This window comes from Emys orbicularis, chromosome 3, assembly GCF_028017835.1.
Source record: "Emys orbicularis isolate rEmyOrb1 chromosome 3, rEmyOrb1.hap1, whole genome shotgun sequence".
NCBI classification, from domain to species: Eukaryota; Metazoa; Chordata; order Testudines; family Emydidae; genus Emys; species Emys orbicularis.
The window spans coordinates 26,295,812-26,529,129 of record NC_088685.1 but is presented as its reverse complement, the minus strand read 5'-3'; the positions used below and the strand labels follow the sequence as shown (position 1 = coordinate 26,529,129).

Below are 233,318 nucleotides of genomic sequence, written 5' to 3'. Positions count from 1 at the left end.
CAAGAACAAGGTGATTCAGCTATTGTATGAACTGATTTATTCAGGGCAAATCAACTTCAAAAGAAAACAGATGCTTATGAAGTCCTGTCAGTCCCACATTTTTATACTTTACAGGAACTGATAAATTCAGAAGAAATACATCATGTGACTTGAACAGAAAGCCCGAAGAAATGTTTGCTGTTGCTTTAAATAGTTTAAGAAAAGTTTATCTATTTCTGGAAACTGCTAGAAAACTTGGGATCAAGTATAAAAGCTAGAAGGATATTTAGTGAGAGCTGCAGTAATTTAACTCTCTAGTCCTCTTCCTCCCAGCAGTTATCTAAAAAGGCAGAAATGAAGGATGTATATATTTAAGATGAAGCAGGCTTTTCCTTTGGCCTATACACACTTTCTATGCACTTTATTCTCTTCAATCCTGAAGAAAGTCAGTGGGAACAAATGCCATGTCATTCTTTTGGTTCATATTTTGCCAGGGCCTTAGAGGACTTCTTCCCAGTGGCAGTAGATATCAGTAAATCTTAATAAATTTACCACATAGTTTAAGAGCATGTAGTGAGACCAAGGTTCCACATCAATCTAAAACGAAGCTACTGGTTAGCTCATGAAAGAAAACAAAGAACCAGGTGTATTATAGAGGAAAACCATAGTGTTTGGCATCAAGTATGCACAGTTTGTGTTCTACCACTTCACATGAATCTAGACATGTAAACACTGAGCATCGACATCTCGCCCTACTGCAACTGAAGAAAACCTGGACCGTTGCGGTCAGTTAAAATAGTAAAATTGAAAAGGAAGCTTTTCTAGACAAATTTAAAATTTGGCATCAAAAAGGAAAAAAAAACACCCTTTAATTAAAACAGCTGGTTATTTGAAAGAACTGAGTTATTCCTGAGCCACAACAACTTCAAAAGGATGCAGGCAGAATGGCTGAATTTTAAACTGAGTTGCAGAAAAGCTCCTAATAACTTTAAATTCCTAAGGGGCCAGAGAGTTTACTTGGAATAATTTGAAAAATCAAATTAACAAAGAAAAATAGTCTTTCCCCTATTTTTCATGATCAGAAGCTATTAAAACATTTTTATTTTTAAAGCAGGACCTCCCACTACATTGTACAATAGCAAAAACGAAGCAGTAAGGTTATTGTATAACATACCTGCATGCGTTAACACTATACTACTGTTCCTAGGTATAGTACAAAATCAGAAGCAGAACTGTACAACAGCAAACAGAAGTAAACTACTGTGACATTTACTATACATGCTACTGCACATGGATCTTAACCCCGATATGCATTGTAGTAAACATGTTATAACTGTATTTAATTTTACATATTTTTGCACATGCTACCTAGTAAATATCATTTAAAAATATCTGATATTTCATGTCTCTTAGGCTAGGTTTTTATACTGGTGACCATACTATCAGAGTGCCATGTCTTCCAGTGTTGTCTATTCTCTGGTATTGGCAGCTCTGTGCGGAGTATGCTTGTTTTCTTTATGTTTCGTTTTACTATAGATCTAAATTGTTAGATATGCATATTTGCACAAGACATTACATACATGCTTTGTTTAAATAGGATCAGGCATCTAACTTCCTAAAAGGCAATATTTGTTAGCTGTATTATGCTGATGTCCTAAGAGCCTCAAATGGCTGATAAAGAGAACCACTTGGGAAGAGTGAGAGGGTAGTTTTCCAGTCAAAGATCATTTTGCCAACAAATTCTGCACTTTTTAGTCATAAGAACACTGAAAAGTAAGAATCTTGTCATAGATATAGGAACTTCAGTTCCATTGGAAAATGGAACACGTATGTTTAAAGTGATTTTGACAAATACAGTAAAAGAGTTCAAACAAACTTGGCAGTTAAGTTAGGAAGAGCTTGGTTTCCTCCCATTTGGGCAACAACTTGCCTGGTTTAGGAAACTGAGACCTTACAGGAATTAAACTAACATGTTTTCTCCCATTCTGTAGCACCAAGAAAGTATGTAAAAAACAAAGCAGCAGAGAACTCTCCAAGAGTAGGATGACAGCTATCTGTAGTCAGACACGACGCATGAGGGCTACAAGGGGTCACGTCCCCCTGCCCCTCCCCCCCTCGATTTGCTGCTTAGCTTGTACTGAGCATGCTTACACAGACTGTGCGTGCTCAATAACACTGCTGAAGCTGGCTGCCATCACTCTGCCCCCCTCTATCCCCCACCCTCCCGCCCACTATCAGCAGACACAGGTTGTCCTGCCTTTAGCGCAAGATTTTTTGGTATGGGTATTTCTGATATTACACCATGCAAATTTTACTTTTTGATTGAATGTATTAACTAATAATACCTCTAACATTATATAATGTTGGGTGAGAAGACAGCTTGAAAAAGATCTGTGCAAAAGTTTCAGAAAACGGGTTACTCGCCTTCTCTTCTTGTTCTTCGAGATGTGTTGTTCATGTCCATTCCAATCAGGTATGTGCGCGTATGCGTGCACAGCAGCCGGAAGATTTTTTCCCCTAGCAGTATCTGTCGGGTCGGTCCAGGCACCCCCTGGAGTGGTGCCATCATGGCGCTCAATATAGGGCCCTAGCGACCCGTCACCCCCTCAGTTCCTTCTTGCCAGCTACTCTAACAGAGGGGAGGAGAGTGGGTATCAGAATGGACATGAACAGCACATCTCGAAGGTGAGTAACCGTTTTTTCTTCTTCAAGTGCTTGTTCATGTCAATTCCAATCAGGTGACTCCCAAGCCCAAGTTCAGGAGGCAGGGTCGGAGCTGTTCACTGACTGGAGCACTGCTCTACCGAAGACCGCATCGTCTTTGACCTGCTGGGTAATCGCATAATGCACAGTGAAAGTATGTCTGGAGGACCACGTTGCCACTCTGCATATTTCCTGGGTCGGGACTTGCAACAGGAACGCTGCTGAAGAAGTCTGCACCCTAGTGGAGTGTGCTGTGAGCAGAGGGGCAGGCACCTCTGCCAAGTTATAACATTCACGGATGCAGGATGCGATCCATGAGAAAATTCGTTAGGAAGAGACTGGAAAACCCTTCACCCTGTCTGCCACGGTCAAACAGTTGAATGGACTTCCTAAACAGTTTTGTTCTTTCAAAGTAAAAGGCTAGCGCTCTGCGGACAGCTAATGAGTGAAGCCTCTTCTCTCTGCTGCTCGAGTGCGGCTTAGGATAGAACACTGGGAGGAAGATGTCCTGGTTGATGTGAAACTGGGAGACAACCTTTGGGAGAAAAGCTGGATGTGGCCTGAGCTGATTCTTGTCCTTAGAGAACACGATGTAAGGGGGCTCTGATGTTAGCACCTTGAGCTCAGACACTCTCCTGGCTGAGGTTATCGCTACCAGAAATGCCACCTTGTATGATAGGTAGAGCAGGGAACAAGTCGCCAGCGATTCGCAGGGCGGACCCATCAATTTGGAAAGGACCAGATTGAGGTCCCAGGTTAGGGTTGGTTGCTGGACGTGCAGATATAGCCTGTCGAGATCTCTCAGGAAACGGCTGACCACAGGGTTGGCAAACACCGACCGGCCCTCTGAGCCTGGATGGAAGGCAGAAATGGCAGCCAAGTGAACCCTTATTGACAACATGGACAGTCCCTACTGCTTGAGATGGAGAAGGTAGTCTAGTAGGAGTGGTATAGAGGCGAACATCGGGGATGAGTGATGCTGCGCCGACCAGAATGAGAATCTCTTCCACTTGGGAAGGTAGGTAGCCCTGGTAGAGGGTTTCCTACTGCCAAGGAGGACTTGTGTAACCGGGTCCGAGCAGGAGAGCTTTGTGGGGTTCAGCCATGGAGCTTCCACCCTGTGAGGTGCAACGACTCAAGGTTCGGGTGCTGGAGATGGCCATGATCCTGAGTTATTAAGTCCAGGAGAAGCGGCAAGGTGACTGGAGCTTCCACAGATATTTCCAGGAGAAATGTGTACCAGTGTTGGCGGGGCCAGGCTGGAGCGAACAATATCACTGAAGCCTCTTCCCTCAGTATCTTGAGGAGCACCTTGTGAATGAGAGGGATGGGTGGGAATGCTTAGAGAAAACGGCCTCCCCATGGGAGGAGGAGCACGTCCGCAATGGAGCCCAGGCAGTGATCCAGGAAGGAGCAAAGCTGTTGGCACTTCCTGTTGCGTTGCATGGTGAACAGGTCCATCTGGGGAAAGTCCCAACTTTGGAATATGGAGTTCGTGACATCTGGGCATAGGGACCACTCGTGGCTGTGAAAAGACCTGCTGAGATTGTCCGCCAACTTGTTCTGTACTCCTGGGGTCCGATGCTTGCAGGTGTATCGAATGAGCTACACAAAAGTCCCACAGCGTGGGGGCTTCCTGGACAGGAGAGAGGAGCGTGCACCCCATTTGTTCATAAAGAACATCACTACGGTGTTGTCTGTCATGACTGATACACATCTCCCTGTCAAGTGCGCTCGGAAAGTCTGGCATGCCAGACACACCACGCTCAGCTCTCGGACACTGATGTGGAGAGCGAGTTCCGCCTGAGACCAGAGCCCTTGTTTCCTGAGGTCTCCCAGATGTGCTCCCCAGCCCAAGGCTGACGTGTCCATCACTAGCAAGAGGGATGGCTGAGGAGCGGTGAAAGGGACCCCTGCACACACTACCTGTGGGTTGAGCAACCACTGGAGGGAGCTGAAGACCAGGTGAGGCAGAGTCACGACTCTGTCCAAACTGTCCTGAGCCAGCCAATACACCGAGGCTAGCCACGATTGGAAAGGCCAGAGTCTGAGCCTGGTGTGTTGCACCACATAGGTACAAGAGGTCATCTGTCATAGAGCTTCAGGCAATTCATTGTTGTGGTGGTGGGAAACTGCCTGAGACTTCAAATGATGTCGCCCAGGGCCTGAAACCTCGCTTCTGAGAGGTATGCCCTGGCGTGTGTCGAGTCCAGCACCGCCCCTATGAACTCTATCCACTGAACAGGGGACAGAGTCAATTACCCCACGTTCATGATAAGGCCCAATTCGTTGAACGTCATTCTTATGAAGTCGACTTTTGCCTCCACTTGAGCCCTGGAGCGGCCCTTGATCAGCCAGTCATCGAGGAACGGGAACACCTGTACCTGGCATCAGCGTAGGAATGCGGCCATGACTGTCATGCACTTGGTAAACACAAACTAGGGAATCTGGGCATACACTTACCGCAGACCTCACAGGCTTGGAAGCCAGGAGACCACGGCATCCCTAGCGCCAGGATAGCACTGGAGGGGAAACACCTCCAAAGGAAACTTAAGAATCAAGTGAAGTAACTACTAACTACTTAACACTAACTACAGAACTAATGAGAAAGGACAGTTACCTGTTCCGTAACTGGTGTTCTTTGAGATGTGTTGCTCATGTCTATTCCACAGTAGGTGTGCGTGCTCACCATGTGCACTGGTGCCGGAAGTCCTTCCCTCAGCAGTACCCGTAGGGGGAGTGCTGCTGCGACTCCTGGAGTGGCGCCTCTATAGCGCACTATAAGGGGACCGCGCGCTCCCCCCACCCTCAGTTCCTTCTTACCGGACCAACTCCGACAGAGGGGAAGGAGGGCAGGATGCGGAATAGACATGAGCAACACATCTTGAAGAACACCAGTTACGGAACAGATAACTGTCCTTTCTTCTTCGAGTGCTTGCTCATGTGTATTCCACAGTAGGTGATTACAAGCTATGTCTGATGGAGGTGGGTAGGAGTTCACAGATTCCCTGGCTGAAGCACAGCCCTACCGAAAACAGTGTCATCCCTGGCGTGGGAGACGTTCGCATAGTGCGACGTGAATGTGTGTACTGAGGATCAGGCAGTGGCTATACAGATGTCCTGAATAGGGACATGGGCCACAAAGGCAGCCGACGAGGCCTGAGCCCTTGTCGAGTGAGCCCTTATGATAGGTGGTGCAGGAACCCCTGCTAGGTCGTAGCATGTGTGGATGCACGATGTAATCCACCGGGAAAGCCTCTGGGTGGAGATCGGTTGGCCCCTCATGCGCTCGGCCGAAGCAACAAAGAGTTGCGAAGACCTGCGGAACGGCTTAGTCCGATCCAGATAAAAAGCCAGAGCTCTGCACACATCGAGTGTATGGAGGCGGTGTTCCTCGTTAGAGGATGCGGTTTAGGGCAGAGGACAGGCAGGAAGATGTCCTGGTCCATGTGAAAAGTGGAGATCACCTTAGGGAGGAATGCCAGGTGTGAGCGGAGCTGAACCTTGTCCTTGTGAAAGACTGTGAAAGGGGGGGTCGCTGGTCAGGTCCCTGTGCTCCGAGACCCACCGAGCTGACGTGATGGCCACGAGGAAGGCTACCTTCCAGGACAGGTGAGACCATGGGCATGTGGCCAAGGGCTTGAACAGGGGCCCCGTGAGGCGGGATAGCACCAAATTTAGATCCCACTGAGGGACAGGGGTTCTAGCATAAGGCAAGGACCGGTCCAGCCCTTTGAAGAAATGCCTGGTCATGGCATGGGAGAAAACCGAACAGCCCTGGACCGGCGGATGAAACGCCAAAATAGCCGCCAGGTGCACCCTGACAGAGGAAGGGGCCAGGCCTTGAGTCGTAAGGTGAAGAAGGTACTCAAGGATAAGTTGGAGCAGGGTGGACGTTGGGGAAACACCCCGCTCACCCGCCCACCTGGAGAATCTGGACCATTTTGCCAAGTAGGCTCGGCACGTGGATGGCTTCCTACTTTCGAGGAGGACACGCCTGACCTCTTCCAAACACCTTCTCTCCTCCACATTTAGCCATTGATCAGCCATGCTGTCAGATGGAGGGTGGCCAGATTGGGGTAGAGGCAGCGGCCCCGGTCGAGTAGATCCAGGCGGGGCGGCAACAGCCGGAGAGGGGCCACAAGTAAGCCTAGGAGGGTCCCGTACCAATGCTGCTGGGACCAAGCTGGGGCGATCAGGAGGACGCGCGCCTTGTCCGTTTTCACTTTCTCCAGGACCTTGGCAATGAGGGGAAACATGGGAAAGGCGTAAAGGAGTTGACCCGACCATGACAGGAGGAAGGCGTCTGAGATTGTGTTCCTCCCCACCCCCCCTCTGGAACAGAACCTGTGGCAACGGCGGTTCTGTCGGGTCACAAAGAGGTCTACTTGGGGAGTGCCCCACGCTCGGAAGAGCTGGTGAGTGACCTCCAAGTGGAATGACCACTCGTGTTGGGAGGAGAAAACCCTGCTCAAGCGATCGGCCGTGTGTTGTTGACGCCTGGCAGGTGGAAAGCCTTCAGGGAGATGTGGGCTATACAGAACTCCCAGAGGCTGAGGGCTTCCAGGCAGAGGGCCGAGGACGTTGTCCCGCCTTGCCTGTTGATGTAAAACATTGCGGCGGTGTTGTCCGGGGGTACTCTGACCACCTTGCCGCGCAGCTGTGAGATGAATGCCACACAGGCTAAGTGTATTGCCTGGAGTTCCCTGACGTTTATGTGAAGGGACAGCTCCGCAGCTAACCACATCCCTTGGGCTGTGAGTTCCCTATGTGGGCCCCCCAGCCCAGGTCCAACGCGTCGGACACTAGGTCTAGTGATGGGCTCGGGTCCCGGAAGGGAATTCCCTGGAGCATATTGCCCGGGCAGGACCACTATTGTAACATGGCGATTACCCGTGCTGGTACCGAAAGGACTTTGTCCAGTTTGTCCCGGGCCTGGGAGAACTCTGAGGCCAACCAGAGTTGGAGGGGCCTCATCCGAAGCCTGGCGTGGTGGACCACGTACGTGCACGCCGCCATGTGGCCCAGGAGCCGCAGGCATGCCCTGGCCATGGTAACGGGGAACTCCGTGACTGAGGTTATAAGTGCCTTCAGGGCCTGGAACCTGTCCAGGGGAAGGGAGACTGTGGCCTTGGAGGCATCCAGGAGGGCGCCTATGAATTCTATGCACTGTACCAGGACCAGCGTCAACTTGGCCTCGTTTACTAGAAGGCCTAAGTTTACTAGAAGGCCTCGTTTACTAGAAGGCCTAAGTTGGCACACGTGGCCAAGCACAGGTCCACGTGGTTCTGTACCTGGGACAACTGCCCTTGAGCAGCCAGTTGTCGAGGTAGGGGAATATCTGTACCCCTCGGCGACTGAGGTAGGCCGCCACTACCGCCATACACTTTGTGAATACCCTGGGCGTGGTGGACAGGTCAAAGGGGAGGACCGTAAATTGGTAGTGGTCCTGCCCCATCAGAAATATATGGATATGGAAGTATGCGTCCTGAAGGTCCAGGGCTGCATACCAGTCGCCAGGGTCCAGAGCGGGTATGATGCATGCTAGAGAGACCATGCGGAATCGGCATTTTGCCATGAAGTGATTGAGGCCTCACAGATCCAGGATGGGTCTGAGCCCCCCTTTCGCTTTGGGGATCAGGAAATAACGGGAGTAAAACCCTTTTCCCCGGAATTCCCACGGAACCTTCTCCATGGCTCCCAAGCTGAGGAGCCGACCCACTTCCTGCTGTAGCATGAGTAAATGCAATGGGTCCCCCCTGCCATCCGGGGGAGGGAGGGCGGGGGCGAGACAAATTGCAGCTGGAAATGGTGTTGAGGACCCACTGGTCCGATGTTATCCGGGACCATTCTGTAAGGAACGCTGAAAGCAAACTTTATTGGTAGGAGGGTCCTCTTGGGGATCCCCGAGGTACCCTCCTGCAACCAGTCAAAACTGTCTCTTGCCCTGCTGCTTGCCCCTGGACGGCCCAGGCTGCGGGGCAGAGCAAGACTGCCTCTGAGGTCGCCTCTTTTGGGTTTTGGACCTCTTGTAGGCAGGCTCGTATCTCGGCTGGGGCGCAGGGTCGGAGGCTTGCGTCTTAGGCTTCTCCTTGGGCAGGACGTAGAGCCCGAGGGTCTGAAGGGTGGTACGTGAGTCCTTCATGCCATGGAGCCTCACGTCTGTTTGTTCCGTGAACAGGTCCTTGCCGGCAAAGGGAAGATCCTGCATCACAGACTGCACCTCCGCAGAGAGCCTGGACAGCAGTAGCCACGATGCCCCACGCATGGACATGGCCGAGGCTATGGAGCGAGCAGCCGTGTCGGCTGCATCCGATGCCGCCTGCAGAGCAGCCTTTGCGGTGGCGGCGCCCTCCTCCACCAGCGCCTTAAAATCCTTCCTTTCACGCTCCGGAAGGGAGGGCTCAAATTTCGGCAGTGACCCCCACAAGGTTAAACTCATATCGACTGAGGAGAGCCTGGTGGTTGGCCACCCGGAGTTGGAAGCTGGCGGACGAATAAAGCTTCCTGCCAAACGAGTCCAGTCTTTTGGAGTCTTTATTCTTGGGTGCGGGTCCTGGTTGGCCTTGCCTTTCCCTGTGATTTACAGACTCTACCACTAGGGAGTTGGGGGCCGGGTGCGTACAAAGGTATTCGTGCCCTTTCGTGGGCACGAAGTATTTGTGCTCCGCCTTTTTCGATAATGGGGCAATGGAGGTCGGCATTCACCAGAGGGCATTGGAGATGTTAGCCACCCCTTTGTGGAGCAGGAGGGCCACTCTGCCCAGTGCCGAGGATGAGAGTACATTGAACAGCGAGTCTGAGGGTCCCTCCATCTCCTCAGCTTGGAGATGGAGACTGGATGCTACTCGCTTTAGTAGCTCCTGATGAGCCCTGAAGTTCTCTTGCGGTACGGAGGGAGGTGGGGCTGCGATCTTGTCATCAGGTGTGGGGGAGGGGACCAGTACCGAACTTTGCAAGTTGGCCGGTGCCACGGGATCCACCCCCTGATTGGACTCCTCGTGCGGTGCCGAGGAACTGTGACCCGCCAATCTATCCCTTGGCGGTCTAGATAGCGCAGCTGAAGGAGCCTCTGATGCTCCTGCTATTGACTGAGGGCCTTGCTGGGCGTGCACGGGGGGTGAGGGGGTCCACTGGCACCACTGGCTTTGCCACGGGGGCCCTTGCCATTGACTCTGGCGCGGCACCGGTGGCACCAGCTGGTCGGGTTGGCTTGGCTGGGTCATAGGGCGCTGCATGTAGGTCGAGGTCAGGGTTACCAACGACCTATCGGTTCCATGCAAGCGGTACGCGCGGTGGTGCCAAGAACAACGTCTGCCACGGGACCGGGACTCCGACGTCGTCGAGCTGCTACTCCTTGAGACGCTTCGACGCCTGGATCAGCGATGACGCGGAGGTGGCGATCCCCACCGGGAGTCCTGGGCATGGTGCCTCGACGCACAGGAACCGGAGCGTGATCGGAAACGACATCCGTGCTGGAAGTGGCTCTGGTAGCTCCACTGAGAGTGGGAGCGTCTATGGCGTCGGCGCCTGTCCCGCCGATACTCTGTACTCGGCATGGAGCGGTGCCTGGAACTCTGCTCCGACGGCACCCGACCAGACAACCTGGAGGGCGACGAGAGCAGAGGCTGGAGGCTGTCCCCCGACAGGACACTGAGCGGCGAGCGGACCCGAGAGCAGTCTCCTGATCGGGATCTGCGTCAGGTCGGCGGTCGAGAGCCCAGTGGTGGCTTGCTTCTACAGCGGGGTCCGGGTGCCGGCGGTGCCCCGGGCACCTGCAGAGTCAGAATGTCCTTGGCCGCCTGCAGGGCCTCCGGTGTCGAAGGCATGCGGACTTCAGCCGGAGAGGCCTGAGTCAACGCAACTGGGCTGCTCCGCTCAACGTGAGTCGGAGCTCTAGAGCCCAGGGGGGAACTGGGGCTGCCCGACCCAGGTCTAGCCTCATCCCGTGCCTTCTCTCTGAGAAGACGGAGCCTTCCTCTGCTTTTTCAACGGGGAGCGGTGCTGGCCACCCGAAGGTGCCGGGAGATCGCCGCGCGCCAAAGACAAAGTGTCCGGTGCCAATTCCGCTTGGCGTACCGGGGTTGGAGCCAGTGCCGACTCCATGAGAAGAGCCCAAAGTCTAATGTCTCTCTCTTTTTTCATCCTGGGTTTATAGGACCTACAGATCTTACAGCGGTCGCTGATGTGAGATTCGCCCAGGTAGCGGAGACAGTCAGTATGCGGGTCACTTCTGGGCATTGAGCGCCTGCAAGACTTGCACGATTTAAACCCTGGGGCCCAGGGGCATGCCCCAGCCCAAACACTAGCTAACTAAACTGGAACTTTTAATAAACTAACTAATACAGGTACTACTAACAACAAATGAGTTCTGGGATGAGCTGCAGCAAAGCTGGAGCGAGTAGTTTCGATGCACCGTCACTGGTGGCAAGAAGGAACTGAGGGTGGGGTGAGCGTGCGGCTCCTCTTATAGCGCACTATAGAGGCGCCACTCCAGGGGTCGCAGCAGTGCTCCCCCTACGGGTACTGCTGAGGGAAGGACTTCCGGCACCAGTGCACACTGCGAGCACGCACTCCTACTGTGGAATACACATGAGCAAGCACTCGAAGAACTATACAGTATAGACCCGTTTACGTGCGGATGTCAGGAATCAAGCCATGACCACCACATGTTAACGGACCACGGGTTAAGAGGGCCATGCTGAAAAAAGTGTCTATGATTCACTTAGAAAAAAACTCAGTTATTTTCTGCTCTTTCTGGCTGGCATTTTTTTTTCTTTCTTATGAAGTTTAATGCCCTAATACAAATCAATCATTTATGTACAGTATGCTAGAAAAGAATAAGAAATGCAACCTATTAACATTTTAACTCGGCAGGAAACGCATTCGTGGCCGATTCATCGGCTTTCTCCAGAAATCTATACCTGCGCTACGCCATGACACTTTTTAAAATGACTTATAAACCCCTTGCTGGCTTGGAATGATTCATCCCCCGTTAAATTTCCAAATTTTGTCGCTTGGGCTTGAAGAATTGGTCCATTTAGCGGCATTCCTTTTCAGCCTTCCCTGAGCAAACCACGTGCGCATGGCTTTGTCTATTGTGGGTTTTGCTGAATAGCGCACACATTTTCGCTTAAGCCCCGTGGCAGAATCGATATTTTGTACAAAGCCATTCAGTTTAGATTTGTTTTTTAGCCATCCTCGGAGAGTAGATTCGGCAATCCCAATATCTTTTGAAACTTTGGCCTGGGTTTCTCTGCTATTTCCTCGATCTATTGCAGCTAGCTTTTCTTCTACAGTGTAGGAATACTGATGCTTGCCCTCTGCCATTATATTAGGCCTACAGTTAAAATTTTCTAATGTAGTATATATATATATATATTACTATATAACTACTATATATTATATATCTCTCTAGCGTGACAATGACTAAGCGTGCGTGATACATCTTCACCAATATCGGTAAAGACATACAACACATTTCTGCTCTGCACTTCCTGTCGATTTCTATGTCAGTGAGTTAGTGAGCAAATCTGTAGCGCTACATAGCAAGTTCCTGTACTGTGTGTTAACGAGTCTCACGTGTTAAATAGGTAGCACTGGGAGGCATGGTTCTACCAGGCTTTAAGCGGATTCGCGCATAAACAGGTCTGTTGTGTATAAAGACTGCCAAATGGTCATGACAAGAGCAAGGGGAAGTTCCAGCTAACTGTCTCTGGCAGTAAGAAGGAACTGAGGGGATGGCGGGTTGGTAAGATCCTATATTGAGTGCCATGATGGCGCCACGCCAGGGGGTGTCTGTACCGACCTGACAGATACTGCTAGGGGAAAAATTTTCCAGCTGCCGTGCACTCACGCGCGCACACCCAATTGGAATTGACATGAACAAGCACTCGAAGAACCTATTGTTTTGTTACACTTTCATTTATAAGTGGTTCTGTTCTTAAATGTATCAAGGAAAAATATTGCAGACGATATTTCCACAGCTAAATATATAAACACAGTTAATACAATCAAAATAAATCACAGATACTGCCTGATAGCAAAATGATCCTGTCCTGGATACACTGAACAGCAAAATCCAGTCTTGAAAATTTAATATATTTTACGTTACATTTTAAAACCTTCTTGAATAGTGTTGAAAAATATAAACCTAGCAGAATTTAAGTGTACTTGGACATTTTTTTATTTTTAAATGTGTGTGTGTGTGTGTGTGTGTGTGTGTGTGTATATATATATATAAACAAACACATTACTACTTATATCAGTTTTTAAAGAGTTTTTTTAAATGATTTTTCTCTAGCATAATTATACAAAATATATTTAAATTTTTCAGAAAAGCCAAAAGAGTATATTTTATGTTTTAATCTCCAGTAGCTGGCAGTTTAAAAATAAGTTAATCAAAATGAACATTTTCATTAATTTTTTTCCAGTGAACCAAACTGGATATATATATTTTTAACTAAATTGTAGTTTTACTAAAATTACACACTTCATTTACATTTTCTTTACACAAATTATTTCTCTATAAAATATAAAGGAACTCTCTCCTGTATTAGAAATATCCTTCAATTGAATTCTCTTAACCTGCAATAAGAAGAAAGTATGGGTTTGTCTACACAGGCTGTGGAGTGAAGTGCATTAGGGAAATTTTAGTGTGTACCAGCAGGGTATAAACAGACCAATTAGTGTGCTTTAGAAATCCTACCCCTACAGCGCACACCATGTGTGTAAACAAGCCCTTAGTAATCTTACAGACATATAAATTATATACATTTCTACTATAAAAACCTGAACATTAGGGATAGCATATTAATGTGTCAAAGGTATTTATTAATTTTAGTCTTCTTCCTCTTCTTGATGTTTACGTTGAAAATTCAGCGTTGTTTGTCCTCTTTCAGGGTCTTGCATTCGGAGGATCCGAATAAGGCCACTCGTGGGTAGGGAACTAGAAACAAAACACACAATTTAAATAATGACCCTTGTGAATGAGTTAATGTTTCTGCCAATTCGACTCTCCATTACCTGTTTGCCTTATATGACAGCAATTTTTCTTTGATCATATAAAACAGTAACATGGAGTGAAATTCTGGCCCTACTGAAGTGAATAGCCAAGTTTCCACAGACTTCAATATGTCCATAACGTTAACCCATGGCCTTTACCTTGAGCTGTGAACTCTATAATAGTTTATGCAACAATTAATACCATTTTTATTCCAACCCCAAAATTTTAAAATCTAGACTGTATAAATTATATAAATGGAATTTTAAACTAAAAGCACAAACTCCAAGAGAAATAAAATTAGTGCTCAAACACCCCTTAAAGTTTACATTTACCTTAGATCCTGATGCTGCAAACGCTCACTCACACAACTCAACCTAAGTGCAGTTATGCACATATGTGAATGCAGCATCCAGGCTTTAAATTGTGGGCTAGAGGCTGTTCCAACAAAATAGCTTAATTGTACTTTCTTTGTACTTTTGTTTCCATTATATTAGTGTTCTTCCATATTAATACTGCAATTAAATGCATATACTTTAACAAAATGTAAAATCAGACTTCATAATACTTCACTTAAATGTATGAAACCATATACAGTACCTAGAATAATACAATCAAATGGTGAATTCCTAACTAAATATAGCTTCATAAATTATTCAGAAAGGTATTTGCTTTTTAAAAATATTAAGACAGAATATAATTCTATTCTCCTCCTAAATTAATACCAAGACATTTATAAAACAGAAATTTCAACGTAAAGGCTTTAATTCCATCCATATCTTCTGGTGACTTCTTGAGGGTTCACATTCCATATTCAAAAAAGTTATTAGCATTGTAAAATGCCCTTATTAATACTAACTTTGACTTTTTATGATGTGATTTTACTTATTCTAAATACTGATTATGCATGGGAAAAAAAGAGTCCCCTGTATTTATGGAAAAAACCCACAAAACAATCACAAACCTTCCCTGGTATGTCGATATTTTTCTTATAGCTACCTAGTTTGATTAGATTAAGTTTGTGATCTCTTTTAGATATACACTACCGTATTTCCTTTTCCTGGGTTATAACATTACCAGGTTGACCTTACACTAAATTATCTTGAGCTGGGTTTGTGGGGACTTTAATTATGTTCTTAAATCCTAAATGTCTTTTAAAAAACAAAAACAACTACAGCAAACTTGCTCTGTGTTCCACCTCAGGCACATTCTTGTGATAAAAACATTCCCTGTTTTTTCTGAGCTATGTAACATTTATTTCTGCTCACATTATTCAGAGCGACAGACACTAAGACTGGCATCAATTGTATTTCATATCATATCTACTCTCCATTTCCCGAAGTAGGATTTTTTTTTTTTTTAATAACCATGTCCAGTATATATTTAATCATTAGTTTTCCAGTGACCCAAGTATGCTATCCTCATCTTCAGGGACAGATTGTACCTCACCTCACATAGCTGCATAGATTACGGGGAGATGGTGCAAGCAGTATTCCACACCTGTCTCTTGGGTCCTTGCAAAAGGGCCAGGCACAAAACCAGGTCCCCATGGTTCATGAACATAAGGAGCAGACATCTTTATTGGCACCAGTGTGGCTAGTAACCACCAAATAAGGAGGGGCTGGTAGTCAATCTACCCTCCTGACTGATCTGATTGAAGCCAGGAAGGTGCTCTAATAGAAAACTCAAAAGGGACTTCTAGATGTTTAATGAGAATCAAGCTCAAACCTACAGACTCTCAGAGGTGGAGATACAACAGCCACTCTTTCCTAAACAATTTTACATAAGGATGCATAGAAACAGATCACTGAAAAGCAAACCTGTTGACTCACTTAGACATAACAGCATTTCTGAGACACTGTGGCACAAAAATAATCAGTAATTCCTGGCCATCAAACTATATAGTACTCCTGGGGGCATTCTGCACCAAAATATTAAAAATTCTAGGCACAATATTTTAAAATTCTGCAAATTGCATTTGTCAAGATAACGCTACATAATCACACCAGTTTCAATTATTTTGGTAATTTATTTCAAAGTACCTGTCAGCAAATATGTCTGTAACAATACAGACACACACAAAATTTCCCCCAGGAGTAGAAAGTTAATTAAACCCCTATGACAACCCAGTTCCTGTTTCTCTGGCCCCATCTCCCCTCAGAGCCCAGCCGGAGGGCCAGACACCCACAACCCTTCCCCCAGCAGAGCTCAGCCACAGGCCCCTCCAGGCCCAGATACCCACATCCCCTTACCCTCCCAGAGCCCAGCTGCGCCCCCCCCCGACCCTGATATCCACACCACCTCCCCCCCCCAAGCCCAGATACCTGCACGCCCTCCCCCCCAGAGCCCAGCTGCAGGGCCCCCCGTTGCCCAGATGCCCACACACCCTCCCTCCCCCCCAGAGCCCAGCCCTGCCCCCCCCTTGCCCAGATACCCGCACTTCCCCTCCCCCAGAGCCCAGCTCTGGGCCCCCCCCTTGCCCAGACACCCCTCTCCCTCCCCCAGAGCCCAGGCACAGGGCCCCCCCTTGCCCAGACATCCCTTTCACTCCCCCAGAGCCTAGGGATCCAGAGGGAGAAACAGCCTGATGCTCAGTGCCAGGCTTGCACAGAGTTTCCTGTGTGATGCCCTCTCCTTCCCTCAGAGATAGCTGGGAACTGCAGCTGCCAGGAACCCTCTGGCTCCCTCCCCCCGGCAGTATCTTCTATGTGCGAGCTGGCCTCTGCCAGGTCCAGCAGCCCCTAGTGGCAGCTAGCAGCACTGCAGCCCATTTCTGTGGAGGAAAGGAAATTCTGTGTGCATGTTAATTTCTGCAAAATTCTGCATTGCGCCGTGGCACAGAATTCCCCCAGGATTAAATATAGGGAAGAAACCTGGTCACCAAGGTGGAGGAATACTACAATTGCATTGGCTATCAAATGAAAATTTCTAAGGACAGAATATGTGTAGCTACAAAATCCAGTCCATAATATTAATAATAGTAGGGGTGTATTAACAGCTTCTGAATGAGTGAACAAGTCAACATGTTGCAAGAGATAAGCAACAAAATCTACTAAAATAATGAGAGAGAACAATAGAGAACAATTACTCCAGATAAAATGGTTTACTGTAACAGTAAAACAGTTTGGAGAAAGTTTGATATCTTAAGCAAATTACTCCTTGGAATAGTTTGTTCTGGAACATACAGAGGAGAGGTTACTTTGAATTAATTTTAAGTAACACAGGAAATGGTTCAGAGAGCTAGTGTAGTGAAGACACTAAGGCAACATCTATAAGCTTGGGGTCTGATTCCCAGCTTGTGTAGACATACTAGTGCTAGCTCTCATCTGAGGTTGCATGCTAAAGTAGCAGTGTAGCTGTAGTAGCACAGGCAGCACCAGCCCAGACTGGCAGCTCCAGCTACGTACCCATGGGATTCAAGCAGGGTTTGCACTCGGGGCAGCTAGCACAGTGTCACTGCTGCCGCTACCCATGCTACCACAGCTACACTGCTATGTTTTAGTGTACTGGCTCAGATGAGAGCTAGTGTATGTCTATGTGAGCTGGGAATCACACCCTATCTCATAGTGAAGATGTACCCTAAATAAGAGTGACCATAGTATCTTGAAACTTGAAATCGTTGAAGGAGAGTGGAGTAGGGAAGTGAAAAAATACTACTTAAAATCCACAAATCATCATGGTGGCCATTTAAGAATGCTTTGGATGCTGATATTCTAGGCATATATACTGTGAAAAACATCTATTGCCTTCTTTCTTACATATCTATTTAACATTTCTAGTGCACTTTTTGAGCTAGGAAGTTTAAGGAAAAATGATTACCTCATGCTCTGTGGGGTGAGCAAAATAAATTGTCGATGACGTTGAGAATCTGCCATCTTGAGCATCATGTCCATTGCAATTCTTCTATTAACCATGTCCTAAAAGCAGAGAATTGACCAGTTATTGATATTTATAGACTCATAGACTCATAGACTTTAAGGTCAGAAGGGACCATTGTGGTCATCTAGTCTGACCTCCCGCATGATGCAGGCCACAAAAGCTGACCCACCCACTTTCCCTTAACTCAGCTGTTGAAGTCTCCAGATCGCGATCTAAAGACTTCAAGTCGCAGAGAATCCTCCAGCTTGCGACCCCTGCCCTATGCTGCGGAGGAAGGCGAAAAACCTCCAGGGCCTCTGCCAATCTACCCTGGAGGAAAATTCCTTCCCGACCCCAAATATGGCGATCAGTAGAACCCCGAGCATACAGGCAAGAATCTCCAGCCGGACCCTCATTTTACCAGCGATGGCACGTTATTGCCTAATTGACTAAAATCACGTTATCCCATCAAACCATTCCCTCCATGAACTTATCTAGCCTAATCTTGAAGCCAGGGAGGTCTTTTGCCCCCACCGTTTCCCTCGGAAGGCTGTTCCAAAATTTCACCCCTCTGACGGTTAGAAACCTTCGTCTAATTTCAAGCCTAAACTTCCCCACGGCCAGTTTATATCCATTTATAATATATGTTTATTGTCTTGCATTACTGTACAGACAAGCTATTAATATAACCACCTGCAAAAACTAAATTAAGTTTGGAGATATTTTGCTAACACAATTATCTAATTAACTAAAACACGTACATCGAAATTCCATCAAAAAAATCTACATCAAGAGAACATTAAGGTTACAGTCTAGCACTAAAATTCAGGAAGTGAACAGAGGCTGTGCGCTGGTCATTAGCACTATCCCTTTGCATATGTGTACTATGATACAGCCTTCAACTACACACTCACATACTATATCTTAATACATCAGACCTTTTTCTACTACTTTGGATACGTGCATAGCTCCTTATGCTATCATGCACCACTCAGCATACACTTAAGAGTGCTTCGTAGTCACTTATATACAACATGCACAATGAACAAAGCACAGACTCCTACAAAGACCTACCACCTTGCTGTCAATTACACAAATGGACCATACAAAGTTGCAGAAAAATGTGCATGTATATTGTATTTGAAAACCAGAATATGACCATGAAATTAAACACGGTATTGTAATACACATGCACAGTGGTGTTGTTACCTATTGCTGTCCTGATCACTTCACCATGCAACCTTAAAGTTCTCTCAATAAAGTTTCTCACTGGAATTTTCTAGATTTGTTTGTTTGTTTTTAGGACTCTCAAGAGTCCAAAGAGAGACTCTGGCATAAGAACAATGTTCAAAGAACAGCTGAATTATATCACAAAACCCCAAATCGGGTAGGAAGTTGGCATTTATGTTTGAGGTGCATACATTGCAGAGTATCTGTATCCTCCCTGTCCAGATTTATGATATATTGTATAACCAACGCATAAAATGTATCTATCATGCAAGGTCCTGAAGCCATTAATGCCCATCCTCAACATAATCCATCATCATATCCCGGTCAGAGAGGTCATCAGCTATAACAGAGGAAATATGAACGGCAACCACTTGGTTCTCCACTGACAAGTTGAACACACACTACAAAGCGGACTGCCTGATCTCCACAGAGGCATTCTTTGATAGAAAGGTGCTGTATAGGGTTTTCCTATATAAATTCTTTATAAATCGAGTTAGAAGATATGAGTTTGTATTGGTATTTTGATACTAATTCATCTGTGTTTCAATAGCTTTGGAAGAACTCTGGTACATAAGCGTGGAGAGGGATGTAAACCTACTTCATGTTTCCAAGAAGCAACATTGAGCTAAACTGCTATACTTGTTCTAACAGTGAAGGCAAAACTGTACACTGATGAAGTGAGGGCATGAGCTAGGACCAGAGTTTTCTTAGCAGATCTCTGAGGAAACTCAGCGATGTTATGCAGACAATTATGGACTGGGGAAAATGTTAAGATCCAGAAGAGCAAGTTATGTGGAAGTTATATTTCTGAGTTCACTCATTAACTCAACTTACATTTTAAAGTAGTCAGACTTATTTACACAGACAAGCGCCTTATTTCTGGTTACCAACTTAGAAAACCAGAGAGTAAAGTTAATGTATTCTCTAATTAGCATTATAGAGGAAAAATGTTAGTAGGTTCTACCATAGTCTTTCAACTTTCCAGTGATCTCCACTTAATTACTTTGGTAGTTTATACAGCAAAACTGGAAGATGTAGTTCAAATTTATACTTACCATGAAGACATCAAATTCATCCAAGCATCTGAAAGGAGATTCAGCAATGGACCACAGAGAAAGAATGAAACAAACTGTTGAGAAAGAACGTTCACCTCCTGATAGAGATCTCATGTCATTTAGAGCAGCCTTGTTTATATCTCCAGGCTGGACCTTGAATTAAGTTAAGACATTCATTTAATTAGTAGATGATGATAGATACTTGCATAAGAAGCACAACTGTAATCTTTTCATACAAGATTTAAGTTTACAAATATTAAACATGAACATGAATATATATGTAGCAACACAGTAAGTTTGTATATTTCAGTGTATATGTATCTCAATGAAACTAAAATAGTTCAATCACACACAATTTTGTAAGGGTTAGTTGCAAGTCTACTGTCCCACTGCTTTGCCCAAATAAAAATGGAACAGATTTAATTTAAACCAATAACTCAGCCTATGACGTCTTTAATTCCCTATTTTTATAACTGTTAAACTCATCACCCAGTGTAGTTATGTTTCTGTCAAACACCACCGATCCTAGAACTGCAGCTAACAATATCACTACTGGTGTTTTAACAAGGAATAGCCCCTCTGTATGAATACATGAAACAGGGTAACAGTTCTTTGTTCCTTGGATTACAATGACACCTTGTGGTATCTATATATATATATATATATTTTATTCTGAAGTGCTTGAAAAAAATAAAAAAGATATTGTAACAAAATATACCATTAAACATAAAATGTGTTTGCTGGTAATTTTTTTAAACAAAGTGTATTTCATAATTTGTTTATTCCTTTTTTACCTTTCAAGACAAATATAGGTGTTGAATCACTCTCCACAATATGTCAACAGGACAGAAATCAAACCAAGGGGACCCAAGAGAGGGGCTTGATGCATCTGAGCAGCAGAAATAATGAATTGCCTTTTTTTTCTTTTGGTTAAAGATAGTGTTGTATGTTGCAAGAATTTGAAATGCTATGCAAGTTTTGTACCTTATCCCATATTTCTCCTATCTAGAGAAAAACATTTTGATCACAAGTAATTTATATCATTTTTTTAAAAAATATATAATTGGTCTTCAGCTGTTAAAGGGTCTGAAAAATTATGCAAGTCTAGTTAGAGAAACTAACCACACTGGGATGACATCAAATGACAAATTACTAATTGTAAATATCAGGTAGAATTTACTGGATACTGCTGTAATATACCATGACTTCTCTTGTTTTCATTTTCCTAATCATCGTTTGAAAAGTTAGACTGTAAGTCTGAAACAATGCTGACCAATTATACATTTACTACATCTTCACATTTTAAATTTACATTTAGATATCTATTCGTGTAACAGCTCATCTGCTCATCTTGTTTTTTTCTGCACCTACATCCTCTTACAGGATAATCAATTCACACTAATTGTAATATCAGAAGATTATACTGTATGACTTCAGATAGAGAACAGAAAATAGTAAAGTAAGTTGACAGAAACCAGATATTTTGTTTTCATGCAAAAATCTGCATTAGTAAATGCCAAGTAACTGAAATACAAAAAGGTACCTGAACAGAATTTTTGAAGGGTTAAAAATTCCACCAAAGTTTAACATCAAACATAACTTTTGGTAAGGTATTAATGAAGAAAATACAAAGTGACTTACTGTTATTGAAAGTGTTTCATTCTTGTGGTCAAAACTCATTTTTCCAGAGTAAGATCGCTGACATAATAAGAAGTTAAAATAGAACTTGCATCGTAAAGTAAGGCACCTTTTTGGATAAATTATGCAAATAAACACCAGATCAGTGATCTTTAAAAATAATATACATAAAAAGGTGAACAGATGTAGAGTCAAAGATCCCACAACAAAAATGAAAGAGTGGAATCTTAATCAATATTTAATTACTGCTTCATTTTAATAATATTATACATACACACAACAATTCCTTTGTTCTATGTGTTAAGGTTGCATATATAACATACCTAATAGAACCACAAAAGCAAGGAAATTAATCAAAACATCTAAAAGTACATACTCCTTCTACTCCTCTATCCAGACACACATACACCCCATTACTAAAACACTCAACAATTTAATTTTACTTTAGTATGGATGGTAGCCATCTATCACCAGTTTCCCAGACCTACCCCCACTACTATCCATTCTTCACAGTTCTGGGGGGAAGGAGGGGGTTGTGAGGGAGAACACATTCCTTCAATGTTTGGAGAAGGGTTTGTTGGAATGTTGGCATTTCTATTGCGGCACAGTTGAAGTTGTGATGCTTTGTGTGGTAAGGTGGTTATTTTAGTTGTGAAGTGTGGATAGAGGAGTAGAAAGTACGAACTGTTAGAGGCCTTAACTTTTCCTTGCTTGCTTTAGTGGTTTTGCATTGGATGTAAAATCTACAACCTTAACTCTCACACACCATAGTGCTTTTGTTTATTAATTTCCCACTTTTTTAGATTAAGAAAGGCTCTCCAATGCAGAAATGGCTACTTTCATGAACAACAGTATCTGCTCCTGAGCCAGAAAGGCACTTTCATGAGGAGCCTAGTATTTGTCAAAGTTCCTGTTGCTTTGTCATAGATCCTATTTTCTGTGAAACTCTCCTGTTGGTTCAAGAGAGGAACTTTTAAGCCAGCTGAACAGTTTGACAAAGAACAGGATCTTTGAGATTGGTAGTGGTTGCTTTCATGAAGCCCAGGGGCTCCTGTGCTGGCTGAATGATTTCACAAAGAACAAGATCCTTGACGCAGTATCAACTGCTTTATCAAAGAGGCTGCAGCAGTTTTATGGAGCTCTTAGTTTTCAATAAACCAATAGCTATTGCACAGAGGATCCTGGTCATCGTGAAAACTGTTCAGCCATAAGTGTGTCACAAGAGGTCCTTTCTTTGAGAAACCAGCAGCTACATGATAATTATAAATCTTCATCTCCCCCGGCCAACTGTTGTGCAGAAGGATTCAATTATGACAAAGACCACTAATTTTTGTTGTTGTTGTTAATTTACAAAATATTTTAAACAACTCCACAGAGTCCAACAAACCCAAAAATGTACATTTTTTTGACTTTCTGTAATTTGTCATTTTGAAACAAAAAATTGAGATTGAGAATGTGAATTTATTTTGGGGACAAAATTAACTGATTTTCTTGAAAATCCTCAGAAAATGCAAGCTTTAGTCAGAAATTATATACTAAAAATTGGGACAGATGCACTGTCTTTGAGGTTGAACTCCCATTTTAAGAGCACAACAGAATGCAGCCTTAGCTGTGATGTCTCAATTGCTCTACCATAACATATATTAGAAAAGTTAGATCCACTTCCTTAGACCCCAAAAAACACACCAAGTAGGTATTTACTGCAAAGCATCTTAAGCTATTTTTTTAAAAGCAATCATTTAAACTTTAGTTATATACTGCAGTTAACTTGTTACTCTACAGCCAATACCCAAAAACCACTGGAAAGGTAGAAAGGGGAAGGATCTACAGCTTTTTTGTTATATTATCTCCCTGCTCTACAAAAGCTCCACACCACAATTCAATTTCAAGAAAGAACAGTTATTTACCTTACAGTAAAAAGCAACAGAGGGTCCTGTGGCACCTTTAAGACTAACAGAAGTATTGGGAGCATAAGCTTTCGTGGGTAAGAACCTCACTTCTTCAGATGCAAGACTTCTTGCATCTGAAGAAGTGAGGTTCTTACCCACGAAAGCTTATGCTCCCAATACTTCTGTTAGTCTTAAAGGTGCCACAGGACCCTCTGTTGCTTTTTACAGATTCAGACTAACACGGCTACCCCTCTGATACTTACCTTACAGTAAGTGTGGTTCTTTGAGATGTGTTGTTCACATGAACTCCACTCTTGGTGTGCATGCACCCCATACTAAATGCTCTCACCCCAGGGAATAAAGGACAGAGCAGACCCATCTGTCCCTCAGTTCCCTCACAATACAGAATTCCAGAGAAGTAGGTCTTCATAGAAGCAGGGAAGGAGGGCAGGTTGTGGAATCCATGTGGATAACACATCTTGTTGAAACACAGGAAGTGTACAGAAGTAAGTGTAAGTTGAATACAGAAATTGCTTCTGAGTGACCCTGGGAAATGCCTAAATTTCCCCAATTGATAGAATTTTATGACAAATATTTTTAATCTGCCCCATCACAGGTATTTGAACCACTAACACTACAATGAAGATCACACTCACCTTCTGAACTGTTGATACATTTTGTATCTCTGTGTCATTATTTGATCCAGCAATTTAATAAACTTCTTCAAATTCTTCACTTTACCGTCTGCATCCTGATATTTGTCCTTTGCTTCAATAAGCTGCCTGTTTTATCAGCAAAAAGATTTTCATAAATATCTAGTTGAACACAAAAGATGCTGTTAAGACCCAAGCAAATTCTTGATGTTTAATTTAAAACCAGGCTGACAACCAAAATCCTCTTTTCAGAAAACAAAAAAAAACCAAACAAACATATGCTTACAATCTATTAAACCATCACTCTAAAACTAACATCATGTGGGTACATAAGCTGAATTTTCACAGGGAAAGGGAAAATCATTGTTAATAAAAGAAAGATTATTGTTATTTGTTGGGGGAGAAAAGGAAAGGTAAATTTCTTAGATGATACAGTAAAAGCTTTTTTAACCAGCATGCTGGGGGAACGGGAGTGCCGGTAAATTAAAAATGCCGGTTAACTCAGAGGGAGGGGTTTAGAAGGGGAGGGGATGGGAGGGGCTGTGGGGCATGCTCTGGGAGGAAGTTTGGGTCCAGGAGGGGGCTTAGGGCGGGGGCTTGGGGTGCTGTATGGGGGGGCGCTCACCTCCGGCGGCTCTCCGTCTCTGCTGCTCCTGGTGGAGGTGTGGCCAGGCGCCTCTGCAAGCAGGAACGCTGCCTCCATCTGCAGGCACTGCCCCCCGCAGCTCCCATTGTCCACGGTTCCCGGCCAACGGGCTGGGACAGGAGCCATGGAGTCAGTGCTTGGGGAGGGGGGACAGAGGCAGCGTGCCTGCAGAGCCGCCTGGCCGCACCTCTCCAGCAATAGCAGGGATGGGGAGCTGCCTGAGGTGAGCACTCCCCCGCCATCCGGCACCCCAAACCCCTCCTACGCCCCAGCCCCCTGCCGGCCCCACACCAACCGCACTATAAACCAGACTTTCAGTGCAGATCAGAAATGTCGGTTTATAGAGCTTGCCGGTTGGTAAAGTGCCAGATAAAAGAGCTTTTACTGTACTTTCTTTTCTGCTAGCAGTGTCTCACACAATTCTGATATGTATGGGCTATTTCCCTCTCTTCTACTTCCCTTCCATTCTGATATATATGGTCTATTCCCCTCTTGTCTTCAGTTTCCAGAGCTGAAAGCTACAAAGCTGTAGCACATCTTATGCTAGACAGGCCCCTTTCTCTGGTTTGCTGCCAGATGAGTCGTTTCAAAGTAAAAACTCAGAATGTGATTAGTAACAATAACCTCAGAGCCAGCCAGATAATTGTGTACGGCAGGCTACAGTCTACAATGGTAACGATCAAAATAAAATTTTGTCCCTTGGCCATTAAGACATCCAAGGAGGGTAGAATTGTGGGAGATATTGCTAGCAGAAAGGAATTATCAGGTAAGAAATTTACCATTCTGCAGCCCCATGTTTCCCACAATTCTGATATACAGAGGAAGTAGCCAGCAGTGAACAGAAGTGGGGATGGATGGAGAAAAAAAAAATGGGACAGGGAACAGCACTGTTGATTGCTTAAACAGCAATACTGTTAGTGGACCACCACCTGCAGCACCTTCTCACCACAGGAGGCCTCTGCTGAGAACAGAAAATCCAGTTTATAGTGCCTAAAAGGTGTTAGCCTGAGACTATGTTGCTGTCCTGCAGATCTCTGTGGTGGAAGCACAACTCTTTTGGCCCATGAGGTTGCCACAGATCTTGTGGAATGTGCCTTGATTCCATCTGGGATAGGAGCCCCTCTCACGCCATGTATGCCTCTAAAATACAGAGCTTGATCCATCTAACCAGGGATAGTTTGGAAACTCTGAGCCCTTGGCACTTCAGATGAAAGACAAACAAGGAATCCAACCTTCTTGTTCATTCTGTGCCCTTGACATAGATCTTTAGTGCTCTTCGAACATCTATGGCACACCACAGCTTTACACTCTGGTGCTGTGGCTTTGGACCAAATGAAGTAAGGATGATCTCTTGTGAGGCATGGAAAGATGAATTCGCCTTAGGCAAGAACAATTCTGGAGTTCTTAACACCACCTGGTCATCGTGGAACCCACAGTGGGGTTCCTGCATGGATAAGCTACCAGTTCAGAAACTTGTCTAGCAGACATCATGGCCACCACAAAACAGGTTTTGATGGACAGATAGAAGACAGATATTTATGTTAGTGGTTCAAAAGGGTGAGTAGTTAGGGCTTTCAATACCAGGGGTAAATCCCACTTAGGGAATACTGGTTTTGCTCTGAGGAATCTGGATCCTGAGGATTATCCACCAAGGAAACAGAGGATCCTACAAACAGTATGCTACTTATGGCTGACACCTGAAGTGCTACAGTGCTGGGCTGAAGTCCCTTCTCTTCAAGAAAGTTCTGAATAACAGGAGTACTAGGATCCTTGGCATTCTTGATACCATGCAACCTGCTCCAGATGGAGGAGTAAGCCTTTAATGTGGAAGCTCTTCTGGAGGAGAGCAGAGTTCTGATCACTTTGAAGGATAGACCAACACTTCCCTCTCAATAGCCAGACTATCAGTTGTATAGATGGCCTGGGTCTGGCTGGAGGAATGGGCTTTGGCGAAGGATGTCTGTGTTCTCATTAGTAGCTGCAATGGTGGTCCCAAATTCAATTCTATCAGATCGGAGAAACATGGTCTCCTTTGCTGTTGCGAAGTTGGCATTGTCATCTTTGTGCCTTCTCACTTTCTCCCCTGGATCACCTTTCCTAGACGTGGAAAGGGCATGAATGAATATAGCAGGCCTTGTGGCCACATCTATGTGAAAGAGCATCTGTCCCAATGGACACTGGATCTGTTTCCCTGGTGAAGAACCCTGCTTTGGGTTCTTGTGATTGGCAAACAGGTTGACTGAAGTATCAGAGGGGTAGCCGTGTTAGTCTGGATCTGTAAAAAGCAACAAAGAGTCCTGTGGCACCTTGTAGACTAACAAATGTATTGGAGCATAAGCTTTCATGGGTGAATACCCACTTCGTCAGACGCAGGTTGACTGAAGCGAGGCCAAACGTCTGCAAGATCAGAGTGAAGACTTTCTGATTTAGGCACCATTCTAAGTTGATGACTGTCTGCTGAGCCAGTCCATCTTTTGGTTCAGTTCTCCTTTTATGTGTATCGCTCTTACGGCAGGAAGGGTCCTCTCTATCCATTCCAATACTGATATTTTTTTCTGCATGTAAAGTTGAACTCCTTTCTCTCCCTGGTTGTTGAAATAGGCCATAGAAGTTTGTACTGTCCAATTGGATCAGAACATGGTCACCCTCTAGACAGCTCTGGAACATTAGCAGAGCTAGTTTGACTCTCTGGTTCCTTTCCCAGGAGTCTGAGGCATCTTGTGTTGTTCTGTGGCTCAGATGCGTGTTCCCCACCCTATCAGGCTGGCATTGGTTGAGAGTTCCTGTGAGTCTAGAAGGCATACGAGAAGACCCCTGTGGAAATTCTCTGGGATTGCCCATCATCTTAGAGAATCCAGAACCTAGTTCAGGACCTAATTCCAGAATGTGTTCCAATGGTTCCATACTTTCAGTACAAAGGCCTGGAGACCCCATCCATGGGGTGATCTCTATACATGATATCAAGAGACCCAATATTTGGAGACAATGTGTTATGGTTGGCCTTATACACTTGACCAGCATAGATACCACATACTGGATCTCTTGGAATACATCCAGTGATGGGTAGACCTTTGCTGAAGAAGTGTCCATTTCCACTTCTAGCTGAGTTATCTTTGTCGGGGGGGGGGGGGGTGTCAACATTTTTATTGGTGTTTATCACAAAGCCATGCACTTGGAGAAGATACAGAGTCCAAACTGTGGCACTATGTTCTGCAGCTTGGGTCGGAGCTCTGATCAAGATGTTATGCAAGAAGGGATACAGATGAGTGCTCTGAAACCGGAGTCTGGCTGTTACAACCACAAGCATCTTGGTAAACACTGTGAGGGCTGATGAGAGACCAACTAGAAGAGTTCGGTACTGGTAGTAAGCCATACCATATGCAACTTTCAGCAGTCTGCGGTGGCATGAGCATATGGGAATGTGGAGATCTCCATCTTCTAGGTCCACAGAAGTGAGAAAGTCCCACTGGGACAGGGATGCCACTGTTGAAGCTAGGGTCTCCATCTGGAAACTTGTTTTCTTCATCTATTTGTTGAGCCACTGAGGTCCAGCATGGCTCTGACTCCTCCTCCCCCAGTGCATTCTGGACAATGAAGAAAACAGAATAGAAACCTGAGAACCTTGTTCCTGAAGGAACTCCTACATTCAGGAGATGCAAAATTTCATTCAACACTAGTTCATATTAGATGGGGCTGCTGGGGATTGGGTGAAGGGATGGGATGAGGCCTTTAGTACAAGGGACTTATCTGTAACTCACTACCCCTCTCACCCACTTGCCTGTGGTTGATATGTACCATTCTTCTGAGAAATAGGATCTGGACAGACATGCATTTGTTCCTTGTGGGTTCTTACAGGCAGTGGGACTTCCTCTGGATTTTCCACCCAAGCCCTGGTTCCAGGGTTTTCCCGATATACCTGTTGTCTTTCTTCTGGTACTTTTGTGAGGATGGATGAAAGGAGCATTTCTGTCTCTTGCTGGGTTTCTATTCACTGTTCAGAGGATTGCATAGAGAGGGGAGGGACTGTTTCAGTTTGGCAGCACTTTCTGCCACGATCTTATCCAATTTTTCCCCAAATAGGAGAAAGAGACTGTTAATTTAGATGAGTCTTCAGAGTCAATACTCAGAAGAATCAAAAGAACATTTGGCAAGGGACAGGCAGACAAAAGGACACTGAGCTGCCTTCCCAGAGTCAGGACACAAGATGTCACTCTAAGACTGGATAGGCTTCTGAAATCTACGGGCAAGGATCCACTGATAATGATTTATATTGGCACTACTGACACTGCGTTGTGAGATCTCTCGCAGACAGCAGATGACTTCAGGAAACTTGGAAGTGTGCTGAAGAACAAAAATATCCAAGCAATGTTCTCTGAAATCCTTCCTGTCCCACGAGCAAAGGAAGACAGGAGGCAGAAGATTCTGGAAGTGAATCGCTGGCTAGGTAAGTGGTGTTGGGCTTTGATTTTGTGGAAGATTTGTCCACCTTCTAAACTATATAGTTTACATGGTCTTCACCTCAGTAGAAGGTAGACCAATCTCTGACTACACTAGGCTGGCTAGAGTAGTCAAGAGGGGGTTAAACTAATAGCAAAAGGGGGGGATAAAAAGAGGGAAGAGATAAGCAATCAGTTAGCACAAAAATCAGGATGTTGATTAATCAAGGAACCAAAGGGCATGAAGAGAAGAAATTACTGAATTGCCTACACACTAATGCCGAGAGACATGGTAACAAAAAAGGAGGAATTGGAATTGCTTATTTAGGAGCATAAATTCAATCTAGTTGGTATTAATGAAACCTGGGGGGGTTTATTTGCACAACTGGAATGTTAAAATCAATGGTCATAACCTATTTAGGAAGGAGCAAATGGGCAAAAAGGGGAGGGCGAGTAGTACTCTACAGCAAAAATGGCATTACCCGTTTCCAAGTCATTTATAGCTCAATGTCCTAACAGATAAAGAAATGGCATTACCGAATTCCAAGTCACTTATAGATCAATGTCCTAACAGATAAAGCACAAGGTGGGGTAGTAGTGGTGTGTGCTACAGACTACCAAATCATGACGCAGAACAGGATGACTGCTTCCTTATGCGCCTCTCTACGATCTGCAGGAAAAAACTCTGTGATCACGGGTATCTTCAATATGAATGATATATGCTGGAGGTCTCATGCTGCCCATACTAAAATATACTTGGAATTTCTAATCGTATAGATGACAATTTCCTAACTCAAAAAGTGTTGTAGCCAACACAGTGGAATTCTATATTAGACCTTGTTCTACAGATAAAGTGGAACTGATGACAGAACTAAAAGTTAATGGTAACTTAGCTACAATTAATCATGGCTTGATGACATTTATAATGTGCAAGCAGAAAAAAGTCTATACCAGTAAAATAAATTATAGATAGAGAGATAGAGAGATAGAGAGAGAGACAGACAGACAGAGCTTTAGTAGGGCCAATTTCAGAAAGATGTAAACAATTGTGAGCCAAACCAGCTGGGAGGAAGAATTTAATCAGAAGTGTGTGAATGATAATTGAAAATCATTTAAGAACACCTTACTAAATGCCTCAAAAGTCACAATCCCACCATTGAGGAAGAAGGCTGAGCTAGTTAAAAAAGACAACTTTGTTTAGAGGGTAAGTGAAGGCAGCTGTAAAAAAATAAAAAATAATATATAACAAACGGAAGAAAGGGAAGTTGATAGTAGTGATTATAAATTAAGTTAGGAACTGTACATAGTTGATAAAGGAAGCCAAGGGATACAAGAAGAAATCTAGGGCCAACGAAGTTAAGGACAATAAGGAGGAGTTGTTTTTTTCCTAACTATACTATGAACAAAAAGAATCCTGAAAATGGTACCGGTCCACTGCTAGATGGAAATGGTAGAATTATCAATAATAATGCACAAAAGGCAAAGGTGTTCAACAAATATATTTGTATTTGGGTAAAAACAAAAACACATCATGAAGACTCACCACATGGTGATAATACTCCATTCCACTAGGATCTCTGGAGATTGTTAAATATAAGCTACCAAACTTAGACATTTTTAATCAGCAGATCAAGATAACCTGCATTCAAGAATTTTTTAAAAAGCTGGCTGAGAAGCTCACTGGACCATCAATGTTGATTTCAAGTAAGTCTTGGAGCACAAAGGAAATTCCAGAAGACTGGAAGGAAGTGAACATGCCGATTTTTAAAAAAGGGTAAACTGGAAGGCCCAGGTAATTATAGGTCTGTCAGCCTGACATCAATCCCAGGCAAGATAATGAAACCAGCGGATATGGTACTTGATAATGAGCTAAAGGAGGGTAATGTAAATAAATGAAAATAAACAAGGGTTTATGGAAAATAGATCCTGTCAGACTACAAGTTTTGTTGATAAAGGTAATAGTGTTAATGTAATATACTTGGACTTCTGTAAGACATCTGACTTGGTGCAACACAATATTTTGATTAAAAAACTAGAACGATATAAAAATAACATGGCACACAAAAATGGATTAAAGACTGGCTAACTGGTCTCAAAATGTAACTGTAAATGGGGAATCGTCATCAAGTAGGTGCATTTCCAGTGGGGCCCCGCAGGGCTCAATTCTTGGACCTATGCTATTTAACATCTTTATCAATGACCTGAAAGAAAACAAATCACAACTGATAAATTTTGTAGCTGAAACAAAATGGAGGGGACAGGGCACTGATTCAGATCAAGGTGGATTGATTGTTAAACTGGGCACAAGCAAACAATATGAGTTTTCATATGATTAAATGTAAATGTATACATCTGGAACAAAAAAAATGTAGACCATACTTACAGGATGGGGGACTTGATCCCGGGAAGGAGTGACTAAAAAAGATTTGGGGGTCATGGTGGATAATTGGCTGAAGATGAGCTCCAAATGTGATGCTTTGGCGAAAAGAACTAATGCAATCCTAGGATGCATGAACAGCGGAATCTTGAGTAGGAGTAGAGAGGTTATTTTACCTCTGTATTTGGCACTTCTGTGACCATTGCTGAAATACTGTGTGCAGTTTTGGTGCCCACAATTCACGAAGGATATTGATAAATTGGAGAAGATTCAAAGAATGAGAATGATTAAAGACTCGAGTTCAATCTATTTAGCTTAACAAAGAGAAGATTAATGGATGACTTGATTATAGTCTAAAAGTACCTACATGGGGAACAAATATTTAATAATTGGCTCTTCAATCTAGGAGAGAAAGGTATAACATGCTCCAATGTCTGGAAGCTGAAGCTAGACAAATTTAGACTGGAAATAAGACAATTTTTTAAATATGAGAGCAATTAACCTTCAAACAATTTATCAATGGCCAAGGTCGATTCTCCATCACTGACAATTTTTAAATCAAGTCTGGATGTTTTTCTAAAAAATATGCTCTAGGAATTATTTTGGGGAAGTCCTATGACCTGTGTTATACAGGCAGTCAGACTAGATGATCACAATGGTAACGTCTAGCCTTAGAATCTATTAAATCAAGACTAGATTTCTTTTTCTAAAAGGCAGCTCTAGTTCCATACAAATTTTTGGACTTGGCTTAAGAATTACAGAGCGACGTTCAGTGTCATGCAAGAGATCAGACTAGATCAACGATTCTCTAACTATGGGGTGGACCTCACAAAGGAGGCATGGGAATGCGTCAAGGGAAGTGCGAGCTATGTGCCTTTATTTATTTAAGAACTCTGGCTGTCAGCCCCAGGTGGCTGGGGCATGTGCAGAAGGGCCATGCACACCCAGGAGACAGGGATACACGGAACAGCGGGAGACCCCCCCAACTGCTCACCAGGAGGCAGCAGGGGTCCAGCTATCAGCACTGGGGTGGCAGCAGTAGTGTAGAAGTAAGAGTGGCAATGGAGTGCTAAGTCTGCTGTGAAAAGTAATATTGACAAATACCACTTTTCATATTGCCGTCCTTACTTCTGTGCTGCTGCTGGTGCAGCGCTGCCTTCAGAGCTGGGCGTCCAGACAACAGCCGCTGCTCTCTACTCTGCCTTCAGAGCTGGGTGGTGATATATGTACTCGGGGGGGAGGAGCAGAGGCGGTGCGCCAACAACTACAGACACTAAGTGGGGGGGAGGGGCAATCAAATATGTTTGAGAACCACCGGACTAGATAATCATCCTGGTCCTTTTGGCTTTAAAACTATGAATTCCTTAACTCCAAAAATGCAAATACCCACAGCATCTGGCACCACTTACTTTGATGAGTATGATGGATTCTGCCTTAGAAAAAATGCCATGCAAAGTGAGGTGGCCAGCATCCTAATGCCAGAGCAACAGACATAGCTGGACAGAGGTTATTTACTCCACTCTTCCTATTTTTGTCACATTGTATATAAAAATAGAAATTGTGAACTGTTTATGGTAGGGACCATGTTTCTCAGTTTCTCTGGAGCACACAGCATCACATTTGGGTGCTACAGAAATAATGCAATGAGCAGCCAAATATATTTAAGGCTATGACTACTCATTTCAAGAAAAGCACCCGCCACCATTAATCAGACTTGTTAAAAAAAAGTTGAGATAATTAAAATAAAATTAATCTACTATCCCAATGAAGCAACCGTTCTGCCCCCCACCCCAAAATATGTAGCAATTGCTTACTTTATTATTTCTTCTCTGTTTCCATGATGATCTCTTTTTGAATTTATCTTGTCTCTTAAGCGATTCATTTCTGTGTCAAGACTCTTGACAGTTCTGTTGACTTCTATCCGTTGCGGGCAGATTTGTGTGGCCTGTGCAATCTTTTCCTAAAGAGAAGTTTGAAATGCTAAAAAATGCTATACATTTTGGTTTATTTGCATCTTCCTCTCAACTATAACATTTTGGATGGTGAAAAGCAGTAAAAGAGAAATTCTGAGTTAATTACTAATGGGCTCTCCACCTGTGGAATTCAGAAACGGTCCGGTGTTGTAGCTGGAGGATCCAGGACTAAGCTCTGTCTTTCATCTCAGGCCACCCCAAAAAAATTCCAACAGCTGTAGAAATACTCCAGCAACCAATTATTAGTATTAAGGCAACCTGATGCAAATTGTCTGTGTCTAAGTCTCCCTTCAGAGAAAAATTTCAATTTATATTCTTGAGGAATTCCACCATGATTTCAATAATTTCCATCCCACCATCAACCTCAGCCTAGATCAATCCACACAAGCGGTCCATTTCCTGGACACTACTGTGCTAATAAGCGATGGTCACATAAATACCACCCTGTACCGGAAACCTACTGACCGCTACACTTACCTACATGCCTCCAGCTTCCATCCAGGACACACCACACGATCCATTGTCTACAGCCAAGCTCTAAGATATAACCGCATTTGCTCCAATCCCTCAGATAGAGACAAGCACCTACAAGATCTCTATCAAGCATTCTTAAAACTACAATACCCACCTGCTGAAGTGAAAAAACAGATTGACAGAGCCAGACGAGTACCCAGAAGTCACCTCCTACAAGACAGGGCCAACAAAGAAAATAACAGAACACCACTAGCTGTCACCTTCAGCCCCCAACTAAAACCTCTCCAGCGCATCATCAGAGATCTACAACCTATCCTGAAAGATGATCCTTTACTCTCACAGATCTTGGGAGACAGACCTGTCCTCGCTTACAGACAACCCCCCAACCTAAAGCAAATACTCACCAGCAACCACACATCACTGAACAAAAACACTGTCCCAGGAACCTATCCTTGTAACAAAGCCCGATGCCAACTCTGTCCACATATCTATTCAAGTGACACCATCATAGGGCCTAATCACATCAGCCATACCATCTGTGGCTCGTTCACCTGCACATCTACCAATGTGATATATGCCATCATGTGCCAGCAATGCCCCTCTGCCATGTACATTGGCCAAACCGGACAGTCTCTACGCAAAAGAATTAATGGACACAAATCTGACATCAGGAATCATAATACTCAAAAACCAGTGGGAGAACACTTTAACCTGTCTGGCCATTCTTTGACAGACCTGCGGGTGGCTATCTTAAAACAGAAAAACTTCAAAAACAGACTCCAACGAGAGACGGCTGAGCTGGAATTGATATGCAAACTAGACACAATCAACTCAGGGCTAAATAGGGATTGGGAATGGCTGAGCCATTACAAACATTGAATCTATCTCTCCTTGTAAGTATTTTCACACTTGCTTCTTATCAAACTGTCTGTACTGAGCCATCTTGATTATCACTTCAAAAGTTTTTTTCCTCTTACTTAATTGGCCTCTCAGAGTTGGTAAGACAACTCTCACCTGTTCATGCTCTCTGTATGTGTGTGTATATATATATCTCCTCAATATATGGTTCACTCTATATGCATCCGAAGAAGTGGGTTGTAGCCCACGAAAGCTTATGCTCTAATAAATTTGTTAGTCTCTAAGGTGCCACAAGTACTCCTGTTAATTTATATTCTGATCATTTACCAGACTACCAGGGTGGATGGAATACAGAGAGAAGCTGCTAAAAGAAAGAAAATTATCAGATAAGAAATTGATCATTCTGTTGCAAAGCTTCTCTGCTCTTTAATTACTCATGGGAAGTAATAAGCAGTGTATCCCAGAGGTAGGGAGGGAAAGAATAAGCAAAGTTTAATTATTATAACAGAGTAATTTAGACGGAAGTTCCCCCCATTTTTACCTCCTGCTTGCAACAAACTTGAAACTGTGAGGCCTCGGCATTTTGGACAGAATGAGATGAAAAGGTACATATGTACTTCAGATGCTTGAGATAGATCTTTAGCACTCAAGGAATGCCCATTTGTGCCACACCTTCCATATGTTAGAACAAAATGGTGGGAGAACTATTTCCCAGAAATTGTGGAAAAGGGAACTTTTCTTGAACTGAAAGGTTTCTGGAGCTATAAGCATAATCCTTCCCTCATGACAAAGGCAGTGTGGTTCTTGTATGGACATGGGAACTAATTCCAAAACTTGCCTTTCACAGGTGGTATGACTAGCACGGCCAACTGCAAGCTTGTCTAATTTGTCACTATGATTAAATGTGGCACCTGATACTCCAAATACTTGATGACAAAATACTGTTATGGCTGTTACCCACATTTTTACCATGCTTGGTTGTAGGACTCCAACCAAGCCTCCTGAAGAAACTCTAGTGTACCTGAAATCACATCAGAAATTTGGGATTATTATTGCATTTCTATGACATCATCATGGAGAGGTCAGGGACCCAGTGTGCTGGGGACTGCACAAAGAGACAATCTTTGCCCCAAAAGAGCTTTTTGTTTCCCCTCACACCAGGAAAGTAAATTTGACTAAACCAATGATGATACACCATGAGTTTTGTTGGGATATCAACTGTATCGGAGGTTAATTCTAAACTACACTTCTCTTCTGATGCCCAGGTTGTTAACTGTAGATGTTCCCAGTCTGGCTGAAGGAGTCCCTGCTTCAAGGGGTCTGGTGTTCTTTGTAGATATAATGTGGGGTCTTTGGGTACCTAGCAAGTCCAAAGTGCCTGCAGTAGGAGGACCACTACAACTCACTCAATCTTTTTATTTCCATACCCTTTAAGTGAACTGTCTTGAAAAGCAGCAAATTCTTCTCTACCCAGGACATTATTTCCATTATCACGGAGAAGCTTTTGACCTCTGATTATTTCCTGATTTGGGAAAGGCTATAAAACACTCAAGTCTCAATCATAAGCCAACCTCCAATGGGAGGTTGGAGGAGACTTCCCCTGCAAGTATCATAACCTATGTGGTTTCTTGCACCTTGCACCAGTGCAGCTGGTACTGATCCCTGTTACAGACAGCATACTGAACTCGATGAACCACTGATCTAATGCCATAGGGCCATGTGGGTTTTGCTTTATCTTTAAAAAGAAAAGAAAAAATTCCACCACCCGGATAGAGGTTCTGAAATGAACTGAAAAGATGTAGTTTGAAGAGCATTTTATCTAGGCTTCTTTGGAAGCCTTTGCTCCAGATTTTTCCATCAGCCAGAGTAATAGTCCCTTCTTGGATACTCTTGGTGTTGGTAGCAACCAATGGATTGCTATGCTGGTTTTAACAGCGAGGACTGAGGCCTCTTTGCAATCTCAATATTTTCCCCAATAGCTCCTCACCTGTAAGTCTGGATGCACAAGATACCAGTTTAGGATAAGCAATGCCTATTCATATATGAAATATTGCTTCCTTGTAGCCACCTAGTTGGAATCCATTGCTCATAATAGATCACATCAAGGCTTCGATGAGTACAGAACCCGAGACATCTCACGCCGGGCAAGGGTCATACCTCTAGAGAATAAGCCACTTTTTTTTTTTTTTTTTTTTTGCGGGGGGTGGGGGGAGGCACAAAGTCAGCTTCCCTTACTAAACATATGAAAAATCTTTGGTCTGAATAGCTATAGGTGAGGTTTTGAATCTGCTGTGCAGTATGTCATAACTCTTATGGTGTATGCGGTCTTTTGGAAGGGAGTCCCATTATGAAGGTTTGACTATGTCTTTCACTGGTGGATCTACTATTGCATCAACCCTAGGCTCCCAAATAAGGCTGTCAAGCGATTAAAAAAATTAATCGCGAGATTAAACGAACTGCTAAACCATAACAGAATATCATTTATTTAAATATTTTGGCTGTTTTTTACATTTTCAAATATATTGATTTCAATTACAACACAGAATACAAAATCCACAGTTCTCACTTCATATTTATTTTTGATTACATGTATTTGCACTGTAAAAAAACAAAATAAATAGTATTTTTCAATTTACCTAATGCAAGTACTATAGTGCAATCTTTTTACCATGAAAGTTGAACTTACAAATGTAGAATTATGTACCAAAAAAACTGCGTTCAAAAATAAAACAATGTAAAATTTTAGAGCCTGCAAGCCCACTCCATCCTACTTCAGCCAATCGCTCAGACAAACAAGTTTGGTTACAATTTGCAGGAGATAATGCTGCCCACTTCCTGTTTACAATGTCACCTAAAAGTGAGAACAGGCGTTTGCATGGCACTGTTGTAGCCAGTGCCGCAAGATATTAATGTGCCAGATGTGCTAACGATTCATATGTCCCTTCATGCTTCAACCACCATTCCAGGGGACATGCGTCCATGCTGATGACGGGTTCTGCTCAATAACGATCCAAAGCAGAGTGGATCGACGCATGTTCATTTTCATCAACTGAGTCAGATGCCACCAGCAGAAGGTTGATTTTCTTTTTTGGTGGTTCGGGTTCTGTAGTTTCCGTATCTGAGTGTTGCTCTTTTAAGTCTTCTGAAAGCATGCTCCAGACCTCGTCCCTCTCAGATTTTGGACGGCACTTCAGATTCTTAAACCTTGGGTCGAGTGCTGTAGCTATTTTTAGAAATCTCACATTGGAACCTTCTTTGCGTTTTGTCGAATCTGCTGTGAAAGTGTTCTTAAAATGAACATGTGCTGGGTCATCATCCGAAACTGCTCTGACATGAAATATATGGCATGTCAGAGACATATAATTCTCCCCCAAGGAGCTCAGTCACAAATGTAAATAACGCATCATCAGCATGGAAGCATGTCCTCTGGAATGGTGGCCGAAGAATGAAGGGGCATACGAATGTTTAGCATATCTGACATGTAAATACCTTGCAACGCTGGCTACAAAAGTGCCATGCGAACGCCTGTTCTTCCTTTCAGTTGACATTGTAAATGAGAAGCAGGCAGCGTTATCTCCTACAAATTTTACCCAAACTTCTTTGTCTGAGCGATTGGCTAAAGTAGGATGGAGTGGACTTGTAGGCTCTAAAATTTTACATTGTTATATTTTTGAATGCAGTTTTTTTTTGTACATCACTCTACATTTGTAAGTTCAACTTTGATGAAAAAGAAATTGCAGTACAGTACTTGTATTAGGTGAATTGAAAAATACTATTTCTTTTGTTTTTCACAGTGCAAATATTTGTCATCAAAAATAAATATAAAGTGAGCACTGTACACTTTGTATTCTGTGTTGTAATTGAAATCAATATATTTGAAAATGTAGAATACATCCAAAAATATTAAATATATTCAAACTGGTATTCTATTGTTTAACAATGCAATTAATCACGATTAATTTTTTTAATTGCGATTAATTTGAGTTAATCTCGTGAGTTAACTGTGATTGACAGCCCTATTCACAAAATTTATGAAATTTCTTTGTTTTATACAAACATTTTAATTTAACATTTTGTTTAATCAAATATCCTCATTTGAATTTTATGATGCTCTCATCAGTGGGAAAACATGTATCTAATTATATTTGAAAGGGCAGATATTGTATGAATATTAATGAGTTCCTTGCAAGCCATTGATTGGAATCCTCTCTTGGAAATGTCTTGTTGGTTGGTTGCGTTTGTTTTTGTGTGTGTGATGTATTTATGGTACCTCTTCCCCTGGCTGTTTATAGCAGGGAGGTAATACATTATTCATCCTGGCATGGGTACCATGCAATTTGTAGTGGGAGGAAAGGGAGCTGTATAGGAGCCCTGGTTCTTTCTCCAGGGAATTGAGGACTCACTTTAGTATCTTTGGGAGGGGGAGAGAGAAGATGGGGGACTCTGGATCCTTTCAGGCTTTCCCCCCCTCCAACCCAGTTTGTTGCAAGAATTTACCCAGAGCTGGCCAGATAGCTTCCTCTCATCTTTAGACTCTCTCCCAAAAGCCCAGAATCACTTAATTGGGCTTTTCTGTGTTGAGATCATGGCTCCTCAGGCAGGATGGGGAACTGACATGCTAGTCTGACTGAGCCCCAAAATCTGGCAGTGCAAGGGTTGGCTGGCTGGAAACAGGCAATGCATAATTCACACTCTGTAGAACCTGTATACACAGCCTCACATAAGGAAAACTGCTTAGATTTAAGTCAGGGGCTTACAGGATAGTTCTGCCATGCCTGAACAGGGGCACAGGTATCTGGCAGGAAGGTGCTGCAGTGGCAGATCCAGGCAGTTGAAACCAAACACTGCTATTTACCCAATCCAAGGGAAGAGAAGGATGAGAAGAGTGGAAGTCGCAACTGCATGTAAATGATTAAAAATAAAAGATTTTAATACAAAATGATCAGGAAAAACAGAACTATCAACTTGTTCCAACACCAGACACAGAAAATCTGGTGGTCTGAGCTGAAGGGAAGAGCTCAGTCCTGGATTCTCCAGCAACAACACTAGACAGCCTCTGAATTCCACAAGAGCAATAGCCCATTAGTAATCTATGACAGAAGCTGTGCAAAAAGAAATGAAGTCTCCAATGAAAGTGTCTCTCTCTTGTTTGCACATAGCACTCAGTACAATGGATCTCCTGATTGGGGCTCTTCGCCATTATTTTAATCAAAATGTGTAGTAGTAATTTATTTATTACAATACGAAAAGGGAGTATCTATCTGAAAGCTCCTATATATTTATAGTAATTTATTTATATTTATAATAAACTATATTTTAGATACATTATCTAAATCAGTAGGTTTCTAAAATTCTACCTTCTATTAATTTATTAATAAAACAATGAAGCTGCACTCCTTTAGCCATCTAGTGTTCTTTTAGTCATTTTTCCTTGATTCGTGTAACTTAAAATCAACTTCTAAAGGCAACCTGATAGCAGTGAAAAGGGGAAATGTGGGATGCAGCGTGCACCCTAACTTGTTGATGCTCGACTTCGGAGTAAACTTACTACCCAAAGACTAACCGGACCCAATGAAGCATGCAATTCCAAAGCCTACAGCTCCTGGCAAGCTTCTGCACAAGGAGGCGCCAAACCTGCAGGTTACCGACAGCTTAGAGCAGCTATTGCATTGCCAGGACAGGACACTTTAGCACAGGGATTGGCAACCTTTGCACGCAGCTCACCAGGATAAGCACCCTGGCAGGCCGGGCCGGTTGGTTTACCTGCCGTGTCCGCAGGTTCAGCTGATCGCAGCTCCCACTGGCCGCGGTTCGCCGTTTCAGGCCAATGGGGCGGCGGGAAGCGGCGGCCGGCACATCCCTTGGCCCACGTCGCTTCCCGCAGCCCCCATTGTCATGGGATGGTGAACTGCGGCCAGTGGGAGCCGCGATCGGCCGAACCTGCGGACGCGGCAGGTAAATGAACTGGCCCGGCCCGCCAGGGTGCTTACCCTGGCGAGCCGCGTGCCAAAGGTTGCCGATCCCTGCTTTAGCAATTGTTTGCTGTTCTAAATTATAATAAAGTTGCAGCCACTGGTCAAAAGTCTAATGCTTGTGTCTGTCCCCATTGGCTAAATACTTTCCTCTGAAGTTCAGAATCTATATAGCCTTTCTTCTGTCTTCAGGCTTGAATCCTTTCATAGAGCTCTCTTGATGATTACATTTGTGTTTAAATGCCATATTGATGATTTTATAAAAACTATCTGATTTTTCCTGTGATGTATTATCACCCTGAACAAAAGCAATGCTCAGAAAAACTGCTATTTGTTTTCAGATCTGAGACAGTAAGTATAAATTTTACTGGGTGAAGACATTTTCATCATATATTCCCCACTGGTACAAAAGCAGAATTCTTGGCTTGGTAAGCCTGAGTTATCGAATGGAAAAGTTCTTACTAATAATTTCCTTTCTGCTAGCAGTGTCTCCCACAATTCTGTATGTCTGGACTGGTCTCTTCTCTCAGCAGCTCATCGAGGCAGATCAGTGTTTTGATGACACAGTCTGGCCATAGCCCATCTGCTCCCGCTTGCTGCCAGATGAGTTATTCCCAAGCTTTAAAACTTGCATAATATCATTAACACATATACTAGAGATAATGAAATAACTATGTACATTAGATGAAAGAAGACAGTCATATGGTAACAATTCCACTTCATAGCTGACTCTCCTCATTAACCATCATTCACGGTGGGTAAAACTGTGGGAGACAATACTAGCTGAAAGAAAAGCGGTAAGAAATGTTCTGCTCTGCAGCCCAATGTCTCTCACAATTGTGGATGTCTGGGAAGTGTTCAGCAGTGAACGGATATAGGAAGGTTGTGAAACAAGAAATTTGGTAGGAAGGAAGTACCCTCCCCTATTTGTGAGCTTGCTCAAAAGTCTATTATTTTCGGATCACTGCCCGCAGCACCTTCCTACCACAGGCGGTGTTCGCAGAAGGTAGAAGGTCCATCTTGTAGTGCTTACTTAAGATGTTAGCTGTAGACCAAATAGTCACTCTGCAAATTTCCAAAGTGGATGCATTTGCTTTTTCCACTCATGAAAGTGTGAACCTTGATCCCTTCTTGGAGAGGAATCTTTGATGATTTATAAGCTTCCACAATACATAGTCTCTCCTCCTAGTGATGGAGGACTTGGAAGCTCTTAGTCCAAGGTATTTCAAGTGGAAGGAAATTAATTAGGAGCCCAATCTTCCTGTGGATTCTGTATGCTTTCAAAACTTCTTAGGGCATCTAAGATGTGTCACACCTTTGCAGTGGAACAGAACGAAAGAATCACAACCTGCTGGGAAGCATGGAAGGAGGAATTTCCCTTGGAAAGAAAAGATTTTGTCCACGAGGGAGATACAATAGGGGAGGCTCAGGGAGGGTTAAACCCTGAAGAATTAACTGATCAGGGAAGAGGAGGAATGCCAAGGAGGGAGAATACTGCTCCCTGCCAAAAAATGTGCAGAAAAGTTAAAATAGAAGGAGGGAAGGCAGGAACAAAAGAAACCACCACTGTCTATGGCTGTGGAGGCAACACGCAAAAGCAGAGTAGGCGTGACCAGACCATGCGGCACCAAAATGCTGGACCTACCTCTATGAATGGCAGAGAGAGGAGAACAGCCCAGATGTCCAGAATTGTGGGAGACGGTGGGCTGCAGTAAGACTTAAGTTAACTGGTAGGCTTAAAATCCCAATAATGTTTCATTAAGACATATATCAAAAGGAAACTACACCCCATACACTTCAAGTTCTTTTTAGCTAACCTAGCAATCAATACTTAAAGACAACTAAAATACGGACAATAGTATGCAGGATACATTTCTTGAGTACTTGGGGTTAGAGCAAGGGACTATGATACTAATTTTAAAATAACAGAAACTTCACTTAGCAGAGGAAACAGCTGACTATCCAAGTAATAAATGGACCTTGAATACTCAATTTTTGTCCCCTACAAATTGTCAAAAACCCTCATACCTTTAATTCTTTTTCTTTAGCAGCTAGTTCTCCTTTAAGTTTTTTTATGGATGCCAAATGCTCTTTCTGTTTCTCTTCGTAGTGCTGCCAGTGGTGTTTACTCTTTTCCACTTCTAAGTCAGCTTGGTTTAATTCATCCTGTTTGGAGCAAATCAAAATGTCACATTTAATTGGAATGGCAGATTTGTGAACACCTCCCCAATGTTTACTAACTTAAAATGGGAGAATATGTTTAGTCATTACTGCTCCACTAACAGTTTCTAGATTTTCACATTTTATGTCATTCCGGCTGAACTCCAGTGGCAGTAACAGCAATTTATGTGAGAGCACACACTCAATTCTGCCAGAAAGAGTATAGTAAGAGAATGCCTCGTGTTGCTCCTCTGCCATCCTGGTAACTTTTAGGGGTTGTATGTGGTCTGTAAAGGAATAGTATTATTCTTTACTCATTGGGAAGAAGAGCTCAGAAACACTGGGCTGAAAAATGGGAAGAGAACAGAGAATCCCATTAAATGGGCACTTCTCTTATAAACTGGTAACTTATTACAGTACTTAACTATCTTTATAGTCAGAAAGATTTTCCTAATATCTAACCTAAATCTCCCTTGCTGAATATTAAGCCAATTACCTTCATCTGATAGGAAGGACAATTGATCACAATCTTCTTTATAACAGCCCTTAACATATTTTGAAAACTGTTACCAGGCTCCCGCTCAGTCTTCTTTTCTCAAAACTGAAAATAACCAGTTTTTTAACATTTCCTCATAGGCAAGCTTTTCTAAACCTTTGATCATATTTGCTGCTGATCTCTGGGCTATCTCCAGTTTGCCCTCACCATTCTTAAAATGTGGTGGCTGAAACTGGACACACTACCCCAGCTGAAGCCTTACCGGTGGTCAAGTAAAATAAAACGATAACCTCTACTTCCTTACATACAATGCTCCTGTTAATAAACCTCAGAATATTAGCCTTTTTGACATCATCATATTGTTGGCTCCTGTTCAATCTGTGACACACCAGAACCCCAGACCCTTTTCAGCAGTATTACTGCCTAGCCTGCTATACTCCATTTTGAAGACATGCATTCAATTTTTCTTTCCTAAGGGTAGTACTTTGCACTTGTCTTTATTGAATTTCATCTGTTGATTTCAGACCAACTGGAGAATTTGTCAAGGTCGTTTTGAACTCTCATCCTGTCCTCCAAAGCACTTGCAAACCCACCCAGCTTGGTGTCATCTGCAAATTTTATAGGCATATTCTCTAGTCCGTTATCCAAGTCATTAATGAAAATACTGAACAGTACTGGATCCAGGACTGACCCCTGTTGGAGCCCACTAAATACATTCTCCCAGTTTGATAGCGAATCATTGATAACACTGCTCTACAGCCAAAATGCTTCTGAAATAAATGTAGTCAAACTTTACTAATTCTGGGTCACTGAGAACGAAAATGATGCTTAAAAATGTTGATTGGCTCTAGTTTTCAAGATATGCTATTGGGTCAGTATATACGACCCTTGACCTGGGAATGGCGGAGGATAAGTGAGTTATAAAGGGAAGGGATCTCAATTTAAACCAGAAATGACTAAAATACATCTTTGACTGGATCTATGAATAAATCTATGACTGGGTTTCGACAGTACTTGCTTTTTAGGCAAAACAATGAATGATGCAATCTGAAGCTGGTATTGCGTCATACATGATATGAATTGCATCATGTTATTCCTAGAAGTCATGGATGATGCAATCATAACGAAGCTTACATCACTCTGCTGAACAAATTGCCCTATATCAGCTCTAGAAATCATACAGTGTCGTGCTCTCTTATTTGTCAGTGTTTGATTTTGCAAAGGGACACATTTCTGTTTAGCCAAAGTGAGCAGAGATGCCTCGTACTTGTGTGAAAAGTGCAGATAACTTCTGCTATGTTTGTGGTGAAGTGACTTTTGCATCACAAAAGCGCAGTATAACCACTATGGTTAAGAAAGCCTATCACCTTTATTTTGGCTGCAAAATTGGAGATCAGGACAAAAGGTGGGCCCCACACATATGCTGCAACACTTGTGCAACAAATCTTCGCCAGTGGTTGAACAGGAAAAGGAAATCTATGCCTTTTGCAGTGCCAATGATTTGGAGAGAGCCAACAGATCATACCAGCAATTGTTACTTCTGCATGGTGCCTCCAGTTGGGAAAGGTGTGTCAAAGAAGAAAAAGTGGACTGTGCATTAGCCAAACATTTCATCAGCTATACGCCCAGTACCCCACGGAGAAGGACTGCCGGTTTCTGAGGCACCAGAATCATTCTCACTTGAGTCCGACGAGGAAGAGGATGAAACTTCTGGTCCTGAACCATCAATGTCAAAGGACCCACATTTTCTCCCATCCTCCTCCTCTGAACCACACCTCATAACACAAGATGAACTGAATGACCTTGTCAGGGATTTGGAACTACCCAAGAGTAAGGCAGAGCTGTTGGGCTCCAGACTACAGCAGTGGAATCTCCTGGCAGGTGATGTTAGGGTTTCCATGTTCCGTGACCGTCAAAAGGATCTTGTCCCATTCTTCTTCATGGAAGGTGATCTTGTAGCCTGCAACAACATCGATGGTGTGATGGCAGCCCTCAACATCGTTCATGATCCAGATGAGTGGAGACTGTTCATTGATTCATCGAAGACGAGTCTTAAAGCTGTTTTACTGCATAATGGCAATGTTTTGCCATCAATTCCAGTTGGTCATGCAGTCCATATGAAGGAAACCTATGACAACATGAAACAACTTTTGAGGTGCATAAACTATGACCAACGTCAGTGGCAGCTTTGTGGCGATTTGAAGGTTGTTGCTCTCTTGCTTGGTCTGCAGACTGGATACACAAAGTACTGCTGTTTTCTCTGCGAATGGGATAGTCGTGCAAGAGATTCCCACTACATCAAGAAAGATTGGCCACTCCGACAGTCATTGGAGCCTGGGAGGAAAAGTGTTCAGCATCCACCCCTTGTTGAATCAAGGAAGATTTTGTTACCACCCTTACACATCAAGCTGGGTCTGATGAAGTACTTTGTCAAGGCCATTGACAAAACACAAGCAGCTTTCAAGTACCTCCGTGGAAAATTTCCAAGGTTAAGTGAAGCTAAGATAAAGGAAGGTGTCTTTGTTGGTCCTCAGATTCGTGAACTTCTTCGAGATGATGCATTTGACCATGCACTGCGTGGCAAGGAAAAGACGGCATGGAAAGCCTTCCAGTTAGTGGCAATCAATTTTCTCGGAAACAACAAGGCAGACAACTACAGGTTGTTGGTGGAAAACCTCCTCACGGCATACAAAAGCCTTGGTTGCAACATGTCACTAAAGATACATTTTTTGCACTCTCATCTAGATTTTTTTCCACCGAACTTCGGAGCAGTGGGCGACGAGCACGGCAAGCGATTTCACCAGGACATTGCAACAATGGAGAAACGCTATCAGGGCAAATGGAGCCCATCAATGCTTGCAGACTATTGCTGGACAGTGACAAGAGATGCTCCATTTAATGAATACAAGAGACAAGCCAAGAAGCGCCGAGTAGACACTGAATAGGACTAAACTATGTACATAATAGTTTTTTGCCTTTTGTTTCATAATAAATTTCATTTATATAACCCTTTTGCTGATTTTTAAAGCGTTACATAAACAGGACAGGTGAAATATTATCATGTAAAGCAACCATAAACACATGAAAAGACCTAGGTTTACAATTTATGATTAAAACTCTACTATCTACACAATATACATAGACATAAAATGTAAAAACTTAAATATCTTAGAAACAGTAGCCAATCAGTTGTTTTAATTGTCATATTTGAATTCAGCACATCAAAATACATAATAGCACATTTATCTCTGAAGCAGACGACTTCTCAAAAATTGTAGACCAGTGTAATTATTGTGAGTATGATCTGTCAACCAGTTGTGCATTGCCCTTATAGTAACTTAATCTGGATTCACATTTCCCTAGTTTGCTTATGAGAATGACATTTAGGACTGTACCAAAGGCCTTACTCTAATCAAGATATATCATGTCTACAGCTCCCCCAACATCAACTAGGCCAGTAACCTGTCAAAGAAGGAAATTAGGTTGGTTTATTCTTGACATACTGGCTATTTCGTATCACCCTATTATTCTCTAGGTGCTTTCAAACTGATTGTTTAATAGTTTGTTCCAGTATCTTTCCAGATATCAAAGTCAGGCTGACTGGAATAATTCCCCAGATTCTTTGTTCCCCTCTTTAAAGATTAGTACTACGTTTGCCAACAAATGAAAATCAAGTATGTTTTTAAAAGTTGTATATTTGTACGGTTTCTACCTTGACTGGACTGGCTATTTCTTCTACTTGGTGAAGTTTTTCTTTAATTTCTTCAAGTTTATGTTCAGCCATTCGTAGAATATTTTTCAAGTCCTCCATTTTTCCCCTTTGCTGTTCCATATCCCGTTTAACAGATTCCATCTTATGTTTGTTTTCTTGAGCTTCATCTTCCTGTTAGCATATAAACATAGGTTTGAAAATTAAGAGAAAACACACCACCCTTGGCTGTTGTACAAGATATTCATTTCAGAGTCACTTTTATGGATGTGAGATTACATGCAACAATGTATTCAATTCTCTAATAAGAATGTCTATGGATCAATGGGCTAACTAACAAGCCCGGGAGGGGGATACTGCAGGGAGTTGTTACAGACAACCAAATCAAACCAGAGAACTGAGAGTTTATTAGATGGCCAAAAAGCCATGATGGCAATCAACACAAATTAGAAAATTGATAAGGGAAGTTAAAAATATCAGGGAAAATATCATGACTGGCAGGTGTTGGAACAATAAGGAGTTTAGGTGTATTAATAGCAAAATAAATTACAGCAATACTATAGGCACAATACTATATGGAGACGGTAAAATTGTTAATAACAATGCAGAAAAGGCAGAAGTATTCAATAAATATTTCTGTGCTTTACTGGAAAGAAGCAGAATGATGTACTTGTATCACATGAGGCTGATGAAGCTTTTTTCCAGTACATTAGCTAACAAGAATATCTACTAGGGATAAAAATAACTTAAAACAGGCTCAAAGAACTTGCACCCAACAGTGCTCAAAAGAGCTGGCTGAGAAGATTTCTGGCCTGTTGATGTTCACTTTTGATAAATGTTAGAATACCAAGGAAATTCAAGAAGACTGGAAGAATGCTAATGTTGTGCCAATACTCAAAAAGGGCAAGTAGGATGACTCAGATAACTACAGACAGGTTAGACTGAACTCAGTCCCAGGCAAAACAGTGGAAAAGCTAATACGGATTCAATTAATAAAGAATTAAAGGATAAAAATATCATTAATGCAAGTCAACATGGTTTTATGGAAAATAGGTTTGGTCAAACAAACCTTAATGAGATCAAAAGTTTAGTTGATAAAGGTAATGGAGTAGATATCATATACTTAGACTTATGTAAGGCATTTGACTTAATACCACACAAAAATTATAAACTACATCAGGGGTCGGCAACCTATGGCACGCGAGCCGATTTTTAATGGCACGCTGGAGCCTGCCGGGACTCCAGCGTGCCATTAAAAATCCTGCCCAGCCTAGCCCGCTCTCCTCTGCCCTTCGCTCCCCCCCACGGGGGCAGGGAGCAGAAGCATAGCCGTGCGCACGGGGTGAGCAAATGACCCCACTCTCCCGGCACGGCAAGCCGCAGGGTCCGCGCTCCTGGGCCGGAGCGCAGCAAGCTGCCGGCCCCTCCCACGCCTTCTCCCCTCCCCTGGAGCTCTGCCGCCACGTGCGCAGCGCTCTGGGGGTAGGGGCTGCGCGCTCCCGCGGGGCAGTGTTTGGCTCCGCGGGGAGGGAAAGACGCTCCCCGCTCACCCGGAGCCCTGCCGCCGCGCGCGCAGAGCTCTGGGGGCCGAGGCTGCGCGCTCCCGTGGGGCAGCTTATCAGGCTCTGCGTGGAGCCTCATGGTGAGGGGTCCAGGGCCGGGGGGGTTGGATAAGGGGTGGGCGTGGGGGCAGTCAGGGGACAGGGTGGGTTGGATGGGGGGGGTCTCTGGAGGGGGCAGTCAGGGAGCAGGGGGGGTTGGATGGGGCATGGGGTGGATAGGGGTCAGGGCAGTCAGGGGACAGGGAGCAAGGAGGGTCCTGGGGGGGGGGGTCCTCTGGAGGGGGTGGTCAGGGAACAAGGAGCTGGGGGGTTGGGAGTTCTTAGGGGGGCAGTCACCCAGCCCTCTCCCCTGAGCACTGACCCCCCCACACACACACCCTGCCCTCTGCCCTGAGCCCCGCACACACCCCAGACCCCTGCCCTGAGCCCTGTACCTCCCTCATACACACCCAGCCCTCTGCTTGACTCCTTCATTCCACCCCCACAACCCTAGCCCTGACTCTGGCACCCCCACACATCCCCAGCCCCCCCTCTGCCCTGACACCTGCACCACCCCACATCCCCAGCCCTCCCACACCCCATGCACCCGCCACATCCCCACCCCCACCCGGAGCACCAAACAGGAGCTCCTGCACCCCCCCCCCACATTCCCATCTGCACCCCTCGCATCAAATGGGAGCTGCCCAGGTAAGTGCCCCACACCCGAACCTCCTGCCCCAACCCTGAGCCCCCTCCCTCATTTTAGCTCCTGGCCCGACCCTTCACCCCCAGCCCTGTGCTCAGTGCACTGCCACCCTCAGCTCAGTGCAGAGAGAGGAAGAGAATGGCCAGAACCAGGGAGAAGGTAGGTACCCACTGTATGTGGGGAGGGCCGGGACCCCAGACTGGCAGCGGGCTGAGCGGATCCGGCAGCCAGGATCCCGGCTGGCAGGAGCCGGCGGATGGAACCCCTGAGCGGCAGTGAGCTGAGCCGCTCAGTCCACTGCCGGTCTGGGGTACTGGCCGCCGGCCCCACACAGCCCACTGCTGGTCTGGGGTTCTGGCTGCCGGACCCTTGCCAGCCGGGGTCCTGGCCGCAGGCCTCGCTCAGCCCGCTGCCGGCCTAGGTGAACAGAACCCCAGACCAGCAGCGGGCTGAGCGGGCCAGTGGCATAAGATCAACATTTTAATTTCATTTTAAATGAAGCGTCTTAAACATTTTGAAAACCTTGTTTATTTTACAATACAACACTAGTTTAGTTATATAATATATAGACTTATAGAGAGAGACCTTCTAAAAAACATTAAAATGTATTACCGGCACGCGAAACCTTAAATTAGAGTGAATAAATGAAGACTCGGCACACCGCTTCTGAAAGGTTGCCGACCCCTGAACTACATGATAAAAGGATTAAGGACTGGCTGGCAGATCTCAAAAGTAATTTTCAATAGGGAATCATCATTAAATGGGGGTGTTTCTAGTGGGGCTCTGCAGAGATTGGTACTAGGCCCGATGCTATCACAGTACAATTTAAAAGGATGCTACCATTATGGAGATAACTTAAGGTAGAGTCAAACATCTTGGTCTGTACAGATAGCACTGGAAACAAATGGATTGCCTCATTTGCCCTACGCACAGGAGATTCTAAGTCAGTCTTCAACATTGTCATCAATGATCTCAAAGTATCCATTTTCAAAAGAATATTGAAAAATTGGAGAGTGTACAAAAAAGAGCCACAAAGATGATTCAAGGGTGAGAGAAAATGCCTTATAGTGTGAGGCTTAAAGAACTCAATCTTTTTAGTTTATCAGAAATATGATTGAGAGGTGACTTGATTACAGTGCAAAGAAAATATTGGGTACTAAAAGGCTTTTTAATCTAGCAAAGAAAGGAGTAACAAGAACCAATGGCTGGAAGCTAAACCAGACAAATTCAGTCTGGAAGTAAGGCACAATTTTTTGTATATATTATTTTTTAAGCAAGGGTGATTAACTATTGGAACAAAGAGAAGTGGTGGATTCTCTCTCGTGTTGTCTTCAGATCAAGATTGGTTGCCTTCAGATCAAAACATGCTTTAGCCAAACACAAGTTCTCATTACTAGCATTTAAAAAAAATAGAATAATACATCAAGGTGAGAAAGAATACATTAATCATTCTTACTAATGTGGAGATGTCTACTGATTGGTGTTCTTCTACATTCTCAAGGTCTGCTATTTCTATGTTTATTCTTCTTATTTTCATCTGAAAAAGGAAACATTTTTTCTTAGAAAGTTAAACAGGTAACCCAAAATCCATACCAGAACAAGGACATTTTGATCCAGAAGTGCAGGCGCTCCAAAGAGAAGTAATTTTTAAAAATTACATTTTCATTAATTACATTTTTCTCAAAATAATGGAGAGTAAAACTTTCCTATATTACATTAAAAAACACCTTCAAATATTTTTCTGCAGTAGTTAAATTTTGGTCCATGTGCTGATACTGTACGACTGCTTATATGCACTTCAGTGCACATACTTCCATAATAAGACACTAGGCGATTGTTTACCTGATAATTTGAGCATCATTGGCCAATATAAGTGAACTGTAGAACCTAGCCTATTACTATAAAGAGGCATTCTGAGAACAAGAATAATGACTGATTGGAAAGAGATTTACAAGGAAAGGTAAAAGTAACTAAATATGCACAACTCAATTAAGCAATAACTAAGGGAATATGGAGGGAAGGAAAGAGATATTTGCGACCCAAGGACCATTTGTGATGCCAATTGGCAGAGGCACAGGAGGTCTTAAGGGCTACAGGGATCCCCTGGATGAGGTATTTACATTCTAGTTCACCGAAGTGTCTCTCAAGGTTTCTATTGAAAGCCTTTATCACACTGGTCATCATAATCTCTGTGAAATGTATATGCAAATAATATCTATAAATATACAGATATAGGTAGATATAGATAAAGAAATTATGTTCTTAAGGCCTTGCCCTGAGACTGATTCCATCAGACAGGAGGTGGAAGACCATTATCTCCCTAGCTTTCTGTTGTGTGTCTTACAACAGAAGTCTATTAGCATAAAAAATTAAACGCCAATGCTGAGACTGTAGGGACTTCAGAAGGAAACTTAACAGGAACAGTGGGAGGTGGGGTTTCTGTTTTAAAGGTAAAGAACAAAGGACTGGTCTTACAATATCTAGCAGTTCACAAAGATGCCCTGGCATCCTTCATCTGGGGGAAGACAGGCTGCCAGCAGGCTTGGTCTCATGAAAGGTGGATCTCAGTCATCCTGGTTGAAGAATGCTGTGAGACAGCCTTCGGGGCAAGCAGTACTTTATTAGACAAGAGGGCATTTTATTAGCTGAGTTTAGGCACTAGTATGTGTGGTACAATTTTATTTTATTTGTAACCCTTTGTTTCCAATGCAATATACTTAAATTTATCCAAAACCCTATTATCTGAACCTCCACATTATGTACTGTTATATAGATAGATAGATAGATAGATAGATAGATAGATAGATAGATAGATAGATAGATAGATAGATAGATAGATAGATAGATAATCTTCCTACTGTATTTTCCACTCCATGCATCTGATGAAGTGGGTTTTAGCCCACGAAAGCTTATTTCCCAAATAAATGTGTTAGTCTTTAAGGTGCCACAAGTATTCATCGTTGTTTTTGCTGATACAGACTAACACGGCTACCACTCTGAAACCTGTCCACATTATGTGAATTCCTTCCTTGTCCTGCAACATGAAATACATGCCGTCTGCAGCATGTATCATTTATCCTGCTGGGGGTCAAGGAAGGGATTCAGATAATGTGGAGGTTCGGATAATACAGCAGAGATCCCTGGCCAGAAATGAGAGAAGGACAACAAGTCCCCAGCAGCAGGAAAGGCCACCCTGCTGCTGAATGGTCCTGCAAGGCTACTATCATGGGAGTAAGCAAGCAACGGGGCCATGATAGTAGAGCTGCAAAGGGCTCCCTGCGCTGCTGCAGGGCTGGTGATACCCACCAGCACCTGGAGATTGCAGGGTGCAGGATGGCTGTGGTCCTGGTGGGGCAGAGCAGAGTTCTGGCTGGGGGTCTCTGCTCTGCCTCACCAGGACTGCACCCTCCCTCCATGCCTTGTGCCTGCAGAGACAGGGTGTCACCAGCCCTGCAAGGAGAACTTTGCAGCCCCACAGTCAGGGGATTGAGTAAGTGGGGCAGAGCAGAGGCCCCCACAGCCAGGACTGCAAGGAAGATGGCTGTGGGGGAGGCCACCCCACTGCTGAATGGATGAATGGCTCCTCCCCTCCTGATTATCCAAACTCCCGATTATCAGAATCTATGCTATTCGAATAATCGGGGGTATACTGTATTTCTGTTTGTTATCATTCGAAGCTATAGTCTTCATTACATAAATTTACACTTGATTTTCTCTATGAATGAATCTAAGTATTGCCTGTTACGCGGCTCTGTGTTAAGCTGTGGTGTACTGTTCCTTTGGGAACAGTGGGTCTGGTAATTCTGTGAATGTCCAATGGGGCTCAATATTGCAAGGGACTGCTCAGAGGATTCGGGGTTTGGTGTATGCCTATTGCTAGCTGCATGAGGGACAGCAGAGCCTGCGTGCTTGTGTGGCCTGTGGCTTGGAGAGTCAAGGAGTTGACCCGAGGCAGGTACAGACAAGGCTTCCTCACATTAAAAATGGGTGTTAGCAAGGTGCCTCACAACCCTGGATACCCCTAGGAAGTGTCACAACATTAATACATAAACAGCTGAAGGATGCAAATGCTAAATAGGAAGATAACTTAATTATGTTTGAAAAAAGCATAAACAAGGATTAATGGGATGAAATTAAGAAAAAGAAATTAGACTGAAGGTCAGGAATACACATCCTAGAAAGCGGTATTTATTATATTGGTCTCCCAAGGAAAATGAAAACCGTAATTTTTAATAATATTTTACATAGAAAGGGAAAAATCAATAAAAAGTATGCTGTACTGAGCATTCATAGAATAACAAGGGAAGCATGCGAGCATAAATCTAGCTGCATGATGCAAGGACACTTAACGACAATAGAGCCTGAGACTCTGCACATTTTTAAACAAAAGCAAAGCCACCAAAATAAATATATGCGAAAATCACTTGTTTAAAAGTGTACTGTTTAAAAAAGACTAATACAATAGGCTAAAACAGATGCATTTTTGACTTTAGCAGTCTATTACATATTCCTACCTGTAATTCTTTTTGTTGTCTACGACGACGATTAAGATAATCTTCATTCTGTCTCGTCTCATTTTCAATGGAATATAAACGACGTTGAGATGTTGACAACTGTGCCATTTTGTTTTCAACTTCTTTCTGCAAGTGACTTAAAATATAAAATTTATCATAAGATTATATGCTCTCCAATTACAAATTCTACCAAATGGACTTAACAATGGGCTATGAAACAAGAATTCTGATACAGGCGCATATGACTGATAGGGAGATTGAATGCTTTATCACTAGCTCACTAGTTCATAATTGGTTATCATCTGATAGTTATTTAGTAGTCTCTGTTCTGAACCCTTATTGGCAGCCTTAGCAGAAAGGCCAAGTGCCAGAACTAAACTGTGTTATTACTTCTAAAAATGCTAGTATACTTTAAGACCAGATAGTTACTTTGCTCCAACCAAAGTTCTAAGTCAGTATGGAGAAATCTGGCCTATCACCTCCCATACTTGTTCTTTTTAAGAAGGATTTCAATCCTCAGGACTGTTAATATGGCACTTTTAGTGAGCAGTAAATTCACTTAAAAAGCAAAACAGACACTCTAGTTAACCTTCATATAGAATGGACAAAATACTCATATATAGCTTTCATAACTGGAAATGGCAGTGGCAGCATCTCAGCTGACTATAGTAAAAAACACTTTTTGCAGTAAAACATGCGTATTTCAATATAGGCAATATAGTGTTAGTGTTTAAAAGAAACAACAGATTAAGCAGGATCCCAATATAAGGTTTAATAATATTTTTATAGTATAAGGCTTAATAAAAATATAATGTTTATAATACAAGAGACTAAAGGAAATGACATACTTGTCCCATCTATTTTATGTTCTAAGGGAGACTTTTTGTTGTGTTTTTTTTTTTTATAAAAACACTTCCCTCCACTTACAAAATTTGCAACAGAAATATTGTAGCATTTTGGTAACAACTGAAAACTTGAAAAAAGTAGTGGACTAGAAACTAACTATTAACATAAGAGAAGCTGACTGCTTTATTTTAATAATCTAAATGGAGAAAAATATAAATACTAAACCACACCCTAAATAGCAAAAAGTTGTTATTAGAACTCACAGAATTTTAAACATCTTAGGAGTTAATAAGTTAAGAAAATTTTTTTTTCAATACATTTTTAATTCAACAGTGCCCTATTTTCTCACTTCATCTGCATTATAGCTCAGCCCCGAAAATAAAGTATTTTAATGGTACTAATTGGAGTTGGTCAAAGAAGTTATTACCACCACCTCTGAAATCTCTCAAGAATAAATGCTGGTTTTCTTTTAAAGCTTGCTGTTTTGAAAAAGTAACCAGAATAATCAAGATGACTACATATAGCTGCACGTAGGTATGCCAAATGCTTGGAACTGAGGCCTGGCCTACACTACAGAGTTAGGTTAACACAAGACAGCTTACACTGATCTAACAATGTAAGTGTCTACACTAAAATTTCGCTCCCGCCAACGTAACTGCCCCGCTATGCTGACTTAACTCCACCTCCATGAGAGGCACAGAGTCAATGTCGATGTAGTTAGGTTGACACAGTGTCAGTGTAGACCCTGCATTGCTTATATAGACTGTTACTGGCTTTCAAAAGTCATCCCACAATGCCCCAAATTGATACAAGTGCTCCTGGTGAGGATGCACACCACTGACATACGGAACTAAGTGTAGATATGCACAAGCAATGTAATTACTGCAGCAGCTGTATGCCGACGTAAATTAGCTTGACTTAATTTTGTAGTGTAGACATGCCCTAACAAAATAACTACAAAGCTTTTAACAAAGGGCAACTGGCGTGAGGCTAATTTGGATAGAAAAATTAAGTTATCTTACTCTCAACCAAATCATAGTATTTTTAGAGACCTTTCATTTCAGGCTTGCTCTTTGGCCAAGGCTACAAAAATGAAAGGAAGGTAACTGGATTTCTCAGAGTACGTTGCCTCTGCAAATCCCATGTCTTTGGGCCATATCCACATGCCACAAGCTCAAAACAATTACGAAGGAACTCAAGAATATGAATCTATTACAAAAGGTACTTCTGGAAAATATATACGTGATTTTAATAAGTCTGGATGAGGAAAAAAAAACTTCACAAGAAAAAAGTGTGATGCAGGTACTGTCATGGAGTTAAGTCTACAGGAAAAGAAAGGTCAATTGAAGAGAAGGGTACCTTTTTCTACAATGCAGAGGGGAGGGTTCTTTTTTGATTTTGTGCTTTAAAACACTCCTGAAACCCTCAAACAGGAGTAGGAGGACAAAGAGCAAAAGATGTTACTTCTAACACCTTGAGAGAGAATACTTTACATTTCAGCAATACATGACACTAACCTTATTTCTGCTTCCACGTCTTTACTTAGGAATTTTGGCCTGGTATTATCAGATGAATAATAACGTCTCTCAAACACCTGATCACCCTCAGCAGTAAAAGCTTCTCTACAGTTTTTTGGAGGCCTGTTCCTCTGCATTACTTCACGAGCCTTTGGGTTACTCTGAAAAACATAGGTATTTTCTCATAAAAAGTACTCACAATGGCTAGCAATTTGAAATGTTATCTATATTTCTGATCCTTAGAGCACCCAAAGCTCTCACTGACTTCTACCAACCTCAGGCGTGGTATTTCTTGCTTTCAGAACAGTAAGAAAACTGAGTTTAAGATTTAAGAACTTGATTTGAAACTTAAGAAAAGTCTAAGTCCCTTACACTTGGAATAAAAAACAACCCACTTAAGAGTTACCTGGACCAATGAGTCTACTAAAGAGTCTTAAGTTGACAAAAATACTGATATTCAAGATGGAATACACCCTTAGATCATCTACGGAATCCATCTGGCAGTGTTCTTTGTACAGCTTCATTTTAAATCTCTCAATTAATGACTTTTTCCCTGTTTCCTTTGGAAAAATACTCCACAACTAAATGATTGTCTACATACAGAAAGTTGCACTGGTTTAACCAAAACACCTTAAAAATCACACCTCCAGTAAAACTGATGCAGCTTTGTTTAGGGCAAGCCCAGTATGCTTGGCATCCCATTTCTCTTAGGGTTACACTGGGGACTTATATCAACGTAACTACGTCTCTCAGGAGTGTAAAAAATTCACATCCCTGAGAGACGTTGCTATGCCAACCTAACCCCCACTGTAGACAGTGCTAGGTCGATGGAAGAATCCACCTCTCGGGGAGATGGATTACCTACACCAATGGGAGAACCCCTCTCTTGGGCGTAGGTAGTGTTTACACTTAAGTGCTACATTGGTGTAGCTGCAGCATTGCAGCTGTGCCGCTGTACATATTTAAATGTAGACATACCCTTAGTTACATCTCCTTCTACCGACTTATAACCAATCCTCTCTCCCTCTGATCTTCACACCATTCAAACACATAGGCCTAGTCTACACTAGAAAATTAGGTAAGTATTACATCACTCAGGGTGTGAAAAATCCACATCCCTGAGTGACACACTCAAACCAACCTAACCTCCAGTGTAGACAGTGCCTCTCGGGCAGGAGAATTACCTACACCGATGGGAGAATCCTCCCCTTAGCGTAGGCAGTAACTTCACTGAAGTGCTACAGCAGCGCAGCTGTGCCACTGCAGCATTTTAAATGTAGACAAACCCTTAGAGCAGGGGTCGGCAACCTTTCAGAAGCGCTGTGCCGAGTCTTCATTTATTTACTTTAATTTAAGGTTTCGCATGCCGGTAATACATTTTAACATTTTTTAGAAGGTCTCTCTCTATAAGTCTATATATTATATAACTAAACTATTGTTGTATATAAAGTAAACAAAGTTTTCAAAATATTTAAGAAGCTTCATTTAAAATTAAATTAAAATGCTGATCTTACGCCACCAGCCTGCTCAGCTCACTGCCAGCCTGGCATTCTGTTCACCTAGGCTGGCAGCGGGCTGAGTGGGGCCTGACCTCTGAAGCCCCCCACACCCCCAGAATGGAGGGGTGTGGGGGGGTGCAGGGCAGAAGGCTGGAGGGGTGTGGGGGGCAGAGGTCAGGGCAGAGGGCTGGGGGTGTGTGGAGGTGCAGGGCAGAAGGCTGGGGGTGTGGGGGGCTTCAGAGGTCAGGGCAGAGGACTGGAGGGGTGTGGGGGGTGCAGGGCAGAAGGCTGGGGGTGTGGGGGGCTTCAGAGGTCAGGGAAGAGGGCTGGGGTGTGTGTGGAGGTGCAGGGCAGAGGGCTGGGTGTGGGGGGGGTTCAGGGCAGAGGGCTGGGTGTTGGGGGGGAGGGCAGAGGGCTCGGGTGTGTGTGTGGAGGTGCAGGGCAGAAGACTGGGTGTGGAGGGGGTTCAGGGCAGAGGGATGGGGTGCTCAGCTCGTGGGGGTGCTCCCAGCCCCCTGCCCTCTGCCCTGAGCGGCTCATGGCAGGGGGCTGGAAGGGATATGTTCTGTTCTACCCCCTTCCCCAAGGCCCTGTCCCTACCTCTTCTCTGCCTCCTTTACCCAGGGCCGGCTTTAGCAAGGGGCCGCGGGGCTGCCGTGTGCCGGCTGGAGCTCCGTCCGGGAGAGCGGGGCCGCGGGGCTTTTGCGGAGCAGCGAGCATGCTGCCACTCCTCCCCACTCCCTTTGCAAGGGCCGGCGCAGGGAAGGAGAGGAGGAGGGGCAGGAAAGCAGGCTGCACCACAGCTGGGGGATGGGGGGAGCTTGACTGCTGCAAGACGAAGCTTCTGCCTCCTGCCCCAGCAGGGGAGAGCGGTGGTCGGGGGGGCTGAGTGCGGCTGCGGGTCGGAACCGCGGCAGGCAGCCGCGTGCCATTCAAAATCAGCACGCGTGCCGTAGGTTGCCGACCCCTGCCTTAGAGGACTGTGTCCTGTTACTTACCCAAGCAATATTTATCAGAAGAAAGAAATTAATCAAATACTTGTAATACTAGTTTCTTTCCTCATAAGCCATAAACTTATCCCCTCCATAAACTTATTATTTCCTGCCCCGTAATCCGTTTTCTTGCTCCTCTCCAAATTCCCTGCAATTTTCTTTATCTTTCAGAAATTAAGATGCCCAGAACTAGGAGCAGTACAGACAGAGCTAATCCCATTAGCATTTCCCCCCCTGCCATATTACATTGTAAACTTGCATCTATTTTGCTGTAAACCAGAACTTCGGGGGGCGGGGGGGAGAGGGAGAAAGGGTCTCAGCTATTACTGCTTTTCAAAGCTTAGTCTACATTAGGAAATGGACAACAACTGCCAGCAATGGGTCTCTTTGAACCAAGGTGGATAAAAATCAATGACTTTAAAAAAAAAAATGGATTTTTTTATTTAAATTGGATTTTTTTGATAAAATGCTTTTTAAGGAAAAAAGCAATCTAAAGATAGTTTTAATTAAGATAAATTATAGCTCAAAGATATCTCATCATGGAATAGGGATTATAAATTCTAATTCTATAGTGTTGGTGTCACTAGGCATAACCCTAGGTAACTCGGGAGGGTGGAAGACCACGAGTGTCGATGAAGCCTTCCTGCACTAGGCCTAAATGAACCAAAGTTCCTCCATGTTTAACTCTAATCGACCTCAAAAGCCAGGGGCAGAAATTGGAATGTGTAACAACCAGTTATCAATTACAACCCCCCCCTCATACCGGTACCAAGCGGTAATAATGAGGCCTGTATGTTTCTGGCTGAAGGGGAGATAATAAATCAAAGGGAAACAGGACCAGATAACGGTTTAGAGAAGTGGTACTAACGAGCTAGACTTATAGCCACCAAAATGATTTAACTGCTTAAATGTATAAACGTGGCTTTTGTAGAAGAAGGGAGGGGGAATGGGGGGGGGGAGAGGGAGGAACTTAGCTGTGAAATGTATAAAAAGAGAAAAACTGCTTATTATGGTGTGCTTGATCTGAGACGTGCCAGTCTCCTTGCACCGCTTTGAGATCTCAAATAAACTTTGTTTGCTTCTCCACCCCGGTGTGTTCATTGGCGCGAAGCACACCGGGCAACGAACCCCGCTGTTGCTGTCCTCGGGTCCTCTGTGCCGGCAACAATTGTATGAGAATAAATTCATATAATGTTTAAGAAAAGTTTTGTAAAAGAATTCCAATAGTTCGTGGATTAGGGACCCAATTTTATGAGGTTCCAGGGGCTTCTGTATAGATTATTTAGGTTAATCTTTCTATCTACCCAATGGGACTCAGTGCTAAGTCTAGAAGATACCATCAGAGATGCTTAGTTTTGCAGTTCTCAAACTGTGGATTTGTGTCTCCAGAGATAACATGCTTGTTAATAGCAAAAAAAAAATTAAATAAATTATGTATAGAGGTGAGAAATAACAGACCTCAACCCTATTGTCCCTCTGCAAATTTGTGTACACAGACTCAATCCCTTACACCTCTCTCTAAAAGTGCAAAATTTCAAAAAGTTCAATGAATAGAAGATTGTTGAGGGCGGAATAGATCTGGACAAGGAAAAGAAGTCTGGAGATAAATGTGAGAAGGGAGGGACAAGCAGTAGAAACAAAAGTGAAACTGTTTGAGCAGCATATTCCAGAAGTCTTGAGGTCTTTCTGAGTGTAGCCTTTATTAACTTGAGATCTACCATACCATTCTCGCACTAGAAGGGAAAACCTATAATGGCAGCAGGCCGTAAAAGAGACCAAATTTGGGTCTCATATCTCTGAGTTGTGAAGAATATGTATTAAGGTTATAACAACCAACAAGAATGCACTTTTATGTAGAAATCCATGATTAAATTGAGTCTTCCTGATTAGTGATTTAAATCAATTTGATTCAAATCAAATCCACCCTGCTTTGAACCAGTGACAAGAACTGTTTAACTGCTAACAAAACTGGAACAAAATTATTTAACTCGTTTAAAGAAAACCTTTTTGAAACACAGCTTTCTGAGGGTGATGAAAATAGCTTTGACCAACAGACAAAGGCAGTTAAACAGTTTTCAGCTCTGGTTCAGGTGGACCTGCTGTCATCAACTACTATCAGTAACAGGTTAAATTTCCAACTGTAGATAGTTCTCTGCTGTGTCCTTAATATTAGATATAGACTTTAAGGGCAGAAGGAATCATCCGAATCATGTAGTCTGACTTCCTGCGCTATTGCAGGCCACAGAAACTCAACCATCCACTCCTGTAATAGTCCCATAACCTCTTGCTGAGTCTTGATTTAAGAACTTCCCATTACAGAGAATACACGATTTACTCTAGTTCAAACCAGCAAGTGACCCATATCCCATGCAGCAGCAGAAGGCAAAAAACCTCTAGGGTCTCGCCAATATGACCTGGGGGAAATTCCTTCCTAACCCCAAAAATGGTAATCAGTTAGACCCTGACCATGTGGGTGAGAACCACTTGGGAAAAAATTCTCTGTAGTAACTCATATCCCTCCCCACTAGTGTCCCATCTCCAGCCATTGGAGATATTTGTTAATAGCGGTCACAAATGGGCCCTACATCACTGTAGGCAACCTCATCATAAATCCCCTCCATAAACTTATCATGGTCAGTCTTGAAGCCAGTTAGGTTTTTTGCCTATACTATTCCCCTCAGAAGGCTGTTCTAGAACTTCAGTCCTCTGACAGTTAGAAACCTTTGTCTAATTTCAAGCCTAAATTTGTTGATGGCCAGTTCATATCCATTTGTTCTTGTGCCAACATTGGCCCTTAACTCCAATCTCTCTGGGATGTTTATCCCTCTGATATATTTATAGAGAGCAATCATATCTCCCTACAGCCTTCATTTTATTAGGTTAAACAAGCCAAGCTCCTTAAGTCTCCTCTCATAAGGTAGATTCTCCATTCCTCTCATCATCCTACTAGCCACTTCTCTGCATTTGTTCCAGTTTGAATTCATCTTTCCTGAACACAGTATTCCAGATGTGATCTCACCAGTGTCTTCTACAATGGAAAACATCACTTCCCTATCTTTACTGGAAATACCTCACAGGATGCATCCTAGGACTGTGCTAGCCTTTTTCACAGCTGCATCACATTGGCAGCTCATAGTCATCCTGCGATCGATCAATGCACGCAAATCTTTCTTGTCCTTTCGCTTACAACTGCTAAGTCCCAATTTTATATCAAAAATTCTTTTAAGTAAGCCATTAACCTTGCATATTGCACTGTTACATTTCATCCCATTTCTATTACTCCAATTTCAAAGTTCATCCAAATTTTCTTGTGCGATATTCCAGTCCTCTTCTGTATTGGCAATACCACGCAAACTCTACATCATCCGCAAATTTTATTAGCATACTCCCATTTTTTGTGCCAACGTTATAAATGAAACTTTTAAATAAGACTGGTCCCAAGACCCATCCATGGGGAACTCCATTAGTAACCTTCCATCTGCCTCACAATTCACCTTTCAGTATGACCCGCTGTAGTCCCCCATTTAACCAGTTCCTTACCCACCTTTCAATTCTCATAGTAATCCACATCATCTCCAATTTAACTAATAATTTCCCATGTGGAATTGTAATAAATGCTTTCCTAAAATCCAAATAGATTAGATCTACTGCATTTCCTTTTTCTAGAAAATCAGTTATCTTCTCAAAGAAAGATTAAGTTGATCTAGCACAATCTACCTTTTGTAAAATCATGTTGTATTTTATCCTAATTACCTTTTACCTCTATGTCCTTAACTAATTAATCTTTCAAAATTTGTTCTAAGACCTTGCATACAATTTAGGTCAAACTAAGGGGTCTGTAGTTTCCTGGATCACTCTTTTCCCCCCTTTCTTAAAGTATGTATCCACATTTCTCCAGTCATAAGGTATGACCCCAAAGTTGACGAATTCATTAAAAATCTTTGCAATTGGCCTTGCAGTTTCATGTGCCAGTTCCGTTAAAATTCTTGGATGGGGGTTATCCAGAACCCCCTTTTATCCTATTAAGTGAGGTGCTGTTTTAAGCACAAATCTTGGGCCACTTGAGTCTTATTTTTAAAGGAGTGGCAAATGAAGAACCTCTCTTTAATGTGCCCCTCTCCTCGGCACAACTAACAGCACGTATGGGGGTCGTTATTGGGAACAGCCACCTCACATGAAGGACAGTTCTCAAACCCTGGCGAGGGCATAGCACTATATAACACTAACACAAATGAAAGCTAATGAACTAACTACTAATTACAGGGTACTACTAATTATTTACAAATAACTGATGTCAAAAATCCAGGGTGAAAAAAAACACATGGGAAGCTCTGACTCCAAAATGAAGGATGTAAGCAGGATTGGGGCTGTGTTGCCCTTATATAGCCATGGAAAGGTCTTAGGGCCAGAGAGCAGGAGCACCACCCCTATGGGTGCTGCTAGGAAAAGTTCTCTGGCTTCAGTGCACTGGCTGTGTGCACATGTGTGTACTAAGTAGAATACACATCTGCAACCATTCAAAGAAGAATGCCTTGTTTCCATAGGTATCTTGGGGCAGCAAGAAGCAATCAGGTTGCCTTTTTTTAATTACAAAAAGCCTCATTAGCATATAAATTCCTTTTAAAACTTATAGCAAAAACAAATATGGCAGTTATGTCCTACCTTAATTAGCAGGATTGTTTCTATACCCCTCATGTCAATCAAACAATTAGCAACCACTGCATTATCTATTTCTAAAGCTGTAAGGACTGATGGGAATTCTGGATGGTGAACGGCCCTATGAGAAAAGAAACAAAACTAAAATGTACATATTTAAACAGTGCAAACCACTTTAAAAATTCACATGACCGTACATTAAAAAGTGCACTGTATATTGGAGTTACTATTAAGCCATTTGGATCAAGATTCTGAAGCAGCAATTTTATTCAAAACTTGGAACTCACCTGGGTCTGACATCATACACTTCATTTCGAAACCTACTGACAATTATTTGGGGCCTATATCCAGATGGATAAAACTTTGACATCAGTGTCTGAAGTGTTCTCTCATCATGATGATTATCACAACAAAATGCCTGCAGTAGGCTTTTTAAACAAGTTTCAACAGCCAACGTAAGTTCAGCATCTTTGAGACTAATGAAAGCACCTAAATATAAACAGAAAAGTCAAGACTTCAGAGGCACAGTGTCAAATATATTTGAGTATGTAAGTGCAATGAAAATGTAACTACATTATTCTTTGTTTTAGTTTTAAAAAAACATTTGAGAACATATATTTAATTTTTTTTAACCTCAGGTTAGATTTTCTAAGCAATAATGTAAATACAAATAGATAATTTGTTCTCTTACATGCAAATTTCTCTTTTCACAAACACTTCGAGAAGCAGACTCTCACAATGGGTAGGTCCTTTCCCCTGAAATCTCTGGAAGCAGTTCATGGCTAAATCCATGAATCTCCAAGGTAGCATTCTTTGAAATGCTTCCAGTTCCATGAGCAGGGCCAGACAGGCAAAACTACAAGGTCTCAATGTGTAGAAAAGATTATGGCGTTTGGAGGAGGGATTTAGGTTTATTAGGAAAGGAGGAGCCTATACAGGAAGGATGGGCTCCACCTGCACCAAAAAGGAAATCAGATTGCTGGCATGTAAAATTAAAAAGATCTTAGAAGAATTTTTAATTTAAGGCTGGAGAAGGCTGATAGGTACAGAAGAGCACACGGTTTGGTCAGACACATCCCTTAGGGCAGGGGTGGGCAAACTACAGCCGGCAGGCCGGATCTGGCCCCTCAGGACTTTGGATCCGGCCCGCAGGATTGCCCCCCGTGGCACTGCGGGCCCCGCGCTGCTCTCAGAAGCGGCTGGCACAATGTCCCTGCGGCCCCTGGGCAGGGGGGCAGAGGGCTCCGTGCGTTGCCTTGCCTCTAGGCACTGCCCCCCGCAGCTCCCATTGGTCGGGAACGGGGAACTGCGGCCAGTGGGAGCTTCGGGGGAGGTACCTGGAGGCGTGGCAAGGGCAGTGCATGCGGAGCCCTCTGCCCCCCCTCCCCCAGGGGCCGCAGCGCTTCCTGGAGCAGCGTGGGGCTGGGGACAGGGCAGGCATGCAGGGAGCCTTCCCTGGCCCTGGTGCGCGCCACTGCCATCCCGAAGCCGCTTTAGGTAAGCAGCACTGGGCTGGAGCCCGAACCCCTCCTGGACCCCGCCCCCCAACTCCCTGCCCTAAGCCCCCTCGTACATCTGCTCTGAGCTTCCTGCTTCACCCTACACCCCTGTGCACCCCAACCCCCTGCCCTGAGCCCCCTGCCACATCTCAACCCCTGCCCTGAACCCCCTCCCGCAGTCTGCACCCCTGCCCTGACCCCCCTCCTGCACTCCGCACCCCTCCTCCACCCCAACCCCCTTCCCTGAGCCCCCTCATACATGCCGCACCCCTCCTCTGCCCCAACCCCTTGCCCTGATCCCCTTCCTGCACACCCCACCCACACCCCAACTCCCTGCCACAGTCCTGCATACAATTTCCCCACCCAGATGTGGCCCTCGGCCCAAAAAGTTTGCCCACCCCTGCCTTAGGGGAACGTTTATTAAAAGGGATACTCTATCAATTTCTAACCTCTCCTCTTTAATAGGATATGAAGTACAGGTAGAAACTGAAGAGAAACAGTCAAATGAAAAAAAGAGTCCCATTCAATTACATCACATGCAGGCAGACAACTAAATACTGACATTTTTTTTCTACATGCTTCTACAAACATGCTTGAAGTCTAAATACTAAGATGGGTGAACTACAGTGCCTAGTATTCAATGAGGATATTGATATTAATAGGCATCACAAAAACTGGTGATAATCAATGAGACACAGTAGTACCAGGGTACAAAATATACAGAGTAGGTTGTACTGATGTAGGGGTGGCACTATATTGGGGGGCGGGGCAGAAAAAGCACAGAATCAAATATAACTAAGATCTTAAATGAATCAAACTGTACTGTAGAATCTCTATGGGCAGAAATTCCATGCTTGAATAATAACAGTAGTAGGAATATACTACTGACCACCTGACCAGGATGGTGACTGTGAAATATGAAAGGAGATTAGATAAGCTACAAAACAGAAAACCTAATAATGGAGGATTTCAACTATCCATATTGACTGGGGTACATGTCACCTCAGGAAGGGATGCAGAGATAAAATTTCTATACACCATTAATGACTGCTTCTTGGAGCAGCTAGTCCTGGAACCCAGAAGGGCAGAGGCAACTCTTGATTTAGTCGTAAATGGTGCACAGGATGTGGTCCAAGAGGTGAATATAGCTGAACCGCTTGGTAATAGCAACCATAATGTAATAAAATTGAACATCCTTATAAGGGGGAAAATACTAAAGAAAATCACCACAGTGGCATTTAACTTCAGAAAGGGTAACTACAGAAAAACAAGGAAGCTAAACAGAAATGAAAATGGACAGTCACAAGAGTGAAATGCCTGCAAGCTGCATGGAAACTTTTTAAAAACACCATAATAGAAACTCAAACTATATGTATACTTCAAATAAAAGAAAAAAACAAGAGGACCAAAAATACACCACTAAATGCATGGACTCAAATGGGAATTTACAATTATAAAGCTGGGGTGTTTTGCCATGGAACTATGGGTTCAGTCCTGCAAAGCCTCGGAGCATCGGATCGCGACCGACAAGAGCCCAGCTCCACACTCATGCTCAATCTAACTGGCCATTAGATTGACTCGAGCTACAACAGATGGTAACTATAAACATCAACTGGCGGGGGGGTGGGGGTGGATGGGGGGGGGGGGAGAGAGAGAGAGAGACTGACTGAAAAGCATATGCTAACTGTTGTATTTTCAATAAATGCGGCGTATTTGCCTTTTCCTCTATAAAAGATCCCGTGTGCTTTGTATAGTATAACATATTTAGTCTAGGAAATTCAGACCTTAAGAGAATTGGACATCATGCCCCTTAAGTGACAAATACTTTTCAAAAAGGCTCCGTGTTCACGTGACCAAGTGTACAGTGGGACTCTATAAAGGCAAACTTTTTACGTTCCTTTAGGGCTATCTTACCTAAAGGTCCAATAGGTTTGTGTTTAAAATGTCCTTTTCTATAGGCATCTTCAATTTCTTCAAGAAGGACTGGCACATGTTGTCCAAATCTTTTCAATCTATTTGTTTTACTGTCTGTCAGCTCCTTCAGCTGTCTTTGTTTGGAATCCAATGCTTGTTTCACATCAAGTTCTTCTCGCCTGAGGAAAGGAAAGGCTACTGAAACATTTTGTAACAAATTTACATTGACTTTAATTAATATAGCAACTTTTGACACACTTTTATCAGTTGTCAAATTTAGCAGTCAGACTTTCTTGTTGCCGTAACAAAACTTGTTACAATTGGAAAAAGGACTTAGGCTCCAAAATATTTAAGAGAGAAAGGAAGAGTATGCTGAACTATCCTCATTGCTTTAGAGTATATGGATTTGAAAAACATTTTCATTTGTACCAAGGTGACATGCCCAGAGCAGCAATACAACACAAGCAAGAGTATCAATAATAAAAACAGAAAGAAAGATTTCCAAGATAACTTCAAAAAGTACATAGTAGTAATATCAGAAGTGTGACTACGGAAAGGAATGTCACTAACTCAATGTTACGTGTACACAGGCTTAAACTGAAATGTGAACAAGGTAGAGATGGTATCATTATATTAAGTGAGCTCAAGAAAGTGTAAGCTAGAATATGAACATGAGTTCCATTGTACAGGTGAGCTTATCAGAAAAGGCTTGATAAATGCAATTTATAAATATGGTTCTACCATTTATCTTATTGGTATCATCATTTCATAAATAGTATGCACAAACAAATGATATACAAATGTTCGGGAAATATCAGTAGAATTCAAGTGGTAATCATGTTATGAATGTAATTAGTAGTCCAGTATCTTGCAGAAACGTTCTTCTAGGTAACAATACACCAATAAGAAACAATTTTGATGTAGAAGTAAGATAGTGGGAATTAAGGAAGATTAACAGGACTAATATGAGAAGAGTAAGCATCAACATATGCCAAATCCCTTATTATATTACGGAGACAACCACCATTATCTGCCTTTGAGTTTTAAAAAAATCTGATTTTTGTTTAAAAACACTGGTTTTCACCCACCCTATCTTAGATTAAATCAGATTTTAATTTTAGCACTGCATTTCACCATTAATGCCAGCACATTTTGTATTTTGTGCTGAAAACTTTCAAATTTAGTCTCACTGTGGATGATGGACAAAGAAGTATCAGATCATAAGGTGTTTTGGGAGAATTAGGACTAAAAAATAAATTAAGTGTAGTGCTGCATGGAGTACTTTGAAATACAGGTAATGAAGCGGAACACCTATTGCCACTTGTAATAAAGAAACATCGAAAATTAAAAATAAAGTTAAACTTACTTGAGTCTAGCATGTTCTTCCTTGGATTTGTAGACAGCCTGCTGAAACTGATCCATTTCTTGAACCATCATGACCTCTTGATCATGGACGATCTTCAACTGGTCTTTCAAATGGGCTATTTTTTTCTGTCTTTCCAACTTTTCAGACTCTGAAACTTGATCAGCACTGTAACAGTACACAGACCACAATTCAATATTTTAAAATCACACAGAATGGATGACCGTGAAAAGAACAAAAATACTGTACAATTGTTTAAAACATACATTTTAGCATTTAACAGGTTTTATTAAGCAAGCATATCCAACATTATTCAACAGCAGAAAAACCTGTCTGTTGTCTGGCTTGCATGTGACACTTTCTAAATAAATGCAAGATCTATTTGGGATCATGACCACATATAGTCTGGCTGATAACAATGAATTTCCCTTACCTAAAACAAAATTAAACATTTCCAAAATAAACTAAAAAAAGCAATTAGATAAGTGAATAAAATTAGATATGGAGGTGTGATAACTTAAGGCAGGATCTACATCTAAGAAACACAGAAGGGTAATTATGGCTACCTACCACAGGTGCACAATGCAGAACAAAGAATTTACCTATTTTTAATATTGTAGAAATTGATCAGATTTTTTCATGTTTGTTTTAAAACGCACATCATGGCAATGTCTATCATGCTTTCTTTGAGCAATAAGTGCTCTATAACAATAAGCAGTTCCCATAGGAAAAACTGGAAATAAACCTTGTAACTAAAAATAAATACAAAATAAAATAAGGTTGTTTTTGTTTTGCCCAACACTCCCCCCTTTAAACAACACACGTACAGTATGTTTAGAACCTGTACCACATATATTACAAGTTATAGGACCTGAGTGTCATCCATTCTCCCTGACACTGCTCAAATAACCAGTCCCTTATGATATAAGCACAAATATTATCAATTTGCTCATGTGACATTCATTTTACAAAGCAAGTTTGTGTCTTACTGCAAGGTGTGGATGCACAAAATAAATACAATGTTTTCCCTTTGTCTCCCTAGTGCCCTGCTGTACAGAACTTGCAGGAACTTATACCACAGCTTGATCATGAAATCAACCCTATGCCTATGACCCTAAAGAGCCCCTGGATGCCTGGTAAAGCGTTCCCTGTTCTGTAACAGCAACTCCAATCAAACCTGACCAACTCACTACACCTAATGCTTTGCTGTCACAGTATTTATCTATAAAAAATGTTGTGTAAAGTATCAAAAGCTTATATCATACTGATCATCATAAGCCTTGCAAGAGGTATATATGGGTGTTACACAACAAGTTGTATGACTATACTAAAAATATGTTTAAAGTAAGCAAGGATGATATACAAAGTTTTTACATTAATTTACCTGTCTGCCTAGATCTTCAAATGCAGAATAAGTCAAACACAAAGGAAGCCCTATTTACATGTCAAGTCAACAGGAAAACATGCTGGCTGGGGGGAGTGGAGAGGAGAGTTGTAATCAACATGGGAGGCCAAGGCCAGAGGGCGTTATCTGGTCTCTGGGGTCAAAACAATGTTTTGGAGAAATATAACCTGAAGCAAAAAGACCTTCTGTTATCCATTTACTGAGGATAACCCAGTAGATCCTGATTTGACTGAAAATCAGCAAGCTCTACAGAAAAACTGATTGTGAGAAAACTCCTTTAGTCAAAGGACTGGCTGGTAGGGAGTAGTCTGTTTTGAAAGAAGTAGAGCCTTTGATCACAACTGAGCCTGGACTAGGGCTCAGGGTTTCCCTAATCAGCAGGCCTCTCAAAGCAGCCAAGCGGTCAGCCAGCACACAGAGTTGAAAACAGGGTGAGTATGATGTTCTGGGTTTTATTTATTTATGACAACGGCTTAGGGGGGAAGGCTATTACAGCTACAGAAGCAGCAGTGGTAGTGGCTCGAGGAATGGAATGGACAATAAAGATGCCTGGATATGGAAGCTGCAAGATGTACATTATTCTAGAGAGGGTACCTGAATGGTGCTTCATTTGTATCAAGTGCTGCCTGACAGATCTGATGGAAGAGAAGATGCGAGGTCTAGAGATGCAGCTAGACTCTATGGTTGAGTTTCGATGGGAATTTCATCAGATGATGGAGGCTGAAGGGAAAACTCAAGACTTGCAGATACAAGCTGGATGAGATAACTGTGAGGATAGATTGCTGGATGAGGAAGGTGGCCAATGAAAGCATGTGACTATGAGAAAAAGGCAGAAAAAAAAAAGACTGACTAGCAAAAGAACAGAGGAGTGTGTTTGCTGAGTTGCAAAATGAAGGAGTGAGGCAAGTAGTAACAGAAGAGCAGCTAAGTCCTACAAGAAGAGGGAAAGTCAATGGAGATAGCCAGAGCTCAGAGCACCTGGAGGATAGAGGATGACTCACAGAAGATTTCAAATGAGAACAAAAGACAAGATGACTTGCAACCAGAGAGAACAGAAGGAAGGAGGCAGGCCAGAGAATTGCACCACCACCAGGAAGAGAGGGTCTATGTGACTGAAAACTCCCTACCAAGAACAGCAAACAGGCCTGTCACCAGAACTGATGCAGAGAACAAAAGGATGGGCTGCCTGCCAGAAGCTAAGATATGGGATGTGGACCTGAGGCTGAAGAAGATCATAATGGGAGCAGGAAAGAATCCAAGTGTCCCTCACGTGGGAGCAAATACACCTCTACCCCGATATAACGCTGTCCTCGGGAGCCAAAAAAATCTTACCATGTTATAGGTGAAACTGCGTTATATCGAACTTGCTTTGATCCGACGGAGTGCGCAGCCCCACCCCCCTGGAGTGATGCTTTACCGTGTTATATCCGAATTCATGTTATATCGGGTCGCGTTATATTGGGTAGAGGTGTAATACTGTTAGATTCTCACTGGAACACACCAAGGAAGACTATGCCAGGCTGGTGAAGATGATTAAAGAAATAAAGAGGCTCAGGTGATCTTCAGTGGGATTCTACCTGTCCCTAAAGGAGGAGAGCGAAGACGAGACAAGATTATGATGATCAACAGATGGCTCAGGAAATGGTGCTATAAGGAGGGCTTTGGGTTATTCGACTACCAGGAGGCATTCATGGACTGAGGGCTGTTCTCATGGGATGGTCTCCACCTGAATTATATTATTGCCCTTATATAAATCGATGGTACGCCCACATGTTGAATACTGCGTACAGATGTGGTCTCCTCATCTCAAAAAAGATATACTGGCACTAGAAAAGGTTCAGAGAAGGGCAACTAAAATGATTAGGGGTTTGGAACGGGGTCCCATATGAGGAGAGATTAAAGAGGCTAGGACTTTTCAGCTTGGAAAAGAGGAGACTAAGGGGGGATATGATAGAGGTATATAAAATCATGAGTGATGTGGAGAAAGTAGATAAGGAAAAGTTATTTACTTATTCCCATAATACAAGAACTAGGGGTCACCAAATGAAATTAATAGGCAGCAGGTTTAAAACAAATAAAAGGAAGTTCTTCTTCACACAGCGCACAGTCAACATGTGGAACTCCTTACCTGAGGAGATTGTGAAGGCTAGGACTATAACAGGGATTAAAAGAGAACTGGATAAATTCATGGAGATTAAGTCCATTAATGGCTATTAGCCAGGATGGGTAAGGAATGGTGTCCCTAGACTCTGTTTGTCAGAGGGTGGAGATGGATGGCAGGAGAGAGATCACTTGATCATTACCTGTTAGGTTCACTCCCTCTGGGGCACCTGGCATTGGCCACTGTCGGTAGACAGGATACTGGGCTAGATGGACCTTTGGTCTGACCCAGTACGGCCGTTCTTATGTTATGTTCTTATGAATAGGTAGGGTATAGACTTCTGGGATGGAGGCTTGAAAAAATGATTAAAATAGCTTTAAACTAGTAATCTGGGGGAGACGGCTGGGAGATGCTCATGTAATCTCCACGCCTGATTCTAATATTGAGTGGGAGGAAATCAAGAGCGGATACACGATGGAGAAAGGAACAACAGAAGGTAAGAGAATGGACAACAGGAAATATAGTCTAATTGGTACTGGCACTAACAGTCAGGTAGACGATACCGGCAGTAAAATTACTGTACCTAATCAGATGAGGAATCTGGGGGACGCCAAGCAGAAACAATTAAGATATCTGTACACCAATGCAAGGAGCATAGGTAACTAAATGGACGAAGAATTACTGTTAAGGGAAGTGAAACCAGATATTATAGGGATAACAAAAACATGGTGGAATAGTAGCCAGGACTAGAGTACAGGTATTAAAGGGTATGTGCCATTCAGGAAAGACAGAAATAAAGGCAAAGGTGGTGGAGTAACATTGTGTACTAATGACGAAGTAGACTGCAAAGAAACTAGAAGTGATGAAATGGACAAAAAATGAATATGTTCGGGTCAAAATCACTGAGAAAGATAGGGAACAGAGGCTCCAATAGGATAGTGCCTGGGGTCTGCTAGATTCCGAGGATCCCATCTGGATATTTAATTAAAAATGTCCCTATCCATAAATACTACTGGGAATTGTGTGATTATGGGAGACTTTAATGTCCCAGGTCCAGATATGAGCACAAATGTTACTAATACCAATAGGGCCCAGATATTCCTGGATGTGAAAGCTGACAAATTCAAGGTCATTCACTTAGGAACTAACAAGATTTTTTGCTATAAGCTGGGGATATATCAGTTGGAAATGACAGAGAAGGAGAAAGACCTGGGTGTATTTGTTGATCACTGTGAGCCATCAATGTGATGCAGCCATGAAAAAGGATAATGCAATCCTAGGATACATCCAGCAAGGTATTTCCAGTAAAGACAGGGAAGTGATAATTCCATTGTAGAAGGCACTGGTGAGACCTCCTCTAGAATACTATGTGCAATTCTGGTCTCCTGTGTTTAAAAAAGATGAATTCAAACTGGAATAAGTGCAGAAAAGGGCTACTCAGCTGATTAGAGGAATGGAAAACCTACCTTATGAAAGGAGATTAAGGAGCTTGACTTGTTTAGCCTAATGAAATGAAGGCTGATATGACTGCTCTCTATAAATATATCAGAGGTATAAACACCCTGGAGAGAGAGGAGTTATTTAAGGGCCAGTGTTAGCACAAGAACAAATAGATATAAACTGGCCATCAACAAATTTAGGCTTGAAATTAGACAAAGGTTTCTAACCATCAAAGGAGTGAAGTTCTAGAACAGCCTTTAAGGGGTGTAGCGGGGGCAAAAATCCTAACTGGCTTCAAGACTGAGCTTGTTAAGTTTATGGATGAGATGATTAGACTGCCTACAGTGGCATGTGGCCCATCCATGAGTGCTATTAGTAAATATTTTAACGGCTGGAGATGGGACACTAGATGGGAAGGACTCTTGAGTTACAATGGAGAATTTTTTTCCAGGTGTCTTGTTAGTGGGTCTCGCCCATATGCTCAGGATCACCATATTTGGACTCTGGAAGGAATTTTCCCACAGGTCAGATTGGCAGAGACCCTGGGGGGTTTTCACCTTCCTCTACAGCGTGGGGCACAGATCACTTGCTGGTCTGAACTACAGTAAATGGTCGATTCTCTGTAACTTGAAGTCTTTGAATCAAAACAAAAAAAAGGCAAACTATTTTCTTTAAAAGTAGAAAATAAGGATTAAAATAAACACGCAAGAGTTCAAAGATCAAATGAGGAACAAGAAACAGGCAATCATGGCAGTTCATGTATGGTTAAATAGTAACAAAAGTGGAAGTTTGGGGGGTTTTGAGCCCTTGCCTAAGTGTTTTACATTCCTCTTGCCCTCCAACTGTTTATCATTTGCCTTAGACTATATGTATATTCCTGTATCTAGGTCAGACTTCTGAATGGTATAGCTTCAAATTCTTCTGTCAAAGGATTTAGCCCTGTTAAGAGCAATAAATGGGAAAGTAACTTTTCTTTTTCTTTTTTTTTTTTTTAAAATCAAACCTCAATTCCCTACCCCCAGCCAAAAAATTCACTACTTCACCAGAAATGTGTGTCAAATAAACTCACAGATGAATATAGTAGGTGCCAATAACACTAAAGACAACACACAAAACAGCAAGAATACAACCACTACTAAAGCAGTACACATTAAAGGACTTCTGCTCCTGGTAAAAGCTTTAAATACATGCTTTAGTCCAGGGGTTCTCGCAACAAAATTTTTGGTGGCCTCAGAGTGCCGCCACCAACTCTTGCTGGTGGCCACTCTGACAACTTCTTCTAAAATAATTAACTTTAGGAAAACCAAATAAATATGCACATGTCTAAATCATTGTCATTTATCTATATAGGGGTTTGTATTTTGCAGACTCAATAATAAAAATAATGTACAGTTGTCTCTATTCTTTACTGGACCTACACAGAATAGAAACACAAATAAGGTGCTTTGAACATTCTTGCCTTTTTTCTTGTTGTTTCTTTGGGGGGGGGGTCGGTTTTTTGGGGGGGGTTTTGTGTGTGTTTTTTTTTTTAAGACTTGCTAGCTATAAGTATACTGTGAAAAGTGATATTTGTATGTTTGTTAATATCATTTTTCATAGCAGACTTACTCAACCCCAGCAAGCCCGGGAACAAAGCCCAAAAAGAACCTCTGGATACGGAAGTGGCTACAGAGGCAGCGGGGGGCCAGGGGCGATGGGGCACTGGGGGAGACAGCGGGTGCCAGAGGTGATGGGGCGGGTGAGCTTGGGGCCAGAGCCCGCCACCGCGCAGCCAGGGAATGGAGCCCAGCCCTACACCCTGGGGACAGGGCCTGGGGACAGAGCATGAAGTCCTGTGACTGCTACCTGCCGCCCACCTCCCGAGGGCTGAAGCCCAAACCCCCCACCTCTGGCAATGTGCGGAACTCACTGACTGCCTGCTCCTCCAGCTTGTGTCTCTCCAGAGGTGGGCAGGGCCCAACCACTGCTGGTGGCTCCTGGGGAGGAGGGACCGCTGCTTTACCCCTCCCCGCGCAATCAGTTCCCAGAAGGCTGTGGCCGCAAGAAAAGTCCCTGGTGGCCGCATGCGGCCACAGGGGTTGCATTTGAAAAACGGTGCTTTAGCCTGTGTCCTCTAAAATTAAATTGTGTTTGAAGCCATGTTATCTGGTTCTAGAGATTTAAATGAATACTCAAAATATGAGAGCCTCAATTTTTTTTAAGAGAACTAAAAAAATATAACATCTAGAGAGAGTAACAACTTGAACTCCAAGCTTCAGTTCACTAAACGTTTTTGTAACGGAGACACTGAAATCTCGGATATTAGTTTATAGTAAAAATGCCAAATCAGCCTTGCATATAGTGAAACATACCTGGAAGGCTTGCTCTGTCAAAAAGCCAGATTTTTCTATTTTGTTTCCAACTTCACCCGTCAAAAGTTACATTGGACCAAAAAGCGTGTATCTAAAGATGTCACTTCTCAGAACTATACTTCTTTTCTCACAGACCATACTATTTTCAATTGAAGTGGCTATTAATAGAGATTAGAAAAACAAGCCAGTCTGTGTGTGTAAGTCAGTCCCAGGACAGAATTTTCAACATTTTTATATTTTGCGCTTTAAGCAAAATTAGAGAGTAGTGAAAATCTTAAATTCTGTTGGAAGCTAGAGTTTTTTTTAAATAAAGATATTGGATCATCCAATTCTGAAGAGCTCATTCTCTGCATACCACAAAGGTGTATTACAAACACTGTGGGGCATTTACCTATTTTTCAATTCTTCAATTCGTTTCCGTAGCTGTTCATCATCTTTTTCTAGTCGTTTTAATTCTGTTCTAGAACGATTATAATGTGCCTACCAAGAAAATTAGACATATATAATATATTAATTCTTATTTGTATTGGCTTACTTGGTCTTCACAAAGAATACATTAAACACATCTACTATTTTTCTGAAGATAAACACTAATGTCATTTGATATATCATTTTGCAATACTGCAGCAGAAGATTAGAACTTGAATGTCATGCTAATCATTTTATCAGTTCCTTTTCTAATTATGTTAATGTGGCCCCAATAGCCATCCGATCTTTAGTACTGTTATAAAGGATGTGCACCCTATGGTCCTGATCACACAACTGGCTCCATTCAAGTGGAAGCCTCCATGTGGATGACCTGTTTGGCCCTTTGCATCCTCTTGTGGCGGGGGTGCCTCTACTCTGCCCTTTATTCTGCCTCTTCTAGGCCTTCTGACAGAGACTCCACACATTTGCTTGTCCATTCACCACTCTTACAGGGGTGTGGGTTTATTCCAAAAATAACTCAAAAGTAAAACGCAGAGTCCCAAAAATCTGTCCCAAAGCATGGCTCTTGCCTCAGAGACTGGTGAGAGAAAGGGTTCTTTCCTCTAGTACCCTTTTTATTTTTAAATGACTTTTTAGGAGTCACCAACCTGTGGTTTGGCTTGCAGCTGTCCTGCTCAGAGCTGACATCCTAGAATCACCTCCCTCAAACAACTGCTTCAGCTCTCTTATTAGAAATCAGCTGTTTGTGGTTCCCTCCCCATGCAGGGTGTATCTGGTTAGCTCATTTAGCAAGCCTGCTCCAGGCTTCAAAACTCCTGCAGGCAGCTCCCTCACTCCCTCTACTCTCTCACACTGCACTTGCCTTAAGTCCCTATGATTTCAGTGGGCCTCCACATAGATGCAGGAGTCCACCTGGGCAGAGCTCAACACATGACCAGGGCTTTTTTCATAAAGAACAGAAGGGATCAATGTGGTCATCAAGTCTGACCTCCTCTATACACAGGCCATAGAACTTCCACAAAGTAATCTGAACTACAGCATGTGTTTCAGAACACCACCATTAGCATTATAGAATTAGAAAATATGTGTTTTTCCACCAACCTCAGCCTCGTTGTATGCTTTTCTTTTTGCTTGTACATCAGCTTTCAAACACACACACTGAGGCTGTAATGCTTGTGCTTCTTCACTGATCTTTTCTAACTTATCTTGGATGGCCTTGTACTTTTCTTCTGCTTCGTTTACTTTGACCTTACAACAAAATATAGAGAATACATGAGCTCACGTAATGAAACAAAATATTTTATTTCCACAACTCTTTAAAACCAGGAAAATCTTTCTGAGACAAACCTGAAGCCAGCTATTTGAAGTGATTTTCCCCCCAAAATATATTCCACAGTGACATTAGAAGATATGAGTAAGTAAGTCCATGGTTTAAGGAGCATATAAAAAGTTACCCAGTAGTTATCCTTTGAGTTGAAAAATTTAATGCCAAGAGTTTGTTTTGTCGTCTGGCAAAATTTACTACATTTGAGTTACCAAATGTGTGGCTTGTGGGAAAAGTAAAAGGATATTTGGCTCTGCACATTTTAACAATATAAACCAGAAACTTTGAAAAAAGAGTCACGAGTAGTGTCACAGTGTGACTAACTCCTTTAAGGAGGAGCAGGGTCCAGAGCACCTGTGCCTGATTAGCTGCCTCCCAGCATACTGAGTTTATAATTGATATATTTAAGGTTTGCCGTGTTTTAGAATGTACCTTACGACACTGTTTAAAATATTTCCATATTTAACGCGGTTTAAGTTACAAGCCAAGTTTATGGAGGAAAGCTTTCAGTATTAAAATAATGGTTCTGTTGCTGTCATTGTAATTGCTGTGTCAGTCCTTAACAAAAAAATTTATACATGTCAAAAGAAAAAAAAACAGAGTTAAAAGAAGACACCTGGGCCATAAAAAAAAAAAAAAGATAGGAAAAAGCATGTGATAGCTGCCTGGAAAAAAATCAAAGAAGCATGCAGAGGAGGGCTGCCTGAGAACACAAACTGAAAGCGCAAGGAGAGGTGCAGGTGAGAGCTGCCGGAGGATCAGTCAGGAAAAGGACTAGCCTGTTGACCTTCCTGAGGTGGCAAGAGATTGAAAAGGGCTGAGTTGTTGGGCTGTGTTTTGGGCAGAAGAGTCATGAGACTGGTCACTCTCTCAGATGGATGGCCTGGAGAGAAGGGCTCTGGAACAAGGGCAGAAAGGAACTGCTCGTAGACTCACGGGTGGATGACCGTAAAAGTGATATCCCTAGAGAGAATGGAAAATCAATGTATCTTTCTGTTTTACTATGGGAACTGGGAGAACGGTTTTACGATGAGGATTCGAAGAACTATCGTATGTGTACATGAATAAATTATGCCCAGAGGTGGGAATCTGAATTAGACAATGAGAGCACTCTTTATATGGCTAGACAGAGGGGAAACTGAGATGGATGCATGGATTGTGCCACAGCCTACTGCAAGAGGGTGCTCCAGGTGGTTGGTTGCCTTATTAAAAGTAGTTTCCAAGTACATCTCCCTCTGTTTCCTTTGTTCTTGTGGTTTTACAATTTTTTTACATTATTTTTATTTTTATTTTAGGATATGTTCTCATCCCTGAGGCACAGAGGATCCCTACAGAGGAAAATCCATGAAACTGATCAAACACAAAGTGCTGACAAAGGCACAAAGTAAACCATTTCAATTACTGTGATAACAGTATGTAAAATATTTCAGACAGAAGTGAGATTAAGCTAATACTCCAGCTGAAAAAAGTAACTAAAATCAGCTTCATTTTAAAAATGTATATTTGGCTCATATGTAATTTTCAGAGATGAACAAGTGCTTTGCTAAGTTTAAAAAAAACATTGAGGGATTTTAATGGACTCAAAACAACACACAGAACAGCAATTTTTAATATACCCAGTGAGGAACTGATTTCCTATGCATATCACCTGAATATCTGATTTACCAGGTCCCTCTCTTAACACATCTGAAAGTTCCAGTGCTATGAAAGGTCAATTTAGTCTCTACACGGCTCAGGGAATTATTTCTTTGCGGAATACTTGTGCCTTTCACCAGTGGTCTCCAGCTCTCAACTGGCCAATGATGACTTGACGTAACACACACGACAAATGTTAGTCACATTGCTTAATACACTATTGAAAGGCACTCATACTATTGTGATAAGCATTGTATAAGAGTCTATATAGAACAGAATTAAAAATAACCATCATTCAAATACTACTCACTAGCCTATGCAAAATTGGTCATCTCAGTTTGGTTCTCAGTCAGTGATTCCACATCACATCACATAGACAGTCATTGAGTGAATCAACAAAACAAAAACCCTAGGACTCAACAAGCACAGCGAACAAACTATCTTCCCATCCTAGAGTTGGTCCCCAGTGAACTGGGGTGGTGAATGAGCACTAATATGACCAAGAAGGTTCAGACTGCTAATCAATAGTGCATAAATAAAGACTGCTATTTAGATATGGTCTTTAGGTTATAACTGGAAGAAACTGAGTAGATAGCTCTGATAATCTACTTAACAGTGGAGAATTATAAATTTAATTAAACTAATTTCACTGCCTCACTAGAACAAAGATAGTCTGGGAGCAATTCCGAGGGCAAGTTAACGATAAAGTAAGGAAGGAGTCTTTTAACTGTTAAAAAATCTACAGAATCAGAATTTCAATGATGTCACCCTTTGTGACATGGCAGGGGAGACTCGCTGTCCACCCAACCACCTTCCAACTTCAAGTATCCTGTTTGTGGAAATTTTGATAAAAAGTCATCAAAAATGGGTTGAGAGGAGTGGCATTCAAAAGCCCTTTCGCCCACAAACATAATGGTACCAAACACAACAAACCTAGAACAATTATATAGATATATATTCAAGAAAATGTTTAAAAATCAACTTTTAAAATTATAATTTAACATATGCATGTCAAATATGTTGCCCTCACAAAGTTAAATTGTGGCCCTTGACTGATAGTACTGTGTTATAAGCTAATGCTAAGAATATGAAACCTGATTAGCTCTTTGAATGTTACAAATGACTATAAACGGAAGGAGTGCTTCAAGTTGATTTGCCATCTTCAGCAAAAAAGAAGCAGTTCAGTGGTATTGATTATCAGCTTGGCTTATTATGAGATTTTACCACATTATGCTTCCAGACTAAATTCAGAATTAACATGTTGTTTAAGACAACCCTACCTGCCATTCCTTTAGCTTCTGGTCATACTTTTCAGTACGTCCTTCCTCAATATCAATACTATCTTTGATTGGTTTCATTTCTTTTTCAGTTTCATTCACCTGAAATGTTTAAAAGAAAGACTGAAGTATACAACACACCAATCAAGGTAATCTGAAGATAAATTAAGTGAACTTGAGTTGAAGAAAAAGATATTCTAACAAGAAAGTTACCACTGCCCAGGCCATTTTGTGTTTCAAAGCCTCTAGGTTGGTTTGCATTTCACTCACGAACGCAATACTTTTGTAGCGCTCCTCTTTCTCGACATAGCGCTGCCTAAGGTCTTGAAGACGCTAAAAAAAGTAAAAAGATTCAGATGTTAATGAGCATAAAGGATTGTTGGTTTAATATGGAATTGTAGAAGGATAATTTTTTAAAAGTTTAAACTGACTCAGATTAATCAGTTTAAGCAACCCAGCTAAACTATATTACAAGTTGATAGTTAATTTATGGTGCAACTGTATTTTATAATGGGTAATATCTGTATTTCTTATATTATTTGAGTGTCCATGAGTGTAGTAATTAACCACTGTAACCTTTACATACCCCTACTCCTTGTTCTATCTGTTCATGAGTTCTTGACTTAGTTTCCATAATGTATGAATAATCAGCTTTCATCTGCTCCAGCTGGGTTGCTTTCATAAAGAACTAAAACCAAAGAAGAGAGAGATTGAAACTTCAGCTTTGGTAAAACTGTGTAAAGTGAATTAAGTGGATTTTAACAAACTGTTATAAAATGTGCACCCATCCAATACTCTGAGCACCCTAAACAGTCTTATAAAACATTAAGCCAGTGCATCAGACACTGCAGATCACATAAAATCAAATAACCCAGCAATAACATACCATAAATAACGGAACTACAATAAGTACTTAACCGCCCTATACAATTCCCATAGTCCCACACCACCATTACCCAGACCTACCAACAGCCATCTCCTCACAGGCCGGGGAGTAAAAGTAAGCTTTCTAACTTGCTTTGAAGGCTGTCAAATTCAATTAACTTTTTTTTCACAATTATTTTTCAATGCCATTGGTAAATCCTTTACACAAATTTGAAACAAATATATTCCCACTTAAATCATATTTTTTCTGAATATAACTCTGCTTTCATTGGATTGCATGCAACAACCTCACAGAAGTTTTAAAAATTAAAAATGACTGAACAGGAACTGTATTTTACAATATTTTATTTAAATGCCATTGATCCTGCTTAGCTTACCTTGTATTTGTCACCTTCATTTTTAGACTGTAAGAAGTGCTTGCTCATCTCTTGGGTTAAAACAGACACAGGATTATCTACCTGTAAAACAACACATTTATAAACAACAGAAATATTTTAAACTGAGTTAATATTAATGAAAGCACATTGACAGAAATGGGAAATGAGATCTTCACTTTTTCTACATTCCTCTGTCAAATTGACTAAGTCATGACCTGGAGGAGCCACATCTAAAGGACAGGTTTCAGAGTAGCAGCCGTGTTAGTCTGTATCCGCAATATGCATCCGAAGAAGTGGGTTGTAGCCCACGAAAGCTTATGCTCTAATAAATTTGTTAGTCTCTAAGGTGCCACAAGTACTCCTGTTATTTTTACATCTAAAGGAGAGACATTAGTCCAGTCTTCTTGTTCATTAAACTGACTGCTGAGTCTTCCAAGGCACACACTAAGGCAAAAGAGAGGTACACCGTGGGAGTAGTGTTTATGACGGGTATGTCTACACTACAAAATTAGGTCGATTTTATAGAAGTCAATTTTTAGAAATCAATTTTATAGTCGATTGCGTTATGTCCACACTAAGCACATTAAGTCGGTGGAGTGTGTCCTCACTACCATGTCTAGCATCGACTTACAGAACGGTGCACTGTGGGTAGTTATCCCACAGTTCCCGCAGTCTCCGCCGCCCATTGGAATTCTGGGTTAAGCTCCCAATGCCTGATGGGGCAAAAAGATGGTTGCGGGTGGTTTTGGGTACATGTCGTCAGTCGCCCCTCCCTCCGTGAAAGCAACAGCAGACAATCATTTTGCGCCTTTTTTCCTGGGTTACCCGTGCAGACACCATACCACAGCAAGCATGGAGCCCGCTCAGCTCACCATCACTGCTGCTGTCGTGAGCATTGTAAACACCTCGCACATTATCCTGGAGTATATGCAGAACCGGGCTAAGAAACGCCAGCACGAGGAGGATTTTGATGAGGACATGGACACAGACATTCCTGAAAGCACGGGCTGTGGCAATTGGGACATCATGGCGGTACTGGGGCTGGTTGATACAGTGGAACGCTGATTCTGGGCCAGGCAAACAAGCAAAGACTGGTGGGACCGCATAGTGTTGCAGGTATGGGAAACTTTCGCATGCATAAGTCCACTTTCCTGGAACTCTGTGAGTTGCTTTCCCCCACCCTGAAGTGCAGGAACACCAAGATGAGAGCTTCCCTGACAGTTGAGAAGTGAGTGGCAATAGCCCTGTGGAAGCTTGCAACGCCTGACTGCTACCAGTCATTCAGGAATCAATTTGGAGTGGGCAAGTCTACTGTAGGGGTTACTGTGATCCAAATAGCCAATGCAATCATTGACATTCTGTTATCAAGGGTAGTGACTCTGGGAAATGTGCAGGTCATACTGGATGGCTTTGTTGCAATGGGGTTCCCTAACTGTGCTGGGGCGATAGACGTAACGCATATCCCCATCTTGGCACTGGACTACCTTGCATACATACATACAGCAAGGGATACTTCTCAATGGTGCTGCAAGCACTGGTGGATCACAACAGACGTTTCACCGACATCAACGTGGGATGGCCGGGAAAGGTGCACGACGCTCGCATATTTAGGAACTCCAGGCTGTTCGAGCAGCTGCAAGAAGGGACTTACTACCCAGACCAGAAAATTACCATTGGGGATGTTGAAATGCTAATAGTTATCCTTGGGGACCCACCCTACCCCTTGCTCCCACGGCTCATGAAGCCTTACACAGGCAGCCTGGACAGTAGTAAGGAGCAGTTCAACTATAGGCTGAGCAAGTGCAGAATGGTGGTAGAATGTGCCTTTGGATGTTTAAAAGCTCGCTGGCGCTGTTTGCTAAGTAGGTCAGACCTCAGCGCAAACAACATTCCCATTTAGTCTCTAAGGTGCCACAAGTACTCCTGTTATTTTTGAGGATACAGACTAACACGGCTGCTACTCTGAAACCTAACATTCCCATTGTTATTGATGCTTGCTGTGTGCTCCATAATATCTGTGAGAGTAAGGGAGAGACATTTATGGCGGGGTGGGAGGTTGAGGCAAATCGCTTGGCATCCAATTTTGAGCAGCCAGACACCAGGGCAATTAGAAGAGTACAGCAAGGCATGCTGCGCATCAGAGAGGCTTTGAAAACAAGTTTCATGACTGGTCAGGCTTCGGTGTGACAGTTGTGTGCGTTTCTCCTTGATGCAAACCCACCCCCTCTGTTGATTTTAATTCCCTGTAAGCCAACCACCCTCCCCCCTTCAAAATAAAGTAACTATTGTTTTGAAACCATGCATTCTTTCTTAATTAAAAAAAAAAAATGAGATAACAGACAAGGTATCCAGTGTCTCCCTTTCAGTCAATGCTGGAGCTCGTTTGTGATTCTGGGGGGACTACATGGTCACCAGTGCTGCCGCCACGCTGACCGAACAGGAAATGAAATTCAAAAGTTCCCGGGGCTTTTCCTGTGTACCTGGCTAGTGCATCGGAGTTCAAAGTGCTGACCAGAGCGGTCACAATGGAGCACTCTGGGATAGCTCCCGGAGGCCAATACCGTCGATTTGCATCTGCACTACCCCAAATTCGACCCAGCAAGGTCGATTTTAGCACTACTCCCCTCACCGGGGAGGAGTACAGAAGTCGATTTGAAGAGCCCTTTAGGTCGAACGAACGGTACAGAAGTCGATTTTAAGAGCCCTTTACGTCAACAGAATGGGGTTGGTTGTGTGGACGCAGTCATTTTTAAATCGACCTAACGCGGCTAAATTCGACCTAATCCCATAGTGTAGACCAGGCCGACGTAAACACTGGCTACTAGGAAGTGAAATGAAGGTAAAAATGTATGCGGGGAGGGGAGTTGGAGGAGGTATGGTTAAATAGACCATTGAACAGCTGTAGAATGTCATGATTTTCTCCATGATTTTCTCCATGATTGATCTGGAATCAATTCTATATGAGTGAAATATAGATAAGACTCCATCTTCAGTTCCACAAACCGTTCAGCACATCCCAAAAAATTATACTTGGCATGGAAATTCCGATAAAATCAGTACAATATTTGCATTAAGTTGTAACATACTAAAGATTTTCTTTGCACATGTTGAATATGTGTTGCTGTAAAACATTTTATAGTGTTGTGCATAGTAGTACATATTATTCTTCCCTGAATCACTTAACAGGAAGAAAACTAACCAAATAGGTCTCTGCTAGAACAGGTTGATCTACAGACCCTCTGCAGAAAGTGAGTAAAATAAGATACTATAACGATCTCCAATTACAGTAGAACTTCCGAGTTATGAACACCTCGGGAATGGAGGTTGTTCATAACTCTGAACAAAACTTTATGGTTGTTCTTTCAAAAGTTTACAGCTGAACATTGACTTAATACAGCTTTGAAATTTTACTATGCAGAAGAAAAATGCTGTTTTCCCTTTATTTTTTTTAGTAGTTTACATTTAACAGTACTATACTGTATTTGCTTATTTTTTGGTCTCTGTTACTGCCCTGATTGTGTACTTCTAGTTCTAAATGAGGTGTGTGGTTGACTGATCAGTTCATACCTCTGGTGTTCATAACTCTGAGGTTCTACTGTATGGATGAAATAACAGGCATCAATACATAAGCTGGGAATTCCCAGAACAGCATGACTGAATCCCAAACATTAGGCCACATCTGGTTTGCTTATTTTGTTTATCCAACCTCTATAGCAAATTCATACCCTGCAGAATGCAAATTCTGTTTTTCCTTTTCAAACCTGAGTTTCTAGCCACTGCCTGTGAAGATAACCTTTTGAATGTGAACTGATGTAGCACTGTGCTAGTATGAAAGACCTAGTGCCCTCGTTTATCAAAATGGAGCATGCTTTATCAAAAATGTTCAGTTTGCCTCTACAAGTAATGTAGAACTCTAACAAATATTTCAGCAATTACCTGTATATTAAAGTGATCCAGTATTGCAGTAAGTTCTTCTTTCTTAGAAGAAATTAATGTCCCTGAAGGTATTAAAAAAGAAAAAAAGAAAAAAGCCCATATCACAGTTTATAACCAAAATAATAGATAAGTACATAAAATTTATAGCTTGCTATATTGTGACTGAAAGCACCACTGTATTTACACTCTACACACTATTCTAATAATCTTTGTACAAAATATACCTTGTGAGGTATCACTTGAAAACTAATAGCTCACTGGTCAATGTATGCAGCAACATTATTTAAAGTTATTAACATTACATAATGTTGTTATGTTATGTTAAAGTTTTTAACAAACTGAAATTATGACTGAAATACATTTACGAGACAAGTCTAGGGAGTGGCTAAACCAGTTTCTCAAAGACAAAGGACAAGTTGATGCCTCTAGCCAGGTGTCATCGAAGTTGATTGGCAATAACCTGTCAAGTGACCATTCTTTGGCAATACGGGGACAGGAACAGATCAACGTACATTTTAACAAACAACAACATGGAATCTCTTTCACCATGAAGCTCCATATCTTCATCTTCACAGTGATAAGGAACTTTATCTAGGGGTAATGCTCAGGAAAATGAATTTCATAGGGTGACTGAACTATAAAAGTGAGGGGCAAACACCCTCTCCCCCAACGGATTCTCTCTTTCTTCCTCTCCCTATCTTTCTCACTTACTCTTTCACCTAAGATGACAAAGGGAACCAGCCTTTAGGAGGGATTCAGACCTGAGAATTTGGTCAGCAATGCTGCTGAGAACCGGTGGTAAGGATTTTATCTGGGACCAAATCTAGTTTTTTAAGTTTTAGTTACTAGAAAGTGTTTTATCTTTATTTCCCTCGTAATCACTTCTGACTAACACCATATACTTGTACTGTCTTAAAATCTCTCCTTGTACTTAAATAAACTTGTTTTATTCTTTAATCAAAACTAATCCACTGCTGTGTTTAAACTGAACTGTTTAGGTAACTCCAATTAAAAAGCATACTGTTGAATATTAACCCCTTACAAGGGCAATAAACCTCTAATATCTGAACTATTCAGGAGATGACTAGACAATGCAGAACACAAGTTTTTGGGAAAATTCGGGCCTGGGGGTGTGTTGGGGTCACCCTGGAAGTGGTAATCAAGGCTGGTAGAAGCCAGAGTGTGACTGGAGTACTGCTGGCAGGCTGCAGCTATACAGACACTCAGGATGTGACCTGCATGCTGTCTGGCTGTTTGTGAGGGGGCTCAGGTTGGGAGATACAGCAGCAAAATATTGTGAGGCACCCGAGGTTGCAAGGCAGGTGGTGACACAACCTCTCACTAGTCAGAATGTGACACATACTACTTAGTATTTCTTAATTAATGTAAGAATATGGATAATAATTTCACAGTACTGTTAAAGTCAAATACAGAAATGCAAATATGCTACTAGAAAGATATTAAGTTTTACTTTTTAAAATAATGGAAGTTACATTTTTTATTTATTTTATTGTTCAAGCATCTCTCTCTCTCAGAACCAGTATAGAAAAACTAGCTAACTCTGTCATTACCTTTTGAATTTTCATTGGCTCACAGGAAATACCTAATCCTTCACAAACATACAAAAGACAGTAATGAAAATATTTTTTTCAAATGCTTTAAAATTGAAAATAAAACGAAGTATTGCCAAACCTGTTTTGCTTTTCAGTTTATAACTACGACTTCCATCCATGCTAATGTGTTGAGTCACAATAATAGAACTGCCATATACTTCTGGTTTAAATGCATCTTTACCTCGGTTTCTTAACGTTATTGAAACATCTGCAGAACTAAAATAAACAGTAACTTAAAATATCTGAGTTTGAATCATTCAAGATAAAGAAATAGACTTTCCACCAATAGATTTTCAATTCCTGTTTAGGCCACAATCGAAAGTTAGTTGGGTTTGTTTCACCCTGATTGTAGGTCAACACAGAACTACCATGGTACTGTGTTTGCACAGGAGAGTTTGAGCTCCAAAGCAGAAAGTTCTACAGGCCAAACTGAGTTGCATGGCCAGAGCTGTCTGAGCTATGTGTCTGGATCTAACCAGGATACTAGACCTTTACTTTTATGAGCACTCAGCTATAGTACCACATAAACATAGCATTAAAAAAGGCTTTAAGTAGTATGTTAACAGAAAGTTTAAATCTATCTGAAAGGGTAGGATGCAGACTGGCAGTGCTGCAACAATTTTATATGCTCTGAGAGCAAAAGGCCTTCCATTGTGTCTGTCCAACTCAGTGAAAAAGTAATAAATCAAATAATAGATAACTGAATTAGTACATAAGTCAACTTTCTACTTTGGGGGCTGAGAGGAACATTAACAATCAGCTCTGGGTATCGGACAACCCATTCCAGACGAAAATAAAGTTGCCACTGCAGAAGGGGATAAATAGGCTGCTCAAAGTAATGGAAAGAGTTTAAAGAAAGTTCAGTACACTTATGGGCATTCTTTAAAATATTTAAGTTATTTTAGAATTGACTACTGAGAGGAAATGAAATTTCTATTTATATAGCAGTTAAAGACAGTGACTAAATTTCAAATTCATTAAAAAAATTTAGTAGTTTCAGATATCACACCAAAGTCCAACCTACTAATTTTTATTATTTTAAAACCACACATTTCTATATTTTTAAAAATGTTTCTCATCCTGACGCTCTATAAAAGGCCCATTGAAGCAAAAGGGAAAACTAAGTACTTTGTAACTCAATGGACCAAACTAACTTTAACATCAAACTAACAGCCCACCTCAAATACATCAATACAGAGTTTCGCTTACGTCTCTCCATCTTTCACAAATACTTTCAAAGAGGATCCTCTGTTAGTTGTGGTAGCTTTTCCCCCAAGACCAACAATAAGAGCAGTTAATACAGCACTCTTCCCACCTGAAAAAGCAAACAAATCTTTTTATAAAACAGTACTGTCTTCTATTTATACAATTCAATTACAGTGTATATAATTTTAGCCAAACCTGCACACATCTAAGTCAAACTAATAAAACTGAAAATAGACTAAGACCTGGTCTACACTAACCCCCAAATTCGAACTAAGGTACGCAACTTCAGCTACGTGAATAACGTAGCTGAAGTCGACATACCTTAGTTCGAACTTACCGCGGTTCAGACGCGGTCCACACGCGGCAGGCAGGCTCCCCGTCGACTCCGCGGTACTCCTCTCGCCGAGCTGGAGTACCGCAGTCGACGGCGAGCGCTTCCGGGATCGATTTATCGCGTCCAGACCAGATGCGATAAATCGAACCCGGAACTTCGATTGCCAGCCGTCGAACTACCGCGGTAGTGTAGACCTGGCCTAAGAATATCTACTGTAAAAGATATGATAGGCGCACACACCAACCGTTCCAATGTTGGCAAAATATTACCGCTTTTCCAGATTTTATTCCACAAAAAGCTTTCTAAAGTTCAATGTATTCAAACTGAGTTGAAAAGAATATCCATAATTTTGTCTCCTAACATGAACAAGTATAGGTCAAGTAGTTCATGTCCAAATTTGAGAAGAAGTAGTGTTTGTGCATTTTGTTTTTCCAAAGCCATACTAAAATGTTTTACAGAACAAAAAATTCAAAGATCACTATTTTAAGTATGAAAATAATAAGTTTCTGCAGTGACTGCAATCCTAACATTGCAGTGCTACACTAGGACAGAGCACACACAGAGCAAAAGTGACTAGAAATGCAAGCCGAGGCGACTAGTTATTTTTCTATTTGTTGACTGTCCAAGCAAGTGAAATGCACAAGAAAAATTTAAATTTATTTGTTTTACCTAATACCCATCCTTTAAATTTTGAATAAAGGACAGATAATCTTACTAAAAACCTGATTTGAAAAAACCCAAACAAAACAAAAAATCAGGCATTTTAGCCCCTACAAGAAGGTAACAATGCATTTAACAAGTTATTTTCCAGAGCTTGAATGTGCAAGAGTTTGGTTTATACTGACTTTTTACCTCTAATCACAAAATAATTTTCAGAGAACAGGAATTAAGACAAACCATGCACCAGATAAAGTTTTCTCAACTTTTATATATTTTTGATCTGTTCTGAAAGTAGTGAGTCTACCAGTTGGAAAGGACCTTGAGAGGTCATCTAGTCCAGTCCCCTGCACTCATGGCAGGACTAAGGATTATCATTCTAGACCAGGGGTCGGCAACGTTCGGCACGCGGCTCGCCAGGGTAAGCACCCTGGCGGGTCGGGCAATTTTATTTACCTGCTGACGCGGCAGGTTTGGCCGATCGCGGCCCCCACTGGCCGCGGTTCGCCGTCCCGGGCCAATCGGGGCGGCGAGAAGCCGCGGCCAGCACATCGCTCGCCCACGCCGCTTCTCGGCGCCCCCATTGGCCCGGGACGGCGAACCGCGGCCAGTGGGGGCCGCGATCGGCCGAACCTGCCGCGTCAGCAGGTAAATAAAACTGGCCCGGCCCGCCAGGGTGCTTACCCTGGTGAGCCGCGTGCCGAACGTTGCTGACCCCTGTTCTAGACCATCCCTGACCATTGTTTGTCTAATCTGCTCTTAAAAATCTCCAATTATGGAGATTCCACAACCTCCCTAGGCAATTTAGTCCAGTGCTTAATTACCCTGACAGTTAGGAAGTTTTTTCCTAATTCCAACCTAAACCACAATGGCTGCAATTTAAGACCATTGCTTCTTGTTCTGCCCTCAGAGGTTAAGGAGAATAATTTTTCTCCCTCCTCCTTGTAACAACCTTTTAGGTGCTTGAAAAACTGTTCTGTCCCTCTGAGTCTTCTCTTCTCCAAACTAAACAAACCCAATTTTTTTCAATCTTCCCTCATAGGTCATGTTTTCCAGACCTTTAATCATTTTTGTTGCTCTTCTCTGGACTTTCTCCGATTTGTCCACATCTTTCCTGAAATGTGGCGCCCAGAACTAGACACAGTACTCCAGTTGAGGCCTAATCGGCACGGAGTAGAGCGGAAGAATTACTTCTTGTGTCTTGCTTACAACACTCCTGCTATTATATCCCAAAATTATGTTCGCTTTTTTTTGCAATAGTGTTACACTGTTGACTCATATTTAGCCTGTGGTCCACTATGACCCCCAGATCCCTTTCTAAAGTACTCCTTCCTAGGCCATCATTCCCCACTTTGTAGGTTGCAACAGATTGTTCCTTCCTAAGTGGAGTACTTTACATTTGTCCTTATTGAATTTCATCCTATTTACTTCAGATCATTTCTCCAGTTTGTCCAGATCATTTTCAATTATAATCCTATCCTCCCAAGCACTTGCAACTCCTCCCAGCTTGGTATCATCTGCAAACTTTATAAGTGTACTCTCTATGACATTTTCTAAATCATTGATGAAGATATTGAACAGAACCAGAACTGATCCCTACAGGACCCCACTTGTTATGCCCTTCCAGCATGACTGTGAACTACTGATAACTACTCTCTGGGAACAGTTTTCCAACCAGTTATGCACCCACCTCCATCTAGGTTGTATTTCCTTTGTTTATGAGAAGGTCATGCGAGACAGTATCAAAAGCCTTACTAAAATCAAGATATACCACATCTACCGCTTCCCCCCATATCCCGTATTGTCCTTATTTCCCTTTTTATAGATGTGCACTATATTTGCCCTTTTCCAGTCCTCTGCAATCTCTCCAGTCTTCCATGACTTTTCGAAGATAATCGCTAATGGCTTAGATATCTCCTCAGTCAGCTCCTTGAGCTTTCTAGGATGTATTTCATCAGCTGAGAACATTTTGAGTGGTAATTATGGGCTAAGTATGCTTGGAAGAATTAGATATTTATAGGTAAATGTTGATAAATGTCAATTTCACTGTATGCACAAAAAAAGATGAAAACATACTTCTATCGATAATAATCAAAATTTACAGATGGGCTAAGTAAGAAAAATGCTGCTTGAGAACTTAGAATTTGATCTAAGGTTACAGAGTTAGTATATTTTGACATATGATGTTGACAATTTGTATTTTCATGGTTATAAAGCTAACTTTTTTGAGTCTTAACGTCTATCTGATCTCCTCTCCATTGTCTTATCCCGCAGTATCCTTCAACTGAAAATTTAAGTCAATAAAAATTGGAAAAAAAATGATTAAAACTCAGTTTTGTGCACTGTGAAAATTTTAAATAGATAAAAATTAAAAATGCTTAAAAATAATATTATCCATCCAAATTATATATTGTTTAAAAAAAATCATTCTGCCAAGCCTAGTGCTAAGTTAAAGAAATGGAAGCATGTCCTCTGGAATGGTAGTCGAAGCATGAAGGGACAAACAAATGTTTAGCATAGCTAGCACATAAATACCTTGCAACACTGGCTACAACAGTGCCATGCTAATCCCTGTTCTCACTTTCAGGTAACTTTGTAAATAAGAGGCAGGCAGCATTATCTCCCATAAATGTAAACAAGCTTGTTTGTCTTAGCGATTGGCTGAACATGAAGTAGGACTGAATAGACTTGTAGGCTCTAAAGCAGGCCTGCACAACATACGGCCCGCGGGCCGCATGCGGCCCGCGGGGGCTCACTGTGCGGCCCGCGGGGGCTCACTCTCAAGCCTGGGAGGAAGGGGAAGCAGCGGCGCGCGAATCAGCTGTTTCGCGCGCCGCGGCCGCTCGGGGTCTCCCCGTCCCTCCCAGGCTCTCAAACCCGGGAGGGAGGGAGAGATCCCGAGCGGCCGCGGCGCACGAAACAGCTGTTTCGCGCGCCGCTACTCCCCCTCCCTCAGAGCCTGGGAGGGAGGGGGAGAAGCTGCGCCCGCGCCGCGGCCACTCGGAGTCTCCCCCTCCCTCCCAGGCTCTCAAACCCGGGAGGGAGGGGGGGGAGAGATCCCGAGCGGCCGCGGCGTGCGAAACCGGCCCCCCTGCCCCAAGCGGGACACGGGCAGGGAGCCCTGGCGCGCCGCCGCGCCTCCCCCCCCCCGCCCCAAGCGGGACACGGGCAGGGAGCCCTGGCGCGCCGCCGCGCCTCCCCCCCCCCGCCCCAAGCGGGACACGGGCAGGGAGCCCTCGCGCGCCGCCGCGCCTCCCCCCCCCCCGCCCCAAGCGAGACACGGGCAGGGAGCCCTCGCGCGCTGCCGCCCCCCCCCGCCCGCCCCAAGCGGGACACGGGGATGGAGCCCTCGTGCACTGCCGCGCCTCCACCTCCCGCCCCAAGCGGGACACAGAGCCCGCGCACGGCGCCGCACCCCCCAGGCCTCAAGCAGGACACGGAGCCCTCGCGCGCCGCTGCCCCTCCCCACTGCCCCAAGCGGGACACGGGCACGGTGCCCTCGCCGCCCCCCCCCCCCCCAGCAGGGACATGGGGCTCAGCCACCGCCCCCGTCCTGAGCGCTTCCCCCCCCCCCCCGGGACCCCTGCCCCATCCACCCCCTTCCCTGTCCCCTGACTGCCCTCCGCCGCCCCATCCAACTCCTCTCCTGATTCCCTATCCAACCACCCCTTCTCCCTGTCCCCTGACCACCCTTGGAACCCCTGCCCCTGACTGCCTCCCACCGCCCCATCCAACCTCTGCTCCTTCCTGACTGCCCCCCGGGACCCTTGCCCCCATTCAATCCCCCTGTTCCCTGCCATCTGACCGCCCCGACCCCTATCCGCCCCCCCACCACCCCCCTGAACTCCCCTGCCCTCTATCCAACACCCCCTCCCTGCTCCCTTACCGCGCTGCCTGGAGGTGGCTGGCGGCGCTACAGCCACGCCGCTCGGCTGGAGCCAGGCCACACCGCCACCGTGCAGTGCCTGGAGCACCGGGTCAGGCTGAGCTTGCAGCCCCCCTGCTTCCCGCAAATCAGCTGTTTGCGCAGGAAGCCTGGGAGGGCTGAGAAGCAAGCGGCGGCTTCGCGCTCAGGCCCAGGGAGGCGGAGCAGAGGTGAGCTGGGGCGGGGAGCGGTTCCCCTCCACGCCCCTCCCCCCGGGTTACCTGCTGTGGCGCGGGTGGCTCCCCCCACCCCAGCTCACCTCCGCTCCGTCTCCGCCTCCCTGGGCTTGAGCGCGAAGCCACCGCTTGCTTCTCTGCCCTCCCAGGCTTCCCGCGCTAACAGCTGATTCGCGGGAAGCGGGGGGGGGGGGGGGGGGGGATGGGGAGAAGCGGGGCAGAGTGTTCAGAGGCGGAGGCGGAGCGGAGGTGAGCTGGGGCCGGGGAGCGGGGCGGAGAGCTGAAGCACCCATGGGGTCGGCTCCTAAGGCGCCACTTTTGGATAATGTGCTCCGGGGGAGCAGCCGCTCCCTCTGCTCCCCCCCAGCTACGGTCCTGGTCACTTCAACTTACCGGTTGTTAAATTTAGAAGCCCTTTTAGAACCGGTTGTCCCGCGCAGGACAACTGGTTCTAAAAGGGCTTCTAAATTTAACAACTGGTTCCCGCGAACCGGTGCGAACCGGCTCCCGCTCACCACTGGAGACTCCCCTTGCCGCTCTCACCCTAGGAGACAGAGACCTCCCAGCAGGGCTGGTCAGTGCGGCCAGGGAAGGGGGAAGGGTGTGGTGGAGTGAGTGTCTGGGAGATGTGTGGGGGGTGCTGGGCTGTGAGGGTGTGGAGGGCGCTGGGCAGTGGGGGAGGTTTGTGTGTTTTGGGGTGCTAGGCAGTGGGGGCCTGTTGGGGGGTGCTGGGCAGTGAGGGAGATCTGTGTGTCAGGGAACTGGGGGGTCTGTGTGGGGCATTGTTTAGTTGTGGTGGTGGGGCTGTGGGGAAGGGCACTGGGAGGGAGGGAGGAGAAATCTGTGTGTATTGGGAAACTAGCGAGTGGGGGGAACCCGCGGGGCCGGGAGGTTTCGGCCCTCAGCTGTTTTCTTTGGAGTAATATGGCCCTCGCCGCTTTACGAGTTGTGCAGGCCTGCTCTAAAGTTTTACTTGTTTTGTTTTTGAGTGCAGTAATGTAACAAAAAAATCTAGATTTGTAAATTGCACTTTCATGATAAAGACCATTGCACTACAGACTTCTATGAGGTGAACTGAAAAATACTATTTCTTTTGTTTATCTTTTTTACAGTGCAAATATTTGTAATAAAAAATAATATAAAGTGAACACTGTGCACTTGCTATTGTGTTGTAATTGTAATCAGTATATTTGAATACGTAAAAAACATCCACAAATATTTAAATAAATGGTATTCTATTCATAGTGCAATTAAAACTGCAATTAATCATGTTTTTTTTAATCGGGTGATTAACCACTATTGATTTTCAAAATCATTTGACAGCCCTAGTTATTAATATGATTGTATATTTAATTACCCTAGCCATGTAGAGGTTTATTATGTACCCTTCTTCTCAAATGCTGTTAGCTTTGTTTGTATCACTATGTACACTACACAAGCAGAAGACAATACCAGCAACAATACAACAGGGCAGAGCTCAGTCCCATCCCCACTCCTAATAAAAGTACAGAAAAGAACACTGCACTTCAGGTTCTACCTGAAAGCAGCAAATAATCCCTTCAACATAAGACAATGAATCAACACTATTCATACCTATATATTGCTCCCTACTGCAACACCACTAACCTCACAACCAATGGAGCAAACAATCCCAAGAAACCTCATGACACTAGATCAGCACCTAAACTCACACAACCACCCCAAATTAAAATAAAATGTCCTCCTGGTACATAATTATCACACTAACAGACTACCTCACCCCAGTATAGAGTGCAAACTAGGATAGACATTTAACCAATATAGAAGAATCAGAGACTATACACTAGAAGAGGATAACTGGGAGACAAATGACAGTTCAAACCCAGAGAGGAGAGACAGTCGTATGTTGGACATTTCAACAGAAGATAAGACATTTCCACAAATTACCAGAAAAGGTAAGGCTTTCTATGAAAAGGTGAGGAAAATAAGAAGCAGCCTAACCCTGGGTGAAAGAAGTGCAACTGCAGAGATAATCACAGTACACAGAACCTTGCAGCAGATCCGGAATGGATGACAAAACTCCAAACAGGTTATGAGGGCCGATCCTTGGCAGAATGAACTAATTTCTGACAGATACAGGAGGATTCTGTCTTTTTCTTATGCTTTGACAACATTTATTGCACTGACACGATGCAAAGTATTACTGAACAAATACAAACGGGAAGGTGTCTATTTTGTTAATGCTCAATCTTTCCCTTGTTTTTTAAACAAACAACATGACATCTTTACAAAGAAAAACAAGAAGAAGACAGTAACATTTTAAATTAGTATGTAATACTACATTCTAGTGAAATTGGGCTGAAAGTTAAGAAATATATATACACAACAAAGAACGTTAATCAAAATTAAGTTTGTTTTGATAACACCACAACAGGTCACCATTAATCAATGTTGTACTGTATAACTAAATTAAAATCACAACATACAGAAACCTCTCTATCTTGTTTACCACTGAGACGAACATTAATGAAAAAGCAGAAGTTTGTATAAATAATTGTTTTCCTTTTCTGTAGTTAAAAAGACTTTTTAATGAATGTTTGCTCTAAATATTTAGGAACATATTTGGTTTAGTTTTTGGATAAGTCCACAAAAATGTTCCCGATAGAGAAATGAGAAAATTAATACTTACTTCCATTGTTTCCAACCACAAAGTTTACATTGGATCCAAACTGAAAGGGCCCCAACATTGAATGGCACATGAAGTTCTTCAATTGGATGCTTTCAATTATCCCCACTTCCCCCGAAGTCTACAGAAATATCATGAAAATGACATAAATCAAATGCACAAAATTAATGAAAAAAAACTGAAAGTGAGTCACGTAGAATGAGAAATTAAAATGAGAACATGGTGATAAAATGGTAATGGTAACAAAAGTCACGGATACTTTTGTAGCCAAAACAGGACAACAAACAGATGGAAGGGCTTTAGGTGGTGATATATACAAACTACACAACAATATGAAAATTTATAGTTGGTGGTGTAATTCAGTCATAATGTAGTATTAAATGCAAATAGTTATCAAAATGCTTCACTTATCAAAGATAGTTTTAGGGTACATCTACACTGCATATTCCTTTCTGTGGCATGTAGAGTATATACACCACGGACACCCCTCCAGCATGGATATAAATAGCAGTGTAGACCAGGGGTCGGCAACTTTTGGCACGCGGCTCGCCAGGGTAAGCACCCTAGCGGGCCGGGCCAGTTTATTTACCTGCTGACACGGCAGGTTCGGCCGATCGCGGCCCCCACTCGCAACCACAAAACCACTGGCTGCGGTTCACCGTCCCGGGCCAATGGGGGCGGCAGGAAGTGGCGCGGGCGAGGGATGTGCTGGCTGCGGCTTCCCGCCGCCCCCATTGGCCCGGGACGGCGAACCGCAGCCAGTGGGGGCCGCGATCGGCCGAACCTGCCGCGTCAGCAGGTAAATAAACTGGCCCGGCCCACTAGGGGGCTTACCCTGGCGAGCCGCGTGCCAAACTTTGCCGACCCCTGGTGTAGACGATGAGTCACCGTGTAGGTGAATAAAGACACTTCCTGAACCCTGTGTGTATGCACCTGAATATGTACCCTAAAGGACTCTCTACCTGCCCACACAGTGCCTCCCTATGTACACTGCCATTTTTAGCAGTGTAGTGTCCTGCTGTTCGAGTCTTTCCCCACAGCAGGGAGGCAGTGGGGAAAGGCGCCAGCAGCTCCCCACTTCTGGGGACACGTGTACCTACACACAGCAGTGTGGATGCAGCCAGCTTTTCACTGTGGCGTGTAGGTACACAAGAGGTATTCAGTGTATATATAGCCTTAGTTTTTTCCCTTTAAGTTATCGAGTTATGAACATCTTACACAGCATGCTTTTATTATTTAGCTTCCATGTGGTATAATATTCTTCATACACCATATAGATTTTTTATTTTCTTTTTTTGAATAATCTTTACTCTTTTTAAACAACTTTCAAAGTTGGGAAGACGGAGCTGAATTTAGAAGCAGAAGGGATAATCCAGTGGCAAAATGTTGATATATATTTTGTTAGAAAGTTTTTAGGGTAAAGCCAAAGCTTTGGGAATGCAATACTCATTTCTCTGCACTTTTGTTTCCTAGAAACAAATAATTGTTTTAAGCATATATAAAGGCCACCTGTAACTTGAGTTCTTACATCAGACAACACTGCATTTGAAGAACATTTCTTCTTAAAGCATTTTTTCTTAAAATATTTATCTCGTTATGACTCAACTACTCTAGAGAGCAATAAGGATGGCATTTATCCTCATTTTATTTTAAATTAGCACTTACACAAAAAATATATTTCAAAAATATGATTATATTTTGATGGTGTCACAAAGTATTTGGGATATGTTTAACAAGCTACAGTGGCTCCAACTGCTCCTTCCGGGTCACTCATTTATCTTTTAAATACTTCCCTCCCACCCACCCCCCACTTTTGTGCAACATAAAAATCACAACTTGCCCAACATATCTGGTTAGTTTTTGGATGACTAACCAAACATTTTATTTCCTTAACTAGGTTGCCTATGTTTTTTGCCCTCAGAAGTAGTCTTATTATATAATGCAACTGACTGTGGTTGCCAGTGCAATTTATGATTTTAATTTTAAACAATGCTTAGTTGCCATGAGTATGTATTGCACAAATTATTAAAGTTACATTTAAAAATAGTACTCTTTACTGTCTATTCCAAAGGACAACTGGGGACTGCAACAGGCTGTGGAATTTACAAAAGGATCAAAACAGAATGCTTCAAGAAATTGTGCATCTGAAGCCAAAGAACAGATCATTATGGTTGATAGCACCCTAAAAAATTATTCCAGAAGAAAAATGTTTCCTCAAATGTAGTAGAGGACAACTGAAGAAGATATGATAGAAACATCACTGGTAGCTTTATTTTCATATTGTTCCTTCTGCAGCCTACATGCAAGACACATTGCTTTACAATCAACCTGACTCAAACAGCACAAAGAAAGAAGAAGTGGGACCGCTAAACACCGAGGATGGAGTGGAGGTTAAGGATAATCTAGGCATGGCCCAATATCTAAACAAATACTTTGCCTCAGTCTTTAATGAGGAGGTTAGAAATAATGGTAGGATGACAAATGGGAATGAGAGTATGGAGGTAGATATTACCACATCCGAGGTAGAAGCCAAACTCGAACAGCTTAATGGGACTAAATCAGGGGGCCCAGATAATCTTCATCCAAGAATATTAAAGGAACTGGCACATGAAATTGCAAGCCCATTAGCAAGAATTTTTAATGAATCTGTAAACTCAGGGGTTTTACCGTATGACTGGAGAATTGCTAACATAGTTCCTATCTTTAAGAAAGGGGAAAAAAGTGATCCGGGCAACTACAGGCCTGTTAGTTTGACATCTGTAGTATGCAAGGTCTTGGAAAAAATGTTGAAGGAGAAAGTAGTTAAGGACATTGAGGTCAACGGTAATTGGGACAAATTACAACATGGTTTTACAAAAGGTAGATCGTGCCAAACCAACCTGATCTCCTTCTTTGAGAAGGTAACAGATTTTTTAGACAAAGGAAATGCAGTGGATCTAATTTACCTTGATTCAGTAAGGCATTCGATATGGTTCCACATGAGGAATTATTAGCTAAATTGGAAAAGATGGGGATCAATATGAAAATTGAAAGGTGGATAAGGAACTGGTTGAAGGGGAGACGACAACGAGTCGTACTGAAAGATGAACTGTGAGGCTGGAGGGAGGTTACTAGTGGAGTTCCTCAGGGATCGGTTTGGGGACCAATCTTATTTAATCTTTTTATTACTGACCTTGGCACAAAAAGTGGGAATGTGCTAATAAAGTTTGCGGATGACCCAAAGCTGGGAGGTATTGCCAATACAGAGACGGACTGGGATATCATACAGGAAGATCTGGATGACCTTGTAAACTGGAGTAATAGTAATAGGATGAAATTTAATAGTGAAAAGTGCAAGGTCATGCATTTAGGGATTAATAACAAGAATTACTGTTATAAGCTGGGGACGCATCAGTTGGAAGTAACAGAGGAGGAGAAGGATCTCGGAGTATTGGTTGATCACAGGATGACTATGAGCCGCCAATGTGATATGGCCGTGAAAAAACCTAATGCGGTCTTGGGATGCATCAGGCGAGGTATTTCCAGTAGAGATAAGGAGGTGTTAGTACTGTTATACAAGGCACTGCTGAGACCTCATCTGGAATACTGTGTGCAGTTCTGGTCTCCCATGTTTAAGAAGGATTAATTCAAACTGGAATAGGTACAGAGAACGGCTACTAGGATGATCCGAGGAATGGAAAGCCTGTCTTATGAAAGAAGACTCAAAGAGCTTGGCTTGTTTAGCCTAACCAAAAGAAGGCTGAGGGGAGATAGGATTGCTCTCTACAAATATATCAGAGGAATAAATACCAGGGAGGGAGAGGAATTATTTAAGCTCAGTACCAATGTGCACACAAGAACAAATGGATATAAATTGGACATCAGGAAGTTTAGACTTGAAATTAGATGAAGGTTTCTAACCATCAGAGGAGTGAAGTTCTGGAACAGCCTTGCAAGGGGAGCAGTGGGGGCAAAAGACATATCTGGCTTCAAGACTAAGCTTGATAAGTTTATGGAGGGGATGGTATGATGGGATAGCTTAATTTTGGCAATTAATTGATATTTGACTATTAGCGGTAAATATACCCAATGGCCTATAATGGGATGTTAGATGGGGTGGGATCTGAGTTACTACAGAGAATTCTTTCCTGGGTGTCTGGCTGATGAGTCTTGCCCATATGCTCAGGGTTTAGCTGATCGCCATATTTGGGGTCGGGAAGGAATTTTCCTCCAGGGCAGATTGGCAGAGGCCCTGTGGGTTTTTCGCCTTCCTCTGCACCGTGGGGCAAGGGTCACTTGCTGGAGGATTCTCTGCACCCTGAAGTCTTTAAACCATGATTTGAGGACTTCAATAGCTCAGACATAGGTTAGGGGTTTGATACAGGAGTGGGTGGGTGAGATTCTGTGGCTTGCGTTGTGCAGGAGGTCAGACTAGATGATCATAATGGTCCCTTCTGACCTTAAAGTCTATGATATATTTATACCAGTTTGCTTATTTACTCTTTTTTAAAACTGTCATTTCTAACAGGACACACATCTTACCGACTGCGAACTGGAATTACTGTCAGACTGCAACTGTGAACGTTCTTCTTCATCAAGCTCATCATTAGATTCATCTGTGTATTCTTGTCTTGGCCTTTTGTGGAGTCCAGGTTCTGAAAAGCTTTCCTCTTTTCTCTTACCCATAAGTACTGAAAAAAGTATGTAAATTGTAAGTTCCAGTTAGCTAAATGAAAAATATCACAGATTGTAACACACAGGTCTATATCGACGTAAAAATATGGATGATCACAAAGAGCAAACTGACAGAATCAGCCCACTTTTGAAGCAATATTGACAAGTCCCAGTAAAACAAAGTGAAAATTAAGTCAGACAAAAAGAAAAATTTTTGAAAACCTAAAGCTGAGCAAACCCAACAGAGGCATCAGTGCTGTTACAATTATGGTAATGATGAAAATTGGACTATAAATGGATAGCTCCTATTCAACTTAAGAGGTTTGGTTATGACACTAACCAAGTACACATTGTACTGGAATTTATTTATTACAAGAGTACCAAAGTATGGTTAGCACTACACAAAGCATGGGGGGGAAGCACACTTCTGCATCAAGAAGGAACAATAAAGCTTCAATCATGAAAACACTCATGCACATATTTAATTGTACGTATCTAAGCATTCCCACTAACTTCAGTGGGTCTGCCCAGTAAGTAAAACTAAGCCTGTGCAGAAGTCCTTGCAAGATCCGGAAATGTCAACAGAAATGTCAACAGTTTCAAAATAATTCTCCAATGTTAAAAGATTTCTAACCGGTTAAGTTCTTCTACTCAAGCTCTCAACTTTGTATGCCACAGGATTTACTTGAAAAATACCTTTCATGCACATACAGCAAGGGCACAATTCTACAAGTTGCTAAACACCTTGTGCAAGGTGCTTAGAAGCCCTCAACACTGAAGTCAACAGGTGTTAAGAACACTCAGTACTCACCTCTACAGGATAAAGCACTACCTGGCAGACAATGAGTAGTTTTAGATTTTAATAAAATACAAAATTACCAGTCTTAAAGAATTTAACATATCCAAAGTTAACAGAGCAAGTGAAGTTACTCAGCACGTGAGGCTCGAGAAAGAGAAATCCCAAGTGCATACAAGTGGCTCTGTCATTAGACCATTAAGACACTTGACAAGTTTACAGACAACGCAGAGGCTATGCTGAAAGCCATATTCACACACAGCCTAAGGACAACAAAATAGTATCAAGGAGGCCTTACACCAGGGTTACATCTGTTCCATCCTACTTCCTGTTTGACTGAAGAGAGAAAAGACAACAGATAAAGGCAGAAAACGGTAAAATCACCTCACCTGCTATCAGTAAGAAAGCCGGGCTTACTTTGTCATTGCTGAGACAAAGCCCCCTTTCATACATTTCTGAAATGAACCTGACACAGGTTTTAGATGTTGTGTAGAATATAATATTAGAGAATTAGCATTAACTTAAGTTTGGTTAAAGAAATATGTGTTGTAAAGAAAAACATATGCCAGTGTTATTTCAGAAATTAGTGTCTAGGAGAACCCGCATGCAAGGGAAAAACTGTTGATCAGCAAGAAGGAGCGAAGATATAGGGAGAAAAGGCTTCGGTAAATCTTATCTGAATTAAGACTGGAAATAAAGGTGAATTATCTCAAATTGTTTTTAGATGAAGTAGATAATTGGCAATGACATCACTTGTTTGTTAAAGGGTATTAAAAAGTAAGGGTTCATTGCTAATACCTGCCTGACCAAGTTGAATCTGACCAATATGGTCTAAGCACTCCTAGTTTAGCCCATTTGTAAATATCTTGATCAAATGTTTATAAATGTTTTATATTACTATTTGGACATAGTAAATTACTTATTTTGACTTTTTAGTCATGTTTAGAGCAACTGTATAAATATTATTTGGCCTGTGGATTTAATAAAGGAATTTATGGTTAAACTGGTGTTGTGATAATACACTGCATAAATAATAATTAAGGCCAAGATTTTGTCATGGACATTTTTAGTAAAAGTCACAGACAGAGCATGGGCAATAAAGAAAAATTAATGGAAAATACTAAAAATATCCATGACAAAATGGGAAGCTGCTGGGCAGCTGCAGGGCGTGGGAGGCTGGGAGCTCTAGGGGCCCCTACCACTATGGGGACTCGGAGCTCCAGGGTCCCTCTCCACCTGCGGGGAGCTGCTGGGATCCATCTACTGCCCGTGGGGGTCAGGAGCAGTGGGGATCCCCCTGCCGCTTTGGGGGCTGCGGAGTACTCCCGCTGTCCATGGTGGTTCAGAGCTCGGCGGCCCCGCTACCTGAGGTGGCAGGGGTACCCTGCAGCTCCCAGCTACCGAAGTCACGGAGGTCTTTGGAAGTCACAGAATCCATGACTTCTGCGACCTCTGTGACAAAATCGTAGCCTTAATAATAATTCTAGCATGCTGTAATCAAGTAAAGATTAGGGCTGAGATTTTCAACGTCACCATTAATTTTTATGGGAACTGAGCTGACCAATTCCTTTAGGCACCTTTGAAAATCGCACACTGTGTCTAAGAGACAAACAAGTGTCACAATTTAATTATGATATTTTCCTATGGAAATTATAAGCAATATAACTGTGAGTAATGAAACTTTTAAGACTAACATTAATGAAAAGAAACAAAGAATACAGCTAAACTGGTTAATTTTCATTACTGAGGCCTCATCTATTCAGGAGATTAGCTCTGATTCATCAGTCAGTGGACAGTAACCAGTGTCATGACCAAATTTGTCCTGCAGATATGGAAATATTAAAAAAGAAATGATATTTTTCCTTCAAAGAGTAGAATACTTTACATCCCAAATGAAAGTGTAATAACATGGACTGAATGATCATCACACTGTTCACTTCAGCCACTATAATTGATGACAGTATTTAGACAGTATTTGGTCCTGCCATGAGGGCAGGGGACTGGACTCGATGACCCCTCGAGGTCCCTTCCAGTCCTAGAATCTATGAATCTATGAATAGCAATTTAGAGTGGATTTTCCTTGGGGAGGTAGAGGAAAGTGTGGAAATTCTCTCTACTCACCCTTTTGTTACCAGAATTATTTGTTCCATGGCTCTGAACATTCAGTAGCTGTCTTGCTACAGTATATTTCTTTCCCTCCCTCCCATATATTTCTGAAGTGATCTTTCACTAAGTATAACAATACACTATTCGCCTTCATCGGCAACTCTTGAGTTTTCAGTGGCTTCTCCCTTATTCTATCCTTTTCTGGTGATTTTACAAATAATTGGAAAGTTATAAATGGAGCACCAGAAAGAAATAACCATTCTTTGTCCTAATGGTAAAAAAAAAAACCACATCACTTCTCACTATCTGTTTTCCCTTTATTCCCCTTAAAACCTATAAACCAACTACATTCAAAACTTCTTGCTTAAACAACCCTTTCAGCGGACAGGGGGCTGCAGACAGGGAAGTTTGAGAGGGAGGCTTACGATGGTTAGGAAGACCCGTAACACCTGTGCCAGCACTGCTTCTGTCTCCTCCACCTGCGCCTGTAGCCAGACAGAGCGCCTGAGCATGGATGCTTCTACCCAGATCCTGGTGTGGTTTTGCAGAGACTGTAACTTGCAATTTCCACTTACTGATATCCAGGCTGGGGGGACCATCCAATGTGAAAGGTGTCTGCTGGTGGAATCTCTCAGGCAGCAGGTGGGAGAGCTACAGGAGGAGGTGGCTAGGTTGAGGAGCATCCGAATCCACGAGCAATTCCTGGACAGTGTCCATGTGGAGACAGCTGAGGTAGCTGTCCCAGTACACAGGACTGCTGATACACCACTGGTGGAGGAGGAGATGGCTCAGGATGGACACTGGCAGCTGGTTACTTCTGGCAGCAGGCAGTGCTCCATCCCTGCTCCGAACCCTCCCGCCATGGTAATAGGTAACCGTTATGCTCTTCTTGATACAGGAAAGAAGGAATCACTCCCTACAGTAAAGGAGGAGAAGCCTCGTACCCCTAAAGCTGGGAGGTCCGCTGCCACCACTGCGAATAGGAAACGTAGGGTAGTGGTGGTCGGAGACTCTCTGCTGAAGGGGACGGAGGCGCCCTTCTGTCACCCTGACATTTCATCTCGGGAGGTATGCTGCCTGCCGGGAGCCCGTATCCGAAATGTTACGGAGGCATTGTCGAGGATTGTCCAGCCCTCTGACTACTACCCCATGCTACTCATCCATGTGGGCACAAATGATACTGCGAGGTGTGACACTGAGCAGATCAAGAGTGACTACAGGGCTCTGGGAGTACGGGTGAAGGAGTTTGGAGCGCAGGTGGTATTCTCTTCGATTCTTCCTGTCAAAGGTAGGGGCCTGGGCAGAGACAGATGCATCATGGAGGTGAATGTCTGGCTGCGAAGATGGTGTCGCCAGGAGGGCTTTGGCTTCCTTGACCACGGGATGCTATTCGAGGAAGGACTGCTAGGCAGAGATGGCGTTCACCTTCCGAGGAACATGGTAAGTGGGGAACATGGAGACCTGGGAGATGGGTCGGAAACAAGAGGGAGTGTGGGCTATAATGGCAGAGAGAAAGGAGGGTCAGGGCAAAACTGGGAGGCAAGATCGAACCAGTATCTTAGATGCCTATATACAAATGCGAGAAGTATGGGTAATAAGCAGGAAGAACTGGAAGTGCTAATAAATAAATACTACTATGACATTGTTGGCAACACAAACTTGGTGGGATAATACACATGATTGGAATGTTGGTGTGGATGGGTACAGCTTGCTCAGGAAGGATTGACAGGGGAAAAAGGGAGGAGGTGTTGCCTTATATATTAAAAATGTACACACTTGGACTGAGGTGGAGATGGACATAGGAGATGGAAGTGTTGAGAGTCTCTGGGTTAGGCTAAAAGGGATAAAAAACAAGGGTGATGTCATGCTAGGAGTCTACTACAGGCCACCTAACCAGGTGGAAGAGGTGGATGAGGCTTTTTTTAAACAACAAAATCATCCAAAGCCCAAGATTTGGTGGTGATGGGGGACTTCAACTATCCAAATATATGTTGGGAAAATAACACAGCGAGGCACAGACTATCCAACAAATTCTTGGACTGCATTGCAGACAACTTTTTATTTCAGAAGGTTGAAAAAGCTACTCGGGGGAAGCTATTCTAGACTTGATTTTAACAAATAGGGAGGAACTCACTGAGAATTTGAAAGTAGAAGGCAGCTTGGGTGAAAATGATCATGAAATCATAGAGTTTGCAATTCTAAGGAAGGGTAGAAGGGAGTACAGCAAAACAGAGACAATGGATTTCAGGAAGGCGGATTTTGGTAAGCTCAGAGAGCTGATAGGTAAGGTCCCATGGGAATCAAGACTGAGGGGAAAAACAACTGAGGAGAGTTGGCAGTTTTTCAAAGGGACACTATTAAGGGCCCAAAAGCAAGCTATTCCACTGGTTAGGAAAGATAGAAAATGTGGCAAAAGACCACCTTGGCTTAACCACGAGATCTTGCATGATCTAAAAAATAAAAAGGAGTCATATAAAAAATGGAAACTAGGACAGATTACAAAGAATGAATATAGGCAAACACAGGAATGCAGGGGCAAGATTAGAAAGGCAAAGGCACAAAATGAGCTCAAACTAGCTACGGGAATAAAGGGAAACAAGAAGACTTTTTATCAATACATTAGAAGCAAGAGGAAGACCAAAGACAGGGTAGGCCCACTGCTTAGTGAAGAGGGAGAAATAGTAACAGGAAACTTGGAAATGGCAGAGATGCTTAATGACTTCTTTGTTTCGGTCTTCACCGAGAAGTCTGAAGGAATGCCTAACATAGTGAATGCTAATGGGAAGGGGGTAGGTTTAGCAGATAAAATAAAAAAAGAACAAGTTAAAAATCACTTAGAAAAGTTAGATGCCTGCAAGTCACCAGGGCCTGATGAAATGCATCCTAGAATACTCAAGGAGCTAATAGAGGAGGTATCTGAGCCTCTAGCTATTATCTTTGGAAAATCATGGGAGACGGGAGAGATTCCACAAGACTGGAAAAGGGCAAATATAGTGCCCATCTATAAAAAGGGAAATAAAAACAACCCAGGAAACTACAGACCAGTTAGTTTAACTTCTGTGCCAGGGAAGATAATGGAGCAAGTAATTAAGGAAATCATCTGCAAACACTTGGAAGGTGGTAAGGTGATAGGGAATAGCCAGCATGGATTTGTAAAGAACAAATCGTGTCAAACCAATCTGATAGCTTTCTTTGATAGGATAACGAGCCTTGTGGATAAGGGAGAAGCTGTGGATGTGGTATACCTAGACTTTAGTAAGGCATTTGATACGGTCTCGCATGATATTCTTATCGATAAACTAGGCAAATACAATTTAGATGGGGCTACTATAAGGTGGGTGAATAACTGGCTGGATAACTGTACTCAGAGAGTTGTTATTAATGGTTCCCAATCCTGCTGGAAAGGCATAAGGAGTGGGGTTCCGCAGGGGTCTGTTTTGGGACCGGCTCTGTTCAATATCTTCATTAACGACTTAGATATTGGCATAGAAAGTACGCTTATTAAGTTTGCGGATGATACCAAACTGGGAGGGATTGCAACTGCTTTGGAGGACAGGGTCATAATTCAAAATGATCTGGACAAATTGGAGAAATGGTCTGAGGTAAACAGGATGAAGTTTAACAAAGACAAATGCAAAGTGCTCCACTTAGGAAGGAACAATCAGTTTCATACATACAGAATGGGAAGAGACTGTCTAGGAAGGAGTACAGCAGAAAGGGATCTAGGGGTTATAGTTGACCACAAGCTAAATATGAGTCAACAGTGTGATGCTGTTGCAAAAAAAGCAAACGTGATTCTGGGATGCATTAACAGGTGTGTTGTGAGCAAGACACGAGAAGTCATTCTTCCACTCTACTCTGCGCTGGTTAGGCCTCAACTGGAGTATTGTGTCCAGTTCTGGGCACCGCATTTCAAGAAAGATGTGGAGAAATTGGAGAGGGTCCAGAGAAGAGCAACAAGAATGATTAAAGGTCTTGAGAGCATGACCTATGAAGGAAGGCTGAAAGAATTGGGTTTGTTTAGTTTGGAAAAAAGAAGACTGAGGCCTGGTCTACACTATGACTTTAATTCGGATTTAGCAGCGTTAAATCGAATTAACCCTGCACCCGTCCACACAACAAAGCCATTTATTTCGAAATAAAGCGCTCTTAAAATCTATTTCTGTACTCCACCCCGACGAGTGGAGTAGCGCCAAAATCGATTTTGTCATTTTGAATTAGGGTTAGTGTGGCCGCAATTCGATGGTATTGGCCTCCGGGAGCTATCCCACAGTGCACCATTGTGACCGCTCTGGACAGCAATCTGAACTCGGATGCACTGGCCAGGTAGACAGGAAAAGCCCCGCGAACATTTGAATTTCATTTCCTCTTTGCCCAGCGTGGAGAGCACAGGTGACCACAGATAGCTCATCAGCACAGGTAACCATGCAGGCCGATAATCGAAAAAGAGCACCAGCATGGACCGTACAGGAGGTACTGGATCTGATCGCTATATGGGGAGAGGATTCAGTGCTAGCAGAACTTCGTTCGAAAAGACGAAATGCCAAAACTTTTGAAAAAATGTCCAAGGGCATGATGGAGAGAGGCCACAATAGGGACTCAGATCAGTGCCGCGTGAAAGTCAAGGAGCTCAGACAAGCCTATCAAAAAACAAAGGAAGCAAACGGTCGCTCCGGGTCAGAGCCGCGGACATGCCGCTTCTACGCCGAGCTGCATGCAGTTCTGGGGGGGCTGCCACCACTACCCCACCTCTGACCGTGGATTCCGAGGCGGGGATAATCTCATCAGCTGCACCTGAGGATTCTGCGGACGGGGAAGAGGAGGAGGAGGAGGACGAGCTTGCGGAGAGCACCCAGCACTCCGTTCTCCCCAACAGCCAGGATCTTTTTCTCAGCCTGACTGAAGTACCCTCCCAACCCAGTATCCAAGACCACGACCCCATGGAAGGGACCTCAGGTGAGTTTACCTTTTAAAATATAAAACTTGTTTTAAAAGCAAGCGTTTTTTAATGATTACTTTGCCCTGAGGACTTGGGATGCATTCGCGGCCAGTACAGCTACTGGAAAAGTCTGTTAATGTGTCTGGGGATGGAGCGGAAATCCTCCAGGGACATCTCCATGAAGCTCTCCTGGAGGTACTCCAAAAGCCTTGCCACAAGGTTTCTGGGCAGTGCAGCCTTATTCCATCCTCCATGGTAGGACACTTGACCGCGCCATGCTTGCAGCAAGTAATCTGGTATCATTGCATGACAAAGCCTGGCAGCGTATGGTCCCGGTGTTTGCTGGCATTCAAGCAACATCCGTTCTTTATCTCGCTGTGCAATCCTCAGGAGAGTGATATAGCTCATGGTAACCTGGTTGAAATACGGGAATTTAATTAAGGGGACAGAGGTGGCCGTTCCTACTGGGCTGTTTGCCTGTGGCTGAAAAGAAATCCTTCCCTGCAGTTAGCCAAGCGCGGGGGGGGGGGGGCGGTATTGGCCCAGAGCTTTTCGCGTTTGGCTAGCAGGGATCTTCCCTGATACCAGCCACACGGTGGGGGGAGGGGTAAAGCGATCATCCCAGAGAATTGGATGGGGGGGGTTAGTTTGTTTTCTGCTGCTGAAGGTTAACAGGAAAACCGCAGCACTCAACGGGCTTTGCTTGGTATGTGGGAAAGGAGGGCGCAGAAGCCGAAAGACAATGGCTTACCATGGCCGCATGCAAGCCGAATTCTGTTGCCCGGACCTGCGTCTGTGATCTCTAGCAGCAAAGCCACAGGCACTCAATATTAAGAGGCAAAATGCGACCTTGCACAGAAATCACATGTGCTATGTAATGTGAATAGTGTTGGTCACCGTGAAAGAGTATAAGCATTGTTCTGCAAAATGTATCTTTTTAAAAAATTCTCTCCTTTTTTCCCTCCCTCCAGCAGCTGCAAATTCTTCAAGCCTCCCTCCTCCGTCCCGAAGGCTATCTCAGATAAGGCGTCGGAAAAAGAAGACGCGAGACAATATGTTCGCAGAAATCATGGACTCCACCCGCAGTGAAAGAGCTCATCTGAATGAGTGGAAGGACACGGTTTCAAAGTATAGGAAAGAAGCCAGTGAACGTGAGGACAGGAGGGACCAACGTGAGGACAGGAGGGATGCTCAAGATGAGAGGTGGCGGCAGGAAGATCAGAGGAGGCAGGATGCAACGCTGGGGCTGCTGCGTGAGCAAACAGACATGCTCCGGCGTCTGGTGGAGCTTCAGGAACGGCAGCAGGATAACAGTGCCGCTACAGCCCCTGTATAACCCCCCTCCCTCCTCACCATGTTCCGTAGCCTCCTCACCCAGACGTGTAAGAACGCGTGGGGGGGAGGCTCCGTACACCTTCCCATTCCACCCCAGTGGACAGCCCAAGCAAAAGGCTGTCATTTTTTTAACCTTTTTTTAGTGGCCTTTTCCTTCCCGCCGATCCTCCTCTCAAACCCCACCGGGGTTCCCTCCCTCTTTTTATAATCAATTAATAAAGAATAAATGATTTTTAAACGATAGTGACTTTATTTCGTTTGAAAGCAAGCTGGGGGAAGGGGGAGGGTGGGTTCCTTACAGAGAATGAGTCAATAAAGGGGGCGGGTTTTCATGAAGGAGAAACAAACAGAAATTTCACACTGTAGCCTGGCCAGTCATGAAACTGGTTTTCAAAGCTTCTCTGATGCACAGCGCTTCCTGGTGTGCTCTTCTAATCGCCCTGGTGTCTGGCTGCGCGTAATCAGCAGCCAGGCGATTTGCCTCAGCCTCCCACCCTGCCATAAAGGTCTCCCCCTTACTTTCACAGAGATTGTGGAGCACACAGCAAGCAGAAATAACAATGGGGATATTGGTTTGGCTGAGGTCTGAGCGAGTCAGTAACGATCGCCAGCGACCTTTTAAACGGCCAAATGCACATTCTACCACCATTCTGCACTTGCTCAGCCTGTAGTTGAACAGTTCCTGACTCCTATCCAGGCTGCCTGTGTATGGCTTCATGAGCCATGGCATTAAGGGGTAGGCTGGGTCCCCAAGAATAACTATTGGCATTTCAACATCCCCAACGGTTATTTTCTGGTCCGGGAAGTAAGTCCCTTGCTGCAGCCGTTTAAACAGAGTAGTGTTCCTGAAGACGCGAGCATCATGAACCCTTCCCGGCCAGCCCACGCTGATGTTGGTGAAACGTCCCTTGTGATCCACAAGTGCTTGCAGCACCATTGAAAAGTACCCCTTGCGGTTTATGTACTGGGTACCCTGGTGCTCCGGTGCCAAGACAGAGATATGGGTTCCATCTATCGCCCCACCACAGTTAGGGAATCCCATTGCAGCAAAGCCATCCACTATGACCTGCACATTTCCCAGAGTCACTACCTTTCGTAGCAGCACCTCAGTGATTGCTTTGGCTACTTGCATCACAGCACCCCCCACAGTAGATTTGCCCACTCCAAATTGATTCCCGACTGACTGGTACCTGTCTGGCATTGCAAGCTTCCACAGGGCTATCGCCACTCGCTTCTCAACTGTGAGGGCTGCTCTCATCTTGGTATACTGGCGTTTCAGGGCAGGGGACAGCAAGTCACAAAGTTCCATGAAAGTGCCCTTACGCACGCGAAAGTTTCGCAGCCACTGGGAATCGTCCCACACCTGCAACACTATGCGGTCCCACCAGTCTGTGCTTGTTTCCCGGGCCCAGAATCGGCGTTCCATGGATAGAACCTGCCCCATTAACAACATGATCTCCAAAGCACCGGGGCCCGCGGTTTGAGAGAATTCTGTGTCCGTGTCCATGTCCATGTCCATGTCCTCATCACGCTTGTCGCTGCGCTGCCGCCGCCACCGCCTCCTCGCCTCGTTTTTCTGGTCCTGGCTCAGCATAAACTGCACGAGAACGCGCGAGGTGTTTACAATGTTCATGACTGCTGTCTTGAGCTGAGCGGGCTCCATGCTTGCCGTGGTATGGAGTCTGCAGTGTTCACCCAGGAAAAAAGGGGCGAAATGGTTGTCTGCCGTCCGTTGCTTTCATGGAGGGAGGGAGGGGTGAGGCTGTACCCAGAACCACCTGCGACAATGTTTTTTGCCCCATCAGGCACTGGGATCTCAACCCAGAATTCCAATGGGCGGGGGAGACTGCGGGAACTATGGGATAGCTATGCGATAGCTACCCACAGTGCAACGCTCCAGAAATCAACGCTAGCCCCGGTACATGGACGCACACCGCCGAATTAATGTGCTTAGTGTGGCCACATACATTCGACTTTATACAATCTGTTTCCCCAATTTGAATTATATACATTCGGATTAATCCCGTAGTGTAGACATACCCTAAGGATAGAACAAGAAGCAATGGGCTTAAACTGCAGCAAGGGAGGTTTAGGTTGGACATTAGGAAAAAGTTCCTAACTGTCAGGGTGGTTAAACACTGGAATAAACTGCCTAGGGAGGTTGTGGAATCTCCATCTCTGGAGATATTTAAGAGTAGGTTAGATAAATGTCTATCAGGGATGGTCTGGACAGTATTTGGTCCTGCCATGAGGGAAGGGGACTGGACTCAATGACCTCTCGAGGTCCCTTCCAGTCCTAGAATCTATGAATCAACCCCCCACGGCTCCAACTAGAAGAGTTTCCCATTCCTCCTGACCTTGTGTACTTGTCAATCCTAAAACTGTCGCATATTGTCTATCTGGAAAGCACACAACACAATGTGAGTACTACAATGAACAAACATGTGAACCCTGTTTGCCTGGTCCCTGGAACTGCCCCTCACAAAAATATACTAGAGCTCTGAAGACCATGCTAACAGATCCCTCTGTTGCAAGTTACCGTGTTTTGTCCAATTACAGAATGGTTTTCAGATTTTGCAGACCACTTCCATTGGAGTGATCTGGTACTCCAGTACAAAGACTACAGTTTATCATGCTGACCAGTATTGTCTCATTGTTTATGTATACCCCCTTGTCTTTAGCGTAACAAAACAGAATTTCAAGGGGTGACTTGATTACAATCTATGAATATCTACACAGGGAAGAAATATACAATAATGGGTTCTTCAGTCTAGCACAGAAAGATAGAACACAATCCAATGGGTGGAAATTGAAGCCAGATAAATTTAAGCTGGAAATAGAGCATAAATGTTTAATGGTGAGAGTAATTAACCAATGGAACAATTTACAAGGGTCATGGTGTATTCTCCATCACTGACAGTTCTGAAATCAAGACTGGATGTTTTTTCTAAAGATAGGCTCTAACTGAAACGGGCATTAGTATTAGGCAGTCCTGTGTTACAAAGGTGGTCACGTCTGGCCTTGGAAGCGCCGAGTCTGTCTGTTTTGCCTAGTCAGCTCTTCGGGACAGGGGCAGGGGCTGTCTTGTTCTGTGTTTAGCAAGCGCCGAGCGCAATGGGGTCCTTGGCCCCCAGGACTCACGAAAACCAGGATCTAGTTTACTGGCACCTGGGGTACAATACAACGCAACAGTTTTTGATACACTGGGAAGAGCCACGTTAGTGTGACCATGGGTGTCCCACGGCCACCCCCGGGGACATGGGGCTTTGCAGCCTGGCCACCAGGGACACCATCCTAACGCGCTGCCCAGGGGGGAACCCAGGCGACCCCCCCCCCCCCCTCTTCCATAAGGGCAGGGCGATTTGCCGGCGCTAGCTGCTGTGCCTGAGAGCCCCGCCCGGCCCGCGCACGCCGCGAGAAGAGGCTCCCCAGCCGCCCCTCTTACCTCGCAGGGAGGTGGGAGGGATTGCGAAGAAGGAACAGCCGGTATCGTTATGATCCGTTAAGATTTTAAACCCGCTCCGAGCCCCAGCGTTCGAATCCGCGCTGCCCCGGCTAGGCTGCAAGCATCCAGCGGCAGGCACCGGCCGGAAAGGGAAACCCTGGACCCCGCCCCTGAGTGCGCACGCGCGGCCCAAGCGGTTGCGCGCCCCGCCATCTTGCGGAGGCGTAGCCGCTTCCGGGAGGAAAGGTGGGAGGCTCCCGCGCCAAATACGAATCCGTCGCCGGGACTGAGTGATAGGGTGGGACGTCGCGGCGCCGCTGGCCCCGCAGGTGGGACCCCCTGTAGACTGGTTCGGATCCCAGCCCCCACCCCGCCTAGGCTGTTCTCTCCTCTCACCCCCCCGCCCCGGTTCGGTTCCCAGCCCCCACCTCGCCTGGGCTGTTCCCTCCTCTCACCCCCCCGCCCCGGTTCGGTTCCCAGCCCCCACCCCGCCTGGGCTGTTCCCTCCTCTCACGTCCCCGCTCGGGTTCGGTTCCCAGCCTCCACCCCGCCTAGGCTGTTCCCTCCTTTCATCCCTCGCCCCACCCGCGTTCGATTCGCAGCCCCCATCCAGCCTAGGCTGTTCCTTCCTCTCCGCCCCCCCGGCTCGGATCCCCCCCTTCTCACACTCACTCTCCTGCCACGCACGTCACATCCTGGTCTCCCTAAACTATCCAACCCCGTGTTGCATCCCAGTTGCTCCTGCTTAGCATCTTGGGGATGTGTGTTTGTATTCAGACCCTATCAAGACTGTTGCCTGCTTCCCACTGTGGGGACCTGAATTCCAGTCCTGGCCTTGCCTTGGCTCTTTGTGTCTCCTCTTTCCCTATCCACACTGCAGTTCTCCTCTTTCCCACCCTGCTGCCATTGCATCCCAGAAACCAGTACAGGAGCCCTGGATGCAGCGTAGCCTGTAGTCCCCTAAGGACCTAGTATCCGGAGTGAGCTGCAGGGGTTTAGTGGTGGCCCACCACGGATATTAATTGACGGCTCCTCCATGGAGCCAGGAGCACAGGCGCATGTATCTGGTGCAGTTCACAGAATTCCCTAACACTTGTCCTTTCTGCAGCAAGAGGGAGACTGTGGTGCACATCTGCATAAAGCAGAGGTCCCCAAACTGTGGGGTGCACCCCCTTAGGGGGTACAGAGGAACATTTGGGGGGTGCTGCAGGGCCCAGACCAGTCCCCACCAGGGGGTTGGGCAGGAGCACCACCAGCCCCGCCCCTAGCTCTGCACCTGGCCCCGGCCCCATCCATGGCTCCACACCCTGCTGCAGGCTCCGTTGCCTGCCCCCACCGCAGCCCCAGCCTTGGGCCCCTTACCCTGTCCATTTTCCCCTGCCCCTGAAGCCACAGATCCTCTCCCGGCTCCTGGGAGGGGGGCCGCGACCCTGAAAAGTTTGGGATACTCTACTCTAGTGGTCTTGAGGGGCTGAAATCTGACAAACCTCCTGCTGAGGTTCTGGGTGCACTTTTCCCCACACCTCATTTACCTCTATATCCCCACAAAGTCACAAGACCTCTTTGTCAATCTCCTGGCACTGGTCAAGATGACCATCCGTCACACTAGGAGGAGGAAGCTGGACGGGGGGGTGTCTCTGTAACTGGTTTACTTCTGGTCCCTTGTCTCGTACCTCTGAGCAAAGTTCCTTGGGCAGTGTCCACTGGCTCCCTGGACATTTTTGAGGAGCAGTGTGCATTGTTGAGTGTTCTCTGCTCTATTTCCTGTTCTAGTTCCCTGCTTTTTAACCCTGACCCTCCCTCCATTTTTGTTTGTTCATTTGTTGCCCCAAGACTTTAGTTGTGGCCTGGGTGAGTGGATAAACCTTTAGTTCTGGGTGGGCCATCCCAGTACCCACAATCATAGGTGCTGACTCTGTGGGTGCTCTGGGGCTGGAGCACCCACAGAAAAAAAAATAGTGGGTGCTCAGCACCCCCAGCCACAGCTGTTTGTTGGTGCCCCAAAACAGCTGATTGTAGGCTGGGGGAGGGGTCTGGGGGAGGGCAGTGAGCAGGTGAGGAAGAAGCGGAGTAAGGGCGGGGCCTGAGGGAATGGGTTGAAGGGGAGCCCTCAGGGCAGAGTGGGGGTGGAGCACCCCGGGGGGAAAAACTCAGTGCCTATGCCCACAATGGGTTCAGGATTTTAGTGGTTCTCTTCCCTTCCCCCCTCCAAAATTCACTAATGCTGAGAATACACATGGATTAGTAAAAGTATTGGTATTTTAAGGGCAGATGCAGCATTGCATGCAGCCTAACCAGCTAGTAGCATAGGGACTTAATGGTTTTATTCTTGTTTTACTTACAGAAAGAAAGAATTGCAAGTATTTAATCTTGTGCAACATATCTTTTTATATTTGAAGAGTAAGACTAAATTGCATAGAATGTGTTTTGTGTTTCATTTCATAAAACTTTTTCACTCTCTTTTGTCCCAGTGAAAACAAGAGGGTATCCCACAAATGGAATAGTAGTGGGTGATGCACTTTGGGAGCTTAGGTGTGTTAGCAAAGCTGTGTGATGTGATCTCAGGACTTGGAATACTAGTGAGGATTGTAGTTTAGAAGAAGTAATTGCAGAACTCTCCTGTGTGGGGAGATCTTAGTATGGGAAGGGCAGGGGAACTGCAGGGCAGAATTGAGGCGCATTGGCCAAGATTTCTTGGATAAATTTGCATAGTCAGATGACCTGTCTGAAGCAAACCATTAACTGTCATCAACTTTAAATTCATTTACTCATTTTAAGTACTCCTTTTGTTTTTGTTGAGTTAATTGTAATCATATAAAATGTTCATTGTTTATAGACTTACTTGCTCTAAACTTTTAAAGGCTGGTTTGTCCTGGACCTGATGTCAGTGACTGTATTGCAATTCACTTTTGTGGAAGCCAGATCAACTCCCTAAATTTTGTTGTTGTTTTTGTAATAACATCAACAGTGTTTTAGGGTGATTTACAGACATACAGAAAAATAAGGTCCAGCTGTGAAGATTTTACCTTCTCTAAGATATAGAAGGTGGGATGGGAGATTTGGTATAACTAAGGCCCCTGAAATAAAATCTGTTCAGGTGGGTCTTTGCAAAGAGCCCCATTCAAGACAGTACAGCTTTCTGCAAGATGGATTAGCACCTAAATCATTTAAATGACAAAAATACAAGAACCTCCAAAATGTATTATGGCATGTCTACCTACTTCAGCAACTAATATACTTTGTTTGAATCATGGAAAGGGAAAAATCACTTCCATAGTTATAAATTAATATTTTACTATGGTGTTGAGCAACATCAACTTATTTTTATTTTTCATTTTGTAAGTTGCCTTAGCCACATTTTTGTCTATATTGTTACTTTTGCATGTGTATGGAATTAGAAATACTTTTTGATGCATTTATCCTCCCTGTGCATTAATACAGATGTGCTATGTCATCATGGTACTAATAAACCAATTAACACAAAGGTTATAGGAAGCTATATAAGAAACATAGACTGATTTATAGGCAACAAATGGTAACATCAAAAGGGCTTTTTGCAAAGTGTTGTCTCGTTCACCTCCCAAAAAGCTGGAAGTCCCAGTTAGATGGTAAGAAGGTTAATTTACCCCCTGCAGAATGTTCTATTCAAGGCTTTTTATCTTTTAAAGGTAACAATTGGAAATATTAAAGTATTACTGTGGCAAAAAAGAATACTTCTGTGTAGTTTTAAAGCATCTTTTATCTAAGTATATACTGTTGAGGCTACTACTTAGCAAATGAGCATCTCTGAGGTCATGTCTACACAGCAACTAGACACCCGCCACTGCCCTGTACCAGTCACTTGATCTTGGGCTGCAGGATTCTTTCATTGCTGTGTAGACTTCTGGGCTTGGGCTGGAGTCTTGGTGCTAGGACCTTGCAAGGTGGGAGGATCCCAGAGCTTGGGTTCCAGCCCAAGCCCTGAAGTCTACACAGTAGTGGAACAGCTCCGCACCTCGAGTTGGTTGGCACAGGCCAGCCCCGGATGTCAGGGTAAACACAGCAACTAGAGTGGGGAAAATATCTCGGCTTCCCGTTTCTATTCTCTTGCCTGTGCTGTTCACATCAGTTTTCTTTACAGTGCAAGAGGTAGCCCAACACATAATTTTTATTTTTTTTCCAGATTTGCACTCCGATAGGGCCACTTAATTTCTTACAATGCCTGTTCTGGTATACAAAACTTCAGAAGCATAGCCATGCCAATGTATTTGACTTGTATTACTAGATACTCTCCAAATGTCCGTAGGGCACAAAAATGGTTAATATGTCATCAGCTCTTTACCAGCCAATTAATTAACTTCTGGGATTTCCCAGCAATTAGAAGCTTGCTTAATTAAGTGCTTGTCTCCTGAAGTTCTCAAGTCCTTAGAGAAAGGAAACCTACATTGTTGCTAAGGGGGATAGTTTTCTTCCCAGATGCAATACTACAATTTATCAGGCATGTGCTTTTTCTCTTGATAATTTTTCAAACAGCTATATTTATATTGGCTCGCACTGCAAAGCAACTGGTCACCTTACCATTATGTTTATGAAAAGAAACAGCAGCCTTTGGGCTTCAAAAGCCAGCAGAGAAACCCTTTGCTCAATAGCAAAAGTATCAATATCTAGTAATAAACTAAAGCAGAAATCTTTCAAAGGTCAAATGGTAATATTTCCAAGCTTGGATTCTTAAAGGTAGGAGTCTAATTAAATGACCTGATTGGGGCGGGGGGGAAAGGTGCTTAACCACCCAGAGCTGTGAGTGATTTCCCCAGAAACCTGCTTCAGTTCAAAGGAAACTGTATGTGCTCTGCACTTCTGAAAATCAGGCCACTTATTTGAGTGAATTAATACAGATTTAGGTGTTGCAAATTCCAAAGGCATGGACCATCTACTGGGAGAATGTAACCCCTGAAAACCAGTAGTAAGAAGTCCTTCAATTAGAACAACTTGTAATTCATGCAATGAGAGCAAGAGAAATGACTGATCAATTAGCTGAATCCCACGGCTTTATACTCCTATGTTAGTGTTGCATTAACACTGTTTCTCTGATAACCCTTTCCTGTGAAAGCCACATGCTCAAGAGGCCACTAGATGGCAGCATTCCTCATTCTCCATGGTTGTCTTCCTATTTGATACAATTTTGACCTACAGGGTCACGATTTGCTCTTGAGTAATGCAAAACTCTTTAAGCTCAATCATTTTTCTTAATGTGACAATGTAACCTGACTGCTGTCATTTCTACGAGAGATTTTCTTTATTTCAAAAGTAAAATAGACATGCATAAACCATTAACAAAAGTGATTTAAAAAAAACCAATTTCTATTCAAGTCTATTTCATATTGAAATGTAGAGAAATAAGCATAAGGAAAATGTATTCCTTCTCCTCCCAAGAGGAATAGATTGGCATTGAGGTGAAGAAATGGACACTAGCAAACAAGCAGGGTATAGGCAAAAGGCTGATATTTTAAGAGTGGCAAGGGATGAAAGTGAGAACAGCACAGGAAAGGAAGGCCAGTCAAGGCTGAAGGGGAGAGGAGTGAGCAAGGGGATGGGAAAGAGGAGGAGAAAACAGGAAGAAAAGGAAATCTGATAACAGGAAGGAATGAGGGAGGGGTTCAGGAAAGGGAGAATTTCCTGAGGTCTCTTCCAACCCTGATATTCTATGATTCTATGAATTTAGAGTTATAAGCAGAGAGAGAGTCAAAAGGAATGTACCCCACTTAATATACTGGGGTAGATCCTCAGCTGGTATAAATGATCCTAGTTCCGATGTGGAGCTGTGATCATTTCCACCAGCTGAGGATCTGTCCCAGTGTCTTTCTGGTTGCGGAGAAAAAGCACTATTTCCATAAAAGTAATTCTCAGATGTTAAACGGAAGTGGGAACTTCAAGAAGAAATAAAGGAGTATGAATTTCAAAGTCTCACCCTCACTTTTGGATAGAAAGACACAATGGCATGTATCCGTGCTCTTTTTTGTAGTTGAACCGAAATACGTTTATTCATAGAAATCTGAATTTTCTGTGAGAAAGGATTGGGGCCGTAGATGTTCAGTTATCGTGGAAAGTGAGAAAGAGGCACTTAAGATGTAGATGAAAGTGATTTCTTAAACTAGACACTTTTACCATTCTGTTCAGACAGCACTGTAGCCTGTTTATAATAAAAGTTGTCCTACAAGCAGCTCATCCATTAAACAAGGGGGTCTATAAACTTAAGTCTCTAAATATTTGGATGGCTTGATTGTGTCATTCACTTAGTCATTAACATTTATTTTTAGAAGTACTTAGAACACTTACTGCCCCCCCAAAATTGCCACATTCCATATTATTAGCTGTGAACTTTTGTTTTGATCAGTCTTTACAGCTGATGCCCTCATATTGGCAAGGCGGAATTCAGGACAATGGGAGTGACTAATCTATGGCAGATCTTGGAGCCTGTGAAAGAACATGTTCATCTGAGCAGTCTCAGGGGAAAAACCCTTGCTGTTGATTTAAGTCTATGGGTGTGTGAGGCACAGACTGTTAAAAAGATGATTGGAGTAGTCACCAAGCCTCATCTTAGGTACAGTATCTTTTTCTTCTTCTTCTTCTTTTGGGTGGGTAACTGTAACCGGTGAGTGTTTGAATCTGTATGATGTAGTTTGCTCATTTGGTGCTTTGCTCCCAGAGTTATGCCAAGGTACTTCCAAAATCCGTGGTAGTCCATATTACCATATAGTTTTAACCACTTACTCAGTGTGTGCCGATCATTCTGCATGAGCCATTATGAAGTGCCTTGAGGAGTATGTGCATATTTGGTTGATGTGTCTGATGCTTGTTAAAGAACAAACTAATCAAAGTGACTGTAACTCCAAAGTACTGACTTGTGCAAACAGGACTGAAAAGAGGACATGTGGAGCTATAGACAACTAGAATTTTACTATTAAAAGTGACCAGTGGCTTTTAGGTCTCTTAGATTTTGAATACCCAGCTCAAGAGGCTTTGTGGATGATTTTCTGAAGTTGTAAGAATCCACAGCGCCAATTGACTTCAACTGGAATTCTGGATGCACCACATTTTCTGAAAGCATCTAAAATGTCTCATATTAGGGACCCAAAATAGCTGACCACTTTCAAAAATGCAGCCTTAGCCGATCAGCAATTAATTCAAAAATTGTCTGGCATGGGGGCACTGATTCAAATCTGTTAGTTACTAATCATGTTAGTAGTAACAGAAAGTTATTACTCTGATTGCAGTGGGGTGGAAATATCAGTCAATTTTCTAATGGACATACCCACATCACACAGATCACCCTAACTGGCACCCTTTTAAGAACTTTCAGCAGAGTGACCAAAAGCTGAATGGATCTGGAGAATAAATTATTCCACCACTGTAGACAAGCTTTCATGGGGACAGGGTTAAAAGTACATTGCTAAGCCATTTTAGGGAAACTTACACTGAAACTGATTGTATTATATTTGTTCTATACATAAACAGGGTTTCAGCCTCCAGAAATGTCAGTTCATCTCCCCTCAGTAGTAGTATATTAACTAAAATATTTTTAAGCAGTAGTCTTTCTAAATCAATCTAACACATTTGAATGTTTGTTCTACTGCTTTCGAATGTCGGCTCAATGGATTATGGCAAAAATGTATTGTCTTTGTGCCTACTCAGTATTACTGTAGTAGGAAAAATTGCAGTTATGAAAGATGCAACATTCTTTTTGCCCACAAGAAATATATAAATCAGTATGTTAAAAATAGTATTATATTTCTATTGTATCTGAGTTTTATACCACACTGATCACCATAGCATCTGAGGTATTCTCAACATTTTAACATTTGATTTAACAGGATGTCTGTTTCCCTCCTTCCAATTTCCCTTTATCATCAGTATGGAGGTAGGTCTGGGAGCAGATCTTGTTCATGAGCTGGTAAATTTCATGACAGTTTTGGAAGGCTGAACAAGAATATATTCCTATAATACAGAATTCATGAAAAGGTATTAAAGTTCTTCTGAGCAATAAGTCCACAGAAAAATGAACATCTTTCCTCTCTATAGTTATGTACCTGTACAAAGACTTGCAATACAAAATGGTATGAAATCTTTTCGGATGTGTTTGTGTGTGTTTTCCAAATGGCAGCTATAGAATCTTTTTGGGTGGATGGAGGAGCATTGGGTTAGGGCTATAATCCAATTGTCCTTAAGGTGTTTCTTTTGCTGTTTTTGTTCCTTGGTTTGAAACTGTGTATGTTTCATTATGAAGTTCTGACCAACATGAAATTTCCATTTAGGGTATACACATCAGTTGTCATGAGGCTTAATTTATAACTAAATTTTTCAGTGAAATTGTTTATTTACTTTGTTAATACAGGAATCTATTTTTTCGAATCTCTTCTTTAACCTCAATGGAGATCAAATTGGTGTTTGTGATGGAGGGGGATGCCCCAAAGCTGAAAGCAGAAACAATGAGTAAGAGGAATGAGCTCCGCTATGGGTCTTTGAAAAAACCTAGGGCTGCAAAAACAGGGAGATCCTATTTTAAATCAATTTTAAAAGAGGTGAGTGATAGAGGAATTTCATTATATGGGGTATTAGAGAATGGAGAGGGAAGAAAAAATGTTTAAAAAAAAAAAAAAGGAAAGAATTTACAATAAATCTGACACATAGAAATGACTCCAGACAGACTTTTCAATGAGATTCTGCCCCCAAAAAATTTGCATCACTTTGAGATTGGATATTAGTCCTGTAACTTGCTGTATTAAGAGTTTATGAACCCCCTTTTTTTGTGAAGATCATATAAACTTCTTGGGGCAGTGTGTTCCCATATGTACTGTACAGCATTGAGCACAACGATGTCACTCAGTGCAGAATGATCATTTGAATTAGCACGTAAAAATTATTATGCACACTCTGGAGTCTACAAACTTAGTAGTCTCCCCTATCTATGCAAATTTCAATACACTTTTATTAAACTCCAAGGTATACATATTGACAATAAATCCTAAGTGAATATAGTGCCTGTTAATAGTTCTAGGTTGACAATGCTGGAGACTCTTCTGGAGCTAAGCACACAATAGGAATTACGCAGGTAGTGTTAGTACAAGTTCTCTTCACCGTTCCTTGGATGCGCCTTAAACCTGACTTGCTCTGTTCCATTCCTTAATCTCTTTGCTGATGCTGGAAAGAAGGTGGACTATTGTCATGGTGATTTTGGCATCAGGACACCCATCCATTTGAAAGTAGATTGAAATTCTAGTTGTTCTTCTAACAGCTGTTGCATGGCAAGTCTCTCTGGTGCTGGATTCAGACCAGTGATTGAGATAAAAGGCTCTGTATCTCATTACCAATCTCTCAAGCCATCTAATTCCTCATAAGCCTTTTTGTTTTTATATTTTGTATTACTTACCTAATAAACATATTAGTGTTGTGTAGAGCTGTTTATATGTTTCTAAAGCAGGGATTCTCAACCTTTTTCTTTCTGAGCCTCCCCTCCCTCCCCTCAACATGCTATACAAATTCCACGGCCTGTCTGTGCTACAACAACTGTTTTTCTGCATATAAAAGCCTGGGCAAGCATTAGGGGGTAGCAAGCAGGGCAGCTGCCCAGGGCTCCATGCCACAAGGGGCCCTGTGAAGCTAAGTTGCTCAGGCTTCGGCTTCAGCCCAGGGTGGCAGGGCTTGGAGCCCTGGGCTTCAGCCCCAGGTGGTGAGGCTTTGGCTTTCTGCCCTGGGACCCAGCAAGTCTAACGCCGGCCCTGCTTGGCGGACCCCCTGAGACCTGCTCGTGGCGCCCCAGTCGGCCCCGGACCACTGGTTGAGAACCGCTGTTCTAAAGCACCTAGCACGCTTTTGGTCATTACATAATAACACAGTAGACTTGTTTTCTAGCCTAGGTCTATGAACCAGGAAAATAGCCATGTTAACATAGTTAGCTGTGAAAATGTTTGGTGAGAAATGTATTTAACTAGGTTGAGAGAACCAAGGTTGCAGGACAAATCGCTCTGTCATTCTGTATGGAAGTTTTTGTTTATTGATATCTTTCGTTACTAATTCCTCATTTCCTTAGTGTTCAGCTCTTTCTTTGCTCTCATATCAAAATAATGTACTACATGATTGCTTGTGGCATGAAAAAATACATGGCAATATCAATTTGCATGTTGAATTTGTGGGCCTTGGACCACAATGACTACTGTCCTTTTAAGTAACGTTGTAGATCAATTAGTAACTTGGAGATACTTAATGTCAGCTTCACTGTTTGCCAGGTTTCTTTTGTGATTGAAGTAAACTGTACTTCCATAAAGTTTTTGGTAGTGTTGGAAAAGTATTTATAGGACAGGAATGAAATGAGGGAAGATGTTTTATTTGCTTTGTTTGTTCCTCTTCAAGGGCATGATCCAAAGCCCAGTGGAAATATTTCCATTGATTTCAGTGGGTTTTGGATTGGGCACCAGATGAATAACCTGAATAAAATATATTAATATTGTCAAGCTGCTTGGAGTGAGCTACGCTCCAATAGGACAGCAATTCTTACTATGCCACTTTTGTGTTTTTGATTTGTTAAAAATCCTGACTTGTGAAGAGAAGGCACCATAATAATTCAGTACAGTCATTTCAGATAGCTTGCACACAACACTTCTACAAAGATAACCTTCCTTTTCTGCTGCTCTGACTGTGATTTCCCCCGGACCTCTACCTCACTCATGCACATACACACTTTCTTGCATCTCTGGATTGGCTCCTCTGTTCCTCTGCACATTCCCATCTATTACTTTTCCACTTAAGCAATTGCTGTAATTATCACAGAGATGTTATGTGATCATGAATGAGAGGGGACGTGGATCCCTGAGGCACTTCATTAAGATGTGATCCATAATGAAAGTTTAAGAAGTCCTGTTTCATACTTTGTCTTGCCTATGTTCCACCCAAGCTTCACTCACTGTCTATTTCTGTGCCTCTTTCTGCACAGAAACCTCCTAAGCAATGTATGCCAATCCTCCAGCCTCTCCTTCAAAAATCTGATGAGCCTATCTGCAGGGGCGGCTCTGTTTTTTGCCGCCCCAAGCACGACAGTCAGGCAGGCTTCGGCAGCATGCCTGCAGCGGTCCGCGGTCACACGAATTCGGCGGCGTTTCTGTGGGTGATCTGCCGGTCCCGCGGCTTCGGCGTACCTGCCGCCAAAACCGCAGGACTGGCGGACCTCCTGCAGGCACACCCCCAAAGACCGCCTGACTGCCGCCCTCACAGCGACCGGCAGGCCACCCCCCGCGGCTTGCCGCCCCAGGCACGCGCTTGCTGCGCTGGTGCCTGGAGCCGCCCCTGCCTATCTGATACGCGAAGTGTTTTGGCACTCAGTGTGTGTTTAGTACTGTGAAACTGAACATAACCATGTCCCTACTCACTATAAATTATAAGTTAGTTCAGTCGGGGATCTAGTCTTTGTTTGCAATCCCACGTGTATTGTAAAGTGACACATACAATGATAGTACTACATTGATGATGGCCACTGCAGACATACACATGAACCTGAGGACTATTTAGGAAAAATGGTTAATTGTAAAAAGGGATAATTGAAGATTCAATCTCTGTCTTCTCTTGAATATTTTTGTTTTTTTAGTGCCTTGAAATGTTGGAGTGTTTAGGATTACCTTGGGTTCAAGCAGCTGGTGAAGCGGAGGCGATGTGTGCTTACCTGAATGCAAATGGATATGTGGATGGCTGCATTACCAATGATGGAGATGCTTTCTTGTATGGAGCTCAAACAGTTTATAGGAATTTCACCATGAATGCAAAGGTAGTGTGTTAAGTTTTTTGGAGTCTTTTTTCCTTCAGACTACTTCACACTCATTATATTGCTCAAATAAATGTGAAGCACCTAGTTAATTGTTCAAAATATTTATGGTATCTGTTAGGGCTTCTCCCTCACCACTCCCTTGGTTCTTGTCAGACAGACAGAAAGCAGAAGACCAGAGTCTGAAGTGCAGGCAATGTAATGTTTATTAGGATTAATCAAGCAAGCATATCCATAGCTCTGTACGCTGCAGAGCTTTTCTCCATTCCTTTTTCCCACCTCCTCCTCCTTAGCAGGCTTAATTATATCTGTAGTACACACCCCTGGTCCCACCCCTTACAATTTATGGTCATGCTCCGTTTTGGAGGATTGTGAGTCTTGGGGGCTTTGGTACCGCCTCTTTTGTGCCTCATCGGAAGGGTAGGGAGTGAGGTTGTGTTTCGGCCAGGGTCACCATTTCTTTCGCTTTTTAGTGTTTCTTATGCCGCCCCTCCTTGCCCCTCCCAACTGGTTGCTTGACCTTGCCTTGCGATAGGATTTGAGGCAGTCGTACATATTAAACTCCCACCAAAACCTGCAACACTTTAACTCACTTACTTATCTTTTCTCATTGTGCTATAAACCCCATCTGGTTGTGGACAAATGCAACACACACAGTGTCTTTGTTCACACGTTAGTAAAAATATCAAAAGTCAAACAGGCAAACAAAACCCAAAATTTTATTTCAGGCAAATATACAGGCTAAATACTATATTAACAACACTAACAGTGTCATATTTTTGTCTTCCTGTATTTGGTCTTGCTTAAAATCTCTGTTTTTATAAAGCAGACTTGCTTTGCTTGATTCATTAGTGTTCAAGCACTGAATGAATAAGAAAAACAGCTGAGTTGAATAACAAACATGAAATTATCTGCTGTCTGTTTAGGTTTTCTATTACATGAATTCTTATGTGACTTAAAGCTGTAAATTTTCTACAGGACACAGCCCTGTAGTGACAGTTGAGTGCTTATAGAAGCAACAGGTCTATGGGGTTAAATAAATGCAAATTCACTCATTTGCATCTTACATACACATTAAAATGTGTAACACTGTCACACTTGATAATGACGATTGCTCCCCAAATCAAGCACTGTTGACACCATGTCTTGTATGTCTGAATAATAAGCTATAGTATGACCAGTCCAAAAATGAATGTATCCAATAAAACAGACCACCCTGATTAAAATTATAGATACATTAGGAATGTAGTTTGATACATTTGAGAAGGCAGAACAAATAACTCTCTTGAGCACTTTTCTGTAGTATGCAGAAAGATTTCTTTTATGCTAAGTCTAGGGCATCAAGCAAGTGCGGTAGCAAATGGAGTAAAGATTGAAGATTTAAATGTATCCTGGTGTAAGAAACTGTTGTTCGGCTAAAAAAAGTGCTTGTATCTTTGTGAGAACTAATGGAATGAAGAGGCAGAGCTGGGAGCGCATAATGTTAAAAAAGAAAATGTTGTAGGGCAATTTGCTTGTGTTCATTTGGCTATACATTTGTACAGAGTAAACTAGAGCCCAGTTTTCAAAGTGGGATGTCTTAAATTAGGTGTTCAAATCAGCATTAAAATGGGTATTTACTTTAGTTGTCTAAATATCTGTCGAGGTGCCTAAAAAGTTTGAAAATTGGGTTATAAGTTTTTGTTTGTTTTTAAAGTTCAGATCCTTTGATAGAAGACAACTTCCTCCTGTTCATTCATCCTTTGCAGCTTCAGAGTGTTCTTTTGTCATTCTATAAGCCTAGGGTGTTGGTTAAATTTCTAATCCTTGATTGGTTTCAGAGTAGCAGCCGTGTTAGTCTGTATCTGCAAAAAGAACAGGAGTACTTGTGGCACCTTAGAGACTAACAAATTTATTTGAGCATAAGCTTTCGTGGGCTACAGCCCACTTCATCAGATGCATGTAGTGGAAAATACAGTAGGAAGAAAGATATATATAGATATAGATATACACACAGAGAACATGAAACAATGGGTGTTACTATACACACTATAAGGAGAGTGATCAGTTAAGTGAGCTTTTATCAGCAGGAGAGAAAAAGAACTGTTTGTAGTGGTAATGAAAATGGCCCATTTCCAGCAATTGACAAGGAGATATGAGGAACTGTAAGGGGAGGGGGGGGGAGAATAAGCATGGGGAAATAGTTTTACTTTGTGTAATGGCCCATCCACTCCCAGTCTTTATTCAAGCCTAATTTAATGGTGTCCAATTTGCAAATTAATTCCAATTCAGCAGTCTCTCGTTGGAGTCTGTTTTTGAAGGTTTTTTTGTTGTAATATTGCGATTTTTAGGTCTGTAATCAAGTGGCCAAGGAGACTGAAGTGTTCTCCAACTGGTTTTAGAATGTTATAATTCTTGACGTCTGATTTGTGTCCATTTATTCTTTTACGTAGAGACTGTCCGGTTTGGCCAATGTACGTGGCAGAGGGGCATTGCTGGCACGTGATGGCATATATCACATTGGTAGATGTGCAGGTGAATGAGCCTCTGATAGTGTGACTGATGTGATTAGGTCCTGTGATGGTATCCCCTGAATATATATGTGGACAGAGTTGGCAACAAGTTTTGTTGCAAGGATAGGTTCCTGGGTTAGTGTTTTTGTTGTGTGATGTGTGGTTGCTGGTGAGTATTTGCTTCAGGTTTGGGGGCTGTCTGTAAGCAAGGACTGGCCTGTCTCCCAAGATCTGTGAGAGTGATGGATCGTCCTTCAGGATAGGTTGTAGATCCTTGATGATGCGCTGGAGAGGTTTTAGTTGGGGGCTGAAGGTGATGGCTAGTGGTGTTCTGTTACTTTCTTTGTTGGGCCTGTCCTGTAGTAGGTGACTTCTGGGTACTCTTCTGGCTCTGTCAATCTGTTTTTTCACTTCAGCAGGTGGGTATTGTAGTTGTAAGAACGCTTGATAGAGATCTTGTAGATGTTTGTCTCTGTCTGAGGGGTTGGAGCAGATGCGGTTGTATCGTAGAGCTTGGCTGTAGACAATGGATCGAGTGGTGTGGTCTGGATGAAAGCTGGAGGCATGTAGGTAAGTATAGCGGTCAGTAGGTTTCCGGTATAGGGTGACGTTTATGTGGCCATCGTTTATTAGTACTGTAGTGTCCAGGAAGTGGATCTCTTGTGTGGACTGGTCCAGGCTGAGGTTGATGGTGGGGTGGAAATTGTTGAAATCATGATGGAATTCCTCAAGGGCTTCTTTTCCATGGGTCCAGATGATGAAGATGTCATCAATGTAGCGCAAGTAGAGTAGGGACGTTAGGGGACGAGAGCTGAGGAAGCGTTGTTCTAAGTCAGCCATAAAAATGTTGGCATACTGTGGGGCCATGCGGGTACCCATAGCAGTGCCACTGATTTGAAGGTACACATTGTCCCCAAATGTGAAATAGTTATGGGTGAGGACAAAGTTACAAAGTTCAACCACCAGGTTTGCCTTGACATTATCGGGGATACTGTTCCTGACGGCTTGTAGTCTATCTTTGTGTGGAATATTGGTGTAGAGGGCTTCTACATCCATAGTGGCTAGGATGGTGTTTTCGGGAAGATCACTAATGGATTGTAGTTTCCTCAGGAAGTCAGTGGTGTCTTGAAGATAGCTAGGAGTGCTGGTAGCGTAGGGCCTGAGGAGGGAGTCTATATAGCCAGACAATCCTGCTGTCAGTGTGCCAATGCCTGAGATGATAGGGCGTCCAGGATTTCCAGGTTTATGGATCTTGGGTAGCAGATAGAATACCCCTGCTCGGGGTTCTAGGGGTGTGTCTGTGCGGATTTGCTCTTGTGCTTTTTCAGGCAGTTTCTTGAGTAGCCCACGAAAGCTTATGCTCAAATAAATTTGTTAGTCTCTAAGGTGCCACAAGTACTCCTGTTATTTTTGCTAATCCTTGATTAATTATTGTACTTAAAAACAGTTACATTTGTATGTAGATTTTGAAAGCTGCAATTCTTAAAATCATGTGGTCAGTCTTCAATGCAAGATGATATTTATGTCAATCATACTTTGTGTAACAATGACAAATGGCTTGGTCTCTTCTATGCTAGCAGTTGAACAACAGTAAGACAAATTGCTGTTAACCTGTCAGCAACAAATCAATTTCCTAGTCACCTGTGGTCCTGCCTACACTATTCCCAGCTGTAATATTTTTCTTGCAGGACCCACATGTTGACTGCTATACAATGTCCTCTATTAAGGAGAAACTACGTTGTGACAGAGAGTCTCTGATTGGGCTAGCAATTCTTCTTGGTTGTGATTATCTTCCTAAGGTGAGGAAACTAATTATTTACCATGTTCCTGTGACTTATTTTTTCTGAACATACAGTACCAATTAAGATTTGAGCATGTATAAAAACACATGAAATGCATGGTAGACTACAGACATCTAGCTGAGGAAAGTACCTTAATAACTCCTACTGTAAAGACATTTTCATAATACTTTGTAGTGAAAATTAATGTTTGCAACTCTGTGAGATAGGTGAGTATTATCATTTTACAAATAAGGAAGCTAAAACAAATTTAGATGGCATGTAATATATATGTGGAAGAGCTGGCATAGGCAACTAAGAGCCTATTAGAACTTTGAGCTCCCAGTCTCACACTTAGACTATTAGATTATGCTTTCTGTCCACACTGTGGCTGTAACTATGCTAGTAACAAGCGTGTTTGAAAGTGGGGTAGTCTACAGTATGTTTATGGAAAGCACAGTTGCCAGAAAAATCCTTGTACACTCTGTTTGGAGAAATCAGTAATAACTGTTTCTAAATGTGATTGCTGGTAGACTGTTCTTGACACACTGTGGATTTGACCAAAAAGCATGACTGTATGGAAATTGGGGAGTTAACCACTTCTGCTGCAGGGCTTAAAGAAATGTTTAACAAATGCATTTGTCTGGTGTGACCAGGCACGCCTGATACAGCATGTCCTGACATTTAATTGGAAACTGCTGCTGTAATGCATGCAGAGGAAGTTGAGAGGAAATAATAGTCTGGTTTGTAAGTACTGATGCTCTTGACTAGAAAAAGATGAGCTGAAATGGAAGTTGCCAGTAAAGGTTGATGTGCATTACTCTTTGCAAACTATGGCAATGAGCACTTCATTATGAAGCTGTTCTGATGGTTAGTCTACCCCACTGTTCCTTCATTCCAAGTAAAGTGAAGCGATTCCAAATCCAGTTTACCAGTCTAAAACCTCATTTGTGTCTGTCACTTCCACTCAACCAAAAAAGGCTCTTGAGTTGTTCTATACCCTAGTCTCTCAAATATGCAAGATTATCCTTTGGAGTGCTGAAACTCTATTGCAGATTAGAATGTACTGAGTTACACAGCAGAAGCATATTATTCAAACAGAGATGTAACATGTCCTATAATACCTGTCACAAAAGCTTTGAGTACCAGTACTGATACCCATATCAGTAAATACTTCTCAAGTGTAGAGTGTTTTAAAGGGACACTGTCAAACTTATTTTCAGAAACCAAGAACTTAAATATAATTTACTTTTTTGATGCGCTCTTTAAATAGTATGTTATCAAAATACTATAGAATAAATCAGTGAGATTTGTTCCCATATTGATTTTGGAAGCTTGTTTTGCGTGGCTCCAAAAGAAATAATAAATATGCCTGGGTTTATCCCTCTTCCACTCTCCTGCTATCTCTTCAATTTGTGTTTGTTTTTCTGCTGCTTTTGCTGGTTTCCTGCTAAGGAAAAATATTATTATGAACTACCCCAGAGCGGCATATGAGAGTGAATTCATCACCCTAATGTGAGACACAGGAGATGCCACAGGCAGTGAACAAATCCATTTAATTTAATTTGCACATATTCACTAATCCCACTTTAACAAAGTCATTGGGAATTTTGCCATTGACATCTGAGGCTCAGGATTAATTCCAGAGCAAAGAAACTCAAACAGAGAGGTTCCCTCCCCTCCCCGTAATCTTCCTGCAATTCTGTTTAAAAGCAAGTGTTTCCGGTACTACTTTCTACTCTAGACCAAGCCTTAGGAATAACTTATAACAGATAAAATTTCCAGAAGAAAATTACTTTTGTTTCAAGTTGATGGTGTCTTTGTAAATCAGGTGTTTTAAACTTTTTTGAATCACCCCACCTTAGCTCCTTTTTTTAAAAAAAAAAGCTTGGAGCCCTTTCTCCCCAAAATAGTGAGAAGGGTACTGCCTCCTAACACTCAGTGTTTAGATGGCATCATTTGCTCAGATTAGGGGGACCAAGCACCACAGGCAGGGGCAGCTCTATGTATTTTGCTGCCCCAAGCACGGCAGTCAGGCTACCTGCGGCGGCATGCCTGTGGGAGGTCCCCTGGTCCCGCGCCTTTAGCGTACCCGCCGCCGAAATCGCGGGACCGGCGGACCTCCCGCAGGCATGCCGCCGAAGGCAGCCTGACTGCCGCCCTCACGGCAACCGGCAGGCCACCCCCCGCGGCTTGCCGCCCCAGGCACGCGCTTGATGCGCTGGTACCTGGAGCCGCCCCTCACCACAGGTTGCAACACTACTCACTCAAAATTATGAAGGTTAGGGCTTGTCAAGCAAGATTATCATTTAATGTTTTTCATAATAGGATTAAGGAAGTACATCTTTTAGCCTTGAAAAGGTGTCAGGAAACCTAATGAAAGGCTTGTGAACCAACTCCACTTGGCTCTGTTTGCATTCCACCAGTTATTTGCTCTGACTTAATATAGATGATGATAATTTGGACAGGAAAAGGGAGGCACAGTCATTTACAATTTGAAAAATCTCTGAGAAAAAGGTGGCAGAACCGCGGAATGAAACAGAAGTGAGAAAAGAAGTAAACCTCCAGAGTGAAGACTAGAATGAAGGGTGTGAGGAAGAGAGTGACTCCATATAGCAGCTTCTGTCTTTACTACTTTAAAATGTAAACCAAATAATTAGGTGAAGAAACATAATATGAAGGAACCATGTTCACGGGGGGAAGGGGGTCCAAATAGCCACGTTTACTAACTAGATGCAACATGCTCCTTGCAGGGTTCTGATGGCTTTGAAAACATAGAAAGCAGTAAGGTCTATTAAAGGGCTCTCAAACTATCTAAAGGGACACCACCCAATTCTTGTATACAACAGCTTTTTAGCTAAGTTACTGTGATCAGAATTGATATTTACCAATCTTCTTCTTAGGCAGTGATGGTGGTGGAGGTATTTCTAAAGCATCATAAGAGTGTTTGGCACTTTACAGACAAAATGTACCTGAGAGACCGGAAATCATTAATATATGATAGATCAGGGAAAGATTTATTGATTAACCTAACCTTATCTAAATGGAAACTGTCTTGAGCCAAAGATGATTTCAGAATATCCTTATGCCATTGAAGAGTATTGTTTAGTTTCTCAGAAGAAGCTTCTAAAACCTCAAGAAGTTGTAACTGGTTATCTTCTGGAGTGACTTCCTGATAGCTGTAGTATTAAAAGGAAATAAGAGGTGGTTCATTCTACTTCGCCTATAACCATTTATTTCCATGTTCCTAGTTAGTTACCCCTGAAAATGATACATTGCTTAGAAATAGTTGGAGATTGACATGCTGTAATTAGATGCCTAAGCGGCTGGCCACGGTCCAGTGACAAACTTCTAATTGATTTTTAAATGTGTATTCAAGCTATACAGTTAGGTATCCAGTTTATTCAGCTGCAACTTTACAGCTCCCCAATCCTCTTGAATTATTGATTTAATCATTATGCTGATGATATAACCTATGTTTGTGCTGCAAATGCAAGCCATGTGACTTAGCTGTACTCTGTAGACTGTAAGCTCCTCAGGGTAAGGACTTTGTAAAAAGCCATGCACACTAGTGGTGCCACAAGAACAATGGATTGTAAAAAATCAAAATTAAAGTAGCAATCATTATTTCATTTACTTTGTCAGTAAATGCCTCCATGGTGGAGCTCTCAGGACTACTATTTGCTCATAAGTGGCATGAACAATTTGAGTTACCATTTTTGTAAATTGTCTTTATTTTGTTTAAAGCCTTAATTAACATATATTAAGCTTATCTGAAGTGATCAGTTGCTCTTACCTATACAAAAATATTTGATAGGACACACTTCTGTCATACAAATGTAAGGCCCTCAAGTTTACGTCAGTTTAGTACCAACTAGCTACTTAATTTAATAAGATTTATACATTTTATTGCCACACACAATTTTTCAGTAATTACTTTTACCCAATACATTGGCAGTCATTATCAAATTGGGAGTTGGGGGAAGAGGATGGAGGGAGCGACAGTAGAGTTAAACTATTACATAAAACTGCCTGGTTAGTAGATCACCATCCCATGTGATAGGGATTGGATGCTTTGGTCGAAAGTCATTGGGATTAATATAGCTGAAAATGTAATGGCCTGTGGTATACAGAAGGTCAGACTAGATGATCCCTTCTGGCTTTTAACTCTCTCAAACTCAAGTTTGTCAGGAGTTCAGGAATTCAGTTCTCCATTAACACAAGCAGATTCTCATTCTGTCACCTTGGATTTCCTAATGTCCAAACATTTTGCACTCTTGTCTTACTCTTCAAGGGTTCCAAACATTTTTTTTTTACCAAACTATTTTATTTTTTTTTCTTATGGGCCCAGTCCCCTGACAGTAATTTTTTGACTTGTCATCTCATCTAAGGCTCCAATACAACAAAGCACTTAAGTGTGTGCTTAAAGTGCTTGGGTGAATCAGGATGTAAATCTCTGCTTTAGCATGATTTCAAAACAACTCTGTTTTGGCCATTTAACTGTTTAAGGGCCACATCATGTCATTGGTTTCAATGCTTAAAAAATTTAATGTGGAATTCAGCTTATAATAAAGTCTTCCCCACTCCCAGCTGGGCTCCTGCCAGCTGCCTGGGCTCCCCACTCAGAGCCCGGGTGGCTGCCCCATTCCTGGCAGAGAAGCAGGAGCCCTGGCGGGTAGCTGGGAGCCCATGGGGCAGCTGGGCTCCCAAAAGGGAGCAGCGAGCGGAGTTGAGAGCTCTGGCTGTCAGCTCCCTCCATTGCCTCTCTTAGGTCAGTGCAGGCGCTCCTGACTGTATCCTTAGCCAAAGTAATAGATTGTTGCAGTGTGTCCATTTTCCTATGGAGCTCTGACATCCTGTCACTCTTACACTTTTGGGCTTCTCCTTCAGCTCCTGTTGTCCTGTAGAACAAGATGGCATAAATGCACATGCATGTTTTGAAAAATTCAGTTCTTGTTCTTCCTCATTAATGTACCAGATGTTTACTAAAGCAAGAGTTTCTATTTAATAATTAATTAATTAATTGTATTGGGTAGCACTTAGGGTTCTGCTCCATGATGAGGCTCCTGTTTTGTTAGGCAGTGTGCAAACCCATTTAAAAAAAAAAAAAACAGTCCCTAACCTGAAGAGCCTACTCTACATGTACTTGTTTCAACTATCTTTCAATGGGAGTCTGGCTTGGATGTTTTCCCTAGTCTCTGCCCCTCCAATTGAGTACCCCAATTCCCAGTTGCTGTAGTTCAAGTTGACTCCTCTCATGCAGCTTTCTCACTGACTTTTAAATTTGTTCTTCAAGACCTCTTTTCTTCCTTTCTGTGCTATGTCTAATTGTGGACTAGATTCCATCTAGGATTCAGTTAAACAAAACATATTTCCCAGATGACCATGTCAACATAGGGGTGACCCACTGTAGTTGCATTGGAGACGTACTACAATCTTATGACAACCTCATATTAATTTTTTGTGTAAACAGTAAGGATTTTAATTGTAATGAATTCACTCCAAGGTGCTTTCCACTCTGCAGAAGTAAGATGGCTAAATCCATATTATATATATAAAGCAAGAAGCATCTGAATTTTTTTAAATTCTTCATGGAATTAATTTTTTGTTATTACACCTAACAGATATCAATGTTTTACATTAGTTTAAACTTTAATATGTACCATGTTTCCCTCTCTCTAAAAGGGAGTGCCAGGAGTTGGAAAAGAACAAGCTTTAAAGTTAATTGAGACTTTGCGAGGTCAAAGTTTACTGCAGAGGTAAAGTTAAAGTTTGTCTTGTCTCCTGAAATATTTCAGTGTTTTAAATTGTCTTATTGAAAGGCAGTATTATGTTGCACTTTGAACCTGAGTCTATGCTACTCATGTTTTAATTTTTAAGGAAACAAAATATTAAATTTCTTACATGATGATCAGGTGTGTATTCAAACAATACATTCTTCCAGGCAAACTATTTTTTTAAAGTTAGTTATTGCTTAAAATTGTGTTAACTCATAGGCCCTATTCTGGCAAACAGTAACACATGTATACATGTTTGCAGGATCAGAGGAGGTAGATCCTGATCCCAAGCCCACAAAAGTAATTTGGAAAGACTCTCATTGACTTTAAAGGGCTTTGGATCGGGACTTTAGATCCTAATGTTGTCTGGAATGACTATTGTCCCAATGATTCTCAAAGCTAGACATCCCAACAATCCAGTACATACTCAAAAGTACATTTACTGAAACAAATTGTGTAATGGAAAACTGAATAGTTTTAAGAGGATGAATTAGGTGGTATGATTTTTTTCCCCATATTTAACTTAAGTGGTAGAATTTGCATGAATAAGCTATGGGATTGCATTACATTAACATTTGTAATATAATTTTAGGTTTGATCAATGGAAAGGACAGCTTCAATGTGGTAATGCATCTGTTCTAACAGTTAACAAGATGACTCATTGTTCTGTGTGCCATCATCCAGGTCGGTATGAAAAGGAGTAGATTTTTGTTTTAATTTGATGTACATTTTATTTGCTCCCCCCACCAGCGCCCCTGGGTAATGAGGCTGCCCATTCTGGAGCCTTATAAGTACAGTAACTCCTCACTTAACGTTGTAGTTATGTTCCTGAAAAATGCGACTTTAAGCGAAACAATGTTAAGCGAATCCAATTTCCCCATAAGAATTATTGTAACTGGGGGGGTTAGGTTCCAGGGAAATTTTTTTCACCAGACCAAAAACTATATATTATATAGATATACACACAGTATACGTTTTAAACAAACAATTTAATGCTGTTCACTGCTATGATGATTGTGAAGCTTGGTTGAGGTGGTGAAGTTAGAGGGTGAAAGGAGGTATATTTCCCAGGGAATGCCTTGCTGCTAAATGATGAAATAGCACTCGGCTGAGCCCTCAAGGGTTAACACATTGTTGTTAATGTAGCCGCTCACACAAGGCAGCACGAACACGAGGGAGGGGAGACAGCATAGCAGACAGAGACAGACTCACACCTTGTGGGTGGGAGAGAGAGAAAGATGTACACTGCCCCTTTAAGTAAGCTGACCCACTCTTAAGTGCATTGTCTTTTTAAGTGGATCAGGAAATTGAGACAGCAGCTGCTGCCCCAAGCTCTCTCTGTCTCTCTCCCTCCCTGTCCCCACTCTGCTCTATATGGAGAAGGGGTAAATGGGGTTCAGGAGCAGGGGGAGGGGGACACCCTGATATTAGCCCGCTCCTTCCCCCCCCCCCCCCCGCCCCCTGCACAGCAAGCAGGAGTCTCTGAGAGCAGCTCCAAGGCAGAGGGCAGGAGCAGCACATGGCAGTGGGGGAAGGGACAGCTGAACTGCCGATTGATAGCTGGGCGGCTGCAGCACAGGGAACTTAGGGGAGCAGGGAACTTAGGGGAGCAGGGAGCTGATGGGAGGGCTGCCGGTCCACCCTGGTTCCAAGCCCCCACCAGCTAGCTGCAATGAGCTGCTCTTCCTGCAAGCAGTGGACAAAGCAGGCGGCTGCTAAACGATGTTAGAAGGGAGCATTGCACAACTTTAAACGAGTATGTTCCCTAATTGATCAGCAACGTAACAACGAAACAACGTTAACCAGGACGACTTTAAGTGAGGAGTTACTGTATAATGCCTTTTGAAAAAGGATAATGCCCTTTAAAATATTTTAAATGACTTGCATTAAAAATTGCTTTTATGCAGGTCTCAACTTCTGGATTATCTTTCTTTAAAAAATATAAAAGGTCTCTCTCTTGAGGATTGGTGATGGAGTAGGACTTTTTTTTTTAAACCTGCAGGCCACTGGTACCAGCCTGGGCCATGTTGGAGGCATGCAGAAGATGTTACTATTGAATTGCTGTTAGGTGGTATAGGTCTAGTTTGGGCAGGTGTATACATCACAAACTGCCGTCATAGTTGGCACCTTTTTGGCAGTGTCAATAAAGAGAGCAAAGACTGAACTGACATTGAGACTGAACTACTCAGTCATTCATGTTGGCGGGCCCTCCATTGACAGGATTGAGATATATTAGCAGAGAACATTTGCATTGCTATTCTTCTTACTGTGTCTGGATTTATTTTTAAAGTGGCATTCAGTCTTGAGGACCATCTATCTGGCACCTTCAGTTCAAACCCAATGCTGCTTACAGGAAGAAATTTTTTTGGGGGGGAAGAGGGAGGAAGAGAGAGAGAGAGTCATTCATTCCACAGTTTTGTCACGGTGTCACATATGCATGATATTTGTGGGTCTTTAGAGATATAATTTTCCAGAATAACATTCTGCAACATTCACACTAACAAGAAAAATCTGATTTTTATTGTAACTGTTACTCAGTATTCCTAGTGTGCTTAGCTCTGTATACAGCAGCTTTTGGTGATATACCCACGTATACTCAACTTTATGAAACACTCTTGTGTAGTTTGGGAAACATGGTTCATCTCATTCTCTTTCTTCCTTTTTCTGTAGGTTCTTGTAAGGACCATGAGCTCAGTGGATGTAAACTGTGTGGAAGTGTTATGTACTGTGAACCACATGACTACCAATGCTGCTGCCCTTGTGAGTGGCATTGTTCAGAGCGAGTGAAACAGACAAATGCAGTGGAGGACAATATCAGAAAGTAGGAATGTCTTCAAAATGAACTGCTCCTCATTGCTTTCAGGTGCAGGGTGAGCATGCAAGTCCTGCATCACACACATTTCTATCCTGTTCCTAATGTGTATGTTTTACTTGCAGAAAAGCTAGAGGTTGTGAGGGCTTTCCATTTTCTGAGGTAACTAAAAAGCCTGCTAAAGGTTCATTTTGAATCAGTGAATTGGATTTTCAGCTAACTTTCTTCTCAATGTCCTCTCTCTGTTTTATTTCAAGGTTATCGAAGAATTTCTTGTAAACAAAAACAAACTGGTCAGGATAATGGAGTGCCAGAGGCCAAATTTATTGTCCTTTCAGGTACAGAATGATACATAGAGAATCCAGCTCTTTGACATGTTGCATTTGTTAGTATGCAATGCACTTAAGAATATTAACGTTAATTAGTAACTTTTATCAGTGGGAAGAATGTAAGAACCTTGCAACAACTTTAATATACATGTTTGTTTGGAAATCTGAAATTAAGGCCTTAGAATAGCTGTAGAAGGGGACAATGTAGTGAAAGAAACTGGAAAACAGGGTCACTCACAACTACTGCAGCTTTAGCTAGATATGAAGTTCCTTTTCACATCCTGTCCTGAATTGTTGAGTTGTTATGGCAGCTAGCCCTCACTTACCAGTTCTGAATTGCCACCTACCAAATTTGGAGGCTTTTCTGGGAAGGTCCATCATCCCAAAAATTCAAAGATCTGCCCTGGCATGCTCCCTAGAGGTTATGTGAGTGGATGTAGATTTTATCAGCCTAGTGTTTATTCTGTCCAGTCTCTCTCATGTATTCTCTGCCCTCTCTCTCCCTTGCACACTTTCCTTCTCTCTATAGGGTTGTTATTTTCAGCTATTCCCCTCCCCCCATTATTTTCTTGTTTAATGGATCCTCCTCCTCCTTTCCCACTAGGCAGAAAGCTACATCCTGCTCACCCACTATGGAGCTATCTATTAGTGGGCCAGATCCGTAGCTACTATAAATCATACTAGTTTCGCTGAAGTCAGTTGTGCCATGCTGATTTACACCAGATGAGGATTTCACCCATTGTACTTTAAAACAGTGTTAATGATACATTAGTATCTCTCTCTCTCACACACTAGGTGAGAATTTGGTGGCAACTGTCATGGGCTGGTAAAAAGGACACAAGGTAATGTCCATTTCCTAATCTGTAGCAAAGGGAGCTCCATCATAAAAATAAAAAAAATTGTGAACCGCTGTTCTCGTCTTTCAAGAAATTTATTTCAATATTGACGTTATATTGTTCTTCTGAGCATTAGTGCTATAAACGATGCCTTCATTGTGCTGTTGAACTAGGCTGGCTACCAATAGCTTACCAGTAAGAACTCTGCATTTATACATTTAATCAAACCCTAAGATGTGTTTTAGTTGTACTCTATCAATACAAAAGGAAACATAATTGAAATGTATACACAAAATTGTATTTAATCGACACAGTTGAAGAGGTCACCTTACATTAGAACAGTTTTGTCTAAAAGTCTGTAGATAACATTTGAGACTGATATTTACAATGCAAAAATTGGTGATGCCATTTAGTGCTAATCACAGAAATAGGCCAGCCCTTTATGCCTTGAGTGAGTGATTATGTTCTTGTGCCCAGTACAGAATTCTCCCGGGTTTATTGTGCTGGATGATTTCAGTGTCCATTGGAACAATGACTCTTTTAGATTGATTTACAGACTACCCGGCAACATAATTGTGGAACCTTTCCAAGTGGATTCTTGCGGCATAACAGAGAACTATCTATCTGAATTTTGTTTTGGGGATGATGTACAGAAGTTGGAAACTATACCCTTCTTGGTTAGGTCATCTCCAAGGCTAACATTAAGGCTCACCTTTCCTGGCGGGGCAGAAGATCTGTTTTGATGTTCCACCTTCTGAGACTGATGGCACTGTTTACATGAATGGTGTATAGACAATGGACCACTAATGAGTACTCTGGTGGAAGGTGATAAAAATCTGTGGGTGTGCATGCATGGGAGAAATACGTTATCAGAATCTGATGGGAAAATGTTTAGCTTTCAATGTGGCCTTCCCATTCCTGCTGCTGCTATTACACAACTGCTCCCTTAACTCTCAGTTGAGCAGGCTGCTATATCTATCCTGTTATGGATGTCCATTATTCTGCCATCTTGCATTGAGAGGTCATTAATGTCTTACCATAAGGTGGGTATTAAACCGATGTATAAAACATAATACATATTTAAAGTGTTCATTGAGATAACTGTTAAGGACACTGTAACAACAAAATAAGAAGGTATTACGGTTGCATTTCTTAACAGAGACTTGCTTTTGAGAAGATGGAATGGACCAAACACTATGCTTGCAAGAAACTGTTGTCACTGTTGACACGCTATGACATGATCAAAAGAAAGTCTGGTCAGACAGATACAGAGCAACTGCAGGCAATACGGTAATGTAATTTGTGAAGTTTTTGAATTCACTCCATGTTTCTGTTCACTTCTGTCACTGGAGAAAATCTTATTACTTACTGAAGTAAAATTTACTTCCCCCTTTTGCCTCATCCTTGAGCTATGTGCTGCCTTTCAAAAAAGGTAAAAGCTTAAATCAGTGCTGCATTTCTGTCATTGTGGCTACACAAAAATAAAGTGTAAAGTAAAATGTGTACAAAAGTTTCTTTTAATGCTAGTTTATAGGGCATGATTCTTCACACCCTCACTTTTAGCCATAGTCTCATCAACTTCAATGGGACTATACATGAGATACAGCACTATGGGCATGAGTCATTGCTCATTGAAGTCCATGCACGATCAGGCCTGTGGTCTATAAATCTTAGTGGGTGACAGTTTGCAGCTGGAGAGCTGAAGTTATTGTCATACCTATTGGCTTTCCTCTTGTTATGGCTAATAGTGAATGGTCTTGCTGTTGAATTCTACTATACTTTCTTGTCAAGACGGAATATCATTATTGTCTAACCCTGTTAAACTTTCAGTTCAGTATTACCCTCAAATTCTATAACCAATTCAGCAAAAAAGGGGGTGCAGAGAGGCTGTGCACTGCTTAGATGATATACCCACACACATTGCCAGTATGTACCTGTGACAATCTCATCACTAATCTTGCACCCTCATGGATAACCAAAGACATCCAATTACCCTCTCCTTTCCTGCTTGGGTGCAAAGCCACCACTGAACAGAGTTATGCCTATTACATAGCATAGTAATTTCTCCTTCTGCTTCTGTGTAGCACATTCAGTTTCCATATATGCAGGATTAGTGCCTAAAACCTGTTTTAGCACACATTTACACATTTTACTTTATTGTGAGTAGTTCCATTGAGTTCAGTGGGACTGCTCACAGATGTGCAATAGCACAAGTGGTAAGGTGAGTTTTTGCAGGATCAATGGTTATTATTCAGAATTCTGTTCCAAAGGAATATTGAAAGCAGGGACCGAGTGGTTTGTAGGAGTGTTAGTAGAATGTGGAACCTTTTAACCTCTAAGTTGCTGGTTCAAATCCACTGCCAATAGCAAAATTAAGTTATCATCTGATGGCTGTTCAGTTGCAACTGTCAATGTAACAAAAAAACATCAGCAGCATGCACACACACAACAACACCTAACTAAATTGCACAATGGAGATAAAATGAATATTTCCCCCCAAGCAATATCTCTCTGGCTCAAAACTCTCCAGTCTGAGCAAAGAGACAAAAGGAGTGAATGAATAGAGACACAACTACTGTGTCAGGTTGTCCCCATGCTAGGGTTGAGGGCCATAGGCAGGGCAGTATGAGGAAGTTTTTCAGTATCACTGCCTTTGTATCTCTTGTGAGAAGGGGACTTCACTCTCCAGTGATGCTCATCTGGTACCTTTTTTATGACCTTTACGTTCACTAATGGTCTGTTTAAATGTTCAAAGTCAAGAACTGAAGTTTATTATTTACCTACACCAAAGAAAAAGTTACAAATCTTAAAAGCAAATCTTTCTGATTTTTAGAATCTGTACTAAATCTACTGATAGAGGAATAGGATTTTTTTCCCTCTGATTAATTTGCATAGATTACAAAATTAAAATTTTGCAATAGGTTTGTGATTTTTCCCATTTCTTGCTTTAGCAAAATCATTTAGTGATACCATGTCTGCTTTTGTTTCACAGGATAGTCAGGACACGTGTTAAAAATGGAATTCCTTGTTTTGAAATTGAATGGCAAAAACCAGGTTGGTGCAATCTTATACACGCATGGGTTATTCTGTAACGTAACTAAAAACAGTGGACAAAAATCCCCTTTAAAGGAAGTGGGTAGCCAGCAATATGCACAAGTGACCTGTAGTACAGATTGGACAACTGTTCTATGAACTTATGCAGAAAACACACACTTTTAAAATCAAACAGATTGAAAATGCAAACAATGAACCCTTGCGGGGGGGGGTTGTCTGTGGCAGTCTTTAGGCGTGTCAGAGCAGCACTTGGTGCACACTTGGAGGAGGGCAAAGATGTCCCTTATACTGGCTTGGGACTACGACAGCACATTGGACTCCAGTTTTATTCCTCCTTGGCCCCAGCATATCACCTATATTATGGTGGTACTACTTCACATGAAAAAATCCCCCATGATTGGGGAATCTCAGCCCGTGACAGACTGGTGCAAAGGGGCCTTAGCATGACCAGGGTCTGACCTCTAATCTGCTACTGACCTTTATATTTGAAAATTGCAGTTAAGGACAAGGGAACTGCATAGTTCTTGCTTTGGTCCTTTCCCTTCCTCCATGCCCTCAGCCCTAATGTGCCTTTGTTAATTTTCTAGAGCATTATGTTACAGCAGATGATCAGCCCAGAGAGTCCTTTGTGGTTACAGTAGAGGAAGAAGCTTTGTTTCAGGCTGCCTATCCTGACATTGTTGGCTTCTATAAAGTGGAAAAGTTGGAAGTTTTGGAAAGGAAACAGAGAAGTAAGTTTGAAAGCTGACCAATGCTTAGCACTCTGTGGGCACTGCCATAACACAGATAATAAAGATATTTTCAGGACTGCATCAGCTCTTCCATAGCTGTTCATACATCATTTTCAGTGGAAGATTAAGATCCCATTTCCTTCTCTCCTTCCCATCTCCTGCTCTTTTTCATCTGCTAGCACTATAAGGTTAATTTTTGTTTTTTACTTTGACACAAAGAAACACCTATTATGTATGCTCTTTGTTTTTTCAGGTAAGAAAAATAAACCAAAAGAGAGAGAACGCTCAAATATCGATGGTAAAGTTGCTGATCTTCTGTCTCTGATGAATTTGCAGTCTACATGTGAAAGCTTTCCTGAGCAGGATTCCAAGTCAGATTTTAAAACTCTTCCTGATAATCAAATGCAGGAGAAAAGTATCTCCAAATCTAATGATTCCCTTTTAGCTGCAGATTTTTCCACTGTAATTGTTCAGTTACAAAACCCAGTATCTACCCTTCCTCTAACTGCTTCACCCAACACTCAATATCAGAGTGCTTTAGATAACTCTTTTACTTCACCAGCACAGTTTACTCAACTCCCTGAGGCATCATCCTCTTATGTTTCCTCTATGATAGCTGATCTACAATTAAGTGGCATTGATTGGGAAGGAACCTCGTTCAGCATTTCACCAGCACATGTTGATTCTGCCTGTTGTTCAGTGTCTGAGCTTGGTGCATCTAATAATTGTATAAGCCAACCATGTACACTTCAGCACAAAACAAGGGAAAACACAAAATATTCTGGTGCTACACAATCTGATGAAGATTCTTGCATCAGTGCAGAGTATTTGGTTCCAACCCCTACTGATCTGGTAGGACAGCTTCAGAAGTTGCCTTTAAGAGAACGAATATTTCTGAAGACGTCTGTGCAGAAAGATACTGCACTGTCTCTAAATATAGTGCAACCGAAACCTTTACAATTGTTGAAACAAATTAAAGAAACATCAATTCCTGAGACTGTTTCCACTTATCCTTCAATTCAATTAAGTGACACCACAAAGGAAAGCAAAATGTTATCAGAAAAATATTTGAAGATCTCTAGTGTACAAAATTACCAGGAACAGTACAAAAAACCTGGCAACTTGGTACAAATGGAGCAAAAACACCCCAAACAAAGCTGTTTGAAGTCTGTGGGTTTGAGCAGTCAAGCAACAGAGCCTTTGAACTCCGAAGGTGAATCACTGAAGTTAGCAAAGGCCACAGATAACTGTCACATTAGAAAATTCTGTACTCAAGCTACTTGGAAAACTTCCATTAAAAAGAGTGTGTGCCATGACAGACATTCTTCTAGTGAGGACAGTGATGATGGGAATATGACAGATAAAAATCAGATTTACAGAATTAAACAGCGGAGACAACCGAATCCAGCTCAGATGAAGGAAAACACCACCAAGGAGAGAGGAAACAGAGGATCAAATCTTTCAACTAAATGGAGAGAGAAAGAGGCAAATTTAAAAATAACTAGCACTAATTTGTCAATGGAAGTATCTCCAAAACCTGCCTCGGTAGTGGAAGCTAACAGTTTCCCAAGCCCAATACTGTCATTTAAAAGATTAGATTCCTGTGCTTCTCTGCAGCAAAGCAAAAATGATGACTGTGATGTATGGGTAGATAGTCCCCTGCCTCTGTCTGAAAGGCTCAAACTAAGACTCAAAAGCAATTAGTACTTCATTAAAAATACATTACGTTAAACAGTTAACTTGGTGTCTAAAACTCCTACATAGTTCCTTTCCTCATATTCATAGCATTGGTGTATGCAAGCTCAAGAGACACTGTATTGCTAAGTTGACATAGTCATAATTAATAGAGCATTGTGAAGTCCTGCTTACTTGGTACTGAAGTTTGAAATGTAAACATTGTCAAAATTGTGCAGTCCCTGGAGTACAACTGACATGCCCTGAAATCCGTTTGACTGTACAGTGTTTTCTTGCCATAAGCACCATAGCCATGGACATAATATACAACATTGCTATTTTATTCCAAAGGAGGTAAGGTTTATGTAATGAAGCATTAACCTTTTGGCTTGTAAAGGTAGACTCATAATATAGTTACAATGTGCTATGCTGCTATCAGGTGTTCTCAGCAAGACAAACTGATACAGCTTTTGTGTAACTGAAATTCCCCATTGTGCTCCACTCTCTTGATGGGGTGTTAACTTTAAAACAGGCTTACAAATACTTGTTTACCAGTGGTATTGAGCATTTTTTAAATAAATGACCAGATAAATTCAGCAGTTGAGCTTGTCCAGTGTAGCTGAATTTATTTGTCTGACATGTCCTATAATGAACTGCTAGAACAGACGCCTAGTCCAGAAAAGGATTAATAACCACTTGAATCAGTGCCAGCTGAGTGGACTCAAAGTGAGTATTTTAGGTGCATTCTAGTTCTGCAATTGCTCTCTCTACACTTGTATTTAAATGTAATTGTATTAAATTAATGTTTGTAGCTGGTGGCATTTTTTTGCTACAGAACAAGAAGAATGAAATCTCTGCAAGTTTTGACTTGCCTTTAGGTAATAGCAGAGAAGAGGTTAAATTATAGGAAACCTAAAATTAAATTTGCTATTGCAGCTTCATTTACAAGCATCACATATTTTAAATCATTGTTTGTAAAAGGAGCCTTGAAATTAGACTTAAAACAAAAAAGCAACACAATAGTTCCCACCCATTAATGCAGAGATACAGTTCACTGGGACTACATATCCCAAACTGCATACTATTTCGCACAGATCACCACTGAGTTCCCCATTGGCTATAGGTCAGGGGTTCTCAAACTGGGGGTGGTGACCCCTCAGGGAGTCATGAGATGGTTATGTGAGTGTCACGAGCTGTCAGCCCATGGGTGGGCCTGGCAATGGATGGGGCTGATAGGCCTCAGCCCCTGTTAAATTAAATTATTAAATTAACACACACACACACACACACACACTTTTAATTTCTGGGGGGGGGGTCATAGAGGCTTGCAGTGTGAAGGGGATCACAATACTAAAAGTTTGAGAATCGCTGCGATAGGTGAAATTATGCATGAGTTCTTCATAGCTAGCAGCCAGTGAAGAAGACTTTTTGATCAAGAAGCAATAATGTCAGGTTTACAGAATTTGTAGAAATTAGAGAAAAGGAGAACCTATCATCTCAACTAATCAATCCCCTTCCCTCTTGCAGGACAGTTCTCTTCAGTGTGTTTCCCAGGAAAGGAGAGAAATGGCTCCTTTACAGTAACTTTCCATGAGTTCTTCTTCTGTAAAATGGGGGAAATAGTATTTTCTTACCTCACAGGTGTTTGTGAAGGTAAAATTATTTAAGTAGTGTGAGGTGTTTAGATACTACAGTAATAAGTACATAAAGTAGAACAGAAAAGAGAAACATTTAAATAGAAAACTCAAGATCCATACCTTTTTAGGAGGGTCAAGCCTTTTTGGTCCAGCCAGGTGGCAAGAGAGATTGATTAAAACTACTTCTGAAAATAATAGCATTTATTCTCACTACATAAAGGAATGAAGCAATAGAAACATTAGTATACATATGAAAAAGGTGATCATGAAATGCTTCATGAGTTTTATTATGTAGTTACTAGAAAATGTGAGTAGGGATCAGTGGTTGACAAGATCAGGACTACTACATTTTGAGAGACCAATGCTGTAAGTAACTTACAGAATTGTCTGTGTGGTTGTCTGTCTTCTTTTTACATGGTTATGATTTTATCTTTTGAAGGTATTCATTGTTTCTAAAACTGCCCATTGATTTTGGAGACTGAATGTTGGAAGAAGGACTGTACTTTCTTTACCTAGGAAAAACAAGAAAGATGCAGCTCCTAGTCTTTTGCTTTGATGGAATAAGATTTGGAATTTTTAAGCATTTAAAACAAGTGTCCTCTCCATTTTGTGACCATTTTCCTATTTTTCCCTTTTGGAATATGGGGCCTGATGATTATTAGACATTAGAAGTGTTCTCCAAGGATGTTCCACTGCAGTCATGAATTTTGCTTGGCCTATGTAACTGCATAGATGGATGATATCTTGTAAGTATTTTGTCAGGATTCTGATTTGAACCCACTCTTCCTTGGATGATGGAGGTCAGATATGTAAAGTATATCTATTAAAGATTCCGGCACTGCAGAGAATCAGTGTATTCTTGGAATCCCTGTAAGAGCCACATTCAGTCCCACAACTCAGGTCCAGGTATGTGCAAAAGACAGGAAATATATAATTTCTAATGCCTGATTCATCTCTACCTTTCATGAGCTTTACACCTGTGTAACTCCATTATCAGGAGCAACTTTGGGGAAGACATACACCAATGTGAGAGGAAAATAGTCCTATGATAGTTCAGCTCACCCTTGCATTGAGCTGGTACAGACCATATAGCCTTGTGCTGGTGAATCTGTTAAGTAAAGCTTGAGACATCTTTCCAATGAAGAAACTCACCTATGTTAGAAATGTTACTTTTCTGTTTTGTCATCTTGCATTAAATATGCTGAATCTAATTAGGAGACTGTTAGGCCAGTAAGCCTTGTGTCCTATACTGAATAACGATTGTGGTAGTGCTAGACTTCTAAATGGACATCTAGACATACAATAATATGTAAGAACATTTTCCATCTAATTGTACCATTTGTATTGAAGACCAAGATATGTGTTTACCTTTTATTATGCTTGTTATATCTGAATTTTGTTCAAAAAGTTCTTTACTTACAAAGTGTTGTGGATAAAATTAATTAAGTGTTTGAAAATGTAATTAATTATATATTGAAAAATATAATTTGTACCAAAACAATCTCTTAATGATTTTAACTTAATGCAGCTCTTTTTTCTATTAAACTAATAGGTTTTTGATTAATTTCTGTGGAAAATATAAGTGTTAAACTAGCAAAGAGAAGTTTACACTCTCTGTTGTACAGTGAGACTTGCAAGAGGGGAAAAAATCAGAGGATTATAAAGTTTAAACAGCTGTGTTTAATAGTTCATGCTACAAAATTGTTCTCATGTTTGCATTCGCTTGCTCACTGTCTGGCCCAGTGACTCTCTTTAGTTATTTATCCATAGTGGCACTTCTTCAACGGAAAAGACTGAGGAAGCCCCACATCAGAATACCTCTTAGCTAGATTTGGCAGAATCTGATTTTATTTTATTTTTATTTATTTTGTAAATTTGACAGATAATATTGATGTTTATTTTTAACCTTTTTTTTTTCTGATAGGCTTGTTCTGGGCACACCTACCAGATCGGGCCCCACACATAAGTTAGGTGTGTGAACACCTATCTTCCCCAGTTTGTGAATCGCTCGGGGGCTTAGGCAGGAGATGGGTGTCCAGATGCCTAGAGTGAGGCAGCAGTGTGCATGCCCAGAGGCAGAAACATAGGTATTGAGGGAACTTTCTACCCCAAAAAATTTAGGTGCCAATGAGTTTAGGAGCCTACACGGTTCAGCAGGAGTTTGTGAATCACAGTGAAGCCTAAAACTGGAACTTGGGCACCTCAGTATTATGGATCTAGGCTTAAGTGTGCTTGTGCTAAAGAGCTCTGCCTAATGAGGGCCTAGTTCTGTGCTAAAACACAAAGGAAGGGGAGACTTGGCCCTTTTTTCTGGAGGGAAGGGAGAAAACCCAGCTGAAACGGCTTCTGCATTGGTAGAGGGAAGCATTAATTGTGCTGCGTGCTACTCTTAGCCCCAGTGTGATGTCCAGATTCCACATCGTTTGGTCTTTTAGCAAGTGCAATGCTAATGCACTATTTTCTAAATTCGGTCAAGTCACATCAGCAGCTCTGTCTAGGCTGCTAATGGAGGTATTTTTCTTAATTGTCTCATTTTTTAAATTCATGGCTGAGGCCAATACTCTTTCTTAGTGTTGTTTTATTTTTACAGTTCCTAAGCTGTCTGCTTTGCTATCCAGAATAGAGGTAAATAATGGACACGCAAACCACCTACAAGCTAAAGCAGGAGGGCTTATTTGTTTATTTACTATGTTTTCAACACCTAGTCTCCATCTTGCAAAGAAAAATAAGCTACGCCACACAAAAAGTACTGTACTTCTAGTATTACTCTAACAGACTTGCTCTTTTCAACCACCCTAATACACCTTAAGGAAAATCCTAAAATAAACCATCAACATGTAGTAATATGAAATATAGCAAATTTCCTCTGCAGAAAATAATTCCTACAAGGGATACATTTCTTTAGCAGCATGTATAAGCGAATGAGATGAATCGACCAGATAACCAAAATGAAAAGGCATTCAAGATGATCTACTTATGGTAACACAAACAGAACATGTCAAGCTGTTCTATATCACCAGTGTATTAACCATACTATGTCCAACATGGAGATGGTGCAAGCAAATACATTGTGGCTTTCCTTGTGATGTCTTGCTGCCTCAACTCTAGGCAAACTGCTCCTACCTGATACAGAGACCATTGACTGACTAGAGAAGGCAGCAGCAAATTAGTTTTGACATAATGACACCCACAATAATGACCATTTTACTGATAATTGTCTTAAAGTTGAAGTTGTCATGCATTCATCTTTACTTCATTTACCTTTAACAGAAAAGATGAATGTCAGTCACTCAAGATGTGCACAGCATTGCTAGGATCAGAATATATATATGTAACATTTTTCTATGATAGAAAATGAAGAAAATCTGTCAATAGCTAAATTCTGGTAAAGCAGTTGAGGGTGGGGTTTTTTTTGGGTGGGGGGACATTTTGCATAGTTGATGTGTATGTCATTAGAACCTTTATGTTGTCCATTCCGTTCCCAGCTTGTGACTGTTGGATCTGGGTTCATGGTCCCATGAACAATATTAAACCTTTTTTCTCACTTTGGATTGTTCCCAAACCTTAGGACTGGGTAGTCATTGTAGCTAGAACTTAGGAATTTCTAAATTTGACCACATTGTATTTAAAATACAAAGGGTGTATAAATGGTGCTCTGTCACTCATAAATATCCTGACAAATGTACGTCTATGAAAACTAAAATTGTTAAAAATGATGTTGCTCAAATAAATTTCTCTCATTGTGATTTAAACCAAAATAGATGACTGACTAAAATCCATGAATCTGATCTAAATTGTATTTTTACTGGGTAAAATGTTCAAAAGGGCTCAAGTCTCCTTTTCAAATGTGATTTTTGGCATTTAGGAACCTAAGTCTCCCATCCCCAAGTTCTTAAAATCATATTTGAGAAGGGGGCTTGTGCTCCTAAATAATTCAGGCCCTTTTGAAAATTTTACCCACAATCTTCATTTTTAATGGGTAAAATTAAAAGGTTAGCTGTTAATCTGCACATGAGAAACTCAGTTTATCGTCTGAACCCGGGAGCTGAGTGAACAGTAGTACATACTGGTTATATCACACATTTTAGCAGTTTTAAGAATGCAAATTAGTTTGTTTCCTGAAGGAGAGAGTGCTAAATCCACCACTGACTTTTACTGTTTTGTCAGTAGCACTTAGGCTGCAACAAGCTCCAGTAATATTACTAACTGCAGCTTCCTTTTATCTGTTGATGTAATATAGCAGGGTTTAACACCTTCTTAGACATGAAAAGGTCTTATCTTGTCTCAAATAACAGCTCCCATTAATCTTTCTCACCATGAGATTTTCTATGTTTCATCCCAACAGCAATAGCCCAAAACCAGCCTTCGCAAATTCTCAGGGTTCAATTCAATACTCCCCTTCTAAGATTAGGAACCTTTTACTGATAATTGTCTTAAAGTTGAAGTTGTCATGCATTCATCTTTTCTGTTTAAAGGTAAATGCAATGAAGATGAATGTCAGTCACTCAAGATGTGCACAGCATTGCTAGGATCAGAATATATATATGTAACATTTTTCTATGATAGAAAATGAAGAAAATCTGTCAATAGCTAAATTCTGGTAAAGGAGTTGAGGGGTTTTTTGGGGGGAGGGAGGGACATTTTGCATAGTTGATGGCCCATTCCATATGCATATAGCCCCACGTTTGCATTATTCAGATGAGTTTCTGAAAGGCTCCCATGGACTTGAAGCTTAAAAGGAGCAAGAGTTGAGTTTACAAATGCTTTTACAGTTGCCACATAATGTATGCTATGTGAACTGTTTTTCCTTTTGTTGATGCTGTGCTACATACTTAGTGACAGCTCAGACATTTAAAATTGTCTTGGTTTCTATTGGTGGTAACAGTGATTTTTATATTTTCAACTGTAGAACCTACAGTTTGGTAAATGACTTTGCAGGAATCACTGACGCCAATAAGAGTGCTGATTTTAGTGGAAGTAGAATGAGGCCCTATGGATGCAACACTAGCTCACGCTTAAGCTCAAAACTGAAGAAGTGTTGAGTTGGGTCAGGCCTTGGGTGAAAAATCTTCAGGGAAAACACCATTGCTTCCAGAAGATTCAGTAGGTGATCCTTTTTCCCCAGCATGGCATAAGGCGGCACTGTGCTACTGGAGGTACTGTCTTTCAGATGAGCTGTAGGGTGAAAGAGTGACAACTTACGGATATTAAAGACTCCATGGCACCCTTTGGGTGCAGGTGTGCTAACCCCAACATCCAGACTATATTTCAGTTTTATTACATTTTGCTTTACTTAAGTTTCTCTTTTATTTATTAGAGTCTCTAAGGTGCCACAAGTACTCCTGTTATTTTTGCGGATACAGACTAACACGGCTGCTACTCTGAAACCTAAGTTTCTCTTGTAGTTGAGCTGGTGAGACATTCTTCACTTTCTATCCTAAATTGTCATGTAGTATTTCTCTGTGCTGGAAAGCTCTACTTCAGTGGTAGGTGAAGTGGTCTCTCTCACACAGAGCGATCCAGATACAAGGTTCCTCTAACTATGCCTTTCTGTATATCTTTATATGTACCTCCATATTGCTCACCACTTGAAATCCATACAGAGAGTAGAGAATTTGGCTATACAAGGAGCAATACAGATATTTCCCCATGACCATACTTCAATTTTATCAGTACATGTAGGGCAGATACCATGTCATCGTGTGTATGTGTATAGTACTTAGCATAATAGAATCCTTGTCCTGATTGGTAGTTTGGGTTCTACTATAATATAATTTAATAATCCTAATGTGTACATATCCCAGTATTCATTCCAGATCTTCTGCACAGATATTTGCTTGTAGAGTCGATAGATCTTAATTTTACTGTCTTCTATCACTGGAAAATATTTGCTTTGACAACAGCTTCTAGGTGAGATTTTGTGTTTTAAACCCCATGCATTTTAATACTGAGTGCAAGAATGGCCATGCGAAAACACCTGATATATGATCATCCCATAGATTCTTGCACACAGCTGAAGTCAATGGGAGTTGTACATGTGCATCTGCAGGCATGATCAGGACCCCTTTCTTTCTATAACGGATGATCTCCTGTGATCTATATGGTTTATGTGATGTGTACTGTTTCCTTTTGCAAACAGTGTTTTCCTTATGCAGTACCCTGGGGATATACACAGATGGGCTTATGGAGAGGAAAACCCTGTTTTAGATACTGTGCATAAGGAGAGCAGGCTTCACAATTTAATTTGCCAAATTACAGATGAAAATTTTATAACTTCTTCTGTTGTCCAAAAGCCTGTATCTCTGCACACTCTACTTGTACATGCTGGCATTACAGCTCTCACAGGATTCATGCTAGTAGTGGTGGGCTGCCATGCAGCCCTGAGTTCCAAACACTAGAAACTCCTGACTGATTTGCATGCAGCAGGTCTGCACAGTTGGTGCCACAGAGGGCAGCCCATTCCGCCTAATCACATAACTAGCCATACATCCAAAACTCTGTGGAGCCCTAGCAGAGGGGCACCGTAGAGTCCTAGGATGGGGGGGGGAAAGGGGAAGGTTGTAAAGTTGGGGCCTACAAATTTACCCTAATTGTGGGCTCAACTGAAAAATATGTACAAATTGATAAGATGTCACAGTAACCTATGATAAAAAATGATGGGAAAAGATACTAAAGAGAGACTGAATTAGTCCAAACTAAAAGGCTTACTGATAACTTGACGACTACTTTAAGATCATTCTTGATAACTAAGAAAAATGTGGAACCAGAAATCAGTGAACCAAAATTGGTGTGTCAGAAACTAGGTCTAATTGGTGAACAAAATAATGAGGGGATGGGCTATTCTGGCCACTGTCCCCTTTGTTGGTCCTTTAAGGAGAAATATGGCAACTGGCGTGAGCTTCACCATCATGGCTGCCGCCCCCACCATCTCCTGGGACCGTATTTCTCCTGATCCTGAGAGATGTCCACGCCAGAGAGAGGAACCCAGACAACATTGTCACCTCCACCAGCTCCAGCTAAATCCCAAGTACCACCTGGGATGAAATGGGATTGGATTTTAACAACAGCAGCAATGACAGCTCCAGCCCATCCTCTCTTTTCCCCAAAAGGACAATTATTACTATCCTTGATACCATCTAAGAGAGTGTCAAACAGGGGGTGTTTCCTTCTAAAAACTCTCCCCAGGTAAGGAAAAAGGGGAACAAGGAAAGTTAAAATGAAAGCCATATTTAATACTTTACATTTCAAATGCTCTGTTTTTCTTTCTTCTCTGTATCTTTTAATAAAAAGGTTAAAATAATTTTAATGGTGTGTTTGCCATGGTACTAAGCAGGCTGTATACCACACCCTGAACCTTGTTGTAATGTTGGACAGTGACAGGGTTATGTTAACATCTTTAGCCCATATCGTTCATCTAAAATAATACAACAGGGGCATTCCTCCTTCCCATGTGGACAGGCTGAAGGATAAATCCATATTAAGTGGGCATGCTGGTCTCATATTTCCAATGCTTAGGGCTGATAACACAGCAGAACAAGGAACTTGCACCCATCACATAGTTATTTTCCTTTTAAAAAAAAATCCTTGCACTATTCTATTTGATATAGAATATTTGTCTTTTTTTTTTAAAAAGTCATGAGGTCTCTCACATTAACTATCTGTATACTTTGTGAATATCGTTTATTATTTTTCTTCCATTATATACAAAATATATTGCACTGTGGGTGCCTATCCCATGACTTAAAACACACAATGTGAATAACTGCTACCACCATAAATCTCTACAACACCCACACTCAAGACCTCAGCCTACCCTTTCCTCAAAAGCCCAAGGAAAAAATGGGATTTGCAGCCTCCCCAGAGGGTTAACAAATCCAGGTTCCAACAAATGAAGGAGTGCTGGGGAATAATTTCCAGTGTTCCCATCCCTCATAAAAAAAAAAACACCTTGCTAGTCAACCCTGCGTTTGATAAATGTTGGGCATAATATATCAGCTTTGCTCTTGCTTTGTAGTGATTCAAATGCTTACACATGCACTTTTAAACTCCGGTTAAATTACATACAAATTAATATAACTACCTATAAAAAAGCAAAGATAATTACATTCCTGAAAAAGTACTCTCAGTGCTCAGAATGGACTAATAGCCTTAGGCAAAGACATGTACTTAGTTTATATTAGGGCTGTCAAGCAATTAAAAAAATTAATTGTGATTAATCAAGTGATTAATTGCACTGTTAATAATAGAATACCATTTATTTAAATATTTTTGGATGTTTTCTACATTTTCAAATATATTGATTTCAATTACAACACAGAATACAAAGTGTAAAGTGCTCACTTTATTTATTTTTGATTATGAGTATTTGCACTGTAAAAAACAAAAGAAATAGTATTTTTCAATTCACCTAATACAAGTACTGTAGTGCAATCTCTTTACCATGAAAGTTGAACTTACAAATATAGAACTATATACAAAAATAACTGCATTTCAAAAATAAAACAATGTAAAATTTTAGAGCCTGCAAGTCCACTCTGTCCTACTTCTTCTTCAGCCAATCACTCAAGCAAGTTTGTTTACATTTGCAGGAGATAATGCTTGCCACTTCTTGTTTACAATGTCACCTGAAAGTGACACCAAGCGTTCTCATGGCACTGTTGTAGCCAGCATCGCAAGATATTTACATGACACATGCACTAAAGATTCATATGTCCCTTCATGCTTCAACCACCATTCCGGGGGACATGCGTCCATGCTGATGACGGGTTCTGCTCAATAACAATCTAAAGCAGTGCAGACCAACACATGTTCATTTTCATTCTCGGAGTCAGATGCCACCAGCAGAAGGTTGATTTTCTTTTTGAGTGGTTCGGGTTCTGTAGTTTCCGCATGGGAGTGTTGCTCTTTTAAGACAGCTGAAAGCATGCTTCACACCTTGTCCCTCTCAGATTTTGGAAGGTACTTCAGATTCTTAAACCCTGGGTCAACTGCTGTAGCTATCTTTAGAAATCTCATATGGGTAGCTGTAGAGGGGCTGGCCAGGGCTCAACCCTCTCTGGGGCGGCAGGAAGCCACACTGGCTCAGTACACTCACCTCAGGTTTGGGGAATTAGTCCGGCCGCGGGTGACTTCCCTGGCGGCCCTTGTGGAGGCAGAAATAAGTACAGTTATGCCAGGGCCCTAGGTCAGGGCGGGGCAATAATAAGTCAGGAGCTCAGGCAGGGGCTGAGCAGTAACAGTACAAACCACAGTGTGCCCAGGCCCTAGGTCAGGGTGGGGCAATAATGAGTCAGGGCTGAGCAGTAACAGTAGGCCCAAGCCTCTAAAAGACCTGGGAGAGGGGGAGACTGCCACCCACGAGTTGGTTGGCAGGGAGGACGCAAGCCCTCCCACTCCACTGCGTCCCAGCCCGGGGCCCTAGCAGCGGCAGAAGACCCACTGCTGAGTCAGTGGGGATCCTGGCTGCAACACACTGACATGGGCTCTGGCAGTGCTGCAGCCAGACTGGGGTCGGCTGCCCCCGGGCTACTTCCTGGCTCCCCCTCTTGTGGTACTTGAGTCACGGTGGTGTCCTCTGGGGGGTCCAGCACCATAGGTTCCTCTGGGTAGTGGGCGAGCAGCAGGCCCGGCAACTCCTCCGGGTAGCGGGCGCAGGGCAAGTCGGGCCAGTCCTGGCGGGCACCTTGGGCCATGGGGGTTTCCCAGTCGCGGGCTAGGCTGGATGCATCTGGCCCTCCAGTGAGCTCTGAGGTCGAGCCTTTATACTTCCGGGTCGCCGCCTGACCCTCTGAGGAGCGGGCTCAGAGCTCCCTAGCTCTGCCCACCCCAGCCTCCGGATGGGCTCGTCCCTCTCCGGGGTGGAGGGGAGCCACACCGCCTCACTACAGTACCTTCTTTGCATTTTTGTCAAATCTGCAGTGAAAATGTTCTTAAAATGAACAATATGTGCTGGGTCATCATCCGAGACTGCTGTAACATGAAATATATGGCAGAATGAGGGTAAAACAGAGGCAGGGGACATACAATTCTCCCCTGAGGAGTTCAGTCACAAATTTAATTAACACATTATTTTTAACAAGCGTCATCAGCATGGAAGCATGTCCTCTGGAATGCTGGACGAAGCATGAAGGGACATATGAATCTTTAGCGCATCTGGCATGAAAATACCTTGCAATGCTGGCTCCAAAAGTGACATGCGAATGCCTGTTCTCACTTTCTGGTGACATTGTAAATAAGAAGAGGGCAGCATTATCTTCTGTAAATGTAAACAAACTTGTTTGTCTTAGGAATTGGCTGAACAAGAAGTAGGACTGAATGGACTTGTAGGATCTGAAGTTTTGCATTGTTTTGTTTTTGAGTTCAGTTATGTAACAAAAAAACTACATTTTTAAGTTGCACTTTCACGACAGAGATTGCACTACAGTACTTGTATGAGGTGAACTGAAAAATACTATTTTATTATTTTTATAGTGCAAATATTTGTAATCAAAAATAATATACACTTTGATTTCAACTACAAAATCGAATACAATATATATGAAAATGTGGAAAACCATCCAAAATATTTAATAAATTTCAATTCTATTGTTTAACAATGTGATTAAAACTGCGATTAATCGTGATTATTTATTTTTAGTTAATCGCGTGAGTTAACTGCAATTAATCGACAGCCCTAGTTTATATGTAAAATGGACGGTACTGGAAGTAGCCATACTAGGTTTCCCCATATTCTTCCATAAACGTGCCTCTTCCCCACCCGAAAAAGGCCAGCTCTAAGAGCATTAGGATGATTCAGTTTCTATCCATGACCATGAATTCTCTGTTAAGACTACCAGCGGCACCAGTTAGAGTACTGATTTTTGTGACAGGGATATCTATGCAATAAGAAGTCTGTTGAGATCACTTTCAGTCATATCACTGCAAATCCTGGTTGGATTTCAATTGGTAACCCGGAGAGGGAAGGCTCCATAACTCATGCATTGCTGGCACAACAGCTTTTAATTTGCTAGCCTCAGAAAGGACTGGCATTTTTATTAAGCAATGCAAATTACAGTAATCTTTGCTTCCATAAAATTCTGAAATATATGTAGATTTCCTTCTGTTGTAGAAATGTATTTACAGTGTTTCAGCATTTTAAACTTTAAAGTTTAAACATTTTAAACTGAGTGGGAAATAAAGATCCCCATCCCACGATATGTGCCACATGAGCTGAAGTGCTGTGTGTAGTTCATTGCAGAATTGGGCCCTAAAATGTAAGTTGGAAGGACATGGAAGTGACAAAGATGCTGGGGATGAGGGAGGATGGAATTTTGCAGAAGACCTTTCTTTCTAAGTGAATATACCTCTAAATACTAAAGAAATGTTATTTGTCACAAACGATAGAAGTTTGTAAGACTGACATCTAGAAAAATTTCTAGCCCTTAAACTTTGCTCATTATAACTTTTAAAGGATCATTGACATGTACAGTTCATATAAAATGTCTATATTTTCCAATGTCGTATATTGACTTAGAATGGTAGAGTTATTTCAGCCTACAGTGTCCTGCTTATAAGGATTCCTTTGGCATTACAAATAAACCATTTCTATAACACTGGTCTACAATTTTTGAGAAGTCGTCTGCTTCAGAGATAAAATGTGCTATTTATTATGTATTTTGATGTGCTGAATTCAAATATGACAATTAAAACAACTGATTGGCTACTGTTTCTAAGATATTTAAGTTTTTACATTTTATGTCTATGTATATTGTGTAGATAGTAGAGTTTTAATCATAAATTGTAAACCTAGGTCTTTTCATGGGTTTATGGTTGCTTTACATGATAATATTTCACCTGTCCTGTTTATGTAACACTTTAAAAATCAGCAAAAGGGTTATATAAATAAAATTTATTATGAAACAAAAGGCAAAAAACTATTCTGTACATAGTTTAGTCCTATTCAGTGTCTACTCGGCGCTTCTTGGCTTGTCTCTTGTATTCATTAAATGGAGCATCTCTTGTCACTGTCCAGCAATAGTCTGCAAGCATTGATGGGCTCCATTTGCCCTGATAGCGTTTCTCTATTGTTGCAATGTCCTGGTGAAATCACTCGCCGTGCTCGTCGCTCACTGCTCCGCAGTTCGGTGGAAAAAAATCTAGATGAGAGTGCAAAAAATGTATCTTTAGTGACATGTTGCAACCAAGGCTTTTGTATGCCTTGAGGAGGTTTTCCACCAACAACCTGTAGTTGTCTGCCTTGTTGTTTCCGAGAAAATGTATTGCCACTAACTGGAAGGCTTTCCATGCCGTCTTTTCCTTGCCACGCAGTGCATAGTCAAATGCATCATCTCGAAGAAGTTCACGTATCTGAGGACCAACAAAGACACCTTCCTTTATCTTAGCTTCACTTAACCTTGGAAATTTTCCACGGAGGTACTTGAAAGCTGCTTGTGTTTTGTCAATGGCCTTGACAAAGTTCTTCATCAGACCCAGCTTGATGTGTAAGGGTGGTAACAAAATCTTCCTTGATTCAACAAGTGGTGGATGCTGAACACTTTTCCTCCCAGGCTCCAATGACTGTCGGAGTGGCCAATCTTTCTTGATGTAGTGGGAATCTCTTGCACGACTATCCCATTCGCAGAGAAAACAGCAGTACTTTGTGTATCCAGTCTGCAGACCAAGCAAGAGAGCAACAACCTTCAAATCGCCACAAAGCTGCCACTGATGTTGGTCAGAGTTTATGCACCTCAAAAGTTGTTTCATGTTGTCATAGGTTTCCTTCATATGGACTGCATGACCAACTTCCTTCATATGGACTGCATGACCAAAACATTGCCATTATGCAGTAAAACAGCTTTAAGACTCGTCTTCGATGAATCAATGAACAGTCTCCACTCATCTGGATCGTGAACGATGTTGAGGGCTGCCATCACACCATCGATGTTGTTGCAGGCTACAAGATCACCTTCCATGAAGAAGAATGGGACAAGATCCTTTTGACGGTCACGGAACATGGAAACCCTAACATCACCTGCCAGCAGATTCCACTGCTGTAGTCTGGAGCCCAACAGTTCTGCCTTACTCTTGGGTAGTTCCAAATCCCTGACAAGGTCATTCAGTTCCCCTTGTGTTCTGAGGTGTGGTTCAGAGGAGGAGGATGGGAGAAAATGTGGGTCCTGTGACATTGATGGTTCAGGACCAGAAGTTTCATCCTCTTCCTCGTCTGACTCAAGTGAGAATGATTCTGGTGCATCAGGAACCGGCAGTCCTTCTCTGTGGGGTACTGGGCGTATAGCTGATGGAATGTTTGGATAATGCACAGTCCACTTTTTCTTCTTTGACACACCTTTCCCAACTGGAGGCACCAGGCAGAAGTAACAATTGCTGGTATGATCTGTTGGCTCTCTTCAAATCATTGGCACTGCAAAAGTCATAGATTTCCTTTTCCTGTTCAACCACTGGCGAAGATTTGTTGCACAAGTGTTGCAGCATATGTGTGGGGCCCACCTCTTGTCCTGATCTCCAATTTTGCAGCCAAAATAAAGGTGATAGGCTTTCTTAACCATAGTGGTTATACTGCGCTTTTGTGATGCAAAAGTCACTTCACCACAAACATAGCAGAAATTATCTGCACTGTTCACACAAGTACGAGGCATCTCTGCTCACTTTGGCTAAACAGAAATGTGTCCCTTTGCAAAATCAAACACTGACAAATAAGAGAGCACGACACTGTATGATTTCTAGAACTGATATAGGGCAATTTGTTCAGCAGAGTGATGTAAGCTTCGTTATGATTGCATCATCCATGACTTCTAGGAATAACATGATGCAATTCATATCATGTATGATGCAATACCAGCTTCAGATTGCATCATTCATTGTTTTGCCTAAAAAGCAAGTACTGTCCAAACCCAGTCATAGATTTATTCATAGATCCAGTCAAAGATGTATTTTAGTCATTTCTGGTTTAAATTGAGATCCCTTCCCTTTATAACTCACTTATCCTCCGCCATTCCCAAGTCAAGGGTCGTATATACTGACCCAATAGCATATCTTGAAAACTAGAGCCAATCAACAATTTTAAGCATCATTTTCGTTCTCAGTGACCCAGAATTAGTAAAGTTTGACTACATGTATTTCAGAAGCATTTTGGCTGTAGAGCAGTGTAATTATCAACACTTCAAGCAACATTGCCATATCTGTCCGTTAACTGTAATGACACCATTATGTGATCACTATTTATTTATAGATTGCCTGAAGAACTCATTGTGGAATAATTCTGAGTAATAGAGTATTGTGTAATTAGCCAAATAAATCTAAAAGGTAACAAAACCCACAAGAAGATAAATTTGTTGTCTTTTGCTTGTTCTTTTCAACTAATTCAGGCTAATTTGAACCTTTCACAGAAAGGTGATAATGAAAGATTTGTTCTCAGCAACATTATGGCAGGTGATTTGCATTTTAAAGTTTGACACATTTATAGACCTTTTGATCTTTTTTTCCCCTCCCCTCTCCCCCACTACATTGTACCAGGTGGAAAATCTTGAAGTGATAAACTAGTTTCAAAAACATCCTGGAAAACATACATCAGCAAAAGTGAATATTCATATATTTGTAGATTTGTAAGGTCAGGAAGCATAGTTAGATCACAGTCTGACCTTGTGTATAACACAGGCCAAAAATATTTTGAATATATGATGTTAGATTTTTATCTAGGAAAAAAAATCCTCCTGGAACGGTTTAAGGGAAATACAGGGCTTGAGCCAATGTCTCCTGATGTCAAGATTAGACTCATTTATCTGTAGTTTGAATTATATTGTTTTTATATCTTACAATACAATCCACTTTGGGGAGTAGGGGTGTGTGGTCACTGTTTTAGTATTCTCGGCTGAAAGGCAAAGCCTTGAAAGAGGCAGAAACGAAAACAGGGAGCTTATCCGCCCCAGGACTGCGAACAGGTAAAATGAAGCTTGTCACCTAAAGCTTGTAAGTGATTTTTTTAAATTAAAATTCCTAACAGTTCTTTTGAACTATAAACCCAAAACATTGACTGGGAACTTGTCTAGATTGCAGCTAATTAGTTGAACCACAAATATTTTCTCTCTTCTTTAATACAATAGAAGATATCTTCACCTTTTTGTCAAAATGGCTGATCAGAGAACTGAGTTCAAGGAACTCATCTAATCCTGGGCTTGACGTTGATTCCCTTTGTAGCCTTGGTTAAGTCACTCAATGTCGCTGCCTCAGTTTCACTATCTGTACAAAGGGGGTAATTAATACTTTCTTTATGGTGCTTTTCATCTCAAAGGAAGGTAAGCATCATTCTATGGATAGGGCAAAATACTTCACCTCTCTGTTTCTCGCTAACTGGTCAGTGCCAGAGCTAAGAACAGACCACAGGTCTCCTGACTTCCAGTCACTTGCCCTATCAGTGGGCCCACACTGCCTCCCATAATATTTAGGAACTTTAAAGGGGTGTTAAAATTATTAGTTATTGTTTGACAAGTTCTTTTAAGATAGAAAGGGTTTATACAAGTGCTAAATTACTTTTTGATAATATATTTACATTTTAACATATATATTTAATATGTATTGTATAGGCCCCTCTTCTGTTTTCTCCATTAAATGGTCCTGGAAGCTTTTAGGAGAATTAAGTTCTAGTAGCACTTCCTAGAAAATTCAGTTACTGGTACATTTTCATCTCCAAAAGATACATATCTGTCTGTGTTGTTTCAATTTCAGCCCTTCAGTGAGCACCAGATCTCAATCAAGAGTCTTAAATTGAATGTGTATCAGAGCCTGACAGAGCAGGTCAATGTTAGGGAAATTCAAAATTCCCTATGGTTCTGTTTGTTTCTGTCCTACTTGCCAATATGTACTTTTGTAAATTGTTTCTGTAGGGGACTTGGGTAGTTTTAAAGGAATATTGTCATAGCATCCTAGAGGATTAGATTTAACTCCTTGCTGTTTGTGTCTATATTCTATCAAATTATTATTTGTATTACATTAGCACCTAGAGGCCCCAAATGTGAGCAAGGACCCATTGTGCTGAGCTCCATAGAAATACCTAGTAAGAGATGGTCCCTGCCTTGAAGAGGTTACAATCCAAATAGACAATACAGATTAAAAGGAAGGGAGGAGAAATGGAAGCACAAAGAAGTGAAATGACTTGCCCACCATCGTGCAGCAGGTCAGTGGCAGAGGTAGGAATAGAGCCCATGTTTCCTGGTAAGGGTGTGTGCCCATTACTGAGGGTGAAATTAGTGGCCCACACTATAATTGGCTCACAGAAGTGAACAGCAGGACTGAATTTGATTACAGGCCTTTCTTCATTGCAAGTCTCCATTTTATTGTCACTTCCTTTGAGGCGACAGATTGATGTGCTTCTCTCACTGTTCTGTTCAGCATTTTTTCTGGTAGGTTGGCCTTTCTATTCTCTCATTTGTTTTAAACAATGGAAGTGAAAATAGTTTAACATATTCTAGCAGAGTCTTCTCCAAGCAACACTAGCTTATGCAGGATCAATAATGGAGTGGAGAACCTCAGCTGAACCCCACCCTAAATCTATAGATCTACTAATTCTCCAACCTATGCTTTGGGGATTTCCCATGTGTTGCAGCTAAGGGAAAGAACAAAACAAATCCTGTCCCAGGTGGTGATCAAATGCTTCCTCTCCACAGTAAGTGACTGTATCGTTCTGTGGAGGTGGCAGAGAGCTATTCAGTCAGTGGTGCAGGTGAACTGGCATGTGGTATGAATGTGTGATTTGTGAGGGTTAAAAAGCATGTTCTACTTGGAACATCGAGAAGGATGAAGAAAAGAGAAGATGAATTTAATGGGGAAACCTACAGGAGATGAGAGGATGGGAAGGAGAGATGAGATAATGAGTACAAGAGGAGAGGGATAATCAGGGAAAGAGGAAGATAGTAATAGGGGGAGGAGGCAGAGGAGACAAGATGAAGGTAAGGATAAGATAGTAAATAGGGAGTTTTGTCATTGACTTGAATGGGACCAGGATTTCAGCCAGAGAAAATCCAGTCCCCCAGGAACTGTGCCTCCTATCACTCAAACACAGGGAGATCTAACTTAAGAACCAATTCAGGCATTAAGAGGTGGCAGGAAAAGTACTGGAGTCCTGAATCATCAGAGCTATGGTGGGAAACCTGAAAAAAAATATTGAAATTGTACAGCTCATGGGTATGAGACCTGAAGAAGGTTAAAAGCTTAAAAGAATCAAAAATTGACTAGCATGTGATTATTAAAAAGATGATGCACATCTTTGCTAGGTTGAAGAAAAAAATCTGACGAATTTTGCCATGACAATACAAATTGTCAGGATGAAAAACATAAGTGACAACCCTAGGAGTAAGATACTGAAAACAATTTGAGCACAAGTACCCAACTTGTATAGTGGCCTCATTAGGCAAGGCATTCCTTCCTAGTGATTACTTGGCACTGTTCTTCACAACATAACATTTCCTGGACTTTGTATTGATTTTAACATAGATGGAAAATGGAAGAGCCCAATGATACGATGTGCAAAGGCAGCATTCTCTAGTTAGAACTTTGGACCAGAAATCAGGAGATGTGGGCTTTAGTTCCAGCTCGGCTATCGACTTACTGTGTAGCCTTGAGCAAGTCACTTGACTTTGTCTCAGTTTACCTACCTGTAAGAGGGGGATAATACTTACACACCTGTCTATTTCACAATGGTGTGCCATGTTTAATTTGTTAGTCCTCAATTCAGCATGGCACGTAAGGACATGTGCTTCACTTTAGGCATATACTTAATTTCCATAGCAGATAAAAAGAGCTAAGGGGGGAGGGATAGCTCAGTGGGTTGAGCATTAGCCTGCTAAACCCAGGGTTGTGAGTTCAATCCTTGAGGGGGCCACTTAGGGATCTGGGGAAATATCATTACTTGGTCCTGCTAGTGAAGGCAGGGGGCTGGACTCGATGACCTTTCGAGGTCCCTTCCAGTTCTAGGAGATAGGTATATCTCCATCTATTATATAAAAGAAATGGTTGCAGTTGAAGTTAATGTGACTTTAGCATGTGCTTAAGTGCTTTGCTTAAAAAATTGGACCTTAGTCTGTGCTTAAGTACTACATTGAATTTGGGCCCTGATATTTGCAAAGTTCTTTGAACATGCAAACTATATGAAGGCTAATTATTGTTAGTGTTTATGATCTCAAATTTGTATGTTGCCCTTTTTCATAGGATATCAATAGTTTTATAACAATTAAATTGATATGCCAGCTATGTCCCCGAAGATCATTTCATCCAGCACTAAAATGGAGCCACTTCTGGGATGAAATATGGCCACTGTCTAGCAGCACACACCAATGCTACACAACCTGTTTTAGGACAGGAAGTAAAGATGATATTTTCCACTTGAAACTGAAGAGGGAATTTAAGCAGGCAAAATGGAACAGTATGTGCTGAAATTTGGCCTGAATAACTGGTTAGCACCTCTGTTCATACCCACTCAGGTCACTACTAAGTAGCATTTAAAGAATATACTAATTTACTTGAAATAAGCATAGAATTTTTTTTTTTTAATTTGATTTTCTTCAGCTGCTGGAGCTGGTTTTGTGAGCTCTGCAAAGAGGTTCTGAATATCCTGATGACAATTGTCATCACTCTGGAAAACTGTCCATTGAGAATGCAAGGCACTGTGTGCTGTTTTAATGGAAGAAAAACATGCTTTACTTGTTAGTACAATGCCTTTTCACAACTGGGCCGTGGTCCCTGGTAGGGGTCTGTAGACACTACCACAATTTAAATAAGTAATAAGTAGGGCTACGATTTTGTCACAGAGGTCACGGAAATTATGAATTTGAATAAAGTCCATGAAATCTTGGAAGTGGTTTTAAAAACACATTTGATTAGGCCCCCAAACCGAATGGTGTTGCAACCTGGTACACGATGTTGCAGCGCCACTCAGGTTTGGCCTGTCTGCCCCCTGTCTCCATCTATGGGGGGAGAGAAGGGGGCAGACAAGCCAGACATGAGGTTACCTCAGTGGTGCTGTGATCTCGTGCACCTGGTCACAATGCCTGGAGTGGGGAGCTGGGTCTAGCGCTGCAGGACAGGAGCCGTTTGCTGCAGTGTAGGCTGACTCTCCAACCCCTACGCCCAGACCTCACCTTTCAGCACCCCCCCCCCCACTATACTCTTGTGTATGTTAATGTAGAGAAAACTACAATATTTTGTGACCTTCAAGTGGCTTATTGTTCTTTGTCCTGTACCTCTGCCACGAAATATACTAAAAATTTCCATGACAAAATCATAGCCGTAGTAATAAGTGCTATCTGAACCCAATAACAAAAGTTATTAACAAAAAAAATCAAGCTTTTCATGAAGAAAATATGAGAATCCCTTGGAAATAACTTGGCTAGGCTTTTAATGGAATATGGGTACTGATGTTGGTCTTCAAATGTTTTTAAAATATCAGAATTAACTTTGAAATATGCCAAATTGAATGTTCCACTCCATGCATCTGATGAAGTGGGTTTTAGCCACGAAAGCTTATGCCCAAATAAATTTGTTAGTCTCTAAAGTGCCACAAAGACTCCTCATTGTTTTTGCTGATACAGACTAACACGGCTACCACTCTGAAACATCACTGCAGGTGTCTGAAAAACAGCTGAAATAATGGAGCCGTAGAACTGGACACTGAAATTCTCCTGATTGAATAGGTCTCTATTATTTTGATAACATCTGTTGTCTTCCATTTTCTGAGCAAAATAAGCCATCATAGGCTATTTTTTCCCCTTTGCCCTTTCCCTCTGATTGGAATGACCAGCAGACATTAAAGACCAACCACATAGACTATTCTCCTTTCAACTTCTGTTAACAGGGGTATTAAAAAGACATTCCCAAATATCAGTTGAAAAACACTAAGTAATAAAATCCGTACTTAAAAGGTGGGTAGGTGTAAATTCCACACGTAAGTCTTTTCATCTAGGAAGCCAGTTGCTTAGAGATCAGTTGTTTTAATGAATTGGGGAGCTGCTGTCACTTTTCAGTCAGTTGGGATTGCCACTTTTTGGAGGATCAAATACTCACATCTGAGGTTTTAAAGTCAAGCTATAGGCCCTGATCCTGCAAAGAGAACTGTGTGGGTGACTCTTGTGACCATACGGAGTCCAACAGAAGTCAATGGTATCTGCCTGCATGATTCCCTTGTAGGATCGGGGTCCTAGTTAGTTTTTTTTTTTTAAATGTGTCTTAAGAACATTGAAGTGTCTGAAGTTTAAGGATCACATTTTCAAAAGTGTTTAGAATAGTAAAACTCCAGTTGACTTTAATTTAAGCAGAGTTAGGCCAGCACTTGGAGTGTTTTTGAAAATTCCATCCCCAACTGTTCATAAATGTTCTGCTAATGATAAAAGTAATAGTTATTGTCCCAGTTCTAACCTCACATGTGTGCACACAACTTTCATTGACTTCAGTAGGAGCTGAGGACTCTTGGCATTTCACAGAGTTGCGTCCACTGTCATTCCCACCCACCTTTTTGTCGTCTTGTCTTAAAGACTTTTAGTTTTCTTTTCGAGTGAATTGTAATTTGCTATTCATCAATGTTATTTAAAACATTGTCCTCTTAAGAAAACTCTTATTTATATGAAATGAGATCATGGCTTATGTCATGAGCAAGAATACTGCAAAAGTCCTTGCTGTTTGAAAAACCCAGTAGCCAAATGACTGACAAGCATGGGAGGAAGCATAGTATATTGGTTAAAGTGAAACTGAAAATTGGGAATCTGGGGTATTTTGAGTGTGACCCAGGGCAAGAAATCTATGGTTCTAATTTTGAGAAGTGCTGAACTCCTACTGAGGTCAATGGGGGCTGTGAATGCTCACTCAGCATTTTTGAAATTCAGGTAATTAACTGGTCTGTGCCTATGTTTAACCTCTGTAAAACAGGAAATAAAAAACTCATAATTGCTGGATAAGAGGTATTAATCAGTTAACATTTGGGGAATTGTTATCTGAAAGGCAAAACGAAGTATGATTGTGTAAGCAGCATGGGGCAGGGACTGTTTCTTTGTTATATATTTATATAGTTCTCAGCTCCTGGAGGCCAAGGTCCCATTGTAATTGATAATAATGTATCCGCCATCTTTTTGGAATAAACAAAGGAGGTCTCACTGGAATTTTGTCCTGATTGTAAATAAAATTAGATATTAAAAGATGCTTCTTTCTCTTTTTGCTACTGAAACACATTTGCCTACGTTAATTCATTTAAAATCTGATGCTGCTATATTTTTCCTGATTTGCAACACTTTTTCTCTCCTTTTGTACTCCTTCTGACTATTATATGTTTATTCTGCCTACACATTCCCCAAACTTGCCAGAAATACACTACTGGATATATTTATTTCTCATAGTAAATTTTCCCAAAAGATAAATTTGCATTAATAAAAATTTTCCATATTCATGGGTGTGAGGGCTTCTTTACACAATTTGGATGGATATTATAAGATAAATCTTATATTCTATTCTAGTGCCTTCTCTGGTTATTTGAGAAAAAGACTCTCGTCTGCAATGATTCATACAGAAACAAGCTTAATAATAATTTCCTACTTTTCTTCCTTACTCCCGCCCCTCCTCTTATAGGTCAGAAATCTGACCAGGAAACCTCTCATTTTAAAGAAGATGAAGATTGCAATGTTAGCTTTTATTCTGCTGAATAAATTACTGAAACAAAAAACAAAATGATCAGTCAAGCAGAAAATGCCTTATCATTTAAGTGTCAGTGAGTGTTTCTATGATATTAGACTCATAACTCAATAACTTTCAATATTATTACATTGTGGAAATGTATGAATTTTACATATCTTAAAGGAAAGCTATGGGAATGTACTTCCCATCATAACTGAATTTCTCTGTTTTCTGATTTTCTACTGAGACTTGCAGGGGAAAGAGTATCAAATATTTTATCTTGTACAGAAAAATAAATCCAGTACCTAGTTGGAGAATGAAGGCTATTTGTAAAAGCTTTCCTCCCAGTAGCACATTTTAAATAATCTAATTTTTACTAGTGTCAAAACAACATCATGAAGTGTTCAGCAGGTATCAACAAATTATTCCTGTTATGGATTGTAATACAAATTAGTTTGATAGCGACCATCTATTTGTGATTTCAGTGCTTGCACATTGAGGCTTAAGGCCTAACCTAAAATCCACTGTAGACCATGTAAATCTTTCCATTTACTTTAAGAGGCTTTGGATCAGGTCCTTGGAGCTCATCTTGACCTCCCATTTTGTGCCACAAAATTGTGAGCACAGTGAGAGGGCACATCGCAAAATCTGGCCTGTTACCTTTTTCCCCCTCTTTTGTAGATTTGTCTGAACATAGGAGTCACCATAATGGATTAGACCAGTGGTTCACTTAGTCCAGTATCCTGTCTGACCGTGGCCAGCACCAAATGCTTCAAAGGAATGTATAAGAAACCCCATAGCAGGCAGATATGGGATAATCTGCATTTTCCTACCACCACCCCCATAAATATCTTGTCTGAATCCCTTCCAATTTTATGTACATAGTATACTAGATAAAGCTGTTCATATGCAGCCAAAATTTATAGCTATGGAACCTTCCTGTTTGTATCTGCTGTTTTTACATGATATTGCTCAGTAAAAATGAACTGTGAACATGCATACATACTTGTGCACACTGCTGATGCATTTGTTGTTGATGGTTTCAATTACTTTAAAATAAGGAAACTGTAAGGATGGGTGAAATCATTGAGTCTAATTTCGATTTCACTTTCAGGATTCAAAAATTTGACCCCAAATCAAATATTAGTGGTAAGAGCAATTTAAGTTTTTTTGGAAACTTCCTTGACCCAGCACTCCCCACTCTCAGTTTTTTCCCCTCAAAAACATTCCTCTGTTTTTGACCCACTTTAGTTCTTGTGTTGAGAGACACTATGGAAAAAGTACTCTGATAGAAAAATGAAAAATAAAATGGAAGAAAGTAAAATCTGAAAGAGAGCCGGTCACCAGGGAACATAAGAAGAGAGAAAAAAAAGAGGTGTGAGAGAGGTTTTAATGAGGACAAAAATGGTCACCTTTGTATGGTAGCTTAGCACTTTCTTTCTTGGTCTTTTTCATGTTATCAGTTGCACGCATGCATCTAGGTGAAATCACAGAAAATGTCCCTCAGTTGGTATCATTTGGTTTTTAATGTCCACAGGTAGTTGCATAATATGTTAAGTCAACTGACTTTCCTTAATGAGGAAATAAACCAGCATACAGCATGGCAATGGGCTCACTCAGCGTAAAATCTGGAAAAAATCCTGCATGGGGTGTGGTGTGGTAGTGGAATTCCTAGCACATTATATACTCTGTTGCTCAATATTGTTAAACAAGCCTCCACTCAAAGTGCCAGAACTGTTCACCTTTGCTTTGTGGTTCTCTCTCATTTACCTCATGCACAAGAACACTCAAATATCAATATTAAGTCTCCCATGAACTGATGGTATAAAGGCCTGTACACAACTTATTGATCCAAAGTCCACTGAAGTTAATGGGAGTCTATTGATTTCAGTGAACATTGGCTCGGATGCTAACTGAACACAAATAAGTTTTCTTATTTAACCGCGTGCAAGTGTCATAACCACAGAAAAATGGAATGTCCCCATCAATTTTTAATATTCACTGGCTGCATAAAATTCTTGGGCATCTCTCCTCCCTCTTTTTCAGAATGGATGTTGCCCCCCACAAAAGCCTCATTTACAGGATTCAGGAAAAACTTGCAGAATTTCATGGAATTTGGTATCATTTTCCAGCTTACAAATTAAGGATGAAGTTTTGCCTTCACATATAGATTGAGGATTTCTACTGACTTCAATAAGAGTTGCATTTGGACCTGCAAGGGCACAATTTGGTCCTCAAAGGGAGCCTCTTGCTTTTCCTCCCTTCTGACTCCAAATTTCCTCTCTTCTATGTTTCTTGCTCTTTCTGTGACACCTTCATTACTAACTAATGTTGTGACTGGAGGCTGCATGAGTCAGTGGGCAGTGGAGTCAAAAGCCCTAGGTTATATTCCAACCTCTGCCACTGACCTACTAGATGATCTTGGGCAAGGCACCTCCTCTGTCTCCCCCTCTGTAAAAGGGTAAATGATGATTACCCTCTTTTTAAAGTGCTTTGAGATTTACAGATGAAAAGTGCTATATGTGAATTGAGTATTATTAATTTAAGAACATAAAAATAGCCATACTAGGTCAGACCAAAGGTCCAGCTTGCCCAGTATCCTGTCTTCTGACAGTGGCCAATGCCAGGTGCTTCAGAGGGAGTGAACAGAATAGGTAATCAAGTGATCCATCCCCTGTCGCCCATTTAAAAGATATGGATCTAATGCTGCACTACTGAATTCACTGGGTGTTTTATCAGTGACTGCAGGGGATGCAGAGAGAGTCTTTCTGTGAATATATGAAAGTTGCCTCCCTCCTAATACAAGGGATGGATTTCTAGAAGTACAGCATCTTACATAAATAGCTTTTAGTTTTGTTTTGTGTATGTTTGCTGTACTTATGACTTTCAGTTAAAAACCTCTATGTAAAGGTTTACTGTCTGGGCATAGAGCTCATACACTATTTAAAAAAAAATACATCTGTATTTGTAATTTTTCACTTATAATACTTCAACTTTGTTTACAGTTACAGATTCTTTTTGGTTTGAGTTGGGCAATTTATAATGGTAAATGAATGTGCAGGCTGCAGGGAATAAGCCTTTATGCTTCTTGTTCTACTAATAAAAACAAAGAGCTTCAAAGAGAAGTTATAACCAAATGTCAAGGGAAATCTGTAAAGCTATAAGTGTAAACAGAAAACCAAGCAAACCATTTTTCTGACTTACATCTACAACACAGATTATGAGTGAATATCGTTCCAGCAGAGAGTGTGGGCCAAATTCATCACAGTTATAATATATTGACTTCAAATAACTACACAGAAAATAATGCTACGTGGTTTTAGATGATAATTTTTTCTAGCCAAGTGATCACTTCACAGCATAAGAACATAAGAATGGCCATACTGGGTCAGACCAAAGGTCCATCCAACCCAGTATCCTATCTACCGACAGTGGCCAATACCAGGTGCCCCAGAGGGACTGAACCTAACAGGTAATGATCAAGTGAACTCTCTCCTGTCATCCATCTCCACCCTCTGACAAACAGATGCTAGGGACACCATTCCTTACCCATCCTGGCTAATAGCCATTAATGGACTTAACCTCCATGAATTTATCTAGTTCTCTTTTAAACCCTGTTATAGTTCTAGACTTCACAACCTCATCAGGCAAGGAGTTCCACAAGTTGACTGTGTGCTGTGTGAAGAACTTCCTTTTATTTGTTTTCAACCTGCTGCCCATGAATTTCATTTGGTGGCCCCTAGTTCTTATATTATGGGACCAAGTAAATAACTTTTCCTTATTCACTTTCTCCACACCACTTATGATTTTATATATCTCTATCATATCCCCCCTTAGTCTCCTCTTTTCCAAGCTGAAAAGTCCTAGCCTCTTTAATCTCTCCTCATCTGGGACCCGTTCCAAACCCCTAATCATTTTAGTTGCCCTTCTTTTAACCTTTTCTAATGCCAGTATATCTTTTTTGAGAAGGGGCGACCACATCTGTACACAGTATTCAAGATGTGGGCGTACCATGGATTTATATAAGGGCAATAAGATATTCTCCGTCTTATTCTCTATCCCCTTTTTAATGATTCCTAACATCCTGTTTGCTTTTTTGACTGCCGCTGCACACTGCATGGACGTCTTCAGAGAACTATCCATGATGACTCCAAGATCTCTTTCTTGATTAGTTGTAGCTAAATTAGCCCCTAATCTTTGTTTAGATATCATGTTAATAAAATCAAATAAAGCTGTTGCTGTGTTTTGTTTTTTCCTTTGCCTCTTTTAATAATTATTCCCCACTGCAATGTTAAATGTAGATGTGGAGTCTTAATTGGTTAGTTACAAGAAGATAATCTTTTTTCCTTCTCACTGTTGCCTGTTAGTTTAAAGGTATTTTAGCTGAAGGTAGATAATTATCGGTGAGAAGAAAATAACACTTCAGGAGTTCATTTTCCATCTTAGCACTTGGGACCTCCTTTGAACTCCCCTCACCAAACCCTCTTTCCCACTTTGTCACTTCTCCCCCCTACCCCCCTGTCATAAAAGGGTCTCCCTGCATAAAGACTTCAGCCATTGCTTGTTAGCTAAGGGAATTGCTTCTCACAACTGCTCTTCCTGGATGGATAAATTGCATGAGACTTTGCCGAATATGGAAGATGATTTGGGCACTGATCATTCTGCCTTTCTGTCTTCCTGGGACTGGAAGAGTAATGCAGGAGCCTATGAGCTGAACCAGATCTCATCCCCTCACAGCTTATCTCCATCTCCTTCCTTTGAATCGTATTCTTCTTCCCCTTGCCCAGCTGTGATTGAGATGCCCTACAACAGCAGCAGCAGCGGCAGCCTGATCGGATACAGCTTGATGGATTTTCCTTCCACATACTTACCGAATGCTGGACAGGTCAAGGCTCAGAAAGGTACCAAGGCCAGGATGTCAGCCCAGCGCAGAAGGAAAGCCAGTGAGAGAGAGAAGCTCAGGATGAGGACCCTGGCTGATGCTTTACACACCTTGCGCAATTACCTACCTCCTGTCTACAGCCAAAGAGGCCAGCCTCTCACCAAAATACAGACACTGAAATACACCATCAAGTACATCAGTGAACTCACAGACCTGCTGAACAATGTCAAACGGGCATAGACACCCCCCCCCCTACCGCCTGACAAACCTGCCACTGGATCCCTCCTAAAGAATCTTTAAAAATATCGAATGGAACTTTGAGCTAGTTCTTCCTTTAAAAAATCCAGTGTCTTGAGCAAATGAAGACAGAACAAAAGGAATAGGGATGGATGGGTAGCTGCTGTACATATCTCAGAATGCTCTAAGTCGAAGGGGATGTTTATACTTGTACATTATTTGAGTTATGGGTTGTTGGGTTGGGTTTTTTTAATGAGCTTCAAAAATATATTAAAATCAGTCTGATTCAATAGTGAGCAAGGCAAATAGATTCTGCTAGGATTTACTCACCACAGTTCTGACCAATCTTCTGTTTAATAAGGACTGATTATTTGGCCAAATAATCAATCTACTCACTTAAAAAAAAAAAAAAAGATCAATGGGTTTAAAGTGAATTCTTAAAAGATGTAAAAATTAATACAAAAATACTAAGCATAATGGTCTGTAGGCACTTTAATATTAGGATTTGGAAGAGCATGTATATTTAGTTCAGGTATTGCTGATAAATCAGGCTATTTATCCACATTTCTAGAATTATGTATCTAAAATGAAGAAACAAGTAATATTAAGAATGTCTTTGAAAACAAATAAAAATATCACTGCTTCATACTCAGTATCTTGTATTGTATCTCTGACAGAAAAGCATATTCCAATAATGACTGATTCTTAGATCCATATAGAATCTAATAGAAAATAACCTTTTATAGAATTGTCAAACTTAGCCTACAAGTTTTCACAGCAGGGATATTAAATTCTATGGAATTTTTAAAATGCTATGAAGATATTCTCTCTTAAATTCTATTTGTTTTAATAATTTCTATAGAAACATATTTACGGTACATAGAACCTGATTGGTTAAATTTGTATTAAATTCTGTGGGCCTTTTATCAGAGGGCTAGATTAGATCACACCCTCCTCTTTCTCTCCCTCCCTCTTCCCACAACTCAACTGACCAGAATCTAACCATTTAATCTCAGTGAATCACTTCAAGTTACAGAATTGTGCAAGGTTCACACTTTAGGTGCTTTTGAAACCTAGGGTAACTGTAAGGTCTCCATTTCAAAAGATCAGCAGTTTCCCGCAGTCAAGAACAGTTAGTTTTCCTTCCTCTATAACCAGGAAACAGTTTAAATCTTAAGTTACTTTGACTTTCAGTGATAGATGCAACACAGGCTACATCCTATTAAACAGTGAAAAGAAAAGTTTGCGTTATCTATTTTCCTCCAGATTCATTTAGAAAGACCTTGCTCTGCACTCGGAGGCCAGCAATATGCAGAGAGGACTGAAAGAGGAGAAGAACTGGTGCACTGCTGCAATGCAGGTCTGAGCTCTGTGGAGCAGAACAAAGTGGGTTAACCCTTTCTCTGTCCTGGGCTATAAGACATAACCAGGGCTGCACCATTATTCTATATAGACTATAGGGATGTACAGCATATTGTGTGCATGGGGAGGGTGAATAGATGAGTGTCACTATGTTGGATGCATGTGTTGTGTTGTTGGGGGTACATGATATGTTAAATGTGAGCACTAAAGGATTATTTACTGTATGTTTCCCAGCTCTTTCTTTTCTCTTTACCTATTCTGAGACATTTGGTTGTTTGGGGGCAGTGGGGTGGAGGGATAAATCTGTCCCTGGAATGTGTTTTGCCAAGGCTAGGCTTGATCTGACACAATGTTATTTTAGCATGGTACGTGCATATCCATATGTTCAGTATGTCATTCATATAGTGGCTGAAATATATATCTGAGTTCAGTACTGTGCAGGAAATAGAGTATGTCTCTGATTTCAATAACAAGCCACATTTAAAAGTACTCCATAGGCTCCAAATCTGTTTTAACTCAGCCTAGATTTCCAATCCAACTTGTGTGTTCAGTGAAACAAGCTGAGTGATCTCAGTTGCATCCTGAGAGAGGAGTAATCACAGCACAAATAAAGAAGACCTATTAGATTATCAAGGCAGAACATAGGCACATATCACACAGAAACTATATACTTCACTAACCATATAAAATTCCTGCATATAAATTTGCACAACTGCTGTACAGTGTCCAGGATGTAGCGGGTACAGAGATTGCCGGTTCCTGACAAACCCTAAAAGTGAGACTAGATACAGTCTGTACTATGATTTTTGATTCATGCCTAGTTCTTTAATCCCCCACAAACTAAAATAATCAGTAAAACCAGTGTTACCAGAGATAAGGAGGGCCCTGTGATTAGAGCTGCAGAATAGCAGGCAAGAGCACTGGCTCTTATTGCTAGCTCTGCCAGACTCAGTGTGTGACCTTGGTCAGGTCATTTAGCCTCTGGGCCTCAGTTTCCCTATATGTTAAATGCAGATACTACCCTTAGCTGTTTCACAGGGGACTTTTAAGCGATGTTGTTACATAGCACCATATCAGTGGGGGCTGTGTGGAGAAGCACTGCCCCAGGAGGAATGCCTGCAGGGGTTGTGAATGTCTGAGACTCAGTGCCTCCCACAGCTCCAGAGAATGCTGCAGCCTAATGTCCCTACACCCACAGGGCCACCTCTGCTGGTATGAAATGGGAGCAGAACCCTGGGCCCACTTGCTGCCTATCCTTCAAGCCCAATATGGGGTGACTAGTGCCAGTGGCAGCATTGAGAGTTGCACAAGGACCAGTTTTTGACCAGACCCTACATAGGAGCCAAGGTGTCAGGCTGGGAATGCTCCTTCTCAGTGAGAAAGAGCAGGTCTAAGGCACTGCACTGGAACTCAGGCTATCTGGCTCCAATTCCTGGCTCTGCCATAGACTTCTTGTGGGACCCAGGGTAAGTCACTTCGGCTATGTCTACACTTGGAGGTGGGGGGGGGGGTGCGCTTCCCAGCTTGCATAGACATACTTGTGCTAACTTTCATTGAGCTAGCACAGGGGTGGGCAAACTACGGCCCGTGGGCCACATCCGGCCTGTGGGACCGTCCTACCTGGCCCCCGAGTTCCTGGCCCGGGAGGCTCACCCCCCAGCTCCTCTCCCCTTCGTCCACAGCCTCAGCTTGCTCGCTCCGCCGCCGGCGCAATGCTCTGGGCAGCAGGGCTGTGAGCTCCTGGGGCAGCGCAGCTGCAGAGCTGGGCCTGACCCGGTTTCTGAGCTGCGTGGTGGCGGTGGCGGCGTGGCCCAGCTCCAGACGGGCAGCACGGCTGTAGCGCTGCCAGCCACCAGTGCTCCAGGCAGCGCGGTAAGGGGGCAGGGAGCGGGGGGGGGGGTTGGATAGAGAGCAGGGGAGTTTGGGGTGGTGGTCAGGGGGCAGGGGTGTGGATGGTGGTCGGGGAGGAAACAAGGGGTTGAATGGGGGCAGGGGTTCTGGGGGGCAGTCAGGAAGGAGGGGGAGTTGGATAGGGCGACAGAGGGCAGTCGGGGCAGGGGTTCTGGGGGCAGTCAGGGAACAGGGAGAAGGGGTGGTTGGATGGGGCAGGGGTCCCGGGGCGGCCGTCAGGAATGAGAGGAGGGGTTGGATGTGGCAGCGGGAGTCCGGGGGCAGTCAGGGGACAGGGAGCGGGTGTGTGTGGATGGGGCAGGGGTCCCAGAGGGGCCGTCAGGGAACAGGGGGGTTTGGATGGGGCAGGAGTCCCAGGGGGCAGATAGGAGGTGGGGGCCGGGCCACAACCCCCTCCCCTAACCGGCCCTCCATACAATTTACGAAACCTGATGTGGCCCTCAAGCCAAAAAGTTTGCCCGCTCCGAGCTAGCACATCAAAAATAGAAGTGTCACTGCGGTAGCTTGGGCAGCAGTACAGTTTAGCTGCCCCAAGTGCAAAACCGTCCCACCCCAAGTGGGTACATACTTGGTTGTCCATGCTGCCACTCACTACTTCCCGACTACTATTTTTAGCGAAGTAGTTTGCTGAGAGCTAGCCCCAGTATGCTTCTACCAGGTGGGAATCACAGCTGTAAGTGTGGACATAGCCGAAGGGTGGGATCTTAGATTTAGGCACAGTAATGCTGAGCATCTTGGTGCCTAACGGGGCTGCCAGTGAACAGGAGATGCAGGGGGAGAGGAGCTAGGCTGCCAGTGGGTGCTAAGCATCCGCAAAAACATTTCTGTGGATGCTCCAGCCCTGGAGCACCCATGGAGTCAGCACCTATGGGGAGATGCTTAGCACACACCCCTCTCTCAGAGATCGGTACCTACAGCCAGGTTGCAGGGAGATGCCTATGTCACTTTAGCACACCACAAACAGAAACCTGACACCTGCAGTTAGGTGGCTAAGTCCTTTTGAGGAGGAGAGGAGGGAAGGGAAGAAGGAGGAGGAGCTGCCCATTGTATGATTTTAAGCCCAGTGGTTAGGGCATTCACCTGGGCTAGAGGAGAGCAAGGTTCAAGTCCCCCTCTCTCTGTCAGAGGGGGAGGAAAGGATTTGAACAGGGGTTTCCCCACATTTTAGGAGAGCACTCTAACCACTGAGCTCTGGGATATTTTTATTTCAGGGTCCCTCAGTCTCGCTTCTTGAAGCACTTGCACACTGGATAACTAATGAAAGAGTGATGAGAGCAGAAAGATTGAACCATGACGTCCCCACTACCAGGTGGGCTCTAACCATTGGACTACAGAATCATACTCTCTCTCCTGCTAACTCTTCCTCCATGCATAAATATTTAAACAATAATTAGGCCAAAAAAAGAGACCAAAGGCAGACTTGAACCTGGGTTTTCCACACCCCAGGTGACTGCTTTAAGCACCACACTGAAAGTTATAAGGTGATTACTGCCCCAATGGGACCTGCTGTGGTAGGCACTTTCTGAGCCCACCTGCTCACTGAGGCCCCACAACTGGTTCATGAGTCGCTCTGGGGCTTAGGCATGTCATTGGCATCTGGATGCCTAAAGTGAGGCAGCAGTGTCCATGCCCTGAGGCAGGATCATAGGTGCCTAGGGATCTTTTACTCTGAAACCAAACTCAGGTGCTGATTAAATTTAGGTGCCTGCAGGTTTTGGTGGGAGTTTTATGGATCACAGTGGAGCCAAACATGGGACTTAAGCACCTAAACCCAAGACTTAGGTGCCCTGATCCCTGTCAGTGTCTCTAAAGTGTCTCCATCTACACTGGAATAAAAGACCTGTGACGTGGCTGTGGCTGGCCCAGGTCAGCTGCCTTGGGCTTGCGGGGCTCAGGCTGTGGGACTAAAATTTGCTGTGTAGAAGTTCAGCTTGGGCTAGAGCTCAAGCTCTGGGACTCTATAAGAAGGGAGGGTCCCAGAGCTGGGTTCCAGGTAGGACAGCAAGTGTGAAAAATAAGGACAAGGGGTGGAGGGTAATAGGAGCCTATATAAGAAAAAGACCCCAAAATCGGGACTGTACCTATAAAATTGGGACATCTGGTCACCCTAGTTCCAGGCCAAACCCAAATATCTACACAGCAATTTTACAGCACGAGCCCAAGTCAGCTGACACAAGACAGCCGTGGGTGTTTGTTTGATGTGTAGACATACCCTAAGGGTACACCTACACTGCAATGTAAGCCCAGTGTTTGAACTCAGGCTTAAGCCTAAACCCCCATCCATCTACAGAGAAATCATGCTAACCCGGGGCTGGGATGTGGGGGGTCTCAGAATCTCATGGGGGTGGAGGGTCCAAGCCTGAGTCAAGGTGGGAGAGACCCAGGGTTCAAGCCTTATTGCTAACCAGTAGAGATGCAGCCCCACTGGACTTATGCTCTGGAAGTCCACCAAAAGTATCCCACAATCCCATGGGCCAACTTTTTGTCCCCTGGACAGTCAAGTTTGGTGTACAGTCAAGTTTTCCCACACTGCACCATGAATAAAGGCTAGAGTGGCCACATTTTGGATGGGCACAAGGAAGTCTGGGATATGGGTGGTTGGACTCAGGCTCATATAATGCAGTGAAGACACTACAGCCCCAAGTTGGGACCATGGTTCAACAATTCCTAACCTCGGGTTACAAATGAGAGCAGACCCTCAAACCCTAGGTTAACAAACCCAGGGGCTGCTAATATGAGTTTTACTAACCGTGGGCTTACATTGCAGTGTAGACATACCCTACACTGCACACCAAGCCTGCGTCTGGGGACCTGGGCTTCTGTACTCAGTAATTCCAAGCCTGTGGTTGTGTCCACACTGCATTGAAAACCTGGGTCTCAAAGCCGTGCTAATGCAGCTATACTGTGCTACGCAGACCTTCTGATGGGTCTATGGCCTGACTGGCGTCCATGCTGCAAAATGACAGGGCTTGGACCCGGGGCACATGGGCTCTGACCCACCCCCTTAGCAGGGCTCTAAGACCTGGGTGGTGAGGCTTGTGGACCTGAGTCAGACTGATTTGTGTGTGAACAGAAGGGCTTGGGCTCAAACATGAGTCAGAGCCTGGGCTTAGTGTGCAGGGCAAAGCCAGAAATGATCAAACCCTTAAAGTTTATACAGCACTTAGAGTGTAGCAAAACCATATGTCTGGCCTGACTACTGCCTCAGTTCCCCCTCTTGGGCTCTCCTATAAATTCAATACAGGTGTGTCAGATAACTCTTCTTGGGGTCTGGGTTTATTAACAAAGTTCACAAAGAAACATAAGAACTCCGACCCAGCCTTCCAAGCTGGTTCACAACGCTTGGTGCAGGGTTCCTAGTCCTGTCCCAGTTGATGTGTTCCTCTGGCAGACCTGTTCTCCACCCCAGCCTTCCTAGCTTGCTCATGTTCCTTGCAGGGCTATGCCACGAGACCCTCTGCCTGGGAACTAAGAAGAGTCTATCAGCGTACAACAGCTCTGTTGCTCCTGGGACTCTGTTACTTATCACACAGAAACTCCCAGGACAGGACAGAAGAGAACATTAGATCATCTTTTGGAGACTTTAATGTTTCAAACCAGTAATGGAGATAGAAATATTTTAAAATCACCAGGCAAAGGGGAAGAAGTAGCCATAACAGTGGTTCCCCTTTTTCAATGTTCTGATCGTCTTCCTTATACCCCCCGACAGGATGAACCAAGTATCAGTTATTGCACACTTGGCCTAGGTGTTATTATTTTATAAGGCATGTTCTCTCTCTTTCAAAACTTGTACTGAGTTGAAGAGGAAAAAACCATGACCTATGCACACACTGTAGCTGCAGAGAGATGAAAAAGTTCAATGAAAAAACAAACAGCAAATAAAATAATTTGCATGCCAACGATTAAGACAGTCTGCTGTTGGACTCTCCTTTGCAGAAGAAAAGGAAGGGAAGGAGCTGGGATGGGAGAGGGGAAAGTCAGTGTGCTACCTAACGAAAGATATCAAAAATGTAATTGATCGGGAATTTGTACTGATACTAATTCCCAAGGGCTAAATCCTGGTCTCACTGAGGCCAATGGAAATTTTGCCACAAACTTCAAGGAGACCAATGTTTGGCACCAACAGATTAAAAACCACTGGACTGGTGGTCAATAGATACTGCCCTAAATTGCTCTTAGCTTGTAGCTATTTTATATGACTGCTGTTTTCTGAGTTCTGAAGGAGCTACTGAAAAGGGCCAGGGTAGGTTTTTGGATTGACCAAGTACTTTTTCCTGTGTCTCACGAACCAGAATCATGGGTGGGATTTTCCTACTTTCAGCTAATTATTTTTTACTCTTTGTAAATAGTTTATTAATGCTATAATTAGACTGCACTGGGCAGGTTGGGCAGCACACTGCTCATATAGATGAGGAGTCAGTCCATTTCAGTCATCAGTGGAGAGTGATTTCTCAATTTATTACTACATGGCAGGAGGAAGGACCCATTGCCTATCCCCAGACAGCAGGGAAAATATGCTACTACTTGAACTGTGATCTTTTATTTATATGTATGAGAGACTGACCTTCAGTCAGGGCCGGCTCCAGGCACCAGCTTCTCAAGCAGGTGCTTGGGGCGGCGGCTTTGGAGAGGGGCGGCACGTCCAGGTATTCGGCGGCAATTCGGCGGACGGTCCCTCACTCCGCCTGGGAGCGAAGGACCTCCCGCCGAATTGCCGCCGCAGATCGCGATCGCGGCTTTTTGTTTTGTTTTGTTTTGGCTGCTTGGGGCGGCCAAAACCCTGGAGCCAGCCCTGCCTTCAGTGGTTAGAGCAAAGTAGCTAGAGGAAGGACTCTTACTTTCTATTGCCGGCTCTCCCCTTGACAGTGTGTTTTGGCAATTCACTTAATTTCTTTATTTCAGTTTACCTATATATAAAAAACAGTTATAATACTATTACTCTCACAGCTGTGTTGAGAGATTGATGGAGTTAGCATGTGTAATGTACTTTGCAATTCTAAGCTGAAAGACTATGTGTGAGCATCTAACAAATTGCTATGGTTATACAATTGGGCTACATGTAACTGCTTTTAAAGAGGATAATCCCAAACCTAGAAAAAGCCATAGGGCTGCAGCATATTCCCTGGCTGCAGCTGTGTGTGTGCGCATGTGCTATTTCACTAGACCAACAGACACCACTACTCCATGGACCTTGAGTAGGAGTCCCAGTCAGAGGGCCCTTTCCTCTAACACTGTAGCCCATTTGAAGCTGGTTTACCGTCCCCAGTTATCTCAGGTACTTATATTGCCCCCATGCCAATAGTATCTGAGCACCTCTGTATTTAACATCACCTTTGTGGGGTAGTCAATTCTAGTATCTTCATTAGAGCTGGAAACAGACCTTACCTAAGGTCACACTGTAATTCTGTAGTGGAACAGGGAATTTATCCCAGGTCTTCTAAAGCCTAGGCTAGTACCCTAACCACTGGACCCTACTGTCCCAGTGTATAGACTGAGGGGAAGCAAAGGGGGAGGGGGAGGGAGAGAGGACATTTAGCTGCTCCCCCCCCCCTTTTAATTTTGCAATATTTGGTTACAGTTCAGTGCTAAATACCAAAAATCCCTAATACTGTAAACCTTTCTTTTTAAAAAAACTCCCCAAGATATGGTTCATTTTGAAAGGTTTACCCTAAACTAAATTCAGTGTTAATGGACATTAAACTAAACATGAGAAATAGTGAGGCAATAGGTCCAGCCATGAGCTGAAATAACAAAACTTACCAAACTTAGTGGAGTTTATTTCAAGTGGTAATAACTGTGATACATTTCTGCTAATGTCTCTATTTTCTTATCAAAATAGTCACTAGATTTCTCTTTTCACTTGGTCTTTTATCATTCACCTGTTGAAATGTGCAGTAGACATTAAGCATAAACAATGAAGACTGATCTCCTTTCAAACTTGTGTTAACAGGGGTATAAAAATAACATCCCAACAACCAGTGGGAAAAGTATGTGGTCATAAAATGGCCACTTAAAAGGCAGGTAGGTGTTGATTCAACACTTGTGAGGTTTCTTGTTGTTTTTAAAATTTAAAATAAGGCAGGCAGTTCCTGAATTTTAATTTAAACAGGCTCCTTTGTGGTGGAGAGGTTGTTTAATACAATTTTCCTTATAAAAAGATTTACTATTTTTTAAAATAAACTTTTGTTCTGTATGTACAAAGTTTTTCTAAGCGTGCACCTAAGGGTGAATCTTAACCCAGTTGATTTAATGGGAGTTTTATTACAAGACCACTAATGAACAGGGTTGGAGATATGATGAAGTAGGTTTCATTTTAATTCACATGAAGACATTAAACTTGTGCAATTTTACCCTCAAACCTACATTTTTAACCTCTCTGCGCTTAGTTGACTTTTAAAATGTATTTCCTTTAAAAATTGTCCAATGTTTAATTTATTAAAGGACAAAACCACAGCTATTGAATGCACACACGCTATTTGACTTTGACCATTGTCTGTTGCCTCTCCCCTTTTCAAATCATGGTGCTAGCTCAACAATGGAAGTTGCCTTCATGAAAGGGAACACTAGACATCTCTATTGATGAAGAGGACTTTTCTATTTCAAATCAATAAAGGGAATAATGAAGTTAAACTTCTCTACTGCTTTCAGTGACCTTCAAAGACAGCAAGAGGAGGTTGAAGGATAGGCGAGGGAGTGGGTGTATAGGTTCTCCATGATCTAAAGAGATTTGCTTACATCATGAACTATTTGAGATAGGGATTTGTTACAGATATTGAGTAGCGATCCAGAGCACAACTGCAGTACAAATAGTAATGATTCAGATGATAGAGACTCATTTTATTTGAACAAGAGCATTAGAACTCAGTGAAGGGTGAGCGATTACTGCAAATTGAGTAGGAGCTGCATCTGTTTGTACCTGGTGGGGATTATTTACCACATGGACAAATTTTGAAGAGTGAAAAGGGAAATCAGCAGCACAAGCCTTATTGAATGATTCAGAGGGCAGTACTCCAAAATCCCTTGGCTAGTTGAAAATCTCCCATGATCTCTGACTTCACAGATGTTCAGACTGGCAGCAAGAGGGTAGCAGCTCAGAGACATAAAAGTTGATTGACACAGTTTAGGTCATTGCCATGAGAAGGGGGCAGTTATGCTATTTTACTAAAGCTGATCAATAGGTTACAGGTCTTCCAAGTGGTTGTGACTCTAAGGCAAGTAGGAGCACCTTAAAAATCAAGAACGTTGGAGCCTGCGCTTAGCTACATAGTTATGAATTTTATTGAAAATGTTTTTATAAACATACAATACAAAAGAGAAAACAGAACAAATCCCTTAAAAAAGAGCCCATCCTTCCACACACACTTGTACTAAGAACCATACTGCTTTGCCTATGGCCCTGGTGTTTCTGTTAACAAGTGAATTAGCAGGCAGCTGTAGCAATTACAGTATAGCTTTAAGATGGAGTAATGAGAAGTTAGGGGAGCCTGCTTTAAGGGAGTGATGCTTGTTTACAGAGCACTGGGTTGCTGATTATAAATGTTCCTTCCCAGTGAAAATAAAGATATCCTGCTTTAGCAGAAGACATACCTCTGCTTTATTGCTTTAGTTACCAAAAAAAAATCACTAAGTTTCTACTTTAATGTTCAGTTCAGATCAATAGAATCATATGTATAGCATGCAATGTTCACCTGCAAGTCAGATTGATGGTTGCTCAGGAATGATTTTCCTGATGAAAGGGTATTAAACTCACTTTATTTCTCCATTAAAATCTGGAATCAATGGAAAAAACAGACTAAAAGTACATTCATTTTGAAAGAAGCTAGTGCAATAACAGAACAAATCAAGCAAACTAGTGATAGGTTAGACAGCCCTGGCAGCTTCACTTTACCCATTGTTATCAACACAGACAATGGGAACCTTTAACAGCTGGTAGTTGAGTTCACGCAGATCACAAAATTCATTGTTGTAGCTGACAACAATCATGAAAAGGAATAATATGCCACTGAAACATCAACAGTAGTGATGCTCCTAGAACTGGGACCCATGAATAACGGATTGGAAAGCTCTTCATCTGGTTAATCTTGCTGCTTTCCAAATACAGAACAGAAATGTGTGTGTGTTCCCCCCCCCCTTCGATCAGTAACAATTTCACTATCCCCATCTGGCACTAGGCCTATCCCATTGTTATGAGTAGCAAAAGAAATCTTAAGAATACCCATACTGCCTTAGTCTAATAGCTCATCTAGCACAGGGGCCAGTATGAGATGATTCAGAGGGAATGAACAGAACAGGGCAACTTAGTGAGGTCATCAATCCTCTGTACAGTTAGAGGTCCAGAAATGCAACCCTATGCTCTAGGTATCCCTAATCAGCTTGGCTAATAGGTCCATGAATGGCTATTCTCCACAAACTTATGCAAGGCTCTCTCAAAATAAATAAAACTGTTACAGTGTTTTGGCCTTCACAATATGGCTTGGCAATGAGTTCCACAGGTTCACTGTACATTATGTGAAGTACTTGTGTCTTTAAACTTGTTTCCTATTTCAGGTGGTGCCTTTTGGTTCTTGTGTTATGTGGAGGGGTAAATAACACTTGAGAGCTATATAAAAATCATATCTTCCCTTGAGTTGTTGCTTTTCTAAGCAGAATAGTGCCAGTCTTAAATATTTCCTCACATAGAAGCTGTTCCACACTCCTAAATATGACAGGTTTCAGAGTAGCAGCTATGTTAGTCTATCTGCAAAAAGAACAGGAATACTTGTGGCACCTTAGAGACTAATGTTTATTTGAGCATAAGCTTTTGTGGGCTACTGCATCCAAAGAAGTGGGCTGTAGCATACAAAAGCTTATGCTCAAATAAATTTGTTAGGCTAAGCTGTCACAAGTACTCCTGTTCTTTTTACTCCTAAATATGTTTCTCTGAAAGTTTTCCAATTCTAGTATCTTTCTTAGACAGTGTGCAATCATACCATTGCTTTTTATACTGGCTTTAATAGACAGTCCAATAACCCTTTTCTTCCCTGATGTCTTGCTTCCACTATCCATTTTTGCACACTCACAGATTAGTTTTGAAAGGTATATTTCTCCTCTTTTGGAGAGTGTGGGGGTAAGTGAGTTCTCTCTCCAGAATATTTTTCCAAGTCTATGTCCTAGACCAATCCTGAGAGCTCAAAATATTTTGTTCATTTTATACACTTGCAAGTTCATTACCACCCCCTCATAAATTTGAGTCAGTAGGCCCAGAAGACTTGCATGCAGGAGTCTGAGGGCAACTAAGCCAATTTTCCTTTGGCCCAGAAATTCATTTTTAAAAATCAATCTGAATACTAGAGAAATTGCAGAAGAGGGTTATGCTATGCTATTTAAGAAGGCAAGGAGGATAATCCAGGCAACATCAATCCAAGGAAAAATAAATGGATGAGCTGATATGATTCACCTAATAGAAATCTATAGGGCTAGTAAACAGTTTCATAGGAAGTGTCTTATTCAACATGCAGTTTCAAAGAAGGAAATGTGTATGTTTGACTCAAGTCTATACTGTAACCTTTAGCAATCAGTTTGTCTTAGTATTATGCCATTGTTAAAAGTTTGCACTACAAATCAACCAACCACACATTAAGTAGACCAAGAACTGGCTAAGTAGTCAATAGGTGTGTTTCTAGTGGAGTTGTACAGGGCTCTGTACTAGGTCTCGTGCTACTCAACATTTTCATCAATGATATGGAAGTAAATAGTGCCAACAGAGTTTATAAAGATTGGCAAAGTTATAGTGACAGTGCAGTCACACAGTGATCTGGATCATTTGGTAATTTGGGCCCTTTCACAACAAGACATTTTAGGAGTCAATGCAAGGTTGTACATTTGCAATAAGAAATTAGTCCCCTATTCTCTACACATGGCCTATTTTGGAAAGCAGTGATCCAGAGATAGCTTTTTCCACAATGGATTAAGGTGATCCATTGATTTATCGGACAGGAGTGCATCAGTAGGATGGCAATTTTACCTTTATACATGGCATGAGCTAGGCCAATACCACCATGTTAGAGGTTTAGTGTCCACATTTTAAATGTGATATTGAAAAACTGGAGGGTTACAGAGTGCCATAGAAGTAGTTTTAAGACTTAAGATACTCTGTCAATCTACACTAATTCTAAGAGTGCTATTCCCTTGTTTGTGTACACACACGTGTGCTAGCATCATTGAGCTCCATGAGAACCAAGTATAAGTAATGTAGCTATGTTAGCACTGGTAGTGGAGGAACAGCTGAGCTATGTTGAGTACATACCTGCCTGAAAGCTGTAGATAAGTAGTCTATGGCTCAGCTGCCTCCACTGCTGCTATCAGCTACATTTATATACTCATGCTAGCTCAGGGGAGGGAAGGAAGAGAAGAGGAATCATGCATTTAATACCTACTGTATGGTGGGGGGTTTTTGGATCAAGTTTTTAAGGCTTAAAAGAAAGTGCCTAATTACAGTGTCTGAATACCTTCACAGGGAGAACACAATACACCAGCTACTGAAGGGCTTCTTCATTTAGTAGAGGAAGGTATAACAAGCAGCAATGGCTAGAAGCCAAAGCCAGACAATTAGTTCTAAGCTTTGCTTCTCTCCCCCCCCGCCCCCCTCCAAAAAATAAAATTATTAGCCATCAGAACAGACTAAGGGAATAGTAGTAGGCTGTCCAGCTATTGAGGCATCTAAGTATTTTTGTTTGAAGACCTTATTGGAAGTTATACTTTTGGCAAAAGTATATTGGGCTCAACATAGGGGTATCTGAAATTGATTTGTCTATCATAGGTGACTGGATTAGATGATTTAGTAGTCCCTTCAGGGCCTAGAACTATGAATATTTCTTTGAAGCCATCTAGACAACCCTTGTTTACAAAGCTTAACTCCTATAAATAACAGGTTTCAGAGTAGCAGCCGTGTTAGTCTGTATCCGCAAAAACAACAGGAGTACTTGTGGCACCTTAGAGACTAACAAATTTATTAGAGCATAAGCTTTCGTGGGTGGGTTGTAGCCCATGAAAGCTTATGCTCTAATAAATTTGTTAGTCTCTAAGGTGCCACAAGTACTCCTGTTATTTTTCCTATAAATAAGGATCAGATCAAGTCACTACCTTCAGCCCACAAATAGGAACAGGCCCTTGCAAACTTGTTACTCAAGTTTAGAGTTTAAGGAAAGTTTCATGAAAGATTAACAGTTGTGTGCACAATTAAGATCTTTGGGGGCAGGGCAGAAAGGGGGGGGGGGAAGTACAACAGATGCTTCATGTGGTTGCCTAGAGTCATGCAGCCTATTCAGGACTGCATAAGCAGGCAGAACAGTAACTGCAAGGTATTCCAGAGAGTCATGAGCACATTGATGTACACATCTTTGGCATATTTACTGGTTTCAATTAAGCATTCATATAGATACTAGCTCAACGCAAGTTCTGAGCATAGTTGTGCCCCAGATAAATGGTTTGTTTGCAAGTCAAAAGCTAAATATTTTGAAGCAGGATTATGCCCCATTTTACACTGTAGCTCTAGATAACTAGTCACCAACTGTCTCCACTGACAGACTTCTAGAATTAGCTTTGTCATCCTAATAGGTTATTTTTATACTGCCTGAGTTACACTATTTAGAGCTGTTCCTTGCAGCAAAAAAGGATGTTTATGCTTCATCTTTCTGATTCATTTCCTAAAAGGAAATGTAAGTAATTTGGTTCTCTTGGTTTTGAATGGAGGATTGTTATCCTCTTATCAGAGGGAGAGGCTCCAGAAAAAGCATCAAGTTTAAAATGGAGAATTCTCCAGTTTAGTGGAACTGTACAAATCTGCAAGTTTAACTTATTTTATGCAGGCATTGGGAAAGGTAGGCTGTTGCTCTGACTTTGGATTTTTAGAGTTTAGCTTACATATAGTATCATTCAAAACAAACTTAGCCTGGTGGGTATTTGGTGTTTAAAGTTTTAGAGTAAAAACCTACCTCCCATATACACATATGGTTGAAAGACTCCTCCCAGTTATATTCATATTCTTGGGAGGGAAAGGGATGGAGAGAAGAGAAATAAGAGACACCCCACATCTATGACTGCAGTCATTCTGGCAAAGGTGAAGCTCTCAGGAGACTGACACTAGGGGAAGACTCCTCTTGGAGGTGTGGCTGTGGAAGAGGAGGTCATCCTGTTCCAGGAGTCAGTTGGCCTGGCCTCTGCAACCTTTAGTTTACCATAAGGACAACTGAGAGTGCAGGTTTCCTTTGTGAGACAATGTTTCAGTAAGGTTGATGTTCAGGCTTTAGCCAATGTGCTGTAGCACAGCCCAAGGATTTTAGATCATCATTGCTGTGTCTGCCAGCCAAGAATATGCTGACAGCCTTTGAAAGGAGGACAGAAACTCAATCTCTACTAAGGGCATTAAGAGATCTGCTCTTAGCAGAGGAGATGGTCAATACCAGCATTACCTCATACCATTTTGTATTAGGTACAGTAGAGCTCTCCAGGTTCAGCTTTTAGTACACCATTTCATTCATGATGACTCAGTTGATTTTAGTTTTTCCTTTGACCAGTAAGAAGTCACTCTGAAGGACCTCTCCACCTATGAGGTCTGCAGGATCACCAAAGGGGTCAAGTTAGTGTGGTAGCACCTCTTTGAAATGCTTCTGGCACTAGAAGTAGAGCTGGCTGCAAGTGTCAGCAAGTTAGCAGAAGACATGAATTTCAGGCCACCAGAGCAGTGTTTTATTTGGCAGATTTTTAGCCAGAAAGTGTCACAGCAGTACCAGAGTGTCGTTTAATGCACATGAACTATGGTTTAAACGAAGGTCTGGGTTTGGCCTCTGCACCAATTTGTTATTAACTCAGCATTATTGTGAATTTATCCAGCAGCAACTAGCTGGGAGGTAGCTGCTAGAAGAGCCATTTCCACACTAGGATACAATCTTAGTTACTATGCTACAATATAGTAGCTTCTTTACATGATAGAAGGATGGTAAAGATGATCTAGGTCAGACTGCAATCAGTGGAAGGCAACAGAAGTTTGTCCCATACACTGCACAAAGCCTCACAACCTAGAGCAGCGTAGTAGTTCAGATTAAAGAGAGGCGCTAGAAGAAGTTGCACAAGGATTGTTTCAAGAACTAAGTCTATAGAAGTAAAATTAAATAAGCCAGGGGGAGGAGGAAGAGGAGTTAATAAGGCAGGGAGTTCAAGGGAGGAACCTGTCCTCACCATAGAGGACTGGTTTAGATTGACAGGATTAAACTAGCTTGGCCAACAGTTTGTTGGCAGAAGATGGCAAAGTACCTACTAGATTCTGACAAGCCAAGTTGTACAAGTTTGTATAGCTAAGAATACAGTTCTAGAAAGTTGCACCTAGAAGGCTGCATTCAGAGCCAGCATTCTGCAATTTAGAATGCAATTTCAGCTCAAGATGATTTATAGCAAGTGCTGCATTTTCCTACATTAGCCCTCCATACTTAAAATTAACCTTGTAGCCTCCTGCTAACAACTTCCATTAAGCAATTTTAAGTGCCTGCTAGAGCAAGCACAATTTACAAGTCAAGTGACAGATTGTTAATCTCTATGGTAGGGGAGGAACCAAAGTTTCTGGAACCACAATTTAAGAACTTGCATCCCACTAGATCTTAACAGCACTCTTGAAAGGCAGCCATGTGTTCTTGTACAAGTAAATGCAGAGCCTTTAGGTTAATGTGTGCAGACTGCACAATGGAAGAGAGGAAGGAAGGTGAAGGATTGCCACAAATGGTCTCCTGAAACATGGTTTCTTCTTCCATTTTTTTGTAGCGCTATGGCAGTTTTTGATCCGGTTACTGTTTTGCACATCACTAAGAGCTTTGGGAAAAAAATTCAGAGACTAAATTTTAGTCCACTGTCCCATCTAAAGATGACGAGGTGTTTATTCTACATGCCTAGCCTCATTTTAAGAGTGCTTAGTCACTTTGGATTGCTCTATTGATTAAGACTAGCTTCAGAGCAGCACTGTTTTGAAGGAGGAGAGGTACTTAAAGGCACTGGGAACTGGGACATTGAGGGAGCAGGCTTGCTGGATATTCTGTTTTGGGGAAATTCTTAAATGCATTTTATGCTACAGCTGTGTCAAACAAGGCCTCGGGGGAGGCTGTAAGTGTGGGGCAGGGGGAGAAGAAAGGAGAAAAATCTGAGTCAGTGTTTCTAGTAGTAGTAGTATGAACAAGTATTTTGGTTTGGTAATTTATGATGTGACCCACCACAAGCTCTGTGCATAGTTACATATCCAATTTAACTGTCAGATACTAAAATGATTTTTCAGACAGCGGACTAGATTTTAACATTGAGATTTTTTTTGTACCTTCCTATGGAGTTACCCAAAGGTGAACAAGCTTCTGCTAGTTAGACCTAGACTTGTCTTGTTTTATGAGCCATCACTTAATATTGAAGTATTAAGTAGTTGACACTGGGAGGGGAAGAGTTCAGTAACTAGAGATTTTTGATAATTAAAAAAAGGCGGCATTATGGCTCAGCATTTGCAGCTAAATTTTTTACTTCCAGTTAAGGGACAAGACTAGACCAGACAGCTTTAATTCTGGTTTAATAATTTTTGCATATAGATTAGGTTCAACGTGTCAGTCTTCATTTAGCTGTGAAATTAAAAAAAAAAAAAAAAGAGACAGTGGTTTAGCAATGTAATTAACAGGTTGCTGTAGCAGCACCCGAGTATGTTAGAGGTTAGGGTCCTTATGCATTACCTTGTGATATGATCGCATCCAATTCATTTACTTTTCATAAGGACTGCCCCAGAAGACACGTGCCCATGCATATGATATGCCTCAACACTGCGACCTGAAGAGAGAAAATGAGTCTCAAGAGTCTGACCAGCCCACAGCAAAGCGGTTTGTTAGACTTCAGGTATGAGCATTATTCCTCAGAGGTCTAAGTTATACTCCATCTGCAGTTAATACTTTGACACATTGTGTATGTCAAACTGTCAGTAAAGCTTGTTGCATCAAGAATCCATTAGAGTGCAAGACCTGTGCATCACTAGCGCATGAGTTAAGCTTCTTGATCCACTTACCAAACCTCTGTTTTCTAGGAATGCATCTCCTTGCACAAAGAAGATCTGAAGCTGGCCGCCTAGCATCACATATCACCACACTGCAGTGGAAGTATATCTACAAGATAATGAAGTCATGTTATTGTTGGAAGAAGTGCAGTTGCTATAATGTTTCCTTCATGGATTTGAAAAGTCATGCTCATTGTAGGGGGAAAGCAAGATGAAAACAAAGTCACTCTGGCAACCTCCAGGAAGGTTTGTTAGAGGTAGAGACAGGTTAAGCCTTTGTAATAGTACTTGTTTTATACAGGCATTCCAGGCTCATTAGTGCCTTGACTAGCACCTCTAGCCTTTCTAAGTGCCACTCACCTGTTCTAGTAGTGCATTTCCATCTTGCATGAACGTGAACATTTTCACCTCAAATCTCTTCAGATGAGTGGGAAACTTCACTCTTGAGTCACTGTCCACTTTGTGGAAGATTGTTTGATGGGAGTCCTCTGCATTTTCACAGCTTGGGGAAGCAAGAATAGAGTTAGAGGCCTTAGATTAGCAAGCTACATGTGTCAATATAGCAACATCAAGCAGAATAGTCAAAATCCCTGCTAGCTAGGGTGATAGTGGATGTAGCACAGTGGTAAAGGATCTGTGCCACAAAAATCCAGGTCTGTCCTTGCTCTCAGGTGGAGAGTGCCCAGTCTTGGAGACCCATGGTGTTTGTATTGTACATCATTTCTGCTGCAAGTGATGACTCATGTAGGAACCCCATTGTCCCTTCTGACGACTGAGGGCATAGTAACTGTTTTAGTTCAGAGCTAAAGTAAAAATTTCCCTCTAGTTTAGGTTAATACTTGGAGGGAATCCGGGGAGCCATTTCAGATTTTGGTAGGGGGCAACTTTAGAGTTTTCAGGTGCCTACATAGCCCCTGGAATCAGTTTTTTCCTGCACAGATAACTTAGGAGCACTATCAATTTAATTCCTGTATTAAGATATAGGGACATGAATTAAAGCCATATTCTAAACTTCTATACAGAATTTAGAACAAAGATATGATGTATTCTTTCTGATCCCAAGCCTTGAGGTATCAGTTTTAGAGCCTTAACAGATATCAGAAACAGAAGTTTCTGACTTTGTACACTATCTTTAGTAGAGAAATAAGTTGGCTTACTGTTTCAGACACTGTTACTGCCATTGTGCAGTCTTTTTATTCCATTAAATTTCATTTTGACATAAAAATCATGCAAGTTCTTAAGGGGAATCTTATTTTAGCATATGTTTACTGGTCATGTACATGACTAACATTTGACTCCATCATTACTGGCAGTATCAGACTTGACCTGCAGGTTTTGTACACATTAAGTTTACAGCTAGAACTAAAAATACAATTTGAAAATAAGCAGCCTTCATCTGCAATGTGTAAAGTTGAGGGTTTTTTGATATTGGCACTAAGGTGAGTACAAGTTTACAATCAAATATCCTTCTAGAATGTACCACTTTAAATTATGAATGACAAAGCAAGTGTTAAAAGTAGTCATAATTATGCCAACCAGGACAGGTTAGGTATTTTAGAACTCACTACCTCAAAGAATTAAAAGTTTAAGCATGAGAGAAATAAAGTTGACATGCAGACCAGTAAACCTCCCCCCCAACCCCCACACACTAATCCTTAGTGAACTTTGAAAGACTAAAGTTACAGAATGTAGGGGCATTGCACATTGACAGGAAAAGGGGAGAAGTACCACCACAAGTGTGCTGGGGTAGTGTCAGTACTTAGTCTCCAAGTGAGCACTCAGGAGCTTGAATGCTTGTTCAGTACAGCAGCAGCCACAGCTCCCACTCTTAAGTGAGATGCTCCCCATCCCCTCACTCCAGCTCATCTGAGACTGTGCAGAACAGGAGGCAGGCTTCTAGTCCTAAGCAGTGTAGCCAGTGGCTACACTGTGGCAGGGGTGGGGGGGAAAAAAGGAGAGAGAGGCTAGAGCAGTACAGCTGCAGACAGCAGCAGGGGGAAGAGTAGTATGAGACTCAGGGGAGGAAGGAATTTTGTTACCTGTCTATAATGATAGACCACTGTGGGCTGCTGTCTCTGTCCTGGGAAGTAGTAGCCCAACAGTCTTCTAGATACAGATCTAGCTGTGGATCTTCAGAATGGAGCAGTTCCACTTCAAAATACAGTGCCTCTTTTAAGTGTTTTACCACAGGATACTCTATCTCCTTGTAGGAGTCAGAATAAGACTTATCTAGAAGTGAGATTAAGAAGAAGATGTCTTGATGTATTAGAGGAGCCCTTCTTACAGAGCCATGGTTTCCCCCCCTAGTCCTCACCCACCTACACAATCTCATTTTGCTACAGCAGCAGTTTAAGGATGAGCACATGGGTGTGAAGGGACAGTCTTTGGAGAATGGGAATTAAATGATCAGGGCAAGGGGGGGGGTAGGGAGAAGAGGATTTGCAGATCAGACCCCTCCCCTGGATCTACTGTGGGGGTGTCAACTGGCTCATTTACAGAGACACTTTGGAGCAAGGACTATAAGCCATCCTTGATAAGAGTGGCATGGCTGGAGTTATAGTTCATGCTTATCTTCTCTTGCCCACTTGTGTTTCCATCCTTACAAAGGTAGATGGACTTCTTTGGGGTGGGTTGTGACTTCACATTTGTCAATACCATCCCTTAGTACAGAGTCCCAGCAGTGTAGGATGTTAAGGTGCAAAGAGAATGGCTTCTGGAAGGGTCTACATTTCTAAAGTTAGATGGAGGGAGGGTGCCTATGCACTTACTAGAAATTGGGGGTGGGATGGGTGGAATATTGTGCCACCACTATAATCATAATGACCATAGTGGTGCATATTGCATCCTAGGGTCAGTCACTTCCTGCTACTCCCATAACCACCCTCCCCACCCCCTAGAAAAGCCAGCTCTTAGGCTGCTCAGCATGGTCATTCTTACCTTTGAACAGCCTCAAGCTTAGAGCAAGAGAGCCAAACCCTGGCTCGATACTGGGTGCTGGGTTGTTTTTGGAGCTGTACTGGACAACGATGGTCTCATTTATCATATATTGACATGCACACTTCAGTCTGGGAGTGGGAAGTAGAGTTTAGAGATGGTTATAATCTTTGTTTAAAGAAACAACCCTTCCCCTTCTATCTGTACAGCAGTACTTACTGGTATATTGGTGTACTACTGCCAGGTCTGAAGTAGGAGACATCGTTTTCATAGGTCATAACAGTGTTCTCAAACTGAAAGAACCAGGCATTTAGCTGGAGACTATTAACACCAAAAGCAAGTCGAGTTAAGTTGCTAGAGGTACCCAAGTGCTGCAACAGCTACTGTAGTTACCACATTAGCTATGGTGGCAAAGGTGAATAATCACCTGCACTCAGCCAAGACCTAGTATTAGAACAGTGTCATTTTCTTCAACCCTCAGAGAGAGATCATTGGGTAATGTGCACATTAGTGTTGCCAGTATTCACAAACAGCATAAAAGCCAGTAAGTCCATGGTGTCATGCTGTGCAGTGAAAGGGTGTTATGTGCCCAATGAAAGCAGTAACTGAACTCTATGGTAGTTCAGTATTGACTATTCTGTATGAGACATGTTGCATTAAAAGTTGCCTGATGTGGCTCAATTACTTGGTAACATTACCATCTATACATTAGATAGAGTAAGACTTGGATGGATTACTTGGTAATCTTTGGTGCAGGAAGCAGCCTGTGTTTCTTCAATGGGTCCCCTCTACTAATCCTGCTTCAGCCATTGGCTCTCCACTACAATAGAAGTGGTAGCAACACCTGCCTCTGAAACAGAGGTGATTGAGTTTACAAAAACTGGTCTTCATTCTCTATGAATGAGGGAGATGTTTTGTTGGTCAGATGGTGCAGCCATCCTAAACTCATGCTATCAAAACCTTTATAACTAGGTAGAATGTAGCCTTCAGTTTGAGCCTGAAGATGGCCAGAATCCTTTCAAGTGTTAAGGAGGCACCTGATGAGCCAGAGAGAATGTAGTAGGTGGGACAGAGATCAAGATCATAGCTAGGAGCACCTAAAGAGAAGGTACTACTGGTTTCTGGAAAGCCAGCTATCAACATCTCACAGGTATGTTCTGCAAAACAAGCTATGGCTCTTTCCATCTGTACCTGGGTGGCTCAGATGGCATGTCAGGGTGGTTCCTTTACCTTTCTACTTGTTCCACAGGTGTTCACATTGAATATGAAGGTTGCACTCTTCTCAGTCACTGTAAGAGGCCTGCATTGTTTGTCTCTCAAGACAAATAAGCTGGTATCCAGATCTGTGATTCCTGTTAACTTTATTGCAGTGATAGCCATTGTTCCATTTGGCAGGCAGTCTGAAGACAAGCAGACATCCATTGTATGTGTACATTCAGCATACTCTCCTACACCCCTCCCCCCACCCCAGCAGAGAGCCAGCATTACCAGTCTAGATTTTGGTCAAGCATTCCAAGTAGGGTGGCAACAAAAAAAGTGTACCTATTAGTTCTTTAGGTGAAAATCTGCAAGAGATTGAAAAGTCTGTCATGTCAGCATGAGTGTTATCCTTCATTGTTAAATGGAGTGAAGCTGTTATTCCAGAGGGATGAATATCCTAGGAGAGATAAATTAATAGTTTATCAATAGGAGTTAGACAAGTGAGCTTTTATTTGGCATGCCAGGTCAGTTTAAAAAGCCAAAAGGGTGAAATCATGGCCCAGTTGTTACTGATGTCTTCAGTGAGACCAGGGTTTTATCCTTTGGCACAAGTCATGTGACTTGTCTCCAGATGAAGCATTTGCCCTTGGCTCCCACATTTGATGCCAACCGATTTATCATAGCTCTGCAGTGCATTGGAGGCCATGGACCAACCTAACCCACCTGGTCAAGCCTAGTGCTCGAGACACTACATTTTAATATAGAAAGGTTTGTAGGAGAGGCTTGGTCAGGTCAGACAAACCATTAAGGGAGAAGCTACCTAGTAATTCTGTGTAGTTTTGAATCCATGATTAACTGGGACTCAAGTTTCTCAAGTAGTGTTTTCTGTTTGCTACTTCTGCAGCTAAGAGGCTTTAGTGCCATGTTTGAGCTCTTTGTAAGGGCTCATGTTGCACCAAGTTTAGTGGAGTACTGTTGGCACTGTTTATCAGCATAATTAACCCTGGTAGAGTGAAGTTGGGGGGGGACGGGACAATCTGGTCTTTGGTTAGGAGTGCAAGGTATAGCACAAGTGTCCCACAGGCATTTATTCTGGCATGAGAAGTTCCACCACCTGTGGTAAGATACCTACAGCAACTCAAGATTTGTTCCATTTCTGATTCAGCTGCCATATTAGGTTGCCATTTCACAATAAAGGCAAGTTTAAAGCCCAACATATTGGGAGAGCTAGATGCAGAGAATTTTAGACACCCAAGTCTGAGGGTGCGAAAGGAGTTGGCTGATGTGATTGCAGAGCCATTATCTTTGGAAACTCATGGCAATTGTGGGAAGTCCTGGATGACTGGGAAAAGGCTAATTTAGTGCCCATTGGGGGTGGGGGGGGGAGGGGAGGAAGAATCATGGAGCAGGCCCTCAAGGAATCAATTTTGAGGCACTTTGAGGAGAGGAAAGTGATCAGGAACAGTCAGCATGGATTCACCAAGGTCAAGTCATGCCTGACTAACCTAGTTGCCTTCTATGAAGAGATAACTGGCTCTGGATGAGGGGAAAGCAGTGGACATGTTATTCCTTGACTTTAGCAAAGCTTTTGATACAGTCTCCCACAGTATTCTCGCAGCAAGTTAAAGAAGTATGGGCTGGATGAATGGACTAGAAGGTGGCTAGAAAGCTGGCTAGATCATTGATCACTACCAGTTGAGCCCAATGGCTCCATATCTAGTTGGGGGTCACTCTGCTTGATACTGGCTGCCAAGGGTCAGACCTGGGGCTGCTTTTGTTCAATATCTTAATTAATGATCTGGAGGGTGGTGTGGTTTGCACCATCAACTGCAACTGCTTTGGAGGACGGTCATAATTCAAAATGATCTGGACAAATTGGAGAAATGGACTGAGTTAAACAGTATGAAGTTTAACAAAGACAAATGCAAAGTGCTCCACTTAGGAAGAAAAAAAAATCAGTTTCACACATACAGAATGGGAAGAGACTGTCTAGGAAGGAGTACAGCAGAAAGGGATCTAGGGGTTATAGTGGACCACAAGCTAAATATGAGTCAGTGTGATGCGGTTGCAAAAAAAAAAAAAAAACAAAAACAAAAAAACAAAAAAACCAACCATGATTCTGGGATGTATTAACAGGTGTGTTGTGAGCAAGACACGAGAAGTCATTCTTCTGCTCTACTCAGGCCTCAGTTGGAGTATTGTGTCCAGTTTTGGGCACTGCATTTCAAGAAAGATGTGGAGAAATTGGAAAGGGTCCAGAGAAGAGCAACAAGAATGATTAAAGGTCTTGAGAACATGACCTATGAAGGAAGGCTGAAAGAATTGGGTTTGTTTAGTTTGGAAAAGAGAAGACTGAGAGGGGACATGATAGCAGTTTTCAGGTATCTAAAAGGGTGTCATAAGGAGGAGGGAGAAAACTTGTTCACCTTAGCCTCTAAGGATAGAACAAGAAGCAATGGGCTTAAACTGCAGCAAGGGAGGTCTAGGTTGGACATTAGGAAAAAGTTCCTAACTGTCAGGGTGGTTAAACGCTGGAATAAACTGCCTAGGGAGGTTGTGGAATCTCCATCTCTGGAGATATTTAAGAGTAGGTTAGATAAATGTCTATCAGGGATGGTCTAGACAGTATTTGGTCCTGCCATGCGGGCAGGGGACTGGACTTGATGACCTCTCAAGGTCCCTTCCAGTCCTAGAATCTATGAATCAGCAAGTTTGCTGATGACACTAAACTGGAGGAGTAGTAGATATGCTGGAGGGTAGGGATAGGCTACAGAGGGACCTAGACAAATTAGAGGATTGGGCCAAAAGAAATCTGAGGTTCAACAAGGACAAGTGCAGAGTCCTGCACTTAGGATGGAAGAATCCCATGCATTGCTACAGACTAGGGACTGAGTGGCTAGGCAGTAGTTATGCAGAAGAGGACCTAGGGGTTAGTGTGGAAGAGACACTGGATAAGAGTCAGTGTGCCCTTCTTGCCATGAAGGTTAATGGCATTTTGGGCTGTATAAGTAGGAGCATTGCCAGCAGATTGGGGAACCTGATCATTCCCCTCTATTCGACATTGGTGAGGCCTCATCTGGAGTACTGTGTCCAGTTTTGGGCCCCACACTACAAGGATGTGGGGGGGGGGAACAAACAAAAAATAAAACCACAAAGTCCAGTGGAGGGCAACAAAAATGATTAAGGGCTGGAGCATGACTTATGGAGGAGAGGCTGAGGGAACTGAGATTTAGTCTGCAGAATAGAAGACTGGGGGGGGGATTTGATAGCTGCTTTCAGCTACCTGAAAGGGGGTTCCAAAGAGGATGGATCTAGACTGTTCAGTGGTAGCAGACAACAGAATAAGGAGTAATGGTCTCAAGTTGCAGTGGGGGAGGTTTAGGTTGGCTATTAGGAAACACTATTTCATTAGGAGGGTGGTGAAGCACTGGAATGCGTTACCTAGGGAGGTGGTGGAATTTCCTTTGAGATTTTTAGTGTCAGGCTTGACAAAGCCCTGGCTGGGATGATTTAGTTGGGGGATTGGTCCTGCTTGGAGCAGGGGGTTGGACTAGATGACCTCCTGAGGTCCCTTCCAACCTTAATATTCTATGTCCAAAATTTAGACCTTCAAAGCCTCCTGCTCAATTGGTGCCTAACCCTGTAGGCATCTAAATTTCTGCCCATGTACTGGCAGCAAGCTGCTTAAGTCCTAATGCTAAGCTACTTGGCACTTAGTTCATGCCAGAGTTCCATCATAACAACTATATGTTCCCCCTTTCCTATCTTACCTGCAGGGACCAATCCAGTAGGCCTACTTAGAAGCAGAGTAGCTGATTGGACCCTGCAGACAGCTGGAAGGAAGGTGTAGTGCCACCTTGGTACTGGGTAGAATAAGTGGAAAAATCCAGGTTCAAATTCCTACTCTGGAGCAGAAACTTTTCACCAGCATCTCCCACACCCTGGGCTCCTGAGGACTGTTGATTCCACTCAGGAATCCTTCCTAGACTGTGGCTCTCAGCCTTTCCAAACTATTTCAGGAGTCCTATTGGTCTCACGTACCCTCAAGTTTCATTTCAAGTACTTGCTTACAAAAAAAAAACAAACAAAAAAAGAAAACCACCACACGCATCTATATAATACAAAGTGTCACAGCACACTTAGTAAATTAAGCAATTCTGCAGTCTCATTTTTACCATATTATAAATCAATTGGAATAGATATTGTACTTATTTCAGGGTACAGTATATAAAGTGTAAAGTCATGGTCTATGAAATTGTTTTCTACTGACTTCATGAGGGTTTTATGTAGCCTGTTGTAAAACTAGGCATCTAGAGGAATTTATGTACCCCTGGAAGACCTGTATACCCCTGCTCTGAGACTTAGGCTCAGCATTCCAATGTTGGGCTAAAGTCCTTTGAGGAGACTAACCCTAAGTTGCTTGCTGGAAGGGTTTCCCCCTCCTTCCTACTGACAGGATTCTGGAATTCTAGCTCCCCTCCCACCAGTTATAGTGGGCTAGACACCATGCATGTCTGGTTATCTTTACCTCATATAGTACATGAGGTGCATACAGAGGAACACGAATTGTGAAGTGGGTGCCGTTGTCATCCAGTCCATAGTTATGCTTCTGAGCAGCATCTGGTGATAGGCTCAGGTTTGAAATGAAGGGCAGCCAGTTTTGATCCACATTGCCACGAACAACTGTTAGATAGAGGTTGTCATCATCACAGAATCCTCTTGCACTAGGCAACACTGTAACAGATGGAGTTGTGATCATTTGTACATGGAATATTAGTATTTTGCCTGACAAGGGAACTCTATTGACTTAATCTGAGTTGCACCATAAGGGTGGGGGTGACTATTTGTCTTAGTCTTGTTACCTGCATCCTTGACAGGAGAGATGGTTATGACTGGAACAGTGAAGGTCTCATGTGTTGGCTGTACTATGAATCCAAGTGTAACATTCAGAGTATAGAGTCTAGTGTCCTCTGTTAAGTACTGGGAGAGAGAGACAGCATCGAGTCACATTTAGAAACTCCAAGCAGTAGAGGATCACAACATTTGCATTAGGTACTAAACAGATACCTCTTTCTTAATGCTAGGCACATCAAATGGGGTTTCTATTACATAGCCTTTGCTTCCATTAGGGTATCTAGTCTCATAGACTTTGTATCCATGCTGAAGGGCTTCAGGCACAGTTACAGTTGTATCATCTATGGTCAAGTTCACCAGTTCCACATCTGGGAGGAATGTTCCAATGGTCACGTTGACCAGCCTAATGCTGGAGTTGGTATCTAGGAAGAAGTGGTGTGGTGTTAGGCCTTTGCTAAAAATGAAGTGTGAGCTTAGAGTTCATTCAGTTACTTACTGTTTGTTATGGTGGGTGGTACAAGTTTAAAGGGAGTTTCTATTTTCTTTATGATGGTATGCTTGGTCACTCCCCACCTGTTGTCTTCCCATTGATGTTCCAAAAACAGATTAATGTAGTATTTTGTCCCATGCTGTCCCTCACTCACATGGGTCTGAAAGTCAAGTTGTAGGTTCAGTATACTATGTTAGATACTGAGACAGTTGCATGCAGTATGTGGTTTCAGGAGCATTAAGGTGAACTGACAAAAAAACCATTTACTTGTGCTAACAGTAGCATACTAGGTTGCAGTTGCATTATCCTGCTTTTCTGGGACAGCTCTGTACAGGAGCAGAAATAAGGGGGCAGGTGCTTCTCAACTCCAAACTGCTCAATCCATATCCCTGTCCCCTCTCCTCCTCCTCCCCCCATACTGACAGCTTTATGCTCTTCCAAGTTTAGTCCCCTCAGATCAAAGACCTTCTCCACAAATGGGAGGGGGGGGGGATGTCTCTCAAAGTCATTAAGTGGCAAATGAAGAGCCTCATGGGTTCCAAGGGTGTTCAACCCTCATTGATATTATGAGACAGCCATGGCCAACTGGAAGAGCTAGTCTCATCAGGTGCAGTGTTGAGAGCTCCCCAGGTCAGTGTTCTTATGTGGAGAATTGAAAAGTGGGAGCATAACACCCTCTCCCCTGAAGTCCCCTTTTCCCCCCCCACTCACATTGGATTTATGGAGCTGGATGGGGAATCCTCTCTACCAGTCATTAGCCTTCTGCTTGTAGCTCAGACTGACAGGCATCCACTAACCTTGTAATAGCCACCTTCTGCACCTATGGGCATCTGGATGGTAATTTCATTTGTATTGTTGGATAACACATATTTCCTGGAAGCAATTTCTCTGGCAGAAAGTTTGTGAAGATCCACACCAATTTCAACAAGGAGATCATTGAAGCTAGTTGCCCCAGCAGAGAGGGTTTGGAGGTTCTTTGGAATGGTCCATATAATTGTGTCATCTGTATAATCCACCCCATCTTAATTTAGAAAGAATATTAGGCATTTCCATTAGTATCAAGAGCAGTACTTAAGGGAGTTAGCAGCTAGGCATGTCTCAAATATCTTGAAGATGCGCTGAATGTTTAGCATTAGATTTAAAAAATACTAAGTCTCACCTATAGGGCAGGCCACAGCAGTATCTACCATCAAGATCATCCATCGTTGCTTGTAGAATGTACTTGCTCTGACTGCAGAGAATGTCACTCCTCGAACCTGCAAGAGTAGATGCTGTTAGAGCTGTGCAGTGAGAGCACACAGATGGTGAAGGAGTGCACCAACCTTGACTAGCTGTGCTTCTGCAGCATTGTATGGAGCTCTCAGCAAAATCCTAGTGTCTGTTGTATTGAGTCCATAGCCAGCGTTCTGAGCATCACTCACTAGCAGAGCCTTCCTTCCAGTGGGCAGGTGAAATACTACTTGCCAAATAGACACTGCCCCAGCTGTTGCCTGAGGGAGACAGACAAACAGCTCAAAAGTTTTGCCATATGTCTTTATCAGACTACCTCATATTTCCATTTTCATTTACACTTGACTTGGAGACAAATTGAGACTCCATCTGAGAGCCTTTGTATTCTCCTCCTCCCCCCCACTCAGCGTCAAAAAGCTCATCTTGCGGTCCTGGAAAGAAAGTACTCCCTCTGCTAGGGTGCCTATAAACCTAGTGTTGTAGCTGTGTCAGTCCTAGGATATTAGGAGAGAAGGTGGGTGAGGTAATTTTTTTTGGGGACCAATTTCTGAAGTTGGTCCAATAAAAGATTACCTCACCCATCTGGTCTCTATAAAAACCCAGCAGTTAAGCAGCTGTTTCTTCTGTGGTTCACTAACTTGTTTTTCAAACTGACCAGCTCATTGTTTCCTTGTGCTCCCTATCTACCTGTTGTATAATCTACCCATGGATTATGAATTTTGGATTATAGGTGGTCTTTATATAGTAGCTGGTATGATGGTGCACTGGCCTCAAGATGCTACTGAGGTAGTGATACCAGCCACCTCATTTGTGAGGCTATTCCTATCTTTCCTTCACTTGTCCTGTTGCTCTACATCTGTTACCAGGAAGCTAGGAGATGTCTCCCTAGCTGTATCCTTCAGTCCAAGAGTTCTGTTCTCTTCCTATATTTTTTTGGAGGCTGACTCCTCAGTGCATGCTTTCAATATATTGCTGGAGTAGTTGTAAATTGGACACATTGAGCCAGGAGTAACAACGCTAGCATCTAAACTTACCTCTGGAAAGGCTAGAGCCCAGTCCTCAGGTTCATCTTGGAGCAAGTCTGCTGTTATCTGTGGAACATTCCTCCTGACAGACACCTTGCAAAGGAACATCCACCATTAGTGACACCAAGTTCTAGTCTCCTGATCCCCACTATGTTAGGAACATTTGAGTTAGTGATCACATTCCCCTGGCTGGGAGTAACTTCCTTTTAGAGTCAGAAGTTTGTTGCTTGAACTACCAAACAGCCTTTTATTAAAGGCTGATGGACAGAGGCTGTCCGGCTTCTCTGCATTTCCACCAGTTGATTGTACCCTTTTCCTTTTAGTCTAGCCAGTGCACCTACTTCTCAGGTTTCACATTTCCAGTTAGGAAGTTGTTCTCTTGACAAAGAATAGAGAAATAACCATTTCCATTTTAGGGATGGACTCCCATACTTGGGAGTTCTCCTGGATACTGTTTTGATAAACCATTTGGCTTTAACCTATTTGACATTAAAATGTTGACAAGCTCAACATTTGATCACCTAACTTCCTAGAAATAAGTAATGCTTTAGGCAATACCCATTAATTTATTGGATAAAAAAAATCCTATTTTCAGGTGGGCCCTGGACTATTTGAATCCTATTACCACATGCAGTACATTCTGCTTATAATGCTTAGTAGCCAAGTGTTTGGGTTCCCATCCAAGGCCCTATCCAGAGGGCTCCTTTACAAGTTCCCCCTTTCCCCATGGAAGTTCAGTGCTTGGGATCTTACCTCCATGTAGTTAGTTTCACACACTAACTCTCTTGGATGCCATGGACTGTAAGGGCAACTCACAGTCTTCAAGTGAGTTAGAGCATTTTTCATATCTGGATTAGTAGCTGCTTGGATTTGTACTGTTACTGTGTACATATCACTCTGCAAAGATGAAGCAAAAGCTCTTATTCAAGATACTCTGATTAGTGTGCCCAAACAGGTCCCCTCTCCCACCGCCACCTCTTATTTGTTCAACCCTAACTAGTGATGCAAATACTGCCCAATAAAAAAAGTGTTTAGGCATTACAACCAAATCATCTGTGTCCAAATAGACTAGATGAGTGCAGCACTTGAAGGGTATTTTGCATATCTCCCCAATACAAGTATTGCCTACAAGTCTAAAGTATTTGAGAGAGGATTCAGAGTCCTTGCCCCTTTCCAATAGTCACCATGTTATAAAAGCAAGTGCCTGAAGTTGCAGAGGGAGAGGTCCAAATTAGATGAATTACATAGCTAGTCAGATATCAGGTTACAGAGAAAGATCGTTACCTGCTGCTAGCAGGGCAGATACCCCTCCAATATATGAACAGATGGCTAAGGTTTCTTCTGTGGCAATTAAAGAGTCTTAATTCCTATGTTAGCACATTAGTTTGTCTACTGCAACACACATTGATGTTTCTACCACAATATACCCCGATGCCTGGGAAAGAGCTCTGGGGAAGCTAGGCAGTGTTCTCTAAGTGGCACTAGTTAGTAGACGTAGCAATATGTTGCTACATTACAGTCTTTGTACAACTCATTGGAAATTGTAACTTATGTTAAAGGACACTTTAACATGCCCTACTTTTCTATTTTATTTATGTATAGAGTAGGCTTACCTCAATATGAGTGTAGCAGCTTAGAATGGAAGCACGGAATTCAATGTCACCCCAATAATTATACTCTATTGTATAGCCACACTGTGCTGCCAGGGTCTCATCAATCTCCTGGGCTGTGCCAAACTGGTCTGTGAAAAGGTATTCAAGTATAGCTGTCAGAAGACCTTCAAGCTACACGCAAGGTCTGAGCTTTTTCTTGGACATGAGCATGCAAAGTTACCAGTTCATCCCAAAGTGCCATTCCAAGGTTACACTTTACAATAATACCTTTTGTAGATTTTACAGTGACCATTGCTTTGGTGTCATATTTGGAAGACTTCACTGTAGCTGATTACCAGGATCATAATCAGACCCACATTTCCCTTTTTAATCGCTAGCACTAATCTTATAGCTGTGATTCAGTGCCTCAATTTCTTCCCGCCCCCATCCCAGTCAGCTGTTATACTGGCTGTGACCCAAGGTCACATGTCAGCAACTTGCTAGGCTATCATAGGCGTGAGAGTTAGTTACTTTGTGGCTTCCATCTTGCTGTAGTCCAATGCATGCATTAACAGAAAACCAAGGATCTATTTGATCACTTGACCACCAGGCTAACCAAGGTAGAGTTTAGTCCTTGGTGTTTACCTGGAACATTAATGGCCTATTTCATACTATTAGTGAATCTAAAATCTTGATCTTAATAAACCCAGATTTGGAGCTGTAGTAGGAAGAGTAGGTACAGTTACCATGACATCTGTGGAGAAGGTACAAATGAGGATTACCCAGACTATTAACAAAAAATTTTTTTTTGGCTTCTCATTAGAAGTTACTTTAAATATTGTTGTGGTCTTACAATGGGAGACCCAGTGTAGATACTCCTATATAACATCCCTGGTATTACAGACTTGATGCCCCAATGCATGGTAGCCATAGGTAACCTAGAGTTTAGGTATTTATAAATGAGACATGCTCTTAAGAGGTAATAGGCATTTTCAAATCTGCCTCTTATTCCTTCCACTTTCCCCAGTCTTTCCTTAAAGCTCATGCTCAGCTTACCAACAGCAGCGAAGATCAGATACTTGTCCTCAAAGTACTCTGCATTCAGTGCAACCCGCAAGAGGCTCCCCAGGCACTCTGAGCTCAGGGAGCCTGTAGAGATGTTAAGACAAATAATTAGTAACTGTATCACCATAGGAGTCACTTGGATGCAAGATGCTAAGTTCTTTAGAAGTAGACTTCACTACTGAAATGCTGCCACTTCTGGGGTCAAACAGCTGCTCTATCAGTATATAGTTAAGACCGTAGCCACCTGTAGTTTCACCAGGTTAGAGAAAACTCAAACCCATGCATGTATCAAGGGTCTGAGACCAACTGGCATATGGTACAGGGATCCCATGGGTTTACCAGAAAGGGTCATGTAATAGCTTTACTGAAAAAGTGTGTCCAACTGGTCACTATAATTACTGCAAAATGTGTACAAACATTAAAAATTATGTTCTCCAAGTCTGCAGTTAGAAGCAGGTCACTCAAAAGTAGCAGGTCTTGAGTGATGCTTCTCTAGATAGTGATGGGATATACAGTGGTCCACCATGGAGATATTCCTATTGTATGACAACTATATTTGACTTAGAAGGCTAATGACTTCTGAAGTCTCTGCCAGAGTTTAACAGGAACAGCAGGGGAAGGGAACCCTATTTTGAGGTGAACCTTAAATGCCTGTTCTAGTATATTTGAGGTTGCAGAAAGAAACTCTGGTGTCCTTCACCTAGGAGTAAACAGACAGTGGATTTGCTTCATGAAAGATCTCAGCCAGGCTTAGTCAGCAACACTAGAATAACTTTGTGTGAGAACTTGTCAGTTAAATTCAGGTGCAAGAATGCATGGTTACATATAAAAACAAAGTCATAACATTTGACTAGTCTCTTAAATTTCCTTTTTAATAGTTGAGCTCAAGTGCTGTGCATAGTACAAGAGCAGTGATCTAGAGGAAGACTGGTAAACTGCTTTTGTGAACAGAGGATCTGGGATTTCTGGGGCGGGGGGGCATTCAGTCATGAGGGGCTGGATACCACAGGGGGACACTTTGAAGTGACTTGGGGCTGGGGTGATCTATTATCAACCTGCAAGTTAGGAACAATCCTAGGTTGAGAAAACAAAACTAACAGTTTGAGAACAGAAGGCTCTAAGTTGCTGCCTTGAGCTGAATATCTAATGTAGAGTCACTGCTCTCCAGGAGAAGTTTTAGAAGCAAACCCAGTTATAAGTTAGGGACTCAGTCCCACAGACTCTCCTTCAGGGGAATCACTTTTTACACAAGTTTCAGAGTAGTAGCTGTGTTAGTCTGTATCAGCAAAAATGATGAGTCCTTGTGGCACCTTAGAGACTAAAATTTATTTGGGCATAAGCTTTTGTGGGCTAGAACCCACTTCATGAGATGCATGAAGTGGGAAAAAAATAAAATAAAACACAGGAGCAGGTATAAATATATGAAAGGATGGGGGTTGCTTTACCAAGTGTGAGGTCAGTCTAACGAGATAAATCAATTCACAGAAACATAACTTTTGAAATGGCAAGAGAGTGGCCCATTACAGACAGTTGACAAGAAGGTGTGAGTAACAGTAGGGAGAAGTTAATCCCACGGAAGTCGGACTATTCATATGCAGTGCTACAGGAATATGTGTTTGCAAGGCAGAGGCATTAGAAGGGTCTTTCTGACAAGTTGTAAGATCACTCAGACAAGACACAGGGAATTGTGATGCTAGAGAGAGAATGACTATACCCTGGTAATGAGGGCACTTAGGTTCCAAGTCTCCTACTCAATGACTATGTGAGACTTTAGCTAAGTGAAAGAGCTTCACTAGGAGAAATTGAGGAAGCCCCACATGAGAATCTTATAACCCAATTGTTGGGGGGGGTACTTAAGAGGTGGAGACCCCCTGTTCAAGTCCTCTCTCTCACACACACACAACCCCATCAGGGGGAGGGGGGCAGAAGGGAGACCCAGGCTCAATTCCCCATATTTGAGACTTCAATGAGGGAGGCACCATTTCTAAGGGCCGGGGGGGGGGGGGGGTCGTCTGATCCATTAGGACTGCTCAGAGCAGGACTACTGCATTGATCCCACAGTGAAAGATAAGTGGAAGGGTATTTTGAGGATCATGCTAGAGGTGCAATCCCCAGCTTCAGAAGACACACTGTCAGAAAGACTAGGTACTTACAGCATCTAGCGTCTCACATTGTTGCAGCTACATTGTTTTTAGTGCTCTATTTTGATCAGAGAGAGGGCAAGTATGTCTTGAGCTAGGCCTCACGGAACTCTAGGTGTAGCCATATCCTATGAACAGTTTTATTTGGGCTGTGCACTTCTCTAGAGTGTGCAAGTGTATGGGACAGTATTAAGTACTCTAGTCTCTAGGTATAAGTTCATAGAGAAGAGCAAGTTGTCTACTGAGACAAGAGACTCAAATAGAACCACCACACACCTGGACAGTGCTTACAGCAGCCACATGCCTTCCCTAGCACCACACTGGAGCATTGAAGCAAAACACCATTTACTGAAAAGCCACAGAGGGGGGAATGAAACCTATTTGCCTGCATTTCAAGGTAGTTCAAAGTTATTTACCTGGCCTGTCTTGGGTCCATATTTCAGAGGCTAATACACCTATTAGGAACAACCTGCAAGAAAAAGTAGTATGTGCAGATACATAGTTGTCTTGGTAGCAGTTTCTTTAGTTGGAAAAAAAGTTTCATTTCAGCATTGCTTAATTCTAATTAAAGCTTTTATAGGTGTGATTACATACTTAGACTTTGAGAGTCTAAGTCTCCTCCTTTGGGGTACAGGCTCATTCTCTGTTACTTTTAAGAATTTAGGAGACAGTCATGAGACTACCACAGCCTGCACTCCACAGGGAGAATCATAATCAACAGAAACACCACAAACACTCACCTCAACACAAGGTTTGGCACCATTGCCCTTTAGAGCAGCTACCAGCTGTAGCCTCTTTTCTCTTACAATGAGGAGCAGACCAAAAGTTTGAGAATCCTGAGCCAGCTTGTAGTGTTAAACCCCCGGACTGTGTTTTCAAGGCTTTGGATTCACAATAGAAAGGAAACCCAAGACTCCATTTTTATACTCGTGCAAATCATTTGCAGCTGCTTCCCCAATCATACACCTATAATTCAATTCACCTAGTAATTCACTTTAATAGTTAATTACATTATTTTCTGTGTTCCTTCAGAGGTGATTTTTGCCAATTCCTGAGTGAGACTGATGAAGCTATTAGAGACAATGAGATAATTAGTAAACTCCAAATAGAGGTGGTTTGAAGACCACTAGCCTTGAGTTACTTTCCTCCGAGTGTATCTCCTAGTTAGAGCTGGCAATTCCAAAAAATCAGGAAAAAAATTAGTTTAGCCAAACAGAAGCAGAACATTTTGAAGAATTTTCAATGAATCAACAATGCCTGTTTTGAGTCAGATGAAACCAAAGTCTCATATCAGAGGTGTGTGCTTTAACTGCTGTTCTATAGGATATTCTGGTGTGGAGATGTGTGAGGGGCTCCCTGAATCTCTCCTGCTGAAGCTGTTCTACTTTATATAAATACTTGACTAGTCTGTGGCCAGACAAGTGAGAATGACTGTATAGTGTAGTGGTTTACAGTTAGACCACTCACCTAGCAAGTGAGTGCCAATGAGTATTTCATCACTTATACAAAGTGAAACAGCTTCAACAGGAGAGCATGAAAAAGTCCTGTTGTGGAAGATCTTATTGCTCAGTGGTTTGGGGCATTGTCTCATGACGTTGGAGATCTATGTTCAAATCCTTTCCCCCAGAAGGGGGAATAAAATCTGTCTCTTCCCGATGAGTGCCCTAGCCTAAAAATTATAAAGAGGGTACCATCACCTCCTCCTGTTTTGTGAATGGCATCTAGGTCAAATTTGTAAATAGTTCCAGGTAGACTGAAATTTAATTTTTTTGGCAAATAAACTATTCATGCAAAAAAATTCACCCAGCTCTGCTCCTAGTATTTGCAAGATCTGCATTTCCATTAACACCCTCCTTACTCTGTCTGCTTTCCATTTTGTGAATTAGGTCTGTCTTACCTTTGAATGTACTAAGAACAACATGACATTACAACTTGCAGGAAAAAAAAGTATAGAAACTGAAAACAGCTCACAAAGGCTGCAGTTAACTTTGTTTATTTTAAATCAGGATTTTAAAAATATTTCCCTTTCAAAAAAGTTTTTTTTTTGGGGGGGGGGGGGGAGTGGAGAGAGGTGCAGGTTTAGACACTTTTGCCCACAAATTTTAAGCCTACCCTAATTGCTATAGAGACAGTGGCCTATATTTTCAAAAGGGATTGTAAAAAAAGCAGGATCTGTCAGCTCACACAGTCTGAGATATTACTGAGTTCACGATGACCCCTGACTACTTTTGTTACACAGTCACGGTGCTATCAGGATCAAACTCATTATTTTGCAAAGCACTCTGGAGTAGCTAAAGAGCAAAAGACACTGTAAAATTCAAGTCAATAACAACGCGAGTCCATTTTTTAATATAATCATATTATAAAAGAGCTTATTGGGGGCCTTATCTTTCAAGATTTCCATTATAAAATCCCTATATTCAGGGATTATGGCTGCTATATAAACTGTGAAGGGTAAAATCTATCCCACAACCTGCTTCTGCAGCACTATGGCTATGTCTACACTTAGCACAGGGTGTGTGATTCCCAGCCCGAGTAGACATACTCACTCTAGCTCTCATCAAGCTAGCATGCTAAAAATAGTAATGTAGCTGAGTAGCGACATGGGCTAGTAACCCTGAGTACAAACCCAACAGGACCTCCTCGGTATGTACTTGGGACAGCTAGCCTGTGCCTCCACTCACTGCTACCAGGTCTACATTTTTTAGTGTTAGCCTGATGAGAGCTAGCACGGGTATGTCTACCTGAGCTGGGAATCACACCTGCAGCTGTAAGTGTAGACTTAGTCTTTGTCTTTACCTTATATACAAGTGTTACAAGAATAGAAGGCTACCAGCTCTGGCCAGGCAGATCACAGAATCAGGCCAATTTTATAGATGATCTCCCATTCCCTATCTAGATAAATCGGAAGCTCAGCATTGCCAGTCCTGCAGGGATAGGGACATAGTGGGTATTAAGCAATTATTTCACCTAGTGCCAGCTTTCACAGCCTGGCAAAGTTTCCTTGAACAGATGAGCAAGTCCTATAGAGACTAGGAGTCTCTGAGCCAGGAATTCACCCCACAGGTAGAGCTCTGCACAGATATAAAATTTGTATCCGCATCCAATCCGCGATCTGCAAACATGGTCCGCAGATATCCACGTGTGGATGCAGATATCCGTGGATATAAAGCAGATAACCACAGATTTGTAGGGCTCTAGATATAAAATTTGGATTTGCATCCATCTGCGATCTGCAAACATGGTCTGTGGATATCCGCATCTGATCTGTGGATATACGCGGATATATAGTGGATGGATATCTGCAGATTTGCAGGGCTCTACCCATTGGCATAGGTCACAGAAGGCACAAATGTTGTGTAGCATTAAGGAGCACAATTCTAGTCTCGGCATGTGAATCCTAATAATTGTAATGGGAGTTATACTTGTATATTGAGATGAAAATGTTCTGGGAATCTTAGGATGCAGAACACTTGAATAGCACACAGTATTGCCTTAAGAAACTGCTTACTCTAATAAATTTCACAGTAGTTTTCAAAAGATAGAACAGCTCTTGTTCTAAGCTGTTTATGAAGTTTAAATTATTGCTCATCTTTGTTTCTCTCTCTCTTAAGGTTTTATATTGATGCCCATCACCATAGTAGCTGATCAACTTTCATGTAAAATCAATAGGCAGAATGAACTCCCTGTGACAAATATGGCATTTCCCTGCAATATCTTTGGAGTCCATTGTATTAAATGAATGTTTATGCATTATTGTGGGCCAGGATTGTATGCAACATCTGTGTAGGGGAGGAGGTGAACCCAGGATATGTTACAAACTTTAGATGACTTTACTGAACAATGTGGCAGTCAGGAGTGGACTTTTGGGACAAACAATGTCATGTGGTCTGCCTGGGAAATCTCTTGGGGGAAGCAAATGCAAATTCCCATCTTTGATTGTGCAAAAATCCAGCCTGTGAAGCTATGCCTTGAGGAGAGGACCATTATTAGCTGATTATCTGTTCCCATGGTTTTAAGATCAAAGGCCCAAGCTGTGTAAAGAAAGAGTAACCTATTCACAGGTGTTCTGGTTCTGAATCTGAGACAGTTATTAATTTGTAACCATGAGGAAAATCCAGTTATTGGGTTCTGAAGGACTAACACCTACCAGAGTTTGGGGCTGGGGTGGCCTCTGGTAAGCGTTTTAGCATGCATGTAGGTTCTTTTATTATTTTTATATGTTTTCTCTGTAGTGTTTTCACCTTAAGAATAACTGTACTTGCTTATAAATAGCTGTGTGGTAACTTGTAACTACACCTCTACCCCGATATAACGCGACCCGATATAACACGAATTTGGATATAACGCGGTAAAGCAGTGCTCCGGGGGGGGAGGGGGCGGGGCTGCGCACTCCGGCAGATCAAAGCAAGTTAGATATAATGTGGTTTCACCTATAACACGGTAAGATTTTTTGGCTCCCGAGGAGAGCGTTATATCGGGGTAGAGGTGTACTGGCAATTACAGCTGTTCATAATCTCTAGATAAAGCAAAGTGGACATGGGGCAGTCCTGTTTAAGCAGTCTGGCTTGCTGGGGATATCACAGTATAGACAGGGAACTGTGCAGCCTAGAAAAAACCCAGTCAGGAGGGGAGAGACATGGGTCTCTGTCCAAGAGAGGTGATGGCTGAGGAGCCAAAAGTGTAGAGTGGGTGCCCTTGAGGAACCACAGAGAGGGAATACAGGTGCAGTTGCTCTGAACTGTGACACTCCTTACTAGACTTCTTAGCATATCTGGCTCGTTTTCCTTTTAGGGATCAACACTCTGCTTGGGATAAGTTATTTGTTCATTTATTATGATTATTAATTTCCTCTCTCTTTTTGTGTCTCGTGACAGGGTTTGGGAAGACATTCACAACATTGGCAGTCTCATTCTTTTGATGCAAAGGAAGAGGAAGGTTTGGCAGCATTGTTCTAAAGAGGGTCAGATTGGCCTGCTCTCCTCTGGAAGTTTGTTCCATAGCTGGATCCCCTCGACCAAAGTGTTTTGTTCCCAGCTCTCATGTGCAGCTTCCAGGGCTTGTTTCCTCTTGTAAATGTGTGAAGAGCATTGCTGGAATATAGGTTGTCATTTTCAAAGGTATCCTCATGAGGGAGCCTAAGACCATCTTATCTGGTATCTCTCCCTCAGCTACCAGCATCAGCATGAAGTGGGACACCTCTTTGTTTTAGAATTTGTTAGAGCTCACACTAAATCAGGTTAGAATTTTCCTTGAAGCTGTTCAATCTCTTTGCAGCATTTCTTTATGCTGCATCGCTTCTTTCCTCCTTTGCCTGTGCTGTGTCTGTTCCGATTTTTACCTCTTCAAGTCAAGGAATTTGCCTGTAAAGCATCAGGCACACCAATGGTGCTGTATAAATAATACTCCAATCAATCAAGCAATGTTTAATAATTGAATAGTTCAGTATACCCTCTTGTTAAAATGCACAGCACTTTATTTATTCATGTTTGCAACATACACTACGCTTAGCTTCTCTTCTCACCTACATTAAACTTGATATTCAGTGCAGTTGGATCATAAAGGAGAGGAGTGGCGGGGAGGGACACAAGGGGAGGAACTTATGTTGAATCATTGCTAGTGACCAGATGGTAAGTATGAAAAATCAGGATGGGGTGGGGGGTAATAGGCACCTATATAAGACAAAGCCCCAAATATTGGGACTGTCCCTATAAACTTGGGATATCTGGTCACCCTAATCACTGTTTCCACACCTCCTTCTAAACAGGGTGGCTTCTTGCTTAGCATAATTTTGTTGTGTTTGTGGAATAGTGGCTTGTGGGGCATTGAGTGGAATATCCTTGAACAATTCCCAGTTTTCATTAAATACTCCTTCATTAAGTTTGAGTCCTCACGTATTCTAATAATTAAATAAATAAATTTAAATAAAAAATAATTGCTTCACATTTTGGCAGAGTGGCCTTTAAAGTTTCAAACATGCAAATTGCTGGTTGATATCCCATTCTGGTTGCAGAAAGTAGATGTAACCAGACCATGATCACCAGATTCCATTTTTTAGGTCTGTTTGTCCTGGGCTCCAGTGAGATTTGGTGATCTGTAACAGATTTGCACCAGTACCTCACCTTTAGTTTGACTGGTTAGAAGTTTAATCCATAAGCATTTGAGGTCCTGCATTGTATATGATTAACATCTTTTATATAAATTGCCATCCCAGCCCCTTTTCTGCCCATTCCATCCTTACAAGAACAAGTTTAACCATCTATTTTAATATTCCAATAAAAAGACTATCCCACCAAATTTCAGTAACATGAACCCTCCTTTCTTTTCACGTATGAGGGTCTCCAACTCTTGTTTAGTACCTAGGCTCCTAGCAGTAGTATATAGACAAAGAATATTTTCCTTACATGCACTTTAGTGCTTGGATTTGTCATGTGCGGTGCCTTGGTGCTGATTTACAGATCTGGATGTCTGTACCATGATTCCCCATCATCTACCTCACCCTTTGGTGACAGCGTAAAGCCCTCCTGCCTGCCCTAGCTAGTCATCCTTGAAATTGGTGCCCCTACTGAGATGGAGGCAGTCAGAACCCTATAACCCCTTCTCTTGTAGTAGGCACCCCTGGGTTCCCTAAAACCTCCCCCACCCATCCACACCACTTTCTTAGCCCCTGTTCACCTCTAGTATCCTCTCTTTGTCTTCCTCAAGGAACAGGAAAGACACATGATACTCCTCTCCTTTGACACCCTGCCCTGAAGTCTTCCTGGAGCCATGAAATGGTATCTGATGCAGTGTTGTGACTGCCAATGTAGATCTCCAAAGGAGAGACAAGGTGGGTGAGGTAATATCTTTTGTTGGACCAACTTCTGTTGGTGAAAGAGATAAGCATTCAAGCTACACAGACAAACACAATTACAACAACACTGTGATCATCTAAGGAGTCACTCCTGTCAAACTCAGAATCTTGTTTATATTTGCAGTGGTGGCCTTAGTCTTCACTCCTGGAAGGCAGAAAATGCTCCAGCTATCCATCTGTGCCTGGCAGAACTTCCTGTCCACTCCTCTTAGCACTGGGAATCCCTGATGAAGACTGTTTGTCTTCTTTGGCTAGTTGTGGATGCTGGCTTGTCTAAGTAACTTCACCTAAAATCCTCAGGTTTAATGGGGCAGTACATAGCTGTCATCTGAAAGCCTAACTATAAACTTAGGGCAGGTCTACACTAAAGCTGTAAGTCAACCTAAGTTACGCTATTTTAGTTACGTAAGTTACATAACTGAAGTTGATGTAACTTAGGTTGACTTACAGCAGTGTCTACGCCACGCTGTGTCGACGGGAGATGCTCTCCTGCTGACTTACCTTCCGCCTCTCGGGGAAGTGGAGTACAGACGTCGACGGGAGAGCACTCTGCCATTGACTTAGCTTGTCTTCACCAGACCTGCTAAATCAATACCGCTGCATCAATTGCAGCAGTGCCGATTTAGCTGTATGTGTAGACAAGCCCAAAATCCTAGAAAGCTAATTTTATTTAGTCATTTGGAGAAGCCAACAGCATGGAAGAACATGAACCTGATGAGGGGAAGGCAGGATGTGTTGTGCTGTTCTTCAACTTCAGCTAAAATAGCACTGTCCAACGTAGCCTTGTGGTTGGTTGTGTTTAGAAATGAAGTAAGCCCCCCTTCCCTCCACAAGTTTTAAAGTACCCCTTCCAGTCACATTAGATGTTTATATTCTTGGCAGGGAAAGAGAGGATAAGCAGCACACCTACTACTCCTATCTTTCACTCTAACAGAGAATAAGTTCTCAGCAGAATGACCAGGCATCTTTGGATATGTCTACTCTGCAATCAGATGATGTAATTCCAGTACAAGTAGGAGGTTCTTGAGCTAGTTTTGATCAAGCTAGCTTGAATAGCAATACAGCCAGTGTCATGGGCAGCAGCATGGGCTAGCTGCTTGAATACATATACAATAACCCAAGCAGACTTCTACTACAGTTTATATTGCTGTGGCTTCACTACTGTTGTCATCTGAGTAACTCGGGTATCTCTCTATATGCTGCAGTGACACCTATTTGCAGTGTAGTAATGCCCTTTGACTGGTGTTCAAATACTGGCATGGGTGTGTGGGGGGGGGTGTGGGCAGGGGGTGTTTGTACTGTTCTAGGAGTCAGAGTAGACCTAGCCTATCTCAGCTGAGAGTAAGATTTTTTTTGTGACAAGATACTTCAGTCAGGTTGTTGTAGAGGCTGTAGATGTTGGTGCTGGAGGACAGTCTCAAGGACTAGACAATCACTGCCAGGTCTGCCAGCCAGTGATATTCCCTTTGTAGGAAGGCTGATAGCCTTTGTCAGTGGAAGAGAAGTTCTACCATGAATAAAGGCATTAAGAAAAGCTACTACTAGGCCCGCTAAGAGTCACTGTCTCAACACGAAAGTTGCCCTGTACCATTTTGTATTACATACAGCTCTCCTGGCTTTAATAGGCCACTTCATTCTTGGAGTCACAGTAGGGTTGATAACTGAATTCACAGTAGTAAAGTGTACAAAGCTCAGCTTGCAAGGAGTAACCACATTGAAAAAATCCAGCGTGAGGAATGTAGGGTGTTGGCAGACAGCTAGGGTCAGAGCTCTGGCCCAAAGCTGCCCAGCCACAAGAAACTCTTCATTCTTGGAGGGAATGAGTTATCTTCAGTTTCTCTTTAAAAGATGAAGGATAGGGAAGGAGATCTCTCCACCAAGGAAATCAGTGGAATTTCCTACCTTCACCACCAAGATAAGGTGCTACCGCACCCTTCATCAAATACTTCTTGCCCAACAAAAAAGGTGGGGTTGGTGGCTAAGATCACGGCTTCCATTCTAGGATTCAGTTTTGGTTTCACTAGAGTACACCGCATTCACTTCTTTCCACAAGATTACCTTTTCTATTCCTCCTATCTATCTGGTTGGATTGCAGTCGGGGGAGATGTCAGAAGTTTGTGCCTAAGGTCTAAAGTAGGCCAGTATTTCTGATACTTAGATTGAAAAATCACCCAGTAAACAACTTTTTGTGCTTGAGAGGCTCTACGTCATAACAGAATGTTTTATTTTATTAAAGAAAGGGTAGGGAGTCTATTTAAGAAGTTTAGCTTTCCATTACAGAACAAGTGTCTTCTCCCTCCCTTGGTTATTGATTTTATCATTTGACAAGAATAAACTTTCTTGAACAAAAGTAGCTAGTAGAAGATGTTAGCAAAGTACCTACTTGACTGCAAGTGGCATTAGTTGTACTCAAGCTCATTTATAATCTTGGCTATGCAGCATAGCCAGCGACTAGCTCAAACAGAAGACTACATTAAGAACCAGCATTTCCAGTGCAGTATGCAATTTCAGCTCAAAATGGTTTATAGTAAATGCTGTGTTTTCATACATTAAGCAATTTAATGGTTGTTTAGACCTAATGAAACTTGCTAGCAGAAGGGTACAAGATTAATTCTAAGTGAATCCTGGAGCAAGCACAGTCCACAGGTAAAGTGGACGATTGTTAGTTCCCCTCTCTTCCCCTAGAGATTAAATTTCTTGAACTGTGTTTTAAGGACTTGCTTTGCAAGAGTGCTGTTAAGATTCAGTAGCTGCAGCTGCATTACAAGTAAATGCAGAGCTTTAAAAGTAACATGTATGCAATTTGCATAGTGGAAGAGTCAAGAGCCCAGGTGGGAAGGAAGATATCATTTCCTCCTCTCCAATATTTTTTGTAGAAAGTGGCACAGCAACATTTGCTACAAATTATAACACTACAGCTTTTAGGACTAGTTACATGAACAGTAATAGAGCTCTTCAAAAGAGGGATTTGTCAACATTTAAAGTTTTACTAGCTCTAAGTAGGAGGAGTTGTGCCACAAATACTTTCTGATGGGACAATTTAAATGAAGCTACCTTAGCATGAGTGCCTCTAGAGATACAAGCCTAATCTCATTAAAAGTTCCCTAATCACTTGGGATTACTCCAATGATGAAGAATATCTTAAAGGAAGGGGACTAAGATTTGAAGCAGAAAAGCATGGAGGGAGAGGTGATTAAAGATGCACTAGAAAGAGGGGGAGAAGGGAGAAGGTGCAAGTTCTTGAAGAGCTTTTTATCCTACAGACCTATTAAGCAAGGTCAATGCAATGTCCAAATCTAACAAAGTCCCTCTAGTAATGGCCTGGAAGAATGTTTGGTTTGAGTAGTTAAGACATAGCCCACAATCAGCTGCGGGCATAAGCACTAGATGTCCACATTCTGATCAGCTAACAGCTGAAAGTGACTTGCTTTCTATTAGTAGGCTTTGTTCCTTGCATCTTCCTAGGGACTTCTTAAAGAAGAATCTTTTAGTGGATCAGCTAGAGGATCTCAATATTGAGATGTGGTAGCTAAGCAGTTGCAACTGGAAAATGAACATTGTGTAGGTCTATGGTGAATGTTCTAATAGGCTGAGGTTTTTGGGTAGATGCCATCTAGACAGGAGTTGGTTCAAGAGTTAGTCTCAGAATACTACCAAGAATTAGAAAGGGAGAAAGACAGCTTTAATTCTCATTTAATGGTCTCGGTACATAGATAAGACTAGTTTCAAGATGTTAGTCTTTGTTCAGCTATGAAGAAAAAAAAGTAAGTTATAGCAATGTAATCCAACATTCTGCTAGAGCAGCACATTAGTACATTAGAGTTGGGGTCCTCATGCATTACCTTGCTGGATTCAACTTAATTTTTTAGTTTCCATAATGACTGCTCCAGAAGATACATGCCCATGCATATTCTATGCCTCAACACTATGACCTAAAGAAAGAAAGAGAAAGATTAGTATTGGGATTCTGGCCTGCCCAGAGCAGTTTATTAGAATGACTCTGACTTTAAATTATGCTCAGAGGTCTTCATTGTATTATTTTCTATATGTAGTTTTGTCATGACTGAGTTGTTGGACATACAGAGCTTCAGTGGTGGATAAAGTTTGTTGCACTCAAGTGTGTTTGCACAAAAATGTTTACATCAAAGTTTCAAGAAACTTCTTTGGCCTGGTCCACACTAACCCCCCACTTCGGACTAAGGTATGCAAATTCAGCTACGTTAATAACGTAGCTGAATTCGAAGTACCTTAGTCCGAACTTACCGCGGGTCCAGACACGGCAGGCAGGCTCCCCTGTCGATGCCGCGTACTCCTCTCGCCGAGCTGGAGTACCGGCGTCGACAGCGAGCACTTCCGGGATCGATCCGGGATCGATTTATCGCGTCTAGACAAGACGCGATAAATCGATCCCAGAAGATCGATTGCATGCCGCCGAACCAGGAAGTAAGTGTAGATGTACCCTTGGTCTCCTTACCAAGCCTCTGTTTTTTTAGGAAAACATCTCCTCACACAAAGAAGATCTGAAGCTGGCCGCCTAGCATCACATATCACTACACTGCAGTGGAAGTATATCTACATGATAGTGAAGTCATGTTATTGCCATTGGAAGAATCAGTTTCTATAGTAAGTTTCCTTTAACAGTTTGGAAAACTATGCTCATTGTGCAGTTGATTCATTTCTCATCTTGCTTGTCTTTCCCTACAGTGTCACTGTGGCAAACTCCAGCAAGGATTAGACTAAGTTAGAGATGGTTTAAACTTTTGGAGCAGTGCTCATTGTGTATAGTTGTTCTGGAGTTATGACTCAAGAGTGCAGGCTCACAGACCACTAGTAGTTTTAGAGCACTGCCTAGGACTGAGGAGACCTGGGTTCTATTCCCAGCTTTGCCTCTGGTCTACTGGGTGACCCTAGGCAAGTCAGTTTACTTCCCTCTGCCTTAGTTTCCTTATCTGCAAGATAGGGATATGATCCTGAGCTCCTTTGTAAAACACTTTGAGATCTATTGATAAAAGCACTGCGTAAGAGCTGGGTATTATTTAATCAAGAGAAAGGCTGCAGAGATGCTACTCACCTGTTCCAATAGCACATTTCCATCTTGCCAGAAAGTGAACATTTTCACCTCAAATCTTTTCAGATGAATGGGAAACATCACTCTTGAGTCACCATCTACTTTGTGAAATATGGTTTGATGGGAGTCCTCTGCATTTTCACAGTTTGGAGAGACAAGAATGGAGTTAATGGAACAGCTGATATGAGACTCGATTAATAAAGTATTAAAGGTGGGTAATATAATTAATGCCAATCAACATGGGTCTATGGAAAGTAGATTCTGTCAAACTAACTTGATATCTTATTTTGATGAGATTAGAAGTTTGGTTGATAAAAATAATAGTGTTGATGTAATCGACTTCTGTAATTTGACTTGGCACCACATAATATTTGATTAAAAAACTAGAACAATACAAAATTAATATGGCACACATTAAATGGATTAAAGATAGCTGACTGATAGGTCTCAAAATGTGACTGTAAATGGGGAATCATTGTCCAGCAGGTATGTTTCTAGTGAGGCTCCTCATGGATAGGTTCTTGGCCCTGTTCTATTTAACACTTTTATCAATGATCTGGAAGAAAACAAAATCGGCACTACTAACATTTGCAGATGACCAGAACATTGGGGGACTGGTTAATAATGAAGAGGATAGGTCATTGATACAGAGCACTCCGGATTGCTTGATAAGCTGGACACCAGCAAACAATATGTGTAATATGGCCAAAATGTAAAGTCATACATCTGGAACAAAAAATACAGACCATACTTACAGGATGGGGGATGCTATCTTGGGAAGCAGTGACTCTGAAAAAGACTTGGGAGTCATGGTGGATAATCAGCTGAACATGAGCTCCCAGTGTAATGCTGTGGCCCAAAGGGCTAATGTGATCCTTGGATGTATAAACAAGGGAGTGTTGAGTAGGCGTAAGGAGGTTATATTACCTCTGTATTTGGCACTGGTGTGATCACTACTGGAATACTGTGTCCAGTTTTAGGCTGTGTCTACACTCGGCAGTCGGGGTATGATTCCCAGCTCAAGCAGACATACATGTTCTAGCTCTCATCGAGCTAAGGAGGATTTCTACTCGGGGCACCTAGTCCATGCCACTGCCCATGCTACTGTGGTTACACTACTATTTTTAGTGCACTAGCTCAATGAGAGCTAGTGTGAGTATGTCTACTTGAGCTGGGAATCACACCCCTAGCTCCAAGTGTGGATATAGCCTTAGTGACCACAATTCAAGAAGGATCCTGGTAAATTGGAGAAGGTTCAGAGAGAGCCATGGCAATGATTAAAGGATTAGAAAACATGCCTTGTAGTGATAGGCTCATGGAACTCAGTCTATTTAGCTTAACAGAGAGAAGGTTAAGGGATGACTTGATCACAGTGTCTGAGTACCTGCGTGGGGAGCAAATATTTGATATCGGGCTCTTCGTTCTTTTAGACAAAGTGTAACACGATCCAATCACTGGAACTTGAAGGTACACAAATTCAGACTGGAGATAAGGCACACATTTTTCAAAGTGGTATTAAATAACCAGAACAACTTACAAAGGTTGTGATGGATTCTCCTCCTCTGGCAATTTTTAAATCAAGACTGAATGTTTTTCTATGAAATATGCTGTAGTTCAAGCAGGAATTAATTCAGGGAAGTCCAGTGGCCTTTATTTAACAGGAGGTCAAACTAGATAATCATGGTGGTCCCTTCTGGCCTTATCTAAGAATAATTTCTGTTTTAGGTAAAAATAAAAAGTGTTTGCAAAATGCAGAAGTATACAATTGCCAGAGAATAAACTGTTTATGCATGAAGCTTCTTGACAATAAAAAACAATATTAAATTATAATAAGATGCAAAAGCCAATGTATATTTATATACAAATATTACAAAAATAGAAGGTACCAGCTCTGTACATGCAGGGCACAGTATCAGACTAAGCTTATGAATGATCTCTCATTCACTGACTGGGCAGATGGAGAGCTCAGTTTTTGCCAGTCCTGCAGGGATATGGATATAGTGGCTATTAAGCAATTTTCCTAGTGCCAGCTTCCACAGCCTGGCAAAGTTTCTTCTGAACAGGTGAGCAAGTCACAGAGACTGGGAGTAAAATCCTGACCTCACTGAAATCAATGGGAGAAATTCAACCCAGAGACACAAGGTAAAGAAGGTGTACAAACTGTGTAGCATTTAGAAGCAAAATTCTAGTCTTGCCAGGTGATTTCTAATAACTGTAATGGGAGTTATGCAGGGCCGCCCAGAGGGGGGGACCAAGTGGGGCAATTTGCCCCAGGCCCCGGGCCCCACAGGGGCCCCCACGAGAATATAATATTCTATAGTATTGCAACTTTTTTTTATGGAAGGGGCCCCCGAAATTGCTTTGCCCCAGGCCCCCTGAATCCTCTGGGCAGCCCTGGAGTTATGCTTGTACACTGAGATGAAAATGTACTGGGCATCTTAGGATGCAGAGCCCTTGAGTACTATACAATATTATCTTAAACTGCTTTCTTTAATAAAGTCTACAGTAGTTTTCAAAAGATAGAACAGCTCTTGGATGACAGGCAGTTTCTGATAATGAAATTCAGATTATATCTGTCTACATAGCTAATCTAATCTAAAGGTTTCTTTCTGCTGCCCATCACTGTTGTATCTGAGGCACCCTCCATGTTAAAATAATTAGCAACAGTAAAGTCCCTACTGGATTTCATGCACCCTTTCCATTGACCCTTTTCAGGGTCAAAACTCTGCTTGGCGTACTGTAGTTTGTGTGTGTGTGTTTGTTTTAGCTTGTTAGATTTTATTGATTTCCTCTTTTTGTTTGTTTGTTTGTTTGTAGGGAGTTGAGATGGAAGGGAGTGTCAATGAAGTCCGTGTCATTCTTATGCTGGAAAGGCCTTTTCAAAGAGGAAGATATGGCAGCATTTCCTGAAGATGATCAGATTGGCCTGCTCTCCTGTGGAAGTTTGTTTCATAGCTGGGTCCCCTCGACCAAGAATGCTTTGTTTCCACTTTTCATATGCATTGCTCTGGGCTTTGTTTCTTCCTTTAAATGTGTGAAGGCCACAGAAGTAGTGGCTCCTAAGGAGGTGCTTCTACATTGCTGGACCATATTAGGTTGTCATTTCAAAGGTGCCCTCATGAGGGAGCCTAAGACCCTCCTATCTGGTATCTCACTTCTTTCCCTCAATATGCACCAATATGAAGAGAGAGATGTCATGTTTCAGAATTTATTTAGTTTGGAATAGAACAGGTTAGAATTTTCCTTAGCCAGGAAACAAGGTGTGTCACAAACCCAAGCTGTTTAATCTTTTTGCTTTTATGCTGCATCCCTTCATTCCTTCCTTGTCTGAGCTGTGTCTGTTCAGATACAAGGTGGGTGAGGTAATATCTTTTACTGGACCAACTTCCTGTCCAATAAAATGTATTACCTCATCCACCTTGTCTCTCTAATATCCTGGGACCAACATAGCTACCACAACACTGCATACAACTGTGTATGTTCAGATTTTTAACTCTCTAGGGCAGGGACTTTGGCTGCAAACAACCATGCAGACCAATGGAACTATGTAAATAATAAATGATAAAAATTAATAATAGTCTAATCAAGCAATCAGTTTTTAATTATTGAATAGTACAACATATCCTCTTGTTGTTAATATGGATAGTGCTCCAGTTATTTAAATATGGATTTATTTATTTATGTTTGCAGTATACACTTACGATATAACAAATAGACAATTTCCAGAGCCTGCTTTTGGGTCCCACTAAAACAATAGTTGAAATTTCCTTGGGCTGGTACAGGACCTCCAGTTTGCAGGAGAAACAACTTTTTTAGAGTAGTTTTGTGCAGGTAGTGAGCCCCTTCCCATCAGTCCTGCATGAGCCATTTGTGTACTTGTGGTTAGCAGTCACATCTCTACTCTGCCTTTATCATGTATGGAACGAATCTAAGGGGCAGTGTCATAAGAGAATGAAGCTCACTCCAACAGCACGGTGAGGTCTGGGAGGTGCTTCTTACTAGTGTAGAGTTCCTCTCTTTAGTTCTTTCTCATTTCTATTAGAGCTACATGAGCTGCTCCTGCAATGTTCAGACCGCAGCAGTTGGCAACAAACCAACCGCCAGTGGTGTGAAAGGAAGTTGAAGTTTGTGATCAGTCAAAGCAAAGGATGCTGGGGAGTCCTATGTGACCAAAATGATCAGCTGATTCCAATCTAAACCCAGCAGGAGCCTGATTATCACAATCTCCATCTCTAAAGAATACTGAAATTCTATGGCCTGCATTAACCAGATCAGCTTAGAGATGATCACAGTGGTCCCTTCTGGCCTTTAAAATCTATGACTGTCATTATAATTATGGGACAAAGTGAAGGAGAAATGATATAGTATCGCACACGACACAGGTTTTGTAACTGTTTGGTAGCATGTGGCTATATTGGCAGTCAGTATTGGCATTTCTTATTTTTTCCCCCCTTTTGGGTAAAAGATGATTATCTCGCTACTAATAACCGCAGGATCAGTAGCCAATCAGGGCCGGCTCCAGGCACCAGCCGAGCAAACTCGTGCTTGAGGCGGCAGATTTCAAAGGGCGGCATTCCATCTAATCCTTTTTTTTTTTTTTTTTTTGGTTTTGTTTTGTTTTGCGCTTCACCGCTTTGGCCGCCCCTGCAGGTTTTTTCTTTTTGGTTTACTGCTCCCACCGCCCTGTAGGGGGCGGAGGAGGGGAGCGCCCTGCATCAAGCCCGGTAGGGCAGCCCGCGTCCTTCCCTGCCTGCCGAACGGAGCGGCGCGGAGCCCTCCCAGCAGGCGGCGCAGCGGGAGGGGCCGCGTGGCAAGCGCCCCACTTAAGGAAGCCCTGGCCACCCTCCTTCTCTCTCCCCCCCCCCCGCTAGCCGGGGTGCGCACTCCGCTGCCCGGGGTCTGCAGGGCCGGGAGTCCCCCTGCACCCACGCTCCCACCACCCCGCAGGTATTTTTTGTTTGTTTTTATTTTTTCTTTCCTTCGCCGCTCCGGCAGGTGGGCCAGTTTGTTGTCCCCCCCGCCCGCTGCTCCGGCCGGGGCAGGTTTGTTTCCTCCCCCCGCTTTGCTGCTCCGGCCGGCCGGTTTGTCCCCCCCCCCCACCTTTGCTGCTCCGGCCGGCCGGTTTGTTCTCCGCCCTCCCCCTTCGCCGCTCCGGCCGGGGGCAGGTTTGTTTCCCGCTCTTCCCCTTTGCCGCTCCGGCCGGGGGCAGGTTTGTTTTCCTCCCCCCCCCCCCCCCGCTTGCTGCTCCGGCCCGCCGGGCGTTTTTTGCTTTGGGCGGCAAAAAAGCCAGAGCCGGCCCTGTAGCCAATAACCCACAACTGGCAAGTAGGGTTAGGGCAAGGAAACCCAAGACCCTTGGACTAAGAAAGGAGACATAATGGCTACAATTTTCTAAAGTGACTACCAGTTAACTGGAACTTTAAGGCTTTTCTTAACGCCATAGCCTCATGGCCAAAACAACATGATAATTCCCCTTTATCCTGTAGTTGGATAATAAGTTACTCTATGGTAATGGAAACAATAAAACCAAGAGGAATTTTACAATCTCCCTCTTGGATGACAAGAGTAGACTAAAAACCCTGGTAACACATCCAAGAGGAAATTCAGTATAATTTTCTTTAGTGAGGTTTGCAATGTAGTGTTAGGAGGCTCAACTAATTGCCTTATGAACCTCTTGTTCTGTTTCCTACCCAAGAAAGATGTTTCCAGGCAGCTTGCTTGTGTACTGATCTTATTCAAACATTTCCCATGTAAAAAAAGTGAAGCCAAAAAATATGCAATTCAGCTGTAAGTGCTGCCTACAAAAGCAGACACATTAGCTAGAAAGGTTATTAACTAGGACTCAGCCTTCTGGTCTGCACTGCCTCCATAGCCAGATATGAGTCCTTGGGGGATACTAATGAGTTACTAAATCATTTAGGGTTTGATAGTGGCATTCAGGCACAACCCTGCTTTGGGGGTGGGGTGGAGCCCACATTCCCCAGGGGGGACTCTGTCTCAAAAATGCAGAATGACTCCTTGGGCTCCCCAGTGCACAGGGGCAGCATGTGGGATGTCTGCTGTCTTGGCTGACACATCAGGGATTGAAATGGGAACCTCCAGAACTGAAAGCATGAGTTGAAGTTCCCTAGGTGGGGCTGTAAAAGACTTTTATATTTTCTGTGGATCAGGCACAGCAGGGGAACCTGTAACAAACAGGTTACACCACCGCATGCATGGTTATACACACTTAAGGTTATACCACCTCATGAAGTGCAGCCTACTCCCCACATATAGCCAGCACATAAAGGGTACAAAGCCATGACTCCACCTCCTTTTTACTCTTCCTGGCTCCCTTTGAGGTGTGGGCACCCTGGCGTGACTAGTGGAGGAGTCTGCAGTCCACTGAGGAGGGACTGCAATTCTGGTCAGCCCTTATGTGGGCCTCACAAGGTAGGGAAATGTCCTCATAACTTCCTATCCCTGCTTGGTAACTTCAGCAGTTTTAGGACATATGCAGCTTGTCTTCTTTATCCACTGGCGCTGGCTGCTGAATGATGGAAACAGCTCCCTCATGAGGCTGTTGTATCAATCTATAGATGTTCTGTCCCTAGAACAAATTGAACCTGATGGAATTACATCAAGGATTAATTTGGCCTCAAGTTTAGTTTGCAGCAGAGAACTCTGCTGGGTGGGACAGTGTTTTATACAGTTTGGAACCAAATGAGAAGAAATGCAGAGTGTTGTGATTACATAGAAGAGTTATGTGTAGACATAATATAAAGACTGCCTACTGTCCAGGGACATTTTGTGTCCAATGCATGATATTTATGTGCTCTCTTCTTATTTACCATTCAGTTATGTCATTCAATTATTGTTGCCAGTATACAGCCAATTTCTCTCTGCCTATACGTAGTTATAGATCGCTATCTGACAATCAGAATAAACAGAAGTGAAGATTTGCCTGCTCTTAAAATGTACGGTAATCTGTATAATATTGTTTTATACCTTGAATATAAATACCATTCTTCTCTCTCGGTTTTTTTAGGGTGTGTGTGAGGGAGCAGAAACTGCTGTCCGGCACAACGGGGGTTAAAGAAAACGTCTGGATACAGCTAGCCCTGCCCCGCTATACCTTCAGCCAATGCCAGCCTTGGAGGCGGGGGTGAGGGGCGGGGGGAGAGAGAAAAGAAGGGAGCCTGGCTCAGTTGGGGGCTGACTGATGAGGAGGCAGGGGCTCTCTGTCTGCCTGCCTGTAGGGATGAATCAATGACCTGCCAGCCAGCGCAGCCACTTAAGGCAAGTAAAGCTTCCCCTGCCAAGGGGAGCCTGCAAATAAGCCCCAACTATGGGGGCAACTGGATTAGCAGGGCCATGGCCCAAACTAAAGAAATGTGTAGGAATAAGCCCAGGGAAACTGGTCTTGACTACTATCCCTGCCCCCCACCCCTGGGAGGGAGACTCATCTCCCCTGTTTAGGAGTTAAACTACACAAGGTCCTGGGCTGGGACCCAATGCAGAGGTAGGGTCCAGGTCCCCCTATCACCCTCTCTGGCCTTACAGACTGCAAGACCAGCGGTCTAGCCACTAGGCCACCCAGCCACAGGAGACCCTAGCACAGGGAGAAATGACACATTATTTCCCCTACCTGAATATAAAATATATATATATATAAAATATACTAATATTCACATTCATTGTTCTGACCTTCAGATCACATACACAGAATCTTCTTGCTTTTTTTTTTTTTTTTTTTTTTTAGTGGAAGTTGAGCTTCTTTTCTTCTTCCTGTCCAGAGTGACAAGCTAAAACATTATGGAAGTCCCTCTTTTCATTCGTGAAGATTTGTCTTCTGTGATCCCTGCCAGAGACCAGCTAAGAATGTGCACTCTTTGTTACAATTATTTGTCACCCCATCTTCCCTTCCCCACCCCAGCCTGCCTGTTTGTGCCAGCCATGTGTTAGTCTTGTCTTGTCTTTCAGGTTGCAAAGTGTTTGAAGCAGGGACTATTATTTATCATTTGCTTGTACAGAGGCTAGCACAAATGGGGCCCAACCTTTTGGTGACCTTTAGATGCTACCACAATATAAATGTTTAATAATAATTAATAATCTGTGGACTTGGGCCAAAATTTTAAACACTGTGTGCCTAAATTAAGTCTTCTGTATCCATATTTAGGCACCTCAATCCAGACTCTCAAAGCTATTTAGGTGCCTATCTCCAATTGATTTCAATGGGAATTAGGTGCTTAAATACCATTGAGGATGTAAGGCATAAGTTTATAGCCTGATTTTCAAAAATGTCGAGCACCCATTGAAGTCAATGGGAACTGCTGGGTGCTCAGCACTTTTGAAAATCAGGCAAAATTATTTAAATATCTAAATATGAGTATAGAAGCCTTAATTTAACCACACAGTTTTGATAATCTTGTCCTTAGTCTCTAGACTCATTGCATGCGCTCTCTTGTATCTGGACTTACAAGTTTCTAGAAAACATATATATGATTAAATATATTTTATGTATTTAATCCACTTTTTCCTGCTAAGGATATGAAGAGAGATGTCTTATGTTCATGTTTATGTATTTTTAAAAGTCTTTTTATTTTGTGTATCAAATTTATTACAAAGAATACATTTCCCTTCTTGGGTGCTGTATATTAATGTTCTATTTCAGTTTTTCTGGGATCTTAATCTTTCAAATCATCACATCTGATGATTTGTAGCATCACATCTGATTCTACAAAGTCAGTTTGCCACAGAAATGGTCTTCTATAATTTAATATTGGGAGCTTTCTTTGGTGTAAAGGTCTACAACCCCTCAACTGACAGCAGATTTAAAATGGCAGGAGTAGAGATGGAAAGTGAAAATAATGTGTCATCCCCAACAAGTAAACAGAATTACAATATTTGTTAATAAAATAGAAGATAATGTTTTATCAATATCCAGACTGAAGCAATGTAGTGCTCAGTTCGTTTTAATGAATCTCAACTTCTAAGCCTAATTTTAACTATTAAAATTTACTTTTATGCTAGTTCATGATATCAAAATCCACAGAATCACCAAGGGCCTGATGCTGCATTCTTGAATTGTCCATGCCCTGGTCCTCTTTCATGTCAATTGGCCTTGGATTAGGCCTCAAAGAATTGCAGGATCAGTCCCTTGGTGTTGCCAATCTACAGTGCAGTGGAAACTTCAAAAATGTTTTCTACTGATACATTTATTTAAAAATTCGGAAATGTTCTTGACTGCATCAGGATTTGTCAGCATAGCTCTCTTGGTAGGACTCTTAAGTTGCCACTGGGGAAAAAGATAAATTCAAGTTCAGATGACTTGTTAAATTGAGATCTCCTCTCCCCATAGCTGCCATCCATCCAGAAGGAAGGTAAATGTCTCATAGCACTTTTCATAATGATTAGGGGATCACTCTGGCATTTTGCTGAACAACCTTTTCTTGTTGACACAAGTTCTCATCTTGAAGGGCCAGATTGTGACTGGCTTTTATTCAGGTGCATGGGGGTGAAGTGACACCCACAGGGAGCCTTCCTGCCTGGCATGATGACTGGTGTAAGGACCCACCAGTCCCTGAATACAGGGACTGCTCCCTCAGTGCGCCCTAATGTGCATAGGAGGGACAGAGGCATGGCTCTGCCTCCAACCCAACCCCATATCAGCCTGTGGAGAAAGTCATTCAAAAGAATGGTGTAGGTTGCACACCACACATCTGAGGATAGCTCAGGGAAGGGAAAGGAAGGATATTCCAGTTATTTAGAGTGCTATCTTGGGGTTGGTTTAATTCTCTGTCCTGCCTCAGAATTTCTCTGTGATCTTGGGAAAGTCACTTAGTATCTGCCCCTCAGTTCCCCATCAGTATGATGGGGATAATAATAATACCCTGCCTTACAGGGATGTTATGAAGGTAGATACATTAAGAGATTGTGAGGCACTCAGTTGGAGGCCATATAAGTTCATAAGACAGAATGTGTGGCCATGGAGGCCATATAAGATAGAATGTGCTTTAGAATATCAGGGTTGGAAGGGACCTCAGGAGGTAATCTAGTCCAACCCCCTGCTCAAAGCAGGACCAATCCCCAATTTTTGCCCCAATCCCTAAATGGCCCCCTCAAGGATTGAACTCACAACCCTGGGTTTAACAGGCCAATGCTCAAACCACTGAGCTATCCCTCCCTTGCCCCCCCCCCCTAAATAAAATATGGAGATATACCTATCTCATAGAACTGGAGGGGACCCTGAAAGGTCATGGAGTCCAGCCCCCTGCCTTCACTAGCAGGACCAAGTATGGATTTTGCCCCAGATCCCTAAGTGGCCCCCTCAAGAATTGAACTCACAACCATAGGTTTAGCAGGCCAATGCTCAAACCACTGAGCTATATAGTTAGTGTAACTCTGTTAATTTAAATGGAGTCACTGTAGATTTACTCTGCTCTGGTGTAATGGAGAGAAGAATTTGGCCCACAAAGTTAGTTAAATATATTACAGGAGAAAAATTCTTTTATCGTTTTGCCATTTTTTGTACATATTTCTCTTGACCTTGGATATGGCTAAATGTTCATGAGAAGTGTTCAAAAATTGGAAATTTTGTCTCAGGGAAATTCCAATATTTCAACATTTATTTTAATCCTGAATAGAAATGAAAAGTGTAAATATCAAAATATCTTGAGGAACAGAAAGTTCTGAAAAAATTGAATTTGGAAATGTTTTGGTTTGTCAAACTAAATTGAAACATGTTGTTTTGGCTCATGTTGACATTGAACTGTGTCCTTTGGAGCTGCGGGTGAATTATGGGAGTTATAGTTTGGATGCCTCATGCCCCCTTTGGTCTTTATGGGCCAGGCTCCCTGGCCAGACTACATCACCCATGATGCACTATGATCTTGGGACTCCCACGATACACCAGAGTGGTTTAACCAGAGAAGAGACTGTATATATCATGGAAGATGTAGTCTACTTGCGGAGCCCAGTCCCTAGAAGAGAATGGGGACATTACAATACCAAATTACATCACTGACTACTCACTGCAGCAGCTCAGGCAGTCACAGATTAATGTCAAACTGACCTGAAATGAAATGTTTCCCTTCAGTTTAAGAAACAAGAATATTTTGGTTTGGGATGACCTGACCTGAAATAAAATATTTCATTTAGATTTTCCCAATGGAAAACTGAAACATTTCAGCAAAATTGAAATTTTCCATGGGAAACTGCATTTTCCATAAAAAACCCAAAAACATTTCCATTGAAATTCCTGATGACCTAACATTCACTTGCTATCAGAGCAAATAGACTGATATGTAGCTATCTCTTTAATTGCACAACTTGTGCCTCACAATGAAATCCAGTATTAATAACACTACGTAGAATAGAGAAATATCCTCACTGAATTTACAAAGATCCAGGATATAACCTCTTGCACAGGTGGTGGGGGTGAATGCCTGTTGATGCTACAAAGATCATATGCCATATGGATTTCTATTGTCACTGATAATAAACTACCTCCACCAACACTGACGAAGTTGAATCAACACATAGTTGAAGCTGGCAGTTGGTTGTGGTAAGATTAAATATAAATTGTGCCATCACCCGCCTGAAAGGAATTACAGTACTCCAATATTATAACTGAAAATTCTATGAAGTACTCCCAGACTATAATACAGACTTGGGAACAACATATAACCAACCCCTATGAGAACAACTTGGGCTGATTCTGGTCTTACTGTTGATTTGCTGTGATTTGAAGTCAGTGCAGTTATATTAGCAGAAGACTGATGTACATGAGCCAAGGATCGGGTACTCAAATGCTAAATAGCTCTTGGCTCTAATTACATTAATGAAGCTGTAAGAGGGATACAAAACTAGAGGTTCTCAAAGAAGTCAGTTGTAGAGTTGGGAGTTGTAGGATTGGGTGCCACATGCACCTATTCTCCATGGGACTACTAACAGTAGTAAAGTTTCAGAGGGGTAGCCGTGTTAGTCTGGATCTGTAAAAAGCAACAGAGAGTCCTGTGGCACCTTTAAGACTAACGGTTGTATTGGAGCATAAGCTTTCATGGGTGAATACCCACTTCGTCAGACGCTCAACATGTACATATGTGTTTGCAGGATTGGACCCTAAGGTGTTATGCAACAGGGGTTGGGGGATCAGAATATGGCTTTTAGCAATCTATTGAGCTCTAAGATGAATGTAAAACCAACTACTTTCCTGTATGAGCTAAGAGAAGATCTCCAGTGTCCAGCAGCAATAAAATAATACTGTACAGTTCCTACAGCACAAGTAATACAGAAAAACAATATATAGTTCTAGGCCTCTAGACAGTAGAGGAAAGCTAATCAGAGCTTGCTGCTAAACAAATTAAATATGAGTAGAATAATTTCATTCCACTAGAAGTTAGAGGGATTCCTTTTCAGTGTGACTTTAGATTAAATAGCAGCAGTCCAATGGGGCTGATGATACAGCACTTAAAACTCTTTGCTAGCCTCATCATATTACAGATATATTCATAGCAGTCCAACGGAAGTCCCAAGACTGCTTTTAGAGCTCTTGTGCAATGCTAGTGAATCCTATATTGTTGCAAAGGAGTCTGTTTTCAACTCCATAGCAGTCTCTTTATAGTATGGACAGTGGGGACACTTTCTGAGAAAGAAGCAGTACAGATGCTAGTCAGGTTGATTTTCTTCTTGGACACACTGATTTGAATGTATTAAATTCTTCAAGGCAGTGAGTTACGGTAGTTATTTTTGTCTTATACGGCACTGAACATGCTTTTTATGCACAACAAATTAATAATAAAGTAATGGACCCTTTTACAAAGATTTACACCAGTATCCAGGAAAATCCAGGTGCTTCTGGGATCATCCAGAAATCTTCCATGCATCTCTTGGGACCAAGGAATACAGCTGGAGAAGCTCTGTATCAGAATCCTTGATGCTCATTCAGACAATTATCACACTTTGGGCCTGATTCTCCATTGACCTGCATTGTAGGTGGTTGTTTACACTGGTCTCAAGGAAACAATGAGGCAAATTGTGGTAACATAACACTTTTCAGGGACTGAGGACTCACTGTGCTAGGTACACTACACACATAAGAAAAAGAATCAGTCTCTGTCCAAAAGGGCTTACAGCTGAGCATATGATGAGCAACAACAGATGGATACAACAAAAAGGGGTGGGTGTAGGGCAGACAAGCTAAAATTGAAATGATCACATGTAATGTTAGCCACAGTCAGATCATACCAACCACCTAAACATTGCCAGGTGTTTTGAGGCATCACAACGGAAGTGAGTTCTAAGGAGGGATTTGAAGGATATGTTGGCTTCATAGCATTTTTTATGGAGCTACTTTCATGAATAGTGGGCATCATGGAAGAGAACATATAGGTGCATATGGGAAAATTGGACTAATGGCCAGTAAAGGCTTTGGTAAAGTGGGTTTTTTGCTGGCTTGATATTGTATTAGAGTTGATAGGTAAGGCAGGGCCCACAACCTTACATAAGATGTTTTGTTTCCCCCTAGTGGCAGCCACTGAAAAGAGAAACACTTTTCAACATGGGATACCTCTCAATGGACATTATTGCGAATCTCAGTCACTTACAATCCATCCTCTCTAAACTTGAATTTTTAGTTATGTTTTAATACCTGCTAATTAACACAATTATAAATTTTAGTGTAGCCGTGTGACGGGGCAGAGCGGCCCTGCATTGGGACGGCAGGGGTTA

The 233,318-nt window shown here is 42.4% G+C and overlaps 4 protein-coding genes across 4 annotated transcripts; 2 read left to right on the top strand and 2 right to left on the bottom strand.

The window, feature by feature from the left end:
* Positions 1-13,521: 13,521 nt before the first annotated feature.
* SMC6 (structural maintenance of chromosomes 6) lies at positions 13,522-113,257 on the bottom strand. The gene is made up of 27 exons (XM_065400934.1): positions 113,166-113,257; positions 100,413-100,561; positions 95,895-96,012; positions 88,138-88,243; positions 87,008-87,144; positions 85,316-85,377; positions 81,380-81,460; positions 80,704-80,805; positions 80,331-80,450; positions 80,121-80,219; positions 76,983-77,129; positions 75,844-75,932; positions 68,159-68,323; positions 66,793-66,971; positions 63,667-63,868; positions 63,386-63,500; positions 56,233-56,393; positions 53,870-54,005; positions 50,812-50,892; positions 47,112-47,282; positions 42,772-42,909; positions 33,281-33,426; positions 24,011-24,136; positions 21,469-21,574; positions 19,828-19,980; positions 17,504-17,601; positions 13,522-13,630 (listed from the first exon to the last, which is right to left on the bottom strand). The coding sequence occupies exons 2-27, from the start codon at positions 100,554-100,556 to the stop codon at positions 13,522-13,524; spliced, it is 3,291 nt and encodes a 1,096-aa protein (XP_065257006.1). The 5' UTR covers positions 100,557-100,561; positions 113,166-113,257.
* Positions 113,258-119,584: 6,327 nt separating this feature from the next.
* Positions 119,585-144,466, top strand: GEN1 (GEN1 Holliday junction 5' flap endonuclease). The gene is made up of 13 exons (XM_065401937.1): positions 119,585-119,745; positions 121,537-121,723; positions 124,780-124,956; positions 129,134-129,244; positions 134,909-134,982; positions 135,593-135,684; positions 137,671-137,821; positions 137,938-137,974; positions 138,070-138,150; positions 140,137-140,267; positions 141,970-142,031; positions 142,619-142,762; positions 143,016-144,466. Exons 1-13 carry the CDS (start codon positions 119,585-119,587, stop codon positions 144,464-144,466), a joined length of 2,859 nt encoding a protein of 952 aa, XP_065258009.1.
* A 27,855-nt stretch (positions 144,467-172,321) lies between these two features.
* On the top strand, positions 172,322-172,840 carry MSGN1 (mesogenin 1). Its single transcript, XM_065402258.1, has one exon. It carries the CDS (start codon positions 172,322-172,324, stop codon positions 172,838-172,840), a length of 519 nt encoding a protein of 172 aa, XP_065258330.1.
* Positions 172,841-190,726: 17,886 nt separating this feature from the next.
* LOC135875757 (zona pellucida sperm-binding protein 2-like) lies at positions 190,727-205,673 on the bottom strand. The gene is made up of 19 exons (XM_065400755.1): positions 205,538-205,673; positions 204,503-204,630; positions 203,643-203,786; positions 202,899-202,982; positions 201,957-202,124; positions 201,794-201,890; positions 201,432-201,655; positions 200,641-200,794; positions 200,358-200,566; positions 200,153-200,270; positions 199,819-200,024; positions 195,633-195,747; positions 195,321-195,490; positions 194,310-194,383; positions 194,094-194,221; positions 193,196-193,385; positions 191,517-191,658; positions 191,169-191,265; positions 190,727-190,734 (listed from the first exon to the last, which is right to left on the bottom strand). The coding sequence occupies exons 1-19, from the start codon at positions 205,671-205,673 to the stop codon at positions 190,727-190,729; spliced, it is 2,592 nt and encodes an 863-aa protein (XP_065256827.1).
* Positions 205,674-233,318: the final 27,645 nt, after the last annotated feature.

Coding starts and splice junctions, on each gene's coding strand:
- SMC6 (XM_065400934.1), bottom strand. CDS start 100,556: ATGGGTAAGAGAAAAGAGGAAAGCTTTTCAGAACCTGGACTCCACAAA. Junction 47,283..50,811: donor CAGTAGACATCTCCACATTA/GTAAGAATGATT, acceptor ATATGCTAACAG/GAAGATGAAGCTCAAGAAAA. Junction 17,602..19,827: donor ATGAATTTGATGTCTTCATG/GTAAGTATAAAT, acceptor CTCTGCTTTTAG/GACATGGTTAATAGAAGAAT.
- GEN1 (XM_065401937.1), top strand. CDS start 119,585: ATGGGAGTGACTAATCTATGGCAGATCTTGGAGCCTGTGAAAGAACAT. Junction 124,957..129,133: donor ATTTCACCATGAATGCAAAG/GTAGTGTGTTAA, acceptor TTTTTCTTGCAG/GACCCACATGTTGACTGCTA. Junction 129,245..134,908: donor GTTGTGATTATCTTCCTAAG/GTGAGGAAACTA, acceptor TCTCTCTAAAAG/GGAGTGCCAGGAGTTGGAAA.
- MSGN1 (XM_065402258.1), top strand. CDS start 172,322: ATGGATAAATTGCATGAGACTTTGCCGAATATGGAAGATGATTTGGGC.
- LOC135875757 (XM_065400755.1), bottom strand. CDS start 205,673: ATGGTGATACAGTTACTAATTATTTGTCTTAACATCTCTACAGGCTCC. Junction 202,125..202,898: donor GGGCTCTAGCCTTTCCAGAG/GTAAGTTTAGAT, acceptor TGTCTCCCTCAG/GCAACAGCTGGGGCAGTGTC. Junction 191,659..193,195: donor TGGTCTATCATTATAGACAG/GTAACAAAATTC, acceptor TGCTTCCCCAAG/CTGTGAAAATGCAGAGGACT.